The sequence below is a fragment of the Phascolarctos cinereus genome, unplaced genomic scaffold (assembly GCF_003287225.1).
Source record: "Phascolarctos cinereus isolate Bilbo 61053 unplaced genomic scaffold, phaCin_HiC Scaffold_9;HRSCAF=440, whole genome shotgun sequence".
Lineage (NCBI taxonomy): Eukaryota > Metazoa > Chordata > Mammalia > Diprotodontia > Phascolarctidae > Phascolarctos > Phascolarctos cinereus.
The window spans coordinates 113,735,336-114,023,693 of NW_027556402.1; the positions used below are offsets into that span (position 1 = coordinate 113,735,336).

The following is a 288,358-nucleotide window of genomic DNA, read 5'->3' on the forward strand; positions in this document are numbered from 1 at the left end:
GCTTTGCTCTTGACTCTTGAATCTCTCGTAACTATTCTCTCCTGCTTTTAGGTAGAGATTAGAGACGGCTATAAACTTGTGAGCTTCGAAAGGTTGGGAGATCAGGCTTCCAGAAGTCAGGGAGGTGGGGTCCATGCTGGAATTTGCCACATGCCAGACAGTGGAGCTCAAAGTCCTGAAAGCTCATGGTCTTATCTGAATGAGTATCCATTATAAACATACATGGGATTCCTGTTCTACAATAATCTTTTTTTCAGCAAGTTGAGAAAACTGTCAGGTCATTCCCTGATGCTGGTAAAATATTAGTCCTAGGATAACTGCCTCCAAAGAGGACTGTATGTGACAAGAAGACAATGTTAAGTGTGGCACTTCAATTAATACACATTTATTAAGCACCTACTATATGCCAGGCACTGTATTAAGGGCTAGAGATGCAAAAGGAGGCAAAAGACAAGTCACTGCCCTCAAGGAGATTACAATCTAATAGAGGAGACTAAAAGCAAACATATCTACAAAGCAAGCTATATACAAGATAAATAGGAAATAATAAACCTAGGAAAGGTACTATGATTAAGAAGGATTGGGAAAGGCTTCCTGTAAAGATGGGATTTCAATTGGTACCTAAAGGAAGCCAGAGAGGTCAGTAGGTGGAGTTGAGGAGGGGAGAACATTCTAAGCATTGGGAGGGAAGCTGGAGGAAAGGCCTGGAGCCAAGAGATGGAATGTTTTGTCTGAGGAATAGCCAGGAGACCAGTGTTCCTGGATCAAAAAGCACATGGGAGTAAGGTGTAAGAAGCCTGGAAAGCTAGGAGGGAGGTTAGGTTGCAAAAGATTTAGAAAGCCAAATAGAGCATTTTGTATTTGCTCCTGGAGGCACTAGGGGTATGTTGAGTAGGAAAATGAGCATACCTTTGCATTTGCTTTCACCCAGTCTCTCTCAGGTGACAGTCACTTCAATTCCCTGCATTTACATGGAGGATATGGCTTTAGTCCAGTGCCTGTGAATTTCATCTGCTTCCTGCAGGGTGTGTAGATCTCAGTCACCTGCTGTAAGGGAATAGTGACTAAAATTTGTGGTACCAGGACCTTCCTGAAGTAAATTATTGTAATTTTTCTTGTAGGAACAGAGAAAACTTTAATATACTACCTGACTACTAATAAATGGATCTCCTAGGTCCACACTATTACACTTTATGCTACTTGTGATATTATTTTCATCATTTTCCATCTTTCAGGCTTGTAGAGTTTAAGCTTAAGAGTTTTATCCAGTATTTAAAAGAACTGAACCTGAAATTTAAGTATGATGCCACCAAATGGCAGTAACCAGTGTAGTCATGTGGACTAAACTACTATAAGATTATAGGATCATGGGATTTAGGGGATAGAAGAGGCAATAAAGACAATGCCATCCAATCCCTTGAATTTAAAGATGGGGGCCAGAGAAACAAACTGTAGGGATAATTAATTGAGGCACAGTATCAGGTTTCCCCCATGATTGATTGATTTATTGTAAAAAATACAATTATTAAGGCTAAAATCCTCTTTTCTGTGCTATATGGTGCAGAACTTTGGGGTTTCAATCAATCAGCAGTACAGCTTAAAAAAATTTCAAAGTTCCTTTCTGAAAAAAATCTTACCTATTTTTAGCATCAATGATAGCCATGCCAAAATGAGTTAATGTTCTTTGGGGGCAAGAACAAACCCAGTTCTTTAATTTCCCCAGCAGAATGCTTTTGTCTCATTTTCATGACATTTAAGATTTATGGCTCTTGCTTTAATTTCATTTTAAATGAGAACAATGATAAAAGGAAGCAGCATAGTACAAGGGAAAGAACATTGAATATGGAGTCAAAGGATCTGGGTTCAGCTTTTACTTGTTATGAATTTGATCTTTGACAAATCACTTAAGTTCGCTGGCCCTTCACTTTCTTCATCTGCAAATGAAGGGGTGGAATAGATGGCTTCTGAGGACTATGATCCGCATGAATATTTCTGCTACGATTACTTCTGCAAGATTTGATTTCTCTTTGAATAAGATCCAGTCCATAGCACTAAAATGCTATCTTCCTCTTCTCCAACACTGCTGTCATCACCAAAGGATTGAACAGGGACTTGTGTCATAGGGACCACAAGATTCTGGAAACATTACTCCTGTATTAAGCTAAATTATCAGAACCCGAGTACCTGAAATATATAAGCCTTTTTTTCCCCAAAAACCCTTCACTGAGTTATAATTCAACATTACTCCATTTGCCTTTATTGAAAGTCAGACAATATGAGAGCCATCCAGTTTTACAAGATTTCTGTTAAAGACATAATTGAACATTTAATTTTTATACATGATTCAACATGCTTTTTCAAAAACTTGCTGCAATAAGTCCCCATTTGAGTTAAGTTCCAGGGGAAAATATTGTCCCTGCAGATAAATTTGTATGTTTCCAATGGTCAGGAAAATAGGATCTCTGCAACCCAATTAATGCACTTTTGTCAGGCACTGTGCTAGGCACTGGGGAGTCAAAGACAAAAATTAAACCATCCTTGTTCTCCAGAATCTTAGTATTTAGAAACATCAATAATGGACCACTAACTTAGTATTTAGAGGCATTTTTAGGCCCCTGAGAACTGGAGGAAAATGATGGGGTGGGAAATTGGGTAGGCCTCTTTGCAACGCCATGGGTGGTTTCTCTTTAGTCTGCTATTCCTAAAAGGCCTGGAGTGGAGAAACAGTGGGAGACAGTAAGTTAGAGGCTAAGGTATGTCATTATGAATTGAGCAACATATTTTATTAAACATATACTCTGTGCAGTAGGCTTTGCTGGACACTGTCCAGCACTCAAAGAGAAGTATGAAGCATATTCCCTACCCTCTATAATCTTCTGGTTGAGAAAACAAAGCATATGTACTTGAAAAGATTACTAATAGTAGAGATAGGAGCCAGGCCAATTATGATTTTGAGCCAAATAGAAAAAAGAACTTACTTATTCAGAACCTACTATGTGCCAAGTACTGACTAAGTGCTGGATTTCATTGGCATAGGAAACTCTGGGCTGAAGAAACTCCTTCCCTCTGCCAACCAATTCAGGTTGGCACCTTTCCTTTGAATAGTCTTTGAGAGGAGCCTAGACATCTGAGAGGTTGTGACTTTCCTGAGGTTGCATAACTAGTATATATCAAAGGCAGAACTTGAACCCAGGTCTTCCTAGCTCCAATCCACTATACCACAATGGTATCAGGCTGCAAATAAGTGCCAAAATGAATAGTAAGAAGTTAAGAAGGAGAAAACACTTCCACCTGGGGGTACAAAGGAAAGTTTCATGGAAGTGATTAAATTCAAACCTTAAAGCATGGATGGGTAAGATTTAGATAAAGGCCATGAGAGGTCATGGGAAAAGCAAATGGGAAACCTCTTTGAGATTCCCAAGTGAAAGATTAAACATCTTAAACAACAGTGGTGGTGGGTTAGAAACATTGGCCAGAGTCTGTAGTTAAAAGTCACTTAGAATCTTGGATTACATGGATTGGGTGAAATGGTGTTGCATTATCAACGTAGAATGTGAAACAGCCTTTGGAAAAGGCAGACACAATCTGGTCTTGGAGGCATAGGGCTAGATTACATGTCCTCTTGAAGGCTTATTTAGATTTATGATTGTGACTAGATAAGAGCATTGCTAGAGTTTATCCCATTTTCTTGGTCATTAATCTCTTGCATATTTGGTTCCTGGAGCTTCTACATTACATGGGCACAAGAGGGAGCTCTCCACTAAACAACAGCATTCTCTCAAAGATGAGGAAAGTGCCACATTTATGGTTTGTTTTGAATTTTTTTTCTATTATAGTACAGCGATCATTGCCTGAACCTCTATATGACTCACAATGGAGTCATAGGATATTAGAGCTCAGAATAACCCTAATTTAGGCATTCTCCTATTTTATAGTAAGGAAACTGAGCCCTTGCCCTACCCAGGTTTTAGTGGCTTGTGCAAGGTCACATAGCTAGCCAGGGACAAAGGAAGGACACTTTCATTATCTTCAAGAAAGCAATCTAAGTAGTGATAATAATAATGGAAAAAAGACTTTTTGGAGAGTTAATTTGCTTGTTCCTACTGTAATCCTAAGGTTAACTAGATCAAACTGGCCTTCTTATCCATCTGTAATCTCCATGTCTTTCTTTGCTCCCACTGTTCTCCATGTCTAGAATGTACTCTCTCCTCCCCTCCCTCCTGGAATCCCTTGTTTCATTCAAGAATTAGCTCCAGCATCACTTTCTAAATCAGGGGCCAGCAAATGACAACCTGGCCTGGGGGCCAGGCCAATCTATCCCAGTACCTCTTTTTTGAAAGCCCACAAACTAAGAATGGTTTTTACATTTTTAAATGGTTGAAAAAAAATAAAAAGAAAAATATTATTTTGTGACAAATGAAAATTTTATGAAATTAAAATTTCAGAGTTCATAAATACAGTTTTATTCGAACACAGTTGTGCTCATTCATTTATGTATTGTGGCTGCTTTCCTACTAAAATAGCAAAGCTGAATAATTGAGACAGAGGCTGTATGTGGCCCTCTCATTTCACATAGCTATTCTATGCAGTGATGCCGTTATAATCTAATAGGATTGATCTCCAGACTGCAGCATTTTATTGTTATTATTATTATTGGTGCATACCCATTATGTCAAAACAAGAAGAAGGAAAAAAGTTTATTTTTTGAGCTCAATGCTGAGACTGAAATTTTTCTTCCTCAACCACTTTTATCAAACACTGACTGAATGAATGGCTTTGGAAGTTGGCTATTGCTGCAGAATTCATGCTTCTTAATGAATCCAACCTAAAATTACAAGGCAAAATAGTGTTTATATGTGAAAATCAGACTGTGGTAAAGTCAATTTAATGACAATTAACTTTGTTTAAATTACAAGTAATGTCAAGCTTATTTATGCACTTAAGAAGTAAGCCCTCCATTCCTACGCAAATTTGTAGTGGATATATTTTCTGAGCTCAAACTACAGTTCCAGCAGTATTTTTCAGAGCTCAGTGCAAGTACAAAAAAAAATTGTTATATTTCAAGAAACATTTAATTGTGCAGATGAGGAACTTCCACCTAAACTTCAATTGGAAGTGATTGATCTGAAATATAATGACATGCTAAAGGGCAAATATTGAGAGAAATATCTTATAGAATTCTACAAATGCCTTCTAAGAGTCAAATATGTACAACTAAAATCATATGCTTTTGGATTTTTATCAGCCTTTGCCAGTATCTATCTGTGTGGAGATACTTCTGAAAATGAAACGCATAAAATCTCATACAGTTCAGCATTAACAGATGGACATTTGTAATTGATTTTGTTGATAGGAAACACTAACTTTGAACCCCAATTAAGCAAAATGTTACCTCCCCAAAAGAATTTCATTCTTCTCATTAGTAGACCTGTATTAATAAAAATTATACTTTATTATTATTACTCTTCTTGTACTTTGAATTTTAACAAAAAATAAATTTTATTTATTTATTTTATTTAAATAATAATAAATAAAAATAAATTTATTGCAAAACAATAAAAATTTGTAGAAATTTGTTTTCTCTCTTGTTATATAAGTGCCTACATAATATCCTTAATTTTGCCTCTTGTCCCACAAAGCCTAAAATACTTACTATCTGACCCTTTACAGAAAAAGTTTGCTGACCCCTGTTCTAGATGAAGCCTTTCCCAACCTCCCAACTACTAGAGCTCTCTCTCTCTCTCTCTCTCTCTCTCTCTCTCTCTCTCTCTCTCTCTCTCCTCTCTCTCTCTCTCTCTCTCTCTCTTTCTCCCAATTATGGTTTTTTGGGGGGGGTATATATGTGTCCCCCAATAAAATATAAGCGTCTTAAAGTCAGGGAATTTCATTTTTGGTTTTATAATCCTGGCACACATCACAGTACCTGAAATATAATGGCTACTTAATAAATGCTTGTTGGTTATCGGCAATGCATGAGATTACTGGTAAATCGATTTTTGATTCCTCCCAATTCATATTAATAGTAGTATTGCAATTAATGGGAAGCAGCATGACAAATCTGGTAGAGAGCCAGTCTCGGAATCAACAGATATGGGTTCAAGTCCCACTTACGAACTTGGACAAGTCACACCTCAGTGCTTCTGTTAACTAAAATTATCACAGCTCAATCACCCATTTTGAAGAAGGGCCCCAGCAAGGGTCGCCAAACTGCATTCCCATCCTGGCTGTGCTACTATCCAGTCTTCCCTTCCGCTTCCCTTTCTCGCCCTTCTCTGCTCCCTTTTATGTGTTGTCTTCCTGCACTAGAATATGAGATCCCCAAGGGAAGGCATTATCTTCCTTTTTGCTCATAGTTGTAATTCTTAGCTCCTGATGCATAGTAAGTACTTCATACATGCTTGTTGACTGACTGGTGGAGGGAATTTTCTTTTTTCTTCTTCTTCTTTGTGAGGCAATTGGGGTTAAGTGACTTGCCCAGGGTCACACAGCTAGTAAGTGTCAAATGTCTGGTCTGAGATCATATTTGAACTCAGGTCCTCCTGACTCCAGGGCAGGCACCCTATCCACTGTGCCACTTAGCTGCCCCCAAAATGTGGATCCTCTCTTTTTTTTTTTTTTTGTATGAGGCAATTGGGGTTAAGTGACTTACCCAGAGTCACATAGCTGGTGAGTGTCATATGTCTGAGGCCAGATTTGAACTCAGGTCCTCCTGACTCCAGGGCCAGTACTCTATCCACTGTACCACCTAACTGTCCTGGGGAATTTTTACATAGAGCATTGTCTTATACTGGTGAAATTGCTGATGCCAGCCAAAAAACCTAACCAAACCAAAAAAAAAAAAACCCTAACATTCTTCTAAACAACTCAGAATAATCCCATTGATCATTTATTCTTCAAAGATGCCTGTGAGATAGATAGCAAAAAAGATATTAGTATTATTGTATTACTATAAAAAAAAAGTTTAGTTCCAGTGCCATTAAAAATTTCAGAAGGGAAATGCGTAGCTTATCCAATTAATTTATTCATTCATTTCTCACTTATTTGTTCAACAAACATCTTTTGTTATGCAGGTCTTATGAGGGGTTAAAAAAAAGGTGAGCTCCTCAAGGAGCTTAATCATCCTTTGGGAAAAACAAAACTGGTGTTAGACTAGGTAGAATATAAGTGCACCAGAGATAAGACTGGTAATAAGGTATGGTTGGAGGCAAATTATGAATGTCCTTGAATGTCAGGAGGCATCCTATTCAGTGAAGGGATTCAGAGCTATATTTCAGGAACATTTCAAGTTTAAGATGGAGTAGGGTGGGCTGAATGGGCTGAAGGGCAAAGAAGTTGGAAGTGAGAGGAAGAGAAGGCTACTGAGACAGTTCAAGGAAGAAATAATTATTATCATTAAATTACTATGAAATAAGTATAACATTATTATAGCTAACATTTATATCACCTTCACTGTGTGCTAGGCACCATGTTAAGAACTTTGCAATTATTATCTCATTTGCTCCTCATAACAACCCTGAGAGGAAGGTGATGTTATTATCCCCCATTTTACAGATGAGGAAACTGAAGCAAACAGAGGTTAAGATGCTTGTGCAGGGTCACACAGCTAGTAAGTGTCTAAGGCTGCATTTGAATTCAGAGCTTCCTGACCCCAGGCCTGATGTTTTATCCATTGTGCCATGGAATGCCCATGGCTGTCCATAGAGCAGTAGCAATGGCAGTGGAAAGGATGTATAATAGATAAGAGTTGATTGGATGTGAGGCACCAAAGGAGGTAGAATTGAGGATGCTTGAAGTTTTCAGCAGAAGTGACTGGGAGGATAGTGGGAACCAGGGAAGTTAGGAAGTGCAATAGGGAGACAGTCAGAAAGGGGACCAGTGGAGGTTTTTTGGGAGGGGGGAAGGTGAGAGAGAATGAGTTTGGTCTGAGTTGGTGCTGATATCCAACAGGAGCTCAAAAAACAGGTCCAGAGGTGGGTCGGCAGCTAGAGCTGGGAGATATCTGAAGGGAGATGAAAACTGATGCTGTGAACATGGGTGGAATGTCCCAGAAGTGCCATGCGTGGTGTGGTCAAAAGAAATTAGATCTGGGGCTGGAGAAGCAACGTGTCTGGCAGCAGAGAAAGAGAAAGTGGCACCTAGACTCAGCTGGCCTGGGTTCAAATTCTTCCTCCCATCCTTTCTACTTCCAATCATTTCACCTCTTAGGATCTTTACTTGCTGATTACTAAACTGAGGGCAACTACCTTTAAGGCTCCTTCCAGCTCTAAATCTGTGATTATATGAATCTGATTCTGTTATTTACCACCCAATGTGACCTTGGACAATTCACCTACCCATATTAAGAGCCTTCTTCCTTCTCTGTAAAACAGGACATTGGATATATTTGAATCTATTAGATACATACCAATCTATTGCCTAGATTGTTAAGGCCTATTCTAGTTCTAAATCTGCTTTGGCAGAAGCAGACTGGAAAAAGCCAGAGTTCAGTGGACAAAACTAAATACTGATTCCACCTGTTAGAAGAGAGAGAGAGGTTTGACTGACAAGCTAGCAGTCCAATTTGGGAGTGCTCGGGGGGAACTAATCATGGGAAACGTTCCCTCATGATCTTTCTGCCCTTCTCTCTCTCACAAGGAAGACAGAACACAAGTAGTCAGAAGATGGAATTTAGGAACTCCAAAGCAGCTTATTTATGCAAAGAGGGGAAACAGGGAAGAGGTTGGGATGGGGTAGGACTGAGCAGAGAGGGGTTTGGAAGAAATCATCTCATTAACAAGGGGTGTGAGTGTGTGTGTGTGTGTGTGTGTGTGTTTTAAAGCTAGCATAGAGTTAGTGCTTGAGGGTTTGCAAAGCATTTGACATACATTTTGTTTTTGGCACAACAACCTTGGGACAGACATGCTATTGTACTACCACCTCCATTTTATGGAGGAGGTAACTGCGTCTGAAAGGTGTTATGTGACTTATCCAGGGTCATAGTTAGTGTGTCTGTGATAAGATTTGATCTTAGGTCAGTACACCCCTGATGAGGCCAGAGTTGCGCAACTTTAGTAGGGCTTTTGCTCTTCCTCTTGGCTAGAATTCTTTCTCCTTCCTTGTCTCTGACTCTTGGGTTTCTCTGGTTTCCTTCAAGTCTCAGTTAAAATCCTTCTGCATCTGCTGTAAGAAACCTTTCCCTATGCCCTTTAAATCTACTCCTTCCCTCTCAGATCATATCTAGTTTATCCTGTAAATATCTGTACATAATTGTTTGCATTAGATTATGAGGAACTGTATTGCCTTTTTTTGTGTCTCCAGGTGCTTAACACATAGTAGGTCCTTATTGAATGCTTGTTGACTTGACTTTTGTATGTGTCCCCATTAGGACTCTAGAAAACTGGGTCTGTAAAGCTTAGAACCTGAAGAGAAGATTCAGGGTGAATTGAAGATTGTTAAGGAAATCCACTGTTAGAATGAGAATGGATTAGTAACTGGGGAATATAGCAAGTATTTGTCAGTATCTAGGTAATTCTCTTGCTCCTACTTTTTATTGTACCCATGCTTATATTTAGTAATCATACTCCATGCAAGTCCTATTCTAGTGTCTCATCCTGGCACGCTCAGCCTAGGTTTTCAAAGGTTACACCAATAGAGAATAAACTTTAGCAGTTTTTCCCAGTGATAAATTTTATATCTGAAGTGGTCTAAATTCAGACAGGCTCATGACTAGGTTGGCCACAGGGTGGTCCATTTTTTACCACAACTCCCAAAGTCCATCTATTAAGGCAGAGCAGTGTTTGTGAACTGCTTTTTACCCACATGAGAAAAATCCTGGATCCTTGAAGTGTTAAGTGCCATAGGTTTTAGATTATAGAACTTAGATCTAAAAATCTACTCCTTCACAGCACAGAAAGAAGAAATTGGGAGCCCAGAGAGAAGCAACTTTCCAAACTAAGAGGTACTAAGCAAGACAGCCAGGACTTGAATGTCTTCTCACCCAAATGCAATAGTATTTCCACTGTGTCATACTGGATGATGTGCTAAATTGCAGCTTCTCTGCCCAGCTTCCAGTGAATTCTAACACCTGGCCTCACCATACCCAAATTTGTTCCCCACTATTTCTCAACATGAACTATTCTTCTCTCCTGTGAATTCGCCATGTTCATTTTCACTTCCATTCCTTCACTGTGACCCTCCACTAAAAAGCCCTCCCCTCCCCATACCCAATCCAGGCAATGTGGTGGTGTAATGAAAAGTGGACTTGGAATCAGAAGGCCTTAGGGTCTGAGGCCTAGCTCTGCTCTGGTCAGGTTTCCGTGCCTCTAGCAAGCAGAATGACCTAGGGCAAGTCACTCCTACTCTGGGCCTCAAATTGTATTATCTGGAAGATGAGAATAATAATTGTTATCTACATCAAGGAGCAGGTTATGAAGATCCAAAGGAGCTAATATAGCACATATGAAATCCACTTCATTAACTATAAAGCCTTATATCAATTAAACTTATTGTTTTATCCTCCAAAGCTGAAATCCAGCCCTGTATCCTCTGTGGTACCTTTCAGCCTCCTTTCCTCACTGAGCTTCCTCTCACTTCAACTTCCACTAACAGGTGGGGTCTCTACTCTGCACCTGTAAAGCCTTATAGAAAGGAATGCTGGAGCAGCTAGGTGGTGCAGTGGATAGAGCACTGACCCTGGAGTCAGGAGGACCCGAGTTCAAATCTGACTTCAGACACATAACACTAACTGTGTGACTCTGGGCAAGTCACTTAACCCTGATTGCCTCAAAAAAAAAAAAAAGGAATGCTATGATTGGAGTACAATCTGGCATCTCCCTGATGCAGACATTATTTCCACTGGTGCAATCTGCACCTCATCCCTACTTTCTCATCTGATACAATTCTTGTCTCTCCCTTTACAGGAATCCAGAGGCTTTACCCAAATGTTTTCTTTCAGAATTTGTGGGTACCAGTGACTTGCCCTTTGGAGCCTAAGAGTGACATTACAAGGTCAAAGTGTTTGCACGTGTGATAATATCAAAATCTGCCAGGATTCCCCCTTCTCTCCACCCCCTCCCTCCACCTCTCCATCTAAGGTAAGCTAGTTCTTTACCTGAAAGGCCAGGAAGCTGTCTTCAAGATTTGCTCAACCAAGAAGGCTAAAGCTCAAGCTACATCTCTCTTGAGGCATCTCCATGGAAGGAGCTTCCTCACTGCTTCTTGTCATGTTGTCAAGGGCTTTCCTGGTCACCTGAGGACATAAAAGGGCCCACTCACAAATAGTCAGTGTCCCTCAGACTTGGTAGGTGTCTCAAGGCTGTCGAGCTACCTCACCCTGCTAAATAGATGTTTCTCTATGGAGAGACAAGGGGAGCCATGATGTCCTAGTAGAACATCCTTTCTGTGTTATGATGAAGTATACTTCCTTTTTATAACTGCTGAACAACCTACAAGTGTCTCATTTTGTTCTAGTATAGGCCCCAAACTACCAGAGGATTGGTCTGAGTCAAGCTTGTTTACTACTGCACAGTTTAGTGACTTTTGGGGACATAATTCCAAACTATTTTATGGAATGGCTGGACCATTTCACAGCTCTAAAAATAGTGCCATAGTGTAGCTGTTCTCCCATGGTCCCTGCACAACTGTCACTTTCACCAGTATGATGGGTATGAGCTGGGTCATCAGAAGAGTTTCAATGTGCATTTCTCCAGTGATCTGGGGTATTTTTTATGTGGCTCTTGACAGCCAGGGCTTCTTCCCTTAACTGCCTGTTCATATTCTTTGATCATTTATTTATTGGAGAACAGCCTTACTCTTATGTATATTTGAATCAGTTCCCTATTTATCTTAAGGAAATTTGAGATAAGTATTTTTTTCTCAGTTAACTTTTCCACTTCTAATTTTACTTCCATTGATTGTGTTTGGGCAGAAGGTTTTCAATTTTATCTAACCACAATTGTCCATTTTATCTTCCTCAAAAACACAACTTTATTAGTAGAAAGGATTGTACTTTTTTTTTTTTAAATAGTGGGCAAATCTAAGTCATTGAGATGAAATGATCTGCTGAAATCAAAGTGTGACACATTCAAGACTAAAACCCAGTCAGGATCAAAGCATCATCTAGTTCATGTAAACACACCAAGGACCAAAATTTTGTGACCTTTTCCAATGTCTCAAAGGTAGGATGTAGCAGAACATGAGTTTGGAATGAGGTCTTCTGATATGCAATCCAATGCCCTTTCTACTCTACCTGACAGCTCTCTGGGTTATAAGTAGAAACACAAGCCTTTTTTTCACTGATCATATACTGTCTCCTGGATGAGATCCTCTGATCAAACTGGTTTCTCCTTGAGCACATCATTTTCTCATAGGAAATTTCCCCCTAAATGCCCACCTTATGGAAGAAAAGTATGACAGCAAAAGTCTGAGGTTGGCTCCAGTGGAAAGCATGATGGATTTGGAGTCAGAAGGCCTGGTTTTGAATCCTACCTCTGCCTGTATGACCCTTGGTTAGTCATTTACCTTCTGTGGGAATTAAGGGTTGGATCATAGGGCTTCTAAGTTCCCAGACAACTTTCAATCTATGATACTACAGGAAATGCACCAAGTTCTCAATACTGGGAAAACAACAATAATGACACAACTTTGGAATTATTACTCCTAACATGACTTTTAAAAAACCATATTTTGAAACCTGTATAAATATCTGAGAAAAATGGACCATTTTGTTTTCTACAAGACTGATATATATGTGTGTACACACACACACACACACACATACACACACACACACACAAAATTTACTAAGTGATACCAACTACCCTGGAACACACAGACCTGAGAATCAGGCCCAGAAAGGTCATTTTGTTCATTATTGCTGGCAAGTAGGTCATGCTATACATACTTATATTCTTATATCAAATGAGGCAGGCAGCTTCTCATAAAGAGTAAGAAGTATAGAAGGCATAAAATTTATCACTCTTCCCAATAGTCAAACCATTTCATTGAAACAGGTGAAATTCACGCGAACAAACCCTAAGGATACTAAGCAAGCTCACATTCATGCTTTTGAAGTGTGGAAAAAAACAGGATGTTTAGAATCCCTCTAAACCAAGAGCATACAAATGTAACTTGTCAGAGGCAGCAATTTAATAAAACAAGAGTAGTAAAATAAAAAATTTAAAAACCTGGTCTTTGGCCAAACACAGATTAGAGAAACAAGCTTGGAAACTTTGCTTTGAGTTTTTTTTTTTACAGTTTTCCATTTATTTTAATAACCTTTAAGAAAAATAATTTTACTTAGTGTTAAAATGGCTAAGTTTAGGGACATGTTACCAGATTAGCTCAACAGTAAGGAACTGTAACCTGTCACTCAACCACCTTTTAAAATACATAACATTTCTGAAGTCATACTACCCCTAAGTTTCTGTGAACAGGGTAGTTCTCCAAGAGACCTCTCAACAAAATAGCAATCAGAAGCTTTGTTTCTACATCACAACCAGGAAAGATTAATTTCTTCTCAGGAAACATATTTACATGTGAATGACTAGAATATTCATGAATTACATGGCCTAACTTTACCTGCAGACATATTGGAAAAGGACAGAGAATTGGGAATTGAATCGTGGTTACATCGTACTTCCTAACTTTCTGAGGTTGTCCTCAGAGAGGCCAACCACCGCCTCCCTACAAACCAACAACTCCAGAGATACTGTCAGAGACAGAATAATGAACTGAACAGGCCGCTGGCCTTCCTCAGAATGGCAATTCTTGTATAGATTTTTATGAGGTACTGCTGATATGTCCGTGTAAATACATCTACAAAATGATTAAAGCAAAAATGCCAAATTCAGTTAGTAAACTGGGTCAAAGCTCATCTTATCATAGCTATGAAATACAATTTTTTTCTGACAACACCACACATAACATTTATAAAAATGAGGATATTGTTAACAGTAACTGTGCTGTTATGGGAAATTATATGTATAAAAATACATATATTTATATACATATATAAATACATAGGCATACACACATATATGTATATGCTTGATTTGTTCATTCACACTTATATTACCCATCATTACTTGGTAGGCCTTCCCTTCCACTGTCCATGGTCAAGTCATAAAACTAGAGCCATCATCCCATCTCTCACTGTTTCTAAACGTTAAAGGCTTTGCATAGCACTATAAAATACTTATTTCAGCACTTTCAATGAGGAAAAATAAGGAGGCATTAAGGATGTTTGGAAGCAGCTGGGCATGTTCTACTTCATATCCCAGAAATATTACATAGCCATAAACCTTTAAGATTCAAAGGTATACAATGGTAACTTTCCACTGGTGGGAATAAAACTGATGTTATATATTCAGCTTTCTAACATTCACAATTAACATATTTCAAAAACCATTCTAACTTCATTTGTCCTAGTATGAGGGGAAAAAAAGCCAGGCCAGGGAGAATTATGATTGAATTGTGCACTGCAGTATTTATACAACAAATTAAATTTGGTCTGTTATTACTTCTGTTGCATATAGTTTTTTTTTTAATTAGAAGTCACAAGTGCCTATATATAACTATGTACCTCAGAGTATCTGCGTAGTATTCTCTATTCTGCTCACAGTTGTTCATGTGGTATTGATATATTTGTGTGTACATGGAATTGGCTGGAGTACAGACAAAAACATTACCACTGACAGCTTAAAAACTGTACTAAGAGATGCCCACTGTGGGTTCAAATAGCTTAAATCCTTTGAAAGTCAGGAGAGTAAAAATTTGATTTTTTTAAAAATGTAAATAAAGATTAAATTTTGAAACACCAGACACCTGCATGACATGTAGTAGTTGCTTAGAAAGCAAGACATTAACAAAATTATTTTTAATGTTTAAAATACATATTTAACATTTTATGAACACTGATCACGCGGAAAAAAGACAGCTGAAATACCCAAAGCCAGCACAGTGTTCTTGGACTTCCACAATACCACTGATTGATTTAGCACCAGACTCACTTTCCAGGAGAATTTCATCTGTTTTCATTTAATATTGGCAAGAAAATTTTTAGTGGATGTTAAATTTCCTACAGCAAACTGTCTTCCTAAAATATTTCAAGTACCAAGTGCTCACCCTGCGTGATGGGAAAACACTCACAACTATGATGTGCTGGGAGTGCTGCATTCCTAGGGGAAATAATGAATAACTTGACAAAGTTATGCAGAAAAGAAACTATCACATTTTTTCACCATAGCTTGAGATCTTAGACACAATTGAAAAAATACCATACAGTTCCTATTTCTCAGTTATCTTTAACTTCTCCTTGAAAATGTTTTAAGATTTAAATCACATGTACCAGGCAACACAATTTAGTATTTTCACAGACCAACTAACTATGTTTGGGTAGTTTAGGCACATTTCATAGCACTTAGCCTTTATTTTATGGTTCCATGGCAAAACAGGTTAACACATCACTCTTGAACAATCTGATTTATTTTTTAAAATCATCTTATAAAGTATGTCCCGGGTTTAGTTTTTTGTTGTTTTAGTTTTTTGTGGTTTTTTTTTTCCAAAAAGAAGCAAACATTGAAAGCATCAAAATGTTACTAGTTCTACAAGCCACCTTATTAGGATAATTTATACACTGTGGATTGAAGGGGAAAAATCCACTAAGCTGATTAGGCACAGTAGTAAGGCCAACATGCTAGAAAACAGGACACAATCGTTTAATGAGGCAACAGTCAGAGATCTGGATACAAGAAGGGAGAGATGTCTTACAGCTGGGGACTTAGTCTTCTCTCTTCCTCTTTTGCTCTCCCTCCTCCATGTTAGTACTTTTCATTCCATATATACTAGGCCTTATATATGTCCATTAGGTAAAGATGGTAGTTTCCTCCTGATAACTAAATCATGTTTCTAAACCAAGGCAGGTTAATACATTGTAGTCTGACTTTAATGCCATCACCTTGGTACTCATGGTACAGGACCAAGTTTAAGATGAGAGATAATGTTATCTCGAAGTTCTTCTGGTGCTCTCAAGAACAAACCTAATTATGGGTGCCCAAAGCTGAATTCCCCATTCTAGCAAGTCATGTTAGACTGAGGCTCCAAGTATACCTGGAATTGGGGCAGTGAATAAAAATCACAGTACAAAAAACCTTTACATCCTCTACTGGAAAAGCAACAGGTGTCACACATGGCAATTACTTACATAACAGCATCTGTTCTTTTAAAAAAATGTATATATATAAAATATCAGTTGCATAGGGATTTAAATATAAGGCCAAGAAGAAGATTAAGTAAAATAAAAGTTCATAGAAAGGGCACTATGGTGTCAAAACATAGTTATTTCCATTCATTGAATAATAAATCTGTATTACTGTCTACTTAAAAAATCACAGTATGTTACTAGTACTAACAGTGAATGTCAATTGTCCCATTAATTTCAAGTTGGAAACCAAATACCAGGACTTCTAAGTAAGACTAAAAGCTCACTGTCTAAACCTGATCAGTGTGATTAGCACAGCAGTGCTTTGTACGTACCTGATTATTTATATATTGTTTACCTTTTGTAAATAATGTAAAGATCAATACATGTTAATAAATGTGAATCATAACATTACGGCATGCCCTCAGTGGTTTGCAGGCTAACTTGATATTTAATTATTGAGTTTTTAAAAGTGCAAGATCCTACCCTGCAGAATCTTCACCCAATGCACCCCAAACACTGTCATTAACAAAAACAAAAAACAACAGAAATTCCGCTGCTAAACTAAATGTGTCTAAGGAAGAATAGTAGGCCCTAAATCCAGTATGGTTCATTATTATTAACTTATAGCATATGTGTTAGGAGGGCAAATGGTAAGCCCCTAATTATGCTTTGCATTAAATTAAAAAAATGTAGCAAACTACTGTTTACCATTTAAAGTTTCAGGTAGTCAATTAAGTTGTGAATCTACTTCTAATGCACTTTAAAATGGACAAGTGAAGTTTAGACACCAATTTCCACTCTACATGTAGCTTAATTAACCTAGACTTGTTATTTAGAATAGCGTGAGGAAAAATGAGAACTCCCAAAAGAACTGCGTTAAGGTACATTATCTGGGAATACCTGAACCCATATTTTAACTGAAAAAGTGCATAAATATAGTAATACTACAAATGTATTAACTGGAGAACAAATGTTTTTCTGGGAGCTAAACAATACTATTTTTCTATGTTATTTACATTGTGTAATTTGTTCAGATACCACAAAGCACCATTTAGGGTAATCAATTGCTTGATTTTGTCTGAAATGTCCATTGACTTCAACTCCATTAATTTCAAGGGTCTATCCAGAGTTGAACAGTCAAGTCCTCTTCGGTCAAACACTGCTGCGGATGTGGCTCTGTACCATATGTTACCAGGAATTATCTTGAGAACTCTGGTTTCTTCTGTTCTTGGAAGGCAGCTGGAGAAGTATCTTCATTTGACACTCTTGGTTGGAGTTTCAGATTCTGTAGACTGTCTCCCATCAGTCCAAGCTTCTCGGGTACTCTTCAGTGCCAATGTCTTCTGCTGGTCAACCACAACATAGTCCACTCTCTCATCGGCCACACTGCTACCAGAGCCACTGCTCTTTTGCTTGAAGGCAAAGAAAGAAAAAAAAATGAGAAAGAGAAAGGAGAGAGCTAAACAAATACACATTGGGACTAAGAGAAAAACAAGGTCATCTGCTAGAGAGCCTGCTTAAGAAACAAGAGACAAATTGTTACATGAAGACCAGCCAACTAAATACATTCTAGAAAGGCACTGATCCTCAACAATTTGTTCTGGGAACCTCCCTAGATTTATCAAAATTACCTTCTCTCTCTCTCTCTCTCTCTCTCTCTCTCTCTCTCTCTCTCTCTCTTGGATATCCCCTTACTACTAAGTGCATTATAAGAATTCAATTTCAAGACTTGTATGGTCTGATGCTGAGTGACGTGAGTAGAACCAGGAGAATGTTGTACAAGGTACCAGCCACGCTGTGCGATGACTAACATTGATAGACTTAGCCTTTCTCAGCAATGCAAGGATCTAAGACATCTCCAAAGGTCATATGATGGAAAATGCTATCCACATCCAAAGAAAGAACTATGGAACATGAATGCAGATCGAAGCATACTATTTGCTATTTTTTTTCTTTTCTGTTGTGTTTTTTTCCTCTTTCTGGTGGTTCCTCCTATTGGTTCTAATTCTTCCTTACAACATCACTAATATGAAAATATGTTTAATAAGAATATATACGTATAGCCTATATCAGACTGTGCGCCATCTTAGGGAGGAATGGGGAGAAAAATTTGAAACTCAAAAGCTTATGGAAGTGACTGTTGATAAACCAAAATAAATTAATAAAAAAAAATTCAATTCCATCCAACAAAAATTTATTACATGTTTACTACACGTAAGGTACAGCACCAAATTCTGGTGATATAAAGCTAAAAATAAATATCCCTTGCCCTGAAGGACCTGGAGGGGGATAGAGGTAGAAAGGGGAGAATATAGTGGCAGGAAAATCTGACCATCTACCTATATTAAGTATTCATAATCTTTATCAATCAATTAAGAAGTATTTATTAAGCACATACTATGTGACAGACACTGCATCAAAATCAAATATGAAATTTCTAATAAAAAAAAAGACAAAAGCATACTCCTTTAGCCTATCTTATGCTTGCTGCCAACATCTCTTCAGGTGAAATGTCTCTTTTTTTCAGGTTTGCAAACTGCATTTAGTTTCTGTATTTCCCTAATATATCAGTTTCATTTACCTTTCGTGGTGGTGTTGATTTCCCAGAGTCTAAATCTAGGTCTAGGTATTCCACTTGTTTGTCTCCTTTAGGCTTTACCATTGGACTACTTCCTCCATCCAGGCTATTGCTGCCAAACAAATTCTGAAATTATAACAAAAAAACATGAGATATCAAGATATCTCAATTAACTCTAACCTAGTATAGATGATCTAAATATTTGTTTTAAAGAGAAAGAGATAAAACAATCATCTTCATTTAGTAATCAATATACATTCAAAAAACCTCTCATAGATGAAGCAAGATGTACTAAACTTTAAAAAAATAAATTAAAATAACAAAGCAATTTAATCAATATGTGCTTGGAACAACAACAAGGACAATTTTAAAATTCAATCTCAGCTCACACTTATGTTGGCATATCAAGCTGCAATCTGTGAGGCCTCAACCTTTTTTTGGTTTTGTTTTTGGTCCATATCTGGGTATTTCATCATTGTGGGAAATTCCCAGTGTGGAACGCTAACACCACCCCCTCCCACACCCCCATCCTCCTGCCAATGATGAAGATCAGCAACTTATCTGTTACTTATTGTCCTGGTGCTATCTGGGGCCACTGAGAGGTTAAATAGTTTGCCTATTGTCACACAATTGGTATGTGTCAAAAGAAGACATCAAATATAGGTTTTCTTGATACTACACTGTTTCCTATGCTGCCTCAACATGAATGTTATATTAAGTAATTTTAATGAGGGCATGCCCATCAACTGGGGAATGAACAAGTTCTTGTAAATGACTGTAATGAAATACTATTATGCTATAAGAAATGATGAATAGGCTGATTTCAAAAAAACCTGGAAAGACTTATAAGAACTGATGCAAAGTGAAGTGAGCAGAACCAGGAGAACACTGGATGCAGTAACAGCAATATCGTATGATGATCGACTGTGAAAGACTTAGCTATTCTCAGCAATACAATGACCCAAGATAATTTCAAAGGACTCGTGACAAAAAATGCTATCTATATCCAGAGAAATAACTCACGGAGTCTGAATGCAGATTGAACAATTCTATTTTTCACTTTCTTTATTTTTTCATGTTTTTTTTTGTCTGTGTTTTCTTTCACCACAGGGCTAAAATGGAAATATGTTTTGCATGACTGTATATGTATAATCTATTCCTAATTCTTGCCTTCTCAGGGAGAGAGAAGGGAGGGGGGGATATGAAATTCAAAAATTTTTTTAAAATGTTAAAAATTGCCTTTACATGTAATTGGGGTAAAAAATAAAATATTATTCTAAAAAAAAGTAATTTTAAAATTTGGCCACACTTCCTTGGATCATGGTTTTAGTGCTGAAAAGGACCTTAGAAGGCACCTATTATAATCTACTTATTTTATAAGTGAGGAACTGAGATACAAAAGTAAAGCAACTTGCCTAAGGTCACAATGGCAGAGCCCAGATTTGAACCGAAGTCTTCTGCCTCTTTCCTGTCTCTTATGGATTCATCAGAATTTTGGAGCTCAGAGACTTGAGAATAATTAGCCCAGCCCCTGATTTTACAGAACAGAATACAGGTCTTAGGAGGATAATCGAAGATTAGGAGCAGTATGTAATGGGAAGAATATTGAGACTTTGAGCCAAGGGACCTGGGCTGAAGTCTTGGGGCTACTACTCATTTTGTGATCACAAATGGGACATTTAATCTCTTTGGCCTCAATTTCTTCACTTGCAAAATGAGAGGGTGGCACAAGCTGACCTCTGAAGCCTCTTTCAGCTTTAAAACTCTAACTCTAGAACACAGCCTGCTAACTCCCAGTCCAATGCTCTCATTTCTAGTACTCTGCCAGGCTATATTGTATTTAGCTTGCACGTATGCATTTATATATATTTAGTTTGTACAGATGCTTGCAGATTAAATAACAAAAATAAGAAAATTAATAGGATTTTGGGTAGTGAGTTTGTACAAATGGCTATTTTCTGATTGCTGTTTCCTTCTCCTCTGCAAGAGAAAGGACATTTCTAGGAATTCTTCTCTTTGCATAATATTGCAATCTTGCTCTTACTGCTTTATGTCGTAGGGGGAAAAAGCAATACTCCAAATGATCACCGAAAGAACTTTCGCTCTGAGCTTATTTGTCAGAGAATAGTTAGATTCACAGCATCCCATGGTTGAAGAGGAACCCATTCAATTTCATTGGAAATAAAAACAAAAACAAGTATAAGTGCCTTCAATGCACAAGGCACTACAAGGCACAATACAAAGATGAAACAGGATAAAGTCTTGTCCTCAAAATCTTTTAGCTTAATATACAGTTCATCTAGTGAACCAGTCTGTTTTCAGTCAGTTCTGTCCCCAAACAACCACACACAAATTTTTTCAAACTCTTTGGTGGATATATTTAATATCCTAAAAGGTATAGTTGTTCTACGTCTAATGACAACTTACCATAGTTAGAAAATTCTTACTTGATAAACAATGTTATACTGTGGGGAAATCATTGGATTTAAGTTTGGAGGGCCAGGATTAAAATCCCAGCTCTACTTCTGGTAGTCATGTTAGCTTCTCTGGGCCTCAGTTTCCATATATTTAACATGAGGAAGTCGGATTAAATGACCTTTAAGATCCCTTCCTGTTTCAAATCTGTCATGTTAATTATTGTGATCAAGACTGATATTGCTATAATGAAAGTCCATTTTCTCTCCTTATAATTCCAGAACTTGCCTAAATTCCATATTATAATCCATTCCATGGAGAATAACCCAGTGCCACATATTTAGATTATAATGCTCACTTGTGGTCAGCAGCATGATGAGCTAGAGGAAGCATGGTACACATTCCAGCTTTCCAAATGGCACCAGGCCTTTTTTTTTTTTTTAACAGTGCTTAAACATGGTATCTTTATATACCTGTCTACTCATCAGGCATTTTTCTCCCCTGCCCTTTGTTAGATACCAGAGAAGGTAGTACTGTCTATGCAGAAATATTTCATACATTCCAATTTCTCACACTTTACAGAACCCAAAGTCCCTGATTTCCAACTTTCTCCTTTTATTCAATTACCCATCCTCAATGTAGCTCTTTGATGTTTCCTCCTGAACACTCTCTCTAAATCTTCTCTTTAGATCAGGCTGCTACAATTCCTTAGGTGGGCTGTTGCAATAGCCTCCTATTTGTTCTCCCTGCCTCTAGTCTTTGACTGTTCCAATCCATCCTTCATTAAGCTATCAATCTGACATTCCTAAAGCCATGCCATTACCCCATTCAGAAAACTTCACTGGCCTAGAATAGAATACAAACACTGCTGCTTGGTATGTCCAGCCCTTCACAATTTGGCTCCAATTTAGTTTTTCTAGATTGATTTCATATTCCTCCCCCTCACATACTTTTAAGTTCCCACCAAACAGGTCCACTTGCTTCCCCAAACATGACACTCTATCTCCTGTTCTAAGTCTGTATAAAGGCTGAAATGTTCTGCCTTCTCATCTTGATCACTTGCAATGCTTATAGCCATTCATGGCTCATACATGAGGTGCCTTCTAATTCCTTCCTCTAAATTCCTTCTAATTCCTGATGTTCTTCATCCCCCAAAGGACTTTGCATGTATTTCTGCATTCACATCTTACGTATGTGCTATTTTTGTTCAGTAGAATATAAGTTCATTGAGGGCAGGGAATATTATTTGGTCTTCGATATTGCCTATCTCTGCCACAGTGACTGGTGAATAGTGGATGCTTAAAAAACACATTTTTTTAAATAGACTTCAATTAATAGTTATTGATTTTCTCTTCTGTCTTTATGGAAGAAACATTTTCTGCCAGGTTTCAAAAGGTGCCCTGATAGCAATGGGCCTTGTAAGATTTGATTTACTTCTTCAAAGATTAAAACTCTTCCAGTTAATACTCTACTGCTTTATGTCTATATAGAGCAAATAGCCCATCTGCAGGTGGGCTCAGCCCTCTGGATTGGCAGGGAAAGATTATTAGCTAGGTGTACAGGAAAAAAAGGCTTGGAAATTTCAGGGCTTAGGGAAAAAAATTGAGCTGATTTTAAACACATTAATATACTCTTATAGGGCTGAAAAAATAAGTAAAAAGTCTTACTGCTCTTTTTATAGACTGTTTTTAATTCTCCAAGTCAAGTCAAAGTTATTTGTTTTGTATTAGTCACTTAGATCTTGAAGTTTTAAAATGCAATGAGTTCTTTTTATTCACTAAAAAAATTTGTTTTATTTCTCGTTAGGCCGAACTCAAGGTTTTCTCTGGTTTTGATAGATGGCTCAGCCCATTTTCCATTACATTCCATACAATTCAACAAACATTTTACTTGCCAATAGGCCTACTTTAGCATACTGGCCTAACTGATAATAATTACTAATGATACCTAACATTTATATAGCACTTAGTATATGCCAGGCAGTGTGCTAAGCACTTTACAATTATTATCTTATTTGATCCTCAACACAACCATGAGAGGTAGGTGCTATCCCCATTTTACAGATGAGGAAACTGAGGCAAACAGAGGTTAAGTGACTTGAGCAGGGTCACACAGCTAGTAAGCGTTTGAGGCTGGATTTAAACTTGGTTCTTCCTTGTTCCAGGCCTGTTACTGGTCTTAATAGACTCAGATCCTATGTGCTCTACAAATTGAATTATTAGGAAGAAAATAAAGTTACTAAAAAGGATCCGTTATACATGGTCAACTACCTAAAAACCTAAGAATTACCAAATATTAAAGGTTTCAAAAAGTCATAATTTTATCCTGGATGCCTTAGTGCAGGCCAGCTCCCAGATGTATCTCTGGGAAGTGATGAAGTAGAAATGCAGTGGGAAACACATACTATAAAAGCTAAAGATATCAGCAAAAACTTATTTTCATGCAATCTCCTAATCTGGGAAGCTCATATGTTTTTTGTTGCTTCTATTGTGACAGGGTATTCCACCACTGAGTTTGCTTCAGGCTCCATCTTGGAAGTGGAGGAGAGTGGAGTGCAGTTAATTACTGAAGTATCAGAAATACCTGGTTCAAACAGGGTCTCACTTCTCATTGTTTACTCTCATAGTAGGAGTTTGTACTATATCAAGACTCCAGCCACATGTTAATTTCCTTTTTTGAGGGGATGGATCATTCCTGTGATCTCACCATCACAGAGAAGACTTGGTATGGAAACTTCCCCCAACCAAAGTACATCAGCAGTTTCTCTGTAACTTTAAAGGACGGGAGATTTAGAGTTGGAGGGGACCTTGGAGGTTACCTAGTCCAAACCTCTGATTTTTCAAATGAGGAAACGGATGTACAGAGAAGTTAGAAGACCTACCCAGAGCAGTAAGAAATGAGATTTCAACATAGGTCCTCTGACTTCAAATCCAGTATTCTTTCTACAGCACCATGTTGGAGGCATAAATTCGTTTCAATTAAAGGTAAATTAATTTGAGTGGACAGCTAAAGTTTGAGCACCACCTTAATTAATGAGTTTGCTAACTGTTATCCCCCCTTTCAGGAAAGCTCTAATTTGTCTTTAGTTTAAGAAGAATGAATTCAAGGGCAGAAACTTTATCTAATGATGAAATTTGGGGAAAGGAGTGGACTGGGGAGGGGGGAGGAGACAGAGAAATTTACAGATCTAATATCAGATTGGCAAGAAAAAATATTTTTAATCTCCATTCAAACCATCTTCTTCACCTTGGTTAGTATATTAAATGTAGAATTAGAGTGAAAATGAGGCTTGAAATTTATCCTTTATATCTGAGGTTTGGGTACACCATTGTATGACTGCTTTGGTATTCAAAACAAAACAAAACAAAAAAAACCCCAGAGATTATGTATAAAATATACAAATATATTTTGAACCCCAAATATATCCCAAGGATATTGCCTTGGTAAAGCACTTACACTTCTTTCACTAACTTCATTGAGAAAACATTCTGCTCTTGACATAGTTTGTATCTGGAATGTTACACTGAATTAATCATAAATATCATCAATGATAATATTTAGAGAGAAGGGGAGAAAGAATTTTAAGGGATTGCCTTTTTCCTTATACATAAAGAAAAGATGCAGGTACTCCTAATGGATTACAGTCTTGCCTCCATCTGAATGAGTTACAAGCAACAGCTAGGGGAGAAGAGCTGACTTTACATGCAGATTTTACTTACAGGGTCTTCACTGGACAGATTTGGATTCATGGGCACATAATTCTCTTCACTGTCATGGGAGTCACTGCTGGAAGTTGTGCTATGAACTGAATCCGGTCTGGGAGACATAGGAAACCTGGAGGAGCTAATCACCAGGAATTATTTTTTATAAGCAATATAAACTGGAATAAAATTGCCAAAAAAAAAAGTAAAATAAAAATTGTAGGTGGGAGCTTCAATTTTTTTTGATCCCTGTCTATATTCATCAGAGTTTTATTTATGATCTCACACAGTCCTTTATCCTTAGCCCATTGAAATGCATGTTGAATCTCTGAAGTTTAATCTTTAAAAGGTCATCTTTCTTTTCATGCACAGAGTTATTTTGTGTGGTAACCAAGTTATAGGATCATCAGACCGCAGCTGTAAAGTTGGAAGGGACCTTAGAAAGTCACTGTGTCCAATCCCTCTTTTTACAGATGAGGAAACTGAGGCACAGAGGAGTTAAGTGACTTGCCCAGGGTCACATAGCTACTAAGTGTCTGAGGCAGTACTTGAACACAGGCCTTTTCTTGCTCCAAGCCTGAGTCCAGTGTTCTGTCCATTGTGTAATGCTGCTTCTGTTAAGGAAAATTAATAGGGAGTGTCCATCTGATGCCATATAAAAACAACTTCAATAAAAACTAGATATTTGAAAATCCCATTTAAATAATCCAGCCTATGTTATGTGTGTGCCTACAGGATGTTTGGCTGGAAAAAAAGATGAGCTGGCCATGCACTGGGAGCGAAAGACAACCAGAGAACTAGCTACATGCTCAATTGGGATTTATGGAAAGTCAAACGGTATAGAACAAGGGTTCTTCACATGGGATCCATGGACAGAGTCCAGCAATAGATGTCAGGGGACCCATGAATCTGGATGGGAAAAAAATGGCATCTTTATTTTGTCAATCTTTTAACTGGGATTTAGCAATTCTTTCCATTATGAATGTAGCCAACAAGACATTATTCTGAGAAGGGGTCTGAAGGCTTCACCCAATGATCAAAGGGGACTATGACACAACAAGGGTTAAGAACTCCTGATCTAGAAGAAGACCCCTCAATTTGTTAGATGTTCCCCATGCAGGAGATTTATGGGAGATACAAAGGCTGCGCAGACACGGCTGAACTGCACCCCATCTCTGGAGGAAATGCCAACATCCATGGGACCACGTGTTCTGGAGTGGCGGAATGTAGTAAAAGTCCTTTACAAACACCTGAACTTTATCATGTGTAGATGCATCCTCACCTACTGGTAACTATTCACACACATAGACACAGTCAACAGGCAATTCCTTCCAGCATGTCTGCACACATATATATAGAGAAATGAATATCCCACATACACAATCTCTGTGCAATGCTTTTCATGCTTCCCACTTTTGAAGAAGAGATGCTTAGCTTTCCTCCCTCCTTCTCATTCCACGCCCGCCTGCTTCCTAGGCACGCCACAGCTTCTAAAAATTACTCGTGATCATGAACAATGGTAATTCAAAGTAACACAAGTAAACCAAAGACTTACTCTCTAGCAAAACTCCTAGTAATAGGAGATCTCACAGGGGCTTGGAGCTCTTCCCATTCTGGCAATGGTTTGATTTCCAGTGGTGCTGGCTTGACTATATGACACACACAGAGAAAGAAAGAGAAAGGCACAGGTCAATGTAAAACACATACGGTACTGTAATACTGGTGTGTATAGGTATATGTCTGCACATATACTTAAGATCTAGTTCAACTGCCTTGTTTTACAGGTGAGGAAAATGAGGCCCAGAGAAATAAGTGACCAAGATCACACAGTTAATTAGAGGCAGGCTTGAATTAGAAACCAAGTCTCCTGGTTCTTGGTCCAGGATTTATTTTACTAGACTACACTGCTTCTCAATTTGAATGCCTATTGAATTCATGAACATTAAAAAAAAAAAGAAAAGAAAAGAAAATTGTGAACAAGCATTTCGTTTTTGTTTTATATTTCTCAATTATACTTTTCTTGATCATTTGATGCTGAATGCTACTCTTGCATTATGGAGGGTTTTTTTCTCTTTTAATATGCATTTAAAAGTACATTCCTTCTTAAATTTAAAAACTACAATACTGGCTCATTTTTTATAGCACTTTAACAGCTTGCCTCACAACAGCCCTGTGAGGTAGGTAGTATAAGCTTTATTATCTTCCTTTTACAGATGAGGAAACAGCCTCCGAGAAGCTGAGAGATCGCCCAAGGCTGAAAAGTGTTAAAATGCAGAGACAGAATTTGAACTCAGGTACTCTGACCTCAAATCTCAGGGCTCTTTCTACTATAGAACAATGCATCCCAAACCCAATCGTAATCATACAGTTCTCTCCATGGTATTTTTTTGTTTGTTTGTTTGTTTCTTCTAGGCAATCAGGGTTAAGTGACTTGCCCAAGGTCACACAGCTAGTTAAGTATCAAGTGTCTGAGACTGGATTTGAACTCAGGTCCTCCTGATTCCAAGGCCAGAGCTCTCTCCACTATATTTTAAAAAGAAATAACAATTAAGGTTTCAAAATTTTACATTGAAATAGAGGATCTTAACCTGGAGTTCATAAATGTTTTTTTTTAAATTTAGCTGTATTTCAATATAATTGGTTTCCTATGTATTATATTTTACGTATTTATAAACATTCTAAGAAGGGATTCATAAGCTTCACCAGAGCGTCAATAAGGTTTACAACACACAAAAAAGGTTAAGAATCTCTGTCTTAAAATATCATAATGAAATAAAGCATTTCACTACGAACTGCGTCTTAAAACATTTGATTTATGTCTAGTAAAAAAAAAAATAGTAATTCCACAAAGGCAAGCCAAAGATGTAAAAAAATAAGTCATCTATTTTTTGGCTAAAGACAGTCTCCTTAAAACTAGTTTGCTTTCTCTATGGGAGACAAGGTAAATTGCCCAGCTTCAACTGCTGAATTATAACAAAACTAGCAAATGACAACTGGAGATAATTAGTTTGCTTTAAGGGTGATCCTGATTTGCTCAATAAATCAGATCTCTAGGCAGTCTGAAAAGCCAATTGACACACATATCCATATGACAGCTTAAAGACTTAATTTGCACACTGCCTCCCTTAGACGATGAATTCCTCTTTGAATTCTTAACAGTTACTGGCCCCCATCACCAAAATCTTTTCTTAAAGTTAAAAAAAAAAAGTTCTCTCCCACCCCCTCAGAAATGATGGGCTCAGAAAAACAGCTCAGTTGATTCCAATCAGCTATTACTATAAATAATGCCATAGTACGTAATGTGTGGTTATGTCAGATGCTCAAACAGGCTCCATAAGGCACATGACTGAAGGCACTGGGCAAGACAAGAAACGAACTATGAATTGCTTCATTAAAATTTTTGAGATAATGGGATAATTTTGCTGATCGCTGTGTATGGAGTAACTAATTATGGTGTCTGACCTTGCCTTGGCCGATCTTGCCTTCTGAGATCATAGTTCCCTCTTAAACCCCAGATTTTTGTTACAGTTTAAGCTGACAAATGAAGCCCAATCATTTTTGCAAATACAAACCTCACTAACTCATGGAAGTCGGTTACATATATGGCATTCTCTAAAGTGTGGTAAATACCATCAAGAGACACCATTTGCAACAACATAAATCCTCCACGAGCCTGGGGTCAAAAAAGTGACTGAGTAAATGAGAAGTAACAATACTAAATATTTCCCTTTTTTTTTTTGTTTAGACACAAGCTTCCTGCATTTTTTTGTTTTTGTTTGCAAGACAATAGGGATCACAGATCCTGAGCTGGTTGGGACCCTAGAGGCCAATGAGTCCAATCCCTTCATTTTACAGATGAGGTAACTCAGGCAAATAGAAGTTAAGTGACTTGCCCAGGATCATGAATCTAGAAAGTGTCTGAAGCTGGATCTGAATCAGGTTTTCCTAACTCCAGCTCTAAGTACCTTATCCAATATACCACGAGTTGGGCTTCCTTTCAAGGAAAGCTTTTTCTCCCTCCCAAAGTTAAATGTAGATAGATAAGCTTCATTTGCAATAGCAGTAGTCATAAAGGCCCTCCCATTTTTTCTTTAATGTAAAAAGAATTTTTATTTTAAATCCCAAATTTAAAATCCCATACAGCATGCGGTGCTAAAGTACATACCCTTTCGTCTTGTAGCAAAGTCACCTATGGTTTGTGAATCAGTTCGCTCTAAACCATGGGGTTTAGGTCTTAAAATTTTGGGACTTTGACCTAATTGGTAGAAAGAAGACTCTCTTAATATAATGTTCTTTTTTAATGGGAAAGTTGGAATTCTGTAAATAAGCAACAGAACCCTGTGCAGAGAGGTTAAATTTCCAAAGTATCAATAAGCCCACGGAGAATCTTGCAATCCAGCCATGTCTCATGCTAGGGTAGAGGAAACACCACAACTAAAAGGACTAGGAAGTTGCATGCAAAAATACATGGAAGAAGCAAAGGGTTATAAAAGATGGAGGATTTTTCATAGACCGGTTAGGTAATTTTTAAGCATTTTATGGAAAAAAACAACCCCTTCCATGTTAGGAGCTTGTCTGCTAACATGATAAAAAGACCCATCACCCAAATAAAAATTCTCAGATGAGAATGCAAACATTTCAGTGTCATCATTCCTTTGAAGTTTCATATCTTATATAAACACACACACACACATATATACACATACCCACACACTTCAGAGGATCACATATCTAGAGCTAGAAGAGGCCTTCCAGCAGAATCAGCTCTTTTACAAATGAGGTCCTAATTTTCCCCAGGAGTCTCCATTTTCCATATTTTGATTCATTCACTCATTCATCCAATAAACATTTATTAAGCACCTGCTGTGTATAGAACACCATGCAAATATTATATGACAGAAAATTTCAACAAGACAGTCGTTTTCTTCATGGACCTTTCAGTCCACTAGGGACATAAGACACAAGCCCAGATAAAGTACATTGGACAGGGACAAAACCAAGTGCTAAAGTGAGGTACAGGGGGCAGCTAGACTGTACGGTGGATAGAGCACCAGCCCTGAAGTCAGGAGGACCTGAGTCCAAATCTGGCCTCAGACCAAACACTTGACACTTACTAGCTGTGTGACCCTGGTCAAGCCACTTAACCCCAATTGCCTAAAAATGAAAAAAAAATTCAAAAAAAGAATAAAGTGAGGTCCAAGAATGAAGGTCATTACTGACCAATAGAAAAAAGGCTTCATGGAGGAGTGGCATTGGAGTTAGACTTTAAAAGACGGATAGGAATAGTGGCTGTTCTGAAAACCCCATCTGATTATATCTCTTCTCCCTGAGCTGCCATTTGTGGACCATTTCTGCCCCTATCTCCCCAACCACTCAGTTACATATTTTTGTTGGTCTAAGATGGAAAACTGAATTCTCCTATTTGGCTTTTTCCTGATAAGCTTAAGATTGGATTTTCGCCCCTGATACCATGAACGTATTCTGCAGGGACACTGCACCTGGTTCATATATCTGGGTCTGCTGACAATTCTCTTTGCTACTGTAGGTTGCCACATAAAAATATCGCTGTGACTGCTACCATTTCACCATTTAACCTCTTCTGAGTACTCTGGAGTGAACACCACATGGACTTGCACTGACTGGCACTGAGCTTTCCCCATCGTGACTTGATGTCATAAAAGTAGGTGACTAACGTCAGTCAGGCTTGTATGTGCCAGAGGAGACAGGGTAAACAAGGAAAACGGTGACACTGAGAAAGAATGAGGAAGAATTTGAATTGGCAATTCATTCCAATGCCTTCAAGGGCAGCACAAGTCAAGACTGCTATGCCTATGGCTTCTAAATGTTTCTTATTAATTTTTAGTGATCATCATTTCCTTATCAAAATAGGTTATAATGAAATTAAGAAAAAGTCTGTAAAAGACAACGCCAAATTTCTCAAAGATTTCCAATACATTAAAGATGCATTTCTGCAAACAAACAAATAAAAAAAAAACCTTCCCAGTACACTGTGTTAACGTCATGCAAGGCTACGAAATTATGTCACCTCCACCTAGCAGCTTACCTTTTATTTGCATCATTGTCCCCATCTGTTTGACCTCTCCGCTAACACTCACATAGAAGAACTGAATTTTGCTCCTTTCTTCCTTTTGGGGCATGGGTATGTGTACATTTGACAGGAGAGAGCTATAATATCATACTTCGCCAGTGTGCTCATAAGGAATATTTATTGCAGCCTAAAAGTTCCTTAAACTGTCCTACATAAAAGGCTTCCTGTCTTATCATTTATGTAAGACTTAGGTGATTTGCCCCAGGTCATAGAAGGTATCCTACAAGTAAAGATGGGATTTAAGCCCAGTTCCCCCAATTCCCAAATCTGGTGAGTTGCCACTACACCACACTGCCTGACAATAGGTAGAGATGGATAAGCATGAAATCAACAGGGCAGACCCAGTCTCCCTTAAAATCTGATCTAGCTTAGCAATCCCAGTTGTTGTGCAATTATATTTCTGTCTTCTTCCTTAACTTAGACTTCCAGGTAGGAAAACAATGATTAGACATGGTGTTTAAAAATAGAACTGTATTGCGTACAAGCATAACTCAAGGTTAGTTTAAGATGTTAAGTAACAATACAGTAATCCATCTCAAATGCACATTATTCTTCCTTTTTCATCGGTGAACAGGACAAAGAGCAAGTAGCCAAAGATACTGAGAAAAACCTGCACCATTTTGTACATATATTTCTGATGGGAGTCAATTACATGACCAAACATAAGCTCAATGATGTAACATCAAGAGCCAAGACAAAAAAGTGAATTCCAGACTTTACACAGACCAGATCCTCTGTGGGTTGGTCACAGCTTAATCTGGATATGCCATAATCGTTTTTCCACAGCGTTTATGTGTCTGTCTGTCTCCTCCTCCCACTACTAAGAGATCTGAAATGTCTTGTCTTCCTATTCGACCCCAAATGTTCTAGCATATTATGATATAGGTAAAAATGTAATAGAACAAAGAATAGTAAGGCAAAAGGAAAAGAGAAAAAAACCTATTCTGGTGAGATGTGGGTCACCGACTCCAATGCTGACAACATGCCAGGGGAACTATGGGGAGCTCCCAGAAAGAAGCCTCAGCCAGCTGCAGCCTGGCCTACATATGATGATGCTGAAGCCTGTCTCTGCATTCTACCCATTCATGTTTGCCAGACTGGATTTGACTAAGGAAATATGTTACAATGAAAACCATTCAAGAACAGGGGCACCTACTAGTAGCTCTACTGTGCAAAATGGTTATTTTTCAGATTCTCGAGTTTGGCCCAGAACCATGTTCAGTTTGACGGTAGATGGTAGACATCTACCAAAGGGAGGAGGCATAAAATTCACAAGTACTCATGAAATTCCAGACATTAATAGGCAACAATGAAGATCACAGCACCACAGACTTAGAACTTGAAGGGCTCTTACAGACCATCTAACCCACACCCTTCATTTTCTGATCAAGGAAAACAGTTACCAGAGTGACATGCCCAGGGTCACACAGACAACAAGAGTGGGCATTTGAACCCAAGTGGGTCTTCTGATGCCAAATCCAGTGCTTTTTCTACTACTCTATTTTGGTACACAGCTGACAATCAAAGTGCAAACATGACCCTAATAAGTGAGTTTGCTAACAGTAACTTCCCATTCCACAAAAGTCCTAGTTTGCCTTTAGTTTAAGAAAAAAAAAATAAGGCAGAAATCTTGTCTAATATTAGAAAAGAAAAAGGAACATGGAGGAAAAGGAGATGGGGAGAGAGAGAGGAAAAGAAAGAGATAGAGGCAGAGAGAGATAGTAATACAAATGTGCAATGGGGACGGACAGAGCAGGAATAAAAGACCTTCAAATATAATATCAGATGATGAAGAAATTTCCACTTGCTCCACCCCCTTCCTGTGGTATCTTCAACAGAGAACTAGAATAAAACTGAGTCCCAGAAGTCATCCTTTATATTTGAAATTTTGACGTACCATTATAGGACAACTTCAATATGGAAAAGAAAATAATGCAAACAAAAACACAATTCTCATTCACAAAATACTTTCTAGCATATGAAGAAATATTTTTCTTGTAACTCTGTGGCAGAGATGATATGAATAACCTTCCCATTTTACAGAAGAAAATAAGGCTCAGAATGATTAAATTTCTTGCCCAGGGCCACACAGTGGGAAGCAATAGCTAGGACTTCAAATTTAAAACTGAGTGAAAAAGACAAAGGGATGGGAGAGTCTCCTCAAGTTTGAAGACCCCAAACATCTCCTTGAAAATACTGATGACTTAGGATGTCACCAATCCTCCCTTATGATTCAGTTTTCACTTGAAAGACATCTCCTGAGATTAGCTGATACAAAAATATCTTCACTGACTTTGTGAATAAGGAAATTATCCCCTGGTGGGAAACTAAGAGATGAAATTTTTCTTTGATGAAAGATGGTCTCACAAACCCAAAGCCTACATGACAGAGTGAGGTAGTGGGCAAGGTCTCTTAAAGGGGAAATGGTATATAGTGGGAGTAAGAGTTGGTTTGGCCATATGTCATGCTTCTTTTCAACTTGATGAGAATCATAGAACTTTAGAGCAGGAAGGGACATTGTAGAATCACCCAGCTCAAACTCCCTTGTGTATAAAGAGAGAGAAAAAGGTTCAGAGAGAGAAGATCATTTGCTCAATGTTCAGTTTGTATTACTAATGCCAAGGCTAGCTCCTGGGTCTCCTGCCTCTAGTCCTATGCCCTATCCACTCCACTATTCTGTCGTTTGGGAAATCTAGTTCTCAGGCAGCAGCAGAATTGATACTTAAGACCTTTTAGTGGAACTGTAATCTCATCAACTTGGATATACCCTCTGAAAGTGCTGATTCCAGATTGTTATCAGAAAAAGTAAAGGGATTATTTAAAAATAATCAGAGAATTATAATCCTTATATACTAATAAATGTAGCCTTATGATTTAAGTACTACCTTCCATCAAAAATAATCCCAGTGTAATATAGCTTTTGAACTGTGGTGCTGTAGAAGACTTTTGAGAGTTCCTTGGACACCAATCAATCAATACTTAAAGAAATTAACTCTGACTATTCATTGTAAGTACAAATACTGAAGCTGAAGCTTAAATACTTTGGCTACATAATGAAAAGTCAGGACTCATCAGAAAAGACCCTGATGCTGGGAAAGACTGAAGGCAAAAGGAAAAGGGCATAGCAGAGGATGAGACGGATAGATAGTGTCATGGAAGCAACGAATGTGAGCTTGGACAGACTTTGAGAGACAGAGTACAGAAGGGCCTGATGTGCCACCGTCCACAGGGTCATAAAGAGTCAGACACGACCGAACAAAAACAACAATACAGCTCAGGCTAGAGCAGAAATAAGCAGAATACCTTTCTTAGAGGCTTAGAAACACTCTGGATATTCACCTTAAATTAAAAGCATCAAGTTGGATTTAAAAAAAAAAGACACATATATATACTTAGCCATTTTTGATTCTCTAAAAGTAACAACCCTGAATGGATGAACAGTCTTGTGGCATGTGCTCTCCTGGTATACTTTAAGAGATCCCTTCCGGAAAACACTGAAAGTCCCCCAACTGGAGGGAGTGCTGCGAGTCAGGAAAGGTAGTAACTACTGACATACGGTATGTACAATAACCTCATTCTAAACTGTTCTCTTTGATACCAGGCTTCCAGAACCCAGTATTTTAGCAAATAATAGGTCAGTGCATTTAAAAAACTTTTACAGGGGTAGTGATGAACACAGTAAAATGCCGGGTAATTTTACATCAGAAGTGCACTGTTTTTCACCTTACTTAATAGATTCTAAAGATTTTTAATGGAGCAAAACAATTTGAGTAAATAAAATACTGACTGTGTGTGTGTGTGTGTGTGTGTGTGTGTGTGTGTGTGTATGTATCACTTGAAGGTTTGCAAAGTGCTTTACAAATATTAACTCCTTTTACCTGCAAAACAACCCTGGGAAGAAGGTGCTATTGTTATGTCCATTTTAAAGATTTGGAAACAGAGGCAGGCAGAGGTGAATTAACTTATCACATAGCCAGTAAGGGGCTGAGGTCACATCTGAATTTAGGTCTTTCTGACTCCAGGTTCTACCCACTAAAGCATTTAGCTACCAATCAAGAGGAGATGACTATATATATATAAAAATATATAAATAAAAAATATATATATATATTTTTATATATATATATATATATATATATTTTTTATATATATATATAAATGTATGTGTGTGTGTGTGCACGCACACACACACACACACACACACACTCATATATTGTCATATTTAGGTCTAGAAGGAAGGACTTTAGTATCTAATTTAAACAATGGCCTAGAGAGGTGATATATCTTGCCCAAGACAAGAAGGTATTAAGTAACAACTTGAGCCAGGATTCAAACCCAGGTCCCTCTGATTCCAAATCCAGTACTCTTGCCACTATTCCATGATTTTTGAGATTCTTTCTGTTTGGGAAGAACCAGCCCAGGTTGTTTTGTGAGCTGTCCTCTGAGTGGGCAAGAAGGCCAAAGAGAGGCATGGCTTCAAATGAGCACACCCACATCTAAGGGGCAAACTGTCCTTTAGTGGTTTTTTACCCTAGGATGTTTACAAAATTCCACAAGATTGGTCACTGTGAAAATATGTCACTAACCCAGGAAAATTCCATCAGAAAAAGCTTTTCCCTCTGTATCATCTGCGATGCCAAATATTTAGCTGATTAAACCACCAGCTATTTTTAGCAGGCATCCCAAAAATCAAGAGTGGAGAATAACAGTTGTCAATCTTAAGTAAAGGGAAAGAAGATTTAAAAAATTAAAACACTTACATATTAAATTAGGGGGTTTGTTGTTCAGTCATTTTTTCAGTCCTGTCCAACTCTTCATGACCCCATCTGGGGTTTTCTAGGCATTTGGTTTGCCATTTCCTTTTGGTTCATTTTACAGATGAGGAAACTGAGGCAAACAGGATTAAGTGACTTGCCCAGAGTCACACAGTCAGTAAACGTCAGGAGCAGAATTTTAACCTGGAGCTTCCTGATTCTAGTCAAGAATGCTAGCAATCACTCTATGCTGACTCTCAGAAGTCTTATTTTTTTTTAAGTTAATTTGAATTCAACAGTTTTACATCTCTATCCCCCTCAATATTTGTTCTATGACAGATTTTTTAATATCAAGCTTAAGCAAGTATTATAATATGATTTCATCACAAATTCAGGTTCTAAAAAAAGTCACATCATACCTTATATTTATATCCCTAGGGATAAATGTTTATTAAGTTGAATTAAAATTTGGAATATATATATGTGTGTGTGTGTATGTGTGTGTGTATGTGTATATATATGTGTACATGTGTGTGTGTGTGCGTGTAAAAAATGCATATATATAAAATATTTAGACTAATATACTATCCAAAAAAAACCCTAGAGGCTAGAGAAACTCTCTAGACTACTCTTTTTGCTCCATATATTATGACAGAAGGATGAAAGGAATCAAACTTCCTACCTGTTGTTTCTACTGAAGAAATAAGAGGGCAAGGATTATTTTGTTTCTGTCATCGTATTCCCAGTGCTTAACAGAGTACTTGGCACACAGTAGGTGATTAATAAATGTCACATAAACCCTGTAAGAACTGTACAGACATCTTGACACTCTTATAAATGAGAATGCTTGAGAAACAGCACCAGCACACAGAGGCAAACAGAGTTATCACATGACAGATGCTACCTCATGTTAGTTATCAGGGAGGATTGGGGCTTATCACTAGGTCTCGATATTTTTTTATAGTAATGTTCTAACCTTAAGGACCAAACCATGAATTGACACATTTCATCCTGCACCAGTTTCTCAAAAATTTTAGTCTTTTTCATAATTTGTAGGTTACTCTGTCAAGGAGTAACATCTCTAAAATACTGTTTTTTCTAAATCCAATGCTAGGCACAAAATACATAAAAAGTCAAAATTCAAAATAAGCTCTATACCATGATTGCAGGGGAAAGGAGGGCATATATGTAAAAGGCACTCATTGGCAGAGAATCCAGAGTGAAGCCTTAAATCTAGGAGGTTTGGTGCTTTTGTGCACTCTTCTGGATATAATCACTTCAAAAGTATTCTAAAAACTCATCTGTACTGTACACTGTAGCAGCTGACCTCTATAGCTGTCACCATAAGTAATCCTAGCATGTTACTTTTTGTTAGCTCTTCATAATACGGGGATAGGAGACTCATCCACTGAAAATGATATGCCTAACAGTGACTACTTCAATGGATTTCCATTAAATATTAGCTTCAATCAAACTTGTTTTCATATTTTGGATCCTACAGACACTGCCCATACATTTCCAGACCACAATGTCAAATTCTGGTTTGTTAAAGCTACTTTGTATATTTTTGCATTTGTTAACTTGATATTTGTGCTGTATATATTTGTTAATGTGCTTGCTCTCTTCCCTATTAGAATGTAAGCTGCTTCTGAGTAGCCATTATTTCATACTTTGTATTATTTGTTTCTCCAGGTATCCAGCATAGTGCCCAGCACATCTGTTCAGTCATTTCTTTAGTCCTGTCTGACTCTTCATAACCCCTTTTGAGGGTTTTCTTGACAAAGATACTGGAGTGGTTTGCCATTTCCTTCTCCAGCTCGTTTGACAGATGAGGAAACTGAGGCCAACAGCATTAAATGACTTGCCCAGGGTCACCCAGATATTCAGTGTCCGAGGTCAGAAAGATGACTCCCTGTTTTCCCAACCCCAGGCCCAGTGCTCTATGCACTGCACCATAATAAATGCTTACTCCAATATGTTTGCCCAAAATTTTTTTCATAAATGATAATGACTAGATCACACAGTAAGGCTTACTAATCTGCCATTTAAATGTGTTTTGTAACATATTTTGTAAAAGCCAAGTTTTAAAATTTCATTCAAACACTGAACATCAACTTCTACTTTCACCATATTTCTCTGGCTCTAAACAGTTAAAATGCAGAGCAATATTTTGGTTCTGGTAAAGATAAAGATGGCATAGTTTATTGGACGGAGCTCCAACCTTGCAGACAGGAAGACTGGGGTTCAAGTCTGGCCTCTGACACATCTATACTCACTAAGTGACCACAGTAATTTACTTAACCTCTCCTAAGACTAAAAGCCACAGGCAAGTTGCTAGTCTTTACTGGGAGTTCCTCACACTGATGTGGAAGACACAAAGTTTCCCACCAAAACCAATTTTTCTTTTTGGCACTGTATGGCAAGCCTGTTTAGTGCTTTTTACTAGGTCTATTCTACATCCTACTGCCAACTATACAATAAGCTTTCTGTTAGTTTTCTTACCATAGACTTTCTGAAATCTATGCAGGTGTTCTTTAAAAAAAAAAAGATAAAATTCATAAACTGGCAAGAACATTTTGAACTCACTTTTTATAAGTTAAATGAATTTAAAAAGGGATCCATTTCTATCATTCCATAATATAAGTGAGAAAGTCCTTTATAAAACAAGAATGTAGTCTACCCAGCAGGTCAATGGATCACATCAGAAGACACACAGGCCCTGTGGTAATCAACTGTATGAGAGTAGGATCCCAAGCTCTTAGTAATAATAAATAGTGCTTTGAAGGTTTTCAATACACAAACCCACAGTCCTTACCCTGAAGGAACTTCCACATATACAAACACATATAAGTAAATACAAAGGGCATAGGGAAATAGTAACTCCCAGCATTCTTAATGCTGATTAATAAGGCATCTCTAACTTCAAGTCTTAGAAAGCTACTTGGGATACCTGAGGCATTATCTTGCCTATGATGCCACAGCTAGTATGAGCTGGAAATAAAACTTAAGTTCAGGCCTTTCTGATTCTAAGGTCATCCCTCTGCCCATTACTCCATGCTACTTCAACTGTGTGACCCTGGGCAAGTCACTTAATCCTGTTTGCCTCAGTTTCTTCGCCTGTCAAATGAGTTGGAGAAGGAAATGGCACACCATTCTGGTATCTCTGCCAAGAAAACCCCAAAAGGGGTCATGAAGAGTCAGATATGACTAAAAAAGACTGATCAACAACAAAAACCTCTACCTAATACAGATAATTTCCATGATACATAAAGAATTAAGATAAGATGAAGCCATTCCACATACAATGAAAATGAAATGAATGACTGTCCTCTGAGTGCCTGAGCCTTAGCTAGATGTTAGGGACACAGAACAATGGGGGCTCATAGCCTAATAATAATAATAGCTAACCTCCATGGAGCACTTCAAGTGAAAGCACTTTATCTAGAGGCTCTCAGTTAATCCTCACAAGACCCCCCTGAAGGAGGTGTTACTATTATGCTCACTTTACAGCTGAGGACACTGAGGCTGGGGATACAAGATTTGAACCCAGGTCTCTCTGATGCCAGGCCTAGAATTCTATGTATCATGTCACTTGGCTGCGTCAGAAAAACAGTTTTTTAACTTTAAGGGGCCCTGGAAATTATCTAGACCCACCCCCTTATTGTGCAAAAGAGGAAAATGAATCAGACAAGAGATTAAGTGACTTGCCCATGGTCACACAAATAACAGCTTTGTCCATGGGGACACGTTTTAAAACTCGTGTGTAAATCTTACCAAAACTGCTGCCACAACTCAGGTGTTTTTAAACTATATTTTATACGTATAGGTCAAAAACAAGAATGAAAGAAAAGCTTTCTTTCACCTGTAACACCATCACAGGCACAAACACATAACAAAAAAAGAACATTACTGTAGTAACAGACAGATATTTTACCTGGTAGAGTTATTAAAATTATAAAGAATGACATCAAGTTGTAATATATTCTCCACATGATTAGATTCTATTCTGGGTAACAAAAAATGATCCATTCAAGATAATTGAGTGAAATACTATACCAAGAGATTAATTAATAATCCTTAAACAATTATGTCTGTACTTAATTTCAGCAGATCACTGAGCGCACATGCACACACGAGCGAGCGCGCGCGCGCGCGCACACACACACACACACACACACACAAAACTTCAGGCATTTTCCATCTCCATTTGAGACATTATTAAAGTAGTTGAATGCTATCTATAACCACATTTTAGGGGAAAAAAAGGGTACTGCATGCTGCCCTCACCTTTTCTGTCTGGCTTGAGGTTCCTATCAACAGGGGGCGGCTCACAGTCTGCCACAGGAACTGGCCTTCTGGGAGGGGTCTTTGGGCTTGACCTGAAGCCCATGTGAGCAGGAGGCGGGACCTGCATTCCAAACGATGAAAAGTCAAATGTCCCTGGTGTCATTGGCACATAATTGGCTTCGTGAATTGGCTCTGTAAAACTGCTGGAATGCTGTCGTGGAGGAGAGTTGGGATTCATTGGGACATAGTTTTCATCCAGTTCTTCACTCGATACACTCCCCATTGTCAACATGCTTTTGTTTTTCTAAAACACACAACACACGTTTCTTTTAATAAAGACAGAAGTGATGATCTGAGGTGACATCAGCATGATAAATCCCACCTGCTTCTTAGAAATAAGGAGCTACTTGTCCACTTAAACATCTTTTTTTTTTTGGTTCCATGATGCTAAAATGCACAAAATTTTTGCTGGGGTGAGATGCCAGAAGCCAGTTATACTTACAAGGTGGCCGTGGAAGCCTTCAAGTGAGCTAGATCTATCAGTTGGAAATGTTCGTGGAATATCATAGGAGTCTTGAGAACTAGCGTCTAAAAGAAAGAACAATAAATTACAAATTCTTCCTATTTAAGAAGTCATTCCCAGAATAATCAGGAATGATCTGTTTTCCTTATGTTAAAAAATATGTAAAAAAATAAAATTTTTTGAAAATATAAGATTTAAAAATGCCCTCTAACAGAACAGTATCAATCTGGCTGGCTTACACACTCTTCCTGATTCTAAACACTATACAAAGCAGGCAGTCTAGTAGAGTGGACAGAGTGGCCTGGGCTTGGAGTCAGGAAACCCTGGATTCAAACACAGCCTCTGCTATGTGTCTCTGGGAAAGACAAGTAACTTCTTGGCACCTGAGTAACTCTATTTTCTTTTCGTATGTCTTATATTTACTTGTGGGTTATGTGCAAAGAAGGCAAATCTGAGGTCCCTTCCAGTGCTAGGTCTGAGATCCTATGAACTTAAGTGAATAGTGAAGCTAGAAGCAGAGAGGTATCTCTGTTTTCCAGCTTGTTATTAAGAAGCCTTCCTGCTACCTCTAAGGCCATCTTTGCCGAGGGCAGGCAGAAGCTGGACAACAGTAGCCTTCACCCTCGGATTCATTAGTAGGCTGATTCAGTCACCCATTTCTAGTACTGGGCTAGAGTTTCATTAACAAGCTAGACTGGTAGTGGTTTATTTTCATGACTATAATCTTATATTTAACTGTGCCTGTGAGCTGTGTTCACAAGACACAGATGTCTTGGCAGTTGTGGGGGACAATAGACATACACACTTCACGCAAACCTTTATCAATCTGATCTCCTTATTTTAAAGCAGAACTTGGACTTTTTTCCACTTAAATTCTGCCCTATTTTAAAAAATATAAATGTGTATCTTCACCTAACAGAATGGTATGTTGGTTCTACATTAAAACTGTTTAGAAAACCTGTCATAGCATAGCCCTATCTGATCATCTTAATGGAGGGGTTCTCACCCTTGGGGATCCATGGGTCTCAAAAAACCTGTGGATAGATTGGGGGAGGGGGGGTTCTGTAAACTTGGATGGGAAAAATATTACATTTCTATTTCCACTAACCTCTAACCGAAATTTAGTATCTCCTTTATACAAAGACAACAATAGCCTTAACTTGCCTAGATTTTGAACATGTTTTATTTAATATCCACAAAGAAGATTACTTTTTAAATATTCTGATAACTATATTTCAATATGATAGTTCACTATGTAATGCTGATTTTTATTTTATATATTTACAAACTTCATTCTGAGAAAGGGTCCACAGTTTTCAGTAGACGCCAAAGGGGTCCATGACCCACAAAGGCTTAAAAACCCCTGTCTTAGAGGGTTACAAATTTAGTACTGGAAAGGGCTTATCTGAGGTGATCATCAAATCCAACCCCCTCATTCCACAGAGGAGGAAGTTGAGGCCTTCAGAAAGGAAGTTACTGGCACAATTTCACACAGGTAATATATAAGACAGCTGAGATTCAAACCTAAGTCTTCTGACTGCAAATTCAGTGATTTTTCCATGGCAACACACACACATTTCTTTAGAAAAAATAACTAATTTTGCACAGTTCTAAAAGAACAAGGAAGAGAGAGAGACACTTAACGTCAAATAGGTATGTGTATGACCTTCAGGAAAATCCTTTAAAATCTTATACACTGAAGATAAATACAATGGAAGATCCATAGTATGGATTCTGGTATAAGGCAGGTCTTATCTTGGACAAAGTATATATTTTCCACGAAGGAGATTTCTATAGAAAGATCCCATCACATGGCCATTTTACTTACAATATTTTTTTCTTCCACATCATGAGCTTTGAGGGCATTGTTATAACAGGATGTAAAAAGTAGGGTCGTGGAGCATGCAATTTATATAGGTATAGAAAAATGCCTCCATGAAACATTTTCTGGATAGATATTTACAAAGACCCATTAAAACTGGCTTTGCAACTAAGATGGTTTAAAAACCGCTATCTGCATGGCTGATTAATCACTCACTCATGAACCATGACACCTCACAGAAAGGGGAAGCAGAACCAATGAAAGAGTTTTTAAAAATGGTATCCACAAGCACAGAAGAGGAGCTCTGAGGCTATTCCAATTCTTTTTCCTGGGCCGGGTAAGGCAAGGAATTAGGGAAAACGAATGTGTTCCCGATGAGGCTAAAGAACAGTTTTAAAGGCTAAGTTTAAGCGTAGGTCAGTAACCTACCACCAGGCTGCCAGGACAGGATGCTAACGTGGGAATAGCCGAAGAACAAGATAAAAATCATAACTGCTTAACCACTTCTGAAAAATCAGACCCTCTGAAAAGCCCAGTGACCACCCGTTCATTCAAACTCTGGTACAAGCAACACAGTGGAATCTGCAAGTCCATAAAGGCTGACCTTTTCTCAATCTGTTCAAATCCACAGTGGAAATGGTATTACTACGAGATGGCGGGACCCCAGCTGTGGGGATAGAGTAACTACTGTCCGTGTCTGAGGCAGTGCGGGTAATGCTACATGTTTCCACAGGTGATCGGTCGTGAGCTGGGTGTGGTTTCGGGGGCCGTGGTGGAGGAATATCTGGGATCGTCTCTAACTTGGACGTCTGACCCAAAGCTCCTTCTGGAAAAGTCCTTGGAATCTGGTACGTGTTCCCAGGTGTGGGGGGAATGTCATAACCAATGGAGATATGTCTCATTTGCGTTTCTAGGGAGGATGTTCCAGATGGTGTATTAAAAACATAAAGCTCTCCGTCCGCCTCGGTGCTCAATGGAGATGCTGTCTTTGGTAAGACATCATGGGAGAAACTCCGGGGCAGTTTATATAGGCCGGAGTCTATAGAAACAGAGGCAGCTCGGGAGGGTAGAGGGTCATACATGGTTTGCTGTTGAAAAAAGCCATTCACCGCATGTTTGCTCTGAGAGGAAGCAGAATTTTTATGAGAAGGGACATTATCGTTGCAGTCTGTCTCCGAAGAGGTGGATTTTGCCGAATCAGCGTGTGGTCTAGACAAGAATTGTTAAGGACAGAACAGATTATTAGTATGGTGAAAGCACAGGATAACTTATTCAGTTTTAACCAAAAAACAAAATAAAACAGCTTAACAATTAAAATATACAACTTGATTTTTGTTGGGGGGGGGGCGGTGCTGAGTGTCTTATTCATTTAATCACAAAAATCACCGAACTTCTGAGACGGAAGGGAACTCAATCAGAATCTGGATCTAATCTGTGCTGAAAAGGAAGAATCCCTTCAATGACATGCATGACAGTGGTCATGGTCATCCAGTCTTTGCTAGAAGATGTCCAATGCAGAGAATCCTGCTACTCCCCCTAAGCATCCATTCCACCCCGGTTTAAGTCCAATTGTCAGGAAGCTTTCTCTTTCAAAGGCCTAAATTTGCTTCTTTGCAAATTCCTCTAATTGCTCCTAGATCTGTATTCTAGGGCCAAAAAACCCATCTCATGTTTCTGCTGGACAGTCTTTGAAGTATTTGAAGACAGCTAAGCTATTGTACTCACCCTGAGTCTTCTCTTTTTCAGGCTAAACATCCCCAGTTTTTTCATTTTACATGTGCTCAAGGCCCTCTTTTGGACAGCTTCTAGATTATCTATGATACAGAGGCCAGAATGGAAAATTGCATTCCAAATGTGGCCTAGCCAGGGCAATGAGCACAGTTATGCATCAAATGAATGGAAGGTAGCAGTTAAATTGTGAGGGCAGAAAATATCCCAACTAGTACACAATAATATCACTACAAATAACAACTCCAAATGCACCCCAATTCCCCTTAGGTCTTCTATCTCACCTGCCATCCTTCACTCTCCCAGTCTATCCCACAACTAGACTCAGAAGGGTTATTAAACTCTGGGAAGGGTAAATGTTTAACATACAGACATATCTCCTCTGAACACTTATATGAAGCTTTACTAGGTAATTTTACCCACTTATGTCAATCTCTTGCCTGGTATAGTTAAAAACATAAAGATGACATAGTTTGGTTAGAATTTGGTGTGAGCTATGTAGGTTTGTAGTACAGGGGTTTGATGGATTTTGCATCTTTATCTATTTTGCAGTTACTCCCCTTCACTGGAAACCAGCCAGTAATGCAAGTACCATATGGGAAGAGAATTAGAAATCTAAGAAACTTAATTAACCACCTCCAAGTCACAACAAACTTTAAGAAATGGAAATTATTTTCTTCACATCATACCTTTTGTTTGGACAGGCAGAGAAACGTTCAGCTAAATTAGGATTGGAATTAATGGTGCTGGGGGTGAGGGAGGGGTTTCAAATAGCTTTCACACACACAAGCCAACACAAAACTAATGGCATTAGCAAAACCCATACCTTTCGGCTGATGGCTGAACAAGAAGCACTCATCATCTGCTTAGGTTGAATGAGAACCCCTGGTGCATTTCAATGGAATTACTTCCTGAAATAACTTGGGATATATTTTCTGTCTCCATCTCCTGGACCTCTCTGCAGCATTTGATACTGCTGACCATACGTTTTGAAAAAAAAACAAAAACAAACACTTTTCTCCCTTGGTTCTGTGACACTGCCACTATCCTGCTTCTCTCTCTGAGTTGGTTTCTCCTCCTTCTCAAGGTCCAATTGTCTAAGTCCCTTGTGTCTTGGCCATAGAATCACAGCATTTTAGAACTGGAAGGAATCTTAGAGATAATATGGACACTCCATTTATGGATGGGGAATCTGAAGCCCAGAAAGCTTAAATGATTAGTCAAGGTCACAAAGCTTTGTATGACGAGGATGACAGTTAGCTATCACCATATTTATTTATGCTGACAATCATAACGGATTTATGTAGCACTCTGAAGTTTGCAAAGTGTTTCATACACATCATCTCACTTAAGCCTTTCAATAGCCCTTTCAGAATGGGATTATGAAATTCCACCTATTTTACAGGTGTGGAAATTGAAGTCCAGAGGTCAAGCGGCTTGTCTATCATCATAAAATTAATGTTCAAGTCAGAATATGAAATCCCGTGTTTTGATCCTGATTTTAATACAGTGCACTTTCCACTATGCCACAGAAACTCATTGGTTACCATAGACACAAGAGTTTAGTAGCAGAAATGAGACAACAGTCCTGACCTTCAGAATTTCCAGTTCAATTTTTTCCCCATGATGCCATCATTTCTCCCTGCTACTTGAGAAGCTACATGGTATTAACGGGCCAGAAGAAGTCTTGCTTTGAAGAAACCAGGCTCCAATATTTATTACAAATCACCTACCCTCTGAATCTGTTTCCTCATCTATAAAATGAAGATAAAATAAACTGCACTACAAACTTCACGAGGTTGATGTGAGGCCTTGTTGTTCAGTCATTTTTCAGTCGTGTTTGACTCTTCATGACTCCATTTGGGGTTTTCTTGGCAAAGATACTGGAGTGCTTTGCCATTTCCTTCTCCAGCTCATTTTCCAGATGAGAAAACTGAGGCAAATAAGGTTAAATGACTTGCCCAGGGTCACACAGCTAAGAAGTGTTTAAGGCCAGATTTGAACTCAGGAAGATGAGTCTTCCTGACTCCAGGCCCAGCGCTCTATACATCTAGCTGCCCCTTGCTTTGAGGACAGCATTCTGTAGATTGGAAAGTATTATATAAATTGAATTCTGATTATTCTTCTTGTTACATTTTTTCCCTTGGAGAAAGCAGGATACAGTGGAAAATACTCTGGCTTAGGAATCAAGAGGATCTGGGTTCAAATCCTAGCTGTACTACTTAAAAGACTGGAGACTTTAGGCAAATCACTTTCTTTCCTCCTCTGTGAAATCATAATATTGGCATAATGGGTAGCAGTTCTTAACCTCTGCAGGCCTCGTGAAAACTAAGGACCCTTTCCCAGAATGTTTTAAAATGCACAATGTCAAACAGATAAGATTATAAAGGAAACCAGATTAAACTGAAATGGAGTTATCAGTAGCTAATATACACATATAAATAAATATATTCGTATGTATTTATTTTACATGTACATATATATATATATCTATATATATATATCTATGTGCATAGACACATGTGTATATTTACATCTATCTCTCTCAATTACTATGTGCCAGGCACTGTACTTAGCACCTTACAATTATTATCTTACTTGATCCTCACAACAAGTCTGCTTGTTGTAATAGGTGCTATTATTATCCCCATTTTACAGATGAGTAAACTGAGGCAAAGAGGGGCTAAAGTGATTTACTCAGGGTCACATGGCCAGTAAGTGTTACAGGCTGGATTTGACCTTAGGTATCCACTGTGCCATCTAGCTGCCCCATAATTTATCACAAGGCACATTCATAGGGCCCAGGGTAAGAACTCCTGGACAAGAAGAACTCCAAGGTCCCTTCTAGCTATAGGTCATATAGCACTCATCCATTCTCATGGACTCAACCATGAATCTAATTCTTCACCCCCTACCATCATTCCAATTCTTGCCAGAGTCTGACTCATTTTCAGCTGCCCAAAGGGTATTTCCACGTGGATGCCCTACTGTCATCTTAAAGTCAACACCTTCCCTGTAAATTCATTTGCTCAGAATCCCAGCTTCCTTACTTTGATCCCGGGCAGCATCATTCCTCAATCCTATTGGCTTAAAGCCCTGGAGTTACCTTTGACCCTGTCCCTCTCTTTTACTTTATAGCTAACCAATCACCAAGTCTGGTCCCATTCTTCATACTGATAACAGATAAATGCAGAGGTTTAAATACAGACAGGAGCTGGAGCCAGCCTGACGTTCCTTGTAAGAACTAATTGTTAAATTTTCTGTATGAGCATTTACATCTCAGAAGCCAGCAACCTCTATAAATTAGAGTGTTTGTTGGTTATCAAGATTTAATTAAACTTAAAAGGCTGCTGTGTGTATACTCCCCCTCCACCCCATGGACAGCCAGTTGTTAAACATTTACCAGCACATCCCCGAATAAACACCATTTTCAGTGTGTCATTTCCCCTGCTTAGAAAGCCCTAACAATTCTCTAGTAGGCAATAGGTAGAGTTTAATTCATAGGATCACAAGCTTAGAGCTAGAAGGACCTCAGAGGTCCAACTCAACGCTATACAGGTACAGGATGGCTTTGGGGCAGAACCAGGATTTAATCCTGTTCTTTCCACCATACCCCCAGGCTTCCCAATACAATTATTTCAACAAATTGAATTGAACCAACTTTTATGAAACAAGGCCCCATCGTAGGGAGTGGATATGCCACGAAAAACAGCACAGTGCTTCCCCTGAAGAAGTTAATATCCCAGCAGGAGATAAGAGATCTATAAACATATAAATATTTGATGGCAAGTGACAGGAGTATCCTATGATCACAGATCTGGAGCTCGGAAGGAACCTCAGAGGGCTCTTAGTTCATCCCCTTCATTTTACAGTGAAGGAAATTGAGGCCTAGGAGTTGAAGTGACTTGCCCAGGATCACACAAGTAAGCATCAGAGGCCAGACACAAAGCCAGGTCCTCTGACTCCAGGCAAAAAGAAAGAGCTCTTTCCATCTGTACCATTTTGCTCCCCTACCTCAAAGCACAAGTGTCAAAGTGCTCCAGGGACATTTGAGGAAGAAGACATGGCTTTTGGCTGGGGAAGGTGGGAGCAGGGAAAGCTTCATGGTAGAAGCAGCACCTGGGCTGAGTCTGGAAGAAGATTTCAAAAGGCAGAAATGAACAAGACTATTCCAGGCAAGGGGTAACAATCTATATAAAATCAAAGAGGCACAGGGATTAAATTAATCAGATAATTCAATTAATGGGTTTAATTAATTAGGATCTTCCTAAATTAATGCATTTAATTAATCAGAATTTAATTATTAAAGGTGAATTAAATCAGGGAGCAGATAGTTTGCAGTCCAATTTATCTGTAAGACTGTGTATGTAAAAAAGAAAATTATTAAAGAAGGCTAGAAAGGTAGGCTAGAGACAGGGAAAAGAGAGTAGGGATTTACATAGTGCCTACTATATGCCAGGCACTATGCTGAGTGCTTTTTTATAAATGTTATCTCATTTGATCCTCACAACATGGGAGGCAGGGGTTTATTTGCTGCTGTTGTTATTGAGTAATTCATTTTTCTCTGAGTCTTCATGACTCCATGGACCATAGCTTGCCAATGATGTCTGTGGGGTTTTCCTGGCAAAAATACTGGCGTGGCTTTCCATTTCCTTCTCCAGCTCATTTTACAGATAAGGAACTGAGGCAAACTCAGATCTTCCAGACCAAAGGCCTGGTGCTCTATCCACTGAGTCCCCTAGCTATCCCCGGTGCTATCATTATTGCCATTTCATAGTTGAGGAAACTGAGACAAAGAGGGTTGAAGTGATTTGCCCAATGGAAGGAAACTAGTAAGTATCTGAGTCCACATTTGAATTCAGGTCTCTCTGATTCCAGGCCCACTGTGCCACCAAGCTACCTCAGACAGATTGAGGAAGATCTTAAGCATCAGAATGAGGACTTCTGACCTGTGTGTTACAAAGATTATTTTGGCAAATGGATAATGGATAATAGATTGGGAAGGGAAAAGACTAGAGGCAGAGAGAGCAGGGAGGAAATTATCACAACAGTCTGGTCAAGTGTGGGTTGGTAAATGTTTAACCTTTTTTTTTTTTTGGTGAGGCAATAAGGGTTAAGTGACTTGCCCAAGGTCACACAGCTAGTAAGTGTCAAGTGTCTGAGGCCAAATTTAACTCAGGTCCTCCTGACTCCAACGCTGGACCTCTATCCACTGCGCCACCTAGCTGCCCCTAATGTTTAACATTTTTAATTATTTCATGTCAATGCCTTTAAAAAATAAAAATGTATATACAACACACTTTTAAGTTTAATTTGTGTTATTAACAGTTTTTCCATCAATTTCTTGATAGATAATCAATTATCTTAATCAATAATATTATCTCTATAGATAATCAATAAAACATTAAATGGAGCCTTGATTTGTTACATTTATTGATTTTGGAAGTATAAATGCTCACACTGAAAATTTAACAACTGGCTCCAGCAAACCCCTGAAGCTAAGCAGGAGGCAATAAAGCCTTGAACTTGGGTGATGGAGGCAGAGGGAAGAGAAAATGTGCAGAGCGAAATGGCAGGGCTGCCCAGATGCTGTGAGGAGAGAGAGAGAGAGAAAGAAGTGGTCATAGAAGAGGGCAGAGGCCGGAGTAACTTTGAGGTTTCAAGTTTAGAGGACAAGGAGGATGGAGGCATCAATAGTAACTAACAGAGAAATCAGCAGGAGGAGTAGGTTTCAAGGGAAGATGATGAGATCAGCTGAAGCAGTCCAAATTCCTGAGTCAAGGCTCTGGAGGGTCTGACTTGAAGTTGTCTGTGCTACTGTGTATCCTACAATTTCCACTCCACTCCAAGCTCTGTTCTGTTTAGAACACATCAGTCAATCTGATCACTCTACTTTTCTTTTCATGTCTGTCCTCCTCTCTGCCTTCCTGTTGTTTACATACGATTTGAAACGCAGTCTCCTGTCTCTCTGCCCATCCAAATCCTTACCCTGATTACAGGCACACCTAGTTCCCCACCCCCCTTTCTGTGAAGCCTTTGCAATGACTCGAGTCCATAGGGAGCTTTCCCTTCCCTGAATTCTAATGCTGGTGTCCCCCATTTTTTAATTCTTCAATTTATGCTGTCTTATTCTATAATTACTTCACATCTACACTTTGTGCATTAAATAGAAGGTATACTCCTTGAGGGAGCGTGACACTTGGGACTTAGTAGCTTTTTAATAAATAACTGTTAAGTTGAACTGAATTGAAGAAAAGGATTGTGTCCCCTAGCACTGTGTTGGGCATATAGGAGATACTTTTTTTTTAAACCAGATATTTGATTTCACTGGTATAGAGAACTCCTGATGAGAAAACTGGTTCTGCAACACAGAGTTGCCTCAATGAGGCATGGAAACACCTGATGATTTGTTTCAAAGTCACACAGACAGTATTCTTCAGAGTTAGGATCTGGATTCAGGTCTTCCTGACCCTAAGCTCTCTATTCTATTACTGCCTCTCTAGCACCCTGAAGTACTTATTATGAGATTTTCACTTATTCATAATTTATGTACCAAAAATGATTAGAGAATGATTATGGCAATTCCTACCAGAGCAGTGCAGTACTGCAACAGCTGTGCCCTCACCAATCAAATGAAATAATATATACAAAGTGTTTTATGAACTTTAAAGACCTATGTAAATGTGAGCTATTATTGGTTAAGAGATGACTCCAGGCAAAAGGGAAAACGTATTAAAAACCTGTAGTATGGCAGTCCATTTGAAAAAGTCAACAATGGAATAGTGGCACTCCTACTTTTAAGAAGAACCTTGGTTAGTTATGGAGGAAATAAAGCTGGAGACATGAAATCTTAAAACACACACAGCAAACAGAGCAAAATCAAGTTAGAATGGATATTATTAACTAGTGAGATTTAAAAAAAAACAACCTTTCTTCTACAGGCAAAATCCCATCACAACAAATACAAAGAACCTTCCTCTGATAAAGGGAGAAAATGCCTTCCACGCCCCATGAAAGGCCCACAAGCAAGAGCTCGGTAGACCTCACTACAAAAGATTCTATACAGATCCAAAGAATGAGGTCCTGGCTCACATGGTGGTCACCAACTATAGAGAAAGAACTTGTTTAACAACTTAATTACCATGCGCTTTAAGGGTAGAGAAAGGAGTCAGTCCCAAGTTCCCCTTTTTATGGTCCTTTAAAGGCTTTTACATCCATCATCAAGTCAGTGTGATGCACTGGTCAGAAAAGTCAGGAAACGCTGGGCTTCTGGGCCGTGCTACCCACTTACTAGTAGTGAGACCCTGGACGGTCCCCTAGCATACCGGAGGTAACTCATCAGGACTTAGGTCAAGGGCTCTGAAATTTGGGCAGAAGGAGCTCCTTCCTACACTGTTTCCCCTGTGTTGGTGAATCATATGCAAGTCTCTTGACTCCAAGCTCTTTCTAAACTACAGAGGCATCAAATAACTATTGCCTTCCAACTCTCCTTACCCGTACCTCCCTCAGATATATCAACTACCTCTACAGACCCACCTAAAATGTCAAACTAGATATGATCAGATCCAGGACTGTGGAAGAGGAAGGTAGGATTTTTTTTAAACTTTTTTCTTTTTCTGGGGGGAGGGGGATTTAGAAAGGTTCTGAATCCTTTCAACTTTACAGAATCATTGTTTCAGAACTGGAAGGAACCTTCAAGATCATCTAGTTCAACCCTTCATTTTACAGGTAAGGAAACTGAGGGTCAGAGAAGACTTTCTCAAGATCATTTGTAACTGCCAAAGCTGGGATCTGGGTCCAGTTCTTTATGACTCCAGGTCCCCAGACCTTTCCTTTGTTATCATATTCTGTCTCCTAGATTATTCTCCCCAGTCACTCAGATGAAAAAGAGGAATTCTAGCAGCATATTTTAATTAAATTAAATTCCATTCCAACCCAACAATTTAGATGCCCCTCAGCCTTTGTTATGTAGGGATTTTACCTACTGCAATTAATTCCTCACACACAGACATGCCCATCCCCCCAAGGAGCCACAGAACACCAACACTCACAGCAACGGGATCTTTTTGCTTTCAAAGTCTTCGAGAAGTAGATATTCCTCTCCTTCTTCAGAAACAAAAGAGGACCCTTGGCTGGTTTATAATCACATAAGAAATGGAGCAAGATCACCATTTATTTATTTGTTTATTTATTTATCTTTGTTGTTGTTGTTATTTTGGGCAATGGGGTTAAGTGACTTGCCCAGGGTCACACAGCTAGCAAGTGTTATGCGTCTGAGGCCGGATTTGAACTCAGGTCCTCCTGAATCCAGGCCCGGTGCTCTATCCACTGCGCCACCTAGCTGCCCCAAGATCACCATTTACACATCAGTGAAATCTCGTAGGCAAGTTCAGTCTGCAGCAGAGGCTCCGTATGACAACCTGCAGTAGCACACAGCCTTCTGACAGAGCCTTGTGAAATGAGCCCGTACCCTGCAGCCCACAGTTAAGATCTCTCCTACCACTTCCCTGCATATCAGTTAACCTCAATACACGACATTATTCATACTGCAGAGAAAGCAGACCTCCAACCTTGAATTGCAGAAACTGTAAACACCACATTTTAAAAAAGATCAGACAGTGAAGGATTTTACCTTGTGGGTTCAAGCTTCTTGCTTTGACAGTTGATGAGCAAGAGGTAGTCTTGGGGATCATCCTGAATGGGAAGAGGCTCCAGGTGTGCTGGTAAATTGATTAGCTGATAGGGAGGAGGTAGAGTGCCAGAGGATGGATCCATCTGCATAGAGGGTGGGGACGTATTTACAGCTAAAGGGAAGTCAGCTGAGGGCTGCAAAGAACCAGGTGGTTTCACAATATCTGGAAAGCAAAACAGAAATATCAAGTGGCAGTCTCTCTTGTCCCATTTCGAGGAATTTTTACTTAACATTCTAGATTTAGGTCGGACAAGTCCTCAGAGTTTATGTTGTCCACCTTCTTCATTAACTAATGAGGAAAGCGAGGCCCATGAGGTGAAGTGACCTATACACAGTCACACAGGTAGTAAGTGGCTTAGCCAGGATTTGAATCCACATTCTCAGACAATAAATATAATCAAATCAATCAACAAGTATTTATTAAGCACTAAATATGTACTTTATAAATAAATGTATTGCTTAAATAAATTGCTCTAAAGAAATTAAATTTATCATAAATTATAAATTTATTATTACAATAATTTAAAATAAATTACAAGTTTGATATTTTAATAATAATTACTGAGTTATTATTATACATCACATTTAAATAAATTAAACAAATGTATGGCCTAATTAAAATTGCAACTATAAAGAGTCAAATCCATAAACAAGTATTTATTAGTATCTATTATATGCCAGAACTGTGATAGGATTTGGGATACAAATACAAAGAATGAAAGAATGAAACATTCTCTATTCACAGAAAACTGCATTTTAATGGGGAGAGCCAACACACACACACACACACACACACACACACACACACACACACACACACGGCAAAAATATAAAGTGAATAAATACGAGTACACACAAAGCATGTTAAATGCAAAGTAGTTGTTGTTTGTCCTTTGTTTCTGAAGAGGACCAATGACATCACTGGTGATGTCTTTACTTGCTCATGGATTGCACTTCAGTGACGCAGAGTTGCACAGTCATCAGCCTTACTCTTTCTTCCAGAGTCATCAAAGTCAGGTGGCAGGACAAAAGTCAATATGGCTGGTGATGGTCAGGGATGCAATGGATGACCGAGGCATCTTTGATATCTGACCAAGCTCTAAGGACTCCACAGTACCTGCTTCCGCTGCCTTCACAGCCGCTGGAACAAACTGTTCTCATCTGCCCATCCTGCTGGGAAGTCTTCACATGCTTGGGGTAGACATTCCCCTAACTCGCTAACAGGTTCGAGGCCTGTTAGTCACCTTCAGCCTGTCAGCTGAGATGATTTTACTGGGGTGTGGCTGCTGCACATGCTACAGCTTTTTGGAGTCACAGGTGAGAGTTGGGTGAAAGGTGCACATCAAAGGTAGATGAACAGTCCTGAAGAGGGCTCGGCAGCCCTCACACCAAGATGCTAGTCGTCCCTGCACACTCCATACATCTCCATACTAATAGCTGGAGGGGATGAGGAAAGGCTTTATTCAGAAGATGGTACCTGAGCTACATCATAAAGGAAGCAAGGGAATCTGGGAGGTGGAGGTAAGGAGGGTCTGCAATGTAGTCTTGGGGGACTCAAGTGGGAGGAGCAAAGATAAGAGCAGATCAGAGAGTACAGGAGGGAAAATTATGTCCAATGAGGCCATACCTTTACTTCAAACTCTATAATTTCCCCACTACTCTACATGAATAGCTTTAGGAAGATGAAAAAGACCACTTCTTCTTAACCAATTATTGTTTATTTAACACAATTTATATAGAAAAGAATTCATTCTTTCTTGACTAAAGCAGGAATGTAACAAGGAAGATTCTCCATTCTACATGATTTGAAAAGGCCTTATCCTACAACTTCCTCTAAAATGGTCAGAGAGCCCCCTACTAAAGTGAGAAGAGGGCTGGATCTGCAGTTAAAGGAGCTGCATCTGAATTCTAGTTGATGCTACCTGTTTGTACTGAAGCAAGTCCCTGCTCCTCTCTGGCCCATAATTTCCTATAAAATAAGGGGGCTGGATGAGATGAGCTCTTACGGTCTCTTTTGGATCTAAGTCATATTAACTCACAATAAATAAAAGATCACAGGATTTCGCAAAGGCAGCTCTCAATTGAAAAAACGTAAACTGTCTTGATAAAAAGAAATATTAGAAGACACTCCTACTCTATTCACCCCTTTGCAGAGGTGAGAGGTCCACAAGTATGAACTTATTTTTGGATGTTTTCAATGCATTGATTAATTGTGCTTATTTTTCCCCTTTTTTGGGGGGGGTGATCTTAAAAATATAATTTGTTATATGAGATGGCTCTCTGGGAGGGGGAAAGAGAGGGGATACTAAGTGAAACTGGTGATATAAAATCAATACATCAATAAAACATTTTTTAAAAGAATGAAAAAAAGAAATATAAGCTATCACCAACCATGTAAAAAAGCTCCAAGACACCAAAAATAAAAGAATTACAAATCAAAACAACTCTGCGGTTCCATCTCCCACCTATCAGAATGGCAAAAATGACCAGAAAGGGAAATGACAATTGTTGGATGGACTTTGGGAGGACAGGCATTTTTAGGGGAATTATGTTCTGGAAAGCAAACTGGAGCTATCCCCCCAAAAGTAGCTAACTTGGACATTACACTTTGACTATCCCAAGGAGATGAAAGACAGAATGAAAGGGTTCACATATGCAAAAACATTTATAATAATATTTTTTCTAGTAATGAAGAACTGGAAACAAAATGAGTGTTAATCTACTGGGGAATGACTGAACAAATTCTGGTATATGAATGTAATGGAATTTTACTGCGCCATAAAAGATGATGAAAGGAGTGGCTTTAGAGAAATCTGGAAGGTACTATGTAGACTGACACAGAGTAAAGTGAGAAGAACCAGGAGAACAATTTATACAGTGATAACAACACTGTAAAAGTGAACAACGACGAAAGACTCCAAAACTATGATTAATGCAATGACTGATCATTAACTTCCACTCGTGGCAGAAAGATGATCTCTAGAGGTACCTTCTGAGGCATTTTTTTTTCAGACATGGTTTTTACGGATTTGTTTTGAGCGAACATATTTACTCGTGATGAGAGGGCCTTTTTTTTTTTGGGTGAGGGGTGGAGGGAGTACTAAAAAAGAAAAAATATAGTCAACGAATAATTAAAAATACACAGAAGAGAGCAGAAGGAAGTTCAGAAGGGGACACACCACAAGGGCAGTGCTGGTACTACCAAATTAAATTTGAACCATACAAAAAATTCACCAGCTGCACATAACTGAGAGTCAGAGTCTCATTTGCTTCTTCTTCTTTTGTTTGTTTTATGACATGTTCATGCTTGTTGATATTTGTCAAGTTCATAATAATTTTTTAAAAAAATTTATGAGCATGCTTTGCTCTGCGTAACAGAATAGTCCAGCTTCTTTCTAGCAAGACAAGCAACGTCAAACTCCCAGGAAGAACCGTTCTTTACTTAAATCTCCATTCTCATAATTTAAAATAGCACTGCAGTACAATGGTACAGCACTTGGCCCTGAGATTATCTTGTTATGTATTTTCTCTCTTTTTCCCAGTATTTCAGCATTTTTTCTCAGTAGTCACAGGAAAAAATAATTTTCTAAATCTAGGAACAGCAAAAACAAAATCTGTTTTCACCTATGAAGGCGCCCCACAAATGAGTCATGTTTGTTACACAATCTATGACATCTATATGACCACAATGTCATTACACCAAAGGCCTAGCACTGGAAAGGCCATTAGAGGTCATCTAGTTTGACCCCCTTATTTTACAGATGCTAATATCAGTTCTGTCTTCCCTAAGTAAGAGACAGACTGGTTATAGGTGCAGGTACTAAGGGTGTACTCCTTGTTAACACTTTAGCTAGCAACTCTCCCTCCTATGTGGAAAGTTCCTAATACCAAAACTTCTATAATATTTTGCAGGATTAGTCACTTGGCACCTCTTAAAAAAACTCTTTTGCTGATGCCTCACTGTGGCATGGATGTGACCCTGGGTTCTGGAGGACTATGACAGGGCAGCACAAGTCCTGGCAGGTTTTACCAGGCTGGCAAGGTGTTAAGTATGGGTCATGCCAGAGACCAGGTATCGGCTGCCTAAGCAAAGACAGGCTCATAGGCTCATAAGGAGAAAATTGGCCACCAGGTTATGAATTTACGTAAATGGATAAGACCTTTCAGGTCCCTACCAGCTTTAAAATCTATGATCCTATGTCCATCTACTAATGCTGATTTTGCCACCATGACTAAACTGCCCTCTTACCCTGGAACACTGATCTCCTGCCACACCTGACCCCTTGTTTCACTGGTGAATTCCTTCTGACACCTTCATTTTAGGGACTGATACAGGCTCACTATGCTTCATTCAACATTTTGATTTTCTTGGATTTCACCACCATGAGAAGGGTATTATGAAAAGCTTTTTTCTCACCTTCCAGGCTGCCTGGTCCCCATAGGGGTTCCTTCTCTCCATGTCCCTTTCATATGCTGTCTTCTCTTATTAGAATCTAAGCTCCTTGAGAGCAGGAACTGTTTCTTTTTACTTATATATGCATCCCTCATGTTTAACATTAGCACAGTGCCCAGCATATAGTAAGTACTTGTAAAAGCTTGCTGCCTGACTACTTCTTGGTTGGAGGAAATGAGACACATCCATACTGACAATCTTGCTGTAAATGAAAACAGAAGATAAAGAGAGGGAAGCTAAATGGAAGGATGACTCCTAGGTTCTTGGGCAGAGATGAATATAAGAGTTGGTCATGTTGGTTTTATTAGGCTTCTGGGGGTGGAGCCAAGATGGTGAAGTAAAAGCAGGGACTTGCTTGAGTTCTCCCCCAAACCCTCCAAATACCTGTAAAAAATGGCTCTAAACAAATTCTAGAGCAGCAGAACCCACAAAATGACAGAGTGAAACAAATTTCCAGCCCAAGACAACCTGGATGGTTGATTGGAAAGGTCTATTGTGCCTGGCTGGGAGAGGAGCATAGTTCAGCGTGAGCCTGCAGGCAAAGACCAGGCCTCAGCAAACCTGGAGCAGTCCTCAGGAGATTGAATCAAGGGGAGCTGTGGCAGTTTCAAGACTTTTCAACCTACAAACGCCAAAGACAATTTAGAAGCTCAGTAGGAAAAGTCTGTTGGACCACGGTGAGAGAGGAACTCAGTTCGGTCCCAGTCCCGGCACAGCTCCGGGGCAGTGACTGCTTCTGGAGCTCTCAGCCCACAGATGGAAGGGGGATGGAGTGGCTGATCAGAGGGGGATTTTGCAGGGATCTCTTTGCTGGTGCCAAGGCAGGATTCTCTTGCTTTGCCTGTGCCCATTTCCTCTAACAGTCTGCCTAATTGGATCTGGGTCACAGTTCTAGGTTGAGGAAGAGCGCTGGTGAGGAGGAGCTTGTGGCAGCCATGGGAAGAAAATCCTCCTCACAGTTCCAAGGCAGAAAAAAGTGCTCTCATAGACCAGAGCACAGGCCAGGAAAGGAGTCAACACCTCACCTCTGATCATATCACCTTGGAAGAACTAAAAATTTATAGTATCTCTGAAAACAGCTGCACAAAACCCCCAAAGCTTGGGATTCTCCACACTGGAAGCAGACCCTTACCTTAATAAAGAGTTTAAAATATTGCAAGCAGCCAGAAAGAAACAATCAAGTATTGTGGAAACACAATCAGGATAACCCAAGATTTAGCAGCTTCTACATTAAGAGACCAGAGGGTTTGGAATATAATATTCCAGAGGTCAAAGGAGATAGGATTACAACCAAGAATCACCTACCCAGCAAAACTGAGTATAATCCTTCAGGAGAAAAAGTGGATATTCAGTGCAATAGAGGACTTTGAAGCATTCTTGATGAAAAGACCAGAGCTGAATAGAAAATTTGACTTTCAAATACAAAACTCAAGTGAAGTATGAAGAGGTAAACAGGAAAGAGAAATCATAAGGGACTTATTAAACTTGAACTGTTTACATTCCTGCTTGGAAAGATGATATTTGTAACTCATGAGACCTTTGTCAGTATTAGGGCAGGTGGAAGGAAAAAAAATTATATGTATAGATAGACAGATGGCACAGGGTAAGTTGAAGATGAAGGGGTGATATCTAAAAAAAATAAAAGGGGTTTTATTGGGCTTCCAAAGGCAACGAGAAACATCATTTCATGAGATACTGTAATGCCCACAGTAAGCAAAAATCCAACAGGCTGTTAGGAACATGACAGCTTACAGCCCCTTCCCCCATCAGATGCATCAAATGAAGCAAAGAAATTCAGTGAAGAATTTCATACTAAGTCAACATACAGATGAGTTACTGATATATGGGTGTGTGTATACATATACATATATGAATGCAATTTTCACAGTGGGAGGTCCCTACCTTGACCAAAAAACAAACTCCCCCCTGCCCAATTTTCATCAATGATGACAGCAGAATCAGCACATTTATACACTACAAAAGGAATTCTTAACTTGGGAGCTGTGAACTTAAAAAACCTGATAACTGTATTTCAATGTAACTGGTTTCCTTTGTTATCCTACATATTTTAAACATTATTCTGAGAAGGGATCTATCTACAGGCTTCTCCAGACTACCAAAGGGATCCATGACACCCCAAATGGTTAAAAACCCTTGTTCTTCAACCTCAGGATTTTGATTGAGAAGAAATCTTGGTAGTGACCTATATGAAGTCCCTTATTTATTTTACAGATAAAGAAACTAAGGTTCAGAAAAGATAAATGACCTGTCAAGGTCACCAAGCCAGTTAATAGCAGAGCTCACCCTCAGCTATAATATGAAAAGGCATTTGAGATGATGAGGTCAGAAAAGAGCAGTTAAACTAGACCAAAAGGTATCTGTGGGAGAGATACCACGCCTTTAAAAGGCACTCAGGTGATCACACTAGAGATGTCTATCTCAAAGCCGGTAAAATTCCAAAAGAATGTAAAAGATGATACTGGATAATACATTTACCCAAAACAGGAAACTAAGAAGACATCAGCATTCTGATTCATATACTCCTTTTCTCATCTCACATAAAATCTTTATGAGTATAGTTTATGCACATGTCAAGGCTGTCCATGACGAAAACATGAAAAGATATTCCTGTAGAAAATTGTATTTTTAGAGGCATATAACTGACTGAGAGGTATAGAGAATACAAAAGTCTTCTGGGTCTATTGCTTGCTGATTTTTAAAAAAGAACTTAAAATTTTTTTTTATTTATTTCATTAAATATTTTTAAATTGCATATTTAAATTTTTTTAATATTCATTTTGAAAAATTTGCAATCCAAATTCTCTCCCTCATCCCTTTACAAGGCAAGCAAAGTTATATTGATTATACATGTGAAGTCATGCAAAACATATTTCCATATTAACTAAGTTGCAAAAGGAAACATAAAAACACACACACATACACACAAACAAGGAAAATAGAGAAAGTAAGACAAGTATGCTTCAATCTGCACTCAGAATTCATTAGTTCTCTTTCTGGAGGCAGATATATTCTTTTTTTTTTTTTAACATGGGTCCTTTGGAATTTTCTTGGATCACTGTCTTAATCTGAGAAGCCAAGTCAAAAAAGTAAACTCAGTAAAAACAAAACATAGCCATGAAGGCTCATTCAAACAAGGTTATCTCCTATGAATAAGTTAAAAAAAAAATTAAGACTAAGACATATATAGCTATGGACATAACTTTTAAAAATGCACCAAGTACTGATATCAGACAAGACATAACAGGGAGACATATGTTCACCTTAAATGTTTTTCAGTGCCAGAAGATGCCTTGTATAGAATCTAAATAAAACAATTCCCTATTGATGGTCAGATTCTCCAAATGCTTACAAATGTCATTGTGGTAATTATATAAATTGCTAGGATACCACAAAATCTCCTCAGTGAAATGCACTGTAAAGGTAAAATGATGGTATAGCCATCCATACTGAAAAACATATAATACATACAACACATAACATATAACATGCACAGACAACAAGGTAACCAAGAATTAAGTATGGTGAGATTGGGCTGGATAACATTTGGGAAACCATAATGCTTTCAATGATTCCAACCTGTCCACTGTCCAAAACAACAGCAACATCAACATCATGTTCTCTCAATGATGCTATATGATTGGAATTCATGGAATATCATAATTAAGGATAATCAAAATTACAAGTAACCAAAAGGACACAGAAAGATTCATGGTGAGTGGAAATGGACTGTAGCATATCACCAACAATAACTAGAATGCAACAAGTGCTGTAAATGACATTATTGAGGGTGAATGACTGTAAAAATAGTTGGGTTTATCATGAAACAGGATGAGAAAAAAAAAACAACAACCCAAGTGGTATAATAGCCATCCAGGATATTAAAAAAAAAACAGAGGAAGGCTTATGAGTAGGGATTAGAAGTACCTGGCGCAGAGTAGGTTCTTAATAAATAATTGTTGATATACTGATTGATTCTAGCATGTTGGAAAAATGTATGGACCTGGACATGAATGGACTAAAAAGGCACGGAGGAGCTGCAAACTCCATTTGACTGAACTTAGGAGACAATGCATTCAAGTCCTGGATTCTGTGCTTATTAGCAGTTGAACAAGCAAGTCACTCCTCTTTTTCAGGCCTCAGTTTCCTCATTGTAATAGGTGCTTAGCAACACCTGCATAGCCCATGTAACAGTACTGTTGTGAGAAAGACACTTTTGAAGTCTTTAAGTGGTACAGAAATGTGAATTGATAGAGCACTGGCCTTGAAGTCCGGACACCCTAAGCAAGTCACTTAACCCCAACTGCCTCAAAAACAAGAAAAAGGAAAAAAAAGTGAGTTGTTATTATAGAGGGGTTACCCACAAGGATGAAATAACAGATCCATAAGAATATGGAAGCAATTTGTTAATGCTCATGTCCTTCTGGGAAGGCAGTGTGCGCTCTCTCTCTTTCTCTCATTCTTATTCTGATAGTGACCAAATAAATGGATATGGACAAAGTCCAATTTTCATACCATTATGCATCCTTAATACTGAAAGAAAACCCATTTGTACTATAAATGTCCGCCTTCAATAAGATCAATTTCCTTTTTACAATCAACTGTGTCTTCCTTTCAAGGGTCAGCTTTGCAAACCTTGACAGAATAATGTGTCTTAATTAATGCAATAAATCCTTTAATAGTTTGGTCCCATACTTCCTAGATAGATAGAGGTCACCTAATTAAAAACTACCCCCTCCCCTTGTTTTCACAGATAAGGAAATAAAGCCCAGAAAGGTTAACTGCTTTGGCCTTGATCTCACAGGTAGTAACAGGTAGAACCAGGACCTGAATCAAGCCTAGGTCCTCAGATTCCAAATTCAGTATTCTTTCCTCTGCTGGCTCTCTCAATGTCCTGAGCTTACAATTCTGTATTAACTGTGGCACTGTTCCAAAAAGTCCCCAACAACAACAACATTTTAAAAATAAAGGGAGACTGAAAACTACATGATCCACATTTCTCCTGGAAGTCACTCTCTCTCCTTCACAATAACATGAATCAAGCTAAAGAGCTACAGCAAAGCCACAAGAATTTTTCAATTAAAGATTTACCCGGCTGATGTCTGGAGATGAGAGCCTTTAGTACTTGGCACATGGACTGTTCATCCTCCGAGCAAATGGACCATTAAGAGAAGTCTCCTCCTGATGCCACTCAAGTCCTCAACCAGAGAGAACTCCAACAGGAGCCTTTCTGTTGCTGCTGTTGTTTTTGTTGGGATTAATTTGGGCAGAAGAAATATCTAGTCTGTGTTTTTTTTGGAATCATCCATTTTTTCAAGCTCCTCAAATAGATTAATCCTTTCTTTTCCCCATCTTCCTCCATGCCTTCCATATGGAAGATAACAAGGCAAGAGAAGGGAGGGAAAGAGAATAAGCATTTATAAAGCCCTTATTATGTGCCAGGCGCTGAGCTAAGCACTTAATAAATATTATCTCATTTGATCCTCACAACAACCCTACAAGGTAGATGCTGTTATCACCCCATTTTACAGCTGAGGAAACTGAGGCAAGCAGAGGTCAAGTGACTTGCCTAGGGTCACACAGCCAATAGGCGTTGAAGTAATATTTGAATTCTAGTCTTCCTGACTCCAGATCCGGTGTTGTAACCACTGGTGCCACCTCTAACAACTCACAAATACAGTGTTTTAGGATTTACAGAGTTCTTTTCCTCACAACAACCTAATCAGGAAGGATAACTAGTATTAATCTCACACCCCTTCTCCTCCTCCTCCTCCTTTTTTTTTGAGGCAATTGGGGTTAAGGGACTTGCCCAGGGTTACACTGCTAGTAAGTATCAAGGGTCTAAGGCTGGATTTGAACTCAGGTCCTCCTGACTTCAGGCCTGGTACTCTATTCATTGAGATACCTAGCTGGCCTTCTCCTCCCTCCCCCTCAAGCCTTTCCTTCTTTTGTCAGGATCTCTGATTTTACTGGTGTAGAGAACTCTGAAACTCCCCTCCAAAGATGCAGACTGAAAGCTGATCTGTAACTCAGAGACTTTAAAAGCTCCCTGGGGCACTGAGAGCCCCTCAGGGTCACGGATACATAGGAGGAAAGCCTAGCCTAAGCCCAGGGCTCAATTGAATAAACATTTATTAAGCTGCTCCTATATGCCAGACTGTGCTAAATGCAGAGGATCAAATAAGAAAGAGAAAGACAGTTCCTGACCTCAAGAAGCTTACAATCTAATAGGGGAAGGCAACACACTCTTTCCATTATGCCACTGCTTCCTTTCATTTTATACATGAGAAAATGATGAATGTAATGTGCTCAGACCAGACAGCTAGCGTCAGAGCCAGGACCCAACCCAAGGTCTCAACTCCCAGTCAAACACTCTTTCCAGTATACCATACTGTCTCTGAAATAAGTTAGAGATCAAACCATACACACACATATATACATATGTACATATGCATGTGTGTATATTATCTATAACACAGAATCACAGACCCACAAATACCCATGTATATACATGCATACACATGCATGCATGTATTTATGTGTATATGTCTAGCTTGGTCTCTATTTTATATGTGTATGTGTAGATATCATATATAATATATAATCACAGATGCACAAAATAACACCCATATATTTATACATACTCACACATATGTATGTACATGTGTGTATGCCTAGTTTGATCTCAATTATTTTTATATGTATATGCATGTATGTATATTACATGTAACACAATCATAATATATTACATATAACATGGTCACAGATTCATTAAAAATACCCACATATATACACATGCATATATAAACATACACATACACATGTATGTTTTGTATATGTATAGTCTGCACTCTAAATTATTTTATGCATGTGTGTACATATCATATCACATATAATCATATTCAAAAATAACACACACATATACACATGTATGTATATATGTGCATACTGTACAATTTGATCTCTAAATTATTTGATATGTATGTGTGTACTGCACATCTCGTTGACAGGAAAACCACTAAATATCCCTAGCTAACCAAAGTCAATATTCTAGAGTCCAGAGAACACTGCATGGGTAACCTGATTCCTGGGACTCTCCACCCCTCATCATAATCTGGGAAAAATCACCTCCCAAAGGGGAGTTATAAAAGTTAAGTCTCTTCTGGCTCTATTGTCTAATGGTTTAACTCAAGACACTGAAGGGTTTAATTCTTTTTAACTGATGAGACTGTGGTTATTCTAGGTCACATTTATACCAAGATACACCTGAAAAGGAGACATTAAGATGGCAGGAAAATCAGTATAGTGTTTAACATACTGTGTAGGCTCAGACTGTAATAATCCTTCCTTAGATGAAAAAAAAAACAAAACACCCCATCATCACATGCTAAATAGCACAGCTATGAAAAACCAAAACAAATTCACAGCATCTAGACTTGCCTGAAACTATCTTGCAGAAGCCCTCCCATTAGCCCCAGTGAAATCATTTGCTCAGAATGCTCATTTCTCCCAAGGCATCCCAGAATTTCAGAGCTGAAAGGGACCTTGTGGCCATTTAGAACCACCCTTGATTAAAAAATCATCTCCTTTATAATAAACCCAACAAGTCCTCAGCTAACCTTTATTTGGATACCTTCAATGACAGGTAACCCACTACCTCCAGAAGCAGAACATTGTACTTGTTTTTTGGTTTTTGTCTAGGCAATGGGGTTAAGTGACTTGCCCAGGGTCACACAGCTAGTAAGTGTTATGTGTCTGAGGCCGCATTTGAACTCAGATCCTAGTGACTCCAGGGCCAGTACTCTATCCACTGTGCCATCTAGCTGCCCCCACATTGTACTTCGGGATGATTCTTTTGGAAGGGACTCAAATCCTTGAAGACAATTATCATGTTCCCCCAGGTCTTTTCTTCTCTAGGCCAAATATTCCTAGTCCCTTCAACTCACGCTCACATAAACAAATTTAAGATCATATTAGTTGGGGCAGCTAGGTGGCACAGTGGATGGAGCACTGGCCCTGGAGTCGCTAGCATCTGACTTCAAATGTGACCTCAGACACATAACACTTACTAGCTGTGTGGCTCCGGGTAAGTTACTTAACCCCAACTGTATCACCAATATATATATATATATATATTTATATATTTACATATAACATAAAATATTATATATAAACATAAATGTAAAAATATTAAACATAGATATTTATATATTATTTAAATATATAAATATAAATAAATATTATATGTGTGTGTGTGTGTGTATAAGATCATATTAGTTGCCTGCCATAGCATACTGTTGACTCATACTGAACTTGGTGTGTACTATTTGTTAGTCAAACAAGAAACATAATTTCAGCTAAAAGATACATGCATAGTGAGAAATACATAGTCTTGGGTATAAATAGAAGAATAAATCATTCCCCTGAAACATCAATTATTACATTCAGGAGATGAAGCTTGTAATTCATTTTATCTTGCATTGGCATAGGTGATGTCTAAAAAAATAACAATGGCTCCCACCATTACATTTCGAACAAGCTATGCTGAACAATACATCCCTACCCTGTCACTTACTTCCTATGTGACCTTGGGCAAATCATTTTATCTCTCTTGGCCAGTTTCTTCATCTTTGGGTATTAGTTTCTACTTATTATATCATGCTTTACATTTTGCACTTTTGTCCTAGCTTGTCTTTTTCATTAGCTAGTGATTTATTCTGACTTTCATAAACCCACCTCATGACTTGAAATGCTATTACAATAAGAATTTCTACTTGTGGAAGTGAAGTTAAGTAAGTGATGGCCCATGTCCCACATTTGGTAATTATTGTAAACTGAAGTCTGCAAATGTAGATCCCAATTTGGTAGAGTCCTTCCCTAAGTAGAAGAAATATTTGTATTATCATGTTTTATTGTGATCCTTTTTGCTGGCATGTTAATAGTTTTCTTTGAAGGATAGCTACTAATAACTTAGTGTGCATGCTAAAAATATCAACGAGGCTTTTCTTTCTTCATAACTTTTACAAGAAACTGAATGGGCTTCTCTTCTGCCCAAACTCTCTGTCCCCCACTTGAAGATAATAATAGCTTCTTCCAAGTTCATTACTCAGGATAATTATTAATACCAAGATCCCATCCTGAGACTGTATGTCATCCTTAAGCCAATTATGAAAATCTGCCAAATGCAAGCTTCTCTTCAGATGGCAGTAACATGTATGTGAGGCTATTAAAGGTCTTGAATGTGAACTAAGGCCAGGTTATCCAAAAGATGAAATATGAGTTCAGAAAAGATTGTCTATGACCCACATGTTAACTTGGCCCATTGGTGCTCCTAAATCTGAATGAAAAACAAGACTTTGTTGATAAGCCACATCATGCCTTTGACAAGGCATATAATCCACTTCCTCCTCAGTAAGATGAGGAGGCTGGGTGTGAAGACTTCTAAGGCCCCCTTCTATATCAAATTAATGATTCTATGACTGCACTTCCCATCAATTCTGCCTCTAAACTCATGGCCCCCATGGCCTAAGGCATAGCTATTGGGAGGAGAAAGGGAGACAAAGAAGAGTAGTAATGTGAGGAGATGGGACAACAGAGCTTGAAACCCTATTGAGAAAAGCATTGGAGCTATTTGGAGTAAGTGGCCGAGAGGGTCTCCTATTCTATTCTCTCCAAGCCTGCCACTATAAACCTTGCCTTTTGCACCCAGGTAGGATGACAATGGAAGACATGGTAAAGAAAGACTGGGATGGTCTCAGTCAGTAGCTGGCAAAGAGTGAAAGGAAAGAAGGTAGTGAGAAAAATCTCATGTGGTAAGGAGAGAAGGGCATTTTCTATGTTAACTTGGGGGTTGCAAAGTGTTTTACTGTTCTGGCTTAATTCTAGTGAACAGCATTGATGCCATTCTTATGCTGACACTCTTATACCATTGTATAGTCATAAAGCACTTTACATCCCTGTACTTACTTGATACACATAAGTTTATTTAAGGGGATTTAATGCACCAGAATTAACAGGTGACTCAGCACAAATCTGATCTAAGACAAGTATTTACCTAGCTATCAAAGGAAGGCTTAAGAAAAAATATACATGTCATGGAAACAAAAGAAAAATAGAATGAGGATAATGGAAAAGTGAATGCGTTCCCAGGGATTGTGTGAGTAACATGCTGTCTGTGATGTAACACCTTCCTTAAACCCTAAAGCATATATCAGCTTAAATTCATAGGACCTCAGAGGTCATCAAGTACAATCCCTTTCATTTTATAGATGAGGCAACTGAGGTCCAGGGAATTTAAGTGACTTACCCAAGGTCATTTATGAGATTTGAACTCCGGTCCTCTGATTCTAGAGCCAGGGTTCATTTGTCGGTTCCATGCTGCCTCTTTAAAAAAATAACCTTAGTATTTAAAATACTATCAATTCTCCTTTTAGATTCTGATTCATTGTAACGCACAAACATTTTGTTCCACTAATGATTGTTGGTGGAGCTGTGAATTGATCCAACCATTTTGGGGAGCATTCTGGAACTATGCTCAAAGGGCTGTAAAACTGTGCATACCCTTTGATCCAGCAATACTACTTCTAGGTCGGTATCCCAAAGAGATCATAAAAAAGGGAAAAGGATCCACATGTACAAAAATATTTATAGCACTCTTTTTGTGGTGGCAAAGAGCTGGAAACTAGGGGATGTCCATCAATTGGGGAATGGCTGAAGAAGCTGTGGTATATGAATGTAATGGAATACTATTGTGCTATAAGAAATGACAAGCAGGTCAATTTCAGAAAAATCTGGAAAGACTTATACGAACTGATGCTGACTGAAGTGAGCAGAACCAGGCGACCATCGTACATACCACATTGTGCAATGATCACCTATGATAGACTTAGCTCTTCTCAGCAATGCAATGATCCAAGACAATTCCAAGGGACTTGTGACAGAAAATGCTGACCACATCCAGAGAAAGAACTATGGAGTCTGAACGCAGATCAAGCATACTGTTTTCGCTTTTTTTGTTTTTTTCTTTCTTGTAGTTTTTCCCTTTTGTTCTGTGTCTTCTTTTACAACATGACTAATGTGGAAATATGTTTAACATGATTGTACATGTATAGCCTATATCAGATTGCTTGCTCCCTTAGGGAGAAAGGAGGAAAGGAAGGGAGGAAGAAAAAAATGGAACTCAAAATCTTATAAAGATAAACATTGAAAACTATCTTTACATGTAATCGGAAAAAAAATAAAATGCTATTATGTAAAAAAAAAAAAGGAAAAGAAAAAAAGTTCCACAAAACTAACCAACACATAGAAAAGGATGATGTGATAAATAGTATTATATACCACACAATAATACTGCATATATATAAAATATTGCATACCTATATTATGGACATTACTTGGATTTAGGCATTTTCCTTTATTAAAATGCAAATATCTCATAGAGAAATGTAAATAATGAACATTAAACATTATCAGTCATTTTTTTTAAAAAAGTTCTATTCCAACTTACTCTTTGTATAGAAGTATTTTGCCTCATCCCCCCCACCAAATTTAAGAGCCATGCAGCTAATTTGCTGTATGTACAATTAATTTATTGAGTGGGGGCAGAGATGCAGAGAGAAGGGAAGAAATCATCACACAACAGGATAATCCCTAATTGCTGCAGCTTCATTTATTCACATGATGGGAAACTCTTCTCACCTTCTAATTCCCCTGCCAAAAAAGAGTAAACATTACTTCTGCCCCTTCTGTATGCACAAGATGTTTCTATTTTATGAACAAGAGCTGGGGTACAAAAATTCACAGAGGATTTAAAATTGGAAGATGATCCCTTCATCTTATTTTTCAGTATTACTGATGCCTTTTGTTTATTCACAAGTTATTTACAGGTAATAATAAAAACAGGTACCATTTCTATAGCACTTTAAGGCCTGCAAAGTGCTTAACAAATACTATCTCCTTTTAGGCTCACAGCAACCCTGGGAAAGTAGATGCTGTTATTCCCATTTTACAGATGAAGAAACAGACAAGTTAAGTGATTTGCCCAGAGTCTCACAGCTAGCATCTGAGTCACATTTGAATTGGCTGCAGGTCTACCACCTAAGTGCATCTAACAGATATTATCCTCCCTAAACAGTGCTTTTCCTGGTAACAAAGAAAAACAGTTCACCCCAGAGACCTGACCTGACAGCGTATGCAACATTCTGTACCTATAGCCTCCATCACTGCTTTAAAAAAAAAAAAAGAGGCTGGTATGTTTCTTCATTTCTTCTCTGGGGCCAAGGTTCACAATTTTATTTTAGACAAGACAACAGAGACACAAGGATAAGCAGCAGAATTCATTCAACATGCACTAAACTGCACCTACTGGGTGCTGGGTGGTGTGTTAGAAAATAAAGCCAAGAAAAAAAAGGCAAATGCCAATTAAGTCTTTAAGGCGCTTACATAGAAAATTAAATATAAAAAAGTAAAAAGTAGGTTCTGGGGGAGGGCACTAAAGACTGGAGTATCACAACAGGCCTCCTGTAGGAGCTTTGAGCCCTAGTCTTTAAATTTGAAGTGCGATGGTATCCTCACTATACTGGCTCATATTTTTTATATTCTGCTCACAATGTGGACCCCCGAAGAGGACAAAACAAAATCATTTTCCATGATGTTACTTTAAGTGAGGAAGGGTAGCTATGAAAAGAAAGCACCACCTTCTAAAATCAACCATGTCCCATAAGAGATATTTCAGAATAATGTAATACTAAAAACTATTATGAAGTACCTTCAAACTAAATCCTCTCTGAATTTTTGCATTCAACACCTTGTTCATAAAATAGCATCACCTTATACATACAAAGGGGGGGAGGGTAAAAGATTTTAAGAAGCTTCCCATGTTTCAGCTCACAGAACGTACCCTTGGCCTATTTTTTGGTTTCAGAGCTGACGTGCATAAATCTGCCTTGCTTTACCTCACATATCTGAGTAGAAGAACAGCCCTAGACAGGACAAAACCTCTGTTCAAAGTTAAAAAACAGGCTTGAGGGGAAAAATCCCGCTTCAGCCTCCAGGGTCATGAGATCGGGTTGGCCTGCCCACATTCTGGAAGTGGCACTCAGGGTTGGCTTAAGCCTGGCCAGCTTACTGCTGCTTTGGATTAATGCTGGCATCAAATTTCTGAGAACTAAATGCTCAGCTTGGGTGTGCTTCAGTATGCTAAAACTATTCTCACTCTCCTATCTGAAGGCTAGGAGAATGGAATCAACACCCATTAAAGGCATTGTAGGATGCTGGGGCAACATGGTAATTGAAATTTACTTAAGAAGTGGATAATGACTAATAGAGAAAATCTCATGAGTTTTTCTTCTGATGGAAGTAAATTGCTAAGTGAAAATCCACACAAACAACAGGAATATCTCTCTCCTCACTATTTATTCAGTTTTATTAGCTTGAAAACAATTGCTATGCCCCAGAAGTCTGCCTGGGCTGGAGTGCGTGAGTGAGAACTGTCTAAAATAAATGATACTAAGTTGGTATAGTTTAAAAAAAAAGTGTAAAAATCCTGGCTTTCCCTGCAGTGATGATGAAACTGGCCAATATGGAGAGCAATCCTCTATTACTTCTATAATAAGTAATAATATAATATATTCTATATATTCTATATTACATAGAATATAGAATATATAGAATATATTCTTCTATAATATAATAGTAAGCTTCTATACTAAGCATTCAAGCATAATCAGCTAAGCTACCTTATAATTAACCCTGTTCCTGTTCAAGATGATGGAAACATGCCTAACATCCCCAGCCATCCTCAGGATTCTATGGATCCTTCCCTCACGTGGTTGAAGAATCAATGAATCCTCCATCTCCCCCCCACTGCCCCAAAATGTCCTTTTCTTCAAAAAATTAAATTAAAAGGCAGGTGTCTTACATCTTTATCACTACCACACTCAACCTGTTTTTAATAATAATAGTGAGTGTTTGTGTAGCACTTTAAGGTTTGCAAAGCGCTTTACAAAAATTATCCCAAATATTACTCTGGAACCCTGGAAGGCAGGTAGTATCATGATCTCCATTTTGCAGATAAGGAAACCGAAGCAGAAGAGGTTGAGTGATTTGCCCAAGGTTACACAGCTGGTAAGCTGTTAAGTACCTGAGGCTGCATATGAACTCATATCTTTCCAATAAATCTAGGTTCAGTGTGCTATCTATTGAATCACCTAAACTGAGTAATTAATGTAGCTTCTATTTTGGGAAAACTGAGGGTAAAGGTGAGTGTGTAACAGCAGCTCAATCAGACATTTTCACCAAGAAGACTGGTTGGGCTGAACAATGAGTATTTACAGGAGAATAAGGTAAAATGCGGTTGGGAAGGGCTTTAAATCCAACAAGGGGAGTTTGTGTTTTTTTCTAAAGGTATGAGGGACCCTCTGGAGCTGTAAAGCAGGAGAGTGACCTGGTCAGACCTATGCTTCGGGAACCTTTTTGTTATCCAGGCAAAGGGAAGAGATCTGAAGTGAGGTCATTTCTTACCTGGGAGGACAAACTTTAAAAAAAAAAAGTACTATTTAAAACTGGTGAACAAAAAGGCAGTCAAGAATTTGCACATGCATTTTCAAAGGAACCAATCCAGAGTAAACCAAAGGTTCTTGATTCAACGGATTCCACCCCATTCCAGGGACCCCTGCTTTAATGCAATCTAATTAAAGCTTTCAAGTAGAAAATTTCTCTCCTCCCTCTTGCTAGTAAATGCTTCTGTTGAGAAGTGAAAAACACTCCACGTAGTTTCAAGTGCAAGAAACCCTGAAGTGATTGTTTGACAGAAATATATTTAATAGAAGGATGATCAACAGAAGGACCAGTACTACATTGTCTAAGAGGGAGCGAGCAGAAGTCCAGCATTATGACCCGATGGTCCTTGCTGGGCCAGTTGTGCAGGAGCTGCCCTGGAGAGGAATAAGACCCAATCCTAAGTCTGTTTACACTGAAGGCTAGGAGGCTGCATAATCAAGAATTCATTAAACAAGCACCTACTATGAACAAGATAATCCAGGTGCTGGGGAAACAAAAAAATCCTCACCCTCAAGACCAGCCTACTGAAAGGAAGGAATACATGTACATTCTGCACATATAACGTGTGCAAATAAATCTGAATCTATTGAGGAGAGAGGCAGCATGGCATTGTGGTTAGAGTGCTGGCCTTGGAGCTAGAAGACATCAGTCAGGTCCTACCACTGATACATGCTGTAGGTGTGAGGGACAGAAAGGGAGAGAGAGAGAGACATGAGGGAGAGAGACAGACAGAGACAGAGAGAGAGCGACAGAGAGAGACATGAGGGAGAGAGAGAGACAGAGACAGAGAGAGACATGAGGGAGGAGACAGACAGAGACAGACAGAGAGACAGAGAGAAAGACAGAGAGACAGAGAGAGCGACAGAGAGACAGAGAGAGAGAGAGACAGAGAGAGAGACACAGAGACACACAGAAAGAGAAGACAGAGAGGAAGAGAGACATGAGAGAGAGAGACAGAGACAGAGAGAAAGAGAGAGACAGAGAGAGAGACAGAGAGACACACAGAAAGAGAAGACAGAGAGGAAGAGAGAGAAGGGAAGATGGAGAGGGAAGAGAGACAGACAGAGAGAGAGAAGAGGGAGAAGGGAGGAGAGAGAGAGAGAGAGAGAGAGTGGAAAAATAGAGAAGAGAGAGGAAAAATAGAGAAGAGAGAGAGAGAGAGCGAGCAAAGAGAGGGAGACAGACAGACAGACAGTGTGTTAGAAGGGATTTGAATAATCCATCAATAAATCAGCATAATAATAGTAATACTGCCTATTTCATGGGGTTGCTAGGAAGATAAAATGAGCAGTGCGATACAGTAGAGAGAACCCTGATTTGAAGACAGAAAGCCTGGGTTCAAATCCTCTTTCTGTCATTTACTACCCATGTGTTGACCTTCTCGACCCTCAGTTTCCTCAGCTGTAAAATGAGACTTGACAAGACATCTCCAAGGCCACCTCTAGGTCTTGATTGTCTATTTTGTAACCATGAAGCTCCTATGAATGAAAACTATTATTTTTATTAAAAGAACACCTTAAATAGGATTACCTTTGTAACACTGAATTTACACAAGAATTCTTCAGGAGCGCATTGTACGAAGAAGAACACCTGGAATTTAGTGACTCCGATGACATCAATGTCACATAAATTGGTGGGTCCTACTACTAACTCCCACCCGCAATGATTCAGATGATTAGAGAGTTTTGGGCCTCGAGAATGGAGCGGAAGCTAAGCTTCTGCTTCCCTTCCTGATCGAGAGAGCTCCATCCTCAGGTTTTGCAGCCCTATATTACAAGTACAAGCGAAAACGTTATCAGGCCAAAGATTCATTCCTCACACTAGATGTGGGACTCTCTTGAGGTCTATGTACTGGAACCAATTTTCCTGGGTCTGTTCTCCAGAGAAACTTCAGGTTCAAAGAGTCAGGTTCAAAGCAGATAATACATGACCTACAAGCAGGTAGGTAGTGGAATGGACAGAGCTTTGGACTTAGAGTCAGGAAGACCCAAGTTCAAATCCTGCTTGACCCTCACTAGCTTAGATGACTCTAGACAACTTATTTAGCCTCTCAACTTCAGGACCCCAATCTGTAAAATGGTGATAATAACAGCACCTACCTTACAGGGTGTTTGTGAAGGTCATGTGAAATAACACATATAAAATAATTTGAAGAACTTTAAAGTGCTACGTGAATGAGCCATTATTACTAACTATTATGATTATTATTTCAAAGCATTATTGTTTTTTAAGGCAACTGAGGTTAAATGACTTGCCCAGGATCACACAGCTAGTGAGTGTTAAGTGGTCTGAGTCCGGATTTGAACTCAAGTCCTCCTGACTTCAGGGCCAATGTTCTCTCTACTGTGCCACCTAGCTGCCCCTCAAAGCATTATTATGAGGAAAAGAATCTATAAACTACAAAGCCTTTGCAGCAAGCTTGATGGCTCAGTGAACAGAGTGACAGTCCTGGAGTCAGGAAGATTCATCTTCCTGAGTTCAAATCTGGCCTCAGATACTTACTAGCTGTGAGACCCTGTGCAAGTCACTTAGCCCGGTTTGCCTCAGTTTCTTCATCTGTAAAATAAGCTGGAGAAGGAAACGGCAAACCACTCCAGTATCTTTGCCAAGAAAACCCCAAATGGGGTCACGAAGAGTCAAACGAGACTAAAAAGACTGAAGAACAACAAAAATTACTATCCCTATGGTTCTATCTAGAGGAGATAGCACGAGGATATCAAATACGGCCCTGGGTAACACAAATGTTTGATAGTTCTAAGATCTCCTTGATCTAGGCTTCCCTTGCTCAAAGAATTCTGCTCACACATTAGTGAATCAATTTGGCAACTTGTGACCTTGATGATTCAGAAACAATCCATCTGCAGACTTCCCAGAAAACACACACACACACACACATACACACACACACACACACACACACACACACACACACACACACACACACACTCCCTTTACCCTCAACTCTACTAAATATAAGACTTCTTAGAAACTTTACATAATCTCAACTAACCGTAACTGACAAACAGAGAACACCGGCCAACTTTCCAGGCATTCAATAAGCAGGGTCATGATATTCTAAGAAGTTCCTGGAACGAAGATACAGGTCAAATCCACCACCACCTACCAGCCCCTTTTCTTTTGTTTTTAAGAAGAAATCAGTTATTCTCAAAGGCAATAAGATTAATTATCTTCTTAGACTTTAGGACCATAGCTCAATCCACTCTTTGTCCGTCCCTCTCCCCTTCCCCCCTAAATCCCATATAAACCTCTAGCATCAGACTATAGGAGATTAAATTATTTTAGGAGATTTTCTAAGCTAACAGTTGGGGACTCTCCCAAAAAGGGAGAGCACTCTTTTGGGGCTGAGGGGGCAGCTCCACATAGACATAAAAATACTTAGCATTGGCTCCAGCTCTTCTGAAGCAATCAGATGACAGGCAGGTGGTCCACCAATGGAAAAGAGAATAAAATGTTGATACAGATATGATTAAACAGCATGAACGAGATTATAAAGGACATAAATGACTCTATCATATAGAGTGTAACATCACTTAATCCAGGGGGTTTTAATCTGTGGTCTGTGAACTTTCTTTTAAAAAATGTTTAGATGACACTTTCTGTAAAATTGTTTCCCTTTGTAATCCTATGTATTTTATTTTATGCATTTAAAAACATTATTCTGAGAAGGGATCTCTAGGCCTCACCAGGCTGTCCTGGGGTGGGGGAGTCTACGGCACAAAAAAAAAAAAGGCTAAGAACCCCTGGCTTAACCTGTGGCTTAAAAAACAAAACAAAACATCTTGCAAAGTCAGCAAGGAAGCACAGACTGCAGATGGTTTTAAAACCAGAATTGCCATTTGGATGTATCCAAATCCCATAAAAGCATATTATAGCTATATGTCTTTTAGTTAAAAACCATCAAATGGTGAGGGATATTTCATATTTAACTGTTACATTCCAGAAAACACAGGTCTATGAATATAATAAAATGTTATTATTTTAGACTAATTTGCAAAGGTCACAACTTACTTTAAAAAAACCCCACAAATTAAAGAACATTCAAAGAAAGGTAATTTTATTCTTTTCAAGGGTAGTATGCATGCTGGGCTAACCAAGGACCAGCAAACTGTGTTCCTTCAGGACTGGTTTTTAATGAAGAGATAAGATAGAGAGATGTAGGAAACTCCCAGGATAAGGAAACTCTTTACTAATTAAAAGGGTTAGTATGTTCTCTGCAATGTGTCATCTGAAGGAGTTGTCCAGAGAACTGAGAGTTTAAATATATTCTTCACAGTTAGAACTTGAACCCAACTTTGAGGCCAGGTCTAGCTAGACACGGACTAGCAGATTTGAAAAAGGCGTATCAATGGCAACATAATCGATTTCAAAGCACTCAAAAACAGCTCCTAGTCTTACTAAATAAAAAAAAGATCTCCTTTATAACCTCGCTTATTATTATGATTATTATTATTAATATTCTTTGTAACACCCCCCTTTTTTACAGCAAAAAGTAAACCAACTCAGCCTTGGTCCCTAAATTAACAAATTTAAAAAGAATAGAGCCAAGAAAGATGTTGTACATCTTCCTATTTTGTGCCTCACCTGATAATAATCGGGGGGGTGAACAAGTTGCCTGTTAATTCATCTTCCAAAGATTTGATATGATTTTGACATATGCATGGGTGACAGTTTTGTCAGAAGACAGCCAGACCTTATAGGTATTTTGTTCTATCAAGTCTAATACTTTTTTTTTAATATAGTGAACAATACTATACATACATATTTACACATACATATTATACACACACAAGATCCCACCGTGCTTACTGTTTACCACACATACACACACACACACACACACACATACACACACCCCTCTATACTTTCCCAACCATTTCCAAACCAGGTTCCCTCCCTCACTCCCCTATCTAATTCTCTCTAATGTACTCAGTCTTCCCCCATTGGAATGGAACATGATTCCATGTTTGTATTCCCAGAATTTAGCAAAGAGCCAAACAATTAATGCCTTTTTTTTTTTGGCTAAGCAATGAAGTTAAGTGACTTGCCCAGGGTCACATACCTAGTACATGTCAAGTGTCCGAGGCTCCTCCTGACTCCAGGGCCAGTGCTCTATCCACTATGCCACCTAGCTACCCCCCAAGCAATTAAGGCTTAATATATTCTGCCCTAATCTAGTCTAAAAAAGGCTTGCCTGTTCTTTTTTCAGACCTTCATCAAAGATGTCTTGGGCTGATTATTCTTATAATTTTGTAGACATGGGCCAGTAAGCAGGCCTGTGGGCTGGTCATGATAATGCACTCATTGCACCAACCCCAGCACACTGTAGCGCCACATAAATGAGATCTATATTTACTAAAAAAGTAGATATCACGCCTCACTAAGGAACGCCCCCCTTGTGCATAGAAACAGCTCTGAATTTGGAGCTGGGTTCCAACACCATCTGCTACCTGGTGACCTTGGGCAGGTTATTTGCGCTCTTTTGGTCTCACCTGTAAAAGGAGAGAGATTAGACTAAAATTCTGAAGTCTCTTCCAGTTCTAAAACTCTGATCCTATGTGATTGTAACAGCCCCATGGAGGGTTAAGGTGTCTCCGATACTGGCTCCAAGGACCTTAATCCTGGAACCATTCTGTTCTCTTTTCCTTCTTGTATCCAAACGCTAAATATGTTCTCTCTATAGATTGTGGTTTCTCTGATTTGTCCCCTTCTTTGCTATTCCCAAAGTCATTCTCTTGAACCAAGCCCTGATCCCTTCACACCTGGAGTTATTCAAGAGTTTCCTGGCTGGTTTCCCTCTTTCCAGTCTCTCCTCTATTCCAGTTCAACCCACATAAGGCTGGCACACAGATTTCCCAAAGTACTTTGCCTGTTCCTCTCCTTTGCCCTCATCTGTCTCCCTTCTGTATGATAATTATTTGTTGCCGCATTTTCTCCTAATTAGTAAGTTCATTGAAAGCAGGTCTGTCTTATCTACGTTGGTATTCTCAGAGGTCTAGTTTTTGTGGAGAGTGAACACAGCCATTTTAAAACTGTGGTATGTGATTAAGATTCTCCATTTTGACTGTGATGTGCTAATGAGGCCCTAACCCACCTCAAACAATCCAGGAGTGCAACATGAAGCTTTTTCTTCTCTTTTCTTTCTTTTTTTTGCTAAGCAATGGGGTTAAGTGACTAGCCCAGGGTCATATAGCTAGCAAGTGCCAAGTGCCTGAGGCTGGATTAGGCTAGAGCTCTATTTACTGCGCCACCTAGCTGCCCCTTTTTCTGCTCTTTTTGAAATATTCTTTGTGACCATCAAACCTGACAGGCTCCAGAAATAATGTTTCCAAAATATGGGAACTTAATAACTCATTGGTTATTTTTCTGCCACAAGATAGTTCGAGTATCTGATCTACTGGTGGGTGAGATTCTCCCTGGGCTCTCTGGGAACTCAGGCTGAGAAATCCTCCTTTCACATAATAGAAGGCTCCCAGTCAATGTTAGCTGAATTGCATCAAATCTTTATCAATCTATTTAAGAACATCAAGAGAGTGATTGAATCCTAAATCCTTATTTCGGGTTAAACAACTCATCTTCTCAACTTTATTGTTCCCCAACATGTCATCTCTACTCTAGCCACTTCAAATTTTTTTTTTAATTTTATTAATTTATTTTGATTTATCAACAATCACTTCCATAAGCTTTTGAGTTTTAAATTTTTCTCCTCTTCCCTGCCCCCCCTCCCCAAGATGGTGTGCAGGCTGATATAGTCTCTACATATACATTCCTACTAAACATATTTTCACATTAGTCATGTTGTAAGGAAGAATTAGAACCAATAGGAGGAACTACAAGAAAGAAGAAACAAAACAAAACAGAAGAAAAAGATAGCAAATAGTATGCTTCAATCTGCATTCACACTCCATCATTCTTTCTTTGGAGCACATCAAATTTCTTATAAATTACTCTTTTGCTCACCTTTGCCTGGAAGCCTTTGCTAATGTTACTCTTTTTCACTCAGAATACTCTCCTCTCCATTAATCAACTTCTTTCTAAACCCTTCTCAAATAACTTTTCCCTAGAAGTATTCCCTGACTATAGTACAATCAATCCTGATGCCATTATTTCAGGGGATTCCCACAGGATCAATGTATAATATTTGCTATAGTTTCTTCTGTTTTTCCCTTCCATTTAACCTATGATTTCACTGGAGTGGGGAATGCTTAGTGTGCAAAATTCCCCTACTGATATAGACCAGCAACAAACAGTCCTAGCAAGATGTCTGGGGCACCGAGAGAGAGAGAGAGAGAGAGAGAGAGAGAGAGAGAGAGAGAGAGAGAGAGAGAGAGAGTGATCTGCCCATGGTGATGAAGCTAGTATGTATTAGAAGGCAAAGATTTGAACCCAAGTCCTCCTGAATCTCTCTATTATACCATGTCACCCCTCTTTCCTATACTGCTTTGTAATGGTTTGTTTCCCATGGGTATATTCCGGCTCATCAAGTATATCTGAACATTTTATGTTATTTTTTTTCTATTCCTTTCAAAGCAGTCAGTGTTGCACACACACAATTAACAAATTAAAAATGAAGAAAGCCAAGATACACAGTATACATCTTCCTATTTTGAACAAGTTATCTGTTATTATATTTTTCAAGGATTCATGTATGATTTTCACATATGCACAGTGAGGTGGGAGGAGGCTGTGTTCTATTAAATGCTATTGAATGAATATTTTTTCTTCTATCTTCAGGTCAACAGCTTTTCTACTGATGTGCATTTTTAAAAGTTGCTTACATTAAAAAAGAATTCTTCTAAGCTTTTGAAACCTAGAAACTTATCCATCTCTATAATCACAGATCACAGACATAGGACTAGGAGAGAACCCAGAGGACACTGAGTTCAACCTCTACATTTTACAGATGAGGAAAATGAGATGAAAGGAAGTCAAAAGATTTGTCCAAGTTCAGTTAGTCAGTCAGTAAAAATTTATTAAACGCCTACTCAAAACCTCCACATCTTCCTGAGTTCAAATCTAGCCTCAGACCCTTACTAGCTATGTGATCCTGGGCAAGTCACTTAACCCTGTTTGCCTCAGTTTCATCTGTAAAATGAGCTGGAGAAGGAAATGGCAAACCACTCCAGTATATTTGCCAAGAAAACCCCAAATGGGGTCATGAAGAATTGGATACAACTGAAACAAATGAACAAGAACAAAAATGCCTACCCTGTGTCAGTCACTGTGCTAAGCACTGGGGATACAAAAAGAGGCAAAAAGCAGTCCCCTGCCCTCAAGGAGTTTATAATCCAAAGGGATTAGATTCCCAAGGTCTCACATGTAGCAAGCATCAAGCCAATGTGCCTTCCAATGTACCACCATGCCTCATATAAGGAGCTAATTTTGACCCTACCTCTGCCCCCAGCCTGGCTCAGTGAACAGTCCCACCCTTCTAGGAAGACATACACTTGAATCCTGACTCTCTAGTCTTTCAGGGTCCCAGGCAACTAAGCCAATATAGGTGAGTTGTGTATACAACTGTGTGGTTCCCCTGCATAGATTAAGTCACAGGCCCGGCCCAAAATATTTCTCTCATTAAAGAGGTAGGTACCTTTCTTAATGTGTTATGGAAGGGAAACTAAAAGAGTCCCGTCTATTTAAGCCAAGAAATCACTTTGTTATAATTCTACAAAAGACAGCAGGAAAGACACCCCAATATCTGAGTTTTAGTTCAATTCATGAAACCTGGCACTTACCTTCCTCTGTAGGGTTAAACCCACAGATGTCACAAATACAACGAACCCACTTATTCATCTCCTCCTCACTGTCTGCTACCAAGTAGAAGATGCGATCAATAGTGTTGATATCAAAAATGTAGCTGTTTTCAAACTCCTTTTTGTTAAATGTCAATCCGGCGTCTACTTGTTGACATAAGTTTAAGTCAATAATGCGGATGGGCTTTTTGGCGTGATCATTTTTGTAGTATTCCAGTACAGTACGTCTGGATCTCCCGTTAAACGGCCACTTCGGAGCACAAACCACCTCCTCTTCCATGCCTGTGAAAGAAACCAAAACATTTATTTAACATTCAGGAATTAAGAATGATTTTAAAAATAAGACATGTAAAAATAAAAAAATGGGAAAATAAGACACGTAGAAAAACAAAAATAGTTATCATTTTCCTATAAAATTATTTGCCATTACAAAAGTCAAAGTTTCCTGAAAATATAAATACAGTCATCATATTGGAGATCTATTACTATGATGTGTTGATAGGTCATGCAGTAGAATGGTCAGCACATAGAGCTCATCTCATCTGTCAGTCCATATTGTTTAGACTGACTGGTTTTGGGTTTTTTTTTTCCAGTAGTGTCTGACTGTGACCCTATTTGAGGTTTTTCTGGCAGAGATAGTGGAGTGGTTTGCCATTTCCTTCTCCAGCTTATCTTACAGATGAGAAAACTGAGGCAAACGGGTTATGTGACCTGTCCAAGGTTATACAATTAAGAAGTGTCTGAGGCTAGATTTGAATTCAAAAAGTCTTGCCGATTCCAGGACCAGCACTCTATCCACTGCACCACCTAGCTGCCCCATGTTTAGACAGCTGCTACTAACTAAATATTCTGCCCTCTCCCCTCTGCTTCTTAGACTCCCTGGCTTTCTTCAGGAGGAAGCACAAATCCCACTTTCCACAGCAGGCCTTTGGGAGAATGGGGGGTGCCCCAGGGAAGCCATGGACAAGATTTGAGTAAGCTAGGTAGCACAGTGGATAAAGTATGGGGCTTGGAGTCAGACTATCTTCCCGAGTTCAAATCTGGCCTCGGCCACCTACTAGTTGTGTGATCCTGGGCAAGTCATTTCACCCTGTTTGCCTCAGTTTCCTCATCTGTCAAATGGGCTGGAGAAGGAAATGCCAAACCACTCCAGCATCTTTACTGAGAAAAACCCAAATGAGGTCATGAAGAGTCAGACTCGACTGAAAAGTCACAACAACAACAACAACATGGACAAGATTTACACAGGACGGGAAGACATGGATCTGTATCACTGGAGGAAATGTCAACTTCAATGAGCCCCCAAATCCACAGCATTCTCGCTAAGTCATTGTGTATGCTGCTCTCTTGGTTCTGCTCACTTCATTCTGTATCACTGCATACAAATCTCCCTATGATTCTCTGAATTCCTCATACTGGTTGTTTCTTTTTTTATTTTATTTTTCATTTTTTTGTATGGGACCTCCAACGTGACCTTTTTAAAAAAAATTTTATATATTGGTTGTTGCTTACAGCAAACAGTATTTCATTCCATTCATATCCTACAATTTATTAAGCCATTCCCCAATCAAGGGAGGGATCCTATTTGACTTCCATTTTTTGGCTCCCAACACAAAAAGTACTGCTAGATAGCATACCTAAGTTCTTTCAGAAGCCATCACAACAATGGACAGTAGCAGTGGCAACTAAAAAGTAATTCTCTTTGAGCTGAAATGAAATAACTGGTAGGGGGCAACTGAGGCACGGAGAAACCCCCTGTCCACTAAGGTAAATTATATCTTTTAGCTTCAGCCTCCATCTTCCTCAAATCTTATTCCAAATGTCAATCATATTAGGGGGAAAGAAACATTTATAATTTTATCTTGTTCTCCTTATAATTTTCCAGTGGAAATATTAATTAATAAATTATGAGATTGTCTACAGGAAGGCAGCAGCAAAGCTGAAAGACGAAAAGAAGGTAGCTGAGTAATTTATAAGCCAGATAATCACCCCCTGAATCATTGAGAGTTGGTAAACTAAGGTCAAGATTTCTTGGAAGTTTTGCCACACAGTAAAATTTTTGAATTGGCAAGTATTCCAGAAAACAGGCAAGCAGCAGGATTAGAAAATACACAGAGAGAGAGAGAGAGAGATTGAGAGACTGTGAGTATATCAAGGAGCTATGCAGAGGAGCCCCTTCTCAGCTCAAAACTCTTCAGTGGCTTCTTGTGTGATGTTGAGGGAATCTGCTTCATCTTCCTAGGCCTTTGTTTCCTCATCTTGTACATGAGCAGATTGTAGAGGACCTCCAAAGTCCCTTCCAGGGCTAAAGCTATGAACCTAGGATCCTACCTAGTAAAGTTCAAACTCTTCTGTCGTGGAAAGCCCTTTCTAGACTTATCTCCTGTAACAGTTTGCCACATCCTCAACATTCCATCCAAACGGGATTGCTTTCCACCCATCAAATACAACCCAGTGTATATTGTCTCTGGGCTTTTGCTCTGTGCCTGGAAAATCCTCTCTGCATCTGTCACTGCCTCCTGAATTCTTTAAAGCCCATCACTAATGGTAGTTCTTCCATGAAGCCTTCCCAGATTCTCCTCAAGTTGATACTGGCCTTCCCAGTCTCATATAGCACTCCTCTAAAGTATTTATCACGGATCATAGCGTATACTATAATCACCTGTATCTGTGTGTATGTGTGTGTGTGTGTATTTATGTACATGTATATGTACATGTATGTATATACATCCTTTTGTTGGTGCCTATAAACTCCAAAACAATAGAAATACTGCATCTCCCCAAGGGACCAAAAGTCCTTAGCACCCAGCACGTGCTCAACAATGATCTATTGAATTGAACTGGCCTGCTAGGGGCCCATTACCCAGATGATGAAGAAGTCTAAGCAACGGCCCCTTAGCTAATGATAGATAACATTTATATAGCACTTATTATGTGCCAGGCACTGCGCTAAGAGCTTTGCTATTATTTTCTCATTTAATCCTCACAATCCTGGGAGGTAGGTACTGTTATTACCCCCATTTTACAGACAAGGCAATCGAGGCAAACAGAGGTTAAGTGACTTGTCATGGTTCACACAGCTACTAAGTATCTGAGGCTGAATTTGAACTCAGGTCTTCCTGATTCTAGGCCAGTGCACCACTTAGCTGCCTCAGGAAGACAAATCTACCATATAAGGAGAGGACATGGATTAAGACCAAGAATTCTTATCTATACAAAGACATGTTAATTTGTTTTGGTTGAAAAAACTTTTCAAAGCCCAATCAAGAGGTTCTTTAGAAAAACCACTATAGAAAGAAAAAACAAATGCAGCTTTAAAGTTGTGAATCTCCAGTAGCCCCTCTCCACTTCTAAGTATCTAGTTAATAGTCTCGAGTGTGGGCCGCAGGACCTTTCCTACCAAGTCAAGTCCTTTGGCTTTGTGACAAGTTATTTTGAGGCCTCAGAGATCTTTTCCACTTACTTTTGAAAAATTCTCAACCAAGTTGCAGACAGTTGAGGTTGCCAGAAATCTGATTTTTAAATAACTTGGGGAGGGGGGTGGAGGAAGATTGCTGCAATATTTTTGTTTTTCAAACAAAATAAACCGAGAGTAAATTTTTGCACATGATAGGACCTGCCCTCCCCCCATTCAGACCCAAGTGTCTTGGGTTTGAAAGTTAACTCAGCACTCACCAGCTCTGTGACCATGGACAAGTTAATCAACTTCCCCAAACGTCATTCCCCTAAAAAACTGTAAAATGGACAAACTAATAATTGCATAATAATAGCTGCTTCCTGGGATCGGTATGGGGAAAGAACTTTAAAAAGCTTAAAGAGTTATAGAAATGTGAACTTAATGTCTTTTCCTAAGAGGTTTCTGGCTATTGGTAGTTTCTAAACAAACAAAATGCCCCTCTTCTTTGTGGTCACTTCATGTAAATATATACATTCATATAAATATAAATTCATATAAATTCTTGCTTTTACCATACTGGCTCTACTTTCCCATTGAGGAACCAGATTCACAGTGCACACAAACTCAGTCACAAGCAAAATTAAGTAGATAAAGAAGCAGCTGATATGATGGAATGAGCTTTGGACTTGGAGTCAGAGGACTTGGGTTCTAATACCTATAATCTTGTGTAAGTCATTTCACTTATTCAATGTATTAAGCACCTATTATGTAGCAGGCACTGTGCTAAGTACTAGGGATACCAAAGGAGGTAAAAGATAGCCCCTGCCCTCTAGGAGCTTACAATCTAATATGGAAGCCAACAAGGAAACAAAGCTATACAAAGCATATGTAAAATGGACATCATGGCCTCTGAGACCCATTCCACTCTACATTCAGGACCCTACCCAGTGTTTATAAAACTCCTTCCATTAACCTAGGGCCCAAAGAGCAGCAGGCTAGAATGGCTGAGAGCCTGAGCACAGCCAAGCATGTGTTGTCATCTCTAGCATTCAACGATTGTGCATTCACAAGTGAAGATGACAAAGGCAGGAAAGAATGGGATCTGTCCTGGGCTACAACAGAGGTTTGGTTCCTGCCCCTCTCCCTTCCTCTTCCATAGTGTTCAATTTTAAAGGGCATTTGAGAACTCATCTAAATGGTTATGGACAAAAGGAAAGGGAATAAAAGAAAAGGAATGTGTGTATGCGCACACGCGCGCACACACAAATATATACAGAGGTGGAGGCAGTGATTTCACAGGCTGGTTTGGTGAGTGAGCATCGCATGTGAGACGAGCTTTCTATACAGGAAATTACAGTCCTAAAATATTGAATTTAGCCAGCCAGCACCTGCTACTTTTTTGGGGGTGATGGGGGGAAGGTCCTCAACGCACATGAGAATGTTTGTTTCAGTGACATAATGAGTCACTCTCATTGAATCTGGCACCAATGAAACTAGAAAACAAAAGCAATTACATAAACTACACACTTTAATAAGGCAGATACAAAGATTCTCTGGATCATAGTACAAAGCACAATTTAGCAACCGAATAAAGCTGGATCCCAGACAAGAGAACTGACCTCAGAACCCTGGCTAATCGCAGTACAAAGGCGTCTCTATGTTTTCAAAGCACAAAATGAGCCCACATAAATCACTCTTTGTTATCTGAAAATATCTGGGATTCTTAAAGCGTGTTCTATTTTTAACCTTGTTGCACTTGTCGCCCCAATGAAAGCCGTAGGTTGCCCCACCAAGTCTACAGTAGCAGGGTAGAAAATGCCTTTCAAAACCAAAATCCCTGAATAAATTTGGGACAAAACTTTGCATGCAAAAATCCATTCTAACTGTTCACTTTCATTGGGAAAAGAGACATGCGTGGGACAAATGGGGACAAAAAGCTGACTTTTCATGTATCTAACTACATTTCTAGTGCCTCTTCATAGGTCAGAAGGGGCATGATCCCCTCCAGACTAGAATAAAATGGACCTGGGTTCGAATTTCACTTAAAGACATTTACTATATGTGTAACTCCTGGGTATGTCATAAAACTTCCCTTGGTCTTAGCTTCCCAGCTAGCCATAGAGGACAGAATTAGATCTATTGGGTGGAAGTCAAAGGGTCAAATTCAGGCTCAGTGTGAGGAAAGTGTATAAGGAAAAACTTATCTAGAGCTGGCCCCATAGATAGTGATTTCCCCATCCCAGGATGTCTCCAAGCAGAAGGCTAGTTGACCACCTGTTAAGGTACCAATCTGACCTCCAAGGTCCTTCCTAATTTAGGAAATTCTGTGACTTTTTTTAAAAAAAGGTCCTTGTTTCTGAATTTCCTTCAGACTTCCTTAGGACTTTGGCAAACTCCCTCAGCTAACTGTACACAGGACAGACAGACTTGTTGGGCGGACCTCTTCAAAGAGCTTATCATTTATTTAACAGTATGGATGTGCAGGGTACCCTAAATCGTAAGCAAGTGACAGAAAATGAGGCATGAACTCATAAGCTTTGTAGAGATAGCAGCTTGTTACATAAACCACCATTCAACACAGCCTTCCATTGTGTACGTCCTCTGTGGTGTAACTGATGAAAATGCAGGGATCAGATGTTTTAACTCTCCTCTTGCCTTATGCCTGTAGCAAGCAGATGACCAAAAGAAAGGGGAAAGAATTATTTCTTGCAAGAGAATTTTGCCTGGATCTCTCCTTTGCCCCATCCATGTTCTATCCTGTCTCATGTACTAGTCATGTGAGTGTCCTCCCTCCCTCCTCACAGGAGACTGTAAACAACTTCAAGGTAAGGACTGGTTTCTTCCCCTACTCCCCCGATTTCATGTTCCCAGAGGTAAGTACAGCATATTGCATATATAGGTGCTTAATAAACGTTTCAACTAAATTGGAAGTCCAATAGGATGGAAGCTTCTTGAGGGCATCCTTTTTTTTTCTTTATATCCTCAGTCCCTCAAATAGGGCCTAGCATATGTTGTTGCTGAGTTGTTTTCAGTCATGTCCGACTCTCTGTGAACCCACTTGGGGTTTTCTGGGCAGAAATACTAGAGCAGTTTGCCATTTTCTTCTCTAGCTCATTTGGCAAAATGAGGAAATTGAGGCAAACAGGGTTAAATGACTTCCCCAGGTTCACACGGCAAAGGCAGTATCTGAGGTCATATTTGAATTCATGAAAATGAGTCTCCCTGACTTAAGGTCCAGTGCTCTATTCACTGCACCACCTAGCTGCCCCACCTTGTACATAGTAGGTGTTTAATAAGTGCTAGCTGAATTGAATTAAATGACAGTATAAAAAGGGAAAGCACACAATTCTGTTTCTTTAATTTCATATACCTATGGGAAGATGGTGCCTTTTGTGATTTGAAAAACACATCCCCCCCTTTTTGGTTATACTGTCTCCCCTCTTCTCTTAGGAGTACCCATTTCCTTCTTCTTCCTGACTATACAAATCCTACCAAATCTTTCAGATGAGTAAAAGTATTCCTCTGAACAGCTTTCCTGGAATACAGCAGCCAGGACATTGAACTTCCATTGGGATTTAATATCTACATGCCCTATACCATTCATTTCCTCATCTCTCCCCCCTTTGCTATTAACTTTTCATCTATTTATGTCCTTTCTCTTTTTTTCCTTACCTTCTCTCTCCTTCCCCCCCCCACCCCCATTATAGAATGGAAGGTCAATCTATATCCAGAGAAAAAACTATGGGAGTCTGAATGCAGATCAAAGCATACTATTTGCTCTTTTTTTTTCTTCTCTTTTGTTTCTTCTTTCTCGTGGTTCCTCCTATTGGTTCTAATTCTCTTTACAACATGACTAATATGAAAATATGTTTAATAAGTATGTATATGTAGTACTTATATCAGATTGCACGCCTTCTTGGGGAGGGAAGAGAGGAGGAAGAGGGAGAAAATTTCAAACTCAAAAGCTTATGGAAGTGAATGTTGCAAATTAAAAATAAATAAATTTAAAAAAAAAAAGGAATGGAAGGTCAGCCCTCGGTGATCATGCCAATCTCCTCATTTGATAGGAGGAAACAGGCCAGTGTAAATCTTCACACTGTCCTAGACTCAAAAAGAATGCACACTTAACCTATCTAAGATGAGGGCACTGGACATCATGTTCTAAACCCTTTCACCTTCCCCCAAGCATGCTGGGGCAAAATAACAAAATGGAAAGCATGTGTCAGAAGTCTGAGGTCTGCCCCTAATGTGCTCTGCAGCCATCAGTGAGACATCTCCCCTCTCTGAGGTTAAATTTCCTAATTTGCAAAATAATTGAGATGGATGACGTGATCCCTATATCCCCTCTCATTTTGATATTCCCAATGCTAAATATTTACTCCCTTACTCTGCCCATATTATGGGGGCTAGGAAGTATCAACAATTAAAGGAAGTAGAAAAGTACAGATCTTTTAATTTTTTAAATAACATCTTATTAGACTTCAGCTTGATATCTTTTAGGTTCAAGTCTAAACTCCTATGGTCTTTGCTGAAAGAAAGACCAGTATCTTAGGATCATAGAAGGGACCTTAGTGAAAACTGAATCATCAGATTTAATAATGGGAAAGAACTACAGAGATCATTCCCCATCTTATTTTATTAAGATGGCAGCTGTGCTAGTAGAAAAGGTCAGATGTGAAAGACAGAACGGTAAGATTTGGCAACTGACTGTAGGAAACTAAAAGAATGGTGATGCCTTTGAATGAAATAATAAAGTTTGGAAAAGAAGTATTTGGGAGGTAGGGTGGGGGAAATAATGAGTTCTATTTTGGATATCTTGTGTTTGAGTTGTCTCTAGGACATTCAGTTTGAAATGTCCGATAGACAATTAGTGAAGCAGGATTGAAGATCAGAGGAGAAACAAGTCATATATGTGAATGTGGGAGTTGTTGGCATAGAGATGGTAATTAAACTCATAGGAGCTGATGAGCTTACAGAGAGAGATAGGCAGAGAGAGAGACACAGAGAGAGAAAGCGACAGGGGCGGGGAGGGAGAGAGAGAGGAAGGGAGAAAGAGAGAGAGACAGACAGACAGATATGGGGGGGAGAAAAAAAAAACAGGGTAGAGGGTCTAGGAAGGAGCCTTGGGAAAACATCCCACAGTTAGGGGACAGGACCTGGAAGATGAATCAACAAAAGAGACTGAGAAGAACCAGTCAGATAGACAGGAGGAGAAACCCAGGGAGAAGAGTATCAAAGAGAGGGCAGTTAACAGTAGCAAACGTAGGAGATGGGTAAAGAAGGATGAGGACTGAGAAAAGACCATTGGATTTGGTAATTAAGGGATCACTGGTAATTTAGAATAGTTTTAGTTGAATGATGAGCTCAGAAGATGCGGAAGCTGTGAGTATTAGAGAGGTTCTTATGGGCATTCAGTAGAAAAAAAGTAGGAAAGGTTCAGGACAACAGTTTGAGGAGATGTTAGGATTTAGTGAGGATTTCCTAAGGATGGGGGAACTTCGGGCTCATTTGAAGGAAGTAGGGAACAAATGAGAAAATAAGGAGAAACTGAAGATTCAGAGTGGGGGAAATGACTGAGGTTGAAATCTGCTGGAGAAAATAGGAAATGATGGAATTAGGGACATAGAGTAGCTGGTCTTAGCAAGGAGAGGAAGGAAGTGGGAAGGTGATCAGGCTTTTTTTGAGATGAAGATAGGGGCAGAAGAGTGTGCCTAGGGCCTCAAAATTGAATGGCTTTTTATAAAGTAATAGTCTCCTAAACAGTAATTATCAGAAAGTAACAGAAATAGTAAGTAACAAAGTATTATAAAGCAGTAAGCTATAAAACAGCAACCTACCTAAGCACAGAACATTAAATAACAGTAAGATAGTAACTTGCCCCATTACAATATGATGGTGATTAAAAAAAGAATAATGAAAATGAAGCATGGTAGACTGCTGGGCTTGAATGAAATCAGGATGACATGGATTTCAAATCTCATCTCAGACATCAGCTGCGTGATCCTGGGCAAGTCACTTAACCTTTACGCATCTTAAGCAACTCCAGAGGATTTATCTACTAAGGCAAAGGTGGGATGCTATATACGTTAGTATGGGGGTTCCCACACAGAGAGTTCTCTACGTAGTCACATATTCATAACAACAACTCACCTTAAATATCAGGAGAGTAAGCTTACAAAGCACTTTCCTCAAAAAACGCCCAGCACCAGAGGAAATAACCTTTACCAGATATAAGATTAAATTACATTCTTACTTTCTTTAGTAAAGTTACTGGATTTAGAGTAGTAATGAATGTCCTCGCAATAAATAAGGAATACTTATTTCTACAAAAAAAAATTTCTATTATAAGTATGGCAACTGATTTTGTCTTTAAGGCAAGTTAACTCTTTAAAATTAGGTGATTCTTTAAAATATAATCAGAATTCAGCAGTATTGTAAACAAGCTACATAAACTGATGATTTTTCTCTTCTTTTTTGAAAATACCATCATAACAATTTGCAAAGTAAGCTCATGGGACCTTTAGGAAGAAATAGAAGATGTTCATACTTTTTAGACTTCAGTTTTCAAAGTATAAAAGCTCAGGACACCACTTCACACACAGTAAGGAACTATGGCCGATAGGAACTCCTATAAGGATACCATTTCATGTAGCTATAGTCTACTCTTCATCAGGGGCAAACGAGACAAATACAGAGTCCATTGGAGGATAAAAAGACAAACTGAGTAATTCAGTTGGAATAAACCTAAAAGTTAATGTTTGGATCTCAATGGTTAACTAACCACCACCACTCTGGGTTTTAACCAACAGAGATGGACAGAAAACAAGAAAACATCAGGGGGACCACAAAAACTTTTTCCTTGATGAAAGCTACTGAGTCAGAACCAAAGTTTAATTTGGACCTGATAAGCCTGAAGCATTTCCTGTATTTGGAGAATTACTCTTTCTACCACACTGGACTGGGTACCATGATAATTTGATTAAATGCTATTTTGTTCAGGAGAAATTAGAAATGATGATGAGGTTTGATGATAAGGTTTTTGAGATACTGATTAGACAACAAATAAATTTAATGATTCTTTTGTTGTGATGTTTGTGAGTTTTTTGGGGGGAGGACTGGTAATTTCCATTGGAGTGAAGAACTCCAAGTGTGGAAGATCCCTCCACCAATGCTGATGTGACAGCTTATCAATGATTTATGATCTTAGAGAACTGCCTGGGAGCACCAAGGATTCCACTGTCACATAACCAACAGGTGTCCTAGATACAGATGGGACTTGAATACAGGTCTTCTTGATTTAAAGACCAGTCTTCTGAATGCAGAACAAACTACTCATTGTTTCTTTGGTAGAATTAAACATTTGAAAATCACTGCTCTCCCACTAACTCCTTCTGACGTTATTCAAGTCTTTAACTGACTTGGGCTTTAGTTTCCTCATCTGTAAAATATGGTGGGGGGGGGGGTTGGATTAAATTACTTTAAGGTGCCTTCCACCCCTGATATTGGATTTTGTAAAGTAGAGAAAAAGAAATTTCACCAGTTCCCTTATTCACCCCCTACCCCCAACAAAAAGATCTAAAATCCAAGTTCTACTTGATTTAAAAGCCAATCAGGTAATGGGAGGGTTGACAACTTTGGATGGAAAAGATGTGTCGAAGGGGCAGGGGTAGCAGTGAAGCCTAGTGGATGTCAGACTGGTCCCTCATCTCTTGTTCAAATGATCCAATCATACCTTTGTTTGAAAATCAAAGAAACAGAAGGGGGGGGAAGTATTTTTAGAAGCTGTAATTTACTGATAAATTTTCCTCTTAAAGATCTTGACAGCTAAGGAATTAACTGTACTTTTTGTCTGAAGTATAAAAATATAGGATCTTCTATAGAAGAGGTCTCACCAAGGAAGTGGCTCAAACCAATAATGTCCCATTTTGTTTTAATGAGGGGCTTGGACAGAGAAGAGGCAAAATACCAAGGAAAATATGAAATCTCTTAAACAGAGGGATAGACATTTCCCTTTGGGTTCTTCTCTTACAGCTCTGTAACTATGGTAATCACCCCTGGTTATATTTCTTTTAAAACCACTTCAGTGAACAAAACAACTCATATTTTACCATCAAGACCACCGATGAAATCCAATCCAACCAACCCACTGTGTGCCAAGGACACCATGCTTAGCACTGGGAAAAACAAAGACACAAAGAACAACAACAAAAAACAGACTTTGCCTTCAAGCAGCTTACATTCTCCTGGATCTGCACAAGCTGTATTCCTCTAAAGTTCTGTTTATTTATCTATAATACTATTTTTCCATAATCTCGTGACCAGTGGTAGGGAACTGACAAAAAACCAGACGTCCATTCCAAAGTAAGGAAAAACAACAGAAGTATTTGCTTTAACCTACTTGACTTGTTTTCCAGGAAGCCCCATCTTTTCTCACTAAGCAAAATAAGGAAAAAACAGGCCCAGTGGAAGTTTCCACTCCTCTGGCTCTATCATCATGGTCATCTGTTCCAAACACACACACACACACACACACACACGTCTAAAATTTCCTGTTTTCCAACTATTGTCACCATTTTCTAGTCTTGCACTGTAGGTTCCAACTTTAGCTTAGTTACATAAACAAAAGAAAATACTGAGAATAATGTAGAACAATGCTCAGATACAAGTTTACCCCAATCCCTCCCACTCCCCCAAAAAACCCACTTGGTATTTCACAGCTCCAGTAAATGCTAGTTCTGCACACTCTGTTTGAAATAAAACAAATTAGCCAGCACTGAGAAAAAAAAATCATTACACTTTCATGGAAAAAGTCAAGCCTAATTCATAAGTCTCAAAGCAGTTTGGAGGAAGTGGGTTTAAAATTACCAACGGATGATGCTGGCAACTCACTCTTTGAAAACATTGCTAATTGTGAGTCCTGGAATCAGCACCACATTAAAAAAGAACCAACTTTGTCATAATCAGTACTCTAGTCTACTGGAACTTTGCTAGCACACGATTTTGCTAGTGACCACAGTTTGGGGGATGGGGTAGAAGGGCTTAACTGATTAACTCTTCCATTCAACAATCATTTATTAAGCCCCTAGGTCTAGTCACAGGGGACACAAAGACAGGAATGAATAGCCCCTGCCCTGGAGTTTAAGTTCCCTGTCTCAGGATTCTTCACTGTTTCCCTATTTGGATATAGGGTAATATGCAAACTTCTCCATGCGGTATTTAAAGACCTTCCCCAACCAGGCTTCGGCCTATCTTTCCAAACTTCTTTCGAAACTCCAGCTTGAGCCAAACTGGTCTAACTTGTTCCCAGAAAAGAACAGTTCATCTCCTGTATCTTGGCCTTTCCATAAGCTGTCTCCCATGGAAGGAATGTCAATCATCACTTCCACCACTAGGAACCCTTTCAAAGTAAAGCTAAAGGCCTTTTCTAATTATCCCCTTCCATTTTTATACCACCACCACCACCCTCTCCCATGATGGCACAGTGGATAGAATGCCAGCCCTAGAAGACTCATCTCCCTGAGTTCAAATCTGCCCTCAGATACTTACTAGCCGTGTGATCCCTGGGCAAGTCACTCGACCCTGTTTGCCTCAGTTTCCTCATCTGTAAAATGAGCTGGAGAAAGAGCCACCCCAATATCTCTGCCAAGAAAACCCCAAATGAAGTCACAAAGAGTCAGACACAATTGATGAACAAAACAACCACCCTTTCATTAAGCTGCATATACTTGGAACAGAGAGAGAAAAAATAAAGATGCCTCAAGTGTGATCCACAAGCTGTGCAACCAGTTTCTGAATGTGTTTATTAAGAGTGGAAATAATTGCCTACCACTAGATCCACATGGTGGGCCTCATTATTCTACATACAGTCTATAGGTTTGACTAAACAAATCAGTAAGCATTTATTAAGTGCTTACTAGATACCATGCAGTAGAGATATAAAGAAAGACTAAAGGGATGGCTAGGTGGCTTGGTGGCTACAGCACTGGCCCTGGAGTTAGGAGGACCTGAGTTCAAATCCAGCCTCAGACACTTACTAGCTGTGTGACCCTGGCCAAGTCACTTAACCCCAACTGTCTCTTTTTTTAAGAGAGAAGCCAAATCGGTGTCTGCCCTCAAGGAGCTCCTGCGCTAATTAAGGAGACACCATGCAAACAGCTATGTACATACAAGATGTATACATACTGGGGTAAACTGGAGATAGTCTCGGGGGGAAGGCACCAGAATTAAGGGGAACTGGGGAAGGTTTCTAGCAGAAGGTGGGCTTTTAACCGAGACATGAAGGAACCCAGGGAAGCATGGGGTGGAGGAAGAAGGGCAGAAGAAAGGCACTGCAGGTATGGAGAAGAGGCAACGTGTACACAAGAGGCAATGAACACAACTGTGAAAGCTACTTTGAGAATGGGATGGTGTGGGAGGGACACTCATGGACATTATCTCTTACAGTCTTAGACAAAGAGGGACAAGAAAAGAATAATTCCTTAGACTTATACAAAGTCCACGATCCTTCGGACTAGATTGACTCGGACAGCTTTTAAGGTCCCTTCCAAATCTACATAAAATTTTACACCTCAGTGATTCTAGGCTAGGCATCGTTAATCTCTGTTCTTCATCAACTCACAATTCAGGTATTTTCATAGGCTCAGGGAACCTGTAACATCTGTCTCACTCATCTAAAAATTAATGAGTCAGGAAACCCCAGGAGCTCTGGTCAATGAAAGCTGGAGCTAACACAAATCATCCTGCCAAGGAGCAAAGGCAAGGAAAAGTGAGTCAGAGGATTATCACACATTGTGGAGAAGGCAAGATGGCTTGAGTGAGGAGTTCAGGAAGCCTACAATCAAAGGACCTGGTTTCAATCCTAACTGTACCACTTACTGCCTGCATGACCCAGGAGCAAATCTGGAATAGATCAAAGAACATCTGTAGAATGAGGCTAGAGCCAGGGGCGGGAACCTGCCTGCCATCCAGGATCCTGACCCCTAAAGGAGACAGCTTCCAATCTTTGTTTTTAAGGAGTGTGTGAAAAGACTGCTCTCTCTTATTCTGCCCTGCAACACACTTAGTAGGAACTAAAAATGGGGATAAAAATTGCATTTCACTCCCACGGTCACTGTGGGACACTTAGGCTAGATCCTGTGTCTGTCCTCAAGAAGCTCCTACGGTGTGCTGGGTCCAGAACCTGAGTTCAAATTTGACCTCAAACACTTAACTTAGATGTGTGCCCCCGAGTAAATCACTTGACCTCTGTTTGCTACAATTTCCTCATCTGTAAGGACAATAACAACACCCACCTCACAGGGATCAAATGTAAGAATCAAATAAGATAATAATAATAATAAATGACAATTGTAAAGTTTATCATGCTGTCTGGCACATAGTAGGAATGAGATCCTAATAACTGTAAAATGCTTATCAGTGCCTGGCACATAGCAGATGCGATATAAATGTTGGCTATTATTACTGTTATATTTGTAAAGTGCTTGTAAAGTTTAAAGCACTCTATAAATGCTAGGTATTATGAGTCGATTTAAAACAAAATAGATTTTAGTAGTTCAAATACAGTTTATCAATTTAAGACATTTTTGCACACGACTATGTAGAAATAAATACATGTCTTCCATAAAGTCATCAAATTTTTATAGCAATTTTTCTAAACTGTACACATTTTAATTATTTTGTACCAGATTTTCTGGGTGGATGACAATCAAATCCTGGGTTACAGATAGAGCTCTTTACAAAGGCAAACAATTCCCCTGCCCCAACACACATAAACTCACACTTTCTTACGGAATTTCAAAATAAATCACTCATGGCTTCATATAAACGGAAACACAAAAATACTCCACACCAAACAAGTGGAAAGATTAATGAGACATGGAACATAAGAACACCATTTTTGAGATAGCATATTTAAATTTATTTGGGATTAGTCAAAACAATGGCGATTTTTCTGAAAGTAAAAACTACATTCCCCTAACATTGCAAGGACAAAGACTGCAAGACAAAACAAACAAACACAAAGCCCTCTAAAACTCTTCTTGAGGCAGTCTTCCAAAATGACAAATCATTCATTCAGGATGCATCTAATTTAAAGCATGCTAAATTTAAAAAAGGGAAAAGGAATCAACCTCGTCTAAACTGAATCCTAAATTCTGGCAAAGCAAAAAAAAAATGTATTCACTCCGAAGAATGAAATGAATAGCCTTTAGACACATAAAATAAAACCTTGCATATAACTCCCGGGTTAAATACTGAACAGTTTTCAGAAAATAACCAACTCCCCTCCCCTCAATTAATGGGGTGGGATTGGGGAACCAGTTTCCTCTTAAAGCATCACTTTCGGAAAAACTCTCTTTCTTATACAACATGCACAGAACAGCTCCAGCACTGAAGAAAAGGTGGGTGACCATTTACCTTTCTCTGTTTTCGACAAATCCAAGTGCAATCTGGCCCATCTCTATGGATATGTCTCGTATGAAAATAATCCAGGCTTTCTTTTTCCTGTTAGCTTTCTATCCCACTCTACACCACCCAATCCTACTAACCTTTGACCAACAGGAAGTAGACACAATGGACTGAAAATAACATCAATTATAAGAGTGAAGTGTGATTTAATACATGAGTAGTGGGTACAAAGGGCTGGGGGAGCAGAGGGAGAAGAGAGGACAGTTTCTTGTTTCTGTCATCAAAAGAGCAATGAATAAAATTTCTAGGATTGCACTTAGAGGGAATAAACATTTATTAGCTACCTATTATCTGCCAGGCATTAAGTACTTCACAAATATTATTTCATTTAATCTTCCCAAAACCTGGAAGGGAAGTAAATTATCCCTATTTCACAGCTGAGGAAACTGAGGCAGACAGAGGATAAGTGACTTGTCTAAGGTCACACAACTAATAAGTATCAGAGGCTAGATCTGAACTCAGGTCTTCCTGCCTCTAGGCCTACTGTGCCACCAAGCTTCATCAAATCCTCAATGGTATTAAATGGTCATGAACTTCAAGCAAAACTCTCACCAAAAATAATTTTCAAAAACTCAAATAATTATAGTATGTATACATATTCTTCCTCCAAAACCATCCTCAAAGGCTATGCCAACAGAAGACAAGGCGTGGCAATGCCTGACCATATGGAAAGGCTTCAAGCGCGGCGCAGGGATATATTTGTATGATTGCCACCCGAGGATGGGGCTACACAAGAAGATTCATCACCAGGATGGCAAAAAGATAGGGAGGGCCACTAGGGAAGAGTAGACTGGTAAAACAGGGAGGGGCCAGGTGACAAAGAGCTCTGAATGACAAACAGGATTTTATTATTTTTATCCTGCGCTAACGGGAAGCCACGGGAGTTTACTGGGCAGGAGATGGCCAGACCTCCGCCTTAGGGAAATCACTTTGGCAGCCTAATAGAGGATGAACTAGAGAGCAGAGGTATCAAACCTGTGGACCAGAGGCCACGATCAGCCATATTAAAATGTAATGGAAAATGTTTAACAAAATTAACAAAAACACAGACAATGTGAATTTGTGGTACTCTAAGTCAATATGGTGGTCCACAGGGATCCTTTCCCATTTGAGACCAACACCACTGAAGAAGACTGAGGCACGGACATGATTCAGGGAGACCAATTAGAAGGTTATTACAATAATGTAGGTGAGAGGTGATGAACTAGGGTCATGGTGGTATGAGTGAAGAGAGGGGGACGTACTGAACAGGGGTAGTGCAGGTAGAAACACGGAGACCTGACAATACATGGAAACGGAAGGTGAATGAGTGAGGAGATAAGGATGGTGCCTAGGTTGTGGGCCTGAGTGACTGGGAGGATGGAGGTACCCTCAACAATAGGAACTTTCAAAAGAGGGGAGAATTTACAGAGGCAGGGAGCAAGTACTGTGTTCTGGACATGTAGAATTTGAGATTCCTGAGAAGTATCCAGTTTGAGATGTCCAAAAGGCAGTAGTGATATGAGACAATATCTCAGGAGAAAGACCAGAGCTGGATATATATACACACATATATACATACATATGTGTGTGTGTATGTATATATGTATATGCATACACACAGATACACACACAGAATATATAGAATAATAATCATAGAATACTGTATTTCACAGCACAATTGTCACCATTGCATAATCATCGCACCTGCTTTATTCCCCCCTCCAAAAATTTGTAACCTTTCATCACATAACCATTGCATGGTAAAATTCTGTTCATCATACCGCTTAAAAGGTAAACAGAGCAGCAATGTATTCACCAGTGGCATATGGATACACATTTATTTTCTGTGCATTGCGAGCCACAAGCCTAGAATTCTCAGCCCACGTGCATTGTGAGTATATTTCCAAAAGCCGACTTGAGAGGTTTGTTTAGAGCGCTAACGGTATTGTCACTCAACCCAATAAAGAGCCGCAGGGGCAAGGGAAGCTGGCAGGCAGCAAAGCTGCCATGAGTAAGTCACATGCTATGGTAAGACTTGCATCCTCCCAGTTTTAACACATTCACGAGTATTCTGTGCATCCTAATCTTGCACCAAAGACAGTTTAGTAATACATGATTTTTAAGAAATGCCGACACAATTTTTTTTAAAGCTTCACATAATGGTCATACCCCACTTTTTTGCAAAAAATTTGTCATAAAATCTGTGATGATTATGCGGTAAAATACAGTATATAGAATCATCAGCATAGAGATGATTATTGAATCCCCAGGACCTGATGAAATCACTAAGCCAGATGCCACAGAGTACAAAGAAAAGAGGGTACAGGACAGAGACCTGGGGAACATTCACCTGCAGTTAGAGGGTGAAGATGAAGAACCCGCTAAGGTGACTGACTGATCTGGTCTTAACCTCTTTCTTTACACAGATGAGAAAAACCCAATTCAGAGAAATGACTTGACCAATGTCGTGTAGTAAGTGCTGAAGCTAGGATTCGAATCCTTGTCTCCTGAGACCAAATTTATTGCTCTTTACAATGTACCACATCTTCTAAGGTATCAAAGGCTTGTATTACCTGTTGGTGAAATTACAGAATCCTTATAAATTACTTCATAACTTGAATGAATCTGGAATTTCACTGATGGCACCCCCTCTACCAATCTGGAAGACAACTCCTCCATGGCTTCCCATAGACCCACTTCTACAGGTGTTGGGGTGAGAGGTGGGAGGGAGAGTTTACCATTAGAATTATTATGGCGCAGTGGATAGAGCACTGGCCCTGGAGTCAGGAGGACCTGAATTCAAATCTGGCCTCAGACACATAACACTCACTAGCTGTGTGACTCTGGGAAAGTCACTTAACCCCAATTGACCCCCCCCCAAAAAAAAAATTCAACAGATTTTGTTTTACACTCAAGTGATCAAATTCTCACGGAGAAAGTCACAAAATTCATAAAAATGGGAAAAGGACTCACATGTACAAAAATATTTATAGCAGCTCTTTTTGTGGTGTCAAAGAATTGGAAATTGAGGGGATGCCCATCAATTGGGGAATGGCTGAACAAGTTGTGGTATATGAATGTAATGGAATACTATTTTGCTATAACAAATGATGAACAGACTGACTTCAGAAAAACCTGGAAAGACTTGTATGGACTGATGCCGAGTGAAGTGAGCAGAGCCAGGAGAATGTTGTACACAGTAGCAGCTACGTTGGTAGAAGACTTAACTTCGATAGACTTAGCTCTTCTCAGCAATGCAAGGATCAAAGACATCTCCAAAGGTCTCATAATGGAGAATGCTATCCACATCCAAAGAAAGAACTATGGAGTTTGAATACAGATCGAGGCATACTATTTGATATTTTTTCCCTCTGTTTTGTTTTGTCTTTCTTGTGGTTCTTCCTATTGGCTATAATTCTTACTTACAACATCACTAATGTGAAAATATGTTTAATAGGAATGTATATGTATAGCCTTTATCAGATTGCATGCTGTCTTGGGGAGAGAGGTGGGGAAGGAAGGGGAGAAAAATTTAAAACTCAAAAGCTTATAGAAGTAATTGCTGATAAATTAAAATAAATTAATAAAAGTACATAAAAATAAATTTTGATCGAATGTTTTTGGTGTCACATTGCCTAAATCCCCCACATGCTGTATTTTTCCTCCTTCCTCCTCAGACCCACCTCTTAACAAAGATTTTTTTTAAGAAAAAAAGAGGAAGAAGAAAAAAAATCAGCAAAACTGATCAACATAGAATCTGACAATACATTCAATATTTCACACTCATGATCCTCCTTCCCCTCCACTCATGTCTGCAAAGAAGTAGGGGTGGGGGAAGAGATATTCTCTCATATTTCTTCTTGAGGCTCAAGATTATCCTACAAAATTCTGCAATATTCATTTTCAATTTTTGCAGATGGTTTTTAAAGCATTCCTCCATGAAAGCCCTACTCTGATGTAGCCTTCTGTACTCTGGCTTCTTAAAGACTCTGCCAGCAGAGTACAAGGACAGTAAAGTCCTATCAAATTGATTTTGTAGTCTTAATCATAAGATTGGCAATGGTTTAGCTAAGCTAAATCCACATAGGTTCACCTTCATAAGGAGACACCCGAGTGTTACAACGGATACAGGAGATTTGACTTGGAGTTAGAAATCCTCAGTTCAAATTTGTTCTCCTATATTTAATATCTGTGTGACCCTGGGGAAGTCAATCAACCTCTCTGTGCTTCAGTTTCCCCATTTATAAACAACAGATAATACTAGTACCTACTTCCCAGAGTTGTTGTCACGATAAAATGAGATAATATTTATAAAGTTCTAGATAAATACTAGCCATTATTATAATAAGTATATCTATCAGGTGATTATTTTTTTCTATCATAGCTCATAGAACACATCTATTAAGGTATGTTCTAATCCATATTTTAGAAGGAATAAAAATCACAATATTTAATACTTAAAAATATTAAACTCTCAAGCACGGCCCAGATCGCCACTGAAGTTGGAAGAGTTGGGATGGGGTCCCAGCTCAACTGCTCAGCAGCAGTGTGACTCTGGGAAAGTCACTTGACCACTCTCAGGCCTTCAGTGACCTCAGAGACAAAGTGAAGGCAGCCAAAGAAGATTACCACTAAGGTTCTTCCACCTGGACCATTTTATGATTCAATTAGACTGGGAACTGCCACAGAATCCTCGATTTCAAACTGAAAGGGTCCTTAAAGATGATTCCAGGTCAAGTTTCTCTTGTTACAGATGAGAAAATTAAAGTCTCGGGAATTTAAAATGATTTGCCCAAAGACACCTAGCTAGTAAGTGGCAATCTGGGATTCGAACTCAGGCCCCCTGACTCCCACTCCAGTTTTCCTTCCTGCTATCTGTGGTCAGAGGCTGACATCTGACTCGCTATCCAGCCTGAGAGTTCAGTAAAGTCTGCAAATACTAAAAATAACCATACAAACATGTTTATGGCATTTTAAAAAACAGAATCCACAGTGTCTTCTAAATATAACCCTTGTATACAGCTCAGGGACTGACCTGGGATTTTCAGGGACGTCAGCAGGAACCGCTACTCCCACACTTTACCACAGATGGGTTTTCATGTCAAATAGCAGCACTGTATTTTAAACATATAATTGCTGATATTTAACCAAAGGGAAGTGGGATAGGGGGTTTAGGCAATGGGGGGTGGGGTGGGGGTGGGAGGTGTCTCTTATCCCACTTAATTTGGGAGCCTCCAGAAAGCACAAAGCACACCAGTCCCTTGTGGCGGACTTTAACACTGATGATACCACAAAACAACGGAAGGGGGATATCCTGTCTGAAAGTTTCCATTCAATGGATGCACTCCAGAGGGTCCCCTTCCTTGTACACAGAGCGGACGATGCTTCTGCAATAGATAAACACAAAAAAAGGAAGCCAGTGTGCTCCTCTCTGAGCACAATATTTTCTTTTCCAAAAGGTGGCCCTGACACTGAACAATTTTAATTGGTGGACTTTTTATGGCAAGTGTTTTCCTTTATATTTAGAATCTAACTTAAGACATAGAGTTATCCCAAACAATGTTGGGGTGGGGCGGGGGGGGATCATACTAACATCAACAAGTTTACAAGAGGCCCTGGTCATCTGGTATACAAATTGTGCTCCCATTAAAACAATCGCCAGCAGAATCTGATCTAGGATGATTCAAAAACTCCTTTAAGATCCTGGACCATCACCAGTCATGTCGACTTTTGTCCTGCCATTAAACTTCAAAGACTCTGGAGGAGACAGTGAGGCTGACAATTTTGTGCAGCTCTGCCTCACTTAAATCCAATTCATGAGCAAATCAAGACATCACCCCATGATGTCATCGGTCCTCTTTGAGAAAGAAGAATGAACAATGATAACAACGACTATAAACTCCACGGCTTCCTCTAAAGTAGGTCAGGCCTTCCATGAGTCCTAGATAGATAGACAGACAGACAGATACATAGATAAATAGATGATAGATAGATAGACAGACAGAAAGATAGATAGATAGATAGAGACAAATAAATAGAGACAGATAAATAGAAATATAAACAGAGAGCTAGTAAGATAGATGGATGACAGATAGGGTGTCCAGACAGACAAGTAGATGGTTGGATAGACAGACAGTCAGATAGTTAGACAGAGGGAGAAAGAGAGATGATGGATGGACAGACAGATAAGTAGATGGATATGGTGAGATAGATGATGGATGGACAGATAGATAGATGAAGTATTTATTAAGCACTTTACTATGTGCCAGGCACTGTGCTAAATGCTAGATATGTAAACAAAAATAAGGAAGACAGTCCCTATCCTCAAGGACCTTACTTTTTAATGAGGGAAAACATATGGGGAGCTGAAGGTAGTGAAGGGATCTGGAGAATGGAGTTGGGGGCAGGGAAGAGAACCCATTCAGAGGCAAGGAAGCCACTAAAGAGGTGGAAAAGAATGAGTCTAGTAAGGACCACTAGGTGGCTCAGTGGACAAAGCATCAGCCATGGAGTCAGGAGGACCTGAGCTCAAATTTGGCCTCAGACACTTGACACTTGCTGTGTGACCCTGGGCAAGTCACTTAACCTGGATTGCCTCACCAAAAAGCAAACAGCAAAAGAGAAAGAGAGAGAGAGAGAAAGAGAGAAGAGAGAGAGAGAGAGAGAGGAGAGAGAGAGAGAGAGAGAGAGAGAGAGAGAGAGAGAGAGATCTAGTCAGGAGTAAAGTAAGCGTGGTTGAGGCTCCTCGTGAAATGGTGACCCAGGCTAGAGAATCACCAGTCAAGAGACCAGAACCTCAGAGTGAAGGTTTCTCCAGGATAGGAAAGAGACTGGTGAGAAGATAGAGAAATCCCAAGTGTGGAGTGAATGAAATTACTTTGCACACACTCTTTTATTCTCGACATTTATAACACATACATGTTATATCTCCCCCCAGCCCCTAGCAGAAAGTAAACCCTCTGTGGAAAAGGCCTGTTTTTCATTTTTGTTTTCATATCCAGCATTTTACACATGGTAAACACTTGGTAAATAAATACTTGTCGAATTGAGAGTGAGACTTAGATCAATCTGGGTCACCAGTGTGACTACTCTCCCCCGTTAGTATCTACTGTTACCTTCTCATCCTATCAAATGAGGACCTTTCACAAATCCTCCAGAAAAGATCAACCCAATGTATTGGAGGCCTAACACCTAGGTCATTTAATATATGGTGCTTGTTAGTTATCTCTTTCTGTCAACATACGACAGGCGTCCTGCACTTTCTGATGATCCATGTTATTTTGTATTTATGTCACGTAGGACTATTGATTTAAGGCTCAAAGGAATCAGAGAGTTCATCTAGTCTAATCTCATTTTACAATTTTAGAACCCAATTTAGAATTCTGACTCCAGGTCTGATGAGTCTCCCACTGTACCAAGCTGGCTTTGGCCAACTTATATCCACCATAAGCCTCAAAGTCCTACTTGTGTCTTCTTGTATCATGAAGATGACTGACTCAAGCTCCTGAAGGGCTTCTCCTGAAGAACCCAAACGGGGAAGACTCCATCATGCTGGAAAGTCTTTGATGTCTCAACCTAGTGATCAAATGCTATCCAAGGACCAGTCAATACAGACCTATTATCAATAATAGGGCAGTCACCAGGTGAGGCAGCTAAATGGCATAGTGGATAGTACACTAGGCCTACAATCAGGAAGTCATCTTCCTGAGTTCAAATCTGGCTTCAGACACTTATAGATGTGTGATCCTGGGCAAGTCACTTAACCTTGTTTGCCTTAGTTCCTCATCTGTAAAATGAACTGGAGAAAGAAACTGCAAACCACTCCAGGATCTTTGGCAGCAAAACTCAATGGGGTCACAAAAAGTCAGACAGGGTTGAAATAATTCGACAATAAACACCGGGTGATACTGTCTTCTTTTTTAACGTTGGAGATCTGTAAAACAGATAAAGATGTTGACAGGAATGAAAAGAATAAAAAAAAGGGCATTTTATCCTTAATAAAATGGGAGAAAAAAATTTCTTAGTGTTTTCTAAACAACAAAGAAAAGGTCTATTTTCAAATTCAATTGGGAGTACATGGATAACAGTCCTTGCCCTCAAGGAACTGACCTTCTACTGGAAGATATATATAAACAGATAAATATATACCACATAATTTGAGGAAGACATGAATACAAACAACCAAAAGGATCAGAGAGGGCTTCCTGGAGGGGGCTCCTGAACTGAGCTCTGAAGAAGCTAAGGATTTTCAGAGGCAGAGGTGAGTAGGGAGGACATTCCAGACATGGCAGACACAACCCTTGCAACAGCATGAGGGTGGGAGTGGGGTAGGGTTAAGGAGACAGGGAACAGAATAGCTTGGCTAGAACAAAGGATGTAGGAAGGGAATTAGTATGAAAACAGGTCTGATGGGAGCCAGACTGCATGGGGCTTTAAGGGCAAAGTTGAGGCATTTATATTTTATTTTATTTATATGTATTTATTTTTGTATTTTATCCTGGAAGCGATAAGAAGCCACTGAAGATTGCGGAGAAGAATAGCAGGGTCAGACCTGGTCTAGATTTATTGTGACTTTGTTGTTCTGTCATTTTTCACTCATGTCTGACGCTCTGTGACCCATTTGGCAAAGATACTGGAACGGCTGGCCATTTCCTTTTCCAGATCACGTGACAAATGAAGAAACTGAGGTAGAGTTAAGTGACTTGCCTGGGGTCACACAGCTAGCGTGTGTCTGAGGCTGTATTTGAACTCACGTGGTGTCTCCCTGACTCCAGGCTCAAACCTCTATCCACTGTGCCACCTAGCTGCCCTGGCTGTGACTCCTCCTAAATATTACTCATCAAACTGATTTCTACAGTGAAATATATTCAGTAATGCTGATCCCCATAAATGCAATGTATTTTCTGATGATGAATAATGCAAGACATATCTTGTGATAGAAATGCTAGCCTATCACAATGATCCAGCTTAATTAAATTTATTTCAAAGAAGGTCCCATTTTGTCATGTCTGATTTTGGGCAATGTAGAGCCCCAGTGCTCTACACAAAAAAATAAATAAAACAGAAGCTTTTAGGCCTCCCTCAAAGCATCCTAACCTTGCTTGCCATTCACCCACCAAACGTCCACATTGAAAAGAAAGGTCCCTTAAATCTGCCTAACAGATGAGGAATTCATTCCAGAAAATTTTTTCCTGGCACTTTCAATTCAAAGTCTGGCACGAAACTTGAGGAAATGCTCACAACTTACATTCTTACTGCTTAGCCAGTGAAATCCTTTATATTTTACAGACTTTTAAAAAAAAGAAAGAAAAGAAAAATGCTTCATCTACTTAGAGAGGAGGTAGAGTTAGAAGGGATGTTGAAGATCATTAAGTTCAAAGCTGCTCATTTTGCAGATGAGGAAAACTGAGCCTAGAGGAAGAAAGGTATTTGCCCCAGGTCATCAAGCATTCAGACCATATCCCTCTTTGATACAGAATCCAGAATTCTTTCTATCATTCCACACCTATCTCATAAGTAAGCAACTTGAAAAAAAAAAACAGGAGGTGGGAAGAAGGGAGAGAAAGCAAAATGCTTTAGCCACAATTATACTAATTACCTTTACCCTTTTTTGTTTGTTTTTCTTCTTTTTAAATTGGCAAGGCTATATTATGTGGAAAATGGGTGACTAACACTAGAGGGAGATTTTATGCCTCTTAGATTTAATTTATTTTATTTAGGAGGCTGAGAAAGGACCACAGAAGGGGGAGGGGAGAATAAGTATATAGCATCTACTATGTGTCAGGTACTGTGCTAAGCGCTTAAAAAAATTAGCTCATTCGATCCTCACAATAACCTGGCTATTATTATCTCCATTTTACAGTTGAGGAAGCTGAGACAAACATAGGTGATCAAATCTGAGCTCAGGTCTTCCTGACTCCAGGCCCAGAACTCTATCTATGCCATCAGATGCCAAAAAGATAATCATCTATGGACCAAAATGCATCATAAGACTTGGGGGTAGAAGGTACCCTACTCTATCCCAATTTGGACTTAAACAATGACCACTAAGCTTACAAAAATGAAATAATAACAAAGAAACTTTTGTATCTTTTCTCTCAGCCTACTGTTCTTGGCACAGATCAAGAGGTAGGCTATCTAGTCTGACCACAAGGGATATCCTTGGCTTGCTCCCTGCTCCATTCTATTCTAAGGCCCTTGAATGTTAAGATCTACTTTATAGGAGCCATTGCCATTATCTGCAAATGTTTACTGAACATGGGATAAATATGTTTTGTTTTTAGGTCTTTGCAGACCCATCACCTAGCCTAGTGCTTTGCAAATAGCAGGCATTTGATATTTGTTGAATTGAAACTGAATTAAAAGTAACCAAGCCCCATGTTTCCATTGTTTTAGGAAGTGCCAAGATGGTGCTAGAGTGCTAGAGATTAGTATCGCAATAAGAAATGTGTTGAAGATAACATGAGAGTGGGTGTTAAATGGGCCTTTGTAGATCATCTCACCCAGTTCTCACTTTATAACTAAGCCCAAAAAAGGTCAAATTCCTTGCTTGATGTTGCACAGATCGGTAAACAACAGGGCTGAGATTTTTAAATCAAGTCCTGAGAGTCCAGATCAAGGCCCTTTCCATTATGCCTGTTTTTAACCACAAAATAAAAGCCTAAATGACTGTTCAAGTTTTGTAAAGCTGCTTCCAGTTAAAATGTAGAGATCAATGTTAATTATTTCAAAATTTGTACAACACAGCAGGATAAAGCACCTTGAGAATCTGCAAGAGTGTGTTCTTCAAAAAGTCCAGAAAGGCTTTCAAATAGACAGTGGGCAGCAGGAAAGATATAAGAAGGGTAGTCAACACCCGCAATCGTAAAACCTTGGATTTCATTTTGTTTTGTCTCCCAAGCGCCTCCTAGCAGAAGTGTTAATGAGTAAGGAACTACCCTGAGCAAAGTCAGAGGGGAACAGAGGCCCAAAGAAACTGAGAAGAGAGAGACTCTATTGGAAAACAGTAATCGCCACTGACTATCCTGACCCAAAGACAAAACTTTGTTCCCAACTCAGTAATACTAACTTAATTTCCATATGCACCAATGACTTTTTGTCATTGACGTTCTAGTGAAACCAATGCTTCTGTACTGCATCAAGAGAAATAATAAGCTGATCTTTACCACTGCTAGAAGGGAAGATAACAGAATCAAAGAGCAGATGGGGAACTATGAAACTCTGCTTAATGATGTCAGGTATGGTTTAAAAAAATACTATACACTCTCTTCTGTTAAAATCTAAGTTGAAAAAACACTGATCGATTCAATGATTAATGACAATTCCAGAGGACCTAAGATGAAGACATCTGACCTGAGGTGATGGATTTAAAAATGCAGAATGATAAATATTTTTGGACATGGCCAATTTATTATTCTTTTAAATGTTTTGCTAATTTAATCTCAGCAAATATAAAGTTTGAGAGGAAAAAAGAACTGTTAAATTTGACATTAAATGCCTACTACAAACCAGACCCTGTATGAGGCCACTATGGAGATGGATAAAATGTAAGTAAAACAATCCCTCCTGAAAGAGGAGTTTACATTATAGGGGGCCAGGGGAACAGGGAAGCAGGAGGATGATGGGAGAATATGTCGTATATGCAAAAAAAGTACATACACAAAGTATATACACAAAGAATTGGGGGGGGAATCAAGAGAGGCCTTTAGTGGGTGACACTAGGGCTATGTTCTATTTTTTGTTGTTGTTTTGTTTCAGTGTTTTGGAAGCTACCGGGGTTAAGTGACTTGCCCAGGGTCATACAGCTAGTAAAGTATCTGAGGCTATATTTGAACTCAGGTCCTCCTGACTTCAAGGCCAGGGCTCCACCCACTCAGGGCTGTGTTCTAAAGGAAGTTAGGGACTCTATGAGGTGGAGGAGAAGAAGGGAGTACATTCCAAACATGGAGGACAACTTATGCAAAGGAAGGGTGGCAAAAGATGTAATGTCTTCTCTGGAGAATACCTAGGCGAACACATAGCCAGAGCTATGTCCATTTTAAAACACACTGCTACTTTTCCAAAATAATAACAATTTCCTTCTAACATAAATTTGCAACTGCTCTAGAGCAGCACTGAACTAATATCCATCTTTTCTTTCTCTACCCAGTTCTCCCCTCTTTTTGAGCCATAACACACATAGGTAAGAAAGCTGGCCACAATGAAGCACTTAACGTGTGGCCAATAAACAGAGAACCACCTTTAAAAAAAATAAAAGAAAAGCTCTATTTATTTGACCCTGGTTTCTAGGCTCAAAGTGGTCTGGTTGTTTTGTTTCTTAATCTCTGGAGTCAGAGTATCCCTTAGTTACTATAAACAAAATTATTTCCAGTAGAACATTTTGGATATTTTCCCAAATCTTACAACTCAATTCCAAAATACTTTCAAGTCTGAAACTCCTGTGAAATCTGCAAGAATTCAAGGAACTGCATGAATATCGAGTACGACAATTATATAATCAATCAGCCAATCCATAAACATTTATTAAATATCTACCCTGCGCCGTTCTATGATATTAAGGCACTTCAAATTGGACCTTTCATTTTGATGTGATTTATTCAAAGGGCTTGCTAAATTGCCATTTTACCACCTTTTGTAAAGCTTTGATGGTCGCAAGAAACATATACACAGATACATAGACACACACACATATATACACACCGATGAGACAGGCTGCCCATCCAACTGTGTGCCAATTTTTGCAACAGAAATTTTTCATCCATTTTGTTTTTCCAAAGCGGATAGTTATACCCCTCTTTCATACTACTGTTCTTTTTGCTAAGGTAGTTTTGTGGCATTCTAGCCAGTACAATATCTATAAATAGGAGCACTTGAAGAACCCTATTGTTCCATCACCTCCAAGGAGCCAACAGTCAAAGACTACATAAGCATGGTGATGTGGAGATAGCAGTTTTGTATGGAGACCTAATGAATATAAACCAAAAGCTAGGCCAAGTCAGGAACCTGGGTTTTCTGTGTATAACTGAAATCAATGAAGCTGACGTGAATAGAAAGGTCAGTACAAAATGAGGAGGCAGCATATAAGGGAGGTCAGATAACCGACTATTTGTCTTGTCTCCTCAAAGCTTTGTCCTTTTTATGGGGTGTGTGTGTGTGTGTGTGTGTGTGTGTGTGTGTGTGTGTGTCCCCAACCAACCATGACCTCTTCTTGACTATGGCACATCAGCAGGGTCACGGGGCAGAAGACATACAATCAATATGGAGTCTTATTTTTTATTTAGATTCCATAAGACATATTCCATAGACGTTGGCAAGTTCTTCAGGTGGGCACATAGGTCTGTGATGACTTCATGCGGCGTCAGTATGCAAGCAGATGGTTGAACAAAGTTATCTCCACAGCCGAATCTGTCATAGTCTTATATTATTTTAATGTACGTGTAGGAGACACCTTGTTTGCATGTAAAACTGCATTACCATCAGAACTCTGGCATAATCTAAAAAGCAGCCTGGAGTCTATGGTTTATGACTACGTCTTCTGCGTGTATGCATTGCAACATAGAGAACACTGCTATGTCAGCACATGGCTCACCACAAGCCCTTTCAAGGAGGAAGCAATACAATGGCTGAAATCATATGGGAAAAAAAAGTATTTATTTAAAGCATCTTTCTATAAACATACCATGACAACCTTTTAGAATAAAGCTTTCTATTGATCGCCCTCAGAATTCTGGTCCCTATGTGAGACCTCTTCATACATTACCATCCAGCGGTGAGATTGGGAAAGGGGGGTGGGGACGCCAGGAAGGGACAATTACGAACTTTAACAAGCAGGGAAATACTTGAACTTGCTGTGTGACTGCTGCCTGGGGTGTTACACATCCCTAAACTTTCTACTTGGAGTTCAAAGAGAAACAGATTTCATTTAAAGGTTTACAAAACCAGAACTGGGGGACAACAGAGGTCATCATTCCATCAGCAGCCTCTTTCCTGTAGTTATTTTACCAATAAAAAACTAAGGCCCAGAGAACTGCAGGCACCTAAGCAAGGTCATACAGTTAGCAAGAAACAGAGCTGGGATTGGAATCCACATCCTTTGACTCCACATTCAAAGCTTATTCCATAACACCACATTGCCTGCTAATTTTACAGTTTCTAGCCCAGTTTCTGATCTTCTCCTAAACTCATTTGCTACCCCCTACGGGCCCAGCTCAATAAAACAAGGGGGGAAGGGGGATAAAGGAAAAAAAGAAATTTACATGATAACTTACTATCTATTTAAAAGGAACAGCAGGCTCAGATTCTTATAATCTAACCACAGCTCAGAATCTTACAATCTAGCCAATAGCTCACTAATGTTCAGACTCCTTAAGAGTCTGCCCGATACGATGGACATTCTAATGAACCTTGTCTTTGACTGAAAGGAAAAAAAATTAAAAAATAAAAGGAACAGAATAGTTTTACATAATAGATTGCAGTTTCATGTATAATCATCTTTTTTTTAAACAATTATACTATGCTATGGAAATGCTTATTTTATTCCATAAATTAAAAATAAATAAAAAAATTTAAAACCCACACATAAGTCTAACAGGAAAAGGCCTCTTTTAAAGCTGATGCACATAATACATATAATAATACTAAGCTCCTATAAGGTAGGGGCGGTGTATGTTGTTTTTAATCACAATAGTTTACACACAATGAGAATACACAGGCTGAATTTTCCAGCTCTATATAGGTCAATGTGGATTTTACTTAAAGATGTCTACTTTGTTCCATAGCCTGCTACAGCTTAAAAGATGTGTGTATATGTGTATATGCATGTGTAGGTGTATGTGTATATGTGTATGTATATATTACACACACACACCCTACAGAAATCAAAGGATCATAGATTTAAAGTTGGGAGGAACTTTAGAGATCATTTAATCCAGTCTCTTCATTCATTTGACTAAGGAGGAAACTAGTGGGGAGTGAATTGCCCTAAATGGCAAAACCAATAAACAGGACCCCAGGATTTTAACCTTAATCCTTTTGCACTTAATCTATGACTCCTAGGCCAGCTGAAGGAGTCCATTTTCTTTAAACTCAGAAGCATTTAGATCATTCTCCATTTAAAGTCCCTCTGCATCTTGGGATGGAGGTGACCCTGGGTACCTGAAGGCTGCGCCAGCACCACACAACTATTGATCTAAGAAAGCTTCAAGCAAAGGCCATGGCCTGGCATCTGAGGACAAGCTTAGTCTGGAAGCACTCTCCAACACTGTCTGCCTACGTCAGACAGGTTGCCAACAGTATCAGTGAAGACAGGCCACGTGCCAAAGAATCCAAGGATCCTGAAGCTTAATTGTTCATGTAATTATCATCAAAATAAAATTTACTATTAAAGAACATTTCATTTAGCTAAATAAACATCACTGAATGAGTTACAAAGAAATAAAAGGAAGAAGATATGCAACTTCTATATATGATTTATGTACAATATATATAGATATATATACGGATAGAATATATACATACACACACACATATATACAGACAGAAATGAAAATTCCCATACATGGAGGCTACCTAATTAAGAAGCCAATACCTACGTGTGACTATTCCCTCTATCTGGACAGATCAAAAGCCCTCCATGGCTTAACAGACAGTCTCGGTGAGTAGCCATGGTGGAAAAAATGAATTGTTTGGTGGCCAATCTGCTGGTGATGGATGATCCTCCTTAAACCTAACTAGGCTGGTCCTCCAAAGGCAGAGAGGACATACATTGTCACTGTACCTACTTCCCAAAGCTCATTCTGGCATGTTACGGTTTCTTACTCCCTAAATATAGGATTTATGTTTATAATAACTGATTTGCACACAACGCAGAAGTTGAACATTTTTTCTTTTAATTGTTTGTTTCTTTGTAACTCATTAAGTAATTTGGACAGATTGCTAAAACCTGCTGGGGCTTGTGCTTTTCTGGCAAAGGCTTTGAGAGCCCAGCAGAAGTCCTATTGGCTGTTTGTTAGATGCTAAAATTGGTATTTCTGTAATGCAATCTAAACCAAAATCAAATCAGTACAGTGTTCTATCTGAGAAATACTGTTTATATAAGAAGTAAGGCTTTATTTTCTTTTTTAAAAAGTCATCAATGAAATGAAGACTTAATATTACATAGCATTTAAAATAATTACAAGACAAAAAAGGGGGGAAGGAGGAGCAAATCTAGAGACCTAGTCTTTAAAGACTTAAATTTTATGATCTTGAGGAGAAAAATGAGTTCAGGGCAAAGAGAAAGACTTAATTGTACAGAGAAATGCAAAGGGAAGCTACCTAAGCCATCTTGGAGTCTGGACGGGCACTTTTGGGGAAAACATCCTATAAAAATAAGTATGAAAGGAGGAAGATGCTGAAGACTTATCTGCATAAAAGTAAGACAAACAAACAAAATAGTGGAGGAAAGGAAATAATACATGTGAAACACACTGGGTAAAAATAGACGTCCTGCCCAACAGAACTGTGCTTTCAAGACTAGTTTACAACTAGTTTCTTTCTGAAAGAATCTGGTTCTATAAAAATAAACATTTGGTGGGCTGGACTCTTAGTATTAGGGGAGCAAAAATAAGCTTGTTTTTAAAAAGCTTTTCTTGTGCTGGTTTAGAAGTTGTCAGGGGAATTAGGGCTCACACTAATCTTTGTGGAATTGAATCAAATCAGTCTTGTCCTAAATCCTAAAATGCATGAACAGAGAGTTTAAGGTAAAAATGAAAATGTAAGTTTTAGGTTTGGGAGCAGACAAGTGACAAAATAAACAGAGGGCCTAATGAGCAATGCATCCTTTACTTTACATGATTCCCATATTGTTATTTATAGCATCATAGATTCAGAGCTGTAAAAAGTCCTAGAGATTATCTAATCCAAAAGGGAGGGTCAGAGACTTTGCCCGAGGTCACACAGTTAATTAGATTCAAACTTGGGCCTCCTTACTCCATATCCACATGCAATCCAAAATTTCAAAAATCAATGATTGAAAAAAGTAAAGTAGTCCTTGAACTATCCAATCACGAAAAGAGAGGAAAGCACAGATTAAAAAATATATCCTCAGATTTCCACAAGTAAGAAGCTCCTCCCCACAGGAAGATTAGAAACTGTTGAAGAGACACTGGATATAGCACACAGACACACACAGACACACACACAGAGATACCACCCCCCCCATAAAAAGGACAAAGCTTGGAGGAGACATATATATATATATATATATATATATATATATATATATATATATATATGTATGTATATATATATATGTATATATATATATATGTATGTATATATATATATGTATATATATATATGTATATATATATATATGAAACATGTAAATATAAATCTGCAGGCCAGACAAGATAATCTCAAAAACTGAGCTCTGAATCTATGATCCTATGTTGAAAAACTATTATGGTACAAATACTATACAATATCATTCAGATTGCTGAATTTAAAGTCAAAAGAACTGGGTTTGAATCTTGGTTCTGCCATATTGTACGATTGTGGCCTCAGTTTCCTTATCTGTAAAATGAAGGGGTTGGAGGCAAATGTCCAAAATCCTAGGAGATACATTTTTCCCAAATCCACTAGTGCTGTCACTTAGAATAATAATGATCTGACTTTCTCCTGTGTGTTTATTTTTCAGATCATTCACTGACAATCTCATTGTGGATGTTTGGGAGAAAAATGCAGTATGACTCAACTCGTCATGTACCAGAAAAATGCATCTTCATCCTGGCTTCTGTTCCTCCTTATCTCCTTCTCTGTAAGTGTCCACATCTTCAGGCTGGACCATGTCTACACAAGGTAAGTCTCCATGACTAATGCCACTAGGCAGAGCATCCAAGCCTGGGGCTTCCAGGAATGGGTAAAGTCCCCAGTAAAATCATCAATGGGTAACAGAAGTATATCTCAGCCTCAAAACACTTTAGGGGTATGCTAGAAAACATTAACACTGGTCTGGGAGCATGTTAGATGGCTCAATGGATAAAGTGCTGGGCCTGGAGTCAGGAAGACCTGAATTCAAATTTGACTTCAGACACTTGTGTGACCCTGGGCTGGCCACTTAACTTCTGTTTGCCTTAATCTACGGAAGAAGGAAATGGCAAACTACTCAAGTATCCTCGCCAAGAAAATCCCATGGATAATGTGGTCCATGGGGTCATGAAGAGTTAGTAATGACTGAAAAATAAGGGGCACAGATTTTTTCGGGTTGTCTTCCTCCATTCAACTGTAAGCTCCTTAAGAGCAAGGATTGTCTTTCTTTTTCTTATTTGGATCCCCCTTAGAACAATGCCTGACACACAGTACTTAATAAATGTTTATTGGTTGATTGATAGTAAGCACTTAACAAATGTTTATTGAATTGAATTTTTGAAGGAGGAGGGGAGGTGTACTGAGGGGTGGTCCAGCCTTGAAATTTAATCATTTAGGGAATAGGTAGAAACTCTCTTCACCTATACAGACAGGCAACTCCTCTGTAACTTATCACCCTTACAGCAATGGTGTCAAACTCAAATAGAAACAGGGATGATCAAATCATATAGAGGGACCCTGTCCATATACTGACTTAGAAAACCACCTACTAGTGAAGTGAACAGACCAGATCAGTGTGACCACAATGTTGTAATGATGACCAACATGGCAACTGTGATCTAGACAACAATCCAAGACAACTCCAAAGGACCCATGATGAAAAGTGCTATCCACCTCCAGAGAGAGAAATGATGACGAACTTTGAGAACAAACTGAACTATAATTTTCTCACTTTCTTTTTCTTGCCTTTTTTTTTTGCAATATGGCTAATATGGGAACATGTTTTGCATTATTTTATATGTATAATTTTAAACATGCTGCTTGCCTTCCCAGTGATTGGGGAGGGACTGGGGGGAGGAAAAGAATTTGGACCTCAAAATTTAAAAAGAATGTCAAAAAATGTTAAAAATCACATGTTAATATTATCTATGTTCTATTGTATTTTTATTTATTTTGTTAAATATTTCCCAATTACATTTTAATCTGGTTCTGGCCCCACTCAGGAGACTCTGGGTTCCACCTATCCCTTGACACCTCTGCTTTCCAGGTTGCCTAGGAGGCAAATTGCCCATGGTCATACAGCCAATACGGGTCAGATGCAGGACATTAAACTAGACTTACCTGCCTCCAAAATTAGCCCACTATCCACTAAGCCATTCTTCTTGGAATAGTATGAAATACCACAGGGATAAATTGGGGAAATTTCAGTACAAAACAGGTTAATTAAGTCTAGTTTAATATCCCCCAAATGGTACCTAGGTATTTTTAATACTTCTTTTTGGACTGGACCTACGAATTATTTTGACTACATAATGTCATATTTTAATATTTTAGAGGAAAAATACTGCTCAGCATTGCAATTGTCTCTATTGAACACCCTTGATAAATCAACCTAATAATACCTCCCAGAAAAGGGAGTAAAACCAAAACAAAACTTCACACCAGAACTGACCAATTCTTGAATGGATATTTAATTTATATTATTGCTCCCCAAAGTTCTCTATCTTCTTTTTTAAAACCTGATTTCAAGGCCTTTTGTAGTAAATATTAGGTTAAAAGTTGAAGAATCTAAAACAATGCCAAAACACGAAAATCTGGAAAGCATTCACAGGTTCATTTTAATTTTAGTCTATTTTTACCCAAAGAGGAATAATTTTTAAGAAATATCTGCACTCTTAAAACACTGCTCAAAATGTGCCTCCCTCCTTTTGTTTGAAAGGAAGGTCATAGTGGGTGTGAAGTACTGTATATAAGACCTCTGTTCTGTTTTCCTTAACTGTTTTCATCTGTCACACGACAAGCTTCACTGGGGAAGAGACGGTTTGTAAAAAGAAGTACCTTCCTCAGCATGCTATGTTTAAAAGCATACAAACTGATAATATTCAGAGAAAGATTTCAGAGGAAAAAAAAATCAGTCACAGTTTTTGAGGCCTAAGCCGATCAGCAATGACGACCTTGTCTAAAATTTCAAAGGAAACTGAGGCCTGGCAATGGTCACTCCACTGTCACACAAAATGTATTTTAGGGCACTAAAGCCATCATTATTCTTTACTCCCATCTATCCCACAAGACAATGAGATCTTCTATCCAGCACTTAACCATGGATCCCAATGACTGCCTATCTCCTATCTCTTTGAAAGCTCTGGAATGGAACCTTGTCCTCTTTCAATCGCTAATGAGATGAGGTAATCCATGTGTGGTTTCACGGTGTAATTTCAATGGCAGCCCATCATTCCTTTGGTCCCCTGACACTCCCAAAGTACCCATCTTGAGCACTGATCCAAACACTGTAATACCCATAAAAGGAACAAACCATTCAAGCACAAAGATGTGAAGGGACAGTAGCTAATTGATTACATTCCATTTAGGGGGAGAAAAATGTTTCCAGAGCTTCCTCACATTGTCTGTACACAATTGTGCTATACTGCTTTAAGAAAGGGGGGCAGGGAGGTGTAACTGGAGAGAAGGTTCACAGAAGAGTGATATAGATAATTATGTACTTAAAGGAAATGTCCACGGATTAGTATGAAGGATGAAAAAGGTTGGAAGGAATTGAGATGGTTTAAACTAAAAAAGAGAAAGACAAAATGGGATGACCTTAGTTACGTTTATGTCATACATGCAGATGAATAAAAACAGCATAAAATTAAACCTACAAAGATTTTTAAGCATAAGAGAACAAAATGCTCTGTTGAAAAAAAGTGGATTTGAAATCAGAGGATTTAGATTTGCATGCCGTTTGTTACTATAGAAAGTGTGACTATTAAAAAAAAGTGTGACTTAGAGAAATTCAAATTAAAAAGAACTGTCATTGGCTAATATGACAGAAAAGGAAAATGACAAACGTTGGAAGAGAAATTGGAAAATTCAAACACTAATGCACTACCTGTGGAGTTGTGAACTGATCCAATCATTCTGGAGAGCAATTTGGAAACATGCCCAAGGGCTATAAAACTTTGCATATCCCTTGACCCAGCAACACCACTACTAGGTGTGTATTCCAAAGAGACTGGAAAGAGAAAAAAAAAAAAAAGGAAAAGGACCTACTTATGAAAACATATTTACAGCAGCTCTTTTTGTGCTGGCAAAGAATTGGAAATTGAAGGGATGTCTATCAATTAGGGAATGGCTGACTAAATTATGGTATATGATTGTCATGGAATACTATTGCGCTATTATAAGAAATGATGAGCAGCATGCTTTCAGAAAAACCTGGGAAGACTTACATGAACTGATGCAAAGCGAAGTGAGTAGAACCAGGAGAACACTGGACACAGTAACAGCAATGTTGTACAATGATTAACTGTGAATGACTTAGCTCCTCTCAGCAATACAATGGTCCAAGACAATTCCAAAGGACTCATAATGAAAAATGTTATTCACCTCCAAAGAAAGAACTGATGGAGTCTGAATGCAGATTGAAGCAAACTTTTTTTTAACTTTCTTTTTCTTTTTTTTTTTTGTCTATTTTCTTTTGCAACATGGCTAATATGAAAATGTTTTTCATGACTGCACACATATAATCTATGGCACATCGCTTGCCTTACCAAGGAGGGGGGAAGGAGAAGGAGGGTGAAAATTTGGAACCCAAAATTTTTAAAAACTAATGTTAAATTGTTTTCACATGTAACTGAGAAAAAAAATTAAATTTAAATTTTTAACTATAAAAGTGTGACCTTGGGCAAGTAAGAGTCTAGACCTTCATTTTTCATCTGTAAAATGAGGAGTTTTGACTAGATGCCTCTTAATGCCCCTTCTAGCTCTGAGTAGAGCACCAGGTAGACATGCCCCTCTCAAAAACATCTTTCATATACTTAACCAAAATAATTCTTCTTCAACTTAAATGAGGGATTCTTAACCCTAAATTCTAACCTTAATTCCATTTCTTTAACCCATTTGGCAGTCTGGTAAAACCTACGGACCTTTTAGAAGGATGTTTTTAAACAATGAAGAAAATGCTAAATTTCAGTTATTGAAAATATGTTTGTCCCATCCAAGTTCAAAGGCCCCACCTGAAATCTATAAGGACTTAAATCCTATCAGTGGTATGCATGTTACCTACCTATTCATTATTTTCAATGTCAGAGAAAAATAATTAAACTAAGATATGACGGAATAAATAGTATAAGAAAATTTAATGTCTAGCCTGAGGCAAGCTCTATAAGGTCAGACAGACAGACACACACACACACACACACACACAATACATATACATATACATACATATATATATATACATATATATATATATTCTATCCCAACAAATGTATACTGATTTGAATTAGATAATGCAGTTCTAATATAGCAATGATCCTTTAGGCTTATGCAGTGGTGTGCTGATAAATATTTAACAACCAGGTCTCCAGATTTTTTTAATGTAAGCATGACACATTAGAGTTTAATCTGCATAATTAACATTTTCCTCATCACTGTTTTAGGTCTAAACAATCCACAAAAGAATAAATTAATCCCTGATCTGCAGAGCTTGCCTATTTCCAAAAGGTGCATGCGCTCACAATGAAAATTTAACAATCAGGTTAAGTTATGGTCCCTATGGCAATTATCACAGAAATGAAACACTCATCTGACCCATTACCACTTGTCACTCCCTCAGACTTGAGAACTTCTGAACAAGTTCAAGCTTCCAAATCTTTGAACAAACTTTCAACATTAACCCCAAGATGACAAAAAAAAAATCTACAACAATTATGGCAGCTTGTTTTGAAATAACTTTGACAGCAAAGGGGCAACTCACAGAGCTGCTGGTGGCTCTCAACTCAACTGGACCAACACAGGAGACTCTATCTGATACATCGGGTCACTGAGGAAAGTGTAGCCCACAAGTCAGGTTAGGATACAGCTGGGACTTGGTAGCAACCACAGATAATGCTTTATTTGTGCTCTTGGGAAAGAAGATGTCATAAACACATAAGGAACTGCACCACCACGGCCTTTCCCTAGTAATTCAGAGCCATCTGTTAAAGATAACCACTGCTATTTTCAGGAATGAGGCCATGGGTAACTTATAAAAACAAAAACAGAAGCCCACTGTTGAAGACCACCTCATTACCGAACACATGAAAATACCCACAATCAAAATAATAGCACTTTCCTTGCCAAGCCTGAAAGTACTAAGCAATGCTTGTATTATTTCCATGCAAAAATTCAGGTATCAGGTAAAGAGCCATACTAATGGATTTTCAAAAAGAAAGAAGCCAGAGGCAGCTAGGTGGCGCAAAGGATAGAGTATCAGCCCTGGATTCAGGAGGACCTGAGTTCAAATCTGGCCTCAGACACATAACACTTACTAGCTGTGTGACCCTGGGCAAGTCACTTAACCCCACTGCCTAGAACAAATTAAAAAAAAAAAAGAAAGAAGTCAATAGCTTGGAAGGCTCTTTAAAAAAAAATTATTTTTTACTTTTATTTCCTGAATAATTTCCCAGTTAGATGTCTGGCTAAACTTCTAAAGTTGCTTTAAAATAACAAACACAAAGAGGTTTTCTCTTCGATGCAGAAATGAATTTACTTCTCTTTTGACTCTTCTTTTGAAAAGGCTTGAGATATTAACTAATATATTTATTTATGTGTTTTGTCCTCTCACATATTTCCATATATATTTTTGGGAAGGAAAATGAAGGAAATGTTTTCCCTACCTAATGTCCCCTTTCCTTTTCACTTATTTTTGCCGGTTTGGATTTTTTGTTTGTTTGTTTTTTGGCTCTGAAACAGCTATTATTCTCCCAGTAGAGACTTCTCGAAGCTGACTGTATTTGCCAGGTCAGATGTGGGGTTAAATTTGCAAAGCCATTCATTCTATTTCTTCTTACCTTTCATCAACCTATCTCCTACTTTTTCCCTTTGGGTTTGGGGTTGTACAGATGTTAGAACCCTAACTACAATTTACAGTCTCCTAGAGAGTCATCAACTGTGCTTTCCAGCATCCTAGTCCTTCTCCCCACCCCACACCACCACCACCCTTCAAGGCATTTAAGTCCCAACCTTGAAAAAGCATTCCTGGTAGAGAAAAACACAACCTTCCACTCTTTCTGCAAATCACTTCATTTGCCATGTTGCTGTCTCTCTCTGAGCAAGATGTTATGAACTCAAAGATTAAAGGATGTAATTATATATTAGTCTATTTTCACAAATGCAACAGGTATCAGTCTAAAGAGGTTGGTCTAGTCATCCACTAAGAAAAAGCGAAGCAGAGAACATCTTCATTCTGTTTTGTACCATTAAAATTTTTTTTAAATTAAAATAAAATGATCACACTGAGGGGATGGATGGGGGGAGGAGGGGCGCAAAACTGTATCAGGTAAAGGCTTGACACCTAGAATTTGGCAAGGAAATGATACACAACAATAATTTTTTGTTGTTCAAATCTCTGATTTTATTGTATAGGGAAACTCCCAATGCATTCCTCACTTTCTATTCCTTGAAAATCACTTGGGAGGCACTAAAGGGTTAAGTGAAAACCCAGCCAGTATGACTCACTGGCCCACTCTCACTCAATACCTCTCTAAAAGTACTACTACCTTTGACAATGGAGAAATGTTCAAAGGATATGAAAAGATGACTTTTGAAGGAAGAAAAATAAACAGCTAATAACTACAATAAAAGATATTCAAAGGTTCTAATAATTAAAGGAATACAAATCAAAACAACCTTGTGTTACTACTTTACATCTAATAAAGTAACAAATTAGAAAAAATACATACATATACACACATATATAAATAAGATTCAGTATAACAATGGAAAGAGGCACTCCATTCATTACACTGTTCATGGGGCTGTAAGTGATTCTAACTCTTTGGAAAACAATCTGATAATATATAATAAAAGTAAAAAAGCTGATCATAAAATTTGCAATCCTATTATAGAATTATCATGAAAGAGAAAGGAGCTATCTGTATAAAAATATAAAAACTGGACATATAAGCAATGTACAGAGAATGGCTAGAAAAAGTATGCTGTATTTATTGTAATGCAGTAATCATGACACTATAAAATAAGTAAATCTTAATGATATAAGGTTATTATTGGGCAGCTAGGTGGCACAGTGAATAGAGTCCTGGGCCTAGAGTCAGGAACACCTGAATCCAAATCTGGCCTCTTACTAATTGTGTGACTCTGGGCAAATCATTTAACTTCTGTTTGCCTCAGTTTCTTCAACTGCAATAATATAATAATAGTACCAACCTCCCATGGTGGGTGTGAGGATCAAATGAGGTAATATTTGTACAGTTCTTAGCACAGTACTTGCACATAGTAAGTGCTATATAAATGTTAGCTATTATTATTATTATTATTATCATAAATAAATATGTAAATGTATAAAGTGATATGAAACATATATAATATAAAAGAAAGAAAATACAGATGATATCATTTCAGACAGATTTAGAAGGGGACAATGCAAATGAACTGTATGTAGTTGATTTATTTGGCTAAAATGTACAAATATTATCAGTTTCCTTTTTTTTAATCACATTAAGTGATAAGTGATTGAAAAGTGGGGATTTAGATGTACCTTTGGTTGATTTACCCTATGTTTGGTTCTATCATTAGCTTACTATTATCAGTTCACAAATTCACAAATGAATACATAGTGATAATAATAAATCTTTATTTTTTTTAAGTGCATATTGCTCAGAGACTGGCATACACTTCAATGGGGAACCTGCTTAGTCCATCTGATCCTAGAGCAGGCCTGTAGATGGAACAAGTTAGACCCACATTTAAACAGGAAGAGATGGGATATATTGCACTTGGGAAATTAATGAAACCAAACTGGTAAGTGCTGCAAAAGCCCGTATTTTAAAAAGTAATAATCTGCTTATACAGCTGCCTATCACGAAACACCATCATCTGAGCAGAATGAAACTTGTTGAGGTCCCAGAAGACAAAGGAAGGATGTTTATTGGAGGTGGGTGGGTATATTACTATGGCTTGCATGCAAAGAATAGCATGAAATACATTATGAAAAACATATAAAGCTGGAAAGGTGAGCTGGTCACAAATCAAAAAATGAGAGATGTTCTACATTATCTGAACTGCTATTTTAAGTTGTATTTATTACTGTCAGTTTGCCTCCCTGTGGCAGAGATGACCCTGTGTTCTTGAAGGCTATGCTGATATGTGAATTATGGAAGGTTTACCATGCTGCAAAGGATTCTAGTGCTGCTCCTACCACAGACTGTGTCTTCTGTCTGGGGACCAGCCCAGTTAATCATTGAGAGGCGCAAGATCAATAAGCTACTACTAGACGGTGATGAATTCTTGGGTCATAGCAATCCATGGAACAAAGAAAAGAAATGGGTCAAATCACATGATGTAGGCAAGGGATGGTGTAGGCAAGGGATGTAGGCAAAGGATGGATGGATGGATTCAATGGTAACCCTGGAATGTTAAAACATCTAAATGAAGTCCTCTACTAGCTCTAGAGGTTCCTTTATCTGGGAATGACAGAAAGACGTGGACAAAAATCACAAAGGATGAGCAATCATGGATGGGTCGCAAACTATATCAGTGGAAGGAGATCCCAGATTCACCATTGCTCTATTATCTGAGTAGTGAATTCCTAAGAAATAAATACACAGAAACTCACTCCACAGGGCGAGTCAACAACAAAAACAGTCTTTTGGGTGAAAGTTTGCTTCTGTTTTCAACATTCCATCATGTTGCCTTTAAAGCCAAGATCCGCTGAACCTCAGCACTACATTAACACAATAGTACTGAAACAGTAAAAAAAAATTAGTTCAAAATGAACTTGTTTTAGTGCTTTCAAACAATATGTTTACTATGAAACAAATCTATGCAACAATTACATAATACTAAAGGGAGGTTTCCTTTCAGTAACACAAGACAGCGTACATGCACACATATATACACTTTTCAAAACATTAGAAACAGGCTAGCTGCTGAGAAGGGGAAAAAGAAACAGAATAATAAGGGTTTTTTGTCTTTTGATTTCCTCTATCTTTTTTTTCCAGTTATCTTTTCACTGTGTTGGAGCCTCTTTTGGCAATATGTGGTAATTCAGTATTGAGAACCACCAGAGATTTTATAAGTGCCAATAAAGAATAGAAATATTTTCTAAATTGTAAACTAAATCTTTTAAAAAGCAATTAAGGGATACTTGGGAAATGGCTGAACAAGCTGTAAACTCTGATTCTCATCAAATATTATTTTATCAAAGAGAATGGCAACTAGAAGGAATTCAGAGAAATGGGGGAAGGCTTATAGGAAGTGAAGAGTGAAAAAACAAGGACCAAAGGAAGGAAATGCACAATGCAAAGATACAAATATGAAAACAGAGGAGCTGTAATGAAGAATCAGTGCTGAAGAGCTAAGATGATAAAACATTCCTCCCCAGTAGGAAAGGTGGTGGACTTTGGAGGGAGAAGACTGCAGTAGATGGGTTCACTGGGCTGGTTGCCTTTTCTCAAATACTGTTTTTTGGGGTTATGTGGAAAGGTTCAGTGGGGAAGGATCTGTTATGGGAGAATGATAATGGAGGGGGACTGATTATGGTATAATATTTAAGCCCCCACCCCAGCAGCAGTGGATGTTTAAGTTTGGGGGCCCCTCAGATTTAAATCATTACAAGGTTCATGAAACCTCAGAACAGAGGAGTAGCTACCTTTCCTTCCCAAGAGTAAAAGTCCTCGACTCCCTAGGGCCTCCTGTCTTGCTGCTCACTACCTGTGTGACCTTTGGCAAATCATTTAATCTTCTTGGTCATCAGTTCCGTCATTTATAGACTGTAAGGTCCCTTTCCAGCTCTAAATTTGATGTGAAGATCCTTAGGGACAGCAAAGTAGTGCAATGGATAGAATGCCGGGCTTGGAGTCAGGAAACTATGAGTTCAAATTTGGTTTCAGACACTTCTTAACTGTGTGACCCCAGGCAAGTTACTTCACCCTGTTTGCCTCAGTTTCCTTATCTGTCAAATGAGCTGGAGAAGGAAATGGCAAACCATTCCAGTATCTCTGCCAAGAAAACCCCAAATAGGGTCACGAAGCGTCAGTCATAACTGAAATGACTGAGCAACAATAAAAGATCCTCTCGGCAGAAGGGGCTGGGGGGAGAGTGCTGCAGTACATTTGAGTATATTAGTACCCATCCTATGCCTTAGGGGCTAATAGCTTTATTAATAATAGCTGGCAGCAGGGCAGCTAGGGTGGCATAGCGGATAGAGCACCGGCCCTGGCATCAGGAAGACCTGAGTTCAAATGTGACCTCAGACACTTCACTAGTTGTATGATCCTGGGCAAGTCACTCGACTGTCTAAAAAAAATTAGCTGGCAGCAGGTGCAGTGCAGAAGTAGGAGTCAGTAAAACTTAGGTTCAAATCTGGCCTCTGTGACTTAATAACTGTTTGACATAATGGGTAAGTCTCTTTCAGCCTCAGTTTCCTCATCTGTAAAGTAGGGACGATAATAGCATCTTTCTTCTAAGTTAAGATAGTTAACATGTTAACAACTTAACATGGTTGTTGTGGGGAACAAATGAGATATGTGTAAAGCATTTTGTAATCCTTAAAAGTGCCATACAAATGTTAGCTGGCTTATTGAATTTAGCTTGCTGGACTTAGAACTTAAGTCTAAACAGTTGCTGGCCCTACCAAGTCTATCCAGAAAACAGTTTTCCTACCCTCTCTTTATTAGGATGTGAGACACATTTCAAATTGGTGTGAGCAGAAAAATAAACAGGGCACAAAATGAAACTGGGCTAGCCATCTGCTCTTCAAAACCACTGCCAGATTTACAGGGTTTTAATTAACAGAAGATGAGTGAACACTACATGTTCTTTGCCAGGATAGAACAATTATTTTACTATGCAGATCTGATCCAGTTTTCGTTTCCACAGCTAGTAATAAAGGGACTAAAAAAAAAGGGCAGGGGGGAGGTCAGTGTTCGTTAGAGCAAACCATTTAAGCTAAAACAAAAGGCTGAAAGCTCATGTTACCTTTTGATACCTGCTTAGGGCAAGATCAATTTGTGGGAATCATGTTCTGCTGTGAGGGCAAATAAAATAAACTACGAAAAACGGTCATCACCAGCAAATGGCTAGAAAGTTGCAATCTCTAGAAGCATCATTTGGAAAAATGCTCCAACCCTTGGCTCCTCCGAAAGGAAGAATACTGACCCACAATTCCAAAGCCTTACTCACAGTGGGCAAATTCACATGTTCCTTTTCAGGCTTCCTCGTAAAAGGGCTTGATGACGTCTTGGTTCATTCTTGCTCCTTTCAAGAAACTTGCTAAGATGCCCATATCTGAAGGCATGAAAGGGCTGCTTTGGTTCTCAAGAAACCAAGTTTAAAAAGTCATAATCTTACATTGAAACCCAGATACCAATCACTCCAGGTTGTTTTTTTCAAGTGTATAATCTGACATCGAATTTCTTCCCAACTGCCAGGGCTCTATTTTCTTGGATTCCTAACTCAGTCCCTGGTAGGAAAAGCTAAAGAATTAGGGGAAGCATTCATTTTTTCTGAATGTACTAGAAAAGTGACTTGTACCTAGTAGGCACTCAATACACACTTCTTGTTTGATTGCATTTCCACAGCAATGATACTCAAGTTTAGGATGTAAAATGCCTATTCATCTCCTTGTCGTAACTCAATTATGCTTTCCCTGTAAACAAAGAAATACTACTATCTGTGTTTTTCTTTATTGGGTCTGGACTGGGAATTTTATCTGTGTAGGAGGTGTTTCATCGCGGAAGCCCCTTCCATCAGTATAGACAGACAACTCATCTTTTCCTTGATCGTAGAGTTGGCTGGGGGAAGTGACTTGGCATGAAGGACATGAACTACTGACTTCTAGAACTGCCAGTCGGCTATTTGATTCAAATCAATATGCATTTATTAGGAGTTTACTGTGGAACAGATCCTGTGGACATGAGAAAACAGAACAAAAAGCCCCCCAAAAACAATCTCTGCCCTTGAGAAACATGTTATAATTTGAAGGGGTCTTGGGAGAAGAGATATAATGCCATATATTATCATACATATCATATATGCATATGTATAATTATGCATATACACAAATACATACAAAGCATGACTAATAACTTGAAGCACACTAACAACTACAGGAATCAGGAAACAGTGACCCATGAATTGAGCCTTTAAGCTAAGTTGCTCAGGATTTGAAGAAGCAGAGGTGGAAGAAGGAATGCCTGCCAGGCAGGAGAAACAGCAATACCATATCTAGGGACTAATGAGCAGGCAAGTTTAGCTAATACATAGAGTAAATTAAGGAGAGTCAAATAAAATCAGTTTAGAAAAGACTGGTTAGGGCCAGATCATGAAGGGCTTTAAACACAAAATATAGGTTAGGGATAAGGAATATAATTATATTTCAAGGTAGAACTACACAAAACTGAGAAGGAAGATAGGGATATGGAATGGAATTGTATTGGTATAGGGAACTCCCAGGCACAGAAGCTCCTTCTACTAGTAGAAGTCAGATGCTTTGCAGCGACTTAGTTTTGGAGAGTTGCCTAGAGCCCTGAAGGGTTAAAATGACTTTTTCCTGGGTTCATATAAGCCAGTGTGTAACAACGGCAAGACCTGAATCTTGGTTTTTCTGGCTTTTCTGGCTGAATTCACTATAGCCTCACAAGGATGAACACAACTGAAATTATAACAGTGAATTACAAAAAGTAGTTAAATTCCAAATTCAAATTTGATACACACATCTAAATATAACTTACTCACATATGCGCCTCTAGTCCCTTCATTTTATGCCAAGACAAGGCTGCCATCATGTTTTCCCTTAAGAAGTCATGTTCTAGGGGGCAGCTAGGTGGTACAGTGGATAGAGCACCGGCCCTGAAGTCAGGAGTACCTGAGTTCAAATCTGGCCTCAGACCAAACACTTAACACTTACTAGCTGTGTGACCCTGGGCAAGTCACTTAACCCCAACTGCCTTAAAAAAAAAAAAAGGAAGTCATGTTCTAATGTGCTCGCTCCCCCCCCACCCCCACGTGTGTATGCAGACATGTTTGTGTATTTCTTTATATTCATTCACTCATTTCTCAAATGCCTGGTATAGGGGCAGCTAGGTGGCTCAGTGGATAGAGCACCAGCCCTGAAGTCTGGAGGACCTGAGTTCAAATGCCATCTCACCAAACACTTGACACCTACTAGCTGGGTGACCCCAACCACCTAAGCAAAAAAAAAAAATCAAATGCCTGGTATACTTATAGTAATGTAGGACTCAGAAAACCTGGAATGTTGTCTTGGCTCATCTACTTACTAGCCCAGTGATGTTGGGAAATTCATTTCTCCCCTTTGGGCCGCAGTTTTATAATTAGTACAGTGAGGAGAAGGCATTAGATGACCATTGAGATTCTTTCCAGATGCAAATTTAGTGTACAATAAAGGTAAAGTCCTAACTGCATTTTTAAAGCTTTCAATCAACTGGCTTATTATACCTCTACTTTTTGATCACATGCTACTTGGCACCAACCACACCCGTGCATTTTCAAATTTACCTCTGATGGTTTAATATACGATGCTAATAAGTCCAAATTTGCACTTCTAATACCATAAACAGGAAATATTTTTTCCTAAAGCTATAATAATAACTTACATTTCCTTAACTAAAGTTTACAAAATTCTTTCCCTACAACAACCCAATGAATAGAGGAATCATTATTCCCTTTTTAGAGTTAAATTAACTAAGTGTTCTAGGGACCTACCTCAAGTCATACACCTAACAAGGGCAGAAGGCAGGATTTAAATTCAAATCTTTGCAGGATGCCAGCCAACTGGCAAATGAACACTGGCTGGCCACAAGGGGAAGTGGGTAAGAGTGTGGGAGAGTGTCCCTACAGAAATCCATCATCAGAAGGGCGGAGGAGGGACCCAAAGCTGAAGCATGAGACCACAGAATCTCAACACTGGAAGGGAACTGAGGAGCCATCTAGTTTCATGTGTTCCTGAACTTATGCAACATCAACATCATCTAGGTTTTCCTTAAAGCCCTTCGATGAGAAGGAAATAACTAACTCCTGAAGAGCCCATCTCACCCACCTTGGAAGAGTTTAAATTCACAGGAAGTTTGTTTTGCTTTCCTTTCCCTTTCACAGCAAGCCTGTAATTGCCTCTTTACAACATTACTTATTGCTCCTCATTCTGTCCCCACTGGCTCAAAAGAACAAGTCTAATCTGTAGCTACTTTGCCAAAGGTCACCTAGTTAGCAGCACCAGCCAGGCAGTACAAGGATTAAAAGCAGATTCATTCCAGATTTAACAAACCCAGGACTGACCATTAGGGTTTAACCCCATTCATAATCAGTAATCACCCACAAATGGGTTTCAGCCATGAACCACTCCCTTTGTTCTAGTGCCATTAGATGCCTTATTGGACTAAAGTTGAGCTGGGTATAAGGGAAACTGCCTGGTTGACACCACAATCAGGCACATACCCCAAGAAGGTCAAGAAGAACCCATTTATACAAAATATATTTATAACAGTACTTTATTATAGGTGCAAAGAACTGGAGGTGGGTGAAGAAAAGTACGTACCTAATGCTTGGGGGAATAGCTAGGTAAATTCTGGTATACAACTGTTAATGGAATATTATAATGCTGCAATCAGTGACAAATATTTAGAACTCAGAGGAACGTGGGAAGACTTACATTAAACAGAGCAGAATGGGAAGAACCAACAATGATGATACTAATATGATGAAAAACAATACTATAAGACCTTAGAACGCTTATCAATACAGTGACGCCAGTATTACGACTTCAGTACAACAATGATGAAGCATGCTTCCTGTGTGTTGGCAGAGATGAGGTATGGACTATGGTCTCAGAAGGAGGCACACATTTTTAGACATGGTCAATGAGTTGTTTTGTTTTGCTTGACTATTCTTTTTTTGCTACAAGGAAGGGGATGTGTATTTGAGGGGAGGCACTAAGGACAGGGAAGGGAAGGGAAGGGAAGGGAAGGGAAGGGAAGGGAAGGGAAGGGAAGGGAAGGGAAGGGAAGGGAAGGGAAGGAAGGGAAGGAAGGGAAGGGAAGGGAAAAGAAAAAAGAAAGAAGGAAGGACAGAAGGATGACAGCAATAAAACCTTTACAAAGAAAAAAAGAGAATATAATTCAAGACTTTTGTGTGAAATAGCACACAGGAATTAGAGGGAAAGGAAGAACACAAAGGCTAATGCGAAGGCAAGCTGAATAAGGGAAAAAATTAGAAGGAAAAAGAAAAAACTATATAAAAGAAACAATTTTTTGGCATTGGCAACTGTTCCCAGGGACTAGATTTCAAAACCTCATTCATACCATTCACATGTCTATATTCAAAGTTACTTGTTTCAGAATAACAATTCTAAAATATGAGGTATTTCACTCACATTGTAATGGTAAATTATGTCAGTCAGTGATTAAACAAACAACCCAGTTTAGTCTAAGCTTAACCACTAACCTACGTGGATAAACAAACTACGAATGATTTCTGCACCCACCTGGGAAACCAATGGCATAAAACAGAACCTGGAACAGAGACTGATTTCCTACATTCTTGTGATTAACTTTAAGCACCAAACACACCAAGGAGTGGCATGCTACACAATGTTTCTCAGTCTCTTCAGGTGTGATGCCACCTTTCCAGACTTAATACACAGCACTTTATCTCTGGTCTTGGTCCTTTTGCATTGGCTATCTTTGATGCCTGTAATGCAACCACTCCCTCCTCATCTAGTGCTTAGAAGCCTTTGTTTTCTTTAAGACTTAGCACAAGAGCCACCTTCCACATAATAAAAACCTAGCTAACATTTACATAGAGGTTACTATGTTACAGGCACTGTGTTAAGTGCTTTATAATAACTATCTCATTTGATCCTAATAACAATCTGGAAAGTAGGTGCTATTGTTATTTTCATTTTACAGATGAGGAAACTGAGGCAGGCAATGGTTAAATGACTTATCCAAGGTCACAGAGCTAGTAACTCTCTGGGAGGCAGATTTGAACTCAGATTTGCCTGACTCCAGGCCCAACACTCTATCCACTGTTTGTTTTGTTGTTTTCAGTCCTGTCTGACTCTTTGTGACCCCTTTTGGGGTTTTCTTTGCAAAGATATTAGAGTAGTTTGTCATTTACTTCTTCGGCTTACTTGGCAGATGAGGAAACTGAGGCAAGCATGGTTAAGCTGACTTGCCCAAAGTCATATAGCTAGTAGGTATCTGAGTTCACATTTGAACTCAGGTCTTCCTGACTTGAGACTTGGTACTCTGTCTACTGTACCACTTAGATACCCTGAAGCTAGCTAGATGTTAGTGCCTTTCCCTTCAAAGTCCCCTTAGTCTCTTTTGTATGTGTCTTACCAATGGCTTATGTGAGCATGTTTCTCCCCACCCTACCCCCAAGTACTCTTCTTGAGGGTATGGATGGTTTTGTTTTTGTCTTTGTCCATTACCCTCCCCTCTACCTAAGTACCTAGCTAAATGCTGGAAGGCACTTGTTGACCAACTGGTTGATTCATTTTCTGGAATGCTTTATTGCCCAAGGTGTCATTCTTTAGTCATCTTTGAATAGAAACACCAATATTTTGTTGTTACATCTAAGCTCTGTTATATCATTAAGAAGCATTTTTGTGGATTAGATGAAGCTCTTCTAAAAAGAAATAGTCCTCATAAGGCCCCTCAACTGAACACTCAATTATAGCCAAGTAAACAGTAAGGCAGGCTATCACGTGAAATGACTTACCTAGACAAGTCCATAAAATGGGAGAGCTGTACTAGGTAGACTCTAAGGTCCCTTCTAGTTCTAAATCTAGCATGCTATGATGTCTTTAAAAGGCTATATGATCAAAACTCATGATTTTGCTTGAGAACCCTAGCCACAAGAGAACTTAAAATCTTACATCAGTTATTCTAAATAATGCCTAACTTTCTGTCCCTATCTTCCCATGCAAAGCCATTGGGTAATCCAAAACTAGACTAAGAAATACAGCTCCCACAGCTTGTCATAGACAAGTACCTCCCTTTTTCCCTCTATACAAGGACACCATCTATACCCATTCAAACACAAGGACCTACTTCATTGGGTACACAGAAAACCTGCACTGCATTGTTCCCATTTGGCTGTTCCTGGAACCTAGTCCTACACGGACCCTGGTAGCACAGGCTTTTGGAAGAGGATCCAATCCACCTATTATACCACTGCACTGTTGCCTATGGATACAGTATGATATAACAGTAGCAGTGGCTATATCAAGAGCCTCATGACAGTTGAATTTTAACTCCAGTAGAATTATAGCTACAGACAAACTTGGTCCCACTTCTAAACCACAGGGAAGGTAATATATAAATTACTTTGAGTTTTATATTTTACTTTGGATAAATGGTATCTTCTGTGACTTTAAGACATAGTAATGTAGAGACTAGAGTAATGGTGTCTTACAAATAATTAGGCTAGTTACTACAATTAGATTTTTATTACATTAAAGTAAATTAATAAATAGTATTTAAAATTAAAATATATAGCTTGCATTATATCAAAAGAGTGACAATAATGTGCTCTGCTAAGGTAAGTCGAATTTGGGTCATGAACAGAGTTACTTAACATGACTGTATGTTACCAAGAACATTAAGTGAGAAATTTTGCAACCGGGAGAAATATCACAAACTGTGTCAATGGTAAATGGCCTTCAGTTGGAGAATAGGAAGCTGGGTCATCAGTCATGGAAGACGAGGAAGAACTTGACAACTTGTAGCTTCCTATTTTAACTGATTATTCTTGCTAATTATGTGCTCAGTCCTGTTGTTTCTATATTGCTTAAGGATTCCAAGTGTGCTATTAGCACCCTCTATAACTGGCACCCTTAGGTAAAGCCCTAACTGCCCCAACTCTAGTTACAGATCTGTTATCAAAGGTCCACATGATATCAGTTTGAAAGCTTTCTTCACAGTTTTTGCCACAATTTAAGAATAAGAGTTTCTTAAAATATAATGACAACATCAAAATCACACTTGATGATTTCAACAACTTAGGCATTAAAAGATACTGTCAACATCTGAAAGTTACCTCCATCACTTATCTCAACTGAAAATAGATCTTTGGAAAATAGGTCAAGGAGAGGCATAGAGGAGGTGAATCTGCACCTCTGACTGTATTCCAAAGGCAAACACAGGTGAAGCAAGTTTTGTTCATCTGAAGTGGCATGGAAAATTTTGTACTGTATTATTAAGGTACAACAAAACTGCCTAAAATCCTTATAAAACTCTAGTCCCTTTGAATACACAGTATAGAAAGAATAATGTTAGCAAAACTAAAAAAGAGAGAGAGAGAGAAACAGAAGCTAAAGCCAAAATAAGGTCATGTTCTATTCCCCAATGGAAGGGACTCAATGCATCTGAAATTACAACAATTAGTGAACTGCAAAGGGAATCAAGTTCAAAGCTGGAAAGCATCTCTACTTAACCCTGTAACAATGGTTTCAAACCATGTGTTTCTTTTTAGATATTACAAGGGAAAAGGGAAAAAAATATGTTAACTGATCAAGTTAGCAAGTTACTGTCTCTTCACTATATGTTAATGATCCAAATATTCACTCAAGCATTATTTCTCAGCTAATCTCTCTCTTGGCCATAACAAACTCTTATTTAAAAACCTAACAGAAGACCAAAATTCTGGATGTTAGTTCATTTATTTGACTTAAAGAGAAAATTCCAAAATAGCTCAAAAAAAATTTTTTTAATTTCCTTTTCTGGTGGTAGAGTGTTTCATAGAAAGTGTCTGATGCCCTCTTGTTCTCTTTGTCAAAGCCAGCTGTCCCCCTTATGCAAAATCCTCTTACCATCTCCAGGTATTAATCCAGATGCCCCCCCAAACTAGGTCTGGAATCCCTCAACTTTAGTTGCATTCAATTTTACAAGCATTGGGGAAAGGGACTACCCTCCCCCCCCAAAAAAAAAAAACAAAAACCAGTCACTGACCTCCAGAAGCTTATATACTACTGGGGAAATGACAAGAGTACATTCTTCATGGCTATGCAAGACTTAATGCTTCAACTAATATTTTCTCTAAGGAGCTATTTTAGTATCAAATTGTGACAATAAAACCGAAGACCTTAAGAGGGGGGAAAAATATAGAATCCATAGGAAAATGAGACTATGTTAAGAAATCCTAACCTTAAATCAATACTAACTTAACTGAATTTAACAAAATTGTTATCAGTAACACCAAGGCACTTAATGAAGGCTCATTCCTTGTTTATGCCAAACCAGAGAGAAATCACTCAACAAGTATTTTTTGTGCCTACTAAGTATCAGGCACTGTGCCAGATGCTAGGGATATGAACGTAAATTGTACTTGTAAGAAATTTACAAAGTGGGGGCAGGGGAAAAATTTATTAGCAAAAAGCAGCAAGAAGTGAAAACATAAGCTTCATTTAGGCTACCTGAAATGGCAGCATCCTCAAACTCAGATAGACCAGTGAGCTCATCCATTTAGCAATTCCCTTCAATGATGCAGACAGCAAACTATCCATGGCTGCCCATCCTCCAGTTCTGGGTCTTTATTCTCCTGCCTCTCCTGGAACACTCCTTCCGGAAAGACATTCTTCACTTCACTCCCACCTCTCTGACCATCTCTCTTCCTCCACAGCCTTCTCCTCAACTGCCTGGCAAGTTAGGTGCCTTTCCCTCCTCCTAACTCCCAGCTAAAGTTCTAAATCCAGAAACTGATCAAATCCACTCTACCATTGCCCTCCTTAGAAGCCAATGATCTACCTAGGAGCTGTTTTTTGTTGCTTAGGTATTTTTCAGTTGTGTCCAACACTTAATGACCCCTTTTGGGGTGTTTTCTTGGCAAAGACACTGGAATGGTTCGCCATTTCCTTCTCCAGCTCATTTTATAGATAAGGAAACTGAGGCAGAATTAAATGACTTGCCCAGGATCACAGAGCTAGTAAGTACCTAAGGCTGGATTTGAACTTAGACTCTAGGCCCAGCGCTTTATCTACTGTGCCACCTAGCAGCCCACTTCAACTGCTTACTATAATATCAGAAAATGGAACAGATTGGAGATTTTGGTCCAAACTTCTAAAAGAACATAGCTATATCCTTAAAATTGGAGGAAAACAAAACTACACAAACATGGAAGGCGTCACCATGAATTTAAGAACTAGAAGAGGGCCTCAGAAGTCCAATGTCCTTATTTTGCAGATGAGCGCCAGAGGTTAGATGACTTTCCCAAGGAAACAAAAGAAGTATGTGGCAGAGCTATGTCCTCTCACTCCATCTCCAACATGCTTCCCACTGTGTAACACTGCCTTCTACCATTATTAGCAACCTAGAACAATTCTGAGCAACAAGAAGAACCCAGAATCATGGAATCTTAGAGTTGGAAAGAATCTTAGTCCTGAACCAGACCTGAAGCAGAAATCCCCTCTAACAGTCCCCTAACGTCCCCAAGAAGCAGTTATAAAGTGTCTCCTTGAAGACCTCCAACAAGTAGCAACCTGTTATCTCAATAAACATTTTTGGGCAACTCCTGTGGTTAGGAAATTTTTCCTTCAATTTAACTGAAATTTGCCACTAAGTAGTGTCTACTTACTGGTCCTAATGCTGACCTTTAGGGCCTAACAGAGGAAGTCAAATCTCTTTGTCCCACCAACCTTTAAAATATCTGAACAAAGAAATGGGTGAGAGTGGGGTGGGGGTGGGCTCAAATCTTATCAACTCTGGTTAATCATTCTCAACAATGACTTGACTCCTCCTCTCCCCTCTCCTCTGAAAGTCCTAGAACCTGTCAATGTCCTACCTAAAAGTGCAGAACTTTAAAAATATTCCAGATGTGGTCTAACCAGGGTAGAGGGCAACAGCACTATCACCTCCCTTGATCAAGGCACCATATTTGTTTCTGTTAAGGCAGACTAAAATCCCACTAGGCTTTTTGGGCTGCCAAGTCACACTGCTAACTCACAATGAATATCCAGCCCACCGAAACCCTCAAAACTGTTGTCTAGCCATCTCTTGCAACAAACAAAAGTTACAACACTGTTGGATAAAAGTGTGGATTCCCCTCAATAAGACTTCATACTGCACTTTTCATCAGTTTATATGTCTTTCCAAAACCAGGAGAACAATACATGCAATTACTATAATGACGTAAATGGAAAGAACAAAAGTAACACAATCAAAACCCGAGACTGCAAAAGTGGAACAGCTAAGCTTAGCCCCAGTGAAGATATACAAGAAGACATCTCCCCCCCACCCCATCCACCCTTCTTTAAAGAGATGAAACACCACAGGTATAGAATTCTGAAAATAATATCAGATTTTTTATTTGATTTTTATTTATTTGATTTATTTGATTTTATTTGATATTTATTTGGTTGATTCTGCTAAATTTCTTTCCTTCACCATAAGAGATGAAACCCTTGGAGGGAAAGGGTGATATGCTGGGAAATATAGGTTACATCAAAATGAAAGATATCAATGAAAACTTTTTAAGCACTTTGTATCAAAACCAAGTAACAAGCTTAGATTCTGTTGCCACAGACTTGGCTGATTGACCTCTCTCTGGTTAGAGTCCCTGCAAGGCTTGGGATATTCCTGTGGCTGCCCATGGCGGGCTGGCTAGCTTAGTTGAGTACAGGAAGAGACTAGGAGATGGAAGGTGCCAGCTCCTTAGGTCTATAACATCTAGCTTAATTAATTTCTACAGCAAGACTGCAACCCTAACTCCAGTCAGTCACCTCTCAAGTCAGTGTCCCTGGGTCAAGAGAAGAATTGGGAAAATGCTGGAGATGAATCAGCACAAACTCTCTGGGCAAAAAACTGACAGAAAGCCATTTCCTACGGAGAGTGGGACTTTGCATACACGGTATCACTGTTGCAGAATACTTTACATGATATATTTCATTCTGCGAATTTCTCTATCCAAATTTATATTTCTAGTGTCTATAAACTAAACATCCCTAACTGTATTCCTCTATCTTCATATACATACATATAGATACATGTATGCATATGCATATATGCATGTGTATGTATACATATATATGCATGTGTAAATATATGTATATGTATCGCGTGTGTGTGTGTGTGTGTGTGTGTGTGTGTGTGTGTGTGTAAACCATTTAAAAGAACCTTGTAGTGAAACCTCTTACAAGGCTAAGAATTCTTTTTAATTCAAATAACTGCTCCTCCCCCACCAATTTTCTTATGTCTCAAGTTTTTATTTTCATATGTAGAGGTATCTGAAACTGTCTACTAAGGTACAGAAGGGTTTGATCCACCAGCTGAAGGTATCAAAATCCAAATTCTTGCTCAAGGGCAGGAATTCATTGTTTTTGTTCTCATTTTTCTGTTCCTAGGTACTTGGTAAAGACTTGTTAAAATGAACTGAGGTCAAAGTGATCACCAAATTTGCAGAGCCTTTTTTTTTGTTTGTTTGGTTTTTTGGCTAGGCAATGGGGTTAAGTGACTTGCCCAGGGTCACACAGCTAGTAAGTGTTATGTGTCTGAGGCAATATTTGAACTCGGGTCCTCCTGAATCTAGGGTCGGTGCTCTATCCACTGCGCCACTTAGCTGCCCCCAAACTGCAGAGCCTTTGATCCAGCAATGCCACAACTAGACCTATGCCCCAAAGAGATTTTAAAAAGAAGAAAGGGAACCATGCTTACAAAAATATTTATAGCGGCTCTTATTGCTGTGTCAAAGAGCTGGAAATTAAGGGGATTCACCCATCAGCTGGGGAATGGATGAACAAACTACAGTATAAGGATGTAATGCACCATAATGATGAAAAGGATGGTTTCAGAAAGACAAAGGAAGACTTGTATGAACAGATGATGCAGAGTGAAGTGAGCAAAACTAGGAGAACAATTTATACAATGACAATAACACTGAAAAGACAAACAACTTTAAAGACTTAACAACTCTGATCAATGCAATGATCATCTTGATTCCAAAGGATCCATGATGAAGCACTCTATGCTCCTTCTCACAGAGATGTGATGGACTTAAGGTGCAGAATGAGACATATACTTTTCGAATATGGCCAATGTGGGAAATTTGTTTTCCTCAACTATGTATGTTACAACAGTTTAGTTTTTCTTTTTTTCGAATGGAGTGGTAAGGGAAAGAAAATTAATTCATGTTAATTGAAAAGAATACACTAGACACCCCCTCAAAGCCTGTGATTATATATGACTAAATAAGTTGTGCTTCTTAGCAGTCATCCCAGACCTCTCTAACTAGAAAAGAATTTTATGAAAGAAAGGAGTGGGAAGGATAAAAAGCTTACTTATTGAAAGAGTGAGCAGAGACAAAAGTATCACAAGACTGTGATTCATGGAACCACAGACTTTTAGAACTGGGAAGAACCTCATCTGGTATAACTCTGTTTTTACAGAAGAAGAAACTAAGGCAGGGAAAAGTTAAGTGACTTGCTTCAAGAGATACAGCTATTCAATTCAATAAACACTAACCACCCAATATGGGTGACAGCCATACTAGATTGATGAGGGATAAAGACAAAAAGGAATTTGTCTCTCAGGTACAACACATACATGGAGACATATAGGCAAAATATAGGCACAGTCATTTTTGAAGCAGAGAGCATCCCGACATCTAGCAGAAACAAGGCTATATCCTGGGTCAACTTAATTTCCCTCACTGCCTTATACTACCCAGCTCCTCTTCTAAATAAAGTCCATGATACAGAATAGCTACTAAGGTTGCCACCTCCTGCTTCTTCTATAATTGAATTTGGAAGAAAGGTAAGATAGGATTGACTGTAAACTCCAGGAGGAGAGGAATTGATATCTTACCTTGTAAACTAAGTCCAGTACACTATACATATTAGGGCAGAGAGCTGGCACAGTGGATAGGGCACCAGGCCTGGGGTTCCTGGCATCAGGAAGACCTGGGCTCAAATCCAACCTCAGACGCTTACTATCTGTGTGACCCTGGGCAAATCACTTAACTCTGTTTGCCTCAGTTTCCTCATCTGTCAAATGAGCTGGAGAAGGAAATGGCAAACTACTCTAGTACCTTTGCCAAGAAAACCCCAAATAGGGTCATGAAGAATAGGACATGACTCAAACAACTGAAAAACAAGAAGAAAATGTCTCCTAAACGAAGGTGGCCGTTGAGGAAGGTGGGTGACAGGAACACTCTTTTTTCTTGTGATATACTCTATATCCTGCTGCTGCCTCTAGAAGACAGTAAGGTGTTTGAGGTCAAGGACCATGTGTTCTATTTAATGCTTTCTATCACTCACAGAATCAATCAGTGAGGACAAGATACTGCCTTAAAGGCTTTCTTCCAACAAGGAGGATATGTCAAGATCACCCAAGATTCTTTGAAAGATGTCCCAACAGAGCTAACTTTGTTCAATGACCCTCTGATGGTTAATAACAAACAAGGCATAAAACAGGGAAATACATGTTCCTGAAGGGTGTTTGTCACTGTAGTGACAGCTATCCAGCTCAGACTCTAAAAGGAAGGGGTATTGTCTATAGTTAGCGAGGTCCACTTGATAGCCCTGTCTGCAGAAGGCATTGTTCTGATTCCATCAAGCCCTAGGACACTTCAGAACCTCCTCAATGAAAACCATTATAATTAACAACAGTAATAATAAATTACTATTTATATAGCACTTTTAGGTTTGTAAAGTTTTGTACCCATGATTTAATTTGATTCATTAATTACTCAAGAGTTCAGACTAATCATTCACATAGAAAAAAAATCAAAGGATGAAGAGTATCTGTTGTCGATTATGATGACATACGCTTGCACAGACAATCTGTAGCACTCATCCACCAGTGCATTCATCTTGGACAGATATCGTATAAGAACTAGGAGTTGGATCCAGACTAAGTGAGTTGGGCCTCGAATAAGAAATAAGTTGATTTGTCTTTGGAAAGTTAAAATTATGCAGCGATTTTAACGACCCAAAAGCACCTCCTCGGAACAAAGACCCATTTATTTTACTGTCAATTACGGAACTCCATAGCCTCCAAAGAATGTAAGCTGCAGAACACCCAAAGGCAAAAGATAGGCTTCTGGAGGTTCTGATTGGGCTGCAACATGCAACTAAGAATTAGATGGTAGAAATGACATAAAGGATGTCCGTGTAAGCTAACCCAAGGGCATTCCATGTGCCCCACGAATACCAGGCAAAGCTGAGATTTAGAATAAAGCCCCAAAGCACTAGATGGACCTCCTATAATGTGTTTTTGTGTGGTATGGGGAAAAGAACACTAGCTCTCAAGTCTGAGATTGTTATTGTTGTTGTCAAGTTGTGTCCAACTCTTCGTGACACCACATGGGATTGTCTTAGCAGAGATACTAGAGTGGTTTTGCCATTTCCTCTTCTGGCTCATTTTACAGATGAGGAAACTGAGGCAAACAGGGTTAAGTGACTTGCCCAGGATCACACAGCTAGTAAGTGTCTGAGACTAGACTTGAATCAGGAAGCTGAATCTTCCCGACTCCTGGCCTGGCACTCCATCTACTGAGCCAGCTAGCTGTTTTTAGGAGTCTGAGGACCTACATTCCAATCCTGCCTTTGATCTTATTACCTAGGTGACCTTGGGCATGTTACTTCATTTCTCTTGGCCTCAGTTACTCATCTGTAAAATGCAGGGATTGGAGCAGCTGGCTTCTTAGGTATATTCCAGCACTAGGTCTATGATCCTAAGAATGAAAATGGACCAGACTTACAAATGATGAGAGTGGTAGATGGCCTGTAATCCATCCCACTAAATGGAATACACACATTAATGATATCCTAGAGTAATCCAAGCATCCTCTAGAGAGCCTAGGGTAGTGCCTGTGTCACACCAACTCAATCAATAACTGGTTTTATATTTAGCTATCAATTCACTTCATTAATTCTTAGTTTCTCATCTGTAATAAGAATTTGGACTAAGCTAAATTAGTTCCTTCCAGCTCTACAGTTTTAGGATTTTCCCAAATAATCAACTTTGTAGCCAGCATCAGAAATATAAACTATTATTCTAGTTAGGCAAAGAGGCTTGTTGTGAATTTTTAACACACATACAATATAGCCCTCAACTTATCAATTTATGATTGCCCCTTACATGTGAATGGTGAGCATCTGTGGTTGGACAGTAACCTTCCTAGCCATGAAGGCCACAGAGCTTCCCCTCCTCTCCCTGTCATTAATCCTTGCTAAAGGTCCCCTTTTCCTCCCCTGTCCCAGGTGTCACACATCCCTAGCCTTTTTGAGTCATCATTAGGGATCCCTAATCCCTTCCCACAGTTGCTACAAGGAATTCCCCTCCACATATCAATACTGGCGACCTACTCAGTTGCCCAACTGGTTTTGTAGATTAGAAGAGAACAGAGCTGTATTTCATAAGCCCTTTCAATTGTAGAGACCTGTTGCTTTAGAACTAAGAGGGTTTGGAGATTATGATAATAAAAATAATAATATTTAGCATTTTTGCTTAGGGTTTGCAAAACACTTTATAAATATTATCTCTTACAACCTTGGGAGGTAGATGTTATTATTATCCCCATTTTACAGATGAGGAAACCAAGGCAGACAAGTTGATCTATGGTCTTCCTGACCTCAAATTCAGCACTCTATCTACTGTACCACCGAATTGCCTGACAGATACCAGGGAATAGTAATCTAAAGCTAAGGATCAAATGGTCCCAGACCCTCTTCACCACTCCCCAGGGACAACTTCCCCTCATTTTGCCCTATCTTCAAACTTCCAGTTCAATTCAATTCAACAGAAACTGAAATGCAGTCCTGGAAGAATAGTGTATTTTTTCAGTAAGAGGACCTGAGTTCAAACGCCAGCTGGGAAACTTAGCATCTGTATGGCCTTGAACAAGTGATTTAACATCTCTGGGTCTCAATTCTCTCATCTATAAAAGGAGGGCATTGGACTAGACATCTCTGAAGTCCAAGCTCTAAATCTATGATCCAAGAACACACCCACTATGTTTGCACAAAGATAAAAAGGAAAAATAAACAGTCTCTTCCCTCAAGTAGCTAGGAGAGTGTGATTGTGGGTACGGGACTGAATAATGATAATAGGTCTGTATTGGTTCCTAGCTCTATCCCATGAGTCGGAGCTCTGGGACATGTTCGTCCTAGCAGAAGCATCATCTGCTAAGAATCCACTACCAATCCAGAGTTTAATTTCTAACCCAGAGTAAAACCTTGAGTCACATGAAGATCTAGAATTCTGAGTCTAAAAGCCACTGGGCCTTGCTCGCTGAAGAAGTCAGGAAGCTGGTGTGAGATCAGGGTTTGGGGGAACAGAAGAGGTTGTTTGAGATAGACCACGAGACCCCTGAGAAAAAGACACTAAGTGTTAAGTAGAATTTTTTTTTTTAAAGAGAGTCTGGGAGAAATCTGAGTCAAGGCTACAGTCAGACTCAAAGGCAGATCATAGAGACAAAACTCTCTTTGAGAGGGTTTAGGAAATTTTGTTGCCTCAGTGAAAGCATTTATTCTATTCATTCCATTTGCGGGCCTAAAGGGGAGTTTAAACATGGCTGATGGGCACAGAATAGTTTTAGTAATGCACTTGTATCAAGAAAAAGGAAAAACAGGATGAGTGAAGTGAAATCAGACATTACAACAAACCAGGGTCTTCAACTTCTAAAACCCCTGAAAGGGTCAAAAGCCCCTTGAAAGCCTCCATTCCAGTCTCCAGCTTTCCAGCATTCCGGTCACCGGTTCTAATTATTCTGCTTTTTCTCAAACACCAGAATTCAACAGTAACAACAAAAATCTATTTCTTATCTGGTTATGCCAAGTTGTTTTTCCTGATTCATTCAGTTCCTACTACTGAGACCTACTGGAAAGCTTTGTAACTCCACTGTATTGTTTCCTACTTTTCCCCCTTGTATGCATACAGTATTTCTGCTATTGTCTGAGTTAGCTGGCTTTAGCGGCTGACCTCAGACCTGAAAGGCCATTTATAAGACTATTTACATGGAAAAATACACTCCAAGTTACATAAACCAATTTGTCTGGGAATACATCTTACTTGTAAATTGGAGTCTGCCTGTATTATATGGTCTAAAAATAATTCCATAGCAAAGGAAAGTGTTGTGAGGTTTTAATTTCACTTCTTAATCTCATTTAAACACACACACACACACACACACACACACATACACACACAGAGTCTGTTTTCATTAAGCAGCACATAGAGCAAAGCATTTCACTAGAACAGAAGAGATTTCATCAATCTCCCACACATTCTGGCTGTTGCTTATATAAAAAAGTGGGAAAGTCCCCTTCTGGTCAAAAACCGTGCCAAGACATCTGACATGCTCATGTCTGCCAGGACATTGCAGTCAGAATAATTGACTCTTAATACAATTTTCAAATAGCACGGTATAATATAGCAAGCAACCCAAAATGTCAAAAGGGATTACTTGACTGAACAATCCATTCTTGTAGTCCTTCAAAAGCATCCCACATAAATTAGTTCTGAGAAAAAGCATACCTCTCTCAAATTACAAGTCAGCACCCAAAAACAGAACAAAGAATTTTCAGGAACAAACTACCTATTTCTCTACTTTTCAACAAACCTTCCAGATACAAGACAAAATATTTCTAAGTCAGCTGATGAAAAAGTTTTAAGAAAGAGCACAGGTAAAACCTAATCATACAAAAACAAAAACAAAAAAAAAATAAAGAGATGATTATGACAGATTCAGGCTATTACTGCTGGAAGTGATTATCCAGTCCAATTCTCTCATCTTATAGATGAGAAAAATGGAATTGGAAGAGGCAACGTGATTATCTCAAAGGCAAAGAGCCAATAAATAACAGAATGGAGTTCAAAACCAGGTCTTCCTGTCCATGCTCTCTCCCCAGGGTTCACTGAAGGGACCTGAGTTCAAATGTGCCACAAACACTTCATTTGAATATGTTAAATATCACCTTAACATTTAGTCTCCATATGTATAAGTACGTACTTACATACATATTAGGGATATAAACAAATCAATGTGTAAATTAGATTGTACAGGTATTATCTACGAACACATGAAAAGAAGACTGTCATAGAGGATCTAGGCAGAATGCCGAATACCTGGAATTCAGGAATACTTGGGTTCCAAAACTTCTGATATTCCCTAATTATCCCTAGGGCAGCTAGGTGTGTTGGGCCTGGAGTCAAGAAGAACTGAGTTCAAATCCAGCCTCAGACACTTACTAGCTGTGTGACTCTGAGCAAAGTCACTTAGCCTCAGTGTCAGTTTCCTTATCTGTAAAATGGGAATAATAAAATCTTCTTCCCAGGGTTGTTGTGAAGATCAAGTGAATTAAAACTGCTCAGCACTGTGCCTGACACATAGTAAGGGCTATACAAATTTTAACTACTGTAGAGTGCCAGCATAGTACGTAGTTGGTGCTATTTAAATATTAGTTATTAATTATCTGACTATGGAGGGGGTAATTTTTAACCTCTCTGAGCCTGAAGGAACTCCATAAGTCTAATCTACTAAATTATGGACTATTTGTGTTATGTTTATAATAACCAAGACAAACTCTTTAATAAGAAGTCAATACAAAGACCTGAATCTGCATTCTGCACATTTCAGCCTTTAACAGACTGCAATGGTGTTCATTAGCCAGACTTCATATCAGATGAAGGGTACTGGTGGACCCAATGTTTTTTAAAATTTCAACACTCTTTAGTGATGCCATATGTCTGTGAGTCATGGAAAATACGCCCTAGAAACAATTAAAGTTGAGGATTAGCCAAAGGGCAACAAAGAGGCAATGTGGATGTGAGTTTGCTTCCACATATTACTAACAAAAAATTGTGATGAAGAAGAAATAGCGCCAACTCAAGGCTGAAAAATTACACAGTATGGTTGGAACCAGATTAAAATGGAATGGGGAAATGCTGAACAAAATAAATTAAAAATACAATATAATGCTAATTTGTGGTTTTCTAAGTCACTATAAGAAGCCCACAGGGAGCCATTTCTATTTCAGTGTGATGTCATCGGTGTAAGGAATATTACAAAAAGAGAGTGATAACTGGAAAAGAAGGCAGATGGCTAGTACAGTGTATAACTGGGGGACTGGTCACACGCTGCAATACGAGTCATACCATGCAGAAAGTGCTAAAGGAAAGCTCTCAACATGTCGTTGGGCAGATCCCCTAAAGATACGGAAGACTCCTTGGATAAAGTCCTATTGGATAAGTTGCAATCTGCACAAATGAAATCACAAAACCCACAGAATTTCAGAGCTGGAAGAGATCTTTATTGCCATCTAGTATAACCCATCTCCCAAAAAGAATCTTCACTACAATTCACCCCACATCTTGGAGTCATCATCTTGCCTTTTCTTGAGGACTGGAAGCAAGGGGGGGAAAACCTACCACTTCCCTACACAGTCTGATTCACTTCTGGGCAGCTCTAATTATCGGCAAGTTTTTTCCTTCAATCAATCCTAGATTTGTCTCTTTGCCTTTCCCACCCCTTACTCCCGCTTCTGCCATCTGGGGACAAGAAGAACAAACATAATTCCTCTTTCATACAACAGTCTTTCAAGTTCCTGAAGATAGATAATATGTCCCCTGAGAATTTTTATCTTTAAGTTAAACATCCCCAGTTTTGTGGATGGCTCCTCACACAGCACGGCCTTGGGGCCCTTTGCCATTGGCCTCTGGAAGTTTTCTATGTTTTTCCATAACGTCCAGAACTGAACACGAAATTCCAGTTATCGTCTGACCAGGGCAGGGTAAATAGGGAATAAACCATTTTCTTATTCCTGGAAACTATGGCTTTTAATCCAGGCCAAGATGGCATTAGCTTTTTTGGCTGCCATATTACACTGTTACATCATACTGTTCTTAAAACCAGATCTTTTCCAAAAAAATTGCTTACTACTCGTGCCTCATATCTTGTATTTACAAAATTGATTTCTGAAACCCAAATGATACCTTACAATTATCCCCAATAAATTTCATCTTCTTAGATACAGTCCAGTATTCTAGCCAGTCTAACAAGAGCCTGGGTTTGTCATCTAATGCGCTGTCTATTGTTCCTACTTTTGTGTCATCTTCAAATATTATAAAAATGTCCTTTAGGCCTTTATCCAAGTCACCCATGAAAATGTTCATGTAAAAGGATTTTGGTTCTATTGACAAATCCAAGTGGATCAAATGGTCTACCCATTTTCTCTTTTCCTGTTGCACACTGATTCAGAACCACATAACAAAAACTTTAATGACACAGTCCAAACAGTAAGATGCTCAATCCTTGAGAAGTTCTAAATTGTCTAACTTAAATCCTAAAACTAAAATGAAATTGGCCACTGGCCAATATGTAATTTTTGATAAAGAATAACAAAGACCTCCTTAAAGATGTTTGTGGTTGAAAGGCACAAAGTGTAACAAATAAACTGTCTTAACTACTAAGACATTTTAAAATGACCACCTGGAAGCTAATATTTCACTTGCTACTCTTGACTTTGTGAGAGAATTCTTCTACAAAGGCAAGAACACACACACACACACACACACACACACACACACACACACACACACACCCCCCAGAGCCTTCTCCTATAGAGTAATACAGTCTGGAAAACTAATTCATATTGAGGCACATTTTAACATTTTAAAAACTTATCATTTGCACAAGTCATTATCCAAAAGTTAAAACTCTTACTAGAATTCCTAAAGTGTAATATTAGAAGATTCTGATCAGACTTAACTTCTCATGTGACAAACTACTTTTCTCTCTGTGTTTTATAAAGTCCAACATTCACTCAGGAAGAGTTGGTAGCCCCGTTGCATCTATTCCCATCTTCCACTCAATTCACTCTTGAAATCTGGCTTTTGGCTCCATCATGAAACTGAAACTCCTTTCTCTGAAAGGTTCACCAATGATCTCTGTAGTGAAAACTTCAATGGCCTTGTCTCAAGCCTTCATCCCTCTTAACTTGTTGGTAACAACTGATAAAACTGCCTAAAGTCCTCCTTCTAAAGACTTTCTTCTCCTGGGGTTTTCACAACACTGCTCTCATCTCCCTTGAAGGATTATCATCTATGTCTTGCCTATGTGTGGGTAGACACCAAGAACTGCCTGAGCTCTCTTCTTTTCCCTCTTAGTTCTTTCTGCAATCTCATTGAGAAGCTCTCAAGGACTAAAATGTCATCTCTATGCAAATGACTCCCAACTTTATACTTCCAGTCTTTGGAGAGCCAGCACCATATTTTCAACTGCCTCCTAGACATCTCCACCTGAATGAATTCTAACACATCCAAAACAGAACTGATTATCTTTTTCTCTCTCCCTCTCCTCTTAACTTTCCTATTTCTATTGAGGACATCACCAGCCCAGGTTCCCAACTTTAGAAATCCCTAACTCTTTACTCATTTACCCAACACTGCCAATCAGTTGCCAAGTTTTGTCAACTATACTTTCACAAAAATCTTCCAAATCTACCTCCTCTTGTCTAGACTGGGCCCTCTATCACCACTCACCTGGACTATTGCAGTAAACTCCCAAAAGGCCTACCTATTTCTAGTAATCAATCTAGCTTCCACAAAGCTCCCAAACTGATATTCCTAAAAGAAAGTCTTTCACCTCTGTCTTTTCCAGGTGTCCCTCACCCCACAATCTAGAAACCCTTCACACCTCTGCCTCGGAGAAGCTCTAGTTTCCTCCAAAGCACAGGTCATGTGCCATTTTCTACATGAGACCTTTTCTGATCTCTCTAGTTACAAACACTTTCCCCATGTCCTTCAAATTACTAGGCATTACTTTGAATGGTCTCTGTCCCACATATACTAACTAAAATATTTGTGGCAGAACTTTTTGTAGTAACAAAAAACTAGGAACAAAGTAAAAGTAGATGCCCATCAATTGAGGGTCATGCTAATCACTGTGTATGTGAATGTAACAGAATATGACCATACTGTTAAGAAACAACAAATAAGCATGGAAAAGCTGACACGACCTGATGAAGAGCGAAGTAAACAGGGCCAAGAAAACAATATACACAATGAATGTATCAATATAAATGGAAAGAACCACCACAAAATAAGTAAAAGTGAATGTTACAAAATTATAAAGAATGGCCCCAGAAAACAAATATAAGACACTCCCACTCTATTCTCTTGAAGAGGTGAGAGGTCCACAAGTACAGAATATCACATGTATTTTCAGACTTTTTCAATGTATTGATTGGCTTTGTTGACTTCCCCCCCCCACGTTCTTCCTCTTCTTCTTTTCCTTAAAAATAGGGTTATATGAGATGGCTCTCTGGGAGGAAGAAAAGGAATACTGGGAGAAATTCTGGTGCTATGAAAGCAAAAGATATCAATAAAACTTTATTTTAAAAAAATAACATTCTAATATTTCATTTTAAAATAAATTTAATAGTATTTTGAAAATAATGTATTTTTTAAAATGTATTTATCTAGGCATAAGTTGTACACATATTGAATGTAAGCTCTATGAGGGCAAGAACTGTTTAGGGTTGGGGAGAGGATAGGTCTTTGTAGCACTGGTGCCTTGGCTTGCACATAGACAAGCATTTCGTTTTTGCCAATTTAATTGACTAGAACAATATCAAATGAAATGCATAACACAGATCTACAAAAGAGAAAATATTCAAATCAATGCCAGATTTGGAAAACGAGAGCATACTTTGTTGATAAAACCAAACTATAACATTCCCACAATAACTGGCACTAGCCATTTTCTCTGTGGCTGGAGTAGTGCAGAGCAGATTCCTTCCCTGAAGCTTTATCTAATGATTCACCCTTCTGCCAGCAAAGGCAAGAGCATCTCTGATGCTTAGGATCCACCTAAAGGTCACTTCAGCAAAATAGGTTAGGCATGTTTCCCCACATATTCATCTGTAGAAATTTTCTCAATTTAGAATTAGGAAAGAAGAGCTGGCTTCAGTAACTTCCCTAGTTAAAATCACATAAGCCAGCGAAAAAAGACAAGAGGGTTTTGAGGTACTCTTGATTCAATCTAAGCACACTACACTTGATACCAGATTCCTGCATGACAACTAAAATCCTCCCCACAGAGAGAAGCAGCAACAAAGAGAATTGGGTCTATGAGACCAAGAGAAAACTGGTTCAATTGATGAGAACCTTGGGACAAAAGTACCTTGTCTTTCATCCATTTTCAGTATCAAAAAACAGTCAAATGTGGCTCTAGGCATGAAGAAAACAAATTTCAATAAGTTTAGAAAATACAGGCCAAAAACAATCAAACGTAAATTGGCTCAATAAAGATGGAAGAAGAGAAAGAGGGGGAAGAAGAGAGGGGAAGGAGAATGGGACGAACCAGAGGATGGCGTTAGATCTTTAACCTCTAAAAAAATAATGCCCAATTTAGAGAAACATATGGAGAAACACACAAGCTGAAACAGCTCAAAGGAATCAGAACCTGGAGAACAATGGATACAATTATTAGTTGAATCCAGAGAACAGGTCTGAAACACCATTAAACATTTCTTAGCAGAGATGCAGGAGACTAAGTATATAACATAGCATATACCATTAAGATGATGATTTTCATGAATTGTTTCTCTGTTGTGAGAGAAGGTTTAATAATGGCAGAAGATTGGAAAATGATCACGGCACAAAAACAAAAGACATCAAACTTTTAAAATAAAAAATAAAAAAGACAATGAGAAAAAAAAGGAATTCTTATTCTGAAGCTTCATTTTTACAAGGAAAACCTTCACAGCATGTGACTTCATCTTGCAATTATTACTCAGCTACAGTTTGTCATATGTCGTTGGGACACAACTGCTGAGCAGGTTGGTTTCCTGTTCGCTCTTTAAGAACTGCTGACCAGTTCAACCAGCGCTCGCTCTGGCTGGAGATTCATTCCCTCACAAACAGGAAGCAACTTGAAGTTATCGGTTAACAGGATCACAGATTTAGGACAGTCAGGGCAGTTAACAGGAAATCAGGAAACCATGCACATATTATGCTCTTTCTCCAGATGCCAAGTCTGTGAGACACTGCTGTTCGGCTTCTCTTAACTTATTTTAAAGATTGGAATCTTTCTTTAGGATTATAAAAAGTACACCTTATTTCTCACCCAAGACTTCCTTTTTCCTAAAAATCCTAATGGAAAGTGAAGTCTCCTTTGCTAACGTACAGAGTGGTAAAAAAAAAATGAATTAGCATTTTATCTTTCATAAATGTATATTGAGCAGCAAAAAAGTCAATTGTCATTTAGCATCAGCCTAGAAATTTCTACTTTCCCCTGCCATCATAAATGTTAAGCAGGCATTTGAGACAGTGGGGAATCACGGTAAGAAAAATCCAGACAAAGGAAGACGAAAGTGACTAAAAAAGAAACTCTTACAAAGGCAAGAGAAAAAGAAAATATTTTTGTGAGTTCAACCAAGAATAAAGAAAGAAGCTCCATGTAGATCTATTAGCTACCACACCAAGCATAACAGCCTGTATACTATAATTAAAAGGTAATTAGCAGCTTTTAAAAACAAAATTGAGGCATTTATGCTAATTAGCATATTTACAGCAAATAAAGACCATAAACGAGACGCCCTCCCCCGTCACTGACACTGATTAGCAGGCACCATATGAAGGGGGATATATGGCAAAAATCCAAGTCCCATCCTTACCTACCTCAACAAGTCTTCAACCTGCTTGCCGGTTTCCCATTTTAGTCAATTATTCACCCCACTATCTGGTCTAGAAATCAGAAGATTCTCCTACAAAACACAAATTTTCTCCTAATAACGGAGAAATTGAAAGACACATACCACAAAAGACCATTTCGGGGCATTTTCCTTTTCTTTACCTTTGAACTAAGGAAACTCCCTTCTGTTTGAGTAGATAAACATCCCAAAACCGTTGATTTCTGCTCCCTTTCTTCCACAAAAGCAGGAACTCCAGACAACAGATATTGATGGTTCTTCACTGTCAAAGACGAGAATGATTTTGATCTGTGGGTGTGGTGGAAAAGCTTATATAGAGCCAAAGTCCTGTGACTCTGCACAGGAATATACCATCTAGTACTCTGCAATGGCACACGCTATTTGAAGAAGTTGTCCTAGTTGACAATTCTATCCCTATGACTTGTGGTTTACCCAAGACACTGTTTGAAAGACAGCCCCCTTTGTTCTCACTGGCTTTCAGATCATTCAGTCAACATTTTAAAAAAATTTTTAAATAGTTTTTTTAAAAAATTTTTTCCCAATTACATGTAAAGATAATTCTTAACGTTCATTTAAAAAAAAATTTGAGTTACAAATTTTCTCCCTCCCTTCTTCACGTCCTCCTGCCTAAGATGGTGAGCAATTTGACACAGGTTGTATATATGCAATCCTGTAAAACACATTTCCATGTTAGTCATGTTGTGAAAGAACAGACCAAAGTGGGGAAAACACACAAAAAACAAGAAAGTGAAAATAGTGTGCTTCGATCTGCATTCAGACTCCATCATTTCTTTCTTTCTCTGGAGGTGGATAGCATTTTTCATCATGAGTCCTTTGAAATTGTCTTGGATCATTGCATTGCTGAGAATGGCCAAGACATTCACAGTTAATCATCACACAATGTTGCTGTTACTGTTACTGTTACTGTGTACAATTCAACAAGCATTTATTTATTAAGGGTCTGCTACTCACCAGGCATGATACTAAGTTCTAGGGAGATAAAGAAAGGTAGAAGGAAGTCTCTTGATCGCAAGGAGCTGGAAGACTAATGGTGGAGACAACATGACACAGTGCCAGCGACAGAGTACTGATGACCAATTGTGCGTAACTTAGGTCTTCTCAGCAACACAATGATCCAAGACAATTCCAAATGACTCATGATGCAAAATGCTATCCATCTCCAGAGAACAAATTGATAGAGTATGAATGAAGCTCGAAGCACATTTTTATTTTACTTTCTTCACTATTCTTGTTTTTTGAGGTCAGTGTTTTCTTTTGCAACATGGCTAATACAGAAATGTTTTGAATGTCTGACCATTTAAAATCTATATAAGATTACTGGCCTTCTCAAGGAAGGGGGAGGAAGGGAAAGAGAATCTGGAACTCAAAATTTTAAAAAATCATGTTAAAAATTTTTGTTTACATGTAATTGAGCTAAGTGATGCAGGGGATGCACTGTCAGGCCTGGTATCAGTTCAAATATGACCTCAGACACTTCGAAGCTGTGTGACCCTGGGCAAATCACTTAACCCTGTTTGCCGCAGCTTCCTTGTCAATAAAATTAGCTGGTGAAGGAAATGGCAAACCATTCAAGTATCTTTGCCAAGAAAACCCCAAAGGAGGTCACGGAGAGTCAGACACAACTTTAACAACTAAACAACAACAAATTGTGAAAATAAATAAATAAAAATTAAATTAAAGGGTAAACTAGAATTAATGAATAGAGAGAAGACTAATGCCCTAGGAAGGGTCAGGGATCAATAAAGACTTCTTGTAGAAGATGGGACTTAAAGAAAGGCAGGAGGTAGAGATGAGGAGGGTGAGAATGCCAAGCCACTGAAACCCAGAGTTGGGGGATAGAATCTGTCTTGAATCTGGAGTTCCTTCAAAGTCCACATTGTTGGAAGCTAGGTCTGAAAAATATTTGCTTTCATCTTCCTAACCTGCATTATCCCTCTATGATTTTTCTGTAATGACTACCTGGGTATCTTAGTTTCTTTCATTTTTCACATAGTAGCTCTTCAATATTGCCCAGAAACAGCACCATCAGTTTGAAGCAGACAGACCTGTGATGTCCTATCCCACCAAAAGTGGAAAGAACAAAACAGATCAGCGTTTGGGTCTAAGCAACTATACCACCAAAATGCCTCAGCAATAGCTGCTCAAGCATCTAGACAGTGCAGGGAATGGAACACTGGGCCTGGAGTCAAGAAGACCAGAATTAAATCTAGCCTAAAATACCTGAGAGCAGCATGACACTGCACAAGTCACTTAACCTCTGTCTGCCTTCATTTTCTCAACTGTAAGTTGGGGATAATAATCGCATCTACTCTGCAGCATTGTTGTAAGAATCAAAGAGATAATATTTGTAAAGCACTTAGTGCAGAGCTTGCCACACAGTAGGTGCTATATAAATGCTGATTCTCTTCCCCTTCCCTTCACTATCAACTTCACAGAGTTCCTAGGGTCATAAATCTAGCACAGTAAAGGAATCCAGAAACCATCTAGTCCAAAACTATAGCTTACAACAGAGGAAAAACTGAGACCTGGGAAAAATTAAATAACTTATCCTAGTTCACATAGGGAACAGGCAGCAGATAGGTAAGACCTGAACCCATTCATTCTGCCCACACTTTCAAGGGCTTTCTAGGTGTACTTGAGGACCTAGAGGGCTACATGTGGCCTTGGGCCTCGGGTTTTCCACCTCTGTGAATCTAGACTGTAAACAGCTTTGTAAACTGTATAATGTTAAGGAAGAATGAGTTAGTTATTATCATATAATTCCCAGTAGGAGTTCTCCACTCAAAAAGAGCCACTGTGTTCCCAATTTTTACATGAGAGGATGATCATTACATTGGGGAAATCACCTCCTTTCTCTGGACCTCAGTTTCCTCGTCCCTAAAATGAGGGGGCTAGACAAGGGGATTTCAGAAGGACCCATTCCAACCAAAGAGTAAACATAGTAAACTTCCTTGGGGGGGGGTCCAGCCTTGGTTGATTCCAGCCTCTGACTGTACATACATATACATATACATACATACATATTTATATATACACATTTTATTTTATTATACATATTTTATTATGTATATATGTATATACATATGTGTATATAACATATATGTATATAAATTATGCATTTATTATATACATATTATATATATACACATTTATATATTAAATATATATATATTATCTATGTGACCAAAAGCAAGTATTGTTTATCTTATCTAGCTCTGGGCAATCTCTAACACTATCAGTTAGAGCTGAGTTGCTGATCTGCATCTGTGGAAGTGTTGGAAGTTTCCATAAGGGGAGTTCCCAAGAGATAAAATCACAGATTCAGACCAAAGACAATAACAACAACAAAAAAAAACAACAAAAAGAGGGCAGCTAGGTGACACAGTAGATAGAGCACCGGCCCTGAAGTTAGGAGGACTTGAGTTCAAATGCGGCCTCAGAACAAACACTTGACACTTACTAGCTGTGTGACCCTGGGCAAGTCACGTAACCCCAATTGCCTAAAAAAACAAAAACAAAAAAAGCATACACACACACACACAAATACAAAGGGTGATTATATGCTATTGATTTCTCTTCCAAAATTCTACTTCACACAATGTTTTATGCTGTGGTCTTCAAATTCTTTTTGTTGCTATCATGCAGACACACAGTCGTTTCCTTCAGTTCGGCAGGAAGCAGACCCCCCACATGGGTGTCCCCTCATCTCCCATGATCAGATTGGGGAAACTGTGTCACAGCTATGGCAGCTCCAAAGTTAGAAGCTTAATTCCCTTTGCCATAATGCAGCCCTAACATTACCAAGGTTGGCAACCAGAGCTTCACAGGTTGCCATGGTCATATAATTCACCCAGCCAGTGGCCAATGGACTGTAAAGAAAGATATGACAGGTGTAAATTGGCTGCCTTGTATCACTAAAGAATACCACGTCTAAGAAGCAGTACTGAAGATATCATGCCACATTATATGGGATCAGAAAACAAATCACTGAATGGCTCAGTTGGAAGGAACCTTGGTGGCAAAGGAATTCCCACTCTAACGTGCCAGATGAACAGTCATCTAGTCTCTGCCTGAATACCTCAAGGAGGTGGAACCTCTCAAGGGAGCCCAGGACACTTCTGGACAGCTCTAACTGTCCTGACCTCAAACCTAAACTGTCCTCTTTGCAACTTCTACTCACTGTTGCTTCTGGGTTTTGTCCCCTGCTGCCAAATAAAACAAGCAGAATCTCTCCTTCACATAATGGCTTTTCAAATACTTGAAAATAGCTTTCATGGCTCCTTAGAATCTTCCCTTTTCCAGCCGGGATAAGTCATGAAATGAGAATGATAAGGTGATGAATAGTTAACCCATAAGCTGCATCCCATTAAAAGAATTAATGAATGGTCATGGTGCCCCCATGAATCTTCCTTTTCCCAGCTGGTCTAAGTCATGGAGTGAGAGTGATAATCAATAGGCAGCCCAAAAAAAGAACTAATGAATGGCCTACAGCACATTAGACAGATCCTCTACAGAGGATTTTTGGAAGACCATGCACAAGAATCACACATCAAGGAGAAATGGACAGCCCCAGTGTTGCACTGGGGTCCAAAAATCTGAGGAAGGCCTAGCTACCAATGCTGTGGTAGACAGTCATGTTCGTCTCTTACTCCAGTTCAACTCAGTGAGGAGGGCATAAACAAATAATCTATTTGTACACCCAAACAATAATTAAGGAAAGCTAATGGCAAGATTGTTTTGATTGAATTTGATTTAGCCTAGTTATGTAAGTTTGTGTTGGACTTAAAATTTTCAATACAGTCTGAAATACTTTTTAAGGCCTTGAGTTTAGGAACAAACTCTAATTTGCCCGAATGATCTAATAATCCAAATATAACTGCCTTGAGCCTACCCCAGGCCAAGAACAGTCTGGCCTCCAGAAAGGTCTGGAAGAGTAGTTTCCAATCTCTTTTCCTAAATAGTTGCATTGTCTAAAAACTGAAAGTAGGCTTATCTTTGAAGTGTTTAAGGAGAAGCTAAAACCTGCAGACAGCATGGGAATGTACCCTTTAGAAGAACAGACTCTTTCCCACACATTCAATACTATCATATAAACATGAAAAAAGAAGAAAAAAAAAAGAGGTTCCTTTTTCTTCCTTTTCCATTCAAAGAGGTCCCAGGCTAATACAGCAGATTCAAGGAGTGAATGAATGGCATTATACTACAGTCATCTTCATGCCCTGAACTGCCAACAGGGCTGCCTGGTGGACCAGGGTTCTAGTCTGAAAATGACAACACTATACAAATGAAGTCTTCCCTAATCCCCAAATCAAGAAAAAGCTTTCCCACTCTCAGATTTTTCCATAGTATTTTATGCTTTTCTTGCACCTTCACTATAACCTAATCTATCAGTTACTGCTGTACATTAGTTATATTATAGCACACTTGTCCTATCTACCCTAGACAATGAGATCCTTGAGATTAGGAATATCTTATTCATCTTTGTAACAATCATAATAACTAATATTTACATAGCGCTTTAAAGTTAACAAAATGCATTATATAGATGATCTCATTCAATTTGATCCCCACAACAACCCTGAAGGGTTTGCACATAGTAAATGTTTAATAAATACTTAATAATTCATTCATTATCTCCATTTTCAATATGAGGAAACTGAGGCAGAGAGGGTGTCTTGCCCAAAGTTATACAACTAGTGAAGGCAGGATTAGAGCTCACATTTTTCTGACACTAAGCCCGGCCTTCTGTCTGCTATACCCTGTAACCTCATGTCTGGCACGGTATTTTGCTTGTAGTATGAACTTAGGAAATGTTTGTTGAATATAACTGTTAAATCACAAGCGATATGCTCAGAGCTAAGGAGATATTTGTGGTTTAGACGATGAGTCATGTCCAACTCTTCATGACCCCTTTTGGGATTTTCTTGACAAAGAAACTCGCCATTTTCTTCTCCAGCTCATTTTACAGATGAGGAAACTGAGACAAATAAGGTTAGTGACTTGCCCAAGGTCACGGAGCTGAGGCTGGATTTGAACTCAGGTCCTCCTGATTCCAGGGCTGGTGCTTTATTCACTGCACCACCTAGCAGCTCTACTAAGGAGAGAAAAGATGGGTAAATGTGCTGTCTTTTGTGAAGTGATGCTTCATGTTGAATTCCTACTCTGTGTGACAAATAACAATTGTTTCAAGAACTATTATATCACAGAAGCAATGGATAACTGCCTGAGAGCTTGTAAGGGACTCTGGAGGTCATCCATCCTCCCCTCGTTTTACAGAAGAGGAAACTGAGTCCCAAAGAGGTGAAGTGACTTCTCTGAAATTTCCTCCAATATACCCTTTATTCATCTTAAATACACATGGCTATTTGCATCCTGTCTCTTCTGGAGAGCAGGAACTTTCTTTGCATCCCCAGCACTCAGTACAGTGCCTGGCACATAGTAAACACCTAATAAATAAATGTTTGTTGACTTGAACTAGTGGCAGAATGAGGATTAGAACCCAGCACCTGCAGCACCCTTTCCAGTCAAAGAATTATTGAGTCCCAGAAATTTAGAACTTTACACTCAAAGTGCTAGGACTTCATAAATATAAAGGGAAGAATCTGACTCTCAGAGCTCTATGGGACCTTGTCCAAAGCTCTTTGTTTGTATAGGGATGCCCCTCTAGAGACTCAGATAGGGTTCATACAGTCTCTGCCTTAACACTTCCAAATGACAGGGAGCTCAATGCCTTCCGAGGCAAATCCGACTCTTATACTGATTCAACAAAATTATAAACATATATGAAGCACCTGGTATGTGCAAGGGCACCATCCTAAGTACTGGGGGCAGGTAAGACCCTGACCCTGCAGCATTATAACATTCTTTTAAATGCACAAGAGAACAGACCTAAGTTCAGAAAGAAGCACGAGACAAGTGAGAGAGATTTTAAAGTAATGTTTAGAATCTATTTTTTGTTTTTAAAAAAAGCAAATAGTATTAAAGGGAGATTCATGGTTTCAGACAGAATCCTCTTTTTGTGTTCTGCTGTGTGTATGTAAATGCTTCTTTTGAGGATTTACATTCAGAATTTTGAAAAAAAATAAAGAAAAAGGAAAAATACTGGGGGCTCTGAACTCATGGAGCTCAGTCTAGTTATTTTATCTTATAGGCAGCTAAGGATCATAAATTTCTCTAATGCACACCAAAGAAATGTAATCAAAATGCCATTCAAACTTCCTCCTTTTGTTGGTGAGGTGAAAGACTACCGGGATGGAATGCTACATAGATGGCAGACCTGGCAAACTCATTGGTTGTTTTAGCTTAATTTGTTTTCTTTGTTACAAGGAAACACTCTCTTGGGGTGACAGGATATCTAGAAATCAATATGATATAAAATCAAAAGGCATCAGTAAGAGTTGAAAAAAAAAGACCATTCAACAGGGAAAAAAAGGTTTTCTTGGAGGTTCAAGACTGAAGGGGAATCCAGCAGGGAAAGTGAACACTTCCTAGAGGAGGTAGAGTTAGCATTTGAGTGAGTTAGGCTATAGATGGTGAATAAAAATTCAGGAGTCAAAGGAGGAAGGAGAATATGCCAGGTATAGAAAACAATATGAACAAAAATCAGAGGCTGGAAAGCATGAACTGAGGACTATAAGGAACTGACTTCCTCAAAGTGGGAAGATGCTTCCGAACTTGTCATTGGACATAATGCATGACTAGACAAACCATCTGGGTCTCAACTCCTAATTCTCCCCCTGTACCCTACTCAGTCAGCCCCTTCGTGTTTTCACTCTAAAATGGGAAGCAGAATTAAGCAACCATATGCAGGCCTCATGTGCCATCACTCTTGACAACCTAAATTATAAAGCTTTGGCATTCTCACCCTCACTGAGCATAAAACTGCTACTGAGCCCCTTCATATGTAAATCTCTGGGGATATAAAAATGCATCAGATTGTTTCTATTTTGTAGGGCCCATTAGACTCCGATAGTGAGAATTCACTTCAGAGCATACGGTTTGTGATATGATCTTTCTTATGATATGTATGAATACGTTTACTTCTTAGAATTTTGCTAATGAGAATGTCAACTTTCCTCTTAAGAATGCAAATGAATTAAAATTGCTTGCTAATAAATATATGTATGCACATACATATTTATACATAGATTCACAGGTGAGGCCCTTCCCCCATGTTAGGTGTTTTGTATGTTGGAAATTTATTATCCCTTCCCATAGGATCAGAATTAGTATTCATATGTAGAATCTCAGAAGAAAAAGATAAGTCTCTCCATCAGAGGGCCTTCGAGCCTTACTTGAGAGAATAAACAAAATCAAGACTATCCTCTGGGTCAAGGATGGGAAACCTGTGGCCTTGAGGCCACATGTGGCTTTCTAGGTCCTCGAGTGTGGCCCTTTGACTGAGTCCAAGTTTTACAGAACAAATCCTTTTATTGAGGGATTTATTCTGTAAAGTTTGGCTTCAGTCAAAGGGCCACACTCGAGGACCTAAAGGGCCACATGTGGCCTCAATGCCTCAGGTTCCCCATCCCTGTTCTGGGTACTAGCTAGGCAATTTAGAGGCAGAGCTCCTTGGGAAAATCAAAGCCTCTATTAACTAGCTTCCATCTGGAATACGTACATAATCTTAACAGCTCCTTGCTTTCTCTAGCTTTCATTCTTAAAACCAGCCAAGTTATAAATACCACCTCATAGAAGAGTGACCACATGTATCCAAACAACTCTATGGCATCCTGTCGTTCAGCTGTGTCCAACACCTTGTGACCCCATTTGGAGTTTTCTTGGCAAAGAAACTGGAGTGGTTGGCCATTTCCTTCTCCAGCTCATTTTACAGATGGGGAAACTGAGGCAAACAGGGTTAAGTAACTTGTCCAGGGTTACACAGCTAGTAAATGTCTGAGGCCAGATTTGAACTGTGGGAGATGTTTTCCTGATGCCTGGCCCAGCACTCTATCCACTGTGCCACCTAACTGCCCTGAAGTTAGGTATAAACAGTCTCATGGCTAATGACTCAAAAGGGGGAATAAAATTAAAGAGAATGAAAGAATCTAAAATAAAAATGAAAATCTGATTTATAATTCCAACCCTCTATCTCTAAATTTATGATACTAACAAAAAAAAAACACATACACACTTGGCAGATACCAAGGCTGTATTCTAGTTTACATCTATTATTCTAAGGAATATATGAAATGTTACTTTAAAACAGGTGATGACTGGTACAGTAAAAAACAGAGGCTCATGAAGAACTTGGAGAAACACTCAGTAAATGTCTTCCGGTGATCTCTTTCCTAAACAAGGCTGGAGAATGATACTCAGATTAATCACAACTTTTCAGAAAAAGGCAATGGATTTTTTTTTAAAGAGTGGTCTACTTTTTTATGTCTGCTTTATCTTTAGGCTCTGATGTTGTATTCTGCAACCTGCACTGCACTTTATATAAGCTTCAAGAGGACCACAAGCCTCCAGGACATAATTATAGCTGACATTAACGTATCATTTTATGTTTCTCAAAGTGTTTTCTATGAGTTTGTTGGACTTAACATGCAGATGTAGAAGAAAAAGATGCATGCTGATTTTAGATTAAAATAGGACATATATACATATATGTACATATACATATAACATATACACACAATATATCTCTTTAATAATGCTATTAAAAATAACTATCAATTATAATTAAAGGGTAGAAAGTTATAGATTATCAGGTTGTCATCACTTGATAACTTTATATTTACCAACAAGATGTTCAGAGCAAGAAATCAGAGAATTATATAGTTTTGAGCTAGAAGAGACCTTAGTGTAGTCTAACCCTTCCACCTTCATTTTATAGTTAAGGAAACTGAGGTCCAAGTGCTAAAAAGACTTTCCCAAGGTCACAGAGACTGTAAGTAGCAGAGTCAGAGTTCAAACTCAGGTCCTCCAATATCAAATCCAATGCTCTTCCCACTGCCCCATGCTGTACATGGAAGATCTATGGTTATTACAGAAACAAAACACCCCAAATCTCTATCCTAACTTGGTAATGATGTCCATTTCCCCCCCTCAACAAATGGAGCCTTCAATGAAAAATAAATTACCTTTCCATGCACTTATAAAAATGTTTCCTCTTTTCATTTCAGTAATGATGAAACAGTAATAAATATCGATCAAAGCAAGTTAATCTGTATCTAGTTCACTTTAATAATTCAAAAGTTTTTTTTTCCTTCTGAAAAGAAACTGGCAAAGGTCCTTGCCAACTCTTGATAATACTCTCCTTTTTGCCAATAGAAATATTGAGAGAGCATCACCTGTTTGAATTAGGTTCCTGTATTAAGTAGCAACACCAAGTAGCACTTAAAAGATCACAGACAGAAGCTAATTCTTGAATAATTTAGGTATGGCTTTTCCACCAAAATTGAACAGCTTGTCAAATGTGGGTTTCCAATTTCCCATAATTACCAGGACTAAATTCCAGCTAAATATTGATTTTATATTCAGTGAAGCCGCTAAAATGACTGACATGAAATCAACAAGGTCATAAAATTTGTGTATTTTTAAAAATCCCTTTCAAGTAAATTATTTGTAAATCAAGTAACCACCAGAACTGAATCCAAAGTCTATTAGGTATTTCACTGAGCTCTATTTGCTAAATGGAACCTCAGTGGTCTAAAAGGGTATGTACATGTCCACCCACAGCTTCAAGTCCATTGTCATAGTACTCAGGATTTTGTTATTAATTTGCTCCCCCAATGGGGTCAGGGGAGAAATCTAGCAATAAGAAAGCTAATATTTTAAAACCAGTTTGATATTGACTACCACAGTATATTTCCAAATATCAGGAGGATGAATATTACTGTGATCTGTCTCAACACAACCTACGGATGCAGAGGAAAATTAACAACCCTGAATTGTCTTCTTTAATTACATGCTGACTTGAAACCACTGAAATTTGCTGTTTTCTTCATTTAATTTAATTTGTTACATTTTAAGTTCCCAACAGTCTCTCTTTCTCTTTTTTCCCATCCCACACTTGAGAAAGCCACCATTTGACACAGATTTATAAATATAGTAAAATCATATTATGTATACTTCAATTTATTGAAGTATACATACTCTGGAGGTGGATAGCATATCCCTTCATAGGTGCTTTTGTAGTTGATTTGAGTATTTATAATGCTCAGAATAACTTGGTTGTTCATAGCTATTCTTAGAACTATATTGCTGTTAGTGTATACTACATTCTCTTGGTTTTGCTGTATTGATCTGATTCCAGAACTGGAAAGAGGAGATTTGGGGGTGATTCAGAGAGGTATGGCAATACCCAGGGAGCTTGAGCCAAGTGGGATACATTTGTCATCCAAAATATCTCACGCTGAACTCACTATATCCCATGAATACAGAGCTGAGTGTAATATGGGCAGTATCAATTAAAAAAAATTTAAACCAAAAAAAAAAGAAAGAAAGGTATGACAAGGGGGCCAGTAAGAAGATTTAGGAGAAGTAAAGGCAAGTATGGTTGGAACACCCTGCCTGATTTTAGAGGGCCACTGGTGAAAATGAATTGATTCTTTTCTTCTGAGATTGCAAACTGTTGAGCAAGATGCATTTTGTCTTTTGCCTTAAATTGCTCTTTTAGTTTCACTTCCAAACCTCCCCATTTGCTATAAGATACATTTATAAACAAGGACAGAGGAAAGAAATTGAGCTTTAGGGTTATTAATTTATTAACTGCAAATAACTCTAAATTCATCTGATCTTTCCCAGTTGTACAATATCAAGATTTGTCAGAAAATAACAAATTTCCACTAGCACACTGTCAGAACTACGAACTGATCTAACCATTCTGGAGAGCAATCTAGCACTATACCCAAAGAATTCTAAAACTGTTTATACCCTTTGACTCAACAATATCACTATTAGGTCTGTTTCCCAAAGTGATTAGGGAAAAAGGAAAAGAACCTATATGTTCTAAAATATTTCTAGCAGCTCTCTTTATGGCAGCAAAGAACTGCAAATTGTGGGGATGCCCGTCAACTGGGGAATGACTAAATAAGTTGTGGTATATGACTATGATGGAATATTATTGTGCTATCAGAAATGATGAGAAGGGGGTAGCTAGGTGGCACAGTGGATAGAGCACCAGCCCTGAAGTCAGGAGGACCTGAGTTCAAATCCGGCCTCAGACCAAACACTTGACACTAGCTGTGTGACCCTGGGCAAGTCACTTAACCCCAACTGCCTAAAAGCAAAAAAAACATAAAAAATAAAAATAAATAAAAGAAATGATGAGGAAGCTGATTTTAAAAAAACATGGAAAGACTTGCATGAGATAATGAAGAGGGAAATGAGCAGGACCAAGAGAACATTATTAGTCCATTTAGGCTTGTAGTTATAACTAAATAGTACCCCAAGTTCCATTTTTTAAATTTAACTTTGGATTTGCTTCTTAATCATCATCACTAGATCTAAAACAAAAATCTTTTCAGTAACTGAGTATCTACAGGAATAACATCAAAAACATTTTTGACATGTGGAAAATTATTCACCGTAGTGGCAGTTTAAGAGAAAAACAACTTAGAAATTTTATTTTTTCAGTATAATGGCAAGAGTGAAAGAAAAATATATATGAACGGAAAAGTTTATCCTATAAATATGCAGTTCATTTTTTTTTTAAATTTACACTCTTGAGAACTGTATCTCCATTAGGGCAATTAGAAGGGATATACATAGAGAGTGTGGGTCTAAGTTGACTCTGATGTGATGAAATTAAAAAAAAAAAAGGATCATACTGGGAGTAGAGGAAAGAGGGAGGCAGAATGGGATAAATTACATTACGTGAAGAGATGTAAAAGAGTTATAGTAAAGGGAAAGAAGAGGGAACATTGTTCAAACCTTACTCTCATTGGATTTGGGAATAACAAACACACTCAGTTGGATATAGAAATTTATCTTACCCTATATGGAAGTAGGAGGGGAAAGGGGAAAGAAAAGGGAAAGGGGATAGACAGAAGGAAGGATGACCAAATAAGAGATAGAGAACATGATGAAATGCAAAATGGATAACTTTGATTACATTAAATTCAAAGGTTTTCCACAAAGGCAAGGCAACCATGATTAGAAGGAAAGTAGAAAACTGGGAAAGAATTTTTATAGCCAGTGTTTCTTTTCTTTTCTTTTCTTTTCTTTTTTGCTATGGCTAGGCAATGGGGTTAAGTGACTTGCCCAGGGTCACACAGCTGGTAAGTGTTATGTGTCTGAGGCCGGATTTGAACTCAGGTCCTCCTGACTTCAGGGCCAGTGCTCTATCCACTGTGCCACCTAGCTACCCCCACAGCCAGTGTTTCTGATAAAGGCCTTATTTCTAAAATATATAGAGAGTCGAATCAAATTTATAAGAATACAAGTCATTCCCCAATTGATAAATGGTCAAAGAATATGAACAGGCAGTTTTCAGATGAAGAAATTAAATCTATATATAGTCATAATGAAAAAATGCTCTAAATCACTAGTGATTAGAGAAATGCAAATTAAGACTCCAAAGTACCACCTCAAACCTATCAGATTGGCTAATATGACAGAAAAGGAAAATGATAAATGTTGGAGAAGATGACGGAAAACTGGAACACTAATGCATTGTTGGTGGAGTTATGAACTGATCCAATCATTCTGGAGAGCAATTTGAAACTATGAACAAAGGGCTATAAAACTGCATACCCTTTGATCCAGTAATACCACTTCTAGGTCTGTATCCCAAAGAGATCAAAACAAAAGGAAAAGGACCCTTGTACCATGTACAAAAATATCTATGGCAGCTCTTTTTGTGGTGGCCAAAGAATTGGAAATGAAGGGGATGCCCATCAATTGGGGAATGGCTGAACAAGTTGTGGTATATGAGTGTAATAGAATATTATTGTGCTATAAGAAATGATAAGCAAGCAGATTTCAGAAAAAGCTGGAAAGACTTACATGAACTAATGCTAAGTGAAGTGAGCAGAACAAGGAAAACATCGTACATCGTAACAGCAACACTGTATGATGATCAACTATGATAGACTTAGCTCTTCTCAGCAATATGACGATTCAAGATAATTTCAAAAGACTCATGATGGAAAATGCTATCCACATCCAGAGAAAGCTATGAAGTCTGAATGAAAATCAAAGCATATCATTTTCACTTTTTTTTGTTTTTTTTCTTTCTTGTGGTTTTTCCCTTTTGTTCTGATTCGTTCACAACATGACTAATGTGGAGATATGATTAATATGATTGTAATGTACAACCTATATTAGATTGCTTGTTGTCTTGGGGAGGAGGGAGGAAGAGGAAAAGAGAAAAACTTGAAACTCAAAATCTTATAAAAGTGAATGTTGAAAACTATTTTTACTTGTGGTTGGAAAAAATAAAATACTATTAAGTGGGGGGGAAATGTGAGACAGAGGGGATAGATTTCTAAGAACTACAGTGTTCTGCTAATCTTTTAATATTACAAGTTGGTCTACTAAAGCTTGCTGTTCTCACTGTATCCTAAATTGTAAAGACATTTTTAAACTGAAAAACATTATAGTTATTTGCTGAAGTAGTACCATAATTTGCCCAGCCACTATAATTTGTTTCAAATCCTTAAAAAAAATTAATTTACATGCTTAATTAAAAAAATATGCATTGCTTTTTAATTTTTAAATAATTTTTCAAGCCTAATTTTCTTTTAGGTTTTATCTTGCAAAATACTTAAGAGGCCTGTATAATTCTAGTGTTACCCCAGAAATGATGAAAGCTCCATGGATTTTTTTTAACTTTCACATCAGAGATATATAAATACAATAAACATAATTTTTCTTGATCTCTCCCCTTCCCCCTAAAATGTGAGGAGATGGATAGAATAACACAAAAGATATAGAATGTAAATCTTTGAGGGTAGTAACTATTTCATTTTCATGGTAGACTCTTAATGAATTTTTTTTGAGGCGATTAAGATTAATGACTTGCCCAGGGTCACACAGCTAGTAAGTATGGGGCCAGATTTGAACTTGGGTCCTCCTGATTCCAGGGCCAATGCTTTACCACTATACTACCTAGCTGCCTAGGCCCTCATTGAATTGAATCAAATTTAAACTACTAAGTATTAGCAGCTTCATATAGTGATTTGTCCTTCTTGAAGCAACAAATATGGGATTAAGCCCTTACTCATTACTTTAGTCCAGGATATATAAACTAGTAAACCTACTTATACCAAGGACAATTCACTTTCTTAAAGGGGTCACATGCAGAGAGATCAGGTTGCATCCGGCTCACTCCAATTTCTGCAGCATTGGTAAAAAGTCTATTTCCCCTTGACTCCCTCAAGCCTCTATAAACTACAGGCTCTATAAATCTAAGCAGGCTGAAACCTGCCTGCCTTAGAAGAATCATCTTCGGGATACTTCCAGCTCATAGTGACTCATGGGAACTAAAGTTGCTCTTATAAATCAAGAATTTGAGTCTTTTTTTTTTAAAGAGTAGGTATCTTTAGACAGGCTGGATTAGGGAGTCAAGAAGATCTGGCTTCAAATGTCACCTTATTATACATATTATCTGTGTGAACCCCTCAGTTCTTATCTGGCTCTGGCTCTGCGCTCTCTTCCAATTCAACTCTACTTCAAATCCCTTGCACCTTCCTCCTAAGGCAGATGAGACCTTGCCAAACCCCAATGGTGAATTCCTCCCATCATCAGTCTTCTTCACTCCTATTCATGTGCCCCAAGCTGGAGGAAATCATGTAACCCTATTAAATGGGTCCACTACATATCTAGGTCACCTAATCTCACTGCAGGAAGGCTATCAGTCCAATCCTCCCCTAATCAATTTGTTATCCCACTCTAACAAAAACTGCTTCAGACCGTCTAATCTCTCCTCAAGCCTCCCATGGCACCTCCTCTCCTCACCTTCCTAGCTAAGGACCAATCTTTAGTATAGAATATTTCATGAAAAAACTAAAGCCATTTGCAAAGATGGCCTCCATGCATCTTAGTCCTACTTTGTTCAGACATCTTTTTCCATTATCTTCTCCTTCATGATGGTTTCGGAAGAGGTGGATCTCATTGGCAAGGAAAATCTCTCTGGATGTACTCCTTAATTCCAATCCCTCTAGGCTTCCCTAGCATACATACTGCTCCCTTACCACACACACACACATCTTCCATTTTTCATTGTCTACTGGCTCCTTCCCTGCTGTTTACAAACATGTCCATGTCTCTCCCGTCCTTAAAAAATCCAAATTTGATCCCACCATTCCTGCTAGCTTTGGTCCTATATCTCTCTTCCCTTTCTGGGCTAAAGTCCTTGCAAAAGTCATCTACAACCAGTGTGGCTACCTCCTCTCCACGTTCTCAAATCTGGCATCCAACATCATTACTCGACTGACACCACTCTCTCCAAAGTCACTGAGAGTCTCTTAATTCCAAATTTAATGGCCTCTTCTCAATTCTCATGCTTCTTGACCTCTCTCTGAAACATCTGACACTGTTGATTACCACCTTATAGAATCACTGCCTCCACTCTAGGTTTTCATGGTCTTCCCTCTTGGTTCTCTCCCCAATCTCCTTTGCTGAATCTTCATCCATGTCACCCCTACTAACCATGAGTGTTCCCCAGGCTCTATATCATCTCACTTGGTGATATCAGCTCCCATGTGTTCCCTTAACATGCCTATACAGATGATTACAAAATACACATTATCTATTCCTAGTCTATCTCCTGATTTATATTCTACATCACCAACTGCCTTTTGGCCATCTCCAAGTGGGTATCTCATACACACCTCAAACTAGCATGTCTAAAAGAGAATTTCCCTCCAAACTTCCTCTCTTCTAAAGTTCTCTGTTACTGTCAAGGGCACCACCATTTTCAATAGTCTCACAACCTTCTGGTTATCCTTTACTTCTTGTCTCTCCAACTGCATACATCTAATCAACTGTCAAATCTTGCTATTATTACTTCCACAGCATCTCTTGCATTTATCTTTTCTCCACTCACACAATTATCACCCTAGTTCAGGTCCTCATCACCTTTCACTGGGAAGGCAAAAGCCTTCTAATTGGCCTCTCTTCCTCAAGTCTCTCCCAAACACTACCTCATACTAAGAAATATCAAGATAAGCAGACCCATATTAGTAATATTTTATAACCCCACCCATTTCACAGCACTTTAAAAAAAAAGCATTTTATAGATGTGATCAATTTCATCCTGTTTGCTTTTAAAATCTACCTTTCAAGACTTTTAAGGCCATTTGCACACATCATAAATGAATTTTAGGTATCTCTAAGAAACTGAGTGGTTAAGTGAAAATGCTTATAAAAATGGAAAATACACAGATTCTCTATCTGACTGTGTGAAAAGTGTTTTGTAATTGTGTTCATATAGTTCTTCAGTTTGTTTCGGTAGATATACTCCTAAATATTTTATAATGTCTACAGTAAGTTTAAATGGGATTTCTCTTTCTATCTCTTGCTGTGGGGCTTTGTTGGTAATATACAGAAATGCCAATGATTTATGTGGGTTTATTTTATAGCCTGCAACTTTGCTAAAGTTGTTTATTATTTCAAGTAGCTTTTTACTTGATTCTCTAGGATTCTCTAAGTATATCATCTGCAAAGAGTGATACTTTTGTTTCTTCTTTGACTATTCTAATATCTTCAATTTCTTTTTCTTCTCTTATTGCTAAAGCTAACATTTCCAGTACAATATTGAAGAGCAGTGGTGATAATGGACATCCTTGTTTCACCCCTGATCTTACTGGAAATGCTTCTAGCTTGTCCCCATTGCATATGGTGTTTGCTGAAGGTTTTAGGTAGATGCTATTTATTATTTTAAGGAAGACTCCACTTATTCCTATGCTCTCTAGTGTTTTTAATAGGAATGGGTGTTGTATTTTGTCGAAAGCTTTTTCTGCGTCTATTGAGATGATCATGTGGTTTCTGTTAGTTTTGGTTTGATATGATCAATTATGCTGGTAGTTTTCCTAATATTGAACCAGCCCTGCATTCCTGATATAAATCCTACCTGGTCATAGTGTACTGTTCTTGTGATAAGTTGTAATCCATTTGCTAATATTTTATTTAAAATTTTTGCATCTATATTCATTAGAGAAATATCCACTATACCACCAAGCTGCCCCTCCAATTCCCCTTTTTAAAGGAAAAATAAGCACAACTTAAAATCTTAGTAAGTCATTTACAGATGAGGAAACTGAGATCAAATGATTTGCCCAAGGTTACACAGGTAATACATGACAGAACTCTGATATGAAATCCTGTGTCCCTCCCACTGTCACCTCTTGGGGCCTCAATTTTCTCAGATGTAAGATGAGGAGGCTAGGGTTTGGACTATATGTCTCTAAAGGTCTTTCTAGCTTTAAAGGTCAATGGATTTATGGTAGGTTTAAAAAGGGCTTATCACTGAGTTTCCATTCATCTGGGAAAATTCCACCGTCTAGAGTCTAAAGTCACTGTCTGAGTATTTTGAAAAACACTGGTGAAGGTGTGATCCTGGGTAAGTTGCTTAACAGGGTTCTAGCTTCCTCATCTCTAAAATAAGGAGAGTGGACTAGATGATCTCAAAAGCCCCTTCCAATTCTAAATCCTATAATCTTTGCCTCTGCAGTTCAGGATGGTTCAGGTGGGCCAAGGTTACCCTTCTTGATGATGCTCCAGTCAAACAGGCAAATAGTCATGCTCTCTATTTCTCACAAAGTAACACTGCACATCCCATCTTCTGGTTTCTGCACAGGCTATACTGCCCACCCCTTCTTCCCCGACCCCACACACACACCTCATGCCTGGAATTCAGACCCTTCTGATTTCCTTCTCTTAGTTTCTGGTTTCCTTCAAAATTCAACAAGCAACAAGCAACCTTCTACACAAAAAGCCTTTCCTGCTCCCACCTTCCCCCTTTGCCTCCCACCTTCAAGCTGCTACTACCTTCCTGTTCATCACCCCTCCCCAAAGTCTGAATTACTTAGCATTAATTTTGTTTCTACATTCATATGTATATGTGATTTTGAGGGGCAGCTTCATTCCTGTCTTAGAATCTCCAATCTGCCATATTGCTGGGAACATAGTAAGTGTTTAATAGATGCTTTCTGAGTACCTGAATTGCAGATGTCTCTTTCTTGACAGGCTAACAAAATTGCTTCTAAAACACCATTTACTAACTAGACAGGGGTTGGGAACCTGTGGCCTTGAGGACCCTCTAGATCCTCAAGTGCCGCCCTTTGACAGAACTCAAACAGTCAAAGGGCGGCACTGGAGGATCTAGAGGACTATGTGCGGCCTCAAGGCCATGGGTTCCCTACCCCTGAACTAGAAGAGAGGAGCGTAAATTTTCTGTCTTTCCAGAGCCCTAGTGTTAGGGGTGCAGTGTTCTGTATTCTTCAAAACTCCTAGGAAGGGGAGATTTGTCATGGTGTCATAGTGCCACTCATAGGCACCTGGGTGGCACAACTGATAGAGTGCTGGGCCTGGAAGCAGGAAGACTGACTGACAAAATCTGGCCTCAGACACTTACTAACCGTGAGACCCTGGACAAGTCACTTAACCTCTAATTGCCTCAGTTTCCTCATCTCCAAAATGGGGATGATAATAATCAATCAACAAATATTTATTAATCACCTACAATGTGCTGACATTGTGCCAAGCACTAATAATTGTACCTACTTCCCAGAGTTGTGGTGAGGATCAAAGAAGATAATAATTTGCACTATATTAACGTTAACTGCTATTACATAATAATGATGATGGTGGTGGTGGTGGTGGTGGTGGGTATTCCTTCCACCACCATAGATCATAATCCCTCTTCAACTCCGTATTTCATCCCCACTAGCAATGACCCCCAGAACCTCTGAGTATAACCTTCTTGTCTTCACAGGATAAATTCTAAAGGATCTAGAAAAATGTAGGACTTTAATTGAGGCTACACCAAACAGGCGCTTAATAAATGTTTGTGGAATTTGTTAACTATATCCTACCCACAAACTTCCAGTTGAAGAGGAAACTGAGAAAGGGTAATGGGTGCTCCTTCAGATGGTGGAGAATGTACTTCCCTGAGGCAAAGGGAAACCCTTAATCTTGAATTTGTCTTCTCTAGCTGCTGTTCTCATATGTGGACATGGTAGCTGAAAACCTACACAATAAACCTGAACTGATTTTGGAGGCTGCTATATTTTTAGGCCATCTGCAAAACTTACTCAATACAAATGCTCACTATACAGGCCACTGTGCCTGGCACTAAACGCTAGTTGTTTAAATGCTTAATTGTATAAGCCTATTCTGTGAGCTGGATGTCAAAAGAAGTAGTCATCTTACCACAGCCGGGATACACTTTCTGTCAGCTACAGAAAAATAATACATTCTCTCTACCTGGACAAAAAGAGGCTTGGGAAGCAAGAGCACAGAAGGGAAGCCCCCCAGAACAGCCGGCAGACAGGGACATCGCCATCTCTAAAAGTGCTACTAAACTTCTTACGTTATTTAAAATGTTATCATGCATATACTTAGCTCTGCAATTTATAACTAAACCTACCCAACAAGACAGGCCAGTTTGGATTATACAATATGTAAACAAGCCTGAGAGGCAACTCAGAGTAGGACAAGTCAGAACATTGGTTAAATTAGTTAAACCTCACTACACCTGAAGTAGCCTCTTCATTCCTATCACTTCCCATCACACTTTGTAACCAAAATAATAGATTATAAACATTGCACACAATCAAAATTCCTCAGGGATGACTCGGAATCAACATAAAGCAAGCCAGGCTAGGAAAGAGAAGGCCATTATCCAAATTTAACTTGTTTAAAAAAAAACAAATAATATGAAGATGGGGAAAAAAAAGACATTTGGGCATAAATTTTTCAAGCATCCTACAGAAATAATCTGTAGTTGCTAGCTTCTTGCCACCCACAGGCATGCCAGCCTGGCATAAATGCGGGCCCGGGGCCAGGAGCACAGAGGTTAGTCTCAGTTTCACTGTGTCACTGGGTAATCTCAATAAGTTGTTTTAGCTTCTTGAGTTCACCTGTTTCAAAGGGAAAGCTCTTTATCCCCCACCCCTTGGAGGTGCTGATGTCATCCCCAGAGGCACGAAATGACGAATATTGTTAGAATGAATATTTTAATATTACTGCACCATAAGCAGCTAAATGATGTCCTAAGTAATGGACGCAACATTTTATTCCAACACTCCAACGGCCTGCTACTCTCTTCAATGAGTACTCTCCTCCAAAGATGCAAATGCATCCTACTGGTATCTGCCCATCATGAAGGACTCTTGTCCAGGTCTGTAGCTCTGTTTCCTAAAACTGGTTCAACCAACAGGCTATGGCCTTTTTATTATTTTTTTAAATTCACAACTATCACAAAAAGCAATAAGCAAAAGTGCTTAGTAATAGCATATTATTGTTCAGTCCAAAAACCTATGCCAGATTATAATATCCAGGCCAAAAAGAAATTTTTTTTAATCTTTATTAGGCATTTATAAGGGCAGCTAGATGGCTCAGTGGATAGAGCATGCCTAGAGACTCAGGGAAGACTCATCTTTCTGAGTTCAAATCTGACCTCAGACACTAGTTATGTGACCCTTGGCAAGTCATTTAATCCTGTTTGCTTCACTTTCCTCATCTGCAAAATGAGCTGGAGAAGGAAAGGACAAACTACTCCTAGTATCTTTGCCAAGAAAACCCCCCAAAAGAGGTCATGAAGAACCAGACTGAACTGAAAATTACTCAACCACAAAAGGCATTTATAATCAACTAAAAAATAAATGTGATCTTACCAAAATCAGTTCTTTGCTATTAGACAACACTGGATAGGTATTAAATCTAATACAACATCACAGGATAATCAAAGAAAGTCTACCAAAGATGCTGGTAATTTAACAAATTCAATTTGAAACAGAAAATTAAAATTTGTATATTCATTTTAAAATTTTGATTAAAACCAAAAGCTTGGTTTAACCTACTAGACCAAAAGGAAACAAGCATTTATTAAGTACTTACTATGTGCCAGGTACTGTAATAAGCAACGGTGATACAAATACCTGCCCTCAAGGAAATTACATTCTAATCTGAAAAGATAACACAAAAAAGGGAAGGTGAGAAGGTGAAAGGGTTATTGGTCCCCTCAAAGGGGAATGGTGTCAAAATCCAGAAAGTCAGAAACAAAGGTGGGAGGGGAATGAAGGAGGGCCAGCCTGAGACTCTCTTCAAAATGGAAGCCTGGCAGGAACTCACCAATGGGAAAAGAGGGCTGGTACATGAAATGATGTTCCAGGGTGAGGAGGTTCCTGGCACTGATGGAGATTTCTAAAGTGAAGTTATATTTCATAGGACCATAGATTTAGAGCTGGAAATCACCCCCTAAGGATAGTCTAGGGCTGAGATTTCTTAAACTGAGGTTCATAAATTTGCTTTTTAAAACAAGGCGGGGTCCGGAGTCAGGAAGATCTGAGTTCAAATATGACTTCAGACACTTACTAGCTCTGTGACCCTGGGCAAGTATCTAGTTTCTGGCTCAGTTTCCTCATCGTAAAATGGGGAGAATAATAGCACCTACTTCCCAGGTTGTAGTAAACATCAAATGAGATAAAATATTTGTAAAGTGCTCAGCACAGTGCCTGTCACATGATAGCGTTTAAAAAATACTTGTTTCCTTCCCATGTTTCAATATAACTGGTTTTCTTTTCTTATGGATTATGTAATTTTATGTATTTAAAGACATTATTCTGAGAATGGGGTCCAAAGGTTTCACCAGATTTTTAAAAGGGTCCACAACACAAAAGATGTTAATTAGTCCAGCCCAACATTTTGACTTATAAATAATGAAATGAAGACCTACAAAAGGAAAGTGAATTGCCCAAGGCCATACAGGCTAAAGACTGGAGGGGACAAGATCTGAATCAAAGTCTTCTAACTATAACAAATACAATTGTCTAAATCCTCAATTTAAGAAACTCTCTTAACAGCAGCAAAAAGACAGAAAAAAACACATAAACCTGTCTTTTACTCAGTTTTCAATGCTTCAGCACTTTTCTTAAAGGTATGGTTAGTGGACATCTCATCCAAAGGGGAAATTTGATGTATTCTGCTCTCAAAATGTCTCCTAAATTTTTTTGGATTTCCAAGTTTGAGGACGGTCTGAGTTACTTTTTCTCAGGCTTATTCTTCCCATTACAAATCACACATGAATCAATTGTGTAGAACCCACCCAGTTATGAAAGGTACACTGCTATGGTGAATGCCCAACCAGACCCAAATTATCAACTTATTAAGTCCCACTGCTGGACCATCCATACTCTCAAATGTTCCCACAACAGAAAGCTGGTATAAAAAGAAAAAAAAGAAGAAACTAGTGGATACCTTTTCCAAAATATGCCAAAGGAACTAAGACAAACATCTAGGCAAACAAGCCCCATCTTCTCATCTTTGAATGCCAAACTGATGCTGGCTCAGTCCTGAGAGAAGTCATTACTATGGAGAAAAATGTCTAACCAGCGTTGGCCCATTCCTACAATCTGGACTTGATGTTTGGACCAGATAAACAATGAGCAAGATCATGGGTATTCATTACAAAACAGAAAAACAATTCTGTAGCATACAGAAGGAGCCACAATTCTGGAAGCTTAGAAATACAATTTCTATGATATCTAAGACTTAATTTGGGCTAGCACTGTTTGATCTGAGAAACCATCAAGTACTGAGTGTGCAATACCGTGGCAGACGCAGAGGGACACAAAACCAAACAAAACTTTTTTTTTTTAAAAGTCCCTGAGGGGCAGCTAGATGGCCCAGTGGATAGAGCACCAGCCCTAAAGTCAGGAGGACCTGAGTTCAAATCCGGCCTCAGACCAAACACTTGACACTTACTAGCTGTGTGACCTTGGGCAAGTCACTTAACCCCAACTGCTTAAGCAAAATGAATGAATGAATGAATGAATGAATGAATAAATAAATAAAGAAGTCCGTGACCTCAAAGAGTTCTACTGGCTAATATAAAGGGGGTTCAGATGTGATGTAGGAAGGGATAAGAAAAGGCAGATCAAGAAACTATGCTTGTTCAGAGTTGCCAATAAAATGCATTTATTAAACATGAGAAGGCTTTTATGATCAGATTCATCTTGGAATAACAGAACCAGAAAAGCAATATGTATAATGGCTACAATAATGGAAAGGAAAAGGAAAAGAAAAAACAAAGCTGAATGCCAGATAGTTTGTAATAACCAATCCTGGCCCTGAGTAAAAGAAAAAGAAGCACTTCTTTCTTTTCCTCAGAGGTATGAAATGATTTACATACTCTCAAACATGTCCTTGTGCTGGTTAGCTTGGATTAAAAAAAATTTTTTTTTACAAGGATCAGTTCATTTTGGGGGCAAAGGAGTAGGAATAACTAGAAGTTACCGTAACATAAAAAAAGATATAAATAAAACTTACTGCTCTCTATAGCTAAGTATATTTACAGAATAAAGAATGCTAGGAAGAGAGATTCCCAAAAGAGTGCTATATTTGTCTCAGATTCGCCTAATTTGGGGGGGAGGGGGAAAGGCCACCATGTTGGATAAGCCCGAATTATGAAGTAAGAACAATCTAAATTTTCCCTCCTTGCCAACTGTACAGTCTAGGGACAGCTCAACTTAGCCTGCCCCAAGGAGATAAAAATGCACACCTCCCTTCTTTGATGAGGTGGGGTGATATGGGTGTGGAGCACCACATATAATGTTGGATTTGGTTGATGCAATGGTTATTTTTGCTGAACTATTTATTTCTTCATTATTCTTTGTTATAAGAAATAGGTCTCTGGGGCAGGGAGGGGGCAAAGATACAATGGAAAATAAAGATGATAGAAAAATAGAAGATACCGATAAAAGTTTAAATTTTAAAAAATTAAAAGTCCCCCCCCTTAATCATAATGTCTATAGCATCTTCCAAATCTTCCCCTCTGTAGGGGCAACAGAAACTATCAATTTGAGCAGACCCTATCTTTACAATTTCTAACGTTAATCCTCCCAGAATTTTCCCGGGACCCATTGCTCACTTGGCCCTTCTCCAAGGGTCCTGGCTTCAATAGCATCCATTCAAATACGGTTATTCACAATATGCTAATGAGGCCAACATAAAACTTGCATCACTTAACCCCTCTCTTTCCTTGTGTGACTCTAACCTGTGCAGGTTAAAAGAGAGGTGCCAAATACTTGCTAGCTGAAACTACTGTTTGTCTGAAACACTGCCAACTCCACATACGCATGTAGGGAGACTGGTTTTGCACAAACGTGTCATATATAAACACAGAAATAGATTTTCGTCTTGATGCTCAACTGACTGCTGGCCCGTATGCCTCTTCTATCAATATAAAAGCATTAATCATTAACAATTTATACTCCTTAAGTGCCCCACACAGGGCGATCGCACTTAGGGTTGGAAAGAGCCTTTAAGGTCGTCCAGTCTTCTCATTTTACAGAGGAGGAAACTGAAGCCCAGAAAAGTTGAGTAATTAACTAGCTCAAGGTCAAAGACTTTGTCCTACGGGTAGTGTCAGAGGCACGATTAGAACTCAGGTATCCTGCCGCCAAATCCAACATTCTTTTCATTGTGCTATGATGATTCCAAAGTTCTTTAAAGCTTCCTCCATCTTTCAAGAACCCAATGAAACAGGTGGACGTTTCCCTTCTGCAAATGAACAAACTAAAGCATGAGACAATATGGGACAATGGAATGAAAGCATCTACATTCAAATCCAGGCTCAGAAAGGGTTCTTCATTTGTCATCTGTGTGACCTGGAGAAAATTTCCACATCTGTAAAGGTTGTTGTTTGTCCATGTTCTCTAAGAGGACCATGACACCAGGAAGGTGATGCCATGACTCGAAAGTGAACTGGATTTAAGTGAGGGAGGGCTGTGCAAAGTCACCAGCTTCACTCTCTCTTCCGGAGGCGAAGGTGTTAGAGGAGGTAAGTTCTAAGATTACCTTGCAACTCTAAATCTGTGATTCCACATCCACAAAAAGCAGACAAAGAAATGATTAAAAGTGATCCAACTAATCACAGACTTAAGGCTAGAAGGAAGCTGTAAGGTCTCGCAAGGGCAACTTCATTTTACAGATGAGAAAAGTAGTCCAGAAAGGGAGACATTTTCCAAAGTAAAATAGATAACAAGCAGACAACACTATGCACTCCCCAAACCACCCACACCCCACTGCCTCCTTTCTACCTAGGGAAGAAAAGGAAATATGTTTCATCCTAAGTTTTCTGAAACCAAGATGAGATACTGTGTCTAATCTGAATTCTGATGCCTTTTAGTCCTGCTTTTCATTTAGATTAGGACGGTCATTGTATACGTTGTTCTCCTGGTTCAGTTTTCTTTGCTGCTAGCAGTTTCCAAAAGTCTCCCTGGGTTTGTTTGAATTTCTCATCTTCATCATTTCTTATACGTTATCATTTCCCCTGACAAGCCAATAATATTTCACAGCATCCACATACCATAATTAGTTCAGCCATTCATGCAACAATTTGGCAAGTGTTTTATTAAGCAATTGTCTGCCAGACACCATGCTAGGAGATGAAGATGTATATGTGAAAGATGGAAAGTATCTCTGCCTTCAAGGAACTTACATTTTTTTGCTCCAATTAATGGTTATCCACTTTGTGCCCAGTTTTCTGCTGCTATATTTTGGTATTTGTAAGCTTTTTCCAGCGACGACCTCCTTGGCAGCTAGGCAGCCTGGTGAATAGAGCACCAGGCCTAGAGTCAGGAAGACCTGAGTTGAAAGATAGACTCAAACACATACTAGTTTTGTGACCCTGCGCAAGTAACTTAACCGCTATTTGCCTCAGCTTCCTCATTTATAAAATGGTGATAATAATAGCACCTACTTTCCTGGGTTATTGTGAGAATCAAGTGAGATAATATATGTAAAGGCACAGAGCCTGGGACATAGATGGCACTATACAAGCATTAGTTGTTATTACTATCATTATCATCATTATCCTTGGAGCTTATGCCCACGAATTTTCTGTAAATTCTAAATTTTGACCAAAATGTCAGGCTCATGAACGATTTACACTCAATCTGCCCATTCCTAGGAAAACTAACAAGAATTCTCAGATTCATTTGGGTTGTATAATCAGGATATCAGAACTTAGACCACAGCATTCTATGGGCAGTTGAACATAAAATTCCATTTCCCAAGAAATCTATCTATCTTATTTGTACACAGTTGTTTGCATGCTCTCTTCCATTAGGCTGAGGGCAGGGGCTATTTTTGCCCTTCTTTGTATCCCCAGAACTTAACACAGTGCCTGGCATATATTACGAGCTTAATAAATGCTTACTGACTGAATTATTTGCATGTTATCTCCCTTATTAGAATGGGAGCTCCTTGAAAGCAGGGACAATGTCTGGTACATGGTAAACAGTTAATAAAGACTTGTTGATTTGACACTAGGGAGAAGGCTCCCTTTAGAATCCGAAAGACCTGGGTTAAGGTCTGCCTCTGACACTTAACTGGCTATCTGACCATATTTCTCTGAATTCCTCATATCAGACCAAAACCTCAAGTTTCAAAAAATAATTAAAGGGACAGGGAGTAAAGGTATGAATGAGATTAGATCCTTCCTTATGGTGACTCATTCTCACATAGCCAACATTAAAGTGATCCCTCAATATGGGATTCGAAAGGCATTTTTTCCTCAAGGGCAGAGGGGAAGGAAGAGGTGTGGGATTTCCAAACTTACACACACATAGGATCATCTCGGATGATCAGGTGAGCAAATTCCACATAACCAGCTGCCAACTACTGTAAAAGAAGCAAACTGTGATGAGCAAACAGCTCATCCTTGCCTGCCTTCTGCTTTTAATGGTCTCTTTGAATGTCCCCCATGCTACAGAATTTGTGTTAGGCGAAAGGGATCTGGATTTATGCTGTTTCAGGGCCATGAGGTACAACTGCTGCCCCCATCCAGGCTGTCTGAATTTCTGAACTTAATTAGTCCAATGCTGACACAAGTTCATGTCAATTTCTTCTGGTTGCAATTTTGTTTTCAGAATTATGCACTTAAAATTAAGGGCAAATGAGATAATATGTAAAGTAATCTATACATGTGGGTTATTATTCCCATTAATAATGGAATAATTAATATAGCTAAAGAGCAATATATAAGACACCAGCATAATGCCTGCAGTATACTGCAAATGACTTGTATTTGGCAGATACCAACCAGCGAAGGAATATAGAAAAAAGTTTATCTTCTTTAGGAATACATGTGACTGAAATTTTCATTCTAAATAAGATTATGGAAAAGTTACATACACACAGATGGATATACATATGTGAGAGGCAGCATGAAAACACGGGTTCAAGACCGGCTTCCCAACGCACACTAACTTGGTGACCACAGCATATCACTTAACCTCTGGGTACTGGACCACTGCCTAAGACTACGAGTAACTGAAAGGGTTGTTGATCTGTATCTGTGGAGGGGACTTCCACAGTGGTTGCTTCCTCCCTCTGATGAAATCAGAGGTCTGGACAAAATACACACCTGTAAAAGAATACCACCGAAATCTCTTACTCATGACCACGTCCTCCAGGTGTAATAGAGCACTGGATTTGAAAGAGGAGGACCTGGATTCAAATCCCAATCTTCCCACAGATGGGGCTCTTATCACTATGCAGCCTCAGTTTCCTCATCTGAAAAATAAGAAGGCTGGACTAAATGACCTCTCAGGTCACGTCCAGCTCTAAATTCAACAATCCAATATGATTTTTCCAGCTTTTCCTGGCATACATTAAGTGTCTTCCCACCTCTAAACATATACATACACTTCAAACAGTTATGAAAATGCATTCCATTAACAGGGTTGGAAAACATACAAAGTTACTGTAAAAAATAGCCACAAAAGAAGGTAGAGATTTGATATAAACTTTTAATATCCAAGTTCCAGTGAACCTCAATCAGCAAAATAATGAGCTTTATCTCAAAAGAGAACTATAACACCAACTCAGGAGAAATTTAAAATGCAAGTCTGGTCCATTTTCTTTTCAATAAGTTAAAAGATTATATAGAGCCTTATGGTGTGCAAAGAATTTTGCATATATCATTGCATTTGGCTCCCCCAATAATCTGTGAAGTTCTATTATTATTCCTGTTTTACAGACGGGGAAAATGAGGTAAAGTGACTTGTTTGGAGTCACACAGCCAGTAAATGTCCCAGGCAGGATATGAATTCATGTCTTCCTGACTCTAAGTCCAGTACTCTATCCACTGTCCCTCCTGGTTCTCTTGTTAATACAGACAAAAACTACCTACTATCAAAGATGGTCTGAGGACAGTTGTAGAACTGTACAAGTCTCTATAAAATGAATAGTTGGCTATTGCTGACTAAGGATCATATGACTTCAAGCTGAACAAACATTTATTAAGCACCTACTGTGTACCAGTAACTGTGCTAAGCATTTCAAAAATATCATCCCATTTGATCCTCAAAACAAAGCTAGGAGGGAGGTGTTATTATTATCTCCATTTTACAACTTCGGATAATGAGACAAATAGAAGTTCATCATGTGACTTACCCAAGATCATATAGCTTGTGTCTGAGGCTGGATTTGAATTCAGGTCTTCCTCACTGCAGGTCCAGCATACTATCCAACTAGCTGCCTCTACAAGTCTAATCCTTTTACTTTATAGATGAAGAAACAGAGGCTCAGAGATGAAGGATCCTCAGACTCCAAATGGATGTTTCCACTCATTACCCCACAATACTCTGTGTCCCTCAGTGCTCTTTATAAGTACTTGCAACCTAACACTCACAAAGAATCAAGACAGTTCTTAATCCAACACTAATCTTTACACTAAGCATTATCGTCTGGTCAAATCTAAGTAAACAGAAAGTTATTATGAGGTCAAAGAAATAGGTACTATACTTAATAAAAAATGGTTATTATTAGTAATAAATTATAATCAACAACATTTTTAAAAATATATTTTCAGTACACTATATAAAAGGCAAAAAAATTCTCTGGGGTAACACAGTGTTTTAAGGTTCTCTATTTCTCCAATACCTAGACATTATAAGAATTAAGTTAACATTTATTTATATCATTCATATATTTTGCTGGGTTTTTTCTCTCTTCTTTCTCTTTTTCACATTTTCTAAAAAAAGAATTCTTTGTTATAAGAGGTTTTGGGAAGGAGAGAGAAGGGGAAACATAGGCAATGTTGAAGCAAAAGATATCAGTAAAGAATGATTTTTATAAAGAAAAAATGTAATTACTTTATGTCATTCCAATATACTCCTATAATGATGAAAAATTCAAGACTACAAAGGAATTATTTTCTTGTTGCAAATGATTACTTAGATGCAATGACTATCCCTAAAAAATTATTCATACTTTTCCCAGCAAAGACCAAGCCATTGATGGGTACCTATGACTAAGTGAGATTACATAGCTATGTATACATCATACCAATGTTACTAATCTAAATTCTAGGAAAAAAACAACAAACTTTTAATTACAATTTTTAAAAATTCTATCATTTAAGGAAGAAAGAAATCTACCAAGTTACAGCACCTTCATTTGAAAAGAACAAAATTATTTTCAAAAAAAAAAAATGCTACCTGAAATGAAAAGATTAAATCCTGAGCTCTGGATACCAGGGTCTGGAAGTCACAGGGTCTGTTCCTTCTTGACTAGTTGGGGGAAAGTAGCTTCCAGGCCTCATATCTCAATTCATTTCTGAAGAGAAAGGATGAGCTCCAACCAAATCCCATGGGTAACCTTATAGCAATGACAGGGTGTGGTAAGGATACTCTGTATAATGACAGTAATAATACTATATACTTACATAGCAGATATAAAGATTTCATGAGATCACAAGGTACAAAAGGGAGTTCAAGATATCTAATCCAATGGATTCCTCAATGGGAAACCTGGTGGAAAGAGTGGGGGTGAGGAAGAAGAAAGTGATGGAGAGGAAAAGAAAAGGAATTTAAAGTTCCAAGGAGTAAAAGTTACTAGTCTTTCCGTGCTTCCAGTTTGGCTCCAATAGGAATAAGGAAGTCAGAGTTTGAGAAAAAATGAAATAAAGGTTGTCACACCCTCTTCATAATTGTTCTACTTTGAGGATGAAGCGGGAAGGAAGCTTTTGTCTCAGGAAATAGTTTGGATGTAGTTCTGATCTACTCCTCTTCAGAATGGGGGGGGGGTAGGTGATGGAGAAGGAAGAAGTATCAAGTTGGCAAATAAAATAATTTCTTTAACTTTTAAAGAAAATTTGAAAGGCTTTGTTTTGTTATTATTTTAATCCAGCCTACATACCTATCATATAAAGGTAACTAGGACTTAATCATGATATCCCTACGGAAAAAAAGAATCCCAAACTGAACAGTTGAAGAAGGCAAGAGTGAATTAAGGAGAAACAGTTAAGAAACTGATTACTGAACTCATGCCTATGGGGAACATATTCCTAGGTGGTAAAATTCAACATCTGACTACAGTTATAAGAATCAGACATTGCTCTGGTTTTTTTTTATAAATATAAAAATGGTAACATAAAAATATAAATATATATAAATAAAACATAAAAAATAAAAAGGATTTTTAAAAAATTAAGTTTGGGATTATGTCAAGTTATCCTCCTATGCTATATCATGACCCCTTCCAAACCAACCTCCTCAAAAATCTTCAATGGCTCCCAGCTTGCCTTGGGATAAATGTATTCCCTCCTCACCTGGCCTTGAGAAGTCCCTGTCTTCCTTCAAGGCACCTCTCTGGTGCCATTTTCTGAAGGAGGGCTCTCCTCAATCTCCCAGTTATTAGTAAACACTCCCTTAATCTTGAAATTATTTATTACCTTTCCATATACCTGGTACTTATTTGACTAGGTGGGGTATTATAGCCTCAGAACCTATTACAGTGACTTGCACAACACTAAATCCCTACCTCTTGAATCCCAATAATCTCTTCTCTTCAACTTTAAGCCTTGATTTGGCGATATTCATTTCTTTTTCTAAAAGAAAGGAATTTGCTCAATTGTTTGAGATTTCCTCATTACAAACTAGGGATCTTTTAAAAAATCCTCCCAGCTTAACTTACACCATCAGAATAGGTCCCATTTTGAAGACACCTACAACACTACTCTTGTGATCTTTATCTAGAGAACCCAACCATCACAAAGAACAATTAAGATGAAAGCATACACCCATTTTAAAAACAACGATGAGGGCAAGAAGCTTAAGCTCACTCCATTCTAGGTCCTGGGTTTCCTGTCCTTCACTTGGCTCTGGAATCTCAGGAAAATAAAACCCTGCCCTTTAAAAACAATCAATGCATTAGGATCGTAGGGCTCAGAACTGGAAAGCCATGTAGGCCAGTAATGATAAAAGGGTTTGATCTGGAGTCAGAGGACTGAGTTTTGGAGGACCTCAGATTTTCCTTGAAGGCAGGGATTTCCTAGAAACCAGGAGAAGAGGGAATATATTCCTGACATGGGGGCCATTTGTGCAAAGACTCAGATTTGAAGACAGAACCAAGGGGGAAGAGTTTACAGGCAGTCTGATATAGCAAAAGGGGATAATTTTATATAATCCCAAACTTAATTTTAAAAAAATCTAAGGCCTACAATGACTTTTGGAAAGTCACAACCTTTCTGGGCTTCACTTTCCTCATTATTAAAATGAAAGGGTCGGATGAGATGATTTCCAAAGTCGTTTCTGCTCCTCTCATTTTCTGCATAAGGCAATGGCATTCCCTTCCCTTTCCTCCAATTTCCTCAACACCAGATGCTTCCAAGCAGGTAATTCTCAAACCTTATGACAAGAAGAGTTCACACATTGTGTAAACCCCTTTCAAGACAACGATCAGAGGCAAGAAAGATCTGATTATTTTTAAAATACAGATCAACTAAATGAATTCTTAGACATCAACATAAATGTAATATGGCCATCTTAGAAATGTGGTTATTACCAGAGTTATAGTAGCTGGACCTGCAAGAGGGTTGATTAAGAAGTAATTTATTTTTAAAAAGTAAACAAACTGAAAGGCTTGCAAACAATGAATGGTGAGATTCCAGCCAAGAAGTAATAAAAAGCTTGAATAAATGAGTCAGTATCCCCTGAGACAACACTAGTTGTAGTCTTACTAGGATTAGAAATGACAAAATGAGTATTCCAGTAATGAGACTTAAATTATAACAGATCATTTGGGAGAAGCTACCCCAATAACACAACCCCTTGAAATATAGCTGCTTGCAGGACTGGCCAGTAAATAACACCAGGTGTTTCAGTCCTCAGCATTCCCAAAGACAGAAAACTAAATTTGTCTTACTAGGAATATAGTGCATCTCTGTCTCTGAATTATGTCTTTTATGGAAACCTAAGGCTACGAACAGAATAGCGCAGGTAGAGGATTCTTTCTGGCCAAAGGAGAGAAAAACGCATTGAATGACACCATACTGGAGAATTGCTGTTTATTCATACATCTAAGATCTAAAATCATAAAAAGTTCACAATTCTCTTGTGAACACACACACACACACACACACACACACACATACATACCTTTTAAATGTCATCCTATTACTCAGGAAAAGAATTTAAGCACAAAAATCATGAGGTTTCATACTGCCAGGTATATACATATATATATATATATATATATATATATATATATATATATATATATATATATATATATATACACACACACACATATATACACACACACACTAGTTATATAAATCCTAATGTCATTGCAGTAATGTTACCACTGGCCATCACCTAAGGTTTCATTTGTCAAAATAAATGGATGTAGACTCTTAACCATTCTGACCTTTTGGGACTACCATTCCAATCCTGGCCAAATAGAGTTAGGGCAGAAAAAAAGTCCATTTGTAACAAATTATTCAAAGCAACACTCTTTGTGGAAACAAGAAAAAAAAAGTGTTCCCATCCAAAGAGCTGAACAAATTGTGGTATATGGAATATTACCACACCTTAAGAAATAACAAGTAGGAGGACTTCAAAGAAACGTCAGATGTCACAAAGGATCATAATATTATCGATTTAGAGCTGGAAGGGACGTCAGAGGTCATCTGGCCCAACCCCCTCATTTGACAAATGAGGAAACTGAGGCCCAAGAAAGTTAAACAATTTGTCCAAAGTTACAATAGACACTAAGAACGAAAACTGAAGAAACAAAAGCAAGACAAAAATAAGCATCATGAAAATAACATAAGTAACAATGAAAGGCAGTCTGACTGATGAATTGACAGGAACAACCTCAATGGTGGAGACCTGGTAATTAAATATCCCTAGTAGAGAGACGGAGGGGGGGGGATGGAGCTATGTATATGAATACAGTAAGCCCAGTCTGGTGTAGTCATTGTGTCAGTTGGCTTTGAACTTTTTTTTCTTTTTTAAAATGAAGGTTCAAAGGAGATCAAGGGAGTAGTTAAGGGGAAATAACTGGGATAAAGAGAAAAGAAAGAAAAAGAAAACCCCACAGTGTACCATATTAAAAAGTTTCCTAATTTTCATTTTTTAATTTTCTAATTTTCACACAGAACATGGAGTCTCCTATACTGCTAAGTTCTGATATTGGCAAAATCTGATTTTACAAAATATAGCAAAATTCTCCTGGTACCTAGTAGGCATTTAATAAATGAATGACCATTCATGTGGTAGCTAATGAAAATGAACAGAGGATGTCTAATGAGCCAGCACCCTACAAGCTCTCCGCAAGCTGCCTGATGTAAGGTTAGGGTCTTCTGCTGTAGCTCTGGCTCTTCCAACAAACTAGCTGTGTGACTTTGGGCAAGTCATTTTCCTTTCTGAGTCTCCATTTACTTCATGTAAAGAGTGAAGGATTATACCACTGCCCCTCTCTGGGTGCTATTATACTATGGAGACTTCTTTTCCAACTTACAAGCAGAATAAAACTTGAAGCACTTTTGGGTTGGAAGAATGTAAGGCATTTCAACAGTCTCAGTAAGACTGGACCGGCAATATAAAAATCACTGGGGGTCATCATCACCTGGTGCCCCTAGTTTGTCAAGCCCTGTTCTGGGTGACCTGACAATCCACTGTTTAAAAGACAAAAGAGATATCCTCTGTTATGCTACTAATATTAATTACATTAATTACATAAATATTAATTTAATTAATTATATTAATATTAAGCCCCTTATATTAATCAACAGGATGTAAGCTTCTAGAGGTCAGAGACTATTTTGTGATTTGGTTTTTGTATCTCCTGACTAATAAATGCCAGTTGAACTGAATTAAATTGAATTACTGGCTTGCTTATCAACTATTCAGAGCCTAAAAAAAATCTTTATGAATTTGACCCACAGTTCTACTGTCCTCAAAGGAAAAAAGACACGAAAGGGAACACCCTCAACACAACAGTCATATTTTCATTTCTCCTTTGCTTAGATAACAATACAAGGAGTCCCCGAAAGTCTTAATGCTATTCAAGCTTAAGACAGCACTAAGACTTTGGGGAGCACCCTGCATAACTCACATTTACCTAGCACTCTAAGGTTTGCAAACACACATTTCTATCTCATTTAGTCACAAAATCAATCCACCCCCTAAGAGAGGGATTCTACAGATCTATTTTCAAGCTATAGGTACAAAAGGGAAGCTGAGGCTTAGACAGTTTCAGTGGCTTTGTCTATGGTCTCACAGCTACTGATGGCATGGAACTGGAACCAAAGCTTGGCGTCCCATGGACCACCCCAGGCTGCTCTTTACAATCCTCGGTCACATAGACACATGAGGACACATACTTTTTCACCCATTTATAATCATATTCCTAAGTGTTTTAAATTCTGGTAGGTTTCTATGTCTCTTTCCCTTTCTCTAACACTTCATAGTCCTTGGACCTGATCCCCTAGACTCCTACACAACTGGGGGTCAATTACTATTTTGCCAGAGGGAAGGGGGTCCAATTAATAAATAGAATGAGGTAATCATTTCTCATCAAGATCTACACAACACCTCTGGAATTCAAAACAGCAAAGGTGGCATTTAAGTCAAAGTGTTTCTCTTCCAGTATAAAAGATGAAAGCATTTCTCTTTCACTGATCAGATGGCCACACAATGTGGCCATCTTTCCCCACCCCCCAAAGCTTTAATCTTTGCTCCTCTCCCCAATAGCCACGGATGGAAACGTGCCCTGGATTTACGCTGACCAAGCAGGGCAGGCACTTAATTCTTTAATCAGGTAGTCATTTAAGGGAGGAGCTCCGAGAGTCTCAAAGCGGCCCAACCACATTTCCTGATACAGTAGTAACTTAAAATTGCCTTTCGGGAAAGAAAGAGTTCACATCGTGGGAAGCATGCATTCCAACCTCATAGTGATTATTACTGATATTCTCAAGCAACAGAGAAATAAAAGAGTCTCGTTTTCTGTCTGGGTTTCGCAGCTGTGGAAGAAACCTTATTTGACGACAACAGTTGACTTAGGCGGCATAGGAAGAGAAAGAGACACCCTGGTGAAATGGAAAGGGAACTGGATTTGGCATTTGGCATCAGAGGGCTGGAGGTTCAAATTCTTACTCTTCCTATTACTGCCTGGGTGACCTTGGACAAGTCGCCTGAAATTCCTGCATCTTAATTTTCTCATCTAGAAAATGAGGGGATTGGAAAGACGACTTCTAAGGTCCCTTCAACGTCTAGATCTATGATCCTAAAAAGGAAAGAAAAAAGCCAAAAAGGGGAACCATGAAAGAAAAAATCTTGGCCTTCTCCTCCTGAAAATTATCACATCAAAAAGCATTTATTAAGCTCTTATTACCCTAAGAACTGTGGATATAATAAAGGCAAAAGCAGTCCCTGCCCTCAAAGAGCTTACTTTCCAATGGAGTAGACCACACGTAAGTGATTAGGTACATACAAGAGGGAAGAGAAAAAGGGGGGAAGGGAGAGAAAGAAAGAAAGAGGAAAGGAGGGAGGAAGGAAGATAGATTAGTTAGAATTAGAGAAGGGAAGGGGGAAGAAAGAGAAGGAAAGAAAGAAATTAAGAAAGAGAAAAAGAGGGGAGGAAGAAGAAGGAAGAAAGGAAAGAAAGACTAGTTTACTTCCAAAACTCCAAATTAGATTACCCCATCACACTTTCATCTGCTAGAGAAATAATCCTCTCAAATTGAACCTCAATATTTTTAACCTTCCCAATCACATCTTCCATTCAAACCAGTAACATCCAAATGAACTATTCAACACCAGAATTGACACATTTCCCCCTGAAACTGAAAGTGGAATTTTCTGAGGGTTTTTTTGTTGTTTGTTTTTTTTTTTAAAGAGGGACAATGTATCAAGAAAAAAAGTTTTAAAATATTTTAACTACAGGAGTGGAAGAAAAGGAAAATAAATAAATGAAGGAAAAGCAAAACAATGAAGAGAATAAAAGTTTAGTATTTTTCTTCCCTTTCAAAAAGATCAGGGTTTTTACATTGAAAATAACTCTTTGGCCCTACAAGATATTGTTTTTAATCCATAAAACAATGTGACTGTTTTTTTCCCCCTTTGGAGTCGCTATTTTTAAAAAATTCATAACACAGGATGCACCTAGGTCAAATATGAATTTAGAAAAAAAAAAGTTAAAAACTCAAACAACATAAGCAATGCCCTTCATCCTCTTTACTCTTCACGAGGAAGGAAGAAAACCCACTTCTAGAGCTAGAAAGGAATTTCCCAAGCAGAAATAACTTAGAAAAAAGAAAACAAAGAATAACAGAAATGCCTTATTTTTCATGTAGCAACTCACGGTTCTCAAGAGGTGTCATTCCTTTGAGACTTAAGATTCCTTCTGAACTGTGTGCCTGCTCTGCTCTGCTAACCAACACCACGTGGAAAATTTTTGTTATAGATAATACTGCAGGAGAGGGCTTGGCAGTTACAAGTTGTAATCAGAAGGGTTCAAGAACTAATGTAGAGAGATAACAACCAAGCATGTAGTTTACTGCAACAGTCTTAGCTTTTTTTTTTTTCCTGTTTTTGGATGGTGGGAGCCAAGAGCTGTTGTGGAAACTGTAGCCTCACAACGGTATGCATTCGGCAAGAGTTTTGTCTTAAATTTTGGAAACAACAGATTTTTTTCTCTATCTCTGAACAAGAAAACTGCTTCTAACAGAAAAAAAATCCAGATAAATTAAGGGAGATCCACAGTTCCTTTCCAAACATCTGGCTGTAAGCTTTTACAGACATCTACACACTGTGGGTTACCGGTCTACATTTAAACTACAAAACTACACTTAAATTTATAAAAAATGTTTGAACAAAAGATGAATTGGTCTTGGCTTGGTGTAAAGTTGAGTTCGTAATTTTTAAATCATCTAGTACTCTATTAGGATATACGGCAGAATGTATGCATATATATACATCTATGTTAAATCCTCCTATCACTTAAGGCTGCTAAATAAGATCGTATGTATAAAAAGCTTTGCAAACCTTCAAGAAATGTATGATATTCTCATCACTAAGCATTCTACTTCTCCTACCACCACCTTAAACTCATATTTTTAAAAACAAACAAAACCTATTCATTTCCATCCTTCTGACTTCTATAATTTCATAGGGCTATTTAGAACTGGAAGAAAGCTTAGGAATTATCACCATCTTTATTTAAAAAATATATATATATATATATATTTAAAAAAATATATATATATATATATATAAAATCAACACGGTAAGGATACACAGTCAAGAGTAAAGCAATCCCCCTTTAAAGGTAACACATACGAATACAGGTCTATACAAAATTGATATAATACTCAAGGAAAAACTAGTAGCTCATCCCTTCATTTTGAAGGGAGAGAAACAGGCTATTACTGTGTTAGCTGAAGATCTCTGTTAACAAAAGGAAGAGCCAGTCAGTCCTACTTATCCACCCACAAACAAAAAAAGTAGTAAGTATAATTGTCTATTTCTTAATGAGTACAGTGAGAGGGAAAAGTAGTAGAGGGTTAATAAAAATGATGGCTGGATAAATACTTAGTTGCAAGGATGGGATTAAGCCAAGACTTTGAAACACACAGAAATGTGACCCTGTCCAAGGTCAAACAACCAAGTACAATTTGACCCATACTTGATGGATGTGAAGCAGGAGAGCTGAAACTGACTTAAAACCTTCTATCAAATTGCTGGAAGTATCTTAATGCAAACCAGTGGTATTCTCATTTCTTCCCTAAATGACATTTGCAACCAAGCTAAAATGGCTTCCAAAGTCCAGAATAAGATACCAGCCCCATAGGGCAGCGAGCCCTAGCCCTTCCTGGATTGAACTCAGAAGCGACGAATCAGAGCCTTCTTTATTCTGACTCCACAACACACTGTTCTCTTTCCCTGCCGGTTGGCAATCAACAGCTTTGCCCAAATGAATTATTTGGTTAAAAAACAGTCATGGCAAAATCTTAAACCCCACAAATCCTTCAGAATTCCCATAGCCCAGGTGACCAAACAAGGTTTATTTTGTTTTTGCTTGTTTGCCCTTTTTTTAATTCCTTCCCAATTTGATACAGAAAATTTGCTTGGTGTCAAGTTTTCAACCTGGAGTGAGAGGTCAGGGCATATACAAACTCCTGACAGGACAGGCTTGTGATTGATGTTCAACCTAAGTATGGAAAAAGAACCAAAAAAAAAAAAAGAAACAGGTTCTAAAATACTACATGACCATGAGAATGAAAATGGATTTTACTAATCCAACACCAGTCCCATAGTTGCAACTGTCTATTCAGCATCACCTTCAAATTCAACATATCTAAAAAAAAAATGACTCCCATCATTCTTCCTGATTCTCCTAATTTCACAGGATTATCTAAAAAAATTAATGACTCCCATCCTTCTTCCTGATTCTCCTAATTTCACAGGATTACAAGATTTAGAGTGAGAAGAAACCTTGGAAACCAGCCAGAGAGAAAATTCCCTCTGCCTTGCCTATATTTTACAGACGAAGAAAATGAGGTTAAATGAATTGCCAAAAGTTAACCCAGACTTGGAGCTAGGAAACTGAACAGTAGTCTTCCACATCCAAATTCGATGGTTTACCCATGATTTCTTTTTTCTTTTTCTTTCTTTCTTTTTTTTTTTGGCTAGGCAATGGGGTTAAGTGACTTGCCCAGGGTCACACAGCTAGTAAGTGTTATGTATCTCAGGCTGGATTTGAACTCTAGTCCTCCTGAATCCCAGGCCAGTGCTCTATCCACTGTGCCACCTAGCTGCCCCAAACTTTTTTTTTTTTGGCTAGGCAATGAGGTTAAGTGATTTGCCCAGCGTCACACAGCAAGTAAGTGTTATGTGTCTGAGACTGGATTTGAACTCCTAAATCTAGGGCCGGTGCTCTATCCACTGCACCACATAGCTGCCCCTCTTCCCACTATTTCTGTAATGCTACTATTATTCTCCATCCTGATCATCCCCACCAAAATCGCTCCCTGAAGGAGCCTAGCCCAGCCTCAAGTAACTCCATCCCATCCAATCCTATGCATGTTTTTTTTTTCCAATCGATTACTGTCCTCAAGGAAGTTGCATTCTTCTAGGGGTTGAGGGCCACAGACATTTAAGTGTAAGCACGATTATTTCAGAAAGGAGAAAGCACTAACAACTAGAAAGGATCTGAGAAGGCTTCCTGTAAAAAGCAGTACATGCCTTGAAAGAAGCTGAGTTCTAAGAGGCAGGAAAGGTGATAGAGTACAACAAAGTCATGGTGGACACCCATGGAAAACAGGATGTGGAAGGATGAATAGCAAGGAGGTAAAGTCCCTCTTCTGTACTCTCAGAACAGTTATTTTTGTCCCACTTATTTGACAATTGATTATGCACTGCCTTGTAAAATCTCTTGTACTGCTGCCTCCAACTAATATTTAATTCCTGTATTACTTAAATTTTCATGAATTTATGCCTCATCTACCTAACTAGATTTGTTGTTCAGTCATGTCCAACTCTTTGTGGCTCCATTTGGGGTTTTCTTGACAAAGACATTGGAGTGGGTTGACATTTCCTTTTCCTGCTCATTTTACAGATGAGGAAACGGAAGCAAACAGTGTGAAATGACTTGCCCAAGGTCTCTCTCTCTCTCTCTCTCTCTCTCACACACACACACACACACACACACACACACACAGAGTGTCTGAGTCCGGATTTGGATTTGAACTCAGGTCTTCCTGACTTCAGGCCTAATTCTCTACCCACAGCGCCACCTACCTGCCCTCCTAATTGGATTCCAAGGCAAGAATTTAATGTCTTCATAAGAAATAAAGTGAAATCAGTGGATACAGTGTCGGAGCTGGAGTAAGAAAAACCTGGATTTAAATCCAGCCACTTCTAGGTGTGTGACCCTGAGCTAATCCCTTAACCTCTATTTTTCTCAGTTTTCCCATCTATAAAGTAGGGATAATAATAGGAACCTACCTCCCAGGATGGCAGTGAGGACAAAATGAGATACTGACAGAGGTCAATTCATCTGTTAATTTTCAGTCTAGACAGTTGGAGGGAGAGGGGGGAGGGGTGGGGGGAGAATACTGAAAGATTAAATAACTTGGCCAAGGTCACAGAATTAGCACTCATCTAAGGCAAAACCCAGGTCTTCCCTACTTTGAAGCTGGTCCTCTCTATCCATTAAGCCAAGTCTGTCTGGATCTTTAATCTTTATATCTCCAGGACCTATTAGCATAGTGCCCTATGGGATATGTGCTCCATAAATACTTGGGACAAGTCGATTCACCTTTGAGCTTCAGTTTTCTCATCTGTAAAATGGGAATAATAATACCCCTTATACCTCATGGTGTCTCTGTGGTAAAAGTAAAACTTTTTTTTTGCCCTGTAAACCAAGCAGTGTATAAATGTGCATTACTATTGTCTATGTAGTGAATTTCAATATAGACCAAGAATTGGTCTGTTTGGGTTTTTTTTTTTATCATTTCAGCTTTAAAAAAATATTTTAGGTTGGTTTATTCTTTAAGTGTCCATTCTAGAAACCTCTTGTGGCAAAACACCCACTGAAAACATCAGTTGGCTGTCAGCTCTATTACCCAAGTATGATTGTAATAGCTATTGGAGCAGCCACTGAGAGTCAGGAGTTTCCAAGAATTTCATCGAATTAAAATGCTATAAGTTTAATTACTAGTTTCAATACTCAACAAACACAACCACCCAAAACCAAACAAATGTTCAGAATCAACCTAATTGATGAAGACTAAAAATAACTTGCATTATCGAGGTGGTATTTTCATTGGCGAAAAGTAGCCTTTACAAGAAAAATTACTAAAACAACAGCGCCATTATACAAATACCACACCAAACTCAAAAAGCTTCCAAAAGCTAGTCCATGATTTCCAAGATGCCAGCTTTCAGATGTGGGGATTTGGCAAATTTTACATGAGATTTTGAGTAACTTATCCTTAACCTCAGGACCCAGAATATAGTTTGTTCCAAAAAAAAAAGTCTTACAGTTATATAAGGCTTTAAAATCTGCAAAGCTCTTTAATAATAATAGTAATAGCTAACATGTATATAGTACTTTCTATGTTCCAGGCACTGTACTAAGCACTTCACAATTATTATCTTATTTATCTGATCCTCACAACAATCCTGGGAGGTAGGTGCTATTATTATCATCCGCATTTTACAGATGAGAACACTGAAGCAAACAGAGGTTAAGTGACGATGGTCACACAACTAGAAAGCGTCTGAGGCAGGATGTGAATTCAGATCTTCCTGATTCGGGCACTGTACCATCTTCACATATTTTACCTCTTGTATCTCAATTATCATACCATTGGGCAATTATCACCATGCCCACCGTACAAACAGGGAAGTTGAAACTTACAGGTTAAGTGACTTGCCCCAAATCACATAGCTGATAAGTCTCAGGGACTAGATTCAAATCCACATTTTCCTGATCCCAATTTCAGCATTTAATCTATAGAACCAGACAGCCACTGAAAAGTAAAGAAGAAATGGGATAACTGTGATACTAATATAAATTAACAAGGACTGCTTTCTGACGGTTTCAGTTTCCTCGATAGTAAAACGAGCTCAGGGTGGATGTTTTCTTTTCTAAGGACCCTTCCAGGGGCTTTGACTTATCACTGGGTGAGTCTTAAAATAGTACTTTTTAATTACTAATTCACTTATATTACTCCCATTGATTACAACCAAGGGTTAAAGAATCTCTTGACTGCTAATGGCAAAATCAAATGTGAAGCTCATGAGGGAAGAGAGAAAAGTGGAGCTGCCAGACACCCCTCACTGGCATCCCAACCAGGGGCTTCAAAAAAACAGAAAATACAGTGGGAATCCAAGAATACTTCTTAAACCTATACAGGGCTGGTATGTGGTCAGGCACCAGGTGTCAGACATGTGCCCCGGCACCCCCACCAGGATATTTCTGTTTTCAGGCATACTCCCTGGGCTCAGACAAATTTGACAGCTGCTCTGCAGACAGAACCCAAGCTGGGTGCCCAATATAAACCCCAAGAAGTGGCTAAGACCCCATTCTTGGGCCAACTGTCAGTGAGCAGGTTGCTGGGCTCTGGAGCCAGAAGTGAATTCCCCCTCTGTGAGCACACACCTGCCAAAGGGCTGACAGTTGGTACAAGGAAGGAGCCTAAACCTGGTGTCTGGGCTTAAAGCAAGGTATACAGAAGGACTCCTCTAGAGGTGGAAAGGGTACCCATCTGGGGCAAGACCAAACACTGAATTTCAGTCTTACATATTACGTCATCTAGAATTTAAAGACCTGTTCAAAACATCATGCACACTCTCAAACAGAATTACATGATGAAAAGGGTGCAAGTGGGTTATACCAGAAAACTCACTTCATTTGGTGTCAGGGGACCTAGGTTTGATTCTGTCTCTGATAAAGCTTAAGTCAAGCAAATCACAAAGAATCATAGATTTAGGGCTGAAACTGAGACTTTAGTGTCCATTGAGTTCAACTGTCTCAGTTCACAGATGAGGAAACTGAAGCAGAGGAAAAATCAAGTTACTTTGAGATATTTGGCCACAGAAACAGAAAATGGGCAGAGATTAAAATCCAGATCCTCTGATATCCTCTGACCCTCTTGGGGCCTCACTTTCCTCACCTGTAAAATGAGAGGTTTGGAGATGTTTTTTAGAATCCCCCCAACACATATGCCTTTTAACTTTTAAAATTCTATAATAAAAGCCTTTTTACATAGCATCATAAAGGAAGAGGGTTCTGTTGATTTGTCTGAGAATAACAGGAAAGTTTTATGAAGGACCCTCACTGTGGTTTCATTCCATGGAACCCCTGGTGAAGCTAATCTGTGCATGACTATCACCGGAAGAAAGATTACAAACAAAAAAAGGTTTAATATTCAACATAGTCAGAAAATAATAACATGGTAAAGGAGAAATGGAGATGTTAAAGAGTAGATTTTTATTTTTTAGAAAAGCCAAGAATGGGGCAAATGAGAAAAGACTTTGACCCTTGGGCAAACAAAGGAATTTAAAAAAAAAAGACAAAACCAAAGGAATGAAAGGATGGGGAAGGAGATCTCTGCTCAATACAAAGAAACTTCTCACTATATTTAATATCACTCTCTTTAATTAAAAGAAAAATCAACTTAAGAGGAACTTGAGTAAGTGAGGAAAACACCTTTTTTTTAAAATGTCATTAAAGTTACTGATTCTCCCAATCACTAGTGCTCAAGTCCTCTTGTAAAAACTGTATTTGTTTCTCTGCATATGGGTATCATCCTCTCACCCCCAGTAGAATGTCAACTCCAAGGGCAGGATGATTTCTTTGTCTTTGAATTCTAGACACTTAAGCACAACTTCTTGCACTTCAAATTAATTTAATAAATACTTACTGAATTGAAACATGGGTTTGGAGAAGGAAGGGATCTTAAATACCAATTAGTCCTACCCTTTCATTTTACACATAAGGCAACTGAGGCTCGGAAGGTGGTGGGGGAGGAGGATTGAACACAGCTTTGGAGTGCAGAGAGCTCTTCACTAGGTGCCATCCTGACTGACCAACACCAAGATCAAAAGAGAAATAACCTGATAGAACCTTCTACAACCAACACGAAAGCTATGGCATGTCAGTAAGGCCAGATTTCAGCTGGGGACGTGGGGCAGAGTGGATAATAATAGCCAGCATTTACGTAGCACTTTAAGGTCTGCAGAATGTTTGACGTATGCTATCTCATTCGATCCTCAAAACTTGCGAAGATCAAATCAGACGACATGTCTAAAGCTTGCTAACTGCTACATAAAGGCTAGCCATCATCATCAGAAGTAACAGGAGTAGTAGGAAAAATTGGGTGAAGTACTAGTATTATCCCCATTTTATAGAAAAGAAAACCGAGGTGACTTTCCCGGGGTCACACAGTTACCACGTGCCTGAAGCCTGATTTGAACCCAAGTCCTCCTGACTAACATTCTATTACGCTTCCATACTGCCTGCCTCCCTCATCAAGATGACTTCAGTTTAGATTGAATACCCACTCTCATACCTATTAGCTCTAGACAAGTCATTTAGCCTTCACCCTCTATATACCTCAATCAAGTCCCTGCCACACTGGGAGTTCCTCCACACTTAATCATAACCCACGTCACAGTCCAGCTCCTTATCCACCCATCTCCCTCAATTCCTAGTTAATATCATTTCGCTCCCCCAATTTTTTATGTAGGTTTTTTCTTAAGGGTAAATGACATTTCAATTGACCATTAAGGTTGACAAAGTACTTTCCCCTCAGAGATCTGATTAGGTAGGGAATGCAAGTACTGTTGTTATTCAGCTGCTTCTTGACCCCATTTGGAGTTATCTTGGCAGAGATACTGAAGCAGGTTTGCCATTTCCTTTTCCAACTCATTTAACAGATGACGAAACTGAGGCAAACAAGGTTAAGTGACTTGCCCAGGGTCACACAGCTTAGATTCAAACTCAGGAAAATGAATCTTCCTGATTGTAAGCCCAGTACTCTGTCCACTGTGGAACCCAGCTGCCCCATAAATATTAATTATCCCCATGTTACAAATGAGGAAAATGAGGCCCAGAAAAGCAAAGTAATTAGCCCAACCAAGGTTAGAACCAAAGTGTGAGAGAGCTGGAAATGAAATCCAAGGGTCTCCAAAGTCCAATGCTCATTCTATTATATCACATTGTCATAAGACCTCCTTGATTAGTGTCTCCAACCTTCATTGCCCTATCTGTCTCCTTGGCATCCCTCCCCAGCCTCAACATACAACTGTTCCTCCTAGGTGAAGCCTTTGACCAAATACTTCAGTCAACACCAAGCTCTCTTTCCCTTCTAGTTGTAAGACTCAAATCTGGGGTCTCTGAGATTAAGATGGTAGTACAGCTATGTGACTAAGGACAGCTGCCACTTGTTGGAACGTTAAGACCAGGTCTCACTAACAGTGTGCTAAGCAGAAAGACTGTGTGTGTGTGTGTGTGTGTGTGTGTGTGTGTGTGTGTGTGTGTAAAGAGGGAAGGAATACAAAAAGAAACCTGAAAAGAAAAGGCTATATTACCTCGAACATAATACAAACTTCAAAAATAAATGTTGAATTGAATTCTGGTGTGTACAAATCACACTGGCTTAAATATATACTGACTTGTGTTATATTTCACTATATCCAGCAATTTCTCTCTCTTGTCTAAAACTGTAATCTGCTTGAGGACAAGGAACCTCTATTCTATTTCATTCTACAACCAAAGTCTGAAGTTCTACATTCAAGAAACACTGGAGGCATCACAGCATCATGGATACTGGGCTGGCCTTGCATTTGATGACCTTTATCTGTAAAATAAGGCTTGTTATCTGTTGTGTTTAACTCAGATTTGTCTTGAGATTCAAATTCGATAATAAATGCAAAGTACCTTGCAAACTTTAAAAGGGGAACAGAATAAACATTTATTAAGCACCTACTATGTGTCAGGCATTGTGAGAAGTGCTTTTAACAATTATCTCATTTGATCCTCACCTGGTAGGAAGGTGCTGTTATTATCCCTATTTTACAGCTGAGGAAACTGAGGCAAGCAGAAGTTAAGTGACTTACCCAGGATCACATCAAGGAAGTATCTGAGGTTAGATTTGAACTTGGGTCTTCCAGACTTTAGGTCCAGCACTCTATCTACTGCACCACTAGCTGCCTCAGCACTATGTAAATGTCAATTATTATGATTACTTATTGGATCGAAGCCATTCCTTTCCTATTTTCATGTGCATGTGGTCTTTCAGAATTTGCCTTGACATACTCAACTGCTATAGAGGCAACATAATGCGGTGTCAATAGCAAGATGTGAGTCAGAAGATGTGAGTCAAGTTCTTGTTTGATAAATCACTTGCCAAAGAACACCAATTCAACCCCCTTTCCCCTCCAACAAACATACTGTGATTTAAAACAAAAAACAAAAAAAAGACAACTCTTATCTGCAAGGACATCACAAACTAGTAAGACTACAAGACATTCACAGTATATGAGAACAAAGAAGAAAGCCACTCTCCCTCACTCCACACTTCTAATCAATTGCCAAGTGTTGGGGATTTGACCCCACAGCATCTACCGCTGCTAACCTCTTCTCTCCACTCACTTTGCCACCACCCTAGTTTGGACTCTCAGCCCCTGTACCTAGGCTATTGCAAATAGGCTCCTAATGAGACCCCCTTCTTCAAGTCTCCCCTCGCTCTAGAATTCATTGTCCTCAGTCTCCATAGTGGCATTCCTAAAGCACAAGTCTGACCATGCCACTCCCTTCCTCAAATTTCAGAGGCCACCTATTACCTCTAAATCAAATATAAACTTCTCTGTTCTGCATTTAAAGCCCGTCAACCCAGTCTACCTTCTAGGCTTATCCCCCACTAGACTGTGAGCTCCCAGACCTAGAGAACAGGAAGCATCTGTCTTGCCTTTGCACCCCAAGCACTTAGCACAATACCTGGCACACTGATAAACAGTGCTTAATAAATGTTTTCTTCACAGACTCCACTCCTTCACAAATTCTACAGTCCAAAGAAACTGGCCTTCCTGCTGGTCCTCACACAGATCACCCCATTTCCCATCTCTTTCTCTGCATGGAATACTGTCCCTCTCTTTCCCTCTCTTCCTTTTGGAACGCCAGCAATGGAGACCGGAAGACCCTAGTTCAAGTGCTGATTCTAATGAATATTAGCCTAATGAGGATAGCCAAGTCACTTCACTTCTCTCAGGGCTCCCAGGCAATTTTCTAACATTATAAGTTATAGACAAGAAAGTTTCCATACTAGAAGTTTCCTCTGCTGATGAAATCATAGGTCCAGACAAAAACAAAACAAAATTCGTCCTATTTCATGGGATTATTTTCAGCACATTTGAATGAATTAACACAAAGGCCTGCAAATACAAGGCTGCATACATGTTAAGGCTGCAAATTTTTCCCTTGGTTCATAATGTATTAGACTCCTAACCCCCTGGAGAGTAGAACCATTTATTCTCTACTATGCATTCTGGCCTCAAGGGAGCCTAGCTAGTATAATGCTCATTTCAAGATGGCCACACATGTTAACCAGACAAGCAAAGCAGTGATTTAAACACTTATAGGCAGTAACTGTTTCCATGAATCCCCGTCTTTCATCCAAACTGTTTAAGAAAGTCAGGCCACAGCTACCCTTTATGTGGGATGTTTTTTATACTACCTTCCTATCTCTGGAACTTACTACCTGAGTCACCCTCCAGGCCTCAGTTTCCCCATCTGTAAAAGGGAGTGGATAGGGCGTGGACCTGAAATTCCACTGGTAGAGCAAACTCCCTCTACCAATTCAGGTCAGCAACTTTTCTGCAATTTACAGGCTTAAAAGGTAGTCTAGGGCAGAGGTGTCAAACGGGAGGCATGTGGCTGCCTAGTGTTTGCAAACCAGATTAAACCATAACTGGGAAATATTTTTAAAAATAAATAAAAATACAATACAATATTTTGTTGAGTCACTTTCAGTCTTGTTCTGACTCTTTGTGAACCCATTTGGGGTTTTCTTGGCAGAGACACTGAAATTGTTTGCAATTTCCTTCTCCAGCTCATTCTACAGATAAGGAAACTGAGGCAAACAGGGTTAAAGTTAAAGGACTTGCCCAGGGTTACAGAGCAAGTAAGTGAACAGAGGCCAGATCTGAACTTAGGTCTTACTGACTTTAGGCCAGACACCTAGCTGCCCTACAATACACTACGGATAATGTTAACAAGTCATTTTCTAAGTCAATATGTGGCTGGCAAGTAGATTCCAAGGGTCTAGAGAGGGATAGCAAATGCCCAGAGTCACAAACCAGTATGTTTCTGAGGTGGGGCTGGAATCAAGACCTCAATAGGAGCTCTAATATTCGCTATTCAGAGTCTGCCTGATGACAGGCTCAAGTAAAGGATCTCTAAGGTCCCTCCCAGCACAAAACCTTGTAATTGCCTACAAAAATGACCTCTCAACTCACTAAGTTTTAGATAAAAGCAAAATTCTTCTATAGGACAATCAGACAAAAACAAGGAGAAGGAAAAAGTAAGACTATGTTGATTAGGTAGAATTTGTGGTATAGAGTCTTTTTTGAACCATAATTAATTTTTTATTGATAAATACAATTCTGGAAAAAAAATAAACCAGAAACTCACTGATGAGACCTTGGAGATGTTGAGCTGGACTGCAGCCTGACCATTCTGCATCAAGTAAACAGTAACTTTAGCTGAAATCCTATCCTTTAATCATAAAAAAGATAAACATCTACAAGAGGCACAGGTGCCCAACACGAAAAGTTCTGATCTCTGAGGACCAGTAAAAATGTATGGAAACATTTTTGCAAGAAAAGCCTGTAGCCAAGACAAAAGTGTCATCCCTTTCCTTTTCAGGAAGCAGTGGTAAAGACATCAATCAGTTTTAAAAAAAAAGGCTCCAGGAAGCAGGATCCTGGAACTCCCTGAGTAGGACGCAAATCTCCACTTAAGTCAAGCTGGTTCTTTCAAGGAATTGTTTTTCCAACAGCTCTAAAGGTTCCGTGAAGAAACAGCCCCTAGTATCAATTACATGGATACTGTTTTTAATCGACTCTGGTGCCCAGGGAAAGAAGCCCTTCGGTGATCTCGCTTCTGACATCAGCAGTCCCTCTCCTACGTGACTTGACAGCGCATCGGAGGCGCCCTCAACACCAGCCCTTTCTCGGGAGAGGAAATTAATCAATCGGTCTCTCAGCAAACCACCATCGATTTCCTTGCATAAACAAAAACAAACAAACAAAAAAACCCCAAACTCCAATGTCACCTCGATCCTGAATTTCTGTTCAGCAAACGAAGGGTCCTACGGAAATAAATCAGTCCCTTGTACGCCTAAAATGCAATTCTTGGATCCTAACCCCCTAAGATTCCCCATCCTCCCTCCTTCCCCCCTCCAGTCCCCAAGAGCAGGGAGGGGTGTGGCGGGGGGGGGGGGGAAGAGAAGAATCCAGCAGAAAAAAAGAAGAGGGGAGACAGAAACAGAGGAAAAGCAAGGAGCGGGAGGGGGTAGGGGAGAATCCACAGTGAATTCCAAATCCTTTTTGCTGTAAAGGGGCGGGGGGGGGGCATCATCATCCTAATAATATGCGTGTGAGCCAGACTATGAGATTTCAAGATGCATATTCTAAAGAAGAGCTTCTCTTCCCCGTCCCTTGGAAAAGGGATAATAAAAACACTAACAGCCTTTTTTTTCCCCTCCCAGAGAACTCCCGGGTCTGGGTCTTAAGGCTTTTTGGGTCTTAGGGCTTTAACCCGTAAATGACGTAGTCTTCAAGAGAGGAGGGGAGGAGTAGGAGGGAGGAAAGTTGCTGGAGAAAGTCTCACGTCCGTGTGCGTGTGTGTGTGTGTGTGTGTGTGTGTGTGCGTTTGAGTGTGAGTGTGTATGTGAATTTCTGAATGTGTGTGAGTGTGTCTGGCCAGAGAAAAGGGAGAGGGGGCTGGGTGAGGGTGGGAAAGAAACAGAAGCGGCCGAGCTTGGGATCTAATTTTAAGACAAATCCCAGGGCGCACACAAATGCACGCACCGTCGGCGGCCGACCCTGCCCCCAGGGGGCCCGGGAGGAAGACAGCGAGGGAGAAGGGAGGAGGTAGAGCAGAAGCAGAGCGCCGGCCCGCCCGACGGCCGGCCGGCCCGGGGCAGCTAGGGCCGAGGTGCGAAGCCCGCTCCAGGTAGAGCGCCCGCGTCGTACTTACGTAACGCTTCAACTTCTTCTCCGGGGGGGATTTTCGGAGCCATCCCGAGCAAACCACTTCGCCTCCGCTCATGGTGAGCGAGTGTCTCCCGGGCTCCGCCGCCGTCGCCGCCGCTGAGTCTTGCGAGGGTGGGGGAGGCGGGGGGCGGCCAGCAGCAGCAGCAGCCCAGGCGGGCCGGACCCTCGCACGCCCTACGGCCGCTCCGGCCTCCTCGGACGGCCCGGGAGGAAGGGCAGGCGGGCGGGAGGAGAGACGGAGAGGAGGGCGCCTCTGCGGGCTCCCCAGCAGATGCGGAGAGGAGCGGCTCTGGAATGAGCCGGGGCTGGCCGGGGAGCACACTCCCCCTCCTGGGCTCTGCTCTCTTTCTCTGGCTCCCTCCCTCCCTCCTCTTTCCCTCTCCCTTCCCCGCCCCCCGCCCCTGTCTCTACTCCCGGCTCACACAGACATGAAAGGAGGCTCCGACGGAGTCCGCCCCTCCCGCGCCTCGGCCGCCGCCGCCGCCCAGCAGCCGAGCCCGTCCCGCTGCCCGAGCGCGGGGGACGCGCGGGGAGCAGCGAGCCGGAGCCCAACCTCGAGCTGGCTCCCCGCCGGCCGGCCCGCCTGCAGCCGCAGCCCCCTGGCGCGCCCCGCGCTGGGCAGCCGCCCCTGCGTGACTAGCGTCTCCCGGAGACTCTGCCTGGAGCCCGAGCCCCTGGCCTCCCCACTCGCTCCACCCCCTGCTGGAGAGGCTGCACTGCACACACTCACACACACACTCAAACACACATACACACACTCACACACACACAGACGTGCACAAAAGCACCCTCCCTCTCGGGTTTCCCTGTCTCCGCAGTTCCCTGTGTACTCCTCCTTCCCAGACCTTCGGGGAGGGCGCCCTACGGGCGCGCAGGGGCTTTGGGAACCGGGGAGCCACCAAAGTTCCACGGTCCGGACGCGGAGACCCGCAAAGCCCTGGAACGGGGATTGGTTGGGGGGAGAACCGCCCTGGGGCTGGGTTGGGGGATAATCCTCCCTTCTCTCGCCTCCAGGGGAAGAGCGAGGAGGGGGTCGGCAAGCCCCGCGAAGAGCTGCTGCGAGACTCTCCTCCCTCTGCTCCCCTCCTGGGAGTGGATTCCACAGACCTAGCCCTCCTTTTTCCTCCTTTTCCCCCGCCCCTCCACTTTCTCTCCAAGATCCAGCTCCAGCCTAGGAGTTGCTGACAGGTTGGACATACACCCCCCCACCCCACCCCTCCCCCTTCTGGCTCTCCTTCCTCCCACCCCCCTGCCTTTTCCCACTCCCTCTTCCTCTCTTTCCTCCTCCCCTTTCCCAAGTTTGGCCCCTGGTGGTTGTTTCTCTCCCTGTCCGGACTGAGAGGCCAAGACTTTCCCTTGAAACTCAGCCAAAGCCCTTTCAGCTCAACAGCAAGGGCAGAGCAGAGAGACAAGGAGGGAGGAGAGGCACTCTGGGATCTGTAGTCCGGGAATGGCGAGATGTCTGTTTCTTTTCCTCCCTACTTCCCTGATGGGCAGAAGGAGACTTCTAGAGAGCCTCTTTCTGCCTTGAAAGTTGGAGGCCAGGACCCAACTAGGCAGGCTTACTGAGAAAGATATGAGAGGAGGAGGGGTTGGAGAAGGAAGACGCTGAAATAAGAAATCTCAGTTTTTGCCATGTGGACTGTGTGTTTAACCAAGTCTTTTTTTTTTAATGTGGTTTAAAGGAAGTTTTGGAATTTTCTCTGGGGAAGAATGTGTAGAACGGCCCAGAGAAGATTATCCGAACTGTTGGGGGCTGGAGTTGCATCTAAGTCCCTGCCCTTGGGTGGGGGTGGGAGAGATAGAACAGAGGCTTGCTCCCGGCCGGCAACCAGAAGAAATAAGATGCCTAGTCGATGACCATGGTGGGAATTTTAAAAAAAGAAAGAAAGAAAGAAAGGTTTTTGGAGGGAAAGAGTAAGCAAATTTAAATCAAAATTAAATTGAAGAAAAATTAACTCCTGTTGATTTACTGAGCAGAATCATAAAATTTTAGAGTTGGAAAAGAGAACTCAGTCCAATAATCCACAGCAACGATAAATGTTACGTTATGCTTTTGTGTGCGGCAGAAAGATGGAAGCTTTGGAATCAGGAGAGAGACCTGTAGTACAAATCTTACCTCTGACAGTAGCTATGTGAACGTGTGAGCCAGTTTCCTCAGCTGTAAAATGAAAATAATAATACCTGTAGCATCTCCCTTAGAAGGTTGTTGTAAGGATCAAATGAGATCATGCAAGTAAAGTTCTATGCAAACCTGAAAGTGCTAATTAAAGGTCAGCTATTATCATTTCAGTGACATTTTATGATCATTCACCCCTGCGATCAATTTCTGCCACTTCTCTTTGCTCGAGCTGGCTGAGAACCAACTCCTGAGTTTTTGAAAGAACGAATTGTACCTAATGTTTATGGTTTGGTGCTAAAGTCCATTTCATAATAATAAGGTGTTTTATTTTGTTTTGTTTTTCCTGTTTTTAATCCTCATAAGCCTGGCTTTTAAAGACTTAAAAAATTCCAGCTCATATAATGTGCACTTTCTCCAATTTATTCTTGTAGATCTTAAAATACAAAGTATTTAATAAAATTTAGATGGGGCAGTTAGGTGGTGCAGTGGCTAGAACACAGGCCCTGGAGTCAGGAGGACCTGAATTCAAATCTAGCCTCAGACACTTGATACTTCCTAGCTGTGTGATTCCTGGTCCTTTAACCCCAAGTACCTCTCAAAAAAAAAACCTAGTAAAATTTAGAATTGTAGATTTGGTCAACCAAGAAGTATTTATTAGGCACCTGTTATGTGCCTTGCACTGTGCTGGATGCTAGGAATACAAATGTGAGAATGTCCTTGCCCTCCAAGAGCTTAAATTCTAAGGGAATATAATATGCTCACAGATAAGCAAAAACAGTATAAGAGGCTGGACCTGTGGTTTCACTGGGGTAGGGAACCTGTCTTTAGCAGTGCAGGTTGGCAACTTCTTTGCAATTTATAGAAAGCTGCCTAGAGCATGACTTGGCCACTTGTTAAGTGACTCTTTGAAACACAAGTCCAAGATGCGGGGTCACACAGCCAGTGTGTGTCAGAGATAGGATTTAAATACAGGTGTCCCTGGCTCTGTTTGCCTTAATCCATTGGAGAAGGAAATGGCAAACCACTTCTATATCTTTTCCAAGAAAACTTCTCGGACATTATGGTGAGAAGAGTCAGACTCAAGGGAACAACAGTAACAATTCCTGGCTCTGAGGCCAGATAGGCCTCCCTACTTTCATATATAAAGTGTGTGTGTGTGTGTGTGTGTGTAGTTCAGTCATTTCAGTCATGTCCAACTCTTTGTAGCTCCATTTGAGGTTTTCTTGGCATAGATACTGGAGTGGTTTGACATGTCCTTCTATATGTGTGTGTGTGTATGTATATACACACATACGTGTATACATGCATATATATATATATATATATATATATATATATTTATCTAGGAAGAGGACAGTAGCTTAAACCAACTGGGGTGATCAGAGAAGGGCTCTTGACGGTGCCACTCTTAGAGATAGAAATGTTATTATCATAGATCATCATACATTTCAAAGAATATCTATTAAGTATATACTCTGTACATGATACTACTAAGATCTGGGTATGAAAAATGAAAAGAAATAGAGGAGACAGGTGAGGAAACCGAAACCCATAGGGATACAGGGGTGGGGAACCTTCGGCCTGGAGGCCGCATGTGGCCTTCTAGGTCCTTAGGTGAGGCCTTTTGACTGAGTCCAAGTTTTACAGAATAAATCCTTTTATTAAGGGGATTTGTTCAGTGATGTTTGGATGCAGTCAAAGGGCTCCACTTGAAGACCTAGAGGGCCATATGTGGTCTCAAGGCCACAGGTTCCCCACCCTGGATTAAACAGTTTGCCCAAGGTCACACAGTTATTGACAGAATGAGAAGTCTAAAATTTCCATCTTCTGACTTTTATACTGATCCCTAAAATAAATATTCTTCACTTAATTTCTCTGGGCTTGTTTCTTCATCCACTGAATAAGGACATTGGTAATTAACTACCTTTGAGATTTTGGACAAGCTACTTCATTTGCCTAACTGGAGATCACATCCCCTCTGGCTCTCCATTTCCTCATCTGTTAAGTGAAGGGTTGGACTAGATGACCTCTAAGAACCCTTCCATCTGTAAATCCCATGATCTGGAAACTCTTGAGATTCCATGCTGGTAAGCCAAACTTATTTTTAAATTGTGTATAAAGATTCTTACTAGGAATCACCAAGTTGGAAATTATGCATACATTTTCTGTCCTGCTCAGTCTTTGTCCATATACAAGGTACAGTATTTTTGCACCCCAAACATTGGGGACAAGTTGTTAGCACAAGGTACTAAGGAGTATCTGCCCAGACTTTGAGAAAAAAATGGGTGGGGAGTCTGAGCAGGGACCATCACTGTGTGGGGAGGGGAGATTAACCACACCCACTTTATAAAGGCAATTTAAAGAACTTTTCAGGGGCAGCTAGCTGGCTCAGTGGATAGAGCACTGGCCCTGGATTCAGGAGGACCTGAGTTCAAATCTGGTTCAGACACATAACACTTACTAGCTTGTGTGACCCTGGGCAAGTCACTTAACCCCATTGCCTACAATAATAACACTACCAAAAATTAATTAATTAATTAATTGATTAGGAACTTTTCAACATGAAAAAGAAAATTAGTCCTCTGCTGTCCTATGAAAACTGTTGATCCCTTAATATTTTCTCATTCCCAAATAAAATAATCTCATTCCAATCTATGCAATCATTACATCTAGAGATTTGTTTGAGAGGCAGCTAGGTGGTTGTAGCATATAAAGAGCACAGGCCTTAGAGGAAGAGATCTGAGTCTGAATCCTCACTTAACCACTCTTAGTAGTTGTAGCAGATAGAGAGCACAGGCCTTAGAGGAAGAGATCTGAGTCTGAATCCTCACTTAACCACTCTTAGTAGTTTTCTCATCTGTAAAATGGGAATATCAATAGTATCTGCTACTTCCCAGGATTATTATAAGAATCAAATAAGAGAATATATATATAGAGAGAGATTTATATATGTGTAAATATATCTATTTCTAGGTATGTTGTATCTATGTCTAATATATTGATAAAAAAATTTCACTTTGCCTTCTTTCTCTGTCTTCCCACCAAACCCTTCATAGATCTATATAGATCAAATTTAAAAATACGTTGTCCCTGACTCCATATATAAGTGAAGTACCTCATGAAATGACAGTCAAAGTTTGTCCTCAGACTACCAGCCTTATATCAATAGATAAAGATAGATATGGATAGATATAGTGCTTTGCAAACCTTAATGTTTCATATAAATGATAGCTATTTTTATGGAATTCACCAATTTTTTTTTAGTTCCCTTATTGTGAGAATTCAATTTTGTATTTATTTATTTATCTATGGATAGGCTGTCCCACCTTTCCCTCACCCCCAGGCAAACTACTCCTTGAGGGCAAGGACAGTTTTGGTTTTGCATCCCTATCTTCAAGGATAGTGAATTTAAAATAGTAGGTAATTTTAAAATATTTGTTGAATTAATCTTGGAATTAATTTGGAATTGGAATTAGTTAATTTCAAATGGTTAATATCAATATTTTTGAGTTCATCTTGCATGGAATATATCAAATTCACATGTGTTTTTTAAGAGTATCATTTCTAGAGATTGAAAGATTGATGGCAAAGAATTGGAAATTGAGGGAATGCTATCAATCGGGGAATGGCTGAACAAGTTATGGGATATGAATGTAATGGAATGCTATTGTGCTATAAGAAATGATGAGGAGCAGACTTCAGAAAAGCCTGGAAAGACTTATATGAACTGATGCTGAGTGAAGTGAGCAGAACCAGGAGAACATTATATACAGTAACAGCCACATTGTTCGATGACTGACTTTGATAGACTTAACTCTTCTTAGCAATGCAAGGATCTAAGACAACTCCAAAAGACTCATGGTGGAAAATGTTATCCACATCCAGAGAAAGAACTATGGAGTCTGAATGCAGATTGAAGCATACTATTTGCTCTCCTTTTCTTTTGTTGTTTTGTTTTGTTTCTTCTTTCTCAGGGTTCCTCCTATTAGTTCTAATTCTTCTTTACATCATGACTAATGTGAAAATATCCTTAATATGAATGTATAAATAGAGCCTATATCAGATTGTACATCCTCTTGGTGAGGGAGGAAGAAAGGGAGGGAGAGAAAATTTAAAACTCAAAATCTTATGGAAGTGAATGTTGAAAATTAAAAATAAATTTAAAAAATTATTAAAAAAAGAAAGGAGATTGAACACCAAACTATACAGTATCTTCAGTTTATTAGACATTACCATAACGAAGTTTAGAGGAGAGCCCCTCATTTATAATAGGGTTACACAGATCAACCAGTTTCACACTAAGTCCTACTTACTCTGCTACTTGACTAGTTCCCATAGTTAAGTTTATTATTCTGAGCTCTAGGTAATCCAGGGGTATATTTCTACATTTCCATCTTAATAAAATTTCAGTATAACTCTGAATCAATCAACTGAACTTAAAATACCTATCAGTTCATCAAATATTATTTTTAATAAACTGAGAAAACCTTTCTGAATAAAGGTTACTTATATCCTTCTATATATTAAATCCCTTAACCTACTACAATTAAATAAACATTAAAATAATTGGATATAAAATTTATTAACAATGATCAAGCAGACATAGGTAATTATTTACAACATTTTAGCTGTGAGAGCACCATAACCAGTGTCATAGCTAACCAACAGTATAACTGCAGATGACATCTTCCTACTTCTGGAAACACAATTCCAACATTTGGTTCACTGAAGATACCACTTAAGGTCTTCTTCGGGATAGTTTTCATCCTCTTATCAAGATAAAGGTTAAATGGTTTCATCAAGAAAGAAGGCCTCTCTATCTTCTATGTTTTTTTCCAACTATGACAAGAAAGGTTGGGTTTTTTTTCAGCTTCTCTCATGCTCATCTTAATTTCTCTCCCTAGGCTCATTCATAAAATTCTCTTTATAATGTTTCTTCATAAAATAACTGCTGACAGTTATAAAAAAGGAAAAAATTTCAATTCACCTTCTTTCTTTGTCTTCTCAACAACCCCCCATATATCTTTTGTTGTCATTCATTCATTTCAATTGTGTCAGACTTTGCGTGACCCCATTTGGGGTTTTCTTGGCCAAGGTATTGGAATGGTTTGCCATTTCCTTCTTCAGCTCAATTTTACAGATGAGGAAACTGAGGAAAAATGGGTGAAGTAGCTTACCCAGGATCACATAGCTTGTAAATGGCTAATGTCATTTTTGAACTCAGGTCTTCCTGACTCCAGGCCCAGCATTCTATCTACTATACCACCTAACTGCCCCTCATATATTTACATAGATCCAATTTAAAAATATATTGTCCCTGATTCTATATGTAAGTGAAGTCCCTCATGAAATGACAGTCAAAACATGTCTACCATGTTTTGGTAGGACTACCAGCCCTAACTTTTCTTCAACATTCCATTTGGCTCTGAAAGCTACAGTAAAAGTATGTGTAGTGTCTGAGAGAACCTAGGAAATCAGGAGTAAATTATAACAAAGATTAAAGGGACCTTACAGATCATTTGGTCCAATCCCCTTATTTTACCAATGAGGAAACTGAAACCTAGAAGTTAAGTGACTTTCACAATGTCACACAGACAGTACAATTGAAGATCTTGAATTATAATCCTGATCTGGCTTCAAATCCAGTGCTCCCTTTCAAGCTAATTATGTTGGGTGGCAGGGGTGGGGAGGGACCCAGTTACTACTAATACATTTCCTTAAAAAAAATTAAAATTTGACATTTGCACATAACTTTTACAAGTATCCTAAAAAAGTCTCCAGATTCCAAAACATTAGCACTTTCTACTGAATTTTAAATTCAGTGCTCAGAAATGTCTTAAAATTCTGATGTTTCCAAATTTACAGAGAAGCTGACCCTCATGATGGAAAGAGTTAGACTTAGAGACAGAAGGACCTAGGTCTCAAATAAATCTCTCAGATTTGTCACCAATTATTAGAGAAAAGGAAGCATAAAACTGGAAATAACATTACATGTATACATATTGCATCTCCACCATGGTTAATAGCTACATTTCAAGGTATGAATTATTAGTTTGCTAGCTACTAGTCTACTCTTAATCTTGTAAATCACATATAAATACAATAAAGTTATTTCCCACGGTACATTTTGGCTGGATCCTTCATAGATATTCTCTAGGGGAAAACAGGGATAATGTATCAAGGTTGCAAAATACAGAAAATACACTGATTAGATCATAGAGCCTCTAAAGTATTGAAAAAATACTCTATCTAGTGGTCTTTTAAGAAAGAACCTGGCAACATGGGCTCCTAGAAGATGTAGTTTGAAGGAGACAAGAGTTGTTTTCTTCCCACCCTGGGAAAAACTAGTGAACTGTCAAGGGGTTGGTACTCTTGAGATATGGAAAGTATTTTGTGCTTTTTGTAATTATCATTTATTTTTATTCTGAACTTAACCACCAAATAAAATGACTGCTTCTATCTATGTAGTGGAACAGAAAAAGAAAATTGTGTATGGAAACTGAATCTCAATTAAGTACATTTGTTTCTCTTTTAAAATGTATAATAAATTCAGTGTGTGATTTTCAAAGCTATCCTGCTTGTCTGATTCTTCCTAGACTTTCTTCTCATCTGTATATATGTATATTTAAAAAATGCTTCAGTAACTCTCATTTCTTCTTCTTCTTTTTTTTTTTTGGTTACCCTAGGTTTTTCTCTTAGTTCCACTCACTTTGCTCCATATCAGTTCATCCAGCTTCCCAGATTTCTGGGCTAAGATTAGGGTAGAGATTTCAACTTGAGTTCTACATCACAGACTGTGTGAGAGAAAAAGCTTTTGGTTGCGGAGGCAGCTCTGACAACAGCCCACATGATATGGTGAGAGTAGCTACAGGAGAGAAGTTGGTATCTTCATCTACTATGGCAGCCTTGACAGCTGTGACCAGAGTATAGGGAATGTCTCATCCTTGGTGGAATTTCCAGATAGCCAGTAAAGATGCTTTCCCTTTCTCATTTCATGTCCAAGAGTTTGGATATAAAATCTAGAGGGGCTTTTTTTTTGTGCTTTAAAGTTATTTACTGTATTAACTAGTACTTTTAAAAGCCAACCCACTCTGGATAAAAATCTCATCTATTTTAATTGTTTTGTATTCATATATCTTATTAACTGCGAACAGAAACTACAGAAGAAAAGAATGTGTTTGGTTTAATATTAAAGAGATACAAAAAGAAACAAGGTTTAAGCTTTGGTCCAAAAGTGCCTCTTGTCTGGAAAGTAGAATTAAATAGAGAAAAAAAATCTTTTGGTTTTCACTTATTGTCTTTAGATAAACTTCCCCCAAAACTGAACTGAACCGGATCCTGGGATTTCTTTTGTCCCCAGTCTAATATAAGTCAAAGTGCCATTTTGTTGTTTGGACGAAGTCTAGGCTATTTAGTTAGATGACCTTACTCATTTTCCCCCTCCTGTTTCTGTGCATGTTCAGGAAAAAAAAAATCTCTAGAGGAATGGAGTTGAGAGCAGTGACTAGGGAGTAGAAACTGTCAGGTATGAGGAGAGGAAGTATTGTTCTAGCAATGTCCACATTCCAAAGATAGAGCCAGAGGAGGCAGTACTTTTTCCCTTTTGGCTTTACTTTTATCCTCATATTTTAAAGGTACAAATATTTTAATTGTATTCAGAGTAGCCTTTACTTCTCCAAAGGTGTATCCTTAAGATATCTTCACCCCTTCTTTGAAGGTGAAGGTCAAGTTGCCTAGATCATATGATTCTATCCCTAAGGAGAAGCCAACCTATTATATAAATTATCAAAGGATCACAGGATTTCAAACTATTAAGGACTTCAAGTATCAAATATTCTAACCCCCTCCATTTACAGATGAAGTAATTGATTCTAAGAGAAACAAAGCGATACAGATAACCAGTATCAGAACTGGAGTTTGTTCCCAGTTCCTCCACTTCCAAATTAATTGTTTTTTTCAATTCTGCTACACTCACATCTATTCCTCCTTAACAGAGGGCCTGGTCATTCCCTTGAAAAAATGTTTCCGGAAAACCTCTGTTAAAATGTTATGTAAGGGGAGATCCATTATCAACTACTAATCTTTTAGTGTATATTAAGAGGTTAACTAACAATAGTGGGTACATTTTGGAAGAGAAGTGACCAGACACTGAATTTGGTACTAGAAAACTGGGATATCTGAAAGAAGAAAGGATCAGGCTAGAGATACCACCTGTAAAGAAATAAATTTATAGGCACAGTCATATATTTTTTTAGACTTATAATTTAAACTTATAATTAACTGTTTTACCTCAAGGACATCATTAGAAAAGTTTTTTCTAATATCCTACAGCCTGCCTTGGAGTTAAATCCCATATACAGTTGGGACATGGCTGTGAAACTTCAAGCAGATCAAAATCTTTCTTAATCAGCTTTATCTTCAATTTTCTGGCTTTCAGGCATTTAAAAATAAATGCCTCTGCTGCTGGCTATAAAGCTAAAAAACATCCCTATAAATATCTTTTTAAAATAAAAAATGTTTTGCTAATGTTTAACATTGCCAGTTCCTAATGACCCTCCTGTTCTTGTAACCGTACTCATTTCCAGTAGAACCCTCCCTTGTAACAAGGAAGTATGGTTAAGCTAAACAACTGAAAACATTGTCCATGTCTAAAGTATGTTTCACTGTCATTCCACTAGAATTAAAATTAATCTTTGTTGTATCTCCCCATCCAGCCCACCACATGTCTATAAACACATATGATCCCTCTTTCATCTATTTTTTGTCTTCCTTCTTGATCTTATATGAATGAATACCTGTAGACAGAATGGGCCAGGTTACAGCCTTGTGAGCTTCTAAGGTTAGAAGAACTAACAGTCATCACATCAGCAATTGGAGTCAGTGGCGTGAACCACCTGAGCTGGTCTGTCAGTCAATAAGCATTTATGAAGCACCTACTAATATGCCAGACTCTGTCCTAAGCACTAGGGATGTAAAACAATCAGGAGACATTCCCTTCTCTGAAGGAACTCACAGACTACTCACAGACAACTCACAGGCTCACAGGAGCCATGAAACATGAAAACAACTATGTACAAATAAGCTATATACAAAATTAATTGGAAATAATCAGTAGAAGGAAGGCACTAGAATTAAGACAGATCAGGAAATCAGGAAAGGCTTCCTGTAGAAGGTGGAATTTTAGTTGGGGGTTGAAGGCACAAGTCATGTGGGGCTTTGAACACCAAATAGAAGATTTCATATTTGATCCGAGAAGTGATAAGGAGTCAAGGGAATTTGCTGAGTAGAGGTGGGCTGGGATGTGACATCTTTAGGATGTGTGCACTTAGGAAGCTCACTCTGACAGCTGAATGGAGGACAGATTAGAGTGGGGAGATTTGTGGCAGGGACACCAACCAGCAGACAACCCAGTGAGAAACCATCCCTGAACAGGAACCTGTTTGAACTAACCCAGCTATTGATTGACCCATCAGCCCTGTCTCTTTGTGATTCGAGATTGAGCTCATTTTCCTTAGGGATGTTGTATGTGTGCTGCTTGAGTGAGAGTATGTCCCCGGGTTGAAGAGGGAATGTTTTATATTAACCATTTTAAGTTTGATCCCGTTCTCCGTAGGCACTGAGTATGCACAAAAGAGTGTGTCTCCAGTGTGGGACATATTTTATAACTTCTGTCTTTGCTATACCTTCTCAGTAAATACCCTTTTGTAAAAGCTAGTTTATATTAACTGCTTAATCAGTTTCAGAAAGAATAGTACAAGAGGGTTTATGAGTATTAGAAACATTAGAAACTCTAACTCCTCAATATCACCCAGTGAGGGAATCATCAGGGGAAAAGTAGTCAGTCACTTTTTGGATACCAATCTCCTAAGACGTCAGAAGGCCTGATTTCAAGTCCCAGCTCTACCATTTATTACCTACATAGCCTTGGACAAATTACTTAATCTATCTGGGCTTCAGTTTCTTCAACAGTAAAATGAAGTCATTGGATTAATTAGCCTCCGATGTGGCGTCCAAATTGGATTAGATGGCCTCTAACCATAAAATGAGGGAATGGGATTAGATGACCCCCAAGATAGACTCCAAGTTGGATTAAATGGCCTCCAACTATAAAATAAGAGAGTTGGATTCAGTGGTTCTTTTCTAAATGTGATGCTATAACCTTTGTCACTCTCTTCTTTCCGAGTTCTCAACATCTTTCCTGAACTATAAACTCAAGGTGGAATCAATGTTGTGTATACATATAATCTCAGAATTCACAGCCTGTATTTTTCTTTATGCCCATTTCAATAAGACCTAAATATGTCCTTTTTGAAGTAACATTGATGGTATCCTTTGGGTATAGCAGAGTTCCTGAGGGTTTAGCTTTTCAAAATTAAAACAATCTTAGTTAAAATTCCCATACTTTTATTTGTATCCTAAAGCTTTGGGCTATGTGCTACATTTCCCATGTTACAGGTCTTTAATTATCCTTTTAAGTGAGTTTTCAGTGAGTTCACATGCAAGCCCTTTTGAAAGTTCATTTAGGTTTATAGCAGCTCTTTCTGTGTCCTACATTATTGTCAAAGAAATCATCACATTATTCTCAAAGCATCTGCATTAGCGTTAAAGTCTGTTAGTTGAAAAGAAATGGACTGGATTAAACCATTTAAATTTTCAGTGAAAGAAAAATAAGCACCTTTAAGGAAGTCTCTATTCTGAGGATGCAAAATGATTCTGAGTGCTTCATTTGGAGTTATAGGCTCTGTGTTGAAATCCTGGATTCCCATTCACTACCTGTGTGACCTTAGGCAAATCTATCTCCCTACACCTCATCCTTCTCATCTGCAAAATAAGAAGATTGGATTAGATGACTTCTTAGTTTTCATTTTGTTTTGTTTTGTTTTTTAACTCTGTATCTATGATCCTAAGTAGGAAAGGAGGCTCATTTCACTTATTTTACTACTAGTGCAGCTCTAGGAGCTGATTTTAAAAAATAATAATTGCTTTGTGGGATTTGTAATTCCCAAAGTGGTGCTGTGAATCACAGGGACTATGTAGGTCTCTAGAGTTAGAGGAAGGGGAAAAGAAGTTCCCTTGTTTGCTTATGGGCTCATGTTGTGAGTCTTGACTGGATTCTTACTCTTGTAGATAAAACCTCTTTTAAGACTGGTGCCTTATGAAACTGAGTGCATATAAAGGGAGCTAGTTCTACCATTGGGGGACATAAAAAACTGACACCTCGGTGGGACGGAACAAACCCAAAAAATTTAGAGGCCTCTAAAGTGTTCCTGGGCTTCTGATTAGAAGAGAATCTCAGATACATGGGTTTCTCTCAAAAGTGTGCTATTGAATTTTCATTAAGAGTATTTATATTTCGGAAATTGGCAAATGCTACAAATCAGAACTTTTGTTGCTTGCCTGAAGATAAGGAAGTGATGGGAAAATGCTTAATAATGCAGATTAAATTTAAAAGTGTGATGTGTGTGTATGTTCCCCACATACGCACATCCGGTTGTTAAACATTAACCATCACACCAGGTTACACTTTTTTTGTTGTTACCCTTTGAATAAGATGAGACTTGCTTGTATCTCTCTACTTCTCGTTTCTAGTCTGAGGTAATAACAGTGGACAGTTAAGGCTCTCTGTGATCCCTAGGCACCAAGATCTGAGGGAAGATTTTCCTTGCAATTTATAGAATCATTTAATATCAAGCTAGAAGAGACCTACAATGTCATTGTTCCACCCTCTCATTTTAAAGATACAGAAACTGAGCCTGAGAGAGGTAAAATGTCTTAGCTAGGGTCCCATAGCATGGCAGAACCAGGACTTAAACCCATTTGTAATGGGGTTTTTTTGTCTTTAAAGAGTTCTGATATCATATTAGAAAGTTTTAAATGAATATACTTTTAAAAATTGAAAACAGGTTTTTTTAATTCTTTTTTTACATCTAAAAACATATTAATCTAGTTAGCACTTGTAAAGCATCAGCACCACTTTTATTTTTAGAATATAATTTATTATAAAATTATAACAATGAAAATTATTTTTAAAATTATAAAAAGGAAATACAGTTAAAAAACACCAAAATGGCATAAATTGTAAACTCTATGAAACACTAACAAAAAAGAAACTGATAGAAAATAAATAAGAGAAAGACTGATAATCATTAAATGAAACAAAGCACATTGAAAAATAATATATTTCTTTCCAAAGAACATGAAAATATTAGTCTTAAATATCAACTGTAATACAACAGAAAAGTGAGAGGGAGAGGAATGGACAAGCAAGGAAAAACAGCCTATGAAATACTTATGTTAGTCATTAAAGGGAGGCAGTGTGGTATAGTAGCTACAGGGCTGTTCTTATGGTCAGGGTGACCTGGGACTTAGTCCTGCCTGTGACACACTGAAGCTGTGTGACCATGAGCAGGTCACTCCCTCTCAGTGATCAGGCCATTACCTCAGACTATAAGTTACCGGTGAGTTGCTCATCCACATGGAAATGATTGCCACTCCATATATTTCCCTAAAGCCAATGAAACCCCAGATCCATACCAAATATAAATAAAATCATAATGTGTTTGACACAGTCATTTTGGGTACACAAAGAAATGTAAAATTCTGACCTTGGTAAATATAAGGACACTTTGTATTTTTTATATTTAATTTCTGTCACAGACAAACCTTGATATGCTATTTATGTTATTTCACCATGATAGCTTTAATATGATGTAGCCTGGGTGAAAGCGTGAATTCTTGCTCCATATGTAGTAATGTTTGATTTGTTCACTTACTTTTAGTTATGTCTGACTCTTCATAACCCCTTGTGAGGTTTTCTTGGCAAAGATACTGGAATAGTCTGCCATTTCCTTCTCCAGCTTATTTTTTAGATGAGGAAACTGAGGCAAACAGGGTTAAGGGACTTGTCCAGGATCACGCAGCGAGTAAGTGTCTGAGGCTGGATTTGAACTCAGGAAGATGAGTCTTCCTGACTCTAGGCTCAGCAATGTATCCATTCTGCTACCTAGCTGTTTAATAGAACCATCTATAAAACTTTTATGAAGGCCTAACTGAGAATCACAGAAAAGGGATCACAAAGGCTACTTAGTTCAATCTGGATCTGGACAAGAATCCTTTCCACATCATATTTGACAAGAAATTGAAGCAGCTAGATGGCATCATGGATAAAGCACTGGCCCTGGAGTAGGGAGGACCTGAATTCAAATCTAGTTTCAGATGCTTATTAGCTGTGTGACCCTGGGCAAATCACTTAACCCCAATTTCCTCTCTCCCCCCCAAAAAAACAAAACAGGCAAGGGGACATATAACCTTTGCTTGAAGAGCTCTATTGAGATAAAGAAAGAGACAGGGAGGAATGAATCTCTTTCCCAAAGCAGGCTATTCCACTTTTGGATGGCTCTTCTTGCTAAGAAGCTCTTCCCACCATCAAGCCTAAATTGGCCTCCTTGCAGCTTCTCTAATTAAGTATCTTCCCAGGGGCCAAGCAGAACAAATCTGACCTTTCTTCCACATGCCAACCCTTGATATATTTGAAAACAGCCATGGTGTGTCTCCCTTCAGTCTTCTCTCCTGAAGTATAAATATCCCCAGTTTTTTCAACCAATCCTAAACCATGAACTCCAGGCATTTCACTGTTCTGGTTACCTTCCTCTGTGCACTCTCCAGTCTATTAAGGCCTTTCACAAAATGTGGCATTGAGAATTGAACACAATGTGGCATTTATGGTCTCACCAGGACAGAGTACAGTAAGACTATTATTCCTATTGCTTGGTGGCTGTTGCAGTCCAATGAAGGGGAACCTACCATTCACTACTTGTGGTTAATTTTTAGATTAACTTGGGGTTTCAGTCAGTTGGGTTTTTTTTCACTTTATTGTAAATTTTTAGGCAGCTGGGTGGTGTAATTGACAGAGTGTTTGGCTTACAGTTAGGAAGACTTGAATGCAAATCCAGGCCCAGACATTTACTAGTTGTGAGATTCTGGGCAAGTCCTTTAACCTCTGCCTGCCTCACTTTCCTCAACTGTAAAATGGGGATAATAACATCTACTTCAGAGGGTTGTTGTGAGGATCGTATGAGATATTTGTAAAGCACTTAGCTCAGTGTTTGGCATAGAGCAGGCTTATTTTCTCTCTCCATTGGTCTGGGCCACCATACCTCTCTGTTATCTAAACTGTTATCTAAAACCTCATTAACTTTCATGGATGCCATGTCATCTTGTTGACTTATGTTGAGCTTTCAGTGCCCCAAATCCTTAGATTTTTTTAAAAAAACTTTTTGGAGTGTTAGGCAATAGGGTTAAGTGATTTGCCCACGGTCACACAGCTAGTAAGTGTTATGTGTCTGAGGCTAGATTTGAACTCAGGTCCTCTTGAATCCAGGGCTGGTACTCTGTCCCCAAAACCTTTAGATTTTTCCAGATAAGCTGCTAACCATGCCTTCCCCACTGTGTATTTTTGTAGAGTTGGTGCTGTGACCTCACATATAAGACTTTCTATTTATCTTGTTGAATTTCATCCTATTAGATTCATGCCAGTGCTCTAGTCTGTCAAGATCCTTTGGATCCTGCCTATTATTAGCCTTCTCTCTGTTTAATGTCATCTTCATCTTTGATAAATACAGCATTTCTCCTTTATACCAATCATTGATAAGAAAAAAAAATCACATTAAAACAGCATTGGGCCATTGGGTCACAGAGTCACTCCAGTGGAGACCTTCTTCTAAGCTGACTAATCTGAGCATTGAAACTAAGAATTTTTGCACCTAAGACAAGAGTTTTAAAAGATGTCTTCAGCTAGAGGGGAGAAACGGAAGTCCCAAGATGCTAGCTAAGGGGATTAGTGATACGTTTTCCTGAAAGTCATGTAGCTTCTAATCCAATCCAACAAGAATGTATTAGGCACTCACTACATATAAGGCACTGTTTTAGTTAATGAGGAATAAAAAGACAAAATTTAAAAAAAAACAGTCCCTGCCCTCAAGGAGCTTCTATTCTCTTGGGGAATGCAACATGTACACAGTGACTTTAGAAGAAAGAACTAACCACTAGGAATCAGGAAAGTTTTCTTGTATGAAGTGTTACATGAAGTGAAACCTTGAAGGAAACAAAGTATTCTAAGATAAGGAGATGAAGCAGGAATTCGTTTCAGACCTCAGGGACAAACTGTAAGGACAGAGAAAGAAGATGAAATGAGGTGTACAGGGAATAACAAGAAGTCTGTTGCTGGGGGAGGAAACAGAGTGAGATTAGGCTAGAGTTGTGAGTGGGGATAAGGAAAGAAGCACTACCATCTTGTAGCTTCCTATTCTAACTATTTTTGCTAATTAGAAACTAAGCTCAGTTGATACTATCTGATGGAGCAATAAAATGCTTTAAATATCCTGTAAATTTCAGTTTCCTTTGGCAAAACCCAGATCACCCTATACTAGTTCAGTCTCTTTTTAAGAGGTATTATTATTGGGATTCTTAAAACAATCTTTTTAAAAAATTTTATTTATTTATTTTTAGTTTTCAACATTCACTTCCATAAGCTTTTGAGTTCCAAATTTTTCCCCTATCTCTCCCCTCACCCCACCCCCAGATGGCATACAATTTGATATAGTCTCTACATATACATTCAAATTAAACCTATTTTCACATTAGTCATGTTGTAAAAAAGAACTAGAACCAATGGGAGAAACCACAAGAAAGAAGAAATGAACAAAAAAAGATTAAAAAAAAGAGAGAGCAAATAATATGCTTCACTCTGCATTCAGACTCCATAGTTTTTTTTCCGGATATTCTTAAAAAATCTTGACTAAGACAATGGAGTGCTTCAAGATTCCAAGTACACTGAGACTGTGAAAAGTTTAGGTAGACCTAAAGGTCTGGAGGGCTTTATAAAATTTGGATTATCAGATATTTACTATACTATTAGATATTTCCCCCAGAAGAGCCAGTTATGTAAGTATCTAAAATGATGGGCTTTTTGAATGATCAGTAACCTTCAGTTTTTTGGGGGTTTTGTTCTGTATTGGCAGAGCTGAAGGTAGAGATTTCACAGCATTAAAAAAAAATCATCATGCTTCTTTTCCTATTCTATTCTTGCTTCCTGGCTGCTACAATAATAGGGAAACTCCTATTCAGTCAGTACTAATGCCTATTTCTTAGATTAATCTGATGTTTTAGCTGGTCTTTTTTAACTTTGTTATAAATTTTAAGACATCGCATGCTTTAAAAAACATATCATATATTTCTAATTCAGCTGTGGAATGCAGACGTATTTTAACAGGTTTGTGGCTTCTTATTGTTGTTTTTCCTTTGGGGAAAAGTATTTATCAACGCAAGAGCTAATTTGTTCCAAGGAGTTTTCTTCTTGGCCTCTCCCCATATCTGTGAGCCTTAAAAGGTTGTTGGAAACACATTTATCTCCATTCCAGGGAGACAGACACTCGGTTATCCCCTTTGTCTCTAGTCTACGGAGCTTCTTCCTTCCAACTCTGGGATATTTGACAAGATAATTGAAGCAGAAGAGTAAGGGAAAATAAGCTACTCTGATTAAAGAAGAGATATTCTCTTTGATTGATCTTTATAAGAATCCATACAAGATCAGAAAAGCAAGATTGCTTTAAAAGCTGTGGCTTGATCTTATTACATATATTAAAGGTAAAGCAAACTATCTGTATGTCTGTCTCTATTTCTCTACATAGGATATAGGTGCTGTTATTGTCCCCATATTGCAGGTGAGCAAGCTGAAGTAGACAGAGGTTGAGGGACATGCTCAGGGTTACACAGCTAGTAAATGTCTGGGGCTGAATTTGAACTCAGGCCTACCTGACTCCAGATCCAGCCCTCTTTCTACTGCAGTACTTAACTATCTAGGTGAAACTAGAGGTCTCTACAATCTATCTATCTGTCTTATCTATCTGTATCTCCACATCTTTATCTACATAGAGATATAGATGCTTATATGTTATAGAGATGTTGGACAAGTCACTTAATCTTGCTGGGCCTTAGTTTCCAAATCTGTAAAATGAGGGAGTTGCCCTAGATGACCTATAAGATCTTTCCCAATCCTAATTCAATGATTCTCTGATGCTGTGTGATAATAAAGCCTGCTTCCCACCTTTCAACAGAGATGTGATATATCAAAGGAATAACTGAATCAAGAAAACTATCAAAAGCAAATTAGATAGAAAAAGAAACAACAGCAGATATCTCCAGGGACATCCTCAGGTGAATAAAATATACATTTAAAGAAATTAAGCAACAATTATCACTGCCAAAGAAGTCATGGGAATAGGTCAAATAAATGTTTAAGGAAAACTAAAAATCACTTGAGCAAATCAAATGTGATTGCAAAGATGCTGATGTGCAAAAGAAAAGAAGAGATAATGTATAAAATGACCAAAATGGAATACAATAGAAAAAATCCAAAGAAGCAAGAAAGACTAGATCTACTACTGTAGGAAAATGTATACAATGCATACCAGCTAGAAATACTGTTTTTTTTATTTATTTTTTTGGTGAGGGCAGTTGAGGTTAAGTGACTTGGCCAGAGTCATAGGGGTAGTGAGTGTTATGTGTCTGAGGCTGGATTTGAACTCAGGTCCTCCTGACTCCAGGGCTGGTGTTCGATCCATCCTGCCACCTAGCTGCCATAGGCTTTTTAAAAAATTGCAAGTTATCCATACTGTTGGGAAAAACACAGCCTCAAGTAATAGATCAAAGTATAGCAATATCAAGATTGGAGACATCACACAGAGCTAAGAAAAACAGAAGAATTTTGACCTTGTATTCCAAGAAATTCTTTTTAAAAAGTCCCAGAATTATTGAAAACATCTGATGAAAGTCAACTAGAAAGAATCCATAGGACACCCACAAGGAAGAATGCAAAATTTAACATGCCTAGACACAGCCTAATTAAATTCAAAAAAATCTTCAAAGATGAGGTTAAAATGCTATGAGTTGCCAGAAGACAGGAATTAATTTACCAAGGAAATAGTATTAGAATTACAGTAGACCTTTCAAGGAAGGTTATCACAACTGGAATATAGCATTTAGAAAATTAAGATACTTGGCTCACAGACCCAAAATTTTCTTGCAAACTTGTCAAAATTATCAGCAAAAGTCAGCATTTTTTATGATGACTAAAGATGGATATTTGAGAAGTAAACAAACTTAGAAAACTTTACAGAAAGACATTTTCACTTTAAGAAAAACTTTGAACAACAAACAAGCCTTCCAGCCAAAAGATAAGTAATTAAAATCACTATCAAGGGCACATAAGATTTTTAAATGGGATGTGTAGATGATTTAATACCAGGAAAACAATCAATATAATACATTTTATCAAGTAGAAAAAAAATAAAGACTTCATAATCATATCATTAGATGCAGAGAATACCTTCAATACAGTAGAGCACTGATTTGTATTTTTAAAAAATTAAAAATAGAGGAAGAGAAGACCTTTAATAATAATAGCTAGAATTTATATAGCACCTCCTCTGTCTCAGACATGGTGCTAAGCAAGCGCTTTACAGCTATTATTTCATTTGATTCTCACAACAACCCTGGGAGGTAGATGCTATTATTATCCCCATGTTGCAGTAGAGGAAACTGAGGCAAACAGAGTTTAAGTGACTTGGCCAAGGTCATACAGATAGCTAGTATCTGAGGCTACATTTGAACTCAGGTCTTCCTGTCTCCAGGTCCAATACTCTATCCACTGTACTGCCTAGCTAACTCATCTTTCTGTAAAGATAAAAAGCATGTATTTCAAACAATGAATTAGTATTACATAGAGAGAAATAATAAAAAGCATTTACATTGAAAACAGATATTAAGCAGTGATCTCTATTTTGGGCACAGTTATTTCACATAGGTTTAGAAAATTTAGCAATAACAATAAGGCTTGAAAAAGAAACCAAAGACATAAGAATTGACAATGAAGAATTTAAAACTATTTGTTTATAGACAACATGATTGTAAAGTCATTAAAAAAATTAATGGAAGTGATACGTGGTATTAGTAAAATAGCAGAATTCAAGATGAATTTGCAAAACCAACTGTATTTCCTTAAACCACCACCAAGAATATGGAGAAACATTGAGTGAAACCCTTTATACAAGCAATAAAATACATTAAATATTTAGGCATTAACTCAGCATGACAGCTCCAAATGTATTTTGAAAGAAATTATGGAAGAAAGGAACCCAGAGAAGGCTATCCCCACCTCATGATTAGACTGAACATAATAAAAATGGCAATATTTCCCAAACTAATTTGCAGATTTTTTTTTTGTAATACCAATGGGTCATTTCATATAATTGGAGAAAGTCATAACAAAATTCATACAGAAAAATAAAGACAAAAATATCAAGAAAAACCAAGAAAAAGGAAACAAAGAGTGACTAGTACTCCCAGGTACAAAAATATATTCTAGAGCAATAATTATAAAAGGTATCTGTTACTAGGAAAAGAGAAGCAGGTTAATGAAAATGAGCAGAAAACTCAAAATCAGATGATTATTTTAAAAATTAACATTTGATAAGCTCATACAAAAAAACCCTGTGGCACAGATTTAAACAAAAATTGTTGAGGAACCTGGATAGTAATGTAGATAAAAATAACGTTGGATCTACATCTCATCACACCATACACTACTCTAAGCTCCCAACTGCTTCAGTGATCGAAGTTTTAAAAACACTAATAAAAATTGGAAGAAAAAGAAATAATGTATTTGACTCAGCTCTAGAAAGGAGGAGCATTTTTTATCAAACAGGAAATTATTTGAGAAGCAGGACATTTTGAAAATGACAAGTAGAATTTATTACATGCTTTTTTAAAAAGTGGGGCAGCTAGATGGTGCAGCAGATAGAGCGCTGGGCCTGAAGTCAGGAAGACATTTTCCCGAGTTCAAATCTGGCCTCAGACACTTACTAGCTGTGTGCCCTGGGCGAGTCACTTAACCCTGTTTGCCTCAGTTTCCTCATCTGTAAAATGAGCTGGAAAGGGCAAACCACTCTAGTATCTTTGCCAAGAAAATCCCAAATGGGATCACAAATAATTAGACATGAATGAAAACAACTGAACAACAACAACAACAAATTTAAAAAGGATATAAAGTGGAAATCCTGGATTTCAAATAGAATCCCCTTTCTGCTGAAGGTAGAAGTGTTTAAGTTTGAAATTAAAAAAAAATATAAAGAAGAAATTATTGGAGAAAGGGTATAGTTCCATAATAAGGGACAAACAGCCTCTAGCGTGGTACTGAGCATGACTTGCCGTTAAGAAGTAGTATAAAAACATCAGTAGGGATATATTTTGATGTGGAATAATGGTTTCATTGGTATCTCAGAATTCTTTGTCTAGAAATTCCCTCCCTTTGCAGATAAGGAACCGTTCTTAATCATATCATCTTAGTTGCGTGAGGGTACTTGCTCAGGATCTGTATATGTTACAGAATCAGAATGCAGTCTAAGTCTTCCTGACTCCCAGCCTGGTGTACTATCTACTGCCCAGCATTGCCTCTCAGGGATGTACATGTCAGGGAAAAATTAGTGAGTCTGTTGTGTAGTGAGAGTGAGGGCTAACAGACAAACACTGTTGGGAGCGGGGGCGGGGACGGGGACTTCTTTTATTTAATTTTTTTTTTAGGCAATCAGAGTTAAGTGACTTGCCCAGGTGCACACAGCTAGTGTCAAGGGTCTGAGAATGGATTTGAACTCAGATCCTCCTGACTCCAGGGTCTGTGCTCTATCCACTGCACCACCTAGCTGCCCTGGGGAAATTATTTTAATGAATAAATTTTGTTTGAACTTCTCTTAACCCGTGCAAGTGTTCAAATAGATAATAACTGATGTTTCTTTAAGCCTAAAAAGCATTGTAGTACGGTCCATAGAGAGGTGTCACTGGCGGTAGGAAGATATAAGTTCAAAGCATGCCTTTGACACATACTGTCTGTATGCTACTGCTTCGGTCACCACCCCTCAGTGCCTCTAGCCAGTAGTGCCCATCTCACATAAAAACCGATCCTTGGGGGCCATTATTGACTTAGAAAACCACAAATTAACATTATTTGCATTGTATTGCATTTTTATTTATTTTGTTAAACATTTCCCAAAGACATTTTAATATGATTCTGGCTGCATTAGAGTTTTTCAGGCTTCTTGCTTGCACTGGCCACCTCTACTTAAGTCAACTCTAAGATTCCAAATTACATAAAGGATGCAAATCTACATTGGTAGAAGGAGTTTCCTTATATGAGAGATCCTTGAACAAATGAAATCACAGGTCTATTCCCTTTCCCATATAACATTTTTAGGTTTGCAAAATGTTTTATATAAATTATCTCATTTAAGTCTCCAACAGTTAGCCTCTGAGATGGGGACTACAGCACTTTATCTAAGAGAAAACTGAGAGATTTAGTGACTTGCCCCTATGGGATCAATTATCCCGTGTCAGAGGCAGGATTTGGACAACTTGTTGCCAAGTCCAGAACTCCATCCACTACCCGATTCTGACTCTGAACAACTCAGATATTCAAATTAAATCAGAACGGAAATCATACTCCTTAACTTTTTTGTGGAGGGACTAAATGGGAACGAGAACAAGAATGCAGATGAGCTTATAGGAGTGTCTGAAGAAAAGCTCATGGGAGGTCCAGATCTTCATCTAAGAAGATTATATTGGCTTAATTCTAACTTCTGAAGAGCCAGGAAATACAAACTCAGTCCCTTCCCAAAGAGGTAGAATGCTGTGAGACAAAATAGCTACGTCCTGCTTCCTACGGTTTTACCCTTTTGTTCCTTCCCTTCTTAAATAGAGATGAATAAATAATTTGGAAACTAAGATTAGAAAAAAAAAACTTGGGAAAACAAAGAACTGTGGCATGTTGGACTTGCTTTTTTTTTTTTAAGTGCACCATAGATGTGAAGGTATTTGAACAGAATGTAATTGAGCGATCAATTGGAGAAATTCCTCAACCCCATGACATTATAGGGCATGGACCATTGTTTGGGAACATCTAAAGGACACCTCTTCACAGAATATGAGCCTGCCCATATTCTGTAGTAAGTAGGTTTCAGAGACTATAGCTGCCTTCTAATGATTAACTTTCTGAGAATAAGCCACCCATCTGAGAAGTCTGTAAAAGTGAACTGGGTTTTGAGTCATAAAATTCAGCTTTGTGCATGGTTACTCCCTAGATCTTTAGGCACTCTCCAGGTAACATTTAGGCAGCAGTATTCCCCTTTCCACTTCTCTTCCTCCATTAAGCTTTTATCCATTAAGGACTCTTCCTTAATTTATGAGGCCACTCTGTATAACGACCAGCAGTTCGGTTCTCCCAGAGCATACACTTAGCTGCACAGGGCAAAATTTTTACATGCAGCCAAGTGGCTGGGTCCTTCTCCACCCATCTCCTCCCCACCCTCCAGTCACTCTATTCGGGGAAATGCATGGATGCTGTGGGTGTGTACAGTGCCTGGGAACACGGCAAAAAAATTTGGCTCAATAGGAAGATTTTACTACCAATTAATGCTCTCCAAAAATGAAATGAGCTGCCTTAGAAAATAATGGATTGCCCATCTCTGGAAGTCTTCAAAATAAGACGGCCACTTTTTTGAATGGTAATGAGCCCAATAAACTCAAAGCACCTTAACAATTCAATAAAATAATAAGTAAAAAAAAAAGAAATATAGTGAGCCATAGAGCCTGCACCTGTGATTTCATTGACATAGTAAATAATTCAGTGAGGAAACTCATAAGAATGAAGATAGGCACATTGTCTGCAATTTATAATCTTCCAGTAGGGGTTATTAAGCTTTCTTGTGACATGGGCCCCTTTGGCAGTGTGGCAAAGCTTATAGATTCCCTTCTCAGAATAATGTTTTTAAAGGAATGAAATGAAATACCTTATTTTATAAAGGAAACCAATTATCTTGAAATAAAGCTGTATTTTTTTTTTAGCCCAGCTGATTTCATAGATTTCCTGAGATCTATCCAGGGGTCCATGGATCTCAGCTAAATAACCTCTGCCCTAGAGAGTTGCCTAGAGAATTGAAGGATTAAGTGATTTACTGGGGTGCACACAGCCAGTATGTGTCAGAAGCAGGTCCTGAAACCAGGTATTCTTGCTCCAAGGCCCACTTTACCAGACTGGCTCACTGAGGCACAGAGTGGAATGAATGACCTCTTAGGTCTCTTCCAACTCTGAGATCCTATGATGACATTTGGTAATAGAGAAGGCATGTAAATGCATGCTGATATCAACACCCAATGTAGGTGCCCTAGCTCCTCTCCCTGGAACTTACCCCCACAAACTTCCTTATTTCATAATAAATACGGCATATCTTCCTGGCTTAGAAATCTCCTCTAGTGGGGGCTAGGTATTTTGGGTGGCCCTTCCAAAACCTCTAGAGATTGCAGATTGCATTTTCAAAATAAAGGCCTTTTGGAAATGTGTCGGCACAGTGTGTGTTGTGGCTTCAGGAGATTTAAATGTGGTGGGGTATGCTAGGCTTGCATTTTTCATTCAACAAGACAGTATTGGTGCCAGACATCTCTTCCTGTTAGTCATTCAATCAGGATTACTCAACACATGCAGACGTGTGATTGGCTGCAAATTACAGAGAGTAGGATAATCACTAATGCAATAGCAAGAAACAAAAATCTTGGCACTGGCTTCTTGGACAATTTCTGAGAAATCCAAATGCCTAGGGAAAAACAAAACCAAACCTCACATATAGGAATGCAAGGTTCATCCTAGCATAATGGGTCAAGAGCGGGGAGTCCTTTTAAATGTCTTTTTTCTTTTCAAACGTGCTTCAGTCTGTATTCAAACAATATCAGTTCTTTCTCTCAAGGCCGATAGGATGCTTTATCATTAGTCCTTTGGGATTGTCTTGGATCATTGTATTGCTGAGAATAGCTAAGTTATTCATGGTTCTTCATCATATAATATTGCTATTACTGTGTACAATGTTCTCCTTGCTGTGTTCACTTCACTATGCATCAGTGCATGTAAGTCTTTCCAGGCTTTTCTGAAATCATCATGCTTGTCATTTCTTATAGCACGGTAATATTCCATTACATTCGCATACCACAGCTTGTTTAGCCATTCCCCAATTGATGGGCATCCCTTTGATTTCCAATTCTTTGCCACCACAAAAAGAGCCACTATGCATATTTTTGTACAAATGGGTCCTTTTCCCTTTTTTTTGGATGTGTTTGGGATATAGACCTAGAGTGGTATTGCTGGATCAAAGGGTATACATGGTATTCCTTTGGGCATAATTCTAAATTACTCTCTAGAATGGTTGGATCAGTTCACAACTCAGCCAACAGCACATTAGTGTCCCAGTTTTCCTACATGTCTTTCTTTCTTTGTTTTTTGAAAAAAAAATCTTTTTTATTGGAACTCATCTGAACATCAGCTATACTTGGTGTTGATTAGCAAGAACTGTTTGTACATTTGATGTTGATGGTGCCAAAACCAAAACAGTAATTGGACATGATAGGGATTGGTAAAGGAAAGGGTAGAGGTGATGTTAAGAACAAAAAGAAATGATTCTGGGGAGAAAAGAGTGGGTGGGTGGGGACAGGAGGAAGATGGAAAAAAGAATATAGCTGGTCAGAAATTAAGTGAAGATGCAAAACTGGGTACAACAAATCCTTTTACGAAATATAAATTTATTTTAAAAATCTGGGTGAGAAAAAAGGGCCAGAAAGTAGGAGAAAGAAAAGGAAAGAGATAGAGAGAAGGAGAGAAAATGGACACAGGTGAGAAAGATGAGAGCAGGAATAAGAGAATTCAGCACAACAAAGATGCAGAAGCTTGCACTGCCCAAATGGCATTACAACCTTGCTGAGTAATCTCATCATAAAACAAAACATGTTGGAATACAGTGCCCTGCCTCCCACCAGTTTGATTTTTAAGAGGTAAATAAATAAACTCCCTGAGAGGGTGACATGAGGTCATTTGAAACTCCACCCCCACTTCACCCCCCCAAAGAAAAGTAATGAAAGAAAAAGAAAAACCCTAAAGACACCCCCACAGTCTTGTTTCCAATGTTCATTGTTTTTAAAAAGGAATAAATCCATTTGAGGGCAGGAGAAAAGGGAGTAGAAGAGATGGAGAGAAGGTGGTTGATTTCAGAACAGCCCATGGATTAAAGGGTACACACGGTATTCCTTTGGGCATAGTTCCAAATTGCTCTCCAGAATGGTTGGATCAGTCCACAACTCAACCAACAGCACTTGCAGAGACTGCCAGGAGAAAGGAAGGGAGGAAGGAGACATCTGACAGCCTCCACTATTGACTGGGGTGTGGGGTACTCTGGAGCAAAGGGGGCCGATAAAACATTGAAGTCTAGTCTAGTTTTCTTTTTGAGTTTTTAAAAGAGTAAGAGCCACATGCACAGCAGGACCTGGGGGGTATCTAGAAAGTCTGTAATGATCCCTTGAGTGGCCTTGATGGAGGCCTCTTTCATTTAATCAACAAATAATTAATTTAGGCTTCTAATGATCAGTCTAAGATTATGAGTTTAGAGCAGATAATCAAACTATTATTTTTGCACGTGAGGAAACTGAAGCTCCTAAGGAGAACCGAATTGTCTCAAGTCTTTTAAGTACTAAGCAGCAGAGTCAGAATTTGAAACTAGTTCCTTTGGCTTCAAATCCAGAACTTTTCTCATTACATTAGTGGAAATAAGTGGATGTATTTAAGCCGAAGAAGAATAGTTAACAATTAACCTGATGCTATTCAGAGACTTTTGTCTTGACTCTGGGAAGTCCCACTTAACTCCGGTGGTTTTGTGCTCCAGCCCACCGAGAAGAAAGGACAAGCTTTCTGTGGTCCTCGGGGAATCAATAACCTTTTATCCCTCAGCTCTGCTTCTCCCCGGGTGGTTATGCTTGTTGATCTAAGGACTGTGCTTAGTGAGGATTTAGCAAATCAAGAAGCTCTGGGTTCCCACCGATTAGAAACCTCATCTCTTCCCGGAAATCTACTATATGACAATCAGAATGGCTCTGAGCCCCATCTCATCTCACTCTTGAATCTGCTATATTTTACTGAGTTCTAGTCATGTGATGTGGTCATGGTATAAGAATCAGCCCCTCATATGAAGAGATAGATTTATTTGGATACAATAGACAGCATTTTCTTCTTTTTGCATAAAATCAATAAGAGGAATAGACAATACATAATAGAATATCTACCATACTGCTGCATTTCCACAGCTTTTCCTATTTCCAGGCCTCCTGGAAACAGTATATGAGGGTGGCACAAACTCCCAAGTTTCAGGAAAGACACAGTTCCGTTGTTGAGGCCCCTCATGACTGTTGCTCTTGAGAGTAGACAAAGGAGGATGGGAAATACAACACAGTTCTAAACTGATATTTGATTCACGACATCCAGTAAGGCCAGTCATTTGTTAAAGAACTCAGAAGTCTAGATCCTGGTCTTGGTTTCTCTGGGCATTAAAGAGTATGGACTCAGGAGAACTTTCCTAGGTCAGACAGAAGCTCCTGGGATTGGCTCTTTTTTTTGTCCAGTCACTGTTAGGGACTTCCAATTGTGTGCCCTGATGGAAAGACATCTGGAGTCATAGGACCTGGGTTTGATTCCCAGCAATGGCTTACTCTTGGTGTAACCTCAGGCAAGTTATTTAAGGCCTCTGGGCCTCAATTACCTCATCTATAAAATAAGGGGGTTGGGTTAGAAGACCTTCAATGTCCCTTCCAGTTCTAAATCTATGTCCCTCTGATCCTCTGCAATGGTTCTTACTATAGCTAGCTTACCACTATTGGAGTGGTAGAGGAAAGGGCAAATTTTTAAAAAATATTTAGTTGACAGTAAATCTATTTAGTGGGCATCTAGATAGCTCAGTGGATAAAGTATTGGGCCTAGAATCAGGAAGACCTGAGTTCAAATCCAGCCTCAAATACTTACTAGTTGTGTGATCCTGGGCAGGTCACTTAACCTCTGCTTGCCTTAATCCACTGGAGAATGAAATGGCAAACAATTCTAGTATCTTTTTCAAGAAAATCCCATAGACACTATGATCCACAAGCTCACAAAGGGTTGGACATGACTGAATGACTGAACAAAAGTTATTCAAATTAAATTATGTGTCTATACTATATTATCTCCTAAATTGTAAGGTCCTTCAATCAAGGGATGTGTGTTGTCAACACCGTAATGTATTCCTGACAATACCTAGCACATTTTCGCACTTGGGACTACTTGATGATGACACATTGAAATAGGTAGAATCACAGTATTACTCAGTACTACTGTGTGGTGGGTTATAGCCAGGCCTGTGTACATTATAAGGAAGGAATCAGGTCTGAGGGAACAGCTAAGATTTCTTGGGGGAAGTTCCTAGACTGAGTTGTGGATAGGATTTCAAAGGAGAAGTCTTTAGCCTATAGAACAGATAAGATTAGCAGCCATTGGGAGCTGGGGGATGCTGGCAGACAGTAGCCCCCACCTTCCATATAGGCAATTAGAGCATGAAGGTTTCTTTGTTTCAAGTATTACTTAAGGCTTTGCCCTGGAAATGTGGGATCAGGTAGCCCTCTAGACATATACCACCACACAACTCAGGAGGCATAGGGCTTCCTCAGGCCTGACAGTTGTGCCAGCCACCAAATGATACCTCTGTGGGGAATTTATTTATATATTTATTTGTTTATTTATTTTTTATCTATGGAGAGTTTAAAAATCAGGAGAGGTCTTGGCAGCTGAACCGCATCAGAACTGGGTCGTCATGAACCGGAACCAAGGCTACCAATATGTATCCTTGTTCTGTAGTCAATACCTATATCTTTGTAAGCCAAGTAAAATTATTTTTTTTACAACTCCCTCACTTCTTGTGTTGAGTCTATCCTTTATGTCACACTAATACTTGGGCGTAGAATGGCTTCTCCTGCCTGCTTAGCAGATTATGTTGTTGAATTGGTGATTAATTTGTGAAATTATAAAATAGGGCAGCCATGCCTGATTCTTTGGATATTCACAGGGAAAGACTAAGATGGCAGCAGGAAGTGAGGCTGCAGTCACATTTTATTTTATTTTGTTTTGTTTATTTTATTTCTTTTTTGTAGTCAGTGGGGTGAAGTGACTTGCCCAAGGTCACATAGATGCAGTCCCATTTTAATGAGGCACAGAGGGTATCAGGGTAAACAGCACAGAAAATGCAGAGGCAAGCAGTGAAAGGGGTATAGAAGCAGACAGTGTGGGGGGCCGGGGATGGGGTGCTTAAGGAAAACAGGCAGTGTGAGGAAGATGATGGGGAGAGGAAGAGGCACAGAGAATAATCACTCATGTAACCAGGGCTTAGAGTTGGAATCACTGGGCAGCATGGACCCTATGAAGAGTGCTTTGGGGGCAGAAGTTTGAGGTCTCATTTTTACAGGGTTTTGCCAGAGAATGGAAGAATTCTTATCTGTGCCACTCTGGAGTTAGTTCATTAACATATCCAAATCATCTCAAAGTTGTCAATAAAACTTTAAAGTTAACATGTCCATGTCATGCCAAAATTATCAGCACCAGTTGGCATTCTGCTGGTCTTACTGTTGGTATCTGGAACTGGTCTGAGATTTACATATCATAGGACTGAAAGTCCCTGACAGCAAATCCTAGATGGCTTCTTTCCATTCAGCATGTATTGCTAGGAGGTGATTTTTGGATAATATAGGATACAGTTTGTAAATTATGCCCTTTGATCTTGGGGCAGTTTGTATATGACTTCTGGGGTCTTCTTTCCAATTTTACCTCTGGCTACTGCCACTTTATACTGGCTACTCACAAATTTACTATACTGACTAGAAGGGATCTGGGAGACAAGGGTTTAGAACAAGATACAATTTTAACAGTCACCTTCTGTGCTTGTGTGTTTCATCTGAAATCCACCAAGGTCCACTATTCATAATAATAACTAGCATTTATATAGCGCTTTAAAGTGCAAAGATCTGTACAAATGTCATTTCACTTGATCCTCACAACAACCCTGGGAAATAGGTGCTAACATGATTCCCATTTTGTAGAGGGGGAAACTGAGGGAAGTAGAAATTAAGTGACTTGCCCAGGATCACACAGTTAGTAAGTATATGAGTCTAGATTTTAACTCAGTTATTCCTGATTCATTTTATTCACTACATAACCTAGTTGCCCCTTACATTCATAAACAAGAATCATTATTTTTGCTTTTTTAGAGTTTTTTTTAACTCTGAACTTAACAAACACCAAATACAATTAACATTTCTATGTACATTGTAGATGGAAGGAGAACAATGTATGTGAAAGTGAATCTTTATTATTTGCCGCTTGCTTTTCAGCCAGTCAATTATTAAGTGCCTACTAGAGGTCTGGCCCTGGAGCCAGGAGGACTTGAGTTCAAATCCAGCCTTAAAAACCTACTAGGAGGTAGAGAAAAGCCAGGAAGTTGCCTGAGCTGTCCCCAGTTTCCCTCAGAAACAACATTAAATCAAGCCTCTAAACAGATTCTGGAGCAACAGAAGCTAAAAAAAGACAGAGTGAAACAATTTTCCAGCTTAAGATAACTTAGAAGGACTTCAGGAAAGGTCTGTCTCACTTGGGTAAAAGGGAAGTGCAGTCCAGCACAGATGGTGTGTGAGCAAGCCAGCATGAGACTCTTAGCCACAGCACAGATCAGTAACCGAAGCCCCTTGGTCCTGGCTCAGCAAGCCAGTGGCCCAGCAGGCCAGGTGTAAGGCCTCCAGTCCCAGTGCAGAAAGGAAACTGCTAGCCCTAGAACCTCTGACACAAAGGCACAAACTAATTCCCACATTGGCAATGTCCAAAAATCTATGAGTTTTTTTGGCATCTTGAATCTATGACTTTTCTGTCAAGTATCCTCATTGTTCCTCTGGAATTGTGGTTAGTCATTTCATTAGGTTTTCCAAAGTTATTTTTCTTTACATTGCTGCTATTATTGTGTAAATTGTTCTGGTTCTGCTCACTCTACTCTGTATCAGTTTGTATAGGTCTTCTCATGCTTCTCTGAAACCATTCTTTTCATTATATATAATGAAATAACATTCAATTCCATGATCATAAACTATATTTGATACAGAGGTTCATCTGTTTCCCAATTAATGGACATCCCTTTTTGCCACTACAAAAAGAATTGCTATAAATATTGTAATAATGGGTCATTTTCTTTAATCTTTTTGTAGTATAGGTCCAGTAATGATATTGCTGGGTCAAAGAATATGCAGTTTATTATATTATATTATATTATATTATATTATATTATATTATATTATATTATATTATATTATATTATATTATTATATTATATTATATTATATTATATTATATTATATTATATTATATTAGTAGAATATGTATAGATTGAGGACAATATTTTATATATATATATATACATATATATGTGTGTGTGTGTGTGTGTATGCATGTATGTATGTGTGTATGTATATATTCTGGTGCATAGTTCTAAATTGTTTTCCAGAATGATATGATTAGGTTAATTCACAACTCTATAAACATTGTGTAAATATGCCTCTTTTCCCATAGCCCCTCCAACTTTTATAATTTTCCTCTGTTGGGTGTGAGGTGGAATCACAGAGTTGCTTTAATTTGCTTTTCTCTAATTATTGGAAATGTAGAGCATTTTTACATAGCTATTGATAACTAGACTTCTTTGAAAACTGTCTTTGATCATTTATCAATAAGGGAATGACTTTTTAAATATGAATTTAAAGCAATTTCTTACATATCTTGAAAGTGAAACCTTTATTGGAGAAACTTTCAGCAAAGATTTTTTTTCCAGTTAAATTTAGTGATCTCTTTATCTCCCTGTAAGTCCTTCAGACCATTACATTCTCTGCTAGTAGGAAGAAAAGAATTTTCTCAACCCACCTCACAAAATATCCCTTGACATAGTTTATGTTTAGGCAGAGGGGAAAGTAGAATAGCTATGACTGGAAGGTTCACACTCGTTATGTGGCATATGTTACTCAGACTTTTAAAGGGCATTTTCTTTTAAGAGGCATCTTTGAGTTTTTATCTCATACCAAGAAAATGATCAAAGTTGACAAAAGTTGGAAATAGTCAGTATTCAAGGGATTGTGGAACAACAGGTACATAAATGCATGGTTGATGGCACTAAAGATTAGTGCACTATTACAGAAAGCAATTTGTAATTATGCTAAGAATATCAGCAAAAATACCTATACCCTTTAACCCAGAGACTCCTCTTTTAAGTGTGTTCTCCCGATTCAGCCATTCTGGTGAGCAATTTGGAACTGTGCCCAAAGGGCTATAAAACTATAAAACCCTTTGATCCAGCAATACCACTGCTAGGTCTATATCCCTAAGATATCCAAAAAAAAGAGTGAGGGGAGGACCTATTTGTACAAAAATATTTATAGCAGCTCTTTTTGTGGTGGCAAAGAATTGGAAATTTAAGGTATGCCTGTCAATTGGGGAATAGCTAAACGGGCTGTGGTATGTGATTGTGATGGAATATTATGGTGCTATAAGAAGTGACAAGCAGGATGATTTCAGAAAAACCTGGAAAGATATACATGCACTGATGCAAAATGAAATTAGTACAACCAGGAGAACATTGTACACAGTAACAACAACGTCGTATGATGAAAAACTGTCAATAACTTACTTATTCTCAGCAATACAGTGATCCAAGACAATCCCAAAGGATTAATGATGAAACATACTCTCTGACTCCAGAGAAAGAACTGATATTGTTTGAATACAGACTGAAGCATGCTATTGTTCACTTTCTTTCATTCCTTTTCTTTTATTCAAGTCTTCATGTGCAAAATGACTAATATAGAAATGTTTCACATGATTGCACATATATAACCTATATCTGATTGCTTACTGTCTCAGGGAGGGGGAGAGGGATAGAATTTGGAACTCAAAACTTAAAAAAACCCAAATGTTAGAAAAATTGTTTTAGCATATAATTGGGGAAAAAGAAAATGCTATATATATTTATATACACTTTTAAAAGTAAGTATGTTCTCCAAAAATGCCAAAGATAGAAGGAAAGGTCCCATTAATAATTAGATACTCATCATTAGAGAAGTGGTAAAAAGAAAAAACCAAACCAAAAACAAACAAACAAACAAACAAAAAACCTTTGCATTGAGGTAATGGAGAGGCCATCTAAGATGGCAGAGCACAAGAAATAGTAAAGTCAAGCTCTCCCTTACAACTCCTCCCAAAGATCTAGAAAATACACCAGACTAAGTCCTGATTAGAAAATCCAAAAGGCAAACCATATTTACTTACAACCAAGAATAACTTACCCAGAAAAACTACATCTAATCCTACAAGGGGAAAAATAGACCTTCAAATAAAAAGACTTCCAAGCATTTCTGACAAAAAGACCAGAGCTACATAGAACTTTGAAATACAAACACAGGAGTCAAGAGAAATATGAGCAGATGAATATGAGTGAGCAATCCTAAGGGACTAAACAAAGATGAACTGTTTACATACAAATATAAGGAGATGATACATGCATTTCCTCAGAACCCTATCATCATCAGGGGTTATAGAGGGAGACAGAGGACCTGGAAGTGGTTTTGTTATATTTTGATAATATGAAAAAAAGAAAGAGACTGGGAAAATAATACACTGGAGGAAGGGGGCAGAAGATAGAGGAAGGGTGGGAAAATTATCTCACATAATTTGGATGCATAAGTAGAGGGCTATATAAAGAAGGAGGAAAGGGGTGAGAGAAGAGGCAACACAGAAGCCTCACTTTCATCTGAACTGTCAAAGGAGGAAAGAATACACACGTAATTGCATGCAGAAATACATTTCACTCAACAGGCAAACAGGAGGGAAGGGGAAGGAATAAAAGGGAGGGTAGATTAAGGGGAGGATTAATCCTAAACAAAACAACTCTAACCACAGAAAGTGGATCTTAAGAAGGAATTTAAAAGAAAGAAAGGACAAGAACCTAGGATTGCATTCTGGGGGAGAGAAAGAGAAGAGGGTTAGGAAAGCACAAGCTTATGTATATGTTATATACACACGCACTGTGTATACACACACACACACACACACACACACACACACTCCTATATGGCATGGCTGTACTAGTTTTTAAGAAGATTATGATCCCAAGGTAGGGAAGGGCAGTCAGCAGGTATCGACCAGGGGCTGCTGTCTACTCATGCATATATTCATACATATATACACACATCCATGTATATATACACATATGTGCACATATACACAAGCATACATATACATGTATGCATACATGTTCATACATGTGTATATGAATGGACAGCAGCCCCCAGGATCATACTGTATTTGAGCATGCAATTGTCACAGAATTTTATGCCAATTTTTTTGTAAAAAAGTGGGGTGCAACTATTATGTGAAGTTTTTTAAAAATTGTGCTGGTATTACTTTAAAATCATTTATTACTAAACTGTCTTTGGTGCAAGATTAGGATACACAGAGTAATTGTGAATATATGTTAAGATTGAATACTCACAATGCAAGTGCACTGAGAATTCTAGGCTTCGGCTTGCAATGCCCAAGAGATAAATGCATATTCATATACCACCTGTGCATATATTGCTGCTCTGTTTGCCTTTTAAGCAGCATGAAGAACAGAATTATCCCATGTGACAATTTCACGATGAAAGGTTATAAACCAAGTTTTGGACTGAGAAAAAAAATACAACAGGGTGTGACAATTGTGCGGTGGCAACAATTATGCAGTGAAATACAATAATTCTCTTAAAAAATTAGTGCAGCCACACTTCCCTGACCAGGAAAAACGCCTTCAGAAGTCTGCCTTCATTCAAAAACAACTGGTCACATACCACATGGAATTAAAAGACGAAGATCCTGTGAACATCAAGTTATTCACCGTAGCTTTTTTATGGTATAAAAAGAAAACCTGAAAATAAAGTAAATATCTGATTGGAGAATAGCTGAACATGTTTTATTGGTCAATAAATAAACATTCATTAATCATCTACTATGTGCCCAGCATTGTGCTAAGCACTGGGAATACAAAAAAGAGCTAGAAGACAGTCCCTACCGCAAGGAGCTTACAGTCTAATGGGGGTAACAATATGCAGGCAAATACATACAAAGCGAGCTGTATACAGAAAACATAGGAAATAATTAACAGAGAGAAGACGTTAGAATTAAGAGGTGATGGGGAAGGCTTCTTGCAGAAGGTGGGATTTTAGTCGGGACTTAAGGGAAGCCAGTAGTCAGAGTGGAGCAGGGAGACATTTCCAGGTAAGAGGGACAGAGAAAAAGTCTGGAGCTAAGAGAGGGAATGTCTTGTTTGTGGAACAGCCAGGAAGACAGTTATCACTGCATCTAAGAGTACATGGGAGGGAGTATGGAGTAAGAAGATTGGAAAGGCATGAGGGAGCTAAGTTACGAAGGGCTTTGAATACCAAACAGAATTTTGTGTTTCTGGAGGCAATGGGGAACACCTGGTGTTTATTGAGTAGGGGGGTGACATAATTGGGCCTGTACTTTAGGCAAATCACTTTGGTGGCTGAATGGAGGAAGGATTGGAGTAGGGAGAGACTTGAGGCAGGCAGATTCACCAGCAACCATTGCAGTAATCCAGGCATGAGGTGAGGCGGGACCGTACAGGGCGGTGGCAATGTCAGAGGAGAGAAGGTGGCATATTGAAAAGATGTTGCAAAGGTGACTTTGACAGGTCTCGGCGACAGATTGGATATGGAGGGTGAGAAATAGCGAGCTGTTGAAGATGACTCCTGAGGGTCAGGGAGGACGGTGTTGCTCTCTACAGTAACAGGGAAGGTAGGAACGGAGGAAGGGTTAGAGGGAAAGAGAATGAGTGCAATTTTGGATGTATTGAGTTTCAGATGTCTATGGGAACGAAATGGAATGTTATTGTGCTGAATATGCTTGTGGGGAATGTGATGAAGTTGAATTTAGAGACACATGAGAACCATGTGATCTAGAATTAAGTTAGCACAACCAGGAAACTAATATACACAGTCCCTGCAATAATGTAAACAAGAATTGCAATTAAAAAGAATTATTATACAAATGCTCACTGAGAGGGGAGGGATATATCTAGAAATATAAAAGCAAAACGCATTAACACGACTTTTGAAAAAGAAACAACTAACTTGGCATTAGATTATCAAAAATAATTAAATAAAATCGGAAGCTATTGGATTTCATATCCCAGTTTGCGAACCTTTCTAGTAGTGAAGTCCTTTTCCTAATTGCTGGCTTGGGCAACTCCTGAAGACTTATCTAGTAAGTTATAGACAGGTTGCTAGTCTTGCTTCTCTAGAGAAAGACCCTATACCTAAAGATTTGTGATCTTGGATTTTTCTTCTAATAAATTTGTGATCTTCTGACCTATTTTTACATCATTGAGTTACAAATTTGATTTGGGAGCAGGTTAACGTGCTGCTTGTCCCCGATACCAAAGTTGCTGGCTAAGGGTCTATATACTGGGGACCTCCAAAGGTAAATATCAGACCAACAGGAGAGATTTATGAATACTAAACCCTCAGGTAAAATTTCAGTGATTTTTTTTCTCTTGACAAAATGTTGTGTTTGTTTCTTTTTCAGCAATGACTCCCCTTCTATCTTCATGCTGCCGTGTTACTGTGTTCCACCCGTGACCCAGTACACCATGTTCTTGTCAGAGGGACCCAAGGCTTCTGATTGGGGAGCATTCACTCTTTGTGGTCTCAGCCCAGACTTACCACACCATTCCTCTGGCATCTTTATGCCATGATGCCTCATACATGTGCTCCTTTCCTCCACTTCCCTTCTCTAATTCTGAGAAAAAAAAATCAGATCGATGCTGCCAAAACACCTCCCTCTGGTCACTACTTTCCTATGTCATTTTCCACCATTACAGTGTAAAGTCCTACACATTTTTGGATATGGCCAATATGGCAATTTGTTTTGCTTGACTGTTTGTTGCAGAGTTTTTCTTTTCTCTTTTTTTTTCCCCAGTGAGAGGAAGAAGAAAAAATGCTCATTAATTGAAAAAAAAATTCAAAAAGGAATATAAAGTTCTTGAGGGAAAGGACAGGCTTGCTTGTCAATATAAGTCCCACCACACAATTCCTCCTACCGTTTCCAAGCCAGGCCACTTCATGCCTCCCCATCCTCCTCTGCTTTCCTCCCTTAACACTGAGAAAAGTATTTAAACAACAGAAACTCTCTGAAGCAGCCACCCTTCTGCTATATATGTTGTCTTCTCCTAGTAGAATGTACAGTTCTTGAGGATAATGACTGTCTTGTTGGAGGAACCACACAGCTGGGAGTAGAGGACCTGTACTCAGCCATATGGTCCTAGACTCAGTTCTTTTCAGAGGGAGCCTCAACTCTTCTTAGGAGATAATATATTTCTCATTTTCACATTCTTTGACTCCCCAACAAACCACCCCACCCTAGCAATTCAGGAATGGTTCTAATTACAGTAAAAGTTATGGCTCCTATCTGGATCCTCCCAAAGAGAAAATAAAAGATATGTACTCAATGTGTAATATGAATTAGTTATGGAATAGTTTGTCTATTTCTATAGAGAAAGCACTACAAAACCTAGAAGAGTCACAGTGTGCATTAACAGAATCATTTAAATGTGATTCATTAATAATTGTAGTTAAATCTGATTAAGGTAACAGTTTGACCTGGAAAGATTTACATGAATTGATGCTGAGTAAAGTGAGCAGAGCCAGAACACTGTACACAGTAACAGCAACATTTTGTAATGATCAACTATAATAGACTTAGCTCTTCCCAGCAATACAATAATCCAAGCCACTTCCAAAAGACTCATGAGGGAAAATGCTATCCACACCCAGAGAAAAAACTGATGGAGTCTGATGCAGATTGAAGCATACTATTTTCACTTTCTTTTTTTTTTATTGTTGTTGTTGTTGTTTTTTCCTTTTCTTCTTTTTCTTCTTTCACAGCATGACTAATATGGAAATATGTTTTCCATGATTGCACATATATAACTTATACCAAATTGCTTAGTGTCTTAGGGAGGAGAGAGAGAAATTTGGAACTCAAAAATCTTATTAAAAAATGAATGTTAAAATTGTTTTTACATTGGAAAAAATTGAATACCATTTAAAATGTTTTTTAAAAAAACCCAATTTGAAAGTCACTAATTAATTGTTTCCCATTTCACCTTGCTTGGCATTGTCCAATCAAATTCCAGCTCCAAACTAGTTGGTAAACTAGTGACAGTAATCCTCTTTCCAGTGGCCTCTCCCTGATACACATTCTTCTGCCATGTCTGTAGATATCATTGCTACCACCTTGCCAGGAGAGGAGGCCGCCACTGCAGACTTCCAGACCTTTGGAAATACACAAGGTCACCTGTGCAAAGACAGGAAGCAGAGAGGATCCAGAGCAGCCAGTCTTAAAATGCTCCAGGTACTCTCCCAACTTAGCCATTTAAAATGAATATGTAGCCATGTAATCAGAGTAAAAACCTTTGTCTCCTCCCCCAGACTGGCCTATGCAGCGCTGTCCTAAATAGCTGTCAGGGTTCTGACTCACCAGGCCAAGAGGACAGCTACTTCACATTTCATTGCTCTCATGCTAATGTAAATGTGCTAATGACATTGTGTTCCTGGCATGCAGCTACATGATTTGATGCTGTGACTTTAAGGCTTTTAAATGAAAGTGCCTGTGTGGCAATTTCACTGACATCAATTTTCCAATCAAATCACTTAACATCCACATTCAGCCTTAATACTGCACCACCTGCAATGACATTTGTATTGACATGAAATTAAATAAATGAGCACCAGGGGTCAGAGACTATTTGGATCAGTGTGGTGGAGTGGAAAGGGCCAGGCTGGGCTTGGAACAGCCGTTAGATTTGTGCCAAGGTGGAATAAGGTGCCCTGGGAGAGAGTGGCCTCATTCTCCCTGGAAGTATTAAAAAAAAAAAAAAGGCCACATGACCATTTATTGGGCATTATCTTGAGTGCAAGGATGAATTCATTTTTGTCTTTGCATACTTAACACCGTGCACTGTGTCCAGCATCTAATAGGTATCTGACAAGTTCTTGTTGAACTGGGGAAACTTTGACCTCGAGGCCACATGTGGCCCTCTAGGTCCTCAAGTGCAGTCCTTTGACTGAATCCAAACAAAATGTTCTGTGAAGTTTGCATTCAGTCAAAGGACCCTACTTCAGGACCTAGAGGGTCAAATGTAATTTTGAGTCCTCAGGTTCCCCAACCCTGGATTAGAATATACCAGGAAAGACCCAAAGCTAGAAATTAGGGATGTCTTCTCCCTAGAGTCATGTCTGAAGGGAATCTGTAACTACATGTGTCTTTCTTGAAAAAGGAATGAAGACTGTCTCTCCTTTACAAAGCAGGCTTATAGATTCAGAGCATCAGCATTTTCTCCAGCAGGTAGAAGAGTCTCATACAAAATGCTCCAGCTTTGCTGGAAGCTTGGGTTCTAAATGTAATGGAACGTTATTATACCACAAGAAATGACAGAAGATAATTTCAAAGAATATGGGTAGTATGAACTGATTAAGAATAAGACAGAACCAGGAGAGCAATTTATGAGATTCCACAATATAAAGAAAAAATAATGTTGAAAAACAAGAATTCTGACAAGTGCAATGACCAGTCCTAGCACCGGAAGCCTGATGAGTCATGCTTCCCATTTCTAGATAGAGAGGTGATGGATTAGAGGTGCAGAATGAGACGTATTTTCAAATTCAGCCAATGTGTGAATTTATTTTGCTTGGCTATGCTAAATTGCTTTCCTTGAGGGCTTCTGTGTCCTGGAGGGAATTAATTGAATAGGTAAAGAGATGCGAAATTATTTTTAAAAGATCATCAATTTAAATAAATTTTAAATATGAACCTAAATGCAAGATGTACATGTTAGGGTCAGGGATAAGAATTTCAGAAAATTCAAAAAAAACTTTGATTCTAGATGTCCTTCTACCTCATTGAGCTGGGACAGGATTACCAACTATTCTCCTCAAACAAGCAAAATATCTTAACAAAGAGGACATCTAGACAGTCTTGCCAAAGAAAATTCATGAAAATGGTTTCTGACATGCAATGCTTGGAACATTGGGAGATAAAAAGCCCATACTATGAGGCCTCTTTGGATTATGGAAAAGTCAAGTCAGTCTTCCAACTGCTCTCTTCTTCTTCCAAGAACCAATGCCATTTTGAAAGAGGTAATCTTGTCCTCTATTTCAATTTCTTATAATTAATAAACATTTATTGAGTGCCTTCTATGTACCAGGCACTATGCTAAGCATTGGGGATTCAAATAAGAAAAAAAAAAGACAATTCCTGCCCTCAAGGAGCTTACAATCTATTGGGGAAAGACAACACACAAGAGGAAATTGAGAACCTGAAGGGGTAGGTGGGTAAGGTACCCAAATGGGGGGATAGTGGAAAAGGCAGTCAGAGAAATCCCAAAGCAAAGGAAGTCCTTCGCCTCTCATTGGTTCAGTTCATGGCATCTGTGCTGTGGGTGAACTGTGACCTTCACCCTCTGGACACAGCAGGAAGGCGAGGGTCCTCCTCATAGACTTCCTTCCCTTGCTTTCCCTCTCGTACCCCTTGGCTTCAAGAAGTGAACTGTCAGTGTTTGTGTTTGCTCTCTTTCCTTTGTCCTTCTCAGTTTCAGACTGAAGCTGGGATTCCAGGTGGGATGTTGGAGCCAGCCAATCTGGCAGGGAAGTCTAGAGAAGCCAGGGTGCCTGGGATCCAGCTTAGGGACGGGAATGGGGTGTCAGACTTGGAAATGGAACTCTGTTGTATAGAACTGAGCTAAGCTGTGAACCTAATTCCCTTTCCCCTCTCCCAGAGACTGAAGTGGTATAAAGAAGAAGGAAAATTTAACCTCCTTCATATTGGGGGAGTAAGCTTATATATCTGTGATGATACCTTTTGAAGTAAATCTTGCTTTGCAAAGTTAAATAAATAAATAAATAAATATATACACACACACATATATATATATACGTATATATAATATATATAATGAATTTCAATAGTTAAAAAGTTAAAAAAATTAAAAGTTCAAAACAAGTTTTTTTTAAAGTTTTTAAAAATTGCAAAAGTTAAAAAATATATAATGAATGTTGGTCCATTATACTGAGCATACTCCTGGAAGAAGACAGTAATATCTGTTTCTACATCTAATCATTGACATGCATCTGGAAGGATTTTTCAGATGCCTCTTCAGCAGTCATATTAGGAGTGCAGCAGTAGCAGCAACAGGACCTTCTTGAGATCTTGAAGGTCATCAGATTGAACTTATTATGTCACCTGGCTTTAGTTCTCAGAGGTGGGGATGGAAGTGAAGAATATTTATTAAGAGTCCTCCATGTGCAATGCAATTGCAAGGGTGATGAGAATGCTACCTTTCAAAGCAGGGAAACTCTTATTTATATTAAACATTTTTTTTCAATTAACAAGCATTAATTTTTTCCCCATCCTTTCATTTTCTCCACCCCAACCACCCACCACCACCACCACCACCACTCCTGGAGGGGAAAGAAAAAGAAAACCCTTGTAACAAATATGAATTGTCAAGCAAGGAAAATTCCTACGCTGGCCATGTCCAAAACTCTGTGTCTCCTTCTGCATATTTATCATCCATCACCTCTCTGTCAGCAAGTGGTTAACATTCTTCAGCAGTGGTCCTCTGAAATCATAGTGGATTATTGTCTTGACCAGAGTCTTAACCAGTCTTTCAAAATTGTTCATTTTCACACCGTTGTTATTGTATAAATTGTTCTCTTTCTGTGGAGCTGGAAACTTTTTACAACAGCCCTACTTAAAAGCTGAGCCTGGAGTTCAAATCTGCAGATGTGCTCAGGAGTTGACAGCCTTCCAGATGTGGAGTGCCAAGTTGCTAACACCCTGTTCTTATCCTGGGGTAGCAGCATGATTTGTCCTGTTCGGAAGCACTGAACCAAGGAGTTATTTGCTAGTCATTTACAGCTTTGTGTGAACTACCTTAATCATAAAGGGTTTCCTCATAATACCTAGATGTGATCTGAGAGAAATGGAAGTTTTCTTGGCAGGACCTAAAAAAGAATGGATGTTTCAGTGATGAAAAGGAAGCGGGGAAAGGGAGAGGTGACTTAGAGGGCATGCAATATGTCAGTGATGGGTGCTGTAATGGAGAGATTTAGACAGGATGCAACAGAAGAGGAGAGAGAATAACAGGAGGTGAAAGAGGAGAAAACCAGAAGGGCACTAATGCAAACTTCTTATACTTTGCAGTTTTGCCTAGGGCCCTGATAAACATCAGCAAACTGCTTGCCTGTTTTTTAGCTGGTGAATATATTCTCTCTCTTTAGAAAAAAAAATTATTCTAAATTTAACCGATACTTTTTATACCATTTGCATAAACGTAGTAGAACAGAAAAAGATGAGTGTACACAAAGCTACAGGTTTTTCTTATGTATAACTTATTTTTCTTTTTAAGTATATTAATAAGATTAACCTATAGATTTCAAAGCTGACCTGTTTGCCTGTACTTCTTTCTGATAACAATAATGAAAATAATAATAATAGCTAGTATTTATTGTTTGCCATGTACCAGACACTGTGCTAAGTGCTTCACAAATATCATCCCATTTGATCCTCTCCTCGACCCTGGGAGGTAAGTGCTATAATTATTCCCATTTTACAGATGAGGAAACCGAGGGAAACATAGATTAAGTGACTTGTCCAAAGTCACACAACACAGCTAGTATCTGAGGCTGAATTCAGGTCTTCCTGACTTCAGGTCCAGCACGTTATCCACAGCCTCTGTTGTTCAATCATTTTGCAGTCATGTCCTACTCTTTCTGATCCAATTCAGGGTTTTCTTGGCAGGGATACTGGAGTGGTTTGCCATTTCCTTCCCCAGCTCAGCTGAGGAAACTGAGGCAGACAGGGCTAAGTGACTTGCCCAGGGTCACACAGATAGTAACTATCTGAGGCCACATTTGAACTCAGGTCTTCCTGACCATACAAAATGAAACAAGACAAATTTGCATGTTGCCTCTATCTGAAAATGTGTCTTATTCTGCACCTTATCTTCTCTTTTCATGAGGTAAATGGGTAGCATGTTTCATCATCAGCCCTCTGGAATTGGCTGGCCATTGTATTGGTCAGAGTTCATTAAGGCTTTCAAAGTTGTTTACCTTTATGATGTTGTTGGTATTGTTTAAACCATTTTCCTGGTTCTACTCACTTTCCTCTGTATCAGTTCATACAAGTCTTCCTGGTTTCTCCTGAGACCATCCATTTCATCATTTCTTGTTGCACAATAATATTCCATTACCGTCATATGTCATAATTTGTTTAGACTTTCCCCAAGAGATGTGCGCTGCTGAATGCATTCTTTAAGAATAATGAATGGAGGGGCAGCTAGGTGGTGCAGTGAACAGAGAACCAGCCCTGGAGTCAGGAGGACTTGAGTTCAAATCTGGCCTCAGACACGTGACACTCACTAGCTGTGTGACCCTGGGCAAGTTACTTAACCCCAATTACCTCACCCCCCAAAAAAAAAAAGAATAATGAATGGAGTTAGAAGAGTGAAGAGACTAGAAGGTGAAAATTAAAGAGGTTTACCCTGGTGGGTGGAGGGACTGTTTCAGAGATAGGGAGTTCTGGTTTCACATAGTCTCTCTGACTACAGTGTCTGGGTGACCCTGAACAAGTTACCCTTTCAGGGCTCCCAGGAAGTAACCTAAGAATTACCTATTTGCTTTGATAAACCATAGGTCCAGACTTTATAGTAGATAGATTTTATTTTTCTTCTTTCTACTTTTTCTTTAAATGAAAAAGAAATCCAAAGGACTTAGAGTATCTTCTGTATTCCTCTTTAAAACACTGAGTTTTAGGGCGCTTCAAATGATTTTTTTTTATCTGTTAGCAAGTCAGAGGATATATTAAAATTGCTTTCAATTGTACTTTCTTACAAAATGAATATTTTTTCAAATGATTGGTTTCAATTTGTATTTCTTTTTTGTAAACCATCTATTCATATCCTTTGATCACTTATTCATTAACATCCCATATTCATAACATCATGTATAAATCATTTTTCTGTTCTCCTTTGCATATGCAAATGCTCATTGTATTTGGTTATGTTTAGGATTAATTTTTTAAAATTTTTAAACAAACAAAAAGAAGATTATATATATATATATGTATCTTTAGAGCTACGGCAGTGAAATCACAGGTAGATATAGCTGCCACAAAGAAAGGGACCAGGATTCTGAAGAGTAAGGGTACTTGGGATAATCTGGGAGGTGTGTTAGAATAGAAGTTTGACTTGTTTTCCCTAAAGATCCCAGGGTGTTAATCTTGTATGTTCTCTCTTCCCTTAAGCTCTATCATAGGAGCCTAAAGCCTTTCCCCCCCTTCCCCCCGTCATAGGGAAAGTCTGTATACCTTTCCTTGTTTTATTTTTTCTGCTGTGCCTTATTTTTTTTTTAAATAATTTTTTTTTCAAATAAGCATGTATTCCCCCTCCCCCAACAACTTCCCTTATCCACTGGCAAAAAAGAAAGAAAGAAAAGAAAAGAAAGCTAAATGAAAGATAAAAGAAAGCTTGTAATACATATGCATGTGGTCAAGCAAGACAAATTCCCATATTGATCAGTCCAAAAATGTCTATCTCATTCTGCAATTGGGTCTATCGACTCTCTGTAAGAATATAGGTAACCTGTTTCATCGCTGGTCCTTTGGAATCACGGTTGATCAGTATTATGTCTTTCAAAGTTCTTTATTTTTACAATGTTGCTACTGTATAAATTTATATTCCTGGTTCTGCTCACTTCACTTTACTTCAATTCATACAAGTCCTCCCTGGTTTTCCTGACATCATCCTTTTCATCATTTCTTGGGGTATAATTGTCTTCCATACATTTCTTTGTCATAATTTGTTCAGCCATTTCCCAAATGATGGGCACTCTTTTAGCTTCCAGCCATTACAAAAAGAGCTGCTGTAAATATTTTTGTATGTGTGGGCTCTTTTCCTCTTTCTTTGATCTCTTTGGCCATATGCCTGGGTAAATGGGTATGTATAGTTTAGTAACTTTGGGGACATAGTTCCAAATTATTCTCCATAAAGGCTAACCCAATTCACAGCTTCACCAACAAGGCATTAATGTGCTTGTTTTCCCACATCCTCTCCCACATTTATCATTTTCCTTGTCATCTTTGCCAAGATGTATGTTGGAAACTCAGAGTTACTTTAATTTAGTTTTCTCTAATTACTAGTGATTTGGATCTTTTTTTTTTCATATGGTTATAGGTATCTTAGATTTCTTCCCTTGAGAACCTTTCTTTGTTTTAAATGTTTACTCTGTTAAACATGGTATTTGCTAGTTTACTGATTGGAAATACAAGCAATTGAGAGGGAAAGAGAGAAGAGATAGAAGTAGGTCTAACACTGAGGTGTTTACAAGTCTATTTCTAGCTGAGGGTTTGGAGCTAACAAAAGGTCCAAAGACAATCAAAGATCCTCCCATACTATTTCTCAGAGTGGAGAAAGAGTGTTTATACCAGGAAGCTCTTCTGGGAAACAAGTTAGTAGTAGGGTGAAGGGCAAATAGGAGTGCCTGGACAAACCTGATCACCAGACCCCACCTTCACTTCCCACACATAACTGCTACACAAGCAAATGGTTTCTTTGCAGTATGAATTTTCTTACGTTTATTGAGGTTCCCATTATGATGGAAGATTTTCCCCAGCCTTATTACATTGGAATGGTTTCTCTATAGGACAAATTTAAAGATGTGCAATAGAAGATCCCCTCCAGCCAAAGGCTTTCACAACATTTGTTACTTTTATGCCATTTTCCCCAGGATAAATTTTCTGTTGTTGAATAAGAAATTATCTTTGGTTTTCTCACCTTCATGACATTCGTATAATTTTTTATCTAATATGTGTTCTATGAAATTAAGTTAGGTCTGAGTGGCAATTGAAAGATTACTATGAAGAGATTCTCTTACATTTCTTTTACATTTAATTAGTACTGAAAGCTAAGAACTAAAAATAGGTGAAAGAGGAACAATGTCTAAAAATGACTATGCTGTAAAAACAAAAATATCAATACAACTTATTGAAAACAAGCAACCTGAGTTTTAGAATCAGTAGTGATGGGCTTAAAGCCTGAATCTGACATTTGAATGCATGGTTATGGTTAAGTCATCTTGTCTTTGCTTCTTCCTAATTCATCAACCCTCAAGAAAATTGAAGGCAACAAATTGAGAGGACTTTTTGTAAAAAATCCATTATTGATTATCTTGACGGCTGATTCGGGATCTCACTACTGGCTTCTAGCATGTTTCTTCACACTTTATTTGGATCTTGATTTTGACCTTGTTGTGATTCCAGATACTGATTTCTGCCCACAAAACCCTGCCTCTATTACCTGTTACTAACCTTGGCCCACCGCTCGGTTCTTCTGAACTTTCTCATCAGCAGTATCTTCCCTGCTGCCATTTTCCCCAGACGTATCAAAGTCCCATGGCCCAGTGGTATCAAGCTCAAATAAAAAGAGGGGGAAGCACCACTAAAGAATGCATAGGGATCCCTGCAGGTGCATGCTGATTTAGAGAACCACATATTAACATTATCTGAATTTTAATATAGGCAGCTAGGTGGCACAATGGATAGAGCACTGGGCCTGGAGTCAGGAATATCTGAGTTCAAATCTGGCTTCAGACACTTACTACCTGTGTGACCTTGGGCAAGTCATTTAACCCTGTTTGCCTCAGTTCCTCATTTGTAAAATGAGCTGGAGAGGGAAATGGCAAACCGCTGGAAGAAAACCCCAAATGGGGTCATGAATACTGGCACATGACCAAAACCTAAACCCTATTTTAATGTATTTTTAATTATTCTGTTAAATATTTCCCAATTAAATTTTAATCCAGTTTGGGTGGTACTAGGAAGTGTTATAGGCCTTATGTGGCCCACTGGCACATGTTTGACACCTTTGCAGTATGTTGCACCAACAGTGTAATCAACATTTCACGTTGTGATAGATCAAATCATTGCATAGTTTTTTGTTTGTTTGTTTGTTTGGTTTAGGTAATTGGGGTTAAGTGACTTGCCCAGCAGCAGACAGCTAATGTCAAGTGTTTGGTCTGAAGCCGGATTTGAACTCAGGTCCTCCTGATTTCACGGCCAATGCTCTATCCACTGCGCCACCTAGCTGCCCCCATAGTTTTTCTTTATGTAGAAAGATGGGCTCTGGACTTACTCTCCCAACCCCAACTAACACTGGTGTCCTGGGCCCCCTGAGAGCTTGTTAATTCTTCTCCTTCAGCCTCAGTCTGTGACAGGCCCTCTTGCCTGAGGAGCAGGTTCCATATACTGATGAAAGTTACAGAGTGGTCAGGAAGTAGAAGATCATAGAATCTTGGATTGAGAGCTAGAAGACATTATATCTAACACTTTCCTTTCATAGATGGGGAAACTGATATTGGAAGAGGGTAGTGACTTGTCCAAAGTCATATAGGGCAGTGATTCAAAGGCAGGTCCTCTGACTGCCAATCTCATGCTTTTTTCCATTATGCCGCAGAGAGATATAGGATAATGACCTGAGGGCATAGCAGGGTCAAAGGAATGTGGGTTTTTTGTTGTTTATTTGTTTTGTTTTATTTAGGGATGGGGAGACCTAAGCACATTTTTAAGAGGAAAGGGAAAGATACAGCAGAAATCAAAGGATCACAGATTTAGAACTGGAAGAGATCTTAGTGTTACCTAATCTTATCCCTTTCTTTTATACATAAGGAAAATGAAGCCCAGAGATAGTGGCTTATCTAAGATCATACAGGTAAGTTGTAGAGCAGGGGTTTGAACTCTGATTTTTTATCTCCTCTTACATTCTATTATGCTGCTGGATATGCATGAGAGAGCAATGGAGCAAAGGGTTGGAGAAGATTGGAGGAAACAGAATGAAGAGCAAACAAGCCTTGGTAAGGAGAAGCACTACCACGGTTTCTGGGAGAAAAGGGAAGGGGGTAAGGAAAAAGAATCAAAATGTTATCAAGTGTCTACTATATGCTAGGCACTTTACAAATATCCCATTTGATCCTCATGATAACTTTGGGAGGTAGGTGCTATTATTATCCTTGTTTTACAGTTGAGGAAACTGAGACAAGCAGAGGTGAAGGGACTTGACCAAGGTCACAGAGCTAGTGAGTGTCTGAGATCAAATTTGAGCTCAGGTCTTCCTGACTCCAGGCCCAAGGCTGTATCCACTGGGCCACCTAGATTTCATTAGTGGAGGGCATGGTGGAAGATGGGAGAAATAAAGAAAAAGAAGGGTGTCAATAAAACACTAAAAATACTCAGAAAAAAAAGATTCAGAAGATGACCACAAAGAAGACAATTATGTTACTATTATATTAAATTATGTGTATTTTTTAAAGAATCCGTTTATCCAAGCCAATAGCAAAACAAAAATCAGAGTAAGTATACAGATGAGAATATATACCAGACAAGAACTCTCCTAACTAAGCATACCAACGTTCACAGGTTCGTAAACAATTCTCCTTTTTGTTCTTCTTTGTATATTGAGATCTTCATGTTTGTTGGTGTCTGTTAAGTTTACAATGTTGTTTTGGCCTGGACTTGTGACTTCATTGGTCTAGACAGGGAGCTCCCGATGAGGAACTTTCCATACCAGTGCAGACAGCTGCTAACGTGCCATGTATGGTCTTAGCTTCAGTATGCCTGAGGGAAAGGCAGCAAGCCTGAGTGTGGTGGTGTCAAACACCTAGCCCCAACATTCCCAAGAGCATCTGAAACCAGATTGAAATGCAATTGGGTAATGTCTAACAAAATAAACAAAAATGCAATAAAGCATATATACAAAAAAAATTTTTAAAAACCCATTAAAACATAATTAACATCACAGTTTACAACTAAGTTAATATGCATCTTGAGGGTGAGTGCCCTCATTTCTATTTGAAGGTGACATTACTAGTCAAAAGGATAGAGAGCTGCCCTGGGAGTCAAGAAGACCTCAGTTTAAATTCTGCTTCTGGCTGGGTGACTTGGGCACTTCACTCAATTTCTCTGTGCCCCAAGCAACTCTCTAAGGCCATAAGAAACCTGTTTGTTTCTTTGTTTTGTAAAAAGAGTTTGTTTATTTATCTATTTATTTATTCACTCATTTATTTACTTGTTTGTTTGTTTGTTTGTTTGTTTTGGTGAGGCAATTGGGGTTAAGTGACTTGCCCAGAGTCACACAGCTAGTGTTTTGTGTCTGAGCCTGGATTAAAAAGAGAAGTTTAAAAAAAAAAGTCACCATAGTTAGCATAGTCATTCTTTCTCCAAGCCGATTTTATTCAGTGATATATGGCCTGGAGAAATTCTCTTTGCATCAGGACATTTCCACAAAGATATTCCAACCTATTGCCTGGGTTTTGGCCCTATTGCTTTATAAATCTATAGGCATTCACTGGGGACCCTGATGGATCTCTTGAGTTCAAGAGTTCTGAGCTATAGAAGGTTAGGCTGATCGGATAACCATACCAAGGTCTGTATGGCGATGGCAAAACTCTGGGAAAAAGGAGGGGGGTGGGGTGGGGTGCAACCAGGCTGTGTAAGGAGGAGAGAAGTAGTTTCGGTCAGAAATGGAGTAGGACAAAGCTTCTGTGCCAATCTGAATGGGACCAGGCTGCTGAACTTCCAGGCTGGCCGAGATGGGAAGACCCAGTCTTTAAAAAAAATATTATAAATCATTGCCTGTACTCCAGGAAGCTAGGATTCCCACAAGTGTCAACTACATCATGGAATTAACTCCAACCTCTCTCACTGCCATAGTTGAAAGCATTTTCAGAAGCCATAGATTTACAAAAAGAAGGTGCCTGAGATTTACTGCAGTAATTGGTTTCTCTGGGATTGTAGAGTTTGATTACCTATATCACATGCTCAAGGGACAACATTTTCAGGGCGTTTAGTCTTCATGCCCCATTATTCCAGCATTTCTAACTGCAAATGCCATGGAATCTTGGAGTTGGAAGGGATCCCAGTAGCATCTAATCCAACCCCCATCAGGACAAGAATCCCCACTACAACATATGAAGAAATTCAGTAAGGAGGCATCCAGTCTTTACGGAGACAGCCCAGCCCATTTCACCTGGTGATGATCGTGATCTCCTTTGAGGGCAGGGACTGTCTTTTACCTCTTTGTATCCCCAGTGCTTAGCACAGGGCCTGGCACGTAGTAGGCCCTTAATAAATATTTTGATTAATTAAGTGAATGAATGAGTGAAATGAGGAAACAGGCTAAAAGATGGTCAGTGATTTGCCTAGACTCACACAGCTAAGAAGTGTCTGAAGAAAGAATTGAACTTCATTATATCATCTAGCTACCTCTAATTTAATGATGATGATGGTGGTGATAATAATAATGGTGGTGATGCTGCTGCTGCTGCTGATAATATGGGGTGGTACGAAGAGCACCGGACATGAAGTCATATGAAAGTGGGTTCAAATTCTACTTTCAATACAACCTCCTGGCCAATGAATGGCAAGTCACTTAATATGGCTGATCCTTTTCTTGTCTATAAAATGGAAGTGTTAGATAAGATGATCTTTAAAGTTCCCTTCACCTCTGAACTAACTATATATATACATACATACATACATACATATATATATATATATATACACACATACATATATGATTCTGTTTGTTGACAAATTAATAGTAATCTGCATTGAAAAGTTGCATGGAATAGAGGTTAGAGATCTAGCCGTAGAATTAAAAAGACCTGGGTTCAAATCCTGATTCTGATACCTACAAGATACCTGGACAAGACACCAGATTTCTAAGTGGTCAGGCAGCTCTCTAAGAGTATAATGTGCAGAGCAGGTACAGATCTGCATTGATAGAGGGAGTTTCCTTCTGGGGAGAGGTGCTCCCTAACCCAGTGAAATCACAGGTCCAATTCATTGTGAATCAGGTATCTTAAGCACTAGTCTTAGTTTGGGCACTATCTTGTAGAAAGAATTTGGGCAAATCTTTTTTTTTCTTTTTTTTTTATTCATTTATTTTTAGTTTTCAAAAATCACTTCCATATGTTTTTGAGTTTTAAATTTTTCTGCCCTCCCCCCTCCGTCTCCCTCCCCAAGACGACATGCAATATGATATAAGCTCTACATATACATTCCTATTAAACATATTTTCACATTAGTCATGTTGTAAGGAAGAATTAGAACCAATAGGAGGAACCACAAGAAAGAGGAAACAAAACAAAATAGAAGGAAAAAAAGAGCAAATAGTATGCTTTGATTTGCATTCAAATTCCATGGCTCTTTTCTCTGAATGTGGATAGCATTTTCCATCATGAGACTTTTGGAGATGTCTTAGATCCTTGCATTGCTGAGAAGGTCTAAGTCTATCAATGTTAGTTGTTGCACAATGTGGCTGTTACTGTGTACAGCGTTTTCCTGGTTCTCACTTCACTCAGCATCAGTCCATCAGTCTTTCCAGGTTTTTCTGAAGTTAGCCTGTTCCATCATTTCTTATAGCACAATAATATTCCATTACATTCATGTATCACAACTTGTTTAGCCATTTCCCAATTGATGGGCATCCCTTCAATTTCCACTTCTTTTTGGGCAAATCTTTTAACAACAGTCCCTTCTTTTATAAAACCAGGATTACTCATGAAAAACTGCCTTAGATTTGCAGTCTGGTTCAAATGGGTTCAGATCCCACCTCTGCTTCTTAGTAGTAACCGTGTTCTCCAGGTCTCAGTATTCTCATCTGCAAAATGATGAGAATTATACATACCAGGTTCATTGCGGGTTCAAATGATACTGTGAATGTAAAGTGCTTTGGGAACCATAAAGCACTGTATAAATGTCAAGAATTATTAGTTGCCAGGACCAAGTTTGACTTGAAGTCAGTGCTTCTTCCTTTTTCCCTCTTCAGAAATTTTTGGCCCTCTAAGATTTCTCAATTACTTCATGCTACTCACAAACCATGCAGACCCTTCACAGCTGTACCATAAACATGATGTTATATGTCTTCCCCAGTCTGAAGCAATGAATTTAGAATAAGGGAACCAGGGTTCCCTGCCATTGACCCTTGGGCAAGTCACTTAATGGTGAGCCTCAGTTTATTAATAATCTGTGTAAGAGTTTAAACTGTGGGCCTTGGGACTCTGGGTGGGTTATGTTGCAGGGATGTAGTTAGATAAATAAGATCTGGAATTCCTCACTCCATGTGTCCAAGGAAGACTGCATTTTCCACCTTTGAGTTCAGTAAGAGGACTGTGGCTTAGTTCTCACTTCTCCACTCTTCTATCTCCAAGAGGGCTATTGGGCTAGAATTATATCTATTATACATCAGATATTTACAGTCTAGAGGTATAATGCTTTTTTGGGGGGTCCAGGACAAGAGCCACTTCCCCTTATTGCTCCAGTGTGAAGAGTAATGGTTTCCTGTTGGCCAGCTTCCCTTTCTTTCACCAAACATTTGTTTCTCAAAAGAATCACGGAGAGCAAGGAAACATATTAATCCAAACAAGCTGGAAAGCAGATATTGAGAAAGTTGTGTAGATTAGGGTAGACAGTAGAATACGTGGGTAAATGAGCTCTTCAACTCAGGAGCAAGAAAAAAAACATATCAGCTCAACTGAGAAAAGAATGATTTCTCCAAAGTAGTCTCTGGAGATGGCAATCCTAGGTAGGGATCAAGGGACATGTTGGGGAGCTGGCATTCCCCATGCACCTATGGCCCCAGGGATTCCCATTGGCCATTGCAAGGTTTGCACTTTCTCTTTTCCGCCTTTTCCTTACTGAAGTCCTCTTCTCTATTTTTCTATGAGTCTGTAGACTTTTACAAGTACAAAATGTCACCAGCTCAGGGGTCTTTCAGCCAAAGCATCTCAAAGCTGTCCTTCCAGAAACTGCCTCCAGCCTCCCTGGGCGAGAGTGTTATACCTATAAAATGAGTAAGTTGAACTAGATGATCTCCAAGGTCTCTTCCAGCTCTAAGGCTGTCATCCTCCTGAAGGGTACTAATAATGCATGCTGTTAACTGTCATATAAGTCATTTGAATTTGATCAGATCCTCCTGCCAACAACAGCACTTCTGAATGAAATGTTCTGCCAAGGAACCCCAGTACTATTAAAATGTACAATCTTGCAGGACAGTGGATGGTCCCCTGTGCCACACTTGTGCCTACCTTGTAGAATATTGATAACAGTTACTGTTTGTTGAGGTTTCTGAACTTGGCCAAGCAGAACCTCTGGAAGGATTCCAGGGGCCAGAAAGACTAGATAGCTATGAGCAACCTGTGAAAGTCCCAACTGGCTATGGTTCCTTCCACTTCTCTAAGCCTCCATTGTCTTTCTTCATCCAGAAAAGGCAGTATTTCCCATTGATAAGGTGTAATAATAGATTATTTCCACCCTGACACGTAACACTGTAGCTTAACAAAGAAAAGGTGTCCAGGCCTTTCTCCACACCCTGGAGTGCTGATAAATACCTAGCCTTTTCTTTGACTTGGAATAGAGTTTCTTTAGGGTGGGGAAAACATAACAAAACAAAAGCGTGAACTCAGGTGTTCTTTGGGAGTACCTAGAGCCTTTCTACTGTTCTATCTCAAACCCTGAAAAAAAATATTTAGAAGTATCAATGACCTAAGAAAAGTCCAGAATTCTTTCTAAACACACCCCCAACCTAATGTTTTGTCACATTATTGAAAAGCAATTGGCAGCTGCGTGACAATAAAATAATCAGTAGACTCAAGTGGAACTGGGTTTGCATTCTAACTCCTACTTGGACAGATTGGTTTACCTTTTGGGCCTCAATTTCTTCATCTTAATATTAGACTGGAGAAGAAGGTAACCAAAGAAGGATATACGTAAATGTGAGTTGCATAATCTGGGATGTGGTGGTGGTGATGGTGAGGGCAGTGTCCTCTCTGTCACCCACAGAAAATGGGATTATTCTGGGAGTGGCGATAATGAAAAAGGGGAATTCATGGGACAAGCTCTACAAGGCAGTGGCAAAAATTGCCTAGAGGGGAGAACCCCAAATGGATACTCTGGAAGTTCTAGTTGCATAGGGATTACAGAAAAAGGAGGGAGACTAGGTAATTGTAGGGTCATGACTCAGAAAATGAAGACATAAAATAGGCAGAAAAAAAGGATTGATAATGAAGAGAGTAAAAGAAAAAAAAGACACAAAAAATGAAATTTGAAAAAGTAATGAACAGGACTAGCTAAAGGGGAGAAAAGGAAGGGAGAATCTACTTGATCAACTGAGAGGATAAAATTGGGGGGAGAATTAGATATCCAGATAAAAGAAGGAAAGAAAAAGAACTAATAAGCAAGACCCCAACAAGCAGGGAAAACAAATAAGATGAGAGGAAGAAGGTGAGGGGGAAAGGGCAAGTGAGAATAGGGCCACCTTAAAAAAATTAAGCTAAATTAACTAAAGAAATATAGTATTGCATTTACAGCAGAAGGAAAAAAAATACTAACTTGAAAAAAACAATATTAGAGGCAAATGGAGGAAAATATGAACTAACTCACATAACATTAAATGCAAATTGATTAAACAGTCCAATTAAAAAAAAGTGATATCTTGCAAAAGAAAACAAAACCTTACAATATTTTGCTTATAAGAAACGCTTTTTAAAAAACAAACATATGCATAAAATAAAACTGAGGGTTTGGAAAAAAAATCATTATGCACCAAGTGAATCCAAAAAAGCAGGGTTATAATCATGCTGACAAAGCAAAAACATTCATAAAAAGAGGTAAACAAGGAAACTACATTATGCTAAAGGAATCATAGTAAACAAACCAATATCAATAATAAACTTAAATGATCCAAATGCCTTACCATCCCACTTCATAAAGGAAATACTATCTGAGCTTCAAAAAGACGCAGGCAGTAGTGCAATAGTGACAGGAGACTACAATATCCCTCTCTCAGTTTTAGATAAGTCTAATAGAAAGATAAACAAAAGGGAAGGTATAAAACTGAACAAATTACTGGAGAAATTAGAACTCAAAGACAATGGATCTTCTAAATGGGAAGGCAAAAGGTTATATGTATTTTCATCATCACATGAAATTTTTATGAAAATTGACTACAAATTAGGGTACAGAGATTTTACAAACAAACATACAAGCAGAAATAGTTACTACATCCTTTATAGACCAAAATGTAACATAAGTACTCAATGATTTAGGGATCACAGACAAAAGACACAAACCCAAATTAAGATTTAACAATGAAATCTGAAATATTGAGTCAAAGAACAAATCATAAAACAATTAATAATTATGTGAAAGGAAATGATAATGATGAAACAACATACCAAAATTTCTGGGATGCAGCTAAAGCAGTCCTCAGGGGAGAAATCATATCACTACAAACATACATTAACAAAATAAAAAAAGAGAATTAATGAATTGAATGTGCATTTTTTAAAATTAGGAAGCCAACAAATACTACACAAACCTAAGTATATTCTTCTGTCTGCTTCTGTAGGTAGCAACCTTATTTGTGTCAAGGTCAAGTGAAATACATTGAGCTCAGGGGAGAGTTAAACCCAGGTTAGACTGTGGGAGCTCTGAGCTAACTTGATTGGGTAAATCCACGTTAAACACCCTCTTTAGACCAGGGGTTTTTTAATCTTTTTTTCTGTCATAGACCTGCTTCCTTGTGGTTGCTCTAGGAAATGTGAGAGCATTGAACTCACTAGTCTGATGACCCTTTATTAAATCATTTCCACTCTCTTGAACTCAGTTTCCTCATCTGTAGGATGAAGAAGGTTGGTCTACAAGAGCTCTTAGGTTCCTTGTGATCCTGATACTGTGAGCTCCACAGTAACTCAAGAGTTATAGTGTTTTGGTGGCCGAAGGTTCCTAGCATGGGGGACTTCAGGATTTTATCCATAAATACCCTTCAGATTATACTAATTTGCATTTCTCTTCTGAGACAGGAGTTGGCCAATAAATTTCTCACTTGATTGTACCCTGGCTGGAGTGAATCCACCCAGGCACACAGAGCAACCAAAGAGTAATCAACTAGATCCCCAAGAGGGATCGGGGAGGGGAGTAGATTACTCAAAGACATAAATTTCAAATCAGTTGTTTTTCAAAAATAACTTAAGGGAAGAGAATGGGAGTAGGAGATGGAGTTGGAGATTTTCTCCTTACAAAGGTTCAAACAGTGACTTGGAAATCAAGATTCCTCAGCACCTCTAATTTTCTTTAGGCTGCTTACTGACTATACACCTCTTTCCCCCCACTCTGTCTGGCTTAAAACATGTCTTTATTAATATTTGTTGGGTTTTATATACCACTGTCACACCCCAACTTGAATACTCCCTTGTTACAAAGAAATAGTTAAACAAAACAAATTATAATGGCAATTGTATTTGACCAAGCATGCACCATTCTGCACCTATATTCCACCACCTCTCTATGAAGAGGAGAGGAGTGTGTTTCATTGTTGGTCCCCTGGAATCAATTAGGTTCCACAATTCACATTTAATCTGAATTTTGGCATCCTTTCATAATATTTTCATTTACCTTATTACTGCCATCATATGCTATTTTCTTAGCTCTGTTTTCTCTATTGCATACTATTCTTCCCTGTTTCTCTCAATTTTTCACATTCATCATTTTTTTTGGGGGGGTAGGCAATGGGGTTAAGTGATTTGCCCAAGGTACACAGCTAGTAAGTGTTAAGTGTCTGAGGCCAGATTTGAACTCAGGTCCTCCTGACTCCAGGAGTGGTGCTCTATCCACTGCGCCACCTAGCTGCCCTGACATTGATCATTTTTAAAAACACAATAATACTCTATTACATTTACATGTTATTCAGTCAGTCTCTAATTGAATTGTTTATAGTTTCTTGCCACCACGAAAAGTGTTCCCGTGATTTTTAAAATTTATATGTGATTTTTCTTCCTGATTTTGCTTTTTTAGTATATAATTGCTCTGCACTCAAGTTTGTCAACTTACCAGTCTCTTAAGATCACGGATATATAGTTGCAAGGGATCTCAGAGATCATTTTGTCCAACCCTTCATTTTTCAGATGAGGAAACTGAGGACAGAGAAGCTGTGTGCCCAAGGTCACATAGGGAGTAAGAAGTAGAGCTGGGATTTGAACTCAAGTCTAGATATTTTGAGGTCATTGTTCTTTGCACATACCACTCTTGTTCCAGAAGATGACAAGCTCCTGATCTCATACCCACCTCTTTCACACAATGTTGAAAAAGTGTCACATTTGCAAAATACTTTGAGATCCTCAGATAAAAGTTGCTGTGTAAGTTTAAAAAAAAAGTCTTGTTGTTACAAGCCTTTAGTCTCAGGCAGCTATTGCCGACATAATCTGAGTCAGCTTTCTTCAACATTTTTCAATGGTTATCTCTCTTGCTCTCCTGGTTGTTTGTTTTTCCCCTTAAACTTTTTTTTTCTTTGAAATCTTTTCCATCCAAGTGGCCAGAACCTGGATTATCCCGTTATCCAACTCATTACCAGAATCTTATCAAGAGTCTCCAAAGAGAGCTTTTCTAACTGGTTCTGGTTTCCTGCCTCCTTTAGGTTTATTAAAGGTCAAGAAAACAAGCAAGTCCTGAAAGAGATTGCCCAGCTGGGGGACTGGGCAGCTTCCCTCCATGTGAGAGTGGAGGCTTCAGTTAGTAAGAATGGAGTGAACTTTGCAATGTCCTTCTGTATTCTGGAGAAATCAAATCCAGTAACACATTTAGGCAGGAAACGACAAAGGCAGGAAAGATTTTCAGAGCAGACATTCTGTAGAATTATACTTGGATTTCTTTCTGGGTCTGTTTAGAGGGGGAAAGACAACTAGGCAAGACCATCTTAACCCATTCTGATTTAAGTAATTTCCTTTCTGATAGCTTGTCCAAATGAGACTGTTTCATTGCACTATTTCTTTGGAAGAGGGGAGAGATATATTAGATTTGTTAGAGGAGACACCCTTAAAACCTCTGGCTTTGGCAGAGAATGGAAAATGTCAAATGTGGCAGAGTAACAGATAAAAACAGATTTTTCCGTGGAAAGTCTCTCTTGTCCTCAGGCTGCTGAAGTTATTTTCCTTAGGTAGAGACAATTTAGCTAAAGCACAAGATTTGAAAGAAAAAACAAGATTCTTGACGATCAGACAATAAATAGGCTTAGCATCCTCTCCAGGACGACTTCCCCTTCGAGGCAGTCACACTCACAGGTCGGGCTCCCCAGAGGGTGGTTAATTACTACTATTCTCTTAGAATTCCATCAGTAATCTTCCCCCTCCCCATTCTATACTCACATCATAGGTTAGGTTCCAGAGGGTAGCTGACTAAGCTCTATTCTTTCAGGGTTCCACTAATAAAGTCCTCCCAACCTGCACTTGCTCTCACACTCTGTGGTTGAGTCCCGAGAAGGATGACTGCTTCATCTCAGGATTCTAGGGATAACCATGGGGAACTACACTTCTGATGCCATATGAACCCCCATCGGTATGAGCCTTCTTAACAATTGACTAGCTAGACTTAATTTACTTTTACAAGTATAATAAGAACAATTGTTAAAAAGAGTCCATGGGGAGAGTGGGATCAAATTTAAAGTATAATTGGAGCGAAGCATGTGTGGAGAGAACACATGTAGCAAAGGGTTGCCTCCCACTTCTTGTCTGGAAGTCTTTTTCTTCTTTCATGGAGTCTCTGGAAGTTCCTAGTAGGCATGGCTCTCTGAAAAGCTCCAATAATTAGTGCCTTTCTAGAGTTCCCAGCTGGTATTTTTTTCCTCCATGAAGGGAATTAGATTCTCTGAAGCTGCCGCCATCTTACAAAAAAAAACAAAACAAAACCACAAAACTGTCTTTTTTTTTTTGCATCAGGCATCAGCATAGCCACTATTGTCAACCACTCCCATTCTTGCAGCCCCTTCTATTACTTCAGTTCCACTCTGTTTATGGGACCCCTGGATCTCTTGAACTTACAAAGTTGCCTAGACACTTACAACTTGGAATATTCATTTGCCTAAGATTAGGAAAAAATAAACACAAAGAAATTGAGATTGGCATGTATTATGAAGCTAGAAAGCCCCCTCGGTAGGGTGTAGGGGGAGGGGTGAGAAATTGGGTCTCTCCCCCACCTGATTCTAAGTAGTCCTGATTCTTCATAGCTAAAGAAAGAACCATGTAGGAGCAAGCCATCACTCTTGTATATCTGCTCAGTTCTGACATAGCAACCTTCATTTAATCAATTCTTCTAGCTCTATTGTGGATAGAAATCTTTTTTTTTGTCATCACACAATGCAAGCCCCTCACTTATGGTTGGAAACTGGCTCCCTAATGTACTTAGTGTGGATTGAAACCAAGCAGGGAATATCTGTACATGTTCTATACATTTTACTAGTAGGGACAAATCTGAGCAACCTCCCTTTGTTGCATAAGGCTAACTTGGAGTGAATTGGACTTACTGGTCCAACTGGGTCAGAAAGGGGAAAGTTGGAACCAGCTCATCAGTTCTGGGTGAAAGTGGACATGAAACTGCCTTCAGAGAAGGCCAAAGCCTTGGGAAGGCAGGTGAGTCAAGCAAATGGTCATCTCCACTGACATTTCCTTGAATCTTGTCTCCTGATTCAGTAGAAACCTCCTCATCTTAAATTTCCTCTCATGTACCCAGCTTCCTAATCACATTTTCTACCAATGCTCCAGAGGAACCCAAGTTCCTGCCCCAGCCTGGCCTTTTGATTTACATTTGGATAGATACACATTTGGACCCTTTGTCTTTTTTCCTATGAAAGAGAGACTATTCAGTGCCCTTCTCTCCTAATACCTGTATCCCTGATGATTGCCTTGAATCCTCAAAAGTCTGGGTTGGCATCCTTAGGGAGCATATACAGAGATCTAACCTGGCCATTTAACATATTGCTTTTTTCTGGCAAAGAGCAAAACAAAGTCACTGGCCAAGCTGCAACCCCCCTACCCCCCCCCCCCCCCCCCCCCCCCCCCCCGCCAGCAGCTGCCGAAGTGGTAGAAGCTGACCTTCATTTACTACTTAAGGAAGCAAGCTCCCCATTCAGACAATGGTTGTTAGATCCCTGACAGTACTTGGAGTGCCCCAGTTTCTTTCAGCGGTAAGCAGAGGACATTATTGTGTTCTCTTAGTATAAATTGTTAATTTACCTCACCACTCCCCCTTACCTCTTCCCTCCCAGATTCCCCATGGTCAGGGCCAACGTGGTCTTCCTGATAGTCTTCCTTGTGTATCATGTAGCAGAATAGGCCGCCTGCTGTCCCATTCCTTCCCTTGTGGAAGATAGCTGTATATTTTTTGGATGTGACCAGTGCAGGAATTAATTTTGCTTAACTATGCATATTTATTATAAATTGTTATTATAAATTTATTATAAATTATTATAAATAAATTATAAATATATATTGCGGGGAAGATGGGAGGTGGGAAGAAAGGCTGAAAATAGATTTTTGTTCATTTTTAAAGTGATATTTTAAAAAATAAATGTATTAGCTTCTAAATTTGTTCGAGGAATTTTGTGAGTCATTTGCATCTTACTCATTTTCTGTGGTGAGATGAAGCCTGTCCCATACCTGATACTGATAATCATCTTGTAACATTGGGTGTCTAAGTGGGGACCACTGTCCCACTGCTGCAAAAATCTAGACATAAGCCATACCTAGGCTTTGTTTAGAGATTTTCCCAGAATAAAATTCTGGATCGTAGGGGATAAACCAAAAAAGGGAACCTGACCCCATGGGTCAATCCCCTGAGATTAACACCAGTGCATGTGATCCCAGAGTTCATAGGAAGCCTAGGTCCTGGTCGCATATGTATCTTGTTTATATTATATATCTACTTATTTGTTGTTTCCTGAATAGGCTGTAAACTTCTTGAGGTCAAAGACTTTAATTTTGTGTCCTTGTTGCCTAGTAGAGTGCCTATCACAGTCCAAAATAAATGCTTGGTGTTGCTTTCGTTGGGTTATATGTAATGGCAGCTGCAGGTAGCAAAGATGAAACAACTCTGGCTGCTCCATTTGAGGTAGAACCAAGGAAAACCCAGATAAAATGAATCTGCCACGTTGCTCCCATTCTCCCCTTGAAAGTCTCCCATATAAAAATCTCTTTGGTGGCAAGGGTGCTAGATGGCTAGACATAATCCATCCTGAATGACTTGAGGGCAAAGGATATGAAACAAAAACTTTCTCTCCCATGGGTAACATATGCTGCTGAAGCTGGAGGGGGGATACCTGGTTTCTTTATTTACCAAATTAGGCCAGATTGATAATTAGGAATTTTGGTACCTGGGGCAGTACAAACCAAGGCTAGAGTGAGCAGCCTGAAGTCTGCCTTCAGACTGATTTTGTCTTCTAGACAGAGACCCTGGGATACTTATGTGAGATTGAGTTACAGCAATGGCACTGGGCCAGGGAGAAAGTCATCTGATTCTTTCCCTTCTCCTGAAGAGTTGTAAAGTGCTGAAAATTTCAAATCCTTCATGAAAAACTCCATTTGTGCTGTTTTCCCATTCTAGTAACAATTCTGAGTTAAACAAGTAGATGTTGCCACTGTTATTATGACGAATGTCTTAGAAGAAGGAATGGGGCACTGGCACTCAAAATAAAACTATCTTCTGAAAACTGACAGGATTTCCCAGAACATTTTCTATCATGAGGATTGTTGTGTGATCCAGAGTGCCAACCCAGCAGCAGGGTTCCTGAAAGGAAACAAGGCCAGCAGAAATGTAAATGAAGAAGAAACTGAAGAGCAGAACCTTAAAGGACATTTTGCAGTGGCTTCATTGTTCCATTTCAGCATTGCATACCTGGAATTGCATAAACAGATTTTTGGATTTTTTCTTTATTAAGACCCTTTTATGGCTGAAATCATAATGGTTTATCTTTAGAAAGCACTATACACACATAGACACATACATACATATGTACACATATATATAATATAGCACTTATATATATTATAAATAGCACAGTGAGCAATATATACATTATTCTTGCACAACCACCCTGTGAGGTAAATACCATGGGTATTATTATCCCCATTTTATAGATTAGGAAACTGAGGTTTGGAAAAGTGAAGTGATTTTTCCCATGGTCACATAGCTATTAATTATCTAAGGCACAATATGAACCTAGTTCTCTCCTGACTCCAAGCACAGTCTTCTTTTAAATTTTCTATAAGAACGCAAATTTTATTCTCTTCTGACTTCTTCTGGCTCCAATGACCAGGCTTAAGATTGACAGAAATTTACTACCCATCCAGAAAAAAAGTCAGCATAGTCTTTACACTTATTTTGAATTTTTCCTTGTTAAAGGCTCACAATCAGAGTAGCTACCAGAATTTTACACACACACACACACACACAACACACACACACACACATAATATATGTATGTATATGTATATATTGGCTATAACCCATGAAACTACCTAAGTAAGAACAAGCTCTTAGAATCATGGAATCATTATCCTAAAGGTCTGATGATGAAACGTTATCCATTATAGGGAGGTGATGGAGACATACATATGTCTTATTTTTCTCCCTAAATCCATATGTGGGGGGACGATGAGAAGTGGGTGGGAGGGAAAATTGGTTTTTGTTTGTTTTAAATAGAGATGTGGGTGGTAATACAGATGTGAAATGTTATACCCCCTTTTCAGAGGTAGTCACTATATTATTCGTTTTCCTTAATTGCTTTATTTTGTTGCTAGAGACCTCTCACAAAGTGAATGTGAAATAAATGTGAATGTGAAAATAAAACTTAAAGAAAAAAGATTGGTATGCACACACACACACACATACACACACACAGAGGATCATAAGATCATAAATCTGGAGTTAATCCAAGCCTCTTATTTCACAGGTGATTAAAGATAAGGAAGTAAAGAGACTTCCCACAGGTAACAAGTGGCAGAATCAGGATTGTGATCTGCATAGACCAGAGGTTCCCAAACTTATCTGGCCTACTGCCCCCTTTAAAAAAAAAATTACTCATCATGCCCCTGGAAATCTTTCTTTAACCCTTTAATAATTTTAAAAAATATTTGCATCATTTCAAAAAAATATAAAATATTTTTTAAAAAATGACACATCCTAAATTTAATAATTTATTGTAAATGTGTGGGGTTTTTTTCCCTGCATTGAAATTTTGATGATGCAGTATTGCACCTTATAACCATATAGTATCATAGTGTAAGCAAGTCATCACACGCACCTATTCTTGCCGATGCATGCTGGTCTTCCTGACGATGTGTGATATACTCTCCTGCCAGCACCTGCTTATTAAGACCTATCGTGACTTGACCACTGATCAATTATAACTTGCATTTTGTGTGTTTATTTGGAAAATAATGTAATCCCTGTAACTTTAACTCTGTCATGCAACAGATGATACATGTACAAATGGTTTTTTAAAATTTTCTTTCTTCTCTTCTTTCCCTATGCTTCCACCACCCCCTTATTTTTATTCAACGCCCCCCCCCCACTGCATCCGAGGCAATTGGGTCATTCCAGTGCCCCCCAGGGATGGCATTGCTCACTTTGAGAACCTATGGAGATCAAGAGACTGCCTGGATTTCTGGTGGGGTTTCAAGAGGATTCTGAATGAAACCATGTGTCCTTTGAAGCAGTGAAGCAAATGTAGTTTAAGTGAAGGGTGACAGTAGTATGATGCAGGGGGCAGTCTGTGTCATCTGCCTGGTAGAGCCTTACAGTAAGAGAGAGAGAGTTGCCCCTGTAAGAAGCAGCTACATCAGAAAAAACATAGCAGTGGCAGGGGTGAACAAAGACATGAACATTGGGGGCACCTAGATGGGTGGAAGAGGGGAGGATAACATGAAATCAAACCAACATACACTCTTTTGAAAGTGCTTAACTTTTTATTAAAGTCCTTTCAATTTCTACAAATCCTTGGTCTCATGCCTCATTGTGGTGTGAGATGACCTTTGTTCAGCAGGGTGTTACTGTGCTGGAAAGACTCCAAGTATAGTCTTAACATTAGACTTGCTCTGCTTCCTGAACACCTGCCTAGCCAAGTACCAAGAAGCTTGTCACTCGTAATCTGGCCTCTTGTCGAACACGTTTTTTGGCCATGGCAATCCATAAAACAAACAAAACATGCCATATCACCTTCAGTGTTGCAGTCTCTGTCCACTCCAGCAATGATCAAGGCAATGTTCTCAAAAAGAGAGTAGGAGGTGTTAAGAATTATACTATTTATAAACAACCTACAAACAATAACTTAACTGTTGAAACTCTAAAGCTGAGGTGCTCATCCTGTGACCAATGATTGGACAGCCTACCTGAAGAATGACACCATGTTGATCTTATCATTCTCATTATAAGGGAACCTAGAAAACAAAAGGAAACTAGAACTATAAGGATTTCTCACAGGTTCTCCTTGGATAGCAAACAAAGGAGTTGGCTTAGTTGATGTTATTCTGTGTACAAGGCAATGAAAAAATATTATTTCATGAAATACTTGGCCATCTAATGGAGCTTATGATGAGTATTTGGGAAACAGACCACCAGGAAGATAATTTGTAGATTATGTGGCAATATTTATGCAGAGAGTAAGGAAAAAGAAAATCTCTGAAGAACTTGGTAAGATGCAGATTTAAGTTAGCATATGATGTAATATTCAGTGGTTTCAGTACAACAGTGGACATAGGGAACAATGATGAAAAATATAGAAGGAAAAGGAAAGAAGAAGGGAAGGAAATAAGCATTTATATAGAGCCTACTGTGTGCCAGGCTCTGTGCTAAGCACCTTACAAATATTATCTCATTTGATCCCTACAACAGCTCTGTGAGGTAGGTAGCAGCTAGCAACAGCTAGTATTTATACAGCGCCTGCTGTGTGCCAGGTAGTGTGATAAATGCTTTTTTACTAGTATTATCTCTTTTGATTTTCACAATAATACAGGGAGGTAGATGCTATTCTTATCCCCATTTTATAGGTGAGGAAAATGAAGTAACAGAGGTTGAGTGACTTGCCCAAGGTCATGCAGCTGGTAAGTTTTTCAAACTATAGATGTAGTTAGAACCAAACAACATTATGAAAAATGAAATAAATTACATCCTAATAGAGAAGAAATAACTTGATAGTAATGTGGAAGTCATTTCCGCATCAGCTCTCTATGTAGGATCTGACCATGGACATAAAAATCAATCTGATTTTTCAGAAAGAATGAAAATGAGAAGAAGATATATAGCATGCAAGTGAAGCAAGTCCAATATGACCAATGTGCCTTGAAACATATAATAACAGAAATAACTTTGTTTGATGACCTTGCAATTATAAATATATCTCCTGAGCTGATAGTTTAGATAGACAATGAACTTGACCCAGAATTGAATAGGAGATCAAGGTGATTACATTTGAGATTTTAAAACTTTTAACGTTTAACAATTAATAAGGACTTTTAACAATTCCACATTTCTCACCAAAATAGAATCCTATCTTTTCAACATCACTATTCTTCTGATAGTGCTACATGGCTCTGTCAAGGTATATCACTACGTCCAAAGAATAAAAATTCAAAGTCACCAAAGGGCAATGAGCAGCATACTACTATTGAAGAATCATTCAGAACAAGCAGTTTAAAGGATGTCTCCAGAGAAACGTAGTAATGGAAAGGGATATGAGCCAGTAATGTATTGAAAGCAAGCAATAACTTGCAGTCTGTATACCTCATTGGTATCCATTCAGCAGTGAATATTCAAAAGAAATTATGTTGACTCAGGATGTTGACTGACCTCCTTTAGAGTGTTTCGGGGAGAAGATAGACAAGAATCACTTAAGGTGAGAAGACACTGATGTGTTGTGATCTCTACCATTAGAAAGAATAACTGGGGCGGAGCCAAGATGGCGGAGTGAAAGCAGTGACTTGCTTGAGCTCTCCCCCAAACCCCTCCAAATACTCATAAAAATGGCTCTAAACAAATTCTGAAGCAGCAGAACCCACAAAAAGACAGAGTGAAACAAATTTCCAGCCCAAGACAACCTGGATGATTGATCAGAGAGGTGTATCATGTCGGGCTGGGAGCGCAGCATGGCATGGGCGAGCAGGCCACAGCGAACCTGGAGCAGGCCTCAGAGTACTGAATCTCGGGCAGCTGTGGAGGTTTCCAGACTCCTCAATCCACCAATGCCAAAGACAGCTTAGAAGGTCAGTGGGAAAAGTCTGTTTCTGTTGGTGCTGAGAAAGGAAGCTGGGGTCTCAGCTCCATTCCCCAAGAGCGTGGCCCTGGAGGGGGCAGCTGCTTCCCACACTTCCAGCCCACAGACTGAGGGGGAATCCAGTGGCTGATCAGAGAGGGATTGCAGGGATCCCTTTGCCAGTGCTGAGGCAGGAATCTCTTGCTTTGCCCCTGTTTGGATCTGGGTCACAGTTCTGGGTGGCGGTGCTGGGGTGAGGAGCGCTGGCGTGGTGGAGCTTGTAGTGGCTGTGAAGAGGAACCCCTCCTCACAGTTACAGGACAGAAAGGAGTACTTGTGGTCACAGGCCAGGAAAAGAGTAAACACCTCGCCCCTTATCATACCACCTTGGAAGAACTGAAAATTTACAGGTCCCTACAAGTATCTCTGAAAACAGCTGTACAAACCCCCAAAGCTTGGGACAGTACATTCTCCACATTGGAAGCAGATTCTTACCTTAACAAAGAGTTTAAAACTCAAGTAATTGGCGGATCATGAGCAAGCAGCCAAAAAGAGTCAGACTATATTATCTTACTTTGGTGAAAAAGAAGATCAAAATATACAACCAGAAGAAGACAACAAAGTCAAAGCTCCTACATCCAAAGCCTCCAAGAAAAATATGAATCAGTCCCAGGCCTTGGAAGAGCTCAAAAGGGATCTTGAGAAGCAAGTAAGGGAAGTAGAGGAAAAACTAAGAGTGATGCAAGAAAATCATGAAAAACAAGTCAACAGCTTGCTAAAGGAGACCCAAAAAAATACTGAAGAAAATAACACCTTAAAAAATAGCCTAACCCAAATGGCAAAAGAGGTCCAAAAAGCCAATGAGGAGAAGAATGCCCTAAAAAGAAAAATTGGCCAAATGGAAAAGGAAGTCCAAAAGATTACTGAAGAAAATACTTCCTTAAAAATTAGAATAGAGCAATTGGAAGATAGTGACTTTATGAGAAATCAGACACTGAACAAATCCAAAAGAATGAAAAATTAGAAAACAATGTGAAATATCTCATTGGAAAAACAACTGACCTGGAAAATAGATCCAGAGAGAGAAAAATTATTGGACTATCTGAAAGCCATGATCAAAAAAGAGCCTAGACATCATCTTTCAAGAAATTATCAAGGAAAACTGCCCTGATATAGTAGAACCAGAGGGCAAAATAGAAATTGAAAGAATCCACAGATCTCCTCCTGAAAGAGATCCCCAAAGGAAAACTCCTAGGAATATTATAGCCAAATTCCAGAGTTCCCAGGTCAAGGAGAAAATATTACAAGCTGCCAGAAGGAAACAGTTCAAGTACTGTGGAAACACAATCAGGATAACACAAGATTTAGCAGCTTCTACAGTAAGGACCGCAGGCATGGAATATAATATTCCGGAGGGCAAAGGAGATAGGATTACAACCAAGAATCACCTACCCAGCAAAACTGAGTATAATCCTTCAGGGGAAAAAATGGTCATTCAGTGAAATAGAGGACTTTCAAGCATTCCTGATGAAAAGACCAGAGCTGAATAGAAAATTTGACTTTCAAATACAGACTCAAGTGGAACATGAAGAGGTAAACAGGAAAGAGAAATCATAAGAGACTTATTAAGATTGAACTGTTTACATTCCTGCATGGAAAGATGATATTTATAACTCATGAGACTTTGTCAGTATTAGGGTAGTTGAAGGAAAAAAATTTATGTATGTATATGTAGATAGATAGAGGGCATAGAGGGCAGGGTGAGTTGAAGATTAAGGGTCATATCTGGAGAATAAAATTAAGGGATGAGAGAGGATTATACTCGGAGAAGAAGAAAGGGAGAGGTAGAATGGGGTAAATTATCTCACAAAAAAAACAGAAAAGAAAAGTCTCTTACAATGGAGGGGAAACGGGGGAAGGTGAGAGGGAATGAGTGAATCTTATTCTCATAGGATTTGGCTTAAGGAGGGAATAACATACACATTCAATTGGGTATGGAAATCTGTCTTACCCTACAGGAAAATAGGGGAGAAGGGGACAAGAGAGCAGGGGATGATATAGAGAGGAGGGCAGATTGGGAAAGGGGTAATCAGAAGAAATACTTCTGAGGAGGGACAGGGTCAAAAGAAAGAATAGAATAAATGGGAGGGCAGGATAGGATTAAGGGAAATAGAGTTAGTTTTTCACAACATGTCTACTATGGACGTGTTTTGCATAACTGCACATGTCAACCTATATTGAGTTGCTTGCCTTTTCAATGAGGGTGGGTGGGGAGGGAGGAAGAGAGAAAATTTGAAACCTAAAGTTTTAAAAACATATGTTTAAAAAAATGTTTTCACATGCTACTGGGAAATAAGAAACATAGGAAATGGGGTACAGAAGTCTATTCTGCCCTACAGGAAAATAGAAGGGGAAGGGGATAAGAGAAGGGGAGAGAGATAGAAGAGAGGACAGACTAGGGGAAGGGATATTCAGAATGCATGCCATCTTAGGGTGGGGGGAGGGGGGAGATGGGGTGAAAATTTGGAACTGAAAAACTTGTGGAAGTGAATGTTGAAAACTAAAAATGAATAAATTTCTATTTAAAAAAAACAATCTGACAGCAGAAATAGATAGGAGAATTCAGCTATCTGCTATTAAATTAGCCATTAAAGAGATTTGGGGAAAAAAAAAGAATAACCACATTGGCAAAGAACTGGAATTGAGGACATGTCCATCAGTTGGGGAATGGCTGAACAAGTTGTGGTATATGAATGCAATGGAATACTATTGTTCTATAAGAAATGATGAGCAGGCAGACTTCAGAAGAACCTGAAAAGACTTGCAGGAACTGATGCTGAGTGAAGTGAGCAGAACCAGGAGAACATTGTACAATGTAATAGACACATTGTGTGATAACTGACTTTGATAGACTCATCTCTTCTTAGCAATGCAAGGATCTAAGACAACTCCAAAAGAGTCATGATGGAAATGCTGTCCACATCCAGAAAAAGAACTAGTGTCTGAATGCAGATCGAAACATAGGATTTGCTCTCTCTTTTTTTGTTTGTTTCTTCTTTTTTGTGGTTTCTCTCATTGGTTCTAATTCTTTACAACATGACTAAAGTGAAAAGAGGTTTAATTTGAATGTATATGTACAGCCTGTAGCAAATTGCAAGCTGTCTTGGGGTGGGGGGAGGGGAGAGATTGAGAGAAAATTTGGAGCTCAAAATCTTACGGAAGTGAATGTTGAAAACTAAAAATAAATAAATAATTTTTTGAAAAAAGAATAACTGCATCAATGAGGTCACAGTTCTGTTGACTTATGTACATGCTGTTCCTTGTCCCTCTCCCAGTGAATTAGAATATAAGTTCCTTAAAGGGTAGGATTGCTTCCTTTTTGTCTTTGCATTACCAGTGCTCAGCACAATGCCTGGAATAAAGTGGTTCTTTAATAAATGCTTATTCAATTGAACTGACTGAGCAAAGTTAATTTCTATATAAATCGATGCTCCCTATGTTGAGTATTTCATAGTTAACAAAAATTTGTTGATGGGAATATCCCACTGTGTACTAACTACCCTGAATACTAAATTCAGAGTAGATGCTCTCTGGCATATCATCGCTCTAGTTTTATCCCTCAAGGAGTTTTCTCATCCAAAGAAAGTTGCTTAAGACTTGCAGATGTTATCTTAGAATGGGATATTGCTTTCCACAGAAACCAATGAATTACATCCACATCATTATCTGTCCTGTATCGCTTAAAGAGTTGTAGGGTGAAGCCTTCCAGGTGCAAATCGCTACTACAGTCAATCTGGAAGTTGGGGAATTAACCCTTCTCAGCTCATTATGTTGGCAAGTGGTGGTGCTTACTTCTGAAAGAGGAAAAAAGGCAATCTTGACAACAGTATGCCCTCGGTAAAGGTCAAATCATTAAACTGTGCAACACTAATACCTCTGGTTTCTGTAGTGCTTAAACATTTACAAAGTTCTTTCTTTTTAAGAATGCTATGAGTAGTGCAACAATTTATGAATCGATGAATATTATTATTTTCATTTTAAATGTGAGAAAACTGAGGTTTAGATTAGGTAAGTGATTTGCATGTGACCACATAGCTGGAGTCAAAGCTGGAATTTGAACCCCAGCTTCCTGATTTCAAAACCAGGCCTCTTTCCATTGCTGTAGCTGTGGAAATAATAAATCATGTTTCCACAGTACTTTAAAATTTTCAAATTCTCTGTAGTAGTCAAGGCAAGGATTATTCTCACAGTTTTACTGTTGCAGAAACTGAGTCTAAGAAATATTAAGTGAGTATCGCACAGCTAGGCAATCCTGCAGCTAGGATTTGAAACCGGGTTCCCTTTTTCAGTTCTAGTATTTTTTCCTCTATGCCAGAGGGATTCTTAACCAGGGTCCAGGGATTCCTGGAGAATAAATCACAGGGGTCCTGTGAGCTTGAATAAGGGGAAAATAATATCTTTATTTTCCCTGACATTTAACTAAAATATGGCACTTCCTTCAGTTATCTTAAAACATTCTAAGGGGCCCATAATCTTCACCAGTCTGTGAGCTAAGTCAATCACACACACACACACACACACACACACACACACACACACACACACACACAAAATTGTGGTTAAGAGCCTCTGTTCTTTACCACTAATAAATGGCAAAAGACAGGCCTAATGGAAGTCGAATTTGAATGAGTCTTTGCATGTACTCATTTGAGGGACCAAAATTAAGTACCATGGTTTGCCCCTCATTCTCCTGAGTGTCCTCACAGGGCAACTAGGGAAGGAAAGGTGACAGGACTTTGTCCCAGGACACACAAAAGTAGAGAGTGTAAATTTTTAACACATGTATGCTTTTCAAAAATTGGGAGTTAAATAGTTGTTAACTCATAACCCTGAGTTAAATTGGGAAGCTATCTGATGCTGTTAATAACATTCACGGATGATCCATTATGTGGCTCAGTGGATAGAGTACTGGGCCTGGAGTCAGGAAGACCTGATTTCAAATTTGGCTTCAGATACTTACTTGCTATGTGACCCTGGGCAAGTCATTTAATCTCTGTTTGCCTTAATCCTCTGGAGAAGGAAATGGCAAAACACTCCTGCATGTTTGCCAAGAAAACCCCATGGGCAGTATTCATATGCTATGGTCCACAGGGTTATGAAGAGTTGGGCAGGACAGAACAACAACAATGATCCATTGTAGTAGGTAATTTCTCTTTCTCTTAAGTGGATTTGTGTTAATTTCTTGTTTTATTTTCACATCATGACTTTAAAAGATTTTTTGAGGCCTTCATTTTGTGCTATTTGCTTACCAAGGGAACCAGTTAGGTTCTTGCTATTCTACCAGTCCCAGGACCAGAGTCCCATGACTCTGACTCAATGAATGTCTGCCATTTATTTCACTTTCCATTGTATGGAAGGCATAGCTATATCTCCATGTTTTAATCCAATCATCTTGAATCTAATTTTGAGGACTAACTCTAAAGTGTGTTCTATGGTAATGGACCTTTTAAATTATTCAGAAAATACTTTGGTCCATTCTTCCTCATGGGCCATTACTCCAAGATGCCATGTGGGAAGGTCGCTGGTGTCTTTCACTAGAGTGTTGTCTATCACATGGTTGTGGGGAGAGTGAAATTGAAAATGTAATTCATTGTGTTCTGGACATGGCTCAGCATTCTGAGAAGTCAGTGCTCTCCTTTCTTCTCTGCACTGACTTCCACTTTTATCATATGTCTTTCATTTTTAAGTGGAAAATGGGACAAAGGGGCTTTTCTTTGTTTTTTTAAATTTTCTTTTTTCATTTTTTTTCTTAATAGTATTTTATTTTTTTCCAATTACATGTAAAGATGGTTTTCAACATTCATTTTTGTAAGATTTTGAGTTCCAAATTTTTCTCCCTCCCTCCCTCCCTTCCCTTCTCCTCCCCAAGACAGTAAGCAATCTGATATAGGTTATACCTGTACAATCATGTTAAACATATTTCCACATTAGTTCTGTTGTAAAATTAGAATCAGACCAAAAAGGGAAAAACCACAAGAAAGAAAGAAGAAAAAACAACAAAAGAAGTTAAAATAATATGCTTTGCTCTGCATTCAGATTCCATCGTTCTTTCTCTGGATGTGGATAGCATTTTCCATCATAAGACTTTTGGAATTGTCTTGGATCATTGTATTGCTGAAAAGAGCTAAGTCTATCAAGTTAATCATCACACAATGTTGCTGATACTGTGTTTGGTGTTCTCCTGGTTCTGCTCACTTCATTCAACATCAGTTCATGAAAGTCTTTCCAGGTTTTTCTGAAATCTACCTGCTCATCAATTCTTCTAGCACAATACTATTCCATTACATTCATATAGCACAACTTGTTCAGCCATTCTCCAATTGATGGTCATCCCCTCCATTTCCAATTCTTTGCCACCACAAAAAGAGATGCTATAAATATTTTTGTACATGTGGGCCCTTTTCCTTTTTTATGATCTCTTTGGGATATAGACCTAGTGGTGATATTGGTAGATCAAAGGATATGCACAGTTTTTTAGCCTGTTGGGCACAGTTTCTAGTTGCTCTCCAGAATGGTTAGATCAGTTCACAACTCCACCAACAATGCATTAGTGTCCCAATTTTCCTACATCTTCTTCAACACTTACCATTTTCCTTTTCTGTCGTATTAGCCAATCTGATAGGTATGAGGTAGTACCTCAGGGTTGTTTTAATTTGCATTTCTCTAATCAATAGTGAATTAGAGCATTTTTTCACATGACTACAGATAGATTTAATTTCTTCATCTGAAAGTTGCTTGTTCATATCCTTTGACCATTTATCAATTGGGGAATGACTTATATTCTTAGAAATTTGATTCAGTTCTCTATATATTTTAGAAATGAGGTTTTTATCAGAAACACTGACTATAAAAATTGTTTCCCAGCTTTAAAAGGGCTTTTCTACAGAGGAAAAGTTCTACATTTTAAAAAAGACTCAGTTGTAAATTTCTGATTTGGCTTTGCTGTTATTATAGGTAACATTATTGATCAAATGTGAATTTTCAGGCAACTGAAGTTTGGCACTTTAATTGGATTCAATTAAACTTAACAAATATTTATCAAGTATCTACAACGAGCAATTCATAAATATCAGCTTGGTGTAATCTATGGAGGGCTGATGTTGGAGATGGGAAGTCCAGTTCCAGCTTTGACTATGACATATATTAGCTTTGTGACCTTGGGAAAGTCACAGAAACTGAGTGCCCCAGGTAACTCTATAAGACTATAAATATAAGACAGGTGCCATCTGCATCAATGGAAGGGGTTCCCAAGCCAGCCAGGAGTTCCCAGCCCTGATGAAATTGTATGTTGGAACTTCATTCTCACACCCTAGTCCCCTAAAAAAGAATAATTCACTGCAGAAAATGCAGCAATAAGTAAGAAACGACCTTTGCCCTCCAAGAGTTTAGGATGAAATAGAAGTGATAAGGCCTAGAAAAATACTGATAATACTGGTTAGAATACTTTAACTGTATAAGATATGGTGTCACAGTAGATAAAGAGCAGGGCCTGGAGTCAGGAAGACTCATCTACCTGAGTTCAAGTCCGACTTCAAACACTTACTAGCTGTGTGACCCTAGGCAAATAATTTAACCCTGCTTGCCTCAGTTCCTTATATGTAAAATGAGCTGGAGAAGGAAATGGCAAACCACTCCAGTATCTTTGCCAACAAAATGGATCACAAAGAGTTGGACCTGACTGAATAACAAATTCTGGTAGATGAAATATGGAAATACTATTTGATTAGCTTGGGGAGAAATCTTTATCATCTGTATACACCCACATGATATTTACTATTTGAACCAGAGTTTGAGGTGAAGGGGTAGTAATTTCAGGAAAATAATAACCATCTAGAGGAGTTGCTCAATCCCTGCATTTTACCTACTAGAAACTTTATCTTTTTAAACCAGAGAAGGAGGGGGAACTAGTTGCTCTCCTCCAAGTCTTTCTACCCGTTAGATTTTTTTTTTAACTTTAAGTATATTTCTCATTTAAAAGAGCACTTGTCATTAGCTAGTAGAAAAACAAGTATTTTACACTGTAACTATTCATTTTATCAATTGGTTGGATAGATAAAAATGAAAAAAAAAATTAGTTGCCATCTCTCATGAAGACAGCTTATAAAATTCTCCTACCACAAATTTTCACCCATAAGATTTATAAGTACTGATGGGAATGAAGATATGGATTAAGACATTTCTGGATGGGCAGCCAGGTCTATAGTCGTTAGAGTGCCAGCCCTGGAATCAGGAGGACTTGAATTCAAATATGGCTTCAGACACTCATTAGCTTTGTGACCCTGGGTAAATCATTTACCCTGTTTGCCTCAGTTTCCTCATCTGTAAAATGAGCTGGATAGAAAATGGCAAACCACTCCAGGATCCTTGCCAAGAAAACCCCAAATGGGGTCACAGAGAGTCAAACAGGACTGAAACAACCCAACAACAACAAATACATTTCTGGATGTGGCCAATGTGAGAAGTTGCTTCATTTGACTATTCATACTTATTATAAGGGTTTCATTTATTTTTAATGGGGTGGGGAGGTGGGAGAGAGAGAATTAAATTAAATTAAAAAAATAAATACTTGTTAACTGAAGAAAAGCAAAATAAGTTAACATTTTTTTAAAAAGTTGTAAGTTCTTTGTGTTTTGAGAGTCTAACATAGAGCCTTGAACACAGTAGGTGCTTACTAAGTGCTTTTTTTTAAATAAATGAGTAGATGAATGAATGAATATTAGGAAAGAAATCAGCTGATGATAAAGAAAAAAGAGGGAGACCTACTGCCTCTCTCCTCCCAGAACTTTTTCTGAGTATACTAGAAAGCTCTTGGTTTATAAAGTTGGACTTAATATGAACGTTATGACCTGTTCCAGATTTGGGGAGAAGATAAGTTGAATTCTACCTTCCATAACTTTGAGTGGACATTTGGACTATTGAGTAATACTCTTCATGTTGTGAAATTGTTTCAACAACCCCTTAAGCATTTGGTGAATGATAATCATTATAATAATGGATAGAGAGCCGGCCTCAGAGTCAGGAAAACCTGGGTCCAAATATCACTTCTGACACATATTGACTGTGTGACCTTGGGCAAGTCACTGAATCTGTCAGGGTTCAGGGCAGCTTTTTTTTTTTTGACTAGGCAATGGGGTTACATGACTTGCCCAGGGTCACATAGCTAGTAAGTGTTATGTGTCTGAGGCCAGATTTGAACTCAGATCCTCCTGAATCCAGGGCCGGTACTCTATCCACTGTGCCACCTAGCTGCTCCCTCTAGGCAACTTTTTAAGACCAGAAGGGGTGTGTGTGTGTGTGTGTGTGTGTGTGTGTGTGTGTGTGTGTGTGAAAGCAGATGTGAATCCACAATGGCAGGATGTTTCCCCACTGGCCCCAAGGGAGGCAGCTAGGTACATAGAGTCGGATTCAAGAAGACCTGAGTCCAAATCCTGCCTCAGACATTTACTAGCTGTGTGACCCTGGGCAAGTCACTTAATCTTTGTCTACCACAGTTTCTTCAAAATGGGGATAATAACAGCACCAACTTCCCAGGGTTGTTATGAGGATCAAATGAGATAATATTTGTAAAGGGTTTAGCATAGTACATGGCACACAGTAAGAACTTAATAAATACTTGTTACTTTGGACCCTTCCCCCTAACTCCCATACCAATGAAATCATGGGCCTGGTCCAATAATAATGAGTTTTAGTGTCCACAGAATGCTCATGACCACCCAGCAAGAATGATGTGGGATCACCTCCTCATTGCTTTAATCAGGGAAAATGACTTGCCCAGAGGCACACAGTTCATAAGTTGTTGAGTCAGTATTTGAACCCAAGTCTTCAGATCCCAGATTCAGGGTGCTACTCGTTACACCAGTCTGCTGACAATATTTGTAGTGGTGTCCTGCTTTGAGGACTGTAATTTTTTGGTTCTGCCCCACTAAGAAATGTTTTGGGTGCCTTTGGGAACAAAGAATGTCCAATACAAGTGTCCAGTCATGATTTGAGAGGAATGATGTTTTCATGCCTTTCGAAGCCTCTCGGCAGAGATGTAGATGACAGATGTAAGATGTGGCATATTTTTGTAAATTTGTTGATTTGCTTTGCTTGACTGTACATATTTGCTATAAAAGAAGGTTATATTGTGGGGAGAGGGAGGCATTCATAAGTTAGTGATACAAAAAAAGAAAAGACTACCAATAGAGCATTTAAAAAGAAATAGGTAGAATGACATAGGAACTCATGCAAAACTAGAAAAACAATATACACAATGACATGTAAATGGAAAGAACAACAAGAAAATAATTAAAAGTGAATGCTGTGAAATTACATTGGCCAAATAGCTCCAAAGAAGAGAGGAGAGAAAATACCTCCAACTGCCCCACTTCTTTGCAGAAGTGGAAGAACATAGGCAGAGAATATTGCATATAATATCAGGAATTTTTTTGATGTGTTGGTTAATTTTGTTGAACCTTTTCTCTTTTTAAAAGTTTTTTTTTTAATTATAAGAGATAGCTCTCTTGGAGAGGTATGATGGGGGAAGGTAGGTAATGTCAAAACAAAAGATATCACTAAAAATTTATTTTAAAAAAGAATTAAACATTTTACCAAGGAACCATTAAATATCATCTGGTCTGGGAGAGTTGCAAAAGAATCCTTTAAAAGGTCTCTACCCCAAGGCAAAGGAACCTGATGATGAGCATTTTGGAGTCCAGTGATTTTTTTCAGGATGCCTTCATTTTTCTCTGGTCTCTCTCAAAGAAAACATTGCTTTAGGTCAAGGCATTTAAATCACAAAAGCACTCTGGATTTGTCCTACCTGTTGCTTTCTTCTGTCAGTGGCAGCCTCTGAGCTGGTATGGATTAAAGAGGTGAAACTTCTCTTAGGACTCCAAACATATTAGGTTATACTTTACATAGTTATGGGGGCCTGAGAACCAGCCCTTTGGAACAGGTCCCAGTGGAGATGCAAATGGATTTCCATATAGCAGCATCTGGGATTCATAATTTGTTTAAAGTTCTATTCCTATTTCCTACTCTCATCCCATCTGGTAGCATGACTCAGTAGCAAGAAAGGTTTGGGGTTTCCGTTTGAGGTAAAGATGAGCCAGGAACTTTGCTCTGCTAACTAATGCTGTAGGGAGGTGACCCAAATTTCAATCTTTCATATAGTTTGTACATACACTTAATGCACAGTGGAGTCAGCATTATTTGTAATGTAATTAATTAAATGAATAATCATTTGATTTATCTTTGTGATTCTATAAGAAATAATTACACAGATTCTTAATGTAAGAGACTGCATATGTTGAAATGTGTTCAAGTACTGCCCTAAATGTGCCTCTCTTATGGTCCATGTGTTCTGGGAGTTTAGGTTTCTAAAGTTGTATGACGCACATGCATTTATTCACTTACTGCCCAAACATACACCAATTATTTCTGTGGCTGGGTTGAACTCTTGGCTTTTATGTTTTGCTTATTTCTTTGTTTTTCTTTTGGGGGAGACAATGTGAATATCATGGGAACAGAAATCGGGCCAGTCACAAGCAGTAGGAGACTCGGAGACTCCTCATCCAGTTTTTTGAATCGTAGGAGGTTTAACTTCATTAAAAGGAATTTGAGATGAGCTTTGAATGAGGAGAAGGAAGTTGATTCATTGATGAAAGACGGAGTCCATTTCAGGCAGATGAGAAATGGAGGCTGTCAGAGCTATGGCCAAAGAAAATACAAATTCTAGAATGGGAGAAGTAGGTTTGCTGATGAGTTGCATTTGACTGGGGGCTGATTCTGCAAATTTAGGAATCTAAGATGGCTACTTTTCTGCAAAGATATGTAATACCCAGAGTCTGTCATACTTTCTGGGTCAGCATCTTCTCATAAGCTCCCATCAATGGGTTCATTTTTATAAAGTCAGAGGACACTTTAGTTCGAGGCCAAAGGCACTTAATGAAATAGCAGAACAACGTGAATGATAGGATGAGATTCCCTCTACACAGACATGGGTTTTACTCTCCTATGAATTGTCACACCTGGGGAGGAAAACATACAAGCAGAGATCACACAGTGCCCAGCAGAGAGCAGCACCATGACATCACCTGAGGAGAGCCACCACGCCTGTGGAGAACTGGAGGTGGGAGTTGCCCAACAAGGCCCGTGCCTTGCGCACAAGTATTCCCTGTGTGCCCTCCATGCGTTTTCCTGGGTCTTACTCTCCCATTGATGGTGCGGAACCTGTGAGAGAACGCACCCTATGTATGCATAGAACAGAATCTATTTTTGTCATTTAATTTCCTCTGCTATTTAATTAAACCTATGTTGCTTTGAAAGAATGTGTCCTCTACCCTTGTAAGAAAAATAAAATAAACTAAAATAAATGCATTGGTATGGGGCTTATGAACTATGGTTTTGAATGGATGCTGACCTACAAAGTACCTTGAAGCTGGGATAGGGAGTCCACATGTGAGGCAGGGGACTCTGGGCACTATATTTTCTAGTGGTCCTCTGGAATATTTAATACTGAATGCCTTAGCACAGACAAGACTGGTCGAACTGTTTTTTTCCCTTTCCTAGGCTATGATTGTACAGTAGGGTTTTCTGATGTGAATTTTACAGTCTAGATCTGATATTCTACTATTGCTATGGTATTGTGTGTCAAATTGCCATTGAAGTATTGGTCTTCTTGTTTTGTGTCTGAGTATGTAGTTAATTAGCACCACAGCTATTCACATGTTAGGATGTTGGGAGTATCAATCAGATGATGCATGTAAAGCACTCTGTGTCTTTTAAAGTGCTACATAAATGTGGTAATCATCACCATCACCATCAAAGGATGTCACAGACTTTTCTCTACCTTCAGGAAACTGTCATCTTTTCTGCTGTTGTTTTCAGTTCTATCCTGATTTTATGACTTGCTCCTTGTGTTACCCTGGGCAAATCACTTAGTATCTCTGGGCTTTATTTTGCTAGGTGGCATGATATAGTAGACAGGACATCACCAGACTTGGTATTAGGAAGACTTAGGTTCAAGTTTTGCCTCAGGCACTTACTATCTATGTGACCCTGAGCAAGTCAGTTACCTTCTTTGCTTCAGTTTCTTGGAACAGTAAAACAGGGGCCCTGGAACTAATGCTGTGTAAGGTCTCTTCTGGCTCTAAATCTATGATCAAAACCTTTCGGGGGCAACTAGGTGGCAGAGTGGATAGAGCACTGGCTCTGGAGTCAGGAGTACCAGAGTTCACATCTGGCCTCAGACACTTGACATTTACTAGCTGTGTGACCTTGGGCAAGTCACTTAACCCCATTGCCTAGCAAAAAAACAAAAACAAAAATAAAAACAAAAAACCCTTTCAGGACCTGTTAAAACATAGCCTATCATGACTTTATCACCAAGACAATGAACTCAAGCTTGTACCCCCTTTCTTTCTCACCTTGCCACAGTTTCTTTTCCTTTTTTAACACTGTTTTATTGATACTATTTTCCTTTTTTGAATCACCATCACTTCTCGAAGACTGTATGTCACCTGCCTAGTCCTCAAACTCCCTCCCACATTCCCTAAATAGATTGCCTCTGGTCACAAATAAAGAAATCCTATCAACACAACAGGCTGAAGATATGTGGAGCCTGTCTGTCACCTTGGCTCTGGGCTCAATCAAGATCTTCCTGAGATTCCTCGGTTTGGGGATGCCGCAGCAATACTACCGCATATGCTTCCATTGCTTTTTTGCTCTGACTCTGCCCTAAAGCTTACCTCTCCATCTCCACTTGCTCCCATGACTTTCCCTGGTCACAACACTATCATTCAGAAGGCTCTCTTAGAGACTCCTCTGGTCTGCAACCAAACACTGCCTTCTGAGAAATGTCAAGGGAATTTTTCCTGATGAGCGACGTTCTGTTGGCCCCAAGAATCATGGGAAATGAAGTTCCAGGCTAGTCAGGACTGCAGAGGAATGAAAGTATGCGTCTCTCCTCTCAGCAGAGACTATGGGCATGGAATGAAGCCTCTCTATGCGGACGTGGAAATTGTCTTGACTTATTTTGTTTATGTGTTGCAATGTAAAGTTCTACCAGGGCGAAGACAGCCTTAAGAAGTGAAAGTGATGTAAAAATGAAAACAGTATCAAAAAACATTTGAAAATTAAAAAGAGAAGAAATTAAGCTTTTTGGAATTTTCTCCTTCGTCATGTCTACTTATGCATGTTATTGTATAGCAATAAGCCTGTAATTGTAGGATCATAAACTTGTGAAAGGGACCCTAGACTTCATTTACTACAACTCCTTATATAACAGATGAGGAAACTGAGGCCCAGACTAGTAAAGTTTCTTGCCCAAGGTCACACAGCTAGTAAGTGGCATAACCAGTACTCAAACTGACGTCGTCCACTTCTAAGTCCAGGGCTCATTCATTCCACTGTACTTTTAGCATGGTACATTGATGCCTTTGGGGGCAACTGACTCATAGAGGGTATGTGGATCCAATTTGTAGAGGAAATAAAGCTGGCAGGGGTGGCTAACATGTTGGATGAATAGTATCAGAACTCACAATGCTGATAAGAATCTAGAAAAATTTAAACTGAATAATTTGAAATCTACTGGGAATAAAAGGTTTATAAGTGAAAGGGCTTGAAAAGTCCTATACACAAGTCCAGGATTAATCCAGAGGATGCTTGACTAGACAACAGTCCACATGTGTAAAAGAACTTTGGGGTTTCAATGGACTGAGCACTCAATGAGTCATATTCAATATGAGTTATATGACAGCCATAACAGCCCCCAAAGCTAGTGATATTTTAGGCCACATTAATAGAGGCATAGGTACAGAATGGGGAAGGTGACTACCACAGTCAAAACTCGCCTAGATCTAGATGATTGTGTCTAGTTCTCAGTCTCACTTTAGGAAGAACTTGACAAGGTGCAGTACACAGAGGAGGTGGACCAGAAGAGGGCGATAACTAGAGGCTATTTGTATGAAGGCAGCTAGGAGGTGCAATGGATAGAATGCCCTGCCTGGAGTCAGAAGAACTGAGTTCAAATCCGACCTCAGATTTGGGCTTAAATCAGTGTGACACTGGACATGTTACTTCTCTGCTGGCCCTTGTTTTTTTCCCCTGTAAAATGAGGGAGTCAAACTGCTGATCTCTAAGATGCCTTCCAGTATAAAGTTCTAATCTCCTGAAGGGAGGCACTGTGTCATTTCTCATCTTGTTATCCTAACAGTCCTTTGTACGTAGTTGGTGCTTAATAAAGAAGGGTTGGAATTGAATTAAAGGCCTTAGTTTCCTCATCAACAAAATGAGAAAGTTGGACTAGATTATCTCAAAGCTTTCTTTCCAGCTCTGGAATGCTAGTTTGTTTGGTTTTTAATTGAATTTTATGTTATTTTCAAGTCACATTCTCCCACACACTTCCCCTATCTGCACCCCATTGAGAAAGAAAGAAAAACAAAACCCATTACAAACATAAATTATCAAGCAAGTGTATATGTGTGTGTGTGTGTGTGTGTGTGTGTGTGTGTGTGTGTTTAAAACAAATCCTAACTTAAAAGCTATCTTTCCATTTCTGGTTGGATGGCTGAGCCTGGGCCAGCTAGAGTCCTGGAAAAGAGTGTAAAACCTCACAATCCTCGATGGTGTTAGGGATGGTCATGCTCTGGCAGCTTTTGTAAGGATTTTCCTTACAACACTGATCTCTGGAAACCTTGAGCTCAGTACATGTAGAGTAGGCTCCAAAGGGTCCATATGGTTTCTTGAGTACTCTGATTTTGGCTTAGACCTCACTTTCTTCCTGCAAATGCAATGTTGTCTGGGAAACTAGCAAAGGTGATTGAAACCAAGGAAAAGGAACAGCAGAAGAAAGAGAAATATTCAGAAAATATTTTAAAAGCCCAGTAGCTAAGAAGGATTGAGAATGCAGTGACCCCAATCACAATTCCAGAGGACTAATGTTGATCTATATAACTCAGGACATAAAATAAGACATGTGTTTTGGGACCTGGACAATGTGGGGACTTGTTTTGTTTGACTATGCATATTTGTTACAAGGGTATTTTTTCCCCTTCTCAATAGTGACTGGAGGGAGAGAAAATAAATGCTTGTTAATTGAAGAATAAAGTAAAACAAAATTTATTTTGAAAGGCTTGAGAGGAAAAAATAGGTTAAGAAGAGATCTTTGTTGGTTAAATTATTTGCAATTAGAGAAAATCATAAAAATTAAATATACAAAATAATTTAAAAATTATACTATAGTTTGGGTCTCTATTCTAAGCAAGCATAACCATTTCTAATTGTAATTATTCAGCAAGCTCTCTCCTGTCTCTACCATTCTCCTTTTTCCTTCCACCACTTACTCTAATTGCAGGACTTTATGTGAGCGGTCAAGGGACTGTTTGAAACATTTGGAAAAAGAGAAGGAAACCATCTCCTTGCAAAGCTCTCTGTGCTAATCAGAAATCTAAAGATAAGACCCAGTATTGAATGTAGTTGTAGCCAGGTCTGGGTGTCTAGACTAGACCATTACTTTGCTACTTTATCTCATCCAAATGAGTTCTACCATTTATCAGTTCAGATTTCAACCTTTCCACCAGTAGAAAGTATAAAAATAATAATAGCTAGCATTTCTATAATGCTTTAAGGTTCACAAAGTATTTTACATGTATTATCTTATTTAATCTTCACAACCCTATGAGGTAGGGTCCATTAAATGCAGCATTTAAACTTAGGTCTTCCTGACTCAAAGACCAGAGCTCTTCCTCCTTCTCTCTCATCGTCTCTGGGGTCCCATATATCCATGAGTTATCTCTCTTCCTCAACACTTGATCAGTTTACCTCCGTTATCAAACATACCTAAGTTTAATGTCTTTTATACCATGCCTTGCACCCAGGTCATAAAGGTTAGCATGTTTCAACCTGCTCACACTCACCATGAGTCTTTACATTTACTCATTTAGGTTAGTCGTAATTTTCATTCTTATGAGTTCATGGTGTTCTATGGCTTGGCCACATAGCATCATCAGAAAAATACTGGTAGCAAAGAATTGGACTTTGCAGAAGTGACCAATTTGGTATCACTGAGAGCATTATAGCTAAGTGGTATAGTAGATAGGCCTGGAGTCAGGAAGACTTATCTTCATGAGTTCAAATCTAGCCTCAGACACTTACTAGCTATGTGACCCTGGGCAAGTCACTTAACCCTATTTGCCTCAGTTCCTCATCTGCAAAATGAGCTAGAGAAGGAAATGTCAAACTACTCCAGTATCTTGTCCAACAAAATCCCAAAGCAGGTCACAAAGCTTCAGATATGATTGAAATGATTGAACAACAATGAAGGCACTGCACAATTACCCAAATACAACCTAGTCTTATTTCTTCCTTCTATTCAATTCTGGCCCTAGCCCCTTCATTATCCATCTGTAGTGTCTAAGACATATGTATTGATTAGATAATTGAACTAGACTAATTCATTCATTTTCATTTAGAATTTAAGGGTTATGTTTCCCCAATTCTCAAACCAAAAACTATTCCTTATGCCTGCTGGGAGCTTTATTGTTTTGATTCAAGTGATCTGTTTTTGGCTCACAGGTAATCTAATCTGGAAGCAGCATTTCTAATCAGCTATTGGTCTTACTGAATGTAATTAGTTTAAGGGTGCGAACACCCCTCCTCTTAATTAGATTCATGCTGATGTTGAATTCTCCAATGGCCTAGAGGAATGATATAGATTTCAGTAATTAGATTCTACAACTGAAGGGCTATCAGATCTTTCAAAAATAGAGAACACATAGCAAAACCCTTTGAAGCCCCCAGTCTATGGCATTATATTTATAACAGTACAGTACATTTTCATAAAATATTTCCCCAAAGGACAAGTAGAGTGCTTTTGGAACATCTCATTAATCCCTACCAGGACCCCATTGAAAAAGGGAGGAAGGGCTGCAATCAGCATTCTTTTTCTTTGACACATTCCCAAAGCACTGAAAAGTTAAGTGATACTATGCATCACTCAGCAAGGCAGTGTTGAAGTCAGTAACTGTATCTTGTTTTTTAAATTTCATATTTTGCAACATGGCCAAACTTTAAAGTCTGTTTTATAAACTGTCGTCATGTGACATGACTTAAAACCTATTGTCTATTTGTATATTAGCCATCTGAAGAGTCGTTTTTTTTTTAATTCCTCCCTTTGCCTTATATAGCAAGGACTTCACCCAACACACTACCTCAAGTCTGTGCTGTAGCATACACAAGAGGACTTGGGCCTGATTCTTCGCTTCCCATCTAGCCTACTCCTTGAGTCAATAAACATTCATTAAGCACTTAACTGCTACCAGGCATTGTGGTAAGCACTGAGGATACAAAAAAAGGTAAGAAACCATTCCTGTTCTCAAGGACTTTCCAGTCTAATGGGGGAGGAAGAGAATTTGGAACTCGAAATTTAAAAAAAGATGTTAAACATTTTTTACATGGAATTAGGAAATAGTTAACAAAATAAAAATATATTAAAAAGGAAAAAAAAGAGCAACCAGAAGCTACTGTAGCTAACACTGGTTGGCTGCTGAACCAGAATGAAGTATGCCAGGAAAGGGCACCAGCTAGCCAAATTGAGTTCTCTTTTTCCTGGTGGCAATAGGAAGAAGATGTCCTGTAACCCTCTAGGTGTGTTGAGATGCCTCAGGCCTTTATCTCCCAACCTGGACCACTTGGTGACCCATTGAACACATGACGTCTGTTTCTTTATGTTCTTTCAGTTCTTAGGTGAATGAGTTTTGGAGATGGAATGAACTAGGTTATGACTTTGAGGGTTCAAAAGGTCAGAAGGAGAGTCCAAAAGGACAGGAAAGAAAGTCCATTCCAGAGTCTACCAGCAGCCAAGCCTGAGAAGTGATCTGAAGGATCCAGGCCAAGCAGGGAATCCATTCAGGAGCTGAGATGCAGGCTTTTGTAGCAAGGGAACTACCTATTCAGTGCCATACCTAGAACTGAATTTGCTGGGGTGAATGTTCACCCTCCCCAGAGACTGAAATAATAGAGGGAAGGTGTTTCCTAGTTCAGGAAAATATTATTGTACTTTGATTCTTAGTATGTAAAAGTTAACTGAAGTCAATTTGTTAGATGATATTGGGGTTCTAATCACTGGAGATTGATATTGGGGGCATGTGTCAGAAAAGGAGCTTAAGCCAAGAAAAAAAAAGACCCCACATTTTTCAATTAATAAGCATTTGTTTTCTCCCTCCCACTTCCCCCTAATTAAAAAAAAATGATGTAACAAAGTTATATAGTCAAGCAAAACAAATTGCCAAATTGAGGTAATAGTATTATAAAAACACCCCAACCTCTCAGGGTCACCCTAGAACCCTGTAGCTGAGCTTTGGGGATCTGACCCACTAATGCCAGCAGAGTTGTGGCTGGGAGAGTAAATCTAGAGTCTATGTGCATAAAATGCTTTGCAACCCTAAAAGTGCTATGCAAATTTTAGTCATTATTATTACATTCTAAAGGAGGAAACAACATGAACACGGATAATTAAAAATAAAACATAAACAAATACAATGTAGATTGGCAGGGGCACCCATAACTAGAAGAAGAGGGAGATCAGGTTGAGAACCAGGGCAGGTTTCTTGTAGAGAGTA

General features: G+C 38.9%; 1 protein-coding gene across 1 annotated transcript; it reads right to left on the reverse strand.

Annotated features, from left to right (window-relative positions):
• Nucleotides 1-13,103: 13,103 nt before the first annotated feature.
• Nucleotides 13,104-201,701, reverse strand: GAB1 (GRB2 associated binding protein 1). The gene is given in 12 exon segments (XM_020989841.2): nucleotides 13,104-17,592; nucleotides 18,762-18,884; nucleotides 24,893-25,016; nucleotides 26,430-26,523; nucleotides 29,040-29,129; nucleotides 40,025-40,328; nucleotides 40,527-40,612; nucleotides 42,974-43,578; nucleotides 52,730-52,952; nucleotides 80,573-80,810; nucleotides 80,813-80,872; nucleotides 201,361-201,701. Coding segments are annotated over 12 exon segments (2,178 nt in total). The 5' UTR covers nucleotides 201,433-201,701; the 3' UTR covers nucleotides 13,104-17,433.
• Nucleotides 201,702-288,358: the final 86,657 nt, after the last annotated feature.